Source organism: Poecilia reticulata, chromosome 3, assembly GCF_904066995.2.
Source record: "Poecilia reticulata chromosome 3, P_reticulata-male-v2, whole genome shotgun sequence".
Lineage (NCBI taxonomy): Eukaryota > Metazoa > Chordata > Actinopteri > Cyprinodontiformes > Poeciliidae > Poecilia > Poecilia reticulata.
In genome coordinates, this window is record NC_088832.1 from 25,731,109 (window position 1) to 25,974,901 (window position 243,793).

General features: G+C 37.8%; 12 protein-coding genes, 3 long non-coding RNA genes and 1 other non-coding gene across 22 annotated transcripts; 8 read left to right on the plus strand and 8 right to left on the minus strand.

Annotated features, from left to right (window-relative positions):
- Positions 1 to 10,570: 10,570 nt before the first annotated feature.
- LOC103462592 (proline-serine-threonine phosphatase-interacting protein 1-like) lies at positions 10,571 to 21,681 on the plus strand. Its single transcript, XM_008405483.3, has 15 exons — positions 10,571 to 10,895; positions 11,360 to 11,460; positions 12,335 to 12,409; positions 12,940 to 12,974; positions 13,074 to 13,180; positions 13,425 to 13,487; positions 13,723 to 13,812; positions 15,069 to 15,114; positions 16,197 to 16,276; positions 16,610 to 16,708; positions 19,601 to 19,697; positions 19,835 to 19,925; positions 20,073 to 20,161; positions 20,342 to 20,439; positions 20,531 to 21,681. Exons 1-15 carry the CDS (start codon positions 10,863 to 10,865, stop codon positions 20,660 to 20,662), a joined length of 1,236 nt encoding a protein of 411 aa, XP_008403705.1. The 5' UTR covers positions 10,571 to 10,862; the 3' UTR covers positions 20,663 to 21,681.
- On the minus strand, positions 21,669 to 27,567 carry LOC103462593 (tetraspanin-3-like). The gene is made up of 7 exons (XM_081605351.1): positions 27,406 to 27,567; positions 26,644 to 26,835; positions 24,591 to 24,665; positions 24,363 to 24,464; positions 24,086 to 24,238; positions 23,901 to 23,984; positions 21,669 to 22,747 (listed from the first exon to the last, which is right to left on the minus strand). The coding sequence occupies exons 1-7, from the start codon at positions 27,466 to 27,468 to the stop codon at positions 22,655 to 22,657; spliced, it is 762 nt and encodes a 253-aa protein (XP_081461477.1). The 5' UTR covers positions 27,469 to 27,567; the 3' UTR covers positions 21,669 to 22,654.
- Positions 27,568 to 28,849: 1,282 nt separating this feature from the next.
- LOC145551145 (uncharacterized) lies at positions 28,850 to 35,340 on the plus strand. The gene is made up of 2 exons (XR_014086966.1): positions 28,850 to 29,197; positions 29,408 to 35,340. It is a non-coding gene; the product is annotated as an uncharacterized LOC145551145 (long non-coding RNA).
- Positions 35,341 to 39,678: 4,338 nt separating this feature from the next.
- LOC145551150 (neuromedin-B-like) lies at positions 39,679 to 40,637 on the minus strand. Its single transcript, XM_081605356.1, has 3 exons — positions 40,388 to 40,637; positions 40,030 to 40,208; positions 39,679 to 39,932 (listed from the first exon to the last, which is right to left on the minus strand). Exons 1-3 carry the CDS (start codon positions 40,539 to 40,541, stop codon positions 39,906 to 39,908), a joined length of 360 nt encoding a protein of 119 aa, XP_081461482.1. The 5' UTR covers positions 40,542 to 40,637; the 3' UTR covers positions 39,679 to 39,905.
- Positions 40,638 to 45,873: 5,236 nt separating this feature from the next.
- Positions 45,874 to 46,813, plus strand: LOC145551146 (uncharacterized). The gene is made up of 3 exons (XM_081605352.1): positions 45,874 to 46,104; positions 46,284 to 46,462; positions 46,560 to 46,813. Exons 1-3 carry the CDS (start codon positions 45,951 to 45,953, stop codon positions 46,584 to 46,586), a joined length of 360 nt encoding a protein of 119 aa, XP_081461478.1. The 5' UTR covers positions 45,874 to 45,950; the 3' UTR covers positions 46,587 to 46,813.
- Positions 46,814 to 51,405: 4,592 nt separating this feature from the next.
- LOC145551147 (neuromedin-B-like) lies at positions 51,406 to 52,174 on the plus strand. Its single transcript, XM_081605353.1, has 3 exons — positions 51,406 to 51,636; positions 51,816 to 51,994; positions 52,092 to 52,174. Exons 1-3 carry the CDS (start codon positions 51,483 to 51,485, stop codon positions 52,116 to 52,118), a joined length of 360 nt encoding a protein of 119 aa, XP_081461479.1. The 5' UTR covers positions 51,406 to 51,482; the 3' UTR covers positions 52,119 to 52,174.
- Positions 52,175 to 52,328: 154 nt separating this feature from the next.
- Positions 52,329 to 59,115, minus strand: LOC145551148 (uncharacterized). 3 transcript variants are annotated; one of them, XR_014086968.1, is made up of 4 exons: positions 58,558 to 59,115; positions 58,411 to 58,475; positions 52,568 to 58,317; positions 52,329 to 52,474 (listed from the first exon to the last, which is right to left on the minus strand). It is a non-coding gene; the product is annotated as an uncharacterized LOC145551148 (long non-coding RNA). The 3 variants fall into 3 exon arrangements; XR_014086969.1 differs by having other exon boundaries at positions 52,568 to 52,632; positions 52,715 to 58,317; positions 58,411 to 59,115; XR_014086967.1 differs by having other exon boundaries at positions 58,411 to 59,115.
- Positions 59,116 to 66,999: 7,884 nt separating this feature from the next.
- Positions 67,000 to 67,985, minus strand: LOC145551149 (neuromedin-B-like). Its single transcript, XM_081605355.1, has 3 exons — positions 67,724 to 67,985; positions 67,363 to 67,541; positions 67,000 to 67,265 (listed from the first exon to the last, which is right to left on the minus strand). Exons 1-3 carry the CDS (start codon positions 67,878 to 67,880, stop codon positions 67,230 to 67,232), a joined length of 372 nt encoding a protein of 123 aa, XP_081461481.1. The 5' UTR covers positions 67,881 to 67,985; the 3' UTR covers positions 67,000 to 67,229.
- A 3,697-nt stretch (positions 67,986 to 71,682) lies between these two features.
- sec11a (SEC11 homolog A, signal peptidase complex subunit) lies at positions 71,683 to 78,570 on the minus strand. Its single transcript, XM_008405490.3, has 6 exons — positions 78,375 to 78,570; positions 77,821 to 77,930; positions 75,358 to 75,507; positions 75,075 to 75,194; positions 72,448 to 72,505; positions 71,683 to 72,338 (listed from the first exon to the last, which is right to left on the minus strand). The coding sequence occupies exons 1-6, from the start codon at positions 78,423 to 78,425 to the stop codon at positions 72,288 to 72,290; spliced, it is 540 nt and encodes a 179-aa protein (XP_008403712.1). The 5' UTR covers positions 78,426 to 78,570; the 3' UTR covers positions 71,683 to 72,287.
- Positions 78,571 to 87,448: 8,878 nt separating this feature from the next.
- Positions 87,449 to 106,557, minus strand: LOC103462735 (alpha-protein kinase 3-like). Its single transcript, XM_081605357.1, has 15 exons — positions 106,494 to 106,557; positions 105,918 to 106,030; positions 105,432 to 105,666; positions 102,952 to 103,073; positions 102,706 to 102,823; positions 95,449 to 96,688; positions 92,212 to 94,114; positions 90,716 to 90,863; positions 90,500 to 90,627; positions 90,382 to 90,417; positions 90,012 to 90,286; positions 89,705 to 89,793; positions 89,380 to 89,597; positions 88,259 to 88,307; positions 87,449 to 88,140 (listed from the first exon to the last, which is right to left on the minus strand). Exons 3-15 carry the CDS (start codon positions 105,557 to 105,559, stop codon positions 87,819 to 87,821), a joined length of 4,776 nt encoding a protein of 1,591 aa, XP_081461483.1. The 5' UTR covers positions 105,560 to 105,666; positions 105,918 to 106,030; positions 106,494 to 106,557; the 3' UTR covers positions 87,449 to 87,818.
- Positions 106,558 to 110,106: 3,549 nt separating this feature from the next.
- On the minus strand, positions 110,107 to 114,855 carry cry5 (cryptochrome circadian regulator 5). 2 transcript variants are annotated; one of them, XM_081605360.1, is made up of 11 exons: positions 114,793 to 114,855; positions 113,022 to 113,244; positions 112,720 to 112,914; positions 112,498 to 112,616; positions 112,241 to 112,395; positions 111,814 to 111,954; positions 111,573 to 111,740; positions 111,337 to 111,477; positions 111,030 to 111,181; positions 110,726 to 110,946; positions 110,107 to 110,615 (listed from the first exon to the last, which is right to left on the minus strand). In XM_081605360.1, exons 1-11 carry the CDS (start codon positions 114,833 to 114,835, stop codon positions 110,554 to 110,556), a joined length of 1,620 nt encoding a protein of 539 aa, XP_081461486.1. In that variant the 5' UTR covers positions 114,836 to 114,855; the 3' UTR covers positions 110,107 to 110,553. The 2 variants fall into 2 exon arrangements, with proteins under 2 accessions (XP_081461486.1, XP_081461487.1); XM_081605361.1 differs by lacking the exon at positions 114,793 to 114,855 and adding an exon at positions 113,692 to 113,813.
- On the plus strand, positions 114,093 to 114,164 carry trnah-gug (transfer RNA histidin (anticodon GUG)). Its single transcript has one exon. It is a non-coding gene; the product is annotated as a tRNA-His (tRNA).
- Positions 114,856 to 115,799: 944 nt separating the features above from the next.
- LOC103462736 (FERM domain-containing protein 5) lies at positions 115,800 to 183,902 on the plus strand. 2 transcript variants are annotated; one of them, XM_081605358.1, is made up of 15 exons: positions 115,800 to 116,172; positions 116,364 to 116,455; positions 164,699 to 164,803; positions 166,376 to 166,418; positions 166,575 to 166,653; positions 169,506 to 169,603; positions 170,897 to 171,020; positions 172,192 to 172,279; positions 172,414 to 172,502; positions 172,787 to 172,850; positions 173,001 to 173,092; positions 173,695 to 173,769; positions 173,899 to 173,967; positions 174,074 to 174,180; positions 179,540 to 183,902. In XM_081605358.1, the coding sequence occupies exons 1-15, from the start codon at positions 115,869 to 115,871 to the stop codon at positions 180,127 to 180,129; spliced, it is 2,019 nt and encodes a 672-aa protein (XP_081461484.1). In that variant the 5' UTR covers positions 115,800 to 115,868; the 3' UTR covers positions 180,130 to 183,902. The 2 variants fall into 2 exon arrangements, with proteins under 2 accessions (XP_081461484.1, XP_081461485.1); XM_081605359.1 differs by lacking the exon at positions 116,364 to 116,455 and having other exon boundaries at positions 115,954 to 116,172.
- Positions 183,903 to 184,096: 194 nt separating this feature from the next.
- Positions 184,097 to 241,153, minus strand: wdr76 (WD repeat domain 76). 2 transcript variants are annotated; one of them, XM_081605362.1, is made up of 15 exons: positions 241,046 to 241,153; positions 226,110 to 226,220; positions 225,963 to 226,031; positions 225,759 to 225,848; positions 225,286 to 225,341; positions 224,868 to 224,985; positions 224,663 to 224,764; positions 224,437 to 224,471; positions 224,165 to 224,318; positions 186,718 to 186,876; positions 186,448 to 186,563; positions 186,226 to 186,324; positions 185,976 to 186,128; positions 185,080 to 185,133; positions 184,097 to 184,981 (listed from the first exon to the last, which is right to left on the minus strand). In XM_081605362.1, exons 3-15 carry the CDS (start codon positions 226,008 to 226,010, stop codon positions 184,729 to 184,731), a joined length of 1,437 nt encoding a protein of 478 aa, XP_081461488.1. In that variant the 5' UTR covers positions 226,011 to 226,031; positions 226,110 to 226,220; positions 241,046 to 241,153; the 3' UTR covers positions 184,097 to 184,728. The 2 variants fall into 2 exon arrangements, with proteins under 2 accessions (XP_081461488.1, XP_008403717.3); XM_008405495.3 differs by lacking the exon at positions 241,046 to 241,153 and adding an exon at positions 226,302 to 226,620.
- LOC145551151 (uncharacterized) lies at positions 233,422 to 236,519 on the plus strand. Of its 2 annotated transcripts, XM_081605364.1 has the most exons (10): positions 233,422 to 233,656; positions 233,908 to 234,061; positions 234,646 to 234,696; positions 234,766 to 234,810; positions 234,882 to 234,943; positions 235,028 to 235,091; positions 235,296 to 235,349; positions 235,532 to 235,558; positions 235,644 to 235,797; positions 235,877 to 236,519. In XM_081605364.1, exons 3-10 carry the CDS (start codon positions 234,682 to 234,684, stop codon positions 236,068 to 236,070), a joined length of 615 nt encoding a protein of 204 aa, XP_081461490.1. In that variant the 5' UTR covers positions 233,422 to 233,656; positions 233,908 to 234,061; positions 234,646 to 234,681; the 3' UTR covers positions 236,071 to 236,519. The 2 variants fall into 2 exon arrangements, with proteins under 2 accessions (XP_081461490.1, XP_081461489.1); XM_081605363.1 differs by lacking the exons at positions 233,422 to 233,656; positions 233,908 to 234,061 and having other exon boundaries at positions 234,169 to 234,696.
- LOC145551152 (uncharacterized) lies at positions 237,744 to 239,717 on the plus strand. Its single transcript, XR_014086970.1, has 2 exons — positions 237,744 to 237,848; positions 238,336 to 239,717. It is a non-coding gene; the product is annotated as an uncharacterized LOC145551152 (long non-coding RNA).
- Positions 241,154 to 243,793: the final 2,640 nt, after the last annotated feature.

The following is a 243,793-nucleotide window of genomic DNA, read 5'->3' on the forward strand; positions in this document are numbered from 1 at the left end:
TAAAGTTTTGTTCTGACTACACACTTTGATAGGATTTCAATGGTCCAGTCATTCACTATGTCCAAACGAGACTCTGTGGCAAGACTAGAAACACCAACACTCTCCATCCAATCAGACTGACTAAGCGTGTGCAATTGCAGTGAAATGTGGCTATAAAAAGGTTTTCTCAGGATAAATATGTATGCCATACTCTTCAGATATTTATTTGTAAAACAATTTGAAAAAAAAAGGTGTCATCTCCTTCCCCTCCAGAGTTTTTCACTGTCTTGTGTTGATCTTCCATCAGGTGTAATCCCAATAAAATACATTCCAGTTTGTTTTTGCAATGTGACAAATTCAAGAGGCAGGGACACTTGTAAGACAATGTATCTTCAATACAATGTCTTAGTGTAATAGTGTGAATCGAGACAAAACTGTGCAAATAAGTGAACAAAAGTGAGTTAATTATAAAAGAAAATGCTGTTTCAGACTTATGAAGTAGGTTTTGTTAACATATATTTATTTATTTATTCTAAGGGCTTTAAGGAAGAGGATGCTTTTTGGTAGATCTATTCAGGGGAACCGCCGGACTCCTTGTAAAAATGTCACAGTAGCAACAAAACCACAATGGATAGTCCTGACTGTCATGACAAGAGTTGGGGAAAACCAAGCTTGAATACATCACATCCAACAATTGACTTGATGTTAAATAAGATGTCCCCATTCCACCACAAGTGTACTGAAACCGCTCAAGCTTGCAAAACGCATTGAGAGGGGACAGGGAGAGGGGAGGTCGGGCTTGCTCCGAGCATGCCCCTGGCAAACCTCCATCAGATATTGTTTGTGTTTAGCGCTCAGATCTATGAAGAATTGATGAAGCTCTTTGGAATGGTGCTATCATCGGGGCAGGAAAGAATCAGAGCATGGCAAAGACCACATCTCTGCCCTTACTGAGCACAGCTCTGGCCATTTATGAGAGACATCCATTAGCCTCAGAGACCCGACTTCTGCATGCATCTGCAGTCGCTTCAGTAAGAAGAAGAAGGCGGATTCAAAACAATAGGAAAGATAATAAACAAGACTACAAATGTTTATTATATTTTGTGTGTGAATGTACCCAAGCAGCATAGTGATTGGTCACAAACGGTGCAACACTGCTGGTGGCTTGTTCAAAGCATGAGACAAATTTCAAATATGCAAAAGCAAAACATGTCTCGCTCACAAAACTGGGAAAAAATTAAAAGGTAAAGTCTCATATTAAAAACAAATAAAGCAAAGTCACAGAGGCAAAACTTGAAGACAACATTTAAAGTACTTATGGTGCACGTACACACTCACGCGCACACACACACACACACACACACACACACACACACGCCAAGCCGATCTTCTTACACGGCCTTGGCTGTCTGTAGGCTAACCACAATCCTCCTCCCTGCAGTTCTGACCGCAAAGCAGTCAACAGAGGCACACTGGGCTTTATCCTGCATGACACGCTGGTCGATAATCATGCACACCACCGCATAGCACAACACCACTGTAACTACGATACCTGGGCCTGCCTGCCTGCCTGCATAAACAAACACGCCTGGACGGAGCCAAGCTTACCCTAAGAGTAATTTATAACCTGGAAATAAGGACACATTTGTAAAACCTTTGATTTGCCATTTGAATGAATATCGGCTGTACATGAAATATTATACTTTGCCTTTGAAGTTTACTCTGTTAGAAACCTAAATGTAAGACAGAAAGCAGAATTCTCCCAATGCATTATGTTTATTTAATAGTATTTATTTATCTATTTAAAGCCGGAATAAAAAGCTGTGCAAAATTCATTCATTTCAATTAGAATGCTTTTTCTCTGCGCACTTGGTCTTAAAATGCAATCAAATTTGCTTTTAAAATAATAATTGCTGAATAATTTTTAAATGAATATAATTTGTTTGATTCCCCCCAAACAAATTATGACATTGCCATTAAAAACCTAATATTATTTAATATAAAGCTTAAATTATCAATATGTTTGAAGCTAATATAGGTGTGCGCACACTAATATTCAGCAAAATGTCTTTTTTTTTTTAAAAGATGCAAGATGTTAATTCTGACAAGTGGTCTACAATACCAAGACCACTAAAGGCAGATTGGCGAACACACATCCATTTTTTTCCTCTTTCAGTTTTACTATAAGTGAAATGTGCATTAAAGAACATGAAAATGTGACAACAATCACAACAAATGCTCTTTCTTTGCTTAAGTGGACACTTATCTGTTATACACACTGCATACTTGGAAAAATACTAACAATCTACTTTAATTTTCAGACACGTACCTCCTAACAAACTTGACAAAGGATGAGACAATGAATTGAAGACAGAAGACAACAGCCAAACATCTCTGAATCTTTGGTAATTAGAACCTGCCTTCATCTCTCTCCAGGCTGACATACTGTAAAATGCAACCTGTGTCATCCTTTTGTTTTACCACGGTAATAAAATGTCTGATGGATCACCACCTACAAACCTTGCACTGCAGCACGGCATCAAAGACAAACTGTCACACAAACCTGCTGACACAGAAGTCCTTCATCTACGAGCACGAGTATTATTATGCATTTTTCTCAAACATGACCAAAATATTGTCACATTAAAATAATGCTTTCACAGGGTGAGACAGTCAGGGACATTCATTTCTCATTTAGGATTGTACATGTGTTTCTACTTCTTAAAATGTGATTCTTGACATTTTGGGGGGGGGGGGGGGGAAACTAATGCAAATCATGTATGACATGCACAATAATTTTGATTTTTGTTATAATTCATATCTAATATAAAAGAATATAAAAGCGGAGAGAAATGTATGATTTCAAAGAGATGTCACAGTGAAACCTTTGACTTTTTCTTTATTATTTATCTCAACTGCTTATTTTTTGTAAGTAGCAGGATTACATACTTTATCTAGATTGATAGTTTTTCCTCCGTCTGCTGCAGCAGAAGCAGAGAAGGGCTCATCATCTGGTTTGATAAAACAACTAAACGAATAGATGAAGATGCGAGAGACGCCAAACTCAATCTGTGAATTTGGAAAACAACAGCACCACCTGCTGCTTCATAGACTAATTATGTCCAGTGAAGTGCTAGAAAAGATCACCTATATTTAACATAAAACTGAACACCCCCCAAAAAAGACCACAAATAAAGAAAACTAAAACAAGATGACTTAAAGATGGCTCTAAATACCATAGTGGACGTAGTAGAGACTCCTGCTGTAGCCGCAGGAAAGGGAGAGAACATTTTCTCTGTCATTGTCATTTGTGACCTTGCTCTGAGTATGTCACTGTGTGAACTTGTTGACATTTTGTGATTTTACACAACAAAGCCCTTTTTGAAACCTGGTACTGAAAACAGTGAAAATCTGAATCTTAACTTGATTTGAGTGATTTGAAAACCCTTTTTTATGGTATATTGTTTCATTAATCCTTATAACAGAAGATAGCACAAAAAAATACATAAATAATGCTGTTTAGTTGTGTTAATAAATCACAGAATCGCAAAAGTTACCAGTGTGCAACTTATAAAAAATATATTTTAAAGAAATATTTGTTAAAACGGTCACTATGTCATGTCAATATCGTATGAGACAGATCACATGTGGAAAAAAATCAAGCTCCTCCACCTTCTCCTAGTGCTACTATGGATAGCTTTCGCATGACCGGACCGGAAGTAAGTTACCCCGGCAACGCGCCATCTTGGTAGAGAAAGACTACTTGGAGGTGTACTCTTATTCATGTCTTAAAGCAGGGGTGTCAAACTCCAGTCCTCGAGGGCCGGTGTCCTGCAACTTTTAGAAGTGACTCTGCTGCACCACACCTGAATAGAATAATTAAGTCATTAGCAAGGCTCTGGAGAACTGAGGAGGTAATTAAGCCATTTGATTCAGGTGTTTTGTACCTGTGGCACATCTAAAAACTGCAGGACAGCGGCCCTTCAGGACTGGAGTTTGACACCCCTGTCTTAAAGTGTATTTGTCTTGGTAAGCAATCGCTAAACATGAGCAGAATTACCGATGCTTAAGTTCGGTTTTTTAGTTCAATGTCTAGCAATATTATATCTTATGAAAATAGTAAACAAAGCATGGATGTTTGCTGAGAAATGATAATGTGATTAGCTAGATGCACACTTTAGGACTCGAGTATATTGAAAGTTTAAGCACCAGAAACAGGAAAAGAAAAAATAAAAATAAAAACATGAACCAGATTAAAATGTGGTTACCCAACGGAAGTTGTCATGTTGCCTCCTTCTCGACTTCCTGAAAAGTGTGATGCATAATAAACAATCGGAATGTAAATCTAAGCAAACTAACATTATGTGATTGTAAATATGGCCATAGCAGTGATGGAGCCAAGTGTTGCAGCAAGACATGAATGTTTGCATTGTGTATTTAACGACTCATACTCTGTCAAAATGAATCCGTCATGTAAGTTCAATACAATATCGAATAACAGCATCACAGTTTCGGATATTTTTCGGAACTTTTGAAAATATTCTTACCGTAAATGAAGTGATGATCGGCGCAAACCCCTGATCTGTGTTTCCTCTGAATATTAGCCAGCCACATTTGTTGATGCGCGATGTTTGGTAGCAAAGTTTGCTGACCTTTATGAAATGTAATGAGAACTTCTCTTTACTGTTTTATCGCGTTTGTTTTTACACCGAATCTTACAGTATCCAAACATTGTGGTTCTCCTACTTGCAATCAATGAAATGGAAAGCGGCTACCGTGCCGTCAAGATGACGACACAATACCCGGCTGTAGGAAGTGCGACATTATGAGAGAATTAATTAATTTATTTTTTTACAAACCCCAAGACAGTAAAACTAAGAAGTATTCAAATAAAAATTCAGAAATTAGAGGAATGGCACAATTAATTAAAAAGAAAGGTGAATTGATACAACAGATGAATAAATAGAAAAATTAAATTAAAAAAAACCACTAAAAACAAAGGATGTTTTGGGTTAAAAAGCTGCTCAATAATCTACGATAATGTTGAGAAGTGTCTTAGCATCACGATTCACAATTTCTTTAAGTCCTTTTACAAAGAAACTTGTGTATTTGTATATTTTTCAAAGAATTAGTACAGTGTGCACCAAAATGATGTGTTTTCACAGTCCAGGATAAGACAACAACAAAAAAATTCTTTTTGGCAGAGTTTTCGTAGCTGAGAAATATTTGACCTAACCATTTAAAGACATCTTGCTAAAAATCTTTGAAGAACTTACAATGAAATAATAAATGGTCCATAGTATAGCAATATCATTGTTGCAGAAAGAACAGTTGGTTACAAAAACAATCAGAGCCAGGAAGAGGAAGATGGTATTAGTGCTGTCGATCATGCCCCTGTACCTGCTGCTCAATGTGCTAATGGTGGATGAACAATATACCCCAGGACAACTGCTTATTCTCTGTCATTGGTGCCCATATAACTAGCTTGAGCATTAATGACAGACTCTGCTATCAGCTGTAGTGTAGCAGAGAAGAAGAGGGAACATGTGAGCAGCGCATACACATATAGATTGACAGTATGACTCTTCTCTTGGGTCTGATTGGCTGTTTCTGATCGAGCAGAGTATTTCTGCAATTAGCACTGAGCACACTGTGATTAGGAAAAGGAGTTAAATTTTTAACAGATTATCTGCTTTTTTACATCACGACATAGTGGCAGTGTTAAAAAAATATCCACACAATATATTAATAAAAGTTACACATTGCAGTTTCTAAACAATACAAAAATACTTTGCTGCTTTTGATCGTTTAGCTTATGATTATATTGGGCAATTTGTGGTGGAACCACTAGTTATGAGAAATGTAATATTTGGTAAATATGTAGTATGTGTGTATAGTGCCATACACAACTTATTTACAACTTTTTATCTTTTTGCTCATTTTATGACAGCAAAATCAATATTTAAAATGATAGATTAAAAACTTTTCAGACAATGTTAGTTAAAGTGTGCATTTTCGACACGTTCTTGTGTTTTTTTGTTTGGTTTTCAGAAAATGGTGTCAGCATTCCTGTTAAACTCAGATCAGATTAGTTTGAGAGACGAGTTAACCAAGTGAGATAGTGGTCAACACCGTAAGGTGGCTCGTCCACACTCAGAGCTAAAAACAACAAACCTGATACCTTTTAACACTTCGTCAAAGATGGACTGCTCTTCTCTTTATGGCTCCTTAAACATTACAAACACAAAAGAGAGTGTACAAGCAGATGGATGCACATGCAATCCATTATCTGCAGTCAACCGGACACTATCCTAGATGCACAGTCAAACACACACAGATACACACGCATACACACAGTGAAAAAATCCATTTGCACTCTTTTGAAGTCATAGAAAATCGGACCAAAATTGGAAGCCAGTCTGCATTGTGCCAGTCTCCTTTTGGGTGAACTGAAGAAATATTAAATCTCAAATGCACGAGCGCATACCGTGCACAAACACGGCCAGGTATGCAAAGGTACATACATGTGCAACCACAGACAAGCAGCACAGGGTGGTAAAAGGTCCGGACCTGAGAGACCCATCTGTGAAGAAAAGGGGCGGGGTGGGTGAGAGAGAGGCGAGATAAGAAAAGGAAAATGATCACACTGTGAAGCTGAGGTGTGAAGAAAAGAAAGATGGTCATGCAATTTGGATTGGAGCAATATTAAAGCATCCTTTGGCTATGGGGTGTATTAGTGTAATACCATTCATTTTATCAGAGTCAGGACCTACACTTGGCACCTTAAAATGTTTAAACACTTACATGTCATCATTCACAGTTTTTTTTTCTTGTTTACCAAAAGAAACATGCTTTATATGACTGCACTTTTAACCCATGAACAAAATATATACAATGAACTGAAGAAAAAAAAATGGCATCAGAGCTAATTAAATATTTATAAAAAAGAAAAAAAAAATCCATACAAACATGGATTCTGACTATTTGCGTGCACTTTCATCCCAGTGTTCAGAGAAACCCATTAGGGAGTAGCGAAACCCATGAGGATCAGATTGATTAGGGCCGAAGTTCTTAGCCGTCCTACTGAGGATTAAAGCAGCTGAACGTTTCACTTAAAGCCACGTGGAGATCAAAAGAGAGGATTCTGTTCTTTTTTTTCCTCACCTGCTCCTCCTTCTGCCTCATTTCTTTCTCCTTCTGCCTCATTTCTTTCTCATTCCGCTGTTGGCTTTCAGCTGTATTATGACAAGAACTACAGATCGTCTCGTTCACAATTACAGACCCAGCCCCAGTGCCTCAACGTCATTAGCTCTCCATCTGTCAGCTCCCCAACAGGTTCCCACTGTAGTGGCCAAGGACTCTGTTTGTTACATTCTTAGCTAAACTCTGAACTCTTCAGTTGAAATCCTTGTTTTCTGTCATTTTCACATTCGTCTTTACCTCATCCTTTTTCGCTTACATCATCTTTATCCACAGTAACCCGTCTCTTTCCTTCCAATTCTCATCCAGCTGAAGCTTTTCTCTGCACTCCTCTCACTCCCTCCAGTTTGTCTCCTCAGACATTCTCCCCAAAGTAGACTTGGGTCTTGTGCTGCTGGTCAGCAGGAGATTAGCAAGCACAGAGGATGGGAAGCATGCGAGAACCAGTTTGCACTCACCTAGAAGTCTAGATAATTCACAAGTTTTGCAGACAGAAAAGCAGCTAACCACATTCGGTTTCTTGCATCACATATTCAACTCTCACAGTGCAGAGACTCTCCACATTTGATACAATTTTTTTTATGCGAACTTGAAGACTAAAATAAATGTGTAGTGTAGTTCATACATGTTTGCATCTTGATGCATGGAGGATAAGATGTAGCCACAAATAGTAGCAACGGTGACACTGGTCTCAGCAAATGGGCTGTGTGGGTAACTCTATCTGTGGAGGGGGAATACAGCAGCGGTTGGGTAATGGAAAGGTCATTTACCCAATCCCCCAGGTACGGGGGGGGCTGGTCTGACACGGCTCGTTTGTCACAGTTCAATAACTGCCACTCCAGGGAGTGTGAGGGAGAGACAAAAAAAATGAGTGAGAGAAGGTGGGGAGCTGTGTGCGCGCACTTGTGTGTGTTTGTATGTGAACTGCAACCCCGGTGAGTGAGAGTGGGCTCAACCCCTGGAAGCACAGCTGATTCCCAGGGCTTGTCCTTCCATTTGAGGCCTCAAACAGGGTCATGGCGAAAGCCAAGCACCACAGACTCAGACACTGAGAAGTGAAAACGTGTAAGCCTTGACCTGGAAGGAATTTTTTTTTTTCCCTTTCTAAGTGGTAGATGTTTGGTTCTCCATGAGGGAATAGTTACTCTCTTTCTGAACCCAAAGATCATTGCTCTAGAATAGTGGCAAACTTCAAGCCGAGACTTTTGATCAAGTGGTGAAACCAAAATAAAATCTGCATTTTTGAATGCAGGAGGATGGTTATGTGGGCGTTTAAAGAACAGATTTCAAACATTAAATGTACTTGGTAGTGTTAATATTTATATTTTAAAAAATGTCTTAAGTTCTTCTATTTTTATATTTCATAAATTTTCTTTGTAATATAAAATATTCAACCTTGGGCAGGATACCACAGTTAGGCCCTCAGCCAGATGGAGCCTGCAGCTTAAATAAAAACACTTTCATAGAACATAAAAGTCACAACTCAAATCTGACATATTTGTTCACAATTCGTTGAATTGTTATATTTAGATGTACATCAGATACAGTTAAACCTGTGCATAGTATTTATGTGAGTGTTGAGTTTTTAAAAAATGAATTGAAGAGATTTCTAGCTTAACTTTCATTTAATTTTATTATATGTTCGCCAATATTTAGTTCTATTGCATGTTTTATTTCATTTTAATACCATTATTATTTTTGGTTTACATTTTATGACTGCTATATTACAAATCTTTTGGCTTAAGTGTTTTTTCTTAAACAATTTTTTTCAAATTATTTTTAAATGTAGGTTTTTATATTTCCACTGATTGTTTTAATATTGAATTATTATTGTACTTCACCCCCTTTTCCTGTTGTTGTGTCCTTTTTCATTTCTGCAAAGCACATAGTGTTGCACACATGAAACAGAAAGTGCTCTATAAATAAAAACAGGGTGTGTTATAACACTACTTTAACCGAAACTCTTTATTAATTTATGAAAATTAACTTTGTTGAAAAAGCTTTCAGAGTTAAATGAGGCTGTTATCCCCTAAATATATATGTATATGTAATAAATAAAACAAATAAACAAAAACACTTAAGCCCACCAAGTGCCATTATTCTCAGTTGGCTGTATTGATTTGTACTGTCCCTTTAACATGTTGTTTGGTATGTGACAGAACGATCCCTGGACTTCTTGAGAGGCCCAAAGATTTTCACACATCTCATTGAGCGGCTGGTGAGAGACGCCACTGTCTGTCCTTCTCCTCCTCACTTTGAAAATCAATAAGATGCTTCCGTGTGCTCATTCACGTGGATCGGTGTCTTCCCTGAAAAATGCCCGAGGCACAGATTTGTACTCCTGTGAGCTTGACTGAGGAGCTCTGGGATTCTGATGTCCATCCCTCCTTGGAGATTTAGGAACTATTGTCTCTGTGCAAAAGGTGGGTTTGATCCTAATGTTGTCAGGCCCGGCTTTGATGTTCTGGTTTATGTCTCCCTCTTGTGGCCATTACAGAAAAAAACAGATGAGTTAAGAAATACTTTGAGAAAAGGAAAGGCAATTAAGTTGGGTTATCATACATAAATAATTTTAGTATTATTGTATTTAGATGTTTAAAAAAAGTTATTTGTCCCCCTGGTAGATTTAGGTATAGAATACTGGTGAATTTATGAAATGATCTATGCTTCTGATGATATTAGTTCAAACTTTTCAGCTCACCATTGTGAGCCTGGTTGAAGTGCTCAATGATTGGCTGCTGGACAACTTGCAAGACAGCAGTCTCTCCCCCATGACTGTATAGACTCCAGTTCTGTCCTCAAAATCAACTTTCCTGCAACTTTTAGATGCGTTGTTTGTCCACTAAGCCTAAATAAAACGAATGGGTTGTTGCCAGGCACCTGAAGAGCTGAATGACTGAATGCTGATGAGGAAATCCGGCCAGTTGGTTCAAGTGTGTTGGAGAAGAGATGAATGGAAGTTGCAGGAGGACTGGATTTGGGCTGCAACATGGCCACAACATGGCAACAAAATAACATTACTGCATTAAAAATCACTTTTTAAAATTTAGTTAAATATTTATTTAACGTTTTGAGTTGAGTTATTGAAATGAATGTGCATTTCAATGATATCAGATTTGAGTGAGATGTACCTGTAAAAAGATAGTATTTCCTTTTGTCTGAGCCATAAACTTTGAATTAAAAAAACACATACAGGAGCAAAACAACCCTAAAAAGCCTTGTGTGATAAAACTACAGTTATTTAAGTTGAGTGAAACTACACCTTTAGTATACGCTTTTCTCTTTTTATATTGTTAATGGTCAAACCAAAGCAACACTGAAGGAATTAAACGCATTGATAAAACACAGATATTTGCCTAATAACTTTGAAACTGCACAGTGTCATGCAATCTTTTTTTTTTTTTTTTTTTTTTTTACAGCAAATGATAGTAAAAGAAACTACATTTCAGGAGGGGGGGCTGAACTGCCTGTGGTCAGTGACATCATGGGACGCAGCTCTTCCTCATTCAGAACACCCAAAATGACTCGCTGACATTCGGGCTTCTGTAGGTTTTAAACGCAGATTATCTTGCCGAGGGTCTTCAAAGCCTCAATCTGCTGCTTGTAGGCTGCAAACACACAAATCCTTGTTTAAAATAAGAAGTTAAATAAGCGAAGGGCAAACTGAGGAAGTGGCTGCTGAGATGGCTCCTTTGATGTTTAAAGACGCGTTTTGGGTAAGTCACTTCTTGTGGGCTTGTCATTGCTTAAGACAGAGAAGGACGATTTAAGTTATGCTTCCTTTTCAGCTTCTGATATTTTTATGTGAAATTAATTGCACTGCATTTTTATAGCATGTAAAATATCCTAAACAGTTAAATGCACAAAGAGCAATGATCACATCATTACAACTCTGATGTTGATCACATAGAGAAGTTAAAATTACCAAAGCTATTTGCTCCAATAGTAGCAAATAACTTTGTAATTGAGACTTTTACTGTTAATGTCTAAGCACAACTCAGGAAAGTGGCAACTATGGTGACATATTTCTACTTTTTACCAAGTACAAATGTTAGTTCTGCATTTTTACTTCGCAGAGAGTCCAAGTAAAAAAAAAAAAAAAAGAAGGGAGATTTTGTAATAGCAGCTGAGCTTTGCTTTTTGTTGAAGCATTTCTCTTCAGCTTGTCTTCTGAACGCAGAGCTCAGACTTCACCTGCCACGCTGGGTACGACGCCGTGATCCAGAGGCTCCGTGATGGGAGGCAAATGTGCAAAGATATGGAGGAGCTTTTGAAGATGAGGTGGATTTTATTTTTCTTCAAGTGATTGAAACTAAACTGCACCCATTAAAACTCCTGAGACTGTAAAATGATCTCATTTTAATTAGTCACTGTGAAGAATACCCAATATTTCACAAGACTTTGCTTTCATTGTTAATCTGATCACTTTAGCAGTTTCAGCTTTGTATTTATCACATTAATTAAAAAATAAAATAAAAAACTTCCAAAATATATGGAAGAAAGGATTCAGAACTGTTCCTTTGAGTGAAAGGAGCATATGACTCATAATCACACACCAACTAAACTCAAACCATAACTCACACGTGTACTACAGTAAAAGCAGCGCACTTTATACACATTAATTATACAACCCGTGATGCGTGACTTAAAATGTTAAATTAGAGCTCATTATAACTGTGAGATGCAAAACTGAACACCCAGTTACTTCAGTTCAGATGCTTTGTTAATTTATAATTCAGCAATTGAGAACAAACATCTCAAGATACTTTGCAGGACAAAAGAGGTCAGAATCTTATAAAAAAAGAAAACATGATTTCAGCATAATGACATCAACCCAAAACAGTCCAATCAAATGGACAGGTTGAAATACATGTCGGTTTAAGCTGTAACACAGTAAGGTCACGTTCTGTTTATATGATCATTTCATAACAAATATTCTCTCTAAGGAAACCGTCAGGTTTAAATGAATAGATACAACAACCTATATTTAACTTCACTTTTGACAGATAATATAACTACGCGTTTGAGTAATACGTGCACAAAGGTGAAGCAACAACGTGCATCGGATTTATTTTTGCCAGGTTGTGCAGCTTGATAAAAACCAAGTGTAAGTTCTCTGATTCTTACTGAAGTTACCATGTGTTTTACTACACAGGGCAGTGGCAGAGGAAAAGTACGGGAAGGAACTGGTGACAATTGCTCGGAAAGCCGGAGGACAGACAGAAATCAGGTAAACAAACAAACAAAACAAAAAAAAAATCAATGGTAAACCGAGCACAGCACATATTGACATATTAACCATGGGTAATTATGAAACCAGAGTGTCACAGCAGTTAGTGATAGATATGGATGCTAAAGGAACTGACCAGTAACACTAAATACAAAACCCCGGCTCGTACCTTTGAGTCACATTCTTTTTTTAGAACAGCATGGGTCTGTGAGGCCCAAAAGAAAGAAAAAAAGCGTAGCCGTGTCTGTGTGCATGTGTGTGAAGGTATCGACTTGACAGTTTGTCTCTCTGCGTACTGTAAGGCATTACATATCAGTTTCCTGTTCGCTGTGAGCAACAGCAGTGGAAAAAGTAACCAACTAACTGAATAAACCAAAGCCAAGGATGTTTCAGAGACAGCAGTTTATACCTTCCCCTTATTTTTCTCTGATTCACCTGCACTTTATGCTTCCTGAAATGTCAGCCTTCAAGCTATGTTTACATGGCTTGACCAAATAATCTCATAATCATTACTTTGATTTGTTTCCCAGCACTTTGAGAGCGTCCTTTGAACAACTGAAAACCCGTAAGTCTGTGTTCTCTGCAGAATCACCTTGCCAGGTTGTGCCAGGACACGTCAGTGAAACTATTTGATTTTTGCTCTCTGCATTTCTGTTTATTTCAGAAATAGAGAACATTGGCAACTTTCACATCCAATTATCTGATCTATTGAAAGAGGAGGTGAAAAAGATTGAGACTTTCCGAGAACGTCAAAAAGAGCAGAAGAAAAAGGTACTGGGTGAAAGTTGTTTCCTAGCAACTGACTAACTAAAATCTGACATGTGAGTGGTTGAAATGTTTGCCACCCAATTAATATGTCACTGACACTTCCCTTAATTGTTTCCTCCAACGCCGTTCAAATCCTTCTGCACGAACTTAGCTGGTTGCAGTAACTACCTGTTTCTTCTCTGCATTTTAGTTAGCACAGGTTAATCTTAGGTTCTGAAAATATGTTGTTTTTTTTTTGTTTTTTTAGTTTGAAAGCATCATGGAGAAAGTTCAAAAGAAGAAGGTCAGCTTGTACAAGAAAACCATGGAGGTAAGACACTAGAATGATTTCTCAAAGTGGGAATCAGTAAACTCAGAAAACTTATTTTCTGGGAAGTTACATTTACTCGTCACGCTAACTTGCAAAATTCTAGGAGTAATGAACTCTAAATGCGAGAACAACATATAATTTTACATCAATACAACAAAACCAAATCACAAAATAAGCTTTCTGTCTGTTCTTGTGGTTAGCTGTTGTGTTTCCTTTCTGTTTCTCTTTCCCCCAGTCTAAAAAGACCTATGAAGTAAAGTGCAGAGAAGCTGACGAGGCAGAGTCAGCTGAGCAAACAAATGTTCCAGCCAAAAATACTGAAAAGGTAACCTGTAGACAGGAATCAGCCCACTGATATACAACATTTCTCTAGTAAGGCTAAGACTTATAGCAGCTAGTACAGTAAAACACAGATTGCGGAAAATGTTTAAATCAAAAATTGTTAAGCAAACATAACATTTTCCCTGGTTATGATAATCAATGATGAGTTCAGTTATGTTCATATTCTGATAAAGTCACCAGATAAGAAAAGGTGAAAATATCTTGCTGTCATTTCTGCACTGTAAAGAAAAAAAACAAACAAAAAACCCCAAACATCTCTAATTTATGGCTGTGGTTGCCAGAATTTCATCATATAAATATGGTTAACAAAATGCCACATTACTTTGTGGTGGAAGGTTTAATGATTTTCACATTAATGTTTTGTCCAAAATATCTGATATCCCAATTAAATCAATAAAAACATCAGTGAACAAAAAAAGCATCATATAGACCACAGCAACACATCAGATAGGTCTTGAATAGACAGTTAGTTTTTAATATTTTTAATATAAAAAGCATTTTACAAAGCCTGCAAAAGACTTGAGACTGGGATTAAAGTCTCAACCACAAATCTATAGCCAGAGTTACGATGGAGAGGTTTGGATCGCAGCATATTGCTGTACAAAGACGTACACATTTTTCAGAATATGTAGCTGTACTTAAAAAAAGAGGTAGCTCCACAAAATATTGACTCAGGGTAGGGTTAGGGTATAAAAAGTACATGCCACACTTTTCAGATTTTACTCTTTGAAAATGTTGAAAATTACATATAGTTTTTTTCTTCCACCTCATAATTATGCATTATTTCATACTATATGTCAGTTTAGGATAAAAAAAAAAGTAGTAAAAATGATAAGTTTGTTGTATTTATGTGACAAAATGCGAAAACTGCAAGAGGTGTTAAGATTTCTGCAAGGCGCAGTATGTAGGATGTCGCACGACAAAAAATGCAGTGGCCGAGTAGGTGGGAAGGTGTAAGACCACAGGTAAGGCTGTTATGACAGAAGAGGATACTAGAGATGAGGTTAAATGGAGGCAGAGGATCTGTGTTAGCAATCCTTTCAGAGAACAACTGCAAGAAAAACAGAGACGGAAACAACCAGAGGGCAGAATTGTCATGTGAATTCACATGTCAGCTCCTTATGAATGCATTTACTCACAAGCTAATTATTCTGTTTAGTCTGTCAGCTGTCAGGTCGTCTTTAAAATCCCAAATAGGCTGCATGTTCATAACGTCCCTGTTTAAAATTTGATTCACAGGTGCGTCACAAGGTCAAACAGTGTCGACAAGCTGCCACCGAAGCAGGTATGAGTCACATTTCATAACTTGACGTTTCTACTTTTTAGCAGCAGAGTAACTGTTCTTATAATCTCTCAGAGCCATCGGTGACGTTTGTCTTTGTGCTTTGTTCGCTTCATTCATTGGTTTCAGTCCAACTGGTTGAGATCTGCCACAAAGTGTTGCACATCGTGCTGCGTTTACTTCATAAATTAAGGAAACTGAAAACGCAGATTAGAAAAGAAGAAGTGGCATCTTTGAATAACTACCTAAAGCGACTCAACAGTTTCTGACACGAGTGTCCTTAAGAAACAGGAAGAGAGCAGCGATCTGACACAGGACATGAGAAAACCAAGAGTGCTTCAGCTGCTCCAGCTATTGCAGGTTTAGGTTAAAAACTCTTATGTGCTTATTTTTAATTCTGGTGATTATGGATTACAAAAATTTAGTTTCTAAAAAAAAACAAAACCTTAAATATTAACATTGAAAATGCCTTTGAACACAGAAATGTTGGCCTGTTGTACAGTGTATGTACTAAATATACTTGGCTAGGACTCCATTTGTTGCATTGTCAGAGAATGCAACCAACTTGTGGCACTTCAGTATACTAAACTTTAGTTCATTTGCATTGTTTTGTGCTCATTTGCATGTTGTTGTCTGCTGTTGTTACTTGTGCACCTTTCTCTACCGTGCATTTTCCATACGCTTCACTTTCCATTGATATTATTGCATGCAGCACTCTGGGATCTGCCAGCTTGTTTAATAGTGATCTTTGTAGCTAATCCTCCTTGTCAGTGACCACCTGCTGCACAACTGTCAAGCCAGTCTTTATTATGACTGTGTAGGCCACATAATGTAGTAACATTATTGTTTTGCTGCCTTGTCTACTTTTATTGTTGCTGAAATATAACACACTACTCTTGGACAAAGTCAGTTAATTCCCAAGAAAGTCTCCACTAAACTAAAATATAATTAAAATGAGGGAAGCTCAGGTCTATTCCACATAGTGGAAATTTAGAAAAAGAAAATGTGTTCAGTGTGCTTGCATGTTTCATTCCATAGTTTTGATTTCAACCACCACCCACCATAACATTCTGACTTCCTTGCAGAGAGAATGTACCTCACCAACATCGATCAGCTCGAAACCGTTCGTCGAGACTGGGAAGAAACCCACAAAAGCACATGTGAGGTACAGTAGACGGCATATTCCTGTTAGCAGATCTTTAACCTTCTCCTAATCCACCATTAAGATCTTAACTCCCAGACTGAACCTCAAACCACATCCTATAGCAGAAATAAAACACTCTGTGTGTTGACCAGGCAGGGAGTTTACTTCATGTTGCACACAACGTGACAGAATGAATTGTTATGAATTATTCTGATAGAAAAACTATATTATTTGCACAATTACTTTAAATGGTACCTTGGGTGTTTTAGAAAAAATGTTCTTTAAGTTTCCTGTTCCTCATTTCTTGTTCCTCGTTTTACAAAAGAAAAAAAAAAAATGTCGGCTGCATTTCAGGTCTTCCAGCAGCTGGAGGGAGACCGGATCAACATGCTGAGGTGTGCCCTCTGGGATCACTGCAACCATTTCTCCATGCAGTGTGTCAAGGACGATGAGGTAATCTATTCTACTTTAATCAAAAATTAAATGACCAAAAGGTGTCCTGCTTGGATTTCACAAAACGGATATTTACACATTGCATATTACTGAATCTTCAACCAGCAAATGGTTCATTACCTTTTTAAGTAAAATGCAGAAGGTGGTGTTGACAAAAAAAAAAAAACTTACTCCATGATTCAGCAGCTTGTAGCTCCTCCTTCAGTAGCAGTGACTTGAAGACGTCTATGATACCTGATCTGTCTCTGATTTTTGTGCTGGAATTATGTTCGTTTTCTTGCACCTTTGTTCATAATACTCCTGACATTGTATAACTAATTGCCATTGGGTTGAGGTATGTACTTTGACTGGGCCATTGCAGCACCCTAATTCATTTCTATTTCAGGCATTGTGTGGTAGGGTTGCTGTTGAGTTTGTGATCTTTTTTCTGTGACCTAATTTGGGCAAAGTTTTAGTTGTCACACAGATGGGCTTCCACTCAGCTCTTGATTGCTTTGGCTAACAAAGTTGCCATGAGTAAATCAATGGACCCCAAGTCATGTACCTGCAAAACAGGCCAAAGTCATTAGTTCTCTACCACTGCAATTGGTAGGAAGCACAGGTGTTAAACTCCAGTCCTGGAGGGCCACTGCCTACAACTTTTAGATGTGCCTCTGCTGCACCACACCTGAGTAGAATAATTAGATCAGTAGCAAGGTGCTGGAGAACTTATCTACACAAGAAGGAGGTAAGTAAGCCATTTTATTCCAGTGTTTTGTACCTGTGGCACATCTAAAAACTGCAGGACAGCAGGACTGGAGGACTGGAGTTTGACACGACTGGTATAAAGGATTTTACTAATATATTTGTCACATTTTGTCTCACTACAGTTTCAATCTTAATTCCATTTTATGGAGATCTTTTGTGAAAAGACTAATACTGCATAGCTTTTAACATTCCTCACTGATGAAAATCTCACAATGTTTTGCACGGCTAGGGCCACATCTAGAACTTTGAACTTTGTAGATTATTTGTGGCAAATTAGCTCAAGCTCAGGCAAAATAGATGGAAAATGTCAGTGAAGAGCAAGTTTCAAGTCTAACCGCAGGTTCTGCATTAGATTTAGGTCTGGACTTTGACTGGACTATTCTAACACATGACTATGCTGTAATCAAAACATTCCAGTGCAGCTTTGGCATTATTTAAGCTCATTGTCCTGTTAGCCGGTAAAGCTCCACTGCAAGCATAAGTCTTTTTTGTATTTACTTTGTATTCAGCTACAACCATCCTCTCATTAATAATCAGCTTTCTTGACCGGAGTAGCCCAACTACTATATTTTACTTTTGGCAAAGTGTGCTCAGGGTAGTGTGAAGAGTTAGTTTTCTGTTACACAGCATTCATGTACAGCTAGTGTAATTTTGGTCTCATCAGATCAGAGCAGCTTTTATTAAGTTTTCCTTATGTCCCATTATGCATAATGCATTAAACACTCATTGCTATGGCTTCCTTCTTGCCATTCTTCCAAATTTGTAGGTTTTGTAGACGGTACAATTAATATTCTCCCACCTAACGGCTCCTCCAAAGTTGCGTTGGCCTCTTTGCCCTGCCTGTCAAGTCTTCATAGATGTGCAGTCTTGCAGTTCCCATTTTTGGGTGATGGATTGAAAAGTGCTCTCTGAGATGTTAAAAGCTCTGAACTCTTCACAGAATAGCTGTATTTAAACCGAAATTACTCTAAACAGAGGTTGACTCACTAATTAGGTGACATTTAAAGGAGGTTATGTGCCCTGAATTTTATTTAAGGGTATCAGAATAATATGGGCTGGATGCAAATAGATGCTAAGAATTTCAGATTTAGATCTGTAAAAAAAAAAAAAAAACTTCAGAAAACCATGCATCAGTTTCCTTCCATGTCATGCTTATAACACATTTACTGTTGGTTTAATGGCACAGAATCCTCCTAACAACCTTTCCACATTTAGTGGAACCTTTCCACTAAATGTGGAAAGGTTCAGGGGTATGAACACTTCTGTCTCTCCACTACAGCAGATTTATGAGAGGCCCAATCTTACAATGGTGCACAACCTCAGCCGTTCCCTTACATAAAGACCCACCAAACTCTCTCATAAACACTGCTATGATCACATTTTGTGAACCATAAAACCTGTATTTAATTTGTGAAAGTTTATTAAAAGGTCATATTAGCTCTGTTTTGCACCTAGATCTCACAGCTTCAGTCTGAAGAGCTGTCAAACTTTACCGTTACCCACAATGTGTCTGAATGATGCTGGCTCAAAGTCACACTCTTAATTATTCTTATTTACAAAAACCACTATTCAATCTCACATTCACCAAGATGCTTTTGTGAAAAAAAAAAAATTACAAAGGAAATATTAAAAACTCAAAATTGCATGTATTAGTGTTTAAAAATATCATGTAGGTTACCACTCAGATCCAAAATTTTGATTTCCAGGCCTTGACAAGTTTTTTTTCATGAAATTAAATACAATTTTATTAATATTAATAGTAATTTCTATGAGACAGAACTTTTGTCAGTATTTCAAAGGTACTGAATGCAGTTATTTTAACCGGCTTTATGAGCAGGATAAATCCTGGACACAAAGCACTGCATTTTAAACCTGTCTGTCTCTAGAATAAGTTTATCAGTGGAACAGCAGCAGCCTCTTTAGCCAATGCTGTGGCCTAATGGGGGGGAGGACTCATTAAAAAACACACTGACCTTAAGTCTGGATAATTGCCAAAGATATATTCTCATTACAGTGCACTTGGTGTAACAATACACTGAGCTGTTACAACATTCGCTCTGTTTTAGCAAACAAAAACCCCAACAGAGCGTGTTGGTTCACACTGATGCATGGCTCAGTTCTGACTTCCTGCTTGTTCTAACTCAGCTGTACGAGGCGGTGAGGACGCTTCTGGAGCTGTGTGACATCACCACGGACAACAACTGTTTTATAGAGATGAAAAAGACGGGATCCAAGCCACCAGGTGAGTTAGAGAGAAGCGGCAAAACAAACTGAACAGGAGTTTCTGTGCTGCTCCACTTCTGACCTTTTTTTTCTCTCAGTTCACTAAGAAAACAGTCGACACTTCTCAAATGGGCAACTTCCCTTTTCTTTTAACAGATCCCATAGTGTTTGAAAGCTGCAACTCAGCTGGGATGAAGAGGAACAGCAACGGGCAAGCTTTTTTTCCTCAAGAAGACATGTCAAGAAGGTACGACACCTAATAGGATTACGAAGCAAAGCAGGGCCCCTTTAAACCGCCTTAATCCAGTGCCAGGTTTTTGGTGTCGGTTTGGTGAATCTGAGGAAGCCACTGTGTGTTTCCTAAATGTCTTTTGTGTTTATGTGGATCACACAGGAGCTCAGAGTCTTTACTCAGAAGGTCTGCGAGCATCAATACCGAAAGCCCCACAGCTTCACGGCCAACCCTGCCGTCTGTTGCAGAAAGTAAGTGCAGTTTATTTTTATGCAAACATTTTAAAACAGATTTCTCATCGGTTAGTTTGCATTAGGAAATCTACCGGTAAATTAAATCCTGCGATGAAAACCAAACAAAAAAGAAAAAACAGCAAATTATTTCTGTTAAGTTTTCTGGTTTTCATTTGTAATTTTTTTCTTCTTTTTCAGGCGAAACAAATGATAATGGATATGCGCCCCTTCCTTTATTACCCTCTGCCCCTGAGGACGAACAGTTCTATGTTGTGCTTTATGAGTACACAGCACAGGTGATCCTCGTAGGACGCAAACAAAACTGATCTGCAACCAGTTTTGTATAACAGTTGCTCAATTCTATTTATTTTGTTGTTTGATTTGTAGGAGCAAGACGAACTGTCTGTGAGCAGAGGGGACATAGTTCAGGTCCTGGTGAAAGAAGAAGATGGCTGGTGGACAGTGGAGAGGAACGGGTACAGTGGGCTGGTGCCGGGAAACTATCTGGACAAAATCTAACTCCAACCCAAACTATACAGACAAGTTTCCAGCTCCTAGACACCTTATTGCAGTCCTGACATAAGTTTAATCAAAAATATGATTATGTACGTGACTGAAACCTGTTTACAGGCTGTAAAAACAGGAGCCAAGTCCCAGACACTGCGGGCAAATATTTATCCCTGAACAACAAAGAAAGGTTATTTATGTGACTAATTTAGTCTGGCAGTCAAGACCACTTGGGGCCCTCATGTCAGGACAGCCGCATATTTCACTCACTCCTCTGTTCTTAAGTCTCCTTTTTCAGACACATCTTTAAGCTTTATGGTTAGAGGCTCTACGACTGTGACCACTTTTAAGAGGCAGATTTTATAAAAAATATTTAGTAGAAGGGTGAGGAAATTACAGAGGAAATGTATTTAAACAGTTTCAATTCCCATTTAGGCAACACAACTTATAAGGCCCAACGCATTTCCCGACTGGGCAGGGCATTCTGTGTTCAGATAATGTTTTCATCCAGCTAGCTGCACTAATTAAGGAGGTTTTATGCTGTTTAGCAACAATAGTGTGCTTGAACTAATGCTGGAAAAACAAACTACTTTCTTTTATTAGGTGGTTTTAAAACTATGTGTTCAGGAAGTGTTAAAAGCTCATAAAGGCAGATCTGATATTTTGGTACAAGATAAGAAAGTGAGGTTTGACTTATGGTATTTTAAATTACGTATTGAGTAGACGGTGAATGTTTGAGCATTTCCAATGGCTGTATTGTTTTCTTTTGTGTTCTGCTTAGACATACTCTGTCTGAATCGGTTGCACTTCTATCAGCAATTAGCTTTGCCTGTCTCGACAGTCTAAAACAGAAATACAAATTAACTTGTGGGGAAAGTGAATACATGAACAATGATGTGGATATTTAAACATTTAAATCCTTTAAACCAATGTCTTGCTGCACACATAGTTCATTTCCTATTTAAATGCATTTGCTATGTATATAATATATTGTGAATGAGGTGGCAAATAAAAGCAGTCCAGGTTAAATATTTGAATTTATTCGTTTCTAGTGTGTTCTCAAGTCAAACACAACTCTTTAAGTGCCTCACATTTCTCTTGTAGCACTAGTCATATCTACGGGATCAACTTAGCAGCCCAAAAAAACAAAAAAAAAAAAAACAGTACACGACATCACAAACATGGTATAAAATAACATGTCATAGTTCTTCGCATCAGGTTTCTAACTAGGAAAACAAACTGAAGTCATCCTGTGAATTTAACAAGCTGAATGCACACTGAAGCGTTTATGTAACACTGCTGATGAATGGTACAAATGGCACTGCAGTTTATACTGGCAACGGCTCACTAGTGAAGCCTGATTCAGAGAACATCTACACCCAAACAGAAAATACGTTAGCTACAACCTAAATATCTGAGAACAAATAATACGTAGCTGCAACACAACAGATAAAAACAAACAAAAAAAAATCACTTTGCTTTTAATATTACTTATAGTCAAAGATTTTAAACAGTTACTGTATGGTTATAGAAGTCGAGAAATAGCTTATGCAACTAAACAACTAAGAGTCTCAAGGGTTCCGGTCACTGTGCAAACATCCCTTACAATACTCACAATCATTATCTTCACAGACGAGCTCTAAGAACTCTTCATCATCATGATCACTGAATAAACTGAAATTTCAACACAAGTAAAATATCTGTAACATGAATTTGAGTTGTCAGCCATTTACAGCTTTGGCTTCTATAGACTAAGACAAAACTGCAACTCAGAGAGCATGTTAATAAATAACCACTTTTCTTTTTGAAGCCATCGCCCACTGAAACCTCATCGCCAGTGTTCGCTACCGTTTCATGAGCTGTGCAAGGTGTGCTTGAGCTTGAGTAACTACGGCTGAATCTAGTGTGAACATGTCTGGTGAAGCTCCTGGACATTTTTTTTTTTTGTATTTTTTTTTGTTGTTGTTTTGTTTTGTTTTACTGAGAGCGGTTGGGCCGTGTCCTTCAAGCGTAGCTGTTGGTGGTAACCAGCAGCTCGTAGGCCGGATCATGACTCCTCCTGCACAGCACCACACAGGCACAGAGCATGCCCAGCATCTGCAGACAGGAAACGCAGAAGTTCACACACATTTTACCACCGTGTTGTTTTTTTTTGTTGACTCAGATTATTTAAAAAAAAAGAAAAAAAACAAAGGCAAAAATTTAAAGTTAAATTATGTTTTGTGTTGTTATTATTTCACAAAAAAGGAGGAGGACTAGAAGAGGTCATGTTAAATTGTATTTAGAACTGCAGATGTCGTTCCTGAGATGCTATTTTTAAGATATTACATAAAGTCTGGATCCTTGAAAACGGAATAGGAAATAAAGGACAACTCAAAAGATTTACATAAAATACATCATGGCTAATATACGGCAGCTCGCAAAGGTGTATACACCCCTGATGAAACACCAGGTTTTTTGTGATGTGAAAACCGAGACCAATATAAATCATTTCAAAACTTTTTCCACAAATAATTATTTTGTCCACAATTCACCTAAACAAAACAAAACAAACAACAAAAAAAACCACAAAAATCTGCTGTTCGGTTTTCCCCGCTGGATTTCCAGAAATCTGTTTCTGTGTAACCCAATTTCAAATTATTCATGGAAAATTTTTCCAGACATAGATTTTTTTCATAGAGCATATCTAAAATATTAGATGACGTTAATCCCAGCTTGGGATGCTGAAATACTCGGGAGCAATGTTACTTCACATGCTATTGGCAGGCGTTTGCAAAGCAGCTAACCCAACAGCACCATTCATCTTCCTTTGAGCTGATTGGCTGTACCCCCAAGAGCAGAGACAAATAAGAGTGCTTGATGGTTTACACTGTGCATATTAATGGATACCAATGCATATTTGGTATTTAAACTACTAAAATGGGCAGTTAGAAGAGTTTTTTAGAGGGAGTCTTCAGTATTCAGCGGTTGTGGTGCCTAACCTCTGTACAGCCCCAGTGAAACATGGGGTAACTTTAGAGACAAGGATGAATTGGAACAATATCAGCAGTTGGTGAAAGGTCATGCCAGAGTTCTGAGCTAAATTCTGTATTCCAACACATTTGTGTTTTGTAGATGAACTGTACCTGGAGAACATTTTGAAAAGATTTATCGCGGTTTTGTTTTTTGTACATCACAAAGACTAACATTTAAACAGACATTTTAGAGTCATTCTTAGACGTTTCTGCCCTTTCAGCATTGTGCCTCTTACCTGTATTGATGCAAAAGTTAATGCTGCCCATATGACATACATCATGATCTCCTTCAGTTTCTTTACCACAAGTGCTTCACAGCCCTAGGAGAGAACATAAATGACACGAGGCACGAGGTTTTACATGCAGCAGTGTTTCCCTAGCAGCATCCTGGACGGAAAACGTAATTAGTTCTTGTGTGTACCTCTTGGTAGAGATCCGCTGGTCGGGTCAGAGTGCCGGTGCAGTTGTTGATGTTGGGCTGGCAACAGCTCACTGGGACGCTGTTGTTCTTAGACTCCTTAAACCAGCGTGTGTTTCTCCAGTCAGAGTAGTTGTGGATACCACAGCAGTGAAGCTAGGGACAAATAATCAAGAAGAAAAAGAGAAAAAAAATCATTAATGTTCGATTTTTACTTCTCTATTGTCTATAAAATGCTCATAAACTAATAAAGTCCTCCAAATTTTGCACATTTCCTCACCTGCCTCTGCACATAGTCAATAGCCCGACTGGGAGCATCCGTGTTGGGGCCGCTGTACTCGTTGTAAACCTTCTGGATGGAGTGATTCACCTCATCTTCTACCTGCCGTGGTCAGACAGCCACAGATTATCAGCAAAATATCCTTCAACTGTATCCACAGTGTAGCAGTGAGAAAGGCAATCTTTCACCTACAGAAACCCGTCTGTGGCAGAACGAGCCCGTGCTTACCTTCGCCCTGTAAATGTAGCCGAGAACAACCACCACACACTCCGTCACAAACACTAGCAGGAGGATCGCCGCGAACTGAAATGGCGAGAAGCAAACAATAGTATTGGTCAACTGAATCTGAACAAAAGGAGAAGGAAATCTCCAGATAACTTCAAATTATTTCTCACAACAAAACTGGAGTATGTACAGACACCTAATTTATTTTATTTTTTTTATGTTTACACATCAAATTTGATAGGTTTTTCTAAGATGAAAAGCAAGTGCAGCAAAGTTCATGGGAATCTTCCTGTCTGTATGAGACGTTTGAACAGCAGCTAATGTGAAGCCTCACCGGACACGACGACTTCAATGTAGTTAGGAGACATCAGGGTTAAAGATGCTACTTTAGACATTCTCCAAAAGATATAATACCTGTCAAAAGGTATTACAAAGAATCATATTTGGGGGCTGAAAAGATGGTTTTATATATATATAATGACATAAAAAAAAAAAAAACTATGTGTCATTTGTCTTCCGCTTTAACACAATGGTCTGTCTGTTGGTTTCCAATAAACTAGACTGAACTTTGTGGTGACAAATGTGGCAAAATGTGAAAAAGCTGAAGGGTATTTACAGTTTTGCAAGGCACTAGGCAAATAAGCAAATCAGTCAATAAGCATTTTCATTTGCTCTTTTCATGTGTTTCACTGATTACTAAGATCACATTGTGTTGACTAAACAGCCGCAGTAATCAGAGGTGCTCTCAGCAATCAAAGGCTTTATACATTATGCACCTTACTCATTTCTGCATTTAAGCTTGAGCAAAGTGACCCTGAGCTCCTCCAACCACTGCGCCACCTTCAGGCGGTACTTAATGCTGCCAGGGAACAGAATTACCAGAAGATAACCCAGCAACAGCCCCGCCTCTAAATCCTACCAGCCAGTCATTTTTCTCACTCTTTAAGTGAAAACTAAAAGCTCAAATTCAGCAAAAAAACACTCCCTTCTCAACTGTTCTTAGTCATTAAAGGCTTAAATGATTAAACACATAATCATTCAGTCAATTTATTTAACTCTAGTATGGATAAGTTTAGTTAACTGACAACTTAAATTAAAAATGTGGGTTTTTTTAATATCACTAACATGAATACCTGATTAAATATGTCACTGAAATTACAAATATCTACAGTTTGATATGTAGACTAAGCAACAACTAAACTCCCACTAAAATTTAGTTGAAGTCTAATAGCTCTTATTGAGTGGAATATTATACCACTGCATTATTCTGCATTTAGTATTGCAAAATAAGACAACAAGCTGGTATTATTCAATCTGTTAGAGTGGAGCCTGCAGACTTGTGGTGGAATTTCCGAACCCGTTTATTTTCCGTGAAAAGAAATATTCAAAAAGAGGAAAAGTTATTGTTCCTGTAAGTAAAAAAGAAACTCAGTGTTGTTTCAGCCAGCTGACCAGCAGTACAAATCATATATTCTAAACTAGTTACTCCAGAACCTTCTCATGCTGGAGGATAATTGGATAGGACGTGTTTGCAGTTTCGCTTTTGCACTGCTCTCCAACCGATGCAAAGCTTACTTACCACAATGCAACAATAATTTGGAACTTAGACAAATAAAGGCTGAAATTACCAACAAAAGAAGGAAGTGGTGGCCCAATGTCTGTAATGTGCCTTAGAGTTAGCGTAAACGTGTCTCTGCCCGCAACAGGAAACAACAGGAAATGGGTTGCAAAAAAATACTACATTTTAAGATTTTGAGGATTTGTGAGGAATCGGCAGTCGGGGAAGGAGTGCAGAAAAGAGCGTGAGGAAGTGATTAGAGAATGAGATCTGGGTCAAGTTGAGTTCAGACTTTAGATCCTTGAATGAGGAAACAAATCTTATAAAGCTGTCATCTTCAGGAATATATTTGGGGTTTTTTTGAGGATTAAAACTCAAAAGATGCAGGCTACCGTTCCAGTCCATCAGCATTATTCATCAGCATCGCAAAACACACATGAAAACATTTACATCTCTTCTGCCATTTCTTTTTTTTAAGTCAAAGCTGTCGAAACTCACTGTTGCCAAGCCACAGGAGCTCTCACGTATTGTTGCGCAGCAGCCAATCACACCGATGATGAACAGCAGAGTCCCTACAGCTATGATCACCACGGCTGGAATCAGAGTGTACACATCCTCAAAGAAGTGGTCATAGTCGTCATAGGTGATGAACACATAAGCTCCGATGTAGCACAGGATTCCAGCAGCAGCCTGCAGAAAGAGACAAAGGGACAGGGGTCAGAGGCAGGACAAAAAACTTTATTATAAAAAAATATTGTGCATTTTATAATAAATCAGACAACAGATTTGCTCTAATATAGAGGATGGATAAATAGTTGTTATGCGAAAAGAATAATAACTGAGCAACTCTGCAACATTTTAGTCTAAAAAAAATAGGTAACGCAAAAGAGATTATTTCTCTCTTATTTCACTTAATTTCCCTTTATGCGCTGTGGATCACATAATGCCAGAGGTGAAGTCAGCTGCCGCTACCTGCCGGTGACTACTGCATGCATTACGTCACTGCTGCTAAGACTAGAGCTGCATCAACACAACACAAAGCAGCCCAAGGCATGACCGAGCCTCCAATCAACCCCGACCGACCCCACGGTGACGCTAAAACTCGCAACACGTCAATTGGGCCCCGCCTTATAAAATAGCGCTTCCTCACAGCGCAGCGCCGCGCATCTCTGGCGCAGTCTGCAGCCCTGCTAGCGCTCCCCGTCCCCGGCCTCATCATCGGGATGCTGCACATTGTTCCACCATCTGTCGTTTTCTTACCCAAAATATGAGATTGAGGAAAACCAGGACGGTTTTGGACGACGTAATCCCGCACTGTCCCATTGTAACGCGAGCGCTTCAAACAGGAACTATTTAATTATTGTTAGTTTGGGTGACAATTTTCGGTGCACCTGCACCTTTGCTGTTAAAATAATAAAATGGCTTCGGTCTGCCTCACCGTTCAGATTCCTCCGGGCTCGACCAATGAAATCGCTGCAAACAGAGGCTGGAGGTCACGTGCTCATGCTGACATCAGCATTCAAAACAAACAGCCTGAAGGCTTTCTGCACTGAAATGTGGGCAGGTTTATCCCAATTAACATGTTTTAGTTATTATTTTTAGTGAACTCGGCTCATAAAAACTTAATGTTCACTTTCGCAGAAGATTAGAATATTACATAAATCAATAAAACATGTTTTTTTTATTGTAGAAATGAAATGCTGTGGTCATTTTATGGCTAGAATACTCGCTGTCCAGCATGAACATCCTCAACAAGGAATCTAATTCAGAACAGGCCATTGCTAAAGACGCTGCCTGTTCAGTGGGATGTATTCAAGCAGTCGGGAATACCTGCAAAAGTTCTTTGTAAATTTGTAACACATACTTTCAAACATTTCAGAAACGGTGTTTTAAAAGTTTATTCTCAAAATCCCGATAGAAAAAATAGTCTCACACTCTAGGTACTTCGATGTATTGGAAAATGTGTAAAAAGCCTTAAAATTAATTACTCTTTATTTTTTTAAAGTTTTACACCCAAAGAATGAAACCTTACATTAGACCACATATTTTTTGTTTAGTGGGGCAGATCACTGTATTATTTATATTTTTACAGAAAATCATGTGCAACCTTATTACTGTTAACCATACCAGTTCAGAAACATAACTGTACCTGACACATTTTTTGTGCTGTATTTATTAAGAATATCAGTGTGTCTGAGAACATTTATCAAGACATCTAAAAGTTTATGTGATAATAACACATGCAAGAAATGGTTCTATTTGTTTCAAAATGGCAAACTCTTGCTTCAATTTCAGGCTGTATAAATATCTGGGATGATCAAAATATCAAAGCAATGTCCTGGATAGAGTTCTATTGCACCTTGATAAATAGATTTATTTCTATTTTTACTATATATTTTTCTGTTGGGGAAGAGCTACCACATAGCACCCCAGGGCCGTGCAGAGACCACTAAAGGGGCAGGTGCTCAAAAAAAATAAAGGACACATCTAACCGCCTTCTAGGACAGAATATTAACAAAGCCACTCAGCTTTCAGAGTTTAATAAGCAATGATAAATTACAAAATTGTGAGGTATACAATCAAAGCTAAGGGAAATCTCTATATAGAGCATACAACTATGCATATGTAAGATATTTTATTAGTAATTTCTTTCTGCAGGTCTATTTTGTTATAGGAAAGTATTGCAATATTCAAACCCGCAATTTAGTGTAGCAGTGTGATGTTGTTACACTAGATTGTCAAGTGATAAGCTATTCCGGTGGGAACTCGTATGAGCACTGGTAGCTTTTATTTTGAAAAGACGGCAAATCCATTGCAAAACAGCGGGTAACTTCCTGTTTCAAAATTATTATTTTTATTTAAATGTGGTGTGTTCTCAATGAAAATGTGAATTGTTTTCTCTACTATTGAACATATTGAGTTCATATATTGTTGTTTTGGGTGTTAATTCGGGGTTTAAGGAGAAAAATTAACGGGTCATACCATTATAGTTCATGAAAGGTTTTCCCACGCTCTCCGTCGCGCTCTTTCTGTTCGGATTCCGTGGGAGAAGGTATGAAGTTTTGTTTTCTGTGTTTAATAAGTGCATTTTAAGTATAAGTAATATGTTTTTGTAGATAATGTGCTTTGGGGCACTCAAACCTTGCTAAACAGTGCTAGAACCGTGTTGGCAGACATTTAGCTGCTCTTATACTTCATGAAACATTGCTAATGAAAATGCTACATCCATGTGCTGAAAATAGTACTGTTCATGGTTAAACAGGCGCTGTGGAGCACTGATCAGAAAAGGCCTGTTTTGACCACTATTTTATGCTGTTTGGATGCAGGTATGTGATGTTTCATTGCTTTTGGTGGGAATATTTTGTCTAATTGTTATTTTTTTTGTTATTCATGTACTGTTCAAGAGTATAAGGTTCATGTTTGGACTTAGTTACTAATTATTGTTGCCATTATTTTTATTTTGTAAGGTGAATGTGTTATTTTACATAAGTTGCACACGCGCTGCTCAGGCTCTTTCTGTTCGGATTCCGTGGGAGAAGGCGCTGTGGAGCACTGATCAGAAAAGGCCTGTTTTGACCACTATTTTCTGCTGTTTGGATGCAGGAGCATTAAAAGTGCCTTCAGCTCAGCTGTTGTCTGGCTGTTATTTTCACAAGACACAACGCAGATTCAACTACGCTACAAAACTGGTGCCGTGACCCGTCGTCTGGTCAGCTGAAGCGGACCACCGGTGTTGCAGGACGACGCTTTCTGGTTCCATCTGCACTTTGGGGCAGACTGTGAAGTTCTTCGGACACTGTTGGTTGGGATTTTTTCGTTTCCATTTTTTTTTACTTCTGGACATGTTCATGTTTTTTTTCTATAAAGGACAACAGTGAGGTCTCCCTATGGAGGGTCAGTATGTGAATAACATGTCAACATCTAGACATGGGGACTTATCCATGGGTAGAGGGAGAGGGGTTTTGCAGTTAGCAGTTGCTATGCAGTCTACTCCAGGAAGTCCAGGGGTTTGTGGTACAACATTTTTTGGCTCTGGGAGGACAAAGGGGGTTGGTGAACTGCCTAGTCAACCTTTAAGTTTCACTCCAGGCTTGAGCCCAGTGACTGTCTCACCCTCTCCTGTGTTTTCACCTGGTGGAGAAACTGCCTCCACTCAATTAACTGATCTAATCAGGTCTATTGGGTCAGAAATAGGTGAGTCCATCAAGATGTCGTTGATGCAGAACACTGCTTCGGAGCCTCAACCCGACTCAACTCCGGATCACAACAAGAACTCTTCACAGTCATTTCAAGGTGGTACTACTGTTATTGATGCATCAAAACTTAATCTTTTGTTACGCTCTGATGTTGATGTTCCACCCTACTTCAGGGGTGACAAATCTGATAAGTGTTCTGTTTTTGAGTGGGAAGATCTCATGCAGGCCTACCTTCGACAGAAACCCCCCACTAATGCTGAACAGGTAGAAGTGGTTATGAACAGATTGATGGGGAGGGCAAGAGATGTCACTAAAGTTTGGATGCGTAGTAATGCAAAGACTGCAGATGTTTCTGTTATCTTTAGTATTCTCAGACAACATTTTGGGGACACCATTCATTCAGACCTGCCGCTAGCTGACTTTTACGCTAGCACACCATACACAAATGAGGGACCTCTTGATTACTGGATACGGCTTAACAAAGCTGCAGAGGTTGCTGAACGGTGCTTGGCTAGTAAGGGGGAATCAATGACTGACCTTAGTTCACATCTGGTGCTAATGTTTATTCGCCATTGTCCTGACAGAGAGTTGGCACTGGTTTTTAAAACCAAGCCTTCTCGCGACTGGACAGCTAGTGAAGTGCAAGACCATTTGGATGAGCATTTAAGAGACCATGCGGTTGTTCGGAGCCGCGGAAAACAGAAAGGGGCAGCTACCGAGCTTCCACTCGAGGGGGTGACTGTCAATGATCAAACTGTGTTGCCCATTTCTAGATGTGTTCCAGAGCCAGAGTGCTCCAAAACAGTAATTGAAAACAACACAATGGACAGGGTTTTGAGTCTGCTGGAGACAGCTCTAATCAGTAACACTCAGGCTATAAGCCACAGGTCCAATAAGCAGACTTCTAGACGCTCACGGGACTGTCAGGTTTGTGGCAATCTGCAGCATGACACTAGGTCACACTGTAGGATGCACAGATTATGCTTCCGATGCTTCTCTCCGGAGCACATCAGTGTTCACTGTACTCAAACTCAGAAATCTCAAATGCATCCGATTGGCCAGGGACGGGCTGATTCGCCTCAGGAAAACTAGATGGCCCTCATTTAGCGGGGGATGGTGTGGGCCTCTGTAGTGTTTCCCTCAATTTTGATGATGACATCCAGACTGTGTATACAATGGCTTGCAACACAATATCTACTGATCAAACTGTCATTTTCCAGAATGTGGCAAAACTGCCTATCAGTGATGGCCTGTTTTTCACTACGGTGCTAGTTGGGAACAAGATTGAGCTGCGGGGGATGTTAGATAGTGGGTCTATGGCTACATCTGTACGTGCAGACATGATCCCTCAGCTACGTGAGGCAGGAGTGATGAAAGGAGATGTAATCCCTTCCGCTAGCATTGTTCTTGTTGGGTGTGGTGGGAAACAGACTGTTCCGGTGGGCACCTGTGAACTGCAACTTAAGCTGTTTGGGTTTGACTATGTCGTCCCAGTTTTGGTGGTTGAAGGTCAGGCTGATGAGCTCATTGTTGGCACCAATGTGATGAAACCGCTCATCAAACAGTTTAAGACTGATGAGGCCTATTGGCGGGTACTGAGTAGACCGGACTCTACCTGTCTGGATGCAAACAGTCAGTTTGTCAGATTTTTGGCCAATCTTGAAAGGTGGAGGGGGGAGGAAATCCCAGAGAAAGTTGGGACTGTCAAACTGAAGAAGGCCGTGACTCTTGAGCCCATGAGTGAGCATGTGGTGTGGGGCCGCCTTCCACCTAAGACTAAACTCTCTGTGGGGAGTACTGTTGTTGTTGAACCGAGCACATCACGCTGCGTGCACCGTAGTGTGATGGTTGGCAGAGTAGTTGCTCCACTTTGGGGGGCGGGTGGCTTCCTGTGAAGATCATCAACCCTACTATGTCCCCGATTGTGTTGAGAAGGAACGCTAAGGTGGCTGATGTGTATCCATGCATTGCCTTGGAGGACTTTGATGGTGGTATGGAGGTGAGGGTACATCAGAACGTGGGTAGGGTGAGCAGCTCTCACGGCAGCCTTACTGCTGAGTCATGTTGCAGTGTTAAGACAACAGGTGGACCTGGCAAATTAGCGGATGTGGGGCTGCAAGATCTGTCTGTCGGTGATTGTGAAGTTTCTGAACATTGGAGAGAGAAGCTGATTGACTTGGTTGTAAAGTATGAAGATGTGTTCTCAAGACATCAATTGGACTGCGGCAAGGCTGCCGAATTCTGCCATCGCATCAGACTTACAGATGAACGCCCTTTTCGTCTGCCTTATCGTAGGCTTTCTCCTGCTCACTACCAAAAGTTGAGAGAAACTTTGGATGACATGGAAGAGCGTGAAATTATTAGAAAATCGAGCAGTGAGTATGCTTCTCCACTCGTTCTTTGCTGGAAGAAAAATGGTGATTTGAGGTTGTGTACGGACTTCAGGTGGTTGAACGCCCGTACAGTCAAAGATGCGCACCCTTTACCACATCAAGCTGACATCCTTGCAGCTTTGGGAGGTAACGCATTCTTTAGCTCAATGGACTTGACTTCGGGATATTACAATGTCCCACTTCATGAAGATGATAAGAAATACACTGCTTTCTCCTCTCCTCTCGGATTACACGAGTATAACCGCATGCCACAGGGTCTGTGTAACAGCCCGGCCACTTTCATGCGAATGATGCTCACGATCTTTGGTGACCAGAACTTTTTAAGCCTTCTTTGTTACTTGGACGATCTGTTGGTTTTCGGAAAGTCTGAGGAGGAAAGCTTGCAAAGGCTTGAGATGGTGTTCCGGCGGTTAAAAGAACATAACTTAAAGCTGTCTCCATCCAAGTGTCAGTTTTTGAGAAAGTCGGTCAAGTTCTTGGGTCACATTGTTACGAGAGACGGCATAGCAACAGACCCTGACAAAGTGCAGGCAATTGAAGGTGTGTCAGAAGCAGATCTTATGGAACCTGATGGCGCCACGCCATCTCCTAAGAAGATTCGCTCTTTTCTTGGCATGGTGGTGTATTATCAGCACTACATTGAGAACTGCTCTGTGATTGCCAAGCCATTATTCCAACTGACTACAGGGACGGCCAAGCCACGGAGGGGCAAGGGCCAAAAGAAACCAGCTTTGTCGCGTAAGCCTGTCGCGGCTGACTGGACCCCAGCTTGTAGCGAAGCATTTAGGACCTTGAAAGCTTTGTTGACTGAGCAGGTTCTTCTTGCCCACCCTGACTTTACAAAGCCTTTCCTGCTTTCTGTTGACGCGTCATCTTCCGGATTAGGAGCTGTGCTGTCACAGGTACAAGAAGGCCACAACATTGCGAGGCCCATTGCCTTCGCTAGTAAGTCCTTGAATCATGCACAGTCCAAATACCCAGCTCATAGGCTCGAGTTTCTCGCCATGAAATGGGCTATTCATGATAAGTTTAGTCATTGGCTGCGTGGGCATAAATTTACTGTTTGGACTGACAACAATCCTCTGAAGTACATTCTTACCAAGCCGAAACTGGATGCTTGCGAACAGAGGTGGGTGGCCAAGCTGGCCCCCTTTGATTTTGACATTCAGTATATTCCAGGGCCGCGAAATATTGTGGCGGATGCATTGAGCAGGGAACCATTTGCTCAGCACAGGATGATGCACCGTTTGACGAGAATTCCATATGACACTTTGCTGGAAGAGGCCAGGGGTTTGTTGGTGGAAGATGTTCAGAACATGTTTCGCCTTTCTCGGGAAGAGTCTGTGGATGGGAAGCTTAGACTTACCTCTCCGATCCAGGGCTCTGTCACAGGCAGTGTGGACATTAAGGACAATGGTGGGAGAGTTTCTCGTGATGAGGTGTCAGCCTTATTTAAGTCTCACCGTTGTTGGAGTGAAGGTGCAGAAATGAGAGCAACCTGCTACACACAACAGCTGGAGAAACTGTTGCCAGTGGGGCAGTGCCCACTGCCTGTTCTCACTCATGAGGAGTTGTATGATAAGCAGTGTCAGGATCCTGTGATCAACCGGGTTTCCTTTTATGTGAACAGGGGAAGTCGACCATCCCGACGTGAGCGCGTCCACGAATCGCGGGAGACAAACCGTACATTGCGACAGTGGGGTAAACTCACGACTCGGCTGGGTGTGTTGTACCGTGTTTCTAAACATGTGGTGAGCAAGAAGAAAGTGTTCCAATATGTGGTTCCAGTTGCTTTGAGATGTCAGGTGTTGAAAGGGGTGCATGATGATGCAGGCCATCAAGGTCAGCAGCGCACACTGTGGCTTGCCAGACAGCGCTTTTACTGGGACTCGATGGAACACGATGTCAAAGAATATGTGAGTCATTGTAAGAGATGCGTCTTGAGCAAAGCACCTGAACCTGAGGCCAGGGCTCCACTTGTTTCTGTTGTGACATCAGCACCACTAGAATTAGTTTGTATTGACTTCTGGTCCGCAGAGGATGTCAATAACAAGTCCATCGACGTTCTAGTGGTGACAGACCATTTTACCAGACTCGCATGTGCTTACCCATGTCCAAATCAGTCTGCCAAATCAGTGGCTCGCGTGTTATGGAATCATTTTTTTTCCATATACGGGTTTCCAGCTTGTATTCACTCTGACAGAGGGGCTAATTTCGAGAGTTCCCTCATTGCCGAGCTACTCCAGATGGCCGGTGTTCGTAAAAGCCATACAACCCCATATCATCCTGCGGGAAACGGCCAGGCTGAACGTCTTAACCGCACTCTGGGTAGCATGATCCGTGCATTGCCTCCTCGGGCAAAGGAAAAATGGCCTCAGATGCTTAACACACTGACTTTTGCCTATAATTGCACGGTACACGAAACAACAGGTTGGCCGCCTTTCTTTTTAATGTTCGGGCGAACTCCTAGGTTACCTGTTGATGTGATGTTTGGCAGTGTCCTCTTAGACGGAGAGACTGCTGACATGGACAAGTATGTTCAGTCATTGGGCACGGATCTCAGAGAAGCAATGACTTTGGCTCTGCAACACGCTGAGAAACAACAGTTGAGACAAGCTGAGGTGTATAACCGAAAGGTTAAGGGACACTCTTTGGAGAAAGGAGACAGAGTTTTGATGGCTAACAAAGGGGAACGGGGCAAACGGAAATTGGCTGATCGTTGGAAGGACACGGTTTACATTGTGGTTCATAAGAACAGCGAACTGAACACCTATGTTATTCGTCATCCTGTCACAGGACGGGTTAGGACAGTTCATAGGAATCTGATCATGCCTGTAAACTTTTTGCCTCTGCCATCATGGGATGATTCGGTGTCTCAGACTTCTTTTTCAAACACAGTTTCAGAGGGTGGGCCGTCAGATGATGAGGTTCCAGGTGAGCGGGACAGTGATACTCGAACAGCTCACTGGGTTTCCTCCCTCCCAGAGTCTAGTGTGGTGATGACTGCAGGTGAAGTGATGGTAGCTAGTGATTCTGAAGCTATTGGAGGAAATGATAGTAGTGTTCAGGGTAGAGGGACCATGTCTGCCTGTGGGGACCATAGGAGGGTCTTGGATGGGGCGGATCATGGATCAGAGAGCTCACACTCTGAGGATCACAATAGTGACCGGCTTTCAGACTCTGTCAGCGTAGGTTTACGCCAAAGTGACACCATAGGTTTAACTAAGGCCATTAGTGGCTCACATGTGTCTGGAAGAGACTCAATCGCTACTGTTGTACCTTCAGCGATTCCTTCAGTCGTTTCAGGGGAAGGGATACGGACGAGACTGGGTAGACTTATCAAACCTGTTAACAGGTTGATTCAGACAATGTCCACACAGAGAGTTAAGATTTTGTCATAGGGCCATTTATTTTGTGTTATTTTATTGTTTTTCTTTTTATTGGGACTTCTTATAATGGGGTCTGGTCATGATTTTATTTAGGTTGTCCATTGCACTGGACGCATTGGGGTGATTTTGGGTGTACTCTATGATAGATGTGTAAGTGGCATGTCTTCTATGGTGAGGTGGGGACTTAGCTACCCCTCATCTTCCCTAATTCTTCAATGAATAGCTATTTGCTGGTCGACCATTTTGGTCTTGTATGGCGGGTATATCCGGGTCACATGTATTGTCGTGGTCAGATTTGAAGAAAAAAAAAATTGTATGTTTATTTTTGTTTTATTTTATTTGCTTGGTTTTTGTTTTTCTTTATTATTTTTGTAATATGCCCGAAATCTAGTGTAAAACAGAGGGGGTGAATGTAGCAGTGTGATGTTGTTACACTAGATTGTCAAGTGATAAGCTATTCCGGTGGGAACTCGTATGAGCACTGGTAGCTTTTATTTTGAAAAGACGGCAAATCCATTGCAAAACAGCGGGTAACTTCCTGTTTCAAAATTATTATTTTTATTTAAATGTGGTGTGTTCTCAATGAAAATGTGAATTGTTTTCTCTACTATTGAACATATTGAGTTCATATATTGTTGTTTTGGGTGTTAATTCGGGGTTTAAGGAGAAAAATTAACGGGTCATACCATTATAGTTCATGAAAGGTTTTCCCACGCTCTCCGTCGCGCTCTTTCTGTTCGGATTCCGTGGGAGAAGGTATGAAGTTTTGTTTTCTGTGTTTAATAAGTGCATTTTAAGTATAAGTAATATGTTTTTGTAGATAATGTGCTTTGGGGCACTCAAACCTTGCTAAACAGTGCTAGAACCGTGTTGGCAGACATTTAGCTGCTCTTATACTTCATGAAACATTGCTAATGAAAATGCTACATCCATGTGCTGAAAATAGTACTGTTCATGGTTAAACAGGCGCTGTGGAGCACTGATCAGAAAAGGCCTGTTTTGACCACTATTTTCTGCTGTTTGGATGCAGGTATGTGATGTTTCATTGCTTTTGGTGGGAATATTTTGTCTAATTGTTATTTTTTTTGTTATTCATGTACTGTTCAAGAGTATAAGGTTCATGTTTGGACTTAGTTACTAATTATTGTTGCCATTATTTTTATTTTGTAAGGTGAATGTGTTATTTTACATAAGTTGCACACGCGCTGCTCAGGCTCTTTCTGTTCGGATTCCGTGGGAGAAGGCGCTGTGGAGCACTGATCAGAAAAGGCCTGTTTTGACCACTATTTTATGCTGTTTGGATGCAGGAGCATTAAAAGTGCCTTCAGCTCAGCTGTTGTCTGGCTGTTATTTTCACAAGACACAACGCAGATTCAACTACGCTACATTAGCAAGATGTGTAAATCAGAGCTGGACCATATGTCTTTACAGAATTACACTATTAAAAATATAAACAAGGACACAATGCAACCTTTTAGTGTTCCTATAATAAAAAAAATGCTGCCTGTTTGCTACACTTGCAGTAGAGATGAAGAGAGTCCATTCAGGAAAGCAGAGCTGCATCAAACTTTAATGTGGAACTGCAGAAAAAAAAAATTGTTAATGCATGTCACCATGAGAAAAGCCTACTAAGTAGTGCTTAAATAACTAACTTAAAAAAAAATTTAAATCACACATTTTCGTCTCATGAAGTGAAAAAAATATTTGCAAAACAAATTTATTTGCGCATGTCATAAATCCTTTTTTGCTATTCTAATTTTCTGTTTGTGACTCAAAGTTTTGCTTGTGATTCTCACATGATGTCGTGGGCAGGGCCTAAAATCAACAAAAGATTTCTGATGTGTGCAAATAAATGTTTATGTTTGGCAAATAACACTCTGCGAACCAGACAACAAACTTACTTAAAGTCTGGATTGAGTTTTTCCCCCTTCATTAATGACACACTTTTATTATATACTTTATATCTGTCTTGGTAATTCAAGGTGAGTTATTTTTAATTCTAAATGAATATCCTTGTTGGACTTTTATTTAAGTGCTATTCGCCTTCAAACTACATTTACCTAACGCTAGAATAAATGTACAGTACATTATGTAGCAAAATAAATTAGAAGATATATATCCATTATGGAAATGATCGGTTTTGGACGGGCGATGTGCCTCTATTGCATAAGCAATACTAAAGAATGACAGCTGAGTTAAATTTTTTCCCAAATGAAAAAATAAAACTAACTTTCCTAACTAGTTAAGTAAAATAAAATTGTAATCAAAACTTTTGGAATTGTAATGATTTCTTTTTTAAAAACAAAACGTTTTGTTTAAAAAACTTTTTTTTAAACTAAGTAACTCCTTTTTGTGAACTTAAAAAGTTATGTTTAACCATACAGGGAAGAAGCTTTTTAGTTATCTTGCTTTGTTAGCAAAGTCGTTAGCTATCAGCTAGCTAATAGCACAACAACACCCTAATGTCTGTATGATAAAAATACTGAATTGATTGATAAGAACAGTTTTTCTTCACCTGGCTGTCTCCTCCCGCTCAGTAGTTCTTCAGAGAAAGGCAGACGCAGAGGCCCGTCAGTGTCTGTTGTATTTCATTACCTCTCTGCTTAAACCGAGACTCCGAGCTGAAGCAGAAACGATACTTCAAAGTTTTCCGTCATCAGACAAGTAGCAAGTCTACTCCACTTTATTCACCAAAAACGTTTTTTTTATTCACCAAAAACTGTTCTGTGTTTGCTACGTTGAGCTCCAGTTAGCCGCCTCATCTCACTGTGCGAGAGGCAACTGCATCATGCGTCACGTCAATTTATTAAATAATTAATCAACAGTATAGTTATCTCCAGTCAGATTTTTTTGTTTAATTAGTTGTATTTTTCTCTTATGAACTGTTGACACCTAAGATGACGGGACCAAGGAATCCAGATGGAAAAAGCATGTTCTTATGTTTTTCTGTATCAGCCTAGAAATATCAGCGTGAATTAGCCAGCTGAGTTCTATTATTAGTTTACTATCATGCAATTAAAAAGTTGTTTGAAGTCTGTGCATTTTTCTCTATATGTATTTTTATAAGAATCTAACGTTGAAACAATCTAACACTGCTTCTCTCATTTTTGAATAATGCCATGTTTCAGATGAACCCATATATGTTGAATCTTTCCAGAATTTATATTTTCACATAGACTTTTAATTCATAGTACAAAAGTCATACTGACTATAACAAAACCAAAAAACAAACTACTAAGTGTAAAGACATGAAAAGTGTGCCATTGGACCCCATGTGGAGGAAAATCTAACAGCAGATTCTGAAATGTTCTGAAACATCCTATAATTACTTAGTTAATTCTATTAATTTCATACCCTTTTGTTAAACTGTTTACCTCTCAACTAAAAGTACATTATGAGTCAAACTGTTTTAACCAAAGGGGAATTTAGGACATTCGTTTTTACATTGCCCAGAGGAAGAATAAAAGAGTGATGTGGAAAAAAACCAAACATTTTTTGTCTGGTGGGTCAAGATGGAAACACCTCAGTCTTTCATAAAATACCTGCTACACATCATTTTCATTTGATGGTTTATTATTTAATACAAATAGCCGAAATAAATTCAACAGTAATTAACAGGGGAAAAAAACTGATGCAAATGGGACATTGTTGAAATGTTGCAGATGATTTTAATCATAATCAGCAGAAAAATTATAGGTTGTTTCTGGTTATTTATATTTTGTTTAATCCCTTGAGGTCTTCGGTCCATGCGCGCCACTCTTCCGACCTCCGCATCAGTTTACTTAGATTTTCGCCAGCTGCTCCGCTTCCTGAAAAACATCACATTAGATTTAAGATGAAGAAAACTGAAAAATATGTGCATTTAAAAATTAAAAAGGTAGCGAAGACAGAATCCTCTGTCCTCACCTGATCTTTCAAACGACTTTCTTCTGTGTCCATCTGCGCCTTGAACGGCCCCCGCAGAAACTCTTGGAAAAGCGAGGTCTGCTCAGCCGGCAGGCTGACGTCCATCGCGTTCCCATCCTGGTCCTCGGGTGAGCGTAGCCAAGGGCCGTCCATCACACTTTTCTTTCCCATGAAATGCCCTGCAAAACCAAAACAACAAAAAAACTAAATTAATCTGCTTAATTTCATTTTGAGTGAAAAATGGAAAGGAAAAACCTATTGAGAACATGATTTTATTTGTGCGTAAAAGTTTAAAACCCTGATATTATTTAATAGGATTTTACCGGAAGGTTAACATTCAAAAGAAATAGTTTCTTACCTGTTGCCCAAAGATTGCCTTGTGGATATTTTGATTTCTGAACTTTATCCTTCTGATCAGCCAGAGAGACACTGTCTCCTGCGCTCAATGACATAAACACGAGATATGTGAAGAAGCCACAGTGGCAAACATTAGTCAGCGTGAGTCCTCTCATTTTAACCAGAAATCCGGATCTGTCCTTCTGAGTGCAATTTTTTTTCCAAGTGGCTCTTTGTTAGTGTTGGATCGCTGCAGACTCGTCCTGCTTTTATAGGGTCTCCTGGACGGGGTGGGCTCTCCTTATGGGCTGCGTTTACTTTTCATTCACTGGCTGCGTAAATGAAGATGACATCAGCCAATTCATTGTGATGCTTGTGCGTAATTTAAGCATCAAACGAAGTGGCAACGTGAAGCATTTTATAAAACAAAAAGCAAAGCAACAAAAATGTTTTAGACTGATGAAATCTTAACTTTATGACTTCCAGGTGTATTTGAATAAATGTATTCATATCAGTTGTTGAGTTCAAAAGTAAAACGTATATTCAGTACCCAGGGTCAGATATTACAGGTCCTTCTCAAAAAATTAGCATATTGTGATAAAGTTTACTATTTTCCATAATGTAATGATGGGATAGCATCCCATCATTACATTATGTAATTCCATAATGTAATGATGGCAGGGTCAATGCAGCAGCTATCAGGTGGTTTTGGAGCACTTCATGCTTCCATTTGCTGAAAAGCTTTATGGAGATGAAGATTTAATTTTTCAACACAACCTGGCACCTGCTCACAGTGCCAAAACCACTGGTATTACTGACCATGGTATTACTGTGCTCAATTGGCCTGCAAACACTCCTGACCTGAACCCCATAGAGAATCTGCGGGATATTGTGAAGAGAAAGTTGAGAGACGCAAGACCCAAAACTCTGGATGAGCTTAAGGCTATCGAAGCATCCTGGGCCTCCATAACACCTCAGCAGGGCCACAGACTGATTGCCTCCATGCCACGCCGCATTGAAGGCTGCAAAATGATTCCTGACCAAGTATTGAGTGCATAACTGAACATAACTATTTGAAGGTTGACTTTTTTGTTATTGAAACACATTTCTTTTATTGGTTGGATGAAATATGCTAATATTTTGAGACAGGGATTTTGGGTTTTCATGAGCTGTATGCCAAAATCATCAGTATTAAACAATAAAAGACCTGAAATATTTCTGTTGGTTTGCAATGAATCTAAAATATATGACAGTTTAATTTTTATCATTACATTATGGAAAATAATTAACTTTATCACAATATGCAATTTTTTTGAGAAGGACCTGTACATTATTAAAATTAGTGAGCAGAAAGGAGATAACAGACTTGCTACTTGTTATCTAACAAGTACCAAGTCTACTCCGCTTTATTCACCAAAAAGTTTCTTTTATTCACCAAAAACGGTTCTGTAATCTGGAACGTTTGCTACATTGAGCTAAAGTTAGCTGCCTTATCTCACTGTGCGAGAGGCAACTCCGTCATGCGTCACGGGAAAAAGGTCAAATGTGGCAAGGTGACCGGAGGTCTAATTATCTTTTTACAAAAAAGAAACAATAAAAAAATCAAATAATTTTAATAAATGTTATTATGTGTCAGAGGAGGGCTTAGAAAATAATTTAAAAAAAAAAATTGACCAAAAGAACACTTTGAGGCAAGGAGGAAAAGGGGCAAGTGCTCAAACACATCCCCCCCCCAACCACCCCTGCTGCACACCTCTGGTAATGATAAAAATTAAACTGTCATATATTTTAGATTCATTGCACACCAACTGAAATATTTCAGGTCTTTTATTATTTTAATACTGATGATTCTGTCATACAGCTCATGAAAACCCAAAATCCCTGTCTCAAAAATTTTGCATATCATGAAAAGGTTCTCTAAACGCACAGTTAACCTAATCATCTGATTCAACAAAGTAACACTTAACACTTGAAAAAGATTCCTGAGGCTTTTAAAAACTCCCAGTCTGGTTCATTACTCAAGACCGCAGTCATGGGTAAGACTGCTGACCTGACTGCTGTCCAGAAGGCCATCATTGACTCCCTCAAGCAAGACGGTAAGACACAGAAAGACATTTCTGAACAAATAGGCTGTTTGCAGAGTGTTGTATCAAGGCACCTCAGTGGGAAGGAAAAAGTGCGGCAGAAAATGCTGCACAATGAGAAGACGTAACCGGACCTGAGGAAGATTGTATAGAAGGGCCGATTCCAGACCTTGGAGGACCTGCGGAAGCAGTGGACTGAGTCTGGAGTAGAAACATACAGAGCCACTGTGCACAGGCGTGTGCAGAAAATGGGCTACAGGGGCTGCATTCTCCAGGTCAAGCCACTTTTGAACCAGAAACAGCAGCAGAAGCCCCTGACCTGAGCTACAGAGAAGCAGCATCGGACTGTTGCTCAGTGGTCCAAAGTACTTTTTCGGATGAAAGCAAATTTTGCATGTCAATCGCAAATTACGGTGCCAGAGTCTGGAGGAAGACTGGGGAGAAGGAAATGCCAAAATGCCAGAAGTCCAGTTTCAAGTACCCACAGTCAGTGATGGTCTCGGGAGTCATGTCAGCTGCTGGTGTTGGTCCACTGTGTTTCATCAAGGGTAGGGTCAATGCAGCAGCTATCAGGATATTTTGGAGCACTTCATGCTTCCATCTGGTGAAAAGCTTTATGGAGATGAAGATTTAATTTTTCAACACAATCTGGCACCTGCTCACAGTGCCAAAACCACTGGTATTACTGACCATGGTATTACTGTGCTCAATTGACCTGCCAACTCTCCTGACCTGAACCCCATAGAGAATCTGTGGGATATTGTGAAGAGAAAGTTGAAAGACGCAAGACCCAAAACTCTGGATGAGCTTAAGGCTATCGAAGCATCCTGGGCCTCCATAACACCTCAGCAGGGCCACAGACTGATTGCCTCCATGCCACGCCGCATTGAAGGCTGCAAAATGATTCCTGACCAAGTATTGAGTGCATAGCTGAACATAACTATTTGAAGGTTGACTTTTTTGGTATTGAAACACATTTCTTTTATTGGTTGGATGAAATATGCTAATATTTTGAGACAGGGATTTTGGGTTTTCATGAGCTGTATGCCAAAATCATCAGTATTAAAACAATAAAAGACCTGAAATATTTCTGTTGGTGTGCAATGAATCTAAAATATATGACAGTTTAATTTTTATCATTACATTATGGAAAATAATGAACTTTATCACAATATGCTAATTTTTTTAGAAGGACCTGTACATTATTAAAATTAGTGAGCAGAAAGGAGATAACAGACTTGCTACTTGTTATCTAACAAGTACCAAGTCTACTCCGCTTTATTCACCAAAAAGTTTCTTTTATTCACCAAAAACTGTTCTGTAATCTGGAACGTTTGCTACATTGAGCTAAAGTTAGCTGCCTTATCTCACTGTGCGAGAGGCAACTCCGTCATGCGTCACGGGAAAAAGGTCAAATGTGGCAAGGTGACCAGAGGTCTAATTATCTTTTTACAAAAAAGAAACAATAAAAAACAGAATAATTTTAATAAATGTTATTATGTGTCAGAGGAGGGCTTAGAAAATAATTAAAAAAAAAAAAATTGACCAAAAGAGCACTTTGAGGCAAGGAGCAAAAGGGGCAAGTGCTCAAACACATCCCCCCCCCCAACCACCCCTGCTGCACACCTCTGGTAATGATAAAAATTAAACTGTCATATATTTTAGATTCATTGCACACCAACTGAAATATTTCAGGTCTTTTATTATTTTAATACTGATGATTCTGTCATACAGCTCATGAAAACCCAAAATCCCTGTCTCAAAAAATTTGCATATCATGAAAAGGTTCTCTAAACGCACAGTTAACCTAATCATCTGAATCAACAAAGTAACACTTAACACCTGAAAAAGATTCCTGAGGCTTTTAAAAACTCCCAGTCTGGTTCATTACTCAAGACCGCAGTCATGGGTAAGACTGCTGACCTGACTGCTGTCCAGAAGGCCATCATTGACACCCTCAAGCAAGACGGTAAGACACAGAAAGACATTTCTGAACAAATAGGCTGTTTGCAGAGTGTTGTATCAAGGCACCTCAGTGGGAAGGAAAAAGTGTGGCAGAAAATGCTGCACAATGAGAAGAGGTAACCGGACCTGAGGAAGATTGTATAGAAGGGCCGATTCCAGACCTTGGGGGACCTGCGGAAGCAGTGGACTGAGTCTGGAGTAGAAACATACAGAGCCACTGTGCACAGGCGTGTGCAGAAAATGGGCTACAGGGGCTGCATTCTCCAGGTCAAGCCACTTTTGAACCAGAAACAGCAGCAGAAACCCCTGACCTGAGCTACAGAGAAGCAGCATTGGACTGTTGCTCAGTGGTCCAAAGTACTTTTTCGGATGAAAGCAAATTTCGCATGTCAATCGCAAATTAAGGTGCCAGAGTCTGGAGGACGACTGGGGAGAAGGAAATGCCAAAATGCCAGAAGTCCAGTTTCAAGTACCCACAGTCAGTGATGGTCTGGGGAGCCATGTCAGCTGCTGGTGTTGGTCCACTGTGTTTCATCAAGGGTAGGGTCAATGCAGCAGCTATCAGGATATTTTGGAGCACTTCATGCTTCCATCTGGTGAAAAGCTTTATGGAGATGAATATTTCATGTTTCAGCCCAACCTGCCACCTGCTCACAGTGCTTGGCGCACTGTGAGCGCCAAGCACATTTTTGGCGCTGTTGGCAGGATTATGCTTTTTATGAACATCTGAGACAAGCATTTGTTTTTCAATATTTGTTTTGTGTATTTTTTTTTCCCTCCTATTTGTGCAGATTGGCCGATCCAGAGACAGAGCAGCAGTGGTTCCATGTAGAGCTTCAAAGTGGTGGGTGAGGTGTTTAACCGTAGATTTTTTTTAAATTTATTTTTGCACTGCAGTAATCAGAAGCAGCATAAGCTTGTGACAATGGAAGAAGAAATTCAGGAACTTAAAAAGTTGGTAGCAAGCTTAAGAGCTGACAATGAGCAGTTGCGACAAGGGCAACTGAAAAAAACCAGCTGCTGCATTGACCCTGCCATCATTACATTATGGAATTACATAATGTAATGATGGGATGCTATCCCATCATTACATTATGGAAAATAGTAAACTTTATCACAATATGTTAATTTTTTGAGAAGGACCTGTAATATCTGACCCTGGGTACTGAATATACGTTTTACTTTTGAACTCAACAACTGATATGAATACATTTATTCAAATACACCTGGAAGTCATAAAGTTAAGATTTCATCAGTCTAAAACATTTTTGTTGCTTTGCTTTTTGTTTTATAAAATGCTTCACGTTACCACTTGGTTTGATGCTTAAATTACGCACAAGCATCACAATGAATTGGCTGATGTCATCTTCATTTACGCAGCCAGTGAATGAAAAGTAAACGCAGCCCATAAGGAGAGCCCACCCCGTCCAGGAGACCCTATAAAAGCAGGACGAGTCTGCAGCGATCCAACACTAACAAAGAGCCACTTGGAAAAAAAATTGCACTCAGAAGGACAGATCCGGATTTCTGGTTAAAATGAGAGGACTCACGCTGACTAATGTTTGCCACTGTGGCTTCTTCACATATCTCGTGTTTATGTCTTTGAGCGCAGGAGACAGTGTCTCTCTGGCTGATCAGAAGGATAAAGTTCAGAAATCAAAATATCCACAAGGCAATCTTTGGGCAACAGGTAAGAAACTATTTCTTTTGAATGTTGACCTTCCGGTAAAATCCTATTAAATAATATCAGGGTTTTAAACTTTTACGCACAAATAAAATCATGTTCTCAATAGGTTTTTCCTTTCCATTTTTCACTCAAAATGAAATTAAGCAGATTAATTTAGTTTTTTTGTTGTTTTGGTTTTGCAGGGCATTTCATGGGAAAGAAAAGTGTGATGGACGGCCCTTGGCAACGCTCACCCGAGGACCAGGATGGGAACGCGATGGACGTCAGCCTGCCGGCTGAGCAGACCTCGCTTTTCCAAGAGTTTCTGCAGGGGCCGTTCAAGGCGCAGATGGACACAGAAGAAAGTCGTTTGAAAGATCAGGTGAGGACAGAGGATTCTGTCTTCGCTACCTTTTTTATTTTTAAATGCACATATTTTTCAGTTTTTTTCATCTTAAATCTAATGTGATGTTTTTCAGGAAGCGGAGCTGCTGGCGAAAATCTAAGTAAACTGATGCGGAGGTCGGAAGAGTGGCGCGCATGGACCGAAGACCTCAAGGGATTAAACAAAATATAAATAACCAGAAACAACCTATAATTTTTCTGCTGATTATGATTAAAATCATCTGCAACATTTCAACAATGTCCCATTTGCATCAGTTTTTTTCCCCTGTTAATTACTGTTGAATTTATTTCGGCTATTTGTATTAAATAATAAACCATCAAATGAAAATGATGTGTAGCAGGTATTTTATGAAAGACTGAGGTGTTTCCATCTTGACCCACCAGACAAAAAATGTTTGGTTTTTTTCCACATCACTCTTTTATTCTTCCTCTGGGCACTGTAAAAACGAATGTCCTAAATTCCCCTTTGGTTAAAACAGTTTGACTCATAATGTACTTTTAGTTGAGAGGTAAACAGTTTAACAAAAGGGTATGAAATTAATAGAATTAACTAAGTAATTATAGGATGTTTCAGAACATTTCAGAATCTGCTGTTAGATTTTCCTCCACATGGGGTCCAATGGCACACTTTTTATGTCTTCACACTTAGTAGTTTGTATTTTGGTTTTGTTATAGTCAGTATGACTTTTGTACTATGAATTAAAAGTCTATGTGAAAATATAAATTCTGGAAAGATTCAACATATATGGGTTCATCCGTCAGATCTAAATAGAGATCTGACGGATCTCAATCCTATGCCTGTCCTTCCTCTAAAGATGGGACATTTCCTATCTCTAGGCACAAAAATCAGTCTCTCTGCTACAGGGAGACTAGGCGTAGGAAGGGCATTAGGCAATGCTGAAGAAGTGGATGGCTGAGCACTTAAGCTAGCCAGCCCTTGTCGCAACTGCTCATTGTCAGCTCTTAAGCTTGCTACCAACTTTTTAAGTTCCTGAATTTCTTCTTCCATTGACACAAGCTTATGCTGCTTCTGATTACTGCAGTGCAAAAAAAAAAATAAAAAATCTACGGTTAACACCTCACCCACCACTTTGAAGCTCTACATGGAACCACTGCTACTCTGTCTCTGGATCGGCCAATCTGCACAAATAGGAGGGGAAAAAAAAAATACACAAAACAAATATTGAAAAACAAATGCTTGTCTCAGATGTTCATAAAAAGCATAATCCTGCCAACAGCGCCAAAAATGTGCTTGGCGCTCACTAGTTAACCTAGGCTGATTAGGTTAACTGTGTGTTTAGAGAACCTTTTCATGATATGCAAATTTTTTGAGACAGGGATTTTGGGTTTTCATGAGCTGTATGACAGAATCATCAGTATTAAAATAATAAAAGACCTGAAATATTTCAGTTGGTGTGCAATGAATCTAAAATATATGACAGTTTAATTTTTATCATTACCAGAGGCGTGCAGCAGGGGTGGTTGGGGGGGGATGTGTTTGAGCACTTGCCCCTTTTGCTCCTTGCCTCAAAGTGCTCTTTTGGTCAATTTTTTTTTTTTAATTTTTTTCTAAGCCCTCCTCTGACACATAATAACATTTATTAAAATTATTCTGTTTTTTTATTGTTTCTTTTTTGTAAAAAGATAATAAGACCTCCGGTCACCTTGCCACATTTGACCTTTTTCCCGTGACGCATGACGGAGTTGCCTCTCGCACAGTGAGATAAGGCAGCTAACTTTAGCTCAATGTAGCAAACGTTCCAGATTACAGAACAGTTTTTGGTGAATAAAAGAAACTTTTTGGTGAATAAAGCGGAGTAGACTTGGTACTTGTTAGATAACAAGTAGCAAGTCTGTTATCTCCTTTCTGCTCACTAATTTTAATAATGTACAGGTCCTTCTAAAAAAATTAGCATATTGTGATAAAGTTCATTATTTTCCATAATGTAATGATAAAAATGAAACTGTCATATATTTTAGATTCATTGCACACCAACAGAAATATTTCAGGTCTTTTATTGTTTTAATACTGATGATTTTGGCATACAGCTCATGAAAACCCAAAATCCCTTTCTCAAAATATTAGCATATTTCATCCAACCAATAAAAGAAATGTGTTTCAATACCAAAAAAGTCAACCTTCAAATAGTTATGTTCAGTTATGCACTCAATACTTGGTCAGGAATCATTTTGCAGCCTTCAATGCGGCGTGGCATGGAGGCAATCAGTCTGTGGCCCTGCTGAGGTGTTATGGAGGCCCAGGATGCTTCGATAGCCTTAAGCTCATCCAGAGTTTTGGGTCTTGCGTCTTTCAACTTTCTCTTCACAATATCCCACAGATTCTCTATGGGGTTCAGGTCAGGAGAGTTGGCAGGTCAATTGAGCACAGTAATACCATGGTCAGTAATACCAGTGGTTTTGGCACTGTGAGCAGGTGCCAGGTTGGGCTGAAACATGAAATCTTCATCTCCATAAAGCTTTTCACCAGATGGAAGCATGAAGTGCTCCAAAATATCCTGATAGCTGCTGCATTGACCCTACCCTTGATGAAACACAGTGGACCAACACCAGCAGCTGACATGGCTCCCCAGACCATCACTGACTGTGGGTACTTGAAACTGGACTTCTGGCATTTTGGCATTTCCTTCTCCCCAGTCTTCCTCCAGACTCTGGCACCGTAATTTGCGATTGACATGCAAAATTTGCTTTCATCCGAAAAAGTACTTTGGACCACTGAGCAACAGTCCAATGCTGCTTCTCTGTAGCTCAGGTCAGGGGCTTCTGCTGCTGTTTCTGGTTCAAAAGTGGCTTGACCTGGAGAATGCAGCCCCTGTAGCCCATTTTCTGCACACGCCTGTGCACAGTGGCTCTGTATGTTTCTACTCCAGACTCAGTCCACTGCTTCCGCAGGTCCCCCAAGGTCTGGAATCGGCCCTTCTATACAATCTTCCTGAGGTCCGGTTACCTCTTCTCGTTGTGCAGCATTTTCTGCCGCACTTTTTCCTTCCCACTGAGGTGCCTTGATACAACACTCTGCAAACAGCCTATTTGTTCAGAAATGTCTTTCTGTGTCTTACCGTCTTGCTTGAGGGAGTCAATGATGGCCTTCTGGACAGCAGTCAGGTCAGCAGTCTTACCCATGACTGCGGTCTTGAGTAATGAACCAGACTGGGAGTTTTTAAAAGCCTCAGGAATCTTTTTCAGGTGTTAAGTTTTACTTTGTTGATTCAGATGATTAGGTTAACTGTGCGTTTAGAGAACCTTTTCATGATATGCAAATTTTTTGAGACAGGGATTTTGGGTTTTCATGAGCTGTATGACAGAATCATCAGTATTAAAATAATAAAAGACCTGAAATATTTCAGTTGGTGTGCAATGAATCTAAAATATATGACAGTTTAATTTTTATCATTACCAGAGGCGTGCAGCAGGGGTGGTTGGGGGGGGGATGTGTTTGAGCACTTGCCCCTTTTCCTCCTTGCCTCAAAGTGCTCTTTTGGTCAATTTTTTTTTAAAATTATTTTCTAAGCCCTCCTCTGACACATAATAACATTTATTAAAATTATTTGTTTTTTTTATTGTTTCTTTTTTGTAAAAAGATAATTAGACCTCCGGTCACCTTGCCACATTTGACCTTTTTCCCGTGACGCATGACGGAGTTGCCTCTCGCACAGTGAGATAAGGCAGCTAACTTTAGCTCAATGTAGCAAACGTTCCAGATTACAGAACCGTTTTTGGTGAATAAAAGAAACTTTTTGGTGAATAAAGCGGAGTAGACTTGGTACTTGTTAGATAACAAGTAGCAAGTCTGTTATCTCCTTTCTGCTCACTAATTTTAATAATGTACAGGTCCTTCTCAAAAAGTTAGCATATTGTGATAAAGTTAATTATTTTCCATAATGTAATGATAAAAATTAAACTGTCATATATTTTAGATTCATTGCAAACCAACAGAAATATTTCAGGTCTTTTATTGTTTTAATACTGATGATTTTGGCATACAGCTCATGAAAACCCAAAATCCCTGTCTCAAAATATTAGCATATTTCATCCAACCAATAAAAGAAATGTGTTTCAATAACAAAAAAGTCAACCTTCAAATAGTTATGTTCAGTTATGCACTCAATACTTGGTCAGGAATCATTTTGCAGCCTTCAATGCAGCGTGGCATGGAGGCAATCAGTCTGTGGCCCTGCTGAGGTGTTATGGAGGCCCAGGATGCTTCGATAGCCTTAAGCTCATCCAGAGTTTTGGGTCTTGCGTCTCTCAACTTTCTCTTCACAATATCCCACAGATTCTCTATGAGGTTCAGGTCAGGAGTGTTTGCAGGCCAATTGAGCACAGTAATACCATGGTCAGTAATACCAGTGGTTTTGGCACTGTGAGCAGGTGCCAGGTTGTGTTGAAAAATTAAATCTTCATCTCCATAAAGCTTTTCAGCAAATGGAAGCATGAAGTGCTCCAAAACCACCTGATAGCTGCTGCATTGACCCTGCCATCATTACATTATGGAATTACATAATGTAATGATGGGATGCTATCCCATCATTACATTATGGAAAATAGTAAACTTTATCACAATATGCTAATTTTTTGAGAAGGACCTGTAATATCTGACCCTGGGTACTGAATATACGTTTTACTTTTGAACTCAACAACTGATATGAATACATTTATTCAAATACACCTGGAAGTCATAAAGTTAAGATTTCATCAGTCTAAAACATTTTTGTTGCTTTGCTTTTTGTTTTATAAAATGCTTCACGTTGCCACTTCGTTTGATGCTTAAATTACGCACAAGCATCACAATGAATTGGCTGATGTCATCTTCATTTACGCAGCCAGTGAATGAAAAGTAAACGCAGCTCGTAAGGAGAGCCCACCCCGTCCAGGAGACCCTATAAAAGCAGGACGAGTCTGCAGCGATCCAACACTAACAAAGAGCCACTTGGAAAAAAAATTGCACTCAGAAGGACAGATCCGGATTTCTGGTTAAAATGAGAGGACTCACGCTGACTAATGTTTGCCACTGTGGCTTCTTCACATATCTCGTGTTTATGTCTTTGAGCGCAGGAGACAGTGTCTCTCTGGCTGATCAGAAGGATAAAGTTCAGAAATCAAAATATCCACAAGGCAATCTTTGGGCAACAGGTAAGAAACTATTTCTTTTGAATGTTGACCTTCCGGTAAAATCCTATTAAATAATATCAGGGTTTTAAACTTTTACGCACAAATAAAATCATGTTCTCAATAGGTTTTTCCTTTCCATTTTTCACTCAAAATGAAATTAAGCAGATTAATTTAGTTTTTTTGTTGTTTTGGTTTTGCAGGGCATTTCATGGGAAAGAAAAGTGTGATGGACGGCCCTTGGCTACGCTCACCCGAGGACCAGGATGGGAACGCGATGGACGTCAGCCTGCCGGCTGAGCAGACCTCGCTTTTCCAGGAGTTTCTGCAGGGGCCGTTCAAGGCGCAGATGGACACAGAAGAAAGTCGTTTGAAAGATCAGGTGAGGACAGAGGATTCTGTCTTCGCTACCTTTTTTATTTTTAAATGCACATATTTTTCAGTTTTTTTCATCTTAAATCTAATGTGATGTTTTTCAGGAAGCGGAGCTGCTGGCGAAAATCTAAGTAAACTGATGCGGAGGTCGGAAGAGAGGCGCGCATGGACCGAAGACCTCAAGGGATTAAACAAAATATAAATAACCAGAAACCTATAATTTTTCTGCTGATTATGATTAAAATCATCTGCAACATTTCAACAATGTCCCATTTGCATCAGTTTTTTTCCCCTGTTAATTACTTGTTACGACCACTTGTGGTGCAATAAAACAACCAATATAAAAAGGACAATATTTATTAGTACAAAATAAGAGGATGTATATTTGCAAAACAATAAGTAAACAAAATAAATGAAAAACTATGGAAAAAGGAAATCAAAAGGAAATCAAAAGGAAATCAAAAGGAACAGCAGGGTGCAGCAACAACTGCAAAAAACAAAGAAACAAAAATTACCAAAACGCCTATTAAATCTTTGAAATATAACCATGCAATTCAATTAAAAATTAAACAAAGCTTACCTGCAGCGTCGATCAACCACACGCCCAGGTAAAGCACTTGTCAAATTACAACATGTAGTGTGGCCCTATATAAAGAACACCAAACACTGAGTTGATATAAATCAAATTAAAAGAGTTTTGTCTTTACAATAAAAAGCACACACAAACCTGATGACAAACAGTGGAAGGCATGGACCAACACACCTGGTCCAACACAGAGGAGATTGACAATCTGCCACCAGTCCCGACAGCTTCCCTTTTATGGGCGCTCGAGATGTGGAGGCAGCGACCCCTGGTGGTTCCACCTGTTACATTCCCCCCCATCATTATGCATCGGCGACCCGACGATGTACATAAAAAAACTATTGCCCAATAACTGAATCATTTCTTTAGCACAGGACAGGGCAGCCTGTAAGGGTTGGAATGCTGTCCGGCAGTTTTCCGAGCTGACCTCCTCGGCTCAGGGATGATGGCGGTGTCAATCTCCTGTGCGGGCTTTTTGCCAGAAAGAGGCTGATCATCAGAATTTACATCTACAGGAATAACATCATTCTCAGCCTCTGATTGAATCTCAGATTCAGGCAAATCCACCACTCGTTCATCACCCACTTCATCACCCACCTCAATATCTGTCCGCACATCTTCCAAACCATTTCCCTGATACCCTTCCCCCCCACTATTTTCAGGGACACTTCTAAGCTCGACCCTATGGACCTGACGGAGGGGCCCCTCCTGACCCACAGGTGCTATAGAGTACACTACCCCTCGCTCAGAAGGTGGACGAACCACTTGATAGGGAGTTGAATCATAAAAATCCTGAATTTTGCTGCGACCCCTCACTGAATGGTTTCTCGCATACACCAAGTCTCCTTCCAGAAAATCTGGCGCCACATCTTCATCCTGATGTCTCTGAGCCCTTCTACTCTCTACCTTTTGGCACACCATTTCATAGGCAGCATGGAGTGATTTTTGGTGCTCTTCAACCCACTCTTCCAAGGGCAGGTCAGGTCCTCCATCACTCTCACCCACACCCACAAATAAATCCACAGGCAACTGTGGTTTTCTACCAAACATCAAAAAGTAAGGCGTCATACCAGTGGATTGATGGACAGTTGTATTATATGCAAAAGTGACTTGGGGAATATGCCGGGGCCACCTGCGTTTCTGTTCAGGTGAAAGAGTTCTCAGCAAATCATGTAAAGTGCGATTAAAACGCTCACACTGCCCATTCCCCTCAGGATGATAAGGAGTGGTGCGGCTTTTCTCAATTTTATAAACTTTGCAGAGCTGATGAACCAACTTACTCTCAAAATTTCTCCCCTGATCAGAATGAATCCGGACAGGGGGCCCAAAAAGTTGAAACCAGTGCTTCACCAGTGCCTCTGCAACAGTACTGGCACGCTGATCTTTTGTGGGGACAGTCTGTGTAAACTTTGAAAAAACATCAGTCATTACAAGGACATTTTCTCTGCCGTCTGTAGCAGGTTCTAAAACTGTAAAATCTATTGCCAGAATCTCATTAGGTCTAGATGCTTTAATTGTTCCCATATAGGTTTTAACTTTGGGCAACACAGCCTTTGACACCACACATCTCTCACAGTTTTTACACCACTGCTCTACATCCGAGTACATATTGGGCCAATAAAACCGGGACCGAATTAGCTGCAAAGTCCGCTCCACCCCCTGATGGCCATGATCATCATGAAGCGAACGGAGGACACCTTCCTGCAAACACTGAGGTAACACCACCTGTTCAACCTCAGTCTGCCCATCAGAGACCTGAACACAGCGATAAAGGATCGATTCTCGCTCCCTAAACCGATTCCACTGCCGAACCAATTTCCGGGTAACTTTATCAAGGTCATTCCTCTCTTTAGCATCAGGCATCCTACCCCTCGTCCAAAATTGCATAAAAGAACCGATGTTGGGATCCTTACGCTGCAATGTACACAGGTCAGCACCTGACAAACCAGGTAAGACACTGATCTCTTCCTGTACTCCAGCAAACCCCTCACATATACCAGAGCCAGCCCCTGCTTCTCTATGTGTGGTATGCTGACGGGACAATGTATCTGCATTGGCGTTTGAGAACCAGGACGATATTTCAAAGTCAAATCGAACGCTGCCAGTTCCGAAACCCACCTCTGCTCTGTTGCTCCGAGCTTTGCTGTAGCCAGATGACTTAATGGATTATTATCTGTAAAAACTGTGCATTTATTACCCAGCAAATACTCTCTGAACTTTTCTGTAACAGCCCACTTAAGCGCAACAAGCTCCAACTTCATGGAGCTGTAGTTATTCATATTCCGCTCGGTGGGCTTCAGACTGCGACTAGCGAACGCTATAGGGCGCAATCTACCCCCATGATCTTGAGAAAGTACTGCTCCTAACCCCGCATGGCTGGCATCTACTTCCAAAACAAATGGCTTCTGGAAGTCTGCATAGGCAAGAACAGGAGTTGTTATTAATGCAGCTTTGAGCTTGTGAAAACTCTGCTCACACTCCTCATCCCAGAAGCCACCCAAGGGCTTCTTGGGGGTTTTGCCTTTTTTTCCAGGAGGGAGCATTCTAGCAACAAGACGGTTTAAAGGGGAAGCCATGTTCGAAAAACCACCAATAAACCTCCGATAGTAACTAGCAAATCCCAAAAATGAACGAAGTTCAGCTAAAGTAGCAGGTTGCCTCCAGTCACGTACTGCCGCTACCTTGTCTGGGTCAGTAGAGACCCCCTCTTCTGACACCACATGACCCAAATATCTAACCCTCTTCTGAAAAAAATGACATTTTGACAACTTAACCTTTAGCCCCTGGGTTTCTAGTCTGGAAAATACCTGATTTAATCTTTCCAAATGTTGTTCCACTGATGATGAAAAGACAATTACATCATCTAAGTACAGTAGTAATGACTGGTACCGGCAATCTCCAAACAAGCGCTCCATAAGACGTTGAAAAGTACTGGGTGCGTTACACAATCCAAAAGGCATGCGATTAAACTCAAATAATCCAAATGGAGTGCAAAAAGCTGTTTTTTCCTTGTCTTTCTCAGCCATCTCTACCTGACTATACCCACTTGCCAAATCTAGTGTTGTGAACCACTGTGCCCCAGCCAGAGCATCCAAGGATTCATCAATTCTGGGTAAAGGAAATGCATCCTTTCTGGTTTTAGAGTTCAGTTGTCTATAGTCCACACACATACGCAACGTTCCATCCTTCTTCTGAACTAAAACTATTGGTGAAGCATATGGACTGCTGCTTTCCCTAATAACATGACTTTGTAGTAGCTGTTGAATATGATTGCGAACTAAATCATACTGAGAAGGGACAATGCGTCGATAAGGTTGTCGCACTGGTGTTTCATCCAGCAGGGGGATCTCATGGGTTATTAAGTTTGTACTACCCACATCCAGATCGCTTCTGGCAAATACTTTGTTATATTTTAACAACAATTCCTTCGCCTGTTGTTTCTCTTTACCCTGCAGGTTTTCAAACTCGGGCAAATTCAAGTCTGTGTTAGACACAGTAGTTTCATGACTAGCAATTAATGCCATACAACTGTGAGAGTCAACAGAAACCTGAATCTTAGAATCATCTGTCACCAGAGTAGCAGTTTGAACAGTGGCCACAACTCTACGAGGTGTTAACCACACATCAGATTTTCCTACATTAGTAATGGGAATGAAGGCACCACCCTTTGCCGCCTTCACTAAAGAAGGTGAAACCAACAATCCCTCCGGGAGGCTACCCCCTTCAGGACCCAGAGGTTCAACAAACAAATCGATTGGTTGGTGTAACGGCATCTGTGGGCATGTCACTGGCACATGACAGAGGCTACCAGCTGGAACACAGAAAGGTTTCTTACCCTGCACTCTGACCTGATGAGGGTCAGGGGAGCTGACCATCACTTCCATCATTTGGCAGTATCTCAGCATTCTTCTCCATCCCCGAGGTGCTGACTTGAGTACAGGTGCTTCCCAAAGGTCAGAGCCATACAGCCTATACAGCTCGTGGTAAAGAGGTTCAAACACATTCATCCCCAAAACACCAGGTACATTCAGTTTCTTTTGTCTCATGTAGCTGTCTGTTGGATCCTCAACTATTAATACACCTCGACAAGGAAGCAACACCCCCAACACAACATCATCAAGCTCCACATAGCCATGGTAAGGAATCTTTAACCCATTTGCTGCCTTTAAACCCAACCAACCACAGTCCTTTAGTTCTTTATCAGACAAATGAGAAAAATTGTTTTTAAAAAAACTTTCTGTTACAGTGGTCACCATAGAGCCACTGTCCAACAAACAATTTATCCTCACCCCAGCAAAATCCACCTCCCCCTGTGGACATTCACCAACTAAATTACATGGACTTGATTCATTGTCAATAGAGCCATGAAAACTGCCCACCAATGTTTGGCTCTGCACACTGGCGGGTTCTAGTTTTCCGTTTGCTTAGGAGGAATAGCTTGTTTAGGCTCAGTGCTAACAAAAGCCGTACAATTTCTGGCAATATGCCCACTTTGTTCGCATCTGAAACAAATTGGTTTTCCATCAGCAGTGCGTCTAGGACGAAAATTGCGAGTTCTAGGGGGAGGTAAAGTTTGAGGGGCCAAAGCCTTCATGACCAGTTCTAACTGGGCCTGCTGAGCTTTTAACAAAGTCAACAATTCCCCATATTCAGAAGTGCGAGAGACTGAGCTTTCACAGGAGACAAACCTTTCGTCAAGAATTGGATTATTAGATTTGTGTTTAGATGACTGATTTTCATGTTGTGCCATCCACCTAATGGCCTCTCCTCTAACATCACGAATCGTCCATTCCGGATTAACATGAACCAGATCTCTTAGCCTCATTCTAAGAGCCTGTTCTCTCACACCATCACAGAACTGGTCACGTAGATCTTTAGAGGAGTTTAAGGCTGCTTGTGCATCATTTTTTATTATCTGATCCATAAGGTCCATAAGAGCATGAGAATAATCAATCAATGATTCTCCTTCAAATTGTTTACGGTTAAAGAATCTACGCTGTAGTGAAATTCTTGAATGCATACAACCATAAACATCTCTAAGAACATCAAAAATACATTTCACATTCTCCCTTTGAGCTGCTGGTAAGAATTTAATTTCAGTCCGAGCAGCGCCCTCTAGATGTTCATAGATAATCTGCGCACGTTCTTTTTCTGTGTTTCCTCTTGTTTGCACATAGTCTCTCATCAATTCAATCCATTCGTCCAAAGTCAGCGACTCTGCACTATCCAGTTTCCCAGAAAATAGTGACAGTTTCTTATCCTGCTGCACATAAATAACAGGATTGTGCCTTACAGGTTCTGTAGCTCCTGAAGACGTTGACGGTCTTTCCGAGTCCATTGCTGCCAACGTCGCCAGCTGGCGTTCCAGATCCTTTATTCGCTGCGACATGGCCTGCTTATCGCGCTCATCCCCGGCTTCAGCGCCACTCGATACGTCCATGTTGATGCCTTATGTCACCAGCGAGAACTTCACCCCGCTGCCCCCTGCTGTTCCTTAATAACTTAAATCATACAATTAAAAATAAAAAATAACTTCCCGCAATCGTTTGCCAAACAACGCCAAATGTTACGACCACTTGTGGTGCAATAAAACAACCAATATAAAAAGGACAATATTTATTAGTACAAAATAAGAGGATGTATATTTGCAAAACAATAAGTAAACAAAATAAATGAAAAACTATGGAAAAAGGAAATCAAAAGGAAATCAAAAGGAAATCAAAAGGAACAGCAGGGTGCAGCAACAACTGCAAAAAACAAAGAAACAAAAATTACCAAAACGCCTATTAAATCTTTGAAATATAACCATGCAATTCAATTAAAAATTAAACAAAGCTTACCTGCAGCGTCGATCAACCACACGCCCAGGTAAAGCACTTGTCAAATTACAACATGTAGTGTGGCCCTATATAAAGAACACCAAACACTGAGTTGATATAAATCAAATTAAAAGAGTTTTGTCTTTACAATAAAAAGCACACACAAACCTGATGACAAACAGTGGAAGGCATGGACCAACACACCTGGTCCAACACAGAGGAGATTGACAATCTGCCACCAGTCCCGACAGCTTCCCTTTTATGGGCGCTCGAGATGTGGAGGCAGCGACCCCTGGTGGTTCCACCTGTTACATACTGTTGAATTTATTTCGGCTATTTGTATTAAATAATAAACCATCAAATGGAAATGATGTGTAGCAGGTATTTTATGAAAGACTGAGGTGTTTCCATCTTGACCCACCAGACAAAAAATGTTTGGTTTTTTTCCACATCACTCTTTTATTCTTCCTCTGGGCAATGTAAAAACGAATGTCCTAAATTCCCCTTTGGTTAAAACAGTTTGACTCATAATGTACTTTTAGTTGAGAGGTAAACAGTTTAACAAAAGGGTATGAAATTAATAGAATTAACCAAGTAATTATAGGATGTTTCAGAACATTTCAGAATCTGCTGTTAGATTTTCCTCCACATGGGGTCCAATGGCACACTTTTCATGTCTTCACACTTAGTTTGTTTTTTGGTTTTGTTATAGTCAGTATGACTTTTGTACTATGAATTAAAAGTATGTGAAAATATAAATATATGGGTTCATCTGAAACATGGCATTATTCAAAAATGAGAGAAGCAGTTTTCGATTGTTTCAACGTTAGATTCTTATAAAAATACATATATAGAGAAAAATGCACAAACTTCAAACAACTTTTTAATTGCATGATAGTAAACTAATAATAGAACTCAGCTGGCTAATTCACGCTGATATTTCTAGGCTGATAAGAACATGCTTTTTCCATCTGGATTCCTTGGTCCCGTCATCTTAGGTGTCAACAGTTCATAAGAGAAAAATACAACTAATTAAACAAAAAAATCTGACTGGAGATAACTATACTGTTGATTAATTATTTAATAAATTGACGTGACGCATGATGCAGTTGCCTCTCGCACAGTGAGATGAGGCGGCTAACTGGAGCTCAACGTAGCAAACAGAACAGTTTTTGGTGAATAAAAAAAACGTTTTTGGTGAATAAAGTGGAGTAACTTGCTACTTGTCTGATGACGGAAAACTTTGAAGTATCGTTTCTGCTTCAGCTCGGAGTCGCGGTTTAAGCAGAGAGGTAATGAAATACAGACACTGACGGGCCTCTGCGTCTGCCTTTCTCTGAAGAACTACTGAGCGGGAGGAGACAGCCAGGTGAAGAAAAACTGTTCTCATCAATCTGTGGCGATACTAGACGGAAACTCAGATTTGGTGAACTTTTAGTTTTAATAGGTTGCACAACAACGCCACCCTGGGAATTTCACCCAGAGAATATTTCTTTTGGTTTAAGGCACACAGGTTCAGTTATGCATGAATTTAGCACACCTGAGACAGTTTCAAATTTATAAAACAACCATTTATTAAGCTCTTTTTAAAACCAGTTTCTTTTTACGAATGGGACACAAAGGAAAACAAAGAAAATCAAAGTAAGTGCAGTAGCTGAAGTTACCGGCCAGAGGGGGCGCTATAGGGACGGCATCCACCAAACACAGCAAACCAAAAAAAAGAAACCCTTTGACACACCAGACGCAGTGAGACAACCCAAACTCAAGAATCACAGCACGCAGAAGGGGAAGACACCGTCACCACACCAACACCGCCACCGGACCTCAGCAACTGCAAAAACAACAAAAGAAAAACAGTTAACCAAGATAACAATCTTAAACCTAATCAGAAAAAAACAATATCAGCCCAACTAAATAAAAGACGAAAAGGGCCGTAAGCAAAATAAGTAAAGGAATAGAAATTAACAATAGCCAATGCAAGTTAAAACATCAGGACCATGCGTGGCCCGCTTGTCATGCCACAGCGGGGGTGAAATGGGTGCGCCGATGCCACACCCCAAACACCGCTTCGATGGAGGCGCCGCAGTCCAACTTCAAAAACGACTGAGATAGAAGTCCGGGAAACGAACGCAGACAGAGCAAAGCAGAGCAGATCGGAGCAGCAATGGTCCGACTGTGGGGGGACCTAGGAAAAATTAATTAGCCACCATTTTAAATAAAACTAACAAACTATAGCTTAGATGAGCGTTAATTTCCTACCTGCCGATCCAAACACGCACACACACACACACTCTCAGAAGGAGGAAGAGAAGGAGCGCAGCGCAGTGGCGCTTTACCTATAAACACAATTCAATTTAGATTTTCTGGCCAAGATCAGCTGAAGTGCAGGGAGAGAGAACACCTACCACCAGGATCTCAGTGTAGCACGCACCAGCCAGTGATTTATTACTTTCCGCTGCCAGAGTCCACAGGACGCAAGCCACACAGTGGAAGAGCAAAGATGACACATCCTGAACGAATGCCGCAGCTCCTTATATACCACACCCACCTTAACAACCGGAACTTCTCACCTGACAACCACCTGTGTGGAATTAGGTGCATTTCTATACCACTACAAATCGATTCAGTATTTTTATCATACAGACATTAGGGTGTTGTTGTGCTATTAGCTAGCTGATAGCTAACGACTTTGCTAACAAAGCAAGATAACTAAAAAGCTTCTTCCCTGTATCGTTAAACATAGCTGTCATTCTTTAGTATTGCTTATGCAATAGAGGCACATCGCCCGTCCAAAACCGATCATTTCCATAATGGATATATATCTTCTAATTTACTTTGCTACATAATGTACTGTACATTTATTCTAGCGTTAGGTAAATGTAGTTTGAAGGCGAATAGCACTTAAATAAAAGTCCAACAAGGATATTCATTTAGAATTAAAAATAACTCACCTTGAATTACCAAGATAGATATAATGTATATAATAAAAGTGTGTCATTAATTAAGGGGGAAAAACTCAATCCAGACTTTAAGTAAGTTTAAGGTCTGGTTCGCAGAGTATTAAGTTAATTTTTTCCCCAATTATTCAATAATAAAAAAAAACTAACTTTCCTAGCTAGTTAAGAAAAAAAATTGTAATCAAAACTTTTGGAATTGTAATGATTTCTTTTTTAAAAACAAAACGTTTTGTTTAAAAAACTTTTTTTTAAACTAAGTAACTCCTTTTTGTGAACTTAAAAAGTTATTTGCCAAACATAAACATTTATTTGCACACATCAGAAATCTTTTGTTGATTTTAGGCCCTGCTCAAGACGTCATGTGAGAATCACAAGCAAAACTTTGAGTCACAAACAGAAAATTAGAATAGCAAAAAAGGATTTATGACATGCGCAAATAAATTTGTTTTGCAAATATTTTTTTCACTTCATGAGACGAAAATGTGTGATTTAAAAAATTTTTTAAGTTAGTTATTTAAGCACTACTTAGTAGGCTTTTCTCATGGTGACATGCATTAACAATTTTTTTTCTTTTTTCTGCAGTTCCACATTAAAGTTTGATGCAGCTCTGCTTTCCTGAATGGACTCTCTTCATCTCTACTGCAAGTGTAGCAAACAGGCAGCATTTTTTTTATTATAGGAACACTAAAAGGTTGCATTGTGTCCTTGTTTATATTTTTAATAGTGTAATTCTGTAAAGACATATGGTCCAGCTCTGATTTACACATCTTGCTAAATTGCGGGTTTGAATATTGCAATACTTTCCTATAACAAAATAGACCTGCAGAAAGAAATTACTAATAAAATATCTTGCTCTATATAGAGATTTCCCTTAGCTTTAATTGTATATCTCACAGTTTTGTAATTTATTATTGCTTATTAAACTCTGAAAGCTGAATGGCTTTGTTAATATTCTGTCCTAAAAGGCGGTTAGATGTGTCTTTTTTTTTTATGCCAGAGGGGGGCAGTATATCATCACTAGTTTTATTGTAATGTTGAAACTGAATGATGAAGATTTGGAATATTGGGAAAACAAGCTTGTCAGGGATTCTTATTTTAATAGCATAAATCTTTTAGATGTGAATAAATTCATGGAACATCCATGTCGTGCACCGCTGAGTCTGAGACTATATATATATATATATATATATATATATATATATATATATATATATATATATATATATATATATATATATATATATATATACTGCTCAAAAAAATAAAGGGAACACTTAAACAACACAATATAACTCCAAGTAAATCAAACTTCTGTGAAATCAAACTGTCCACTTAGGAAGCAACACTGATTGACAACGGGGACCCTCGTCGGGTATACTGTTATAAATATCACCACATTTTGCAAACACATGAGATTAGCTCAGTTTTGTCGCTTGTTTTTAGGAATTGCAGTGGCTGCAGTGCGCCACAATAAAGGTACAATAAACCTGATAAACAGGTGAAGAACCAAACTACACAGAACCACTTCTGACTGTTTGCCAAGCCAAACATCCAATAAAAGTTCCACCAAGCCACCACTGAGGCACTGGGGTCATGTTTCTCGACACGGGCAAAACAAGGTTCAATGTCCAAACTTATTGATTGTTCTTGGTGATTTATTTTCCTCTTTCACCAAACAATTACAGAAATCAAACTCTCATTTGTTCTCATGCTACCACTCTGGTAAAAACCATCGGCCCCAAACCCAAATGCCTGCTGGTCCTTCTCCAGGGCCCTGCACTTATAGAAAGAGAACTGACTCAGATTACTTCCTGTCTAAATTTAGAAAATAAATAAGAAAAATAAAACACAAAATAAATAAAATCAACAATTATTAACCTACAAATAAACTCTGTAAATAATTTAAAAAAAATAGAAATTTAGGAATTTAGAAACAAATGGATAAAGAAATATAGAGAAAAATAGCTCCAACAACTTCTATTCCGCATTTTCCATGGCAACTGACAAACAACAGCTCAACGGGCAGAGATAGCAGAAATTACCGATCAGGGAATCAACACCAAAAAGCAAATATTTCCCACACAATAAGTAGCAAAACACCAAAACATAACATCCAGTCTGTTACATTATATTGTCAGGCTTAATTTCTATATTGTGATTGTAATACGTTTTCGCCTGAGCACAGCGGCGGTTGATTAGCTGATTTAAATAGCTGCTCTACTGATGACTTGGTGGGCGGGTTGACCTGTTTTAGTTCTAAGGGAACCAAAACACGCCGAACTGCGCAGCACATGCTGAAGTTATTTAAGGCGCATGTGTGACTTACGATAAATCACATAATGTCCAGTCCAGTCATATATACACTGCTCAAAAAAATAAAGGGAACACTTATTTTTTTGAGCAGTGTATATCAATGCTGCTGCCTCGCGCTCTGTCCTTCTCTCGCACTTCCCGCTACTTAGCATTGGGTGTCAGGTTACATTGTGTTGCATTCAATGTTGTCGGAAAAAAGAGTTTCATGCGCTTAATGTCCGGTTTGCCATAACTATTTATTGAATTCTTAGTCGCCAGCTGGGGTGGCAACAGGAGTGGCAAGGCTCTCGTTAGGGTGGCAACTGCCACCCCATGCCACCCCAGTAGATCCGCCCCTGAGCCTCGGTTTTATTGAGCCAACGCTTGCCGCATTTGTCTCTGTCAGGTGTTGGTGTTCAAACTGAACAAGAGTGAAACTAACAAACACCAGGAGCCGAGCCTATCTGCTGACAGAGCCGACAGTCTCATTGTATGACATTTACCTGTAGGCTGCTATGAGATTAATTATTAAAACCACAATGGCAAAAGCAGACAAGCTTAGATAAAGGGAAATAAAACGGGATCCCACAAGCAAAGACAAACGAATACAACATCTTTGAAATTAAATTTAAAAGTCAGTATCGCCGAAGCACCCACAGAAGGTAGAATTCATAGTTTTCTGTATGAACATTGATGTTTAGTTCACTCAATCACAACAACATAAAGGCAGACCTATAAGAAAGCAGCTCACTATGTTAAAGCAAGGCTATCACACATGTTCTCACAAGCAGGTGAAATAAAAAATCTATTTGATTAGACAAAAACAAAACTGTTGAGGAAACTCGCACTAATACACTTTTACTTATTAAAACGTGAAGGAAAGGAGGTCATTTATCACACTAACAAGCAGCAACATGCCTGTCAGTGTACATGGGATTGGAGATTCTGCATGACATGAAATTATCCTTTTAAGATCCATCTGAATGTGTTTGAAATGGCGTACTGAGTGACGACAACACATGTGAACTTTCCTCTCTTTACATTAAAGCAGCAACCAAAAACATCAATATAATTTATTGATTTTTTTTCTTCTTAGACAGCCAAGCTTGTGTCTTAAAGTTTGCTGTTTACCGATACTCTCCATCCAATCTGACTGAGCTAGAGTTATTCTGCAAAGAAAATGGGGAACAAAACAACAACAAAAAAAACAGCCTCTAAATGTGCTCAGCAGATGGTAAAAAAAAAAAAAAACAAGGTTTACAGTTGCTACTGCACCACACGAGAAAATGTCTCCTTTGATCAGGTCAGTTTTTGTTGGGTATCTGTTTTATAAATAGGATTTTTAAAATATTGACTTTCTGTTTCAGTCATGAGCAAACTGGTCAAATGGAAATTGCATTCATGGAGTGCTTTTCTAATCACTATTCATGCAAATCTGGGTTTAAGGGTCATAACAAAGCACCGTCTGACATGTGGAGGAAAAAAAGGTGAAATCAAACTGACAACCTTCCTGAACGGCAGGTGGCTACTGGTTCTCCTTATTTGTCTACTCTCTCTGATCAACAGCCGCCAAAAGTTATTCCTGATAAAAACCTGTGCCCTGACCTCGTCTTAACCGTGTCAAAGAAAAAAAAAACTCTGTTTTATCTGATTTATATTTACTTCATATGTTTCACATAAGTTCCTCCCCACTTAGGTAGCAGAATGACTGGATGGACAGATCATCAGTTCAAAGACGATTGTCTCTTGGCAAGAATGATTTTTTTGGTATTTATTTATGAAGAAAAGATGACAGAAGTAAGGAGTAACATATATTTCACAATGCTATAGATGTGAAATGATCATAGTCAATCGCCATGAATCAGACAGTTTCTCTCTCAGTCCCAAAGGAGCGAGGAAGCACGTGTTCAGATTGTGTGAAAACAGCAGCTCAACAAATAACAATTTGCAACATGTTTGGATCTGCAACTTTCAGTCATGAGACACATAATTACACATTTATAACACCCCTCCCCTCCCTACACACATATCTACCACACCGATAGCCAAAGCATAATTATTCTATCAACACATTTAATTGCAAGCCTAACTGCCTGCCATTTTAGATTAATGAGAAAATATTACCTTGAATTTTATATCGAGGGTGAAATTTTGCTACTGACAGGGAGAAAAATTCTGGTTTGCTAACAGAAAATCTTGGACACCAAAAATACAAAAAAAGGCACCTTTTGCTAAATCGTTTTTCTCACCTATTGTGTGTCCTCTCATTAAATAAATCGAATGCCATTTCCTACAGCCTACTAACCTACTTCCTCCTAGTTTTGCACCTGTAGATGGATTCTCAAAGCTGATGGGAAGCAATATTTGTGTAACTCAGAGGTACTCACCAAGACTTTGTTTGTAAGAAACTGAATGAATCGGCTATTTGCGTTGCAAATTTGAAGGTTTATACTTTAGCCATAAAGTACGGCATTAGAAAACTGAATTTAGATGAGCACTGTCCTATTTTTGAAATGTAATGTCATAAATCTCATCAGCACCATGAATACAGCCTTTAGAAGTGGCTCTGACAGTTTAACAGACATTTGTCAGAAACTATGGTTTTGCAGATGCTCAACAAAGCGGTTTGAGACTGTTTAGAACACAACAGAGTTTCCTGATTGGCTTTGCAGTGTCACCCAAAGACAGCTGAGTGTTTCCTGAACTCAGACCTCTGAAGGTTTCTGATGAAGCACAAATTCTGCACTTTGAATATGCAAAAAGAAAGACAGACAGGGAGGGCATTGTGGGAAGGACACTGAAATAGCCCAGCTGTTTTTAATCCAACAGACTGTCGCTCAAGGCAAAGAAGTTGCGTGAACCATCTCCCTTTGCTTGTATTGATTGAGAGAAAAGATCATCCTCGTATGCAGAGGAAAGAAAAAAGCTATCGATTTCTTGTTGAAATGCTTAGGGAGCCATAAGCAAGGTGATTTATGTAAGCTGCCTACATAAGTATTTATATAAGAATGAAGAATCATAAAATAATGAAACAAATAGATGTTAGTAATGGGTCTATAAATAAGAGAGAAGGTCACATTAAACCCCATGTGGAGGAAAATCTAACAGCAGATTCTGAAATGTTCTGAAATATCCTACTTAGTTAATTCTATTAATTTCAGACCCTTTTGTTAAACTGTTTACCTCTCAACTAAAAGTACATTATGAGTCAAACTCTTTTAACCAAGGGGGATTTTAGGACATTCTTTTTTACATTGCCCAGAGGAAGAATAAAAGAGTGATGTGGAAAAAAACAAAAAAAATTTTGTCTGGTGGGTCAAGATGGAAACACCTCAGTCTTTCATAAAATACCTGCTACACATCATTTTCATTTTATGTTTTATTATTTAATACAAATAGCCGAAATAAATTCAACATTAATTAACAGGGGAAAAAACCTGTTGCAAATGGGACATTGTTGAAATGTTGCAGATGATTTTAATCGTAATCAGCAGAAAAATTATAGGTTGTTTCTGGTTGTTATATATATATATATTTTGTTTAATCCCTTGAGGTCTTCGGTCCATGCGCGCCTCTCTTCCGACCTCCTCGTCAGTTTACTAAGATTTTCGCCAGCAGCTCCGCTTCCTGAAAAACATCACATTAGATTTAAGATGAAGAAAACTGAAAAATATGTGCATTTAAAAATTAAAAAGGTAGCGAAGACAGAATCCTCTGTCCTCACCTGATCTTTCAAACGACTTTCTTCTGTGTCCATCTGCGCCTTGAACGGCCCCCGCAGAAACTCTTGGAAAAGCGAGGTCTGCTCAGCCGGCAGGCTGACGTCCATCGCGTTCCCATCCTGGTCCTCGGGTGAGCGTAGCCAAGGGCCGTCCATCACACTTTTCTTTCCCATGAAATGCCCTGCAAAACCACAACAACAACTAAAAAACTAAATTAATCTGCTTAATTTCATTTTGAGTGAAAAATGGAAAGGAAAAACCTATTGAGAACATGATTTTATTTGTGCGTAAAAGTTTAAAACCCTGATATTATTTAATAGGATTTTACCGGAAGGTTAACATTCAAAAGAAATAGTTTCTTACCTGTTGCCCAAAGATTGCCTTTTGGAGTCACTTTGAATTTCGGAACTTTACCCCTCCCATCAGCCAGAGAGACACTGTCTCCTGCGCTCAAAGACATAAAAACGAGATATGTGAAGAAGCCACAGTGGCAAACATTAGTCAGCGTGAGTCCTCTCATTTTAACCAGAAATCCGGATCTGTCCTCCTGAGCGCAAATTTTTTTCCAAGTGGCTCTTTGTTAGTGTTGGATCGCTGCAGACTCGTCCTGCTTTTATAGGGTCTCCTGGACGGGGTGGGCTCTCCTTCCGAGCTGCGTTTACTTTTCATTCACTGGCTGCGTAAATGAAGATGACATCAGCCAATTCATTGTGATGCTTGTGCGTAATTTAAGCATCAAACGAAGTGGCAACGTGAAGCATTTTATAAAACAAAAAGCAAAGCAACAAAAATGTTTTAGATGGTGATGAAATCTTAACTTTATGAGTTCCAGGTGTATTTGAATAAATGTATTCATATCAGTTGTTGAGTTCAAAAGGAAAACGTATATTCAGTACCCAGGATCAGATATTATATTCAAATCTTCATTTTCACCATTATGGCACAGCAAATGAAACCCCATTCGGTTTCTCAGAAAACTTAAAATTTAACTAAATTTTCAGGACCAGTCCCATAAATGTTCCGTTTTGCGGCTCAGGGTGCGTCACGGAGGAACAAAAACGACCGCCCTGATCCCATCATCGCGTACCCATCATCCAGGGCCCCAGTTTGGCCCTTTTTGCAATAAGCCGCGTGACATTTGGCCAGTCGAGGCTTGCTACTGCGCTCATCATCAGTCCTCCGAGGACAGGAGAACCCGCTGATTCTCACCGCTAATTTAGAGCTGATAAGACAGATGGCCTCTTCGTCACTTCAGGGTGCTAAAGTCGGAGGTATTGTGGAGGAGCAGCAGCTTCTGTCTTGCTCTTTTAATAACCTTTGACATTAACACGCATATTGAGATTTGGTAAATTCTGCAGAGCTGAATGTCAGTCTAATTAGAAGACTGTCTGAACATCACAGCATCACACTGCCCAAGCTCAGAAGTTAAATGAACCAAGGCGCAACACTTGCCTTAAGGTAGAGGCTGGCCAGGTTCAAAGCTATTGGGCTCCATTGGTGCCAAAAATAACCCTTCATCTCCTCCCCTCAACCCCATACAAAACCATTGTTTTATAGCTACTAAAAACAGCTTTGGTTTACAAATAAGACATCAACAGAGTCTGAATTAACACTGAATTTGGAAAATCTACTTTTTGTTTCTAAGTATGTATTACTTATAAGGCTGATTTCTAAACATGATCAGAAACAGAGCACTGCAAAACTCCCCCTAAATGTTTTATTTTTTTATTGTTGCAACCAACAATTTCAATTACAAATAATGTTAAAGTGGACTTGTAAAGACTGTCCTAATTTTAAAGTTTAAAGTGTTTTGCAACCTTTAACAGGTATTATTCCAGGATTGCCCTTTATTTAAAACCATCAATTTTACCATCATCCCTGGTGAGCTTCCCTCTCCCTACTGAAGAAATGCACCCCCACAGCCAGGTCATGGCACCACTGTGTCTCATGGTAGGGATGGTGCTTGATAAAATTGATTTTGAAATTCTCATATTGGTCTATAAAGCACGTCATGATCTTGGGCCCAAAGACGTGTCTGGTAAGTGCAAACCATTCAGATCTCTCAGGTTTTCCAGGACCGAAACTATACAAGTTCAGACAACATGTATTTTTTTTTTACTCCTCAGTTCTGGAACAAAAACTCTCCAAAAACCTCTGGTGTGCAGAAACTCTTTCTTCATTTACATTAAGACTGAAAAAATTGTTTTACAGCAACTTTTGATCAAAGAAACTCACGAATGAACAGTTCAAAATATGTATATCTTTATATCTTCGCTATCTGTATTTTAACATCTATTTCTTTTGTGTAATGCTTTGATGCTTGCTTTTTTTAAAATGTTCCATACACAGGACACTTCTGTGTACTTCAGCTTGTCTCTAAGGATTGTGGGTAGGATGGTGTTGATGGCAATGTAAAAAAAAAAAATACATAAATAAAAATATATAATTCTCGCTGTGCTCCCAACAGTCTCTAGTTCAGAGAGGGAATAATGTAGGAGGTGGATGACAGCTTCTATCCCAATGTTAGGCTGGAAGACAAACTGAAAATATTTAAATAAGCTCACAATACTTTACTGATTTAGTTTTCCTTTTCTTCATAGTTTAGCTAAAGCTTTAAATTTGGTCTCATCTGAATAGGATTTCTTTCATATTTGCAAATATTTCTACAGGTTTCTAAATTCATGGCGGTATGAAACTGCAAACATGACTTTTGAAAGTCTACTTCTTAAATGCAATAGCAATTTATTTTCATGTTAAATATGAGTCTATCCCTGAACATTTGTCATCCATAAACCTTGACAAAATTACCAAGTAAGCCATTGTATTATTTTGCTGCAAGAATCTGACAGTTATTTTTTATACGATTTAGTCATATTTAACAGCCGTTTTACAAACCGGATTCCAAAAAAGTTGGGACACTAAACAAATGGTGAATAAAAACTGAATGCAATGATGTGGAGGTGCCAGCATCTAATATTTTATTCACAATAGAACACAGATCACAGATCAAAAGTTTAAACTGAGAGAATGTATCATTTTAAGGGAAAAATATGTCGTTTCAAAATTTCATGACGTCAACAAATCCCAAAAAAGTAGGGACAAGGCCATGTTTACCACTGTGTGGCATCTCCCCTTCTTCTTACAGCACTCAACAGACGTCTGGGGACAGAGGAGGCCAGTTTCTCAAGTTTAGAAATAGGAATGCTCTGTCATTCATGTCTAGTACAGGCCTCCAACTGTTCAATCGTCTTGGGTCTTCTTTGTCGCACCTTCCTCTTTATGATGTGCCAAATGTTCTCTATAGGTGAAAGACCTGGACTGCAGATTGGCCATTTCAGGACCTGGATCCTTCTACGTAGCCATGATGTTGTGATTGCTGCAGAATGTGGTCTGGCATCATCTTGTTGAAAAATGCAGGGTCTTTCCTGAAAGAGACAACGTCTAGATGGGAGCATATGTTGTTCTAGAACCTGAACATAGTTCTCTGCATTAATGGAGCCTTTCCAGACATGCAAGCTGCCCAGGCCACCAGCACTCATGCAACCACATACCATCAGTGATGCAGGGTTCTGAACGGAGCGGTGATAACTTGGGTTATCCTTGTCCTTTCTGGTCCGGATGACATGGCGTCCCAGTGTTCCATAAAGATCTTCAAATCGTGACTCATCTGACCACAGAACAGTCGTCCATTTTGCCTCACTCCATTTTAAATGACTCCGGGCCCAGTGCAAACGGCTGAGCTTGTGGAGCTTAGAAATGGCTTCCTCTTTGCACTGTAGAATTTCAGCTGGCAGCGGCGGATGGCACGGTGGAATGTGTTCACTGACGATGCTTTCTGGAAGTATTCCTGAACCCATGCTGTCATTTCCTTGACAGTGGCCTTCCTGTTTGAGGTGCAGTGACGTTTAAGGGCCTGGAGATTACCAGCATCCAGTAGTTTTACGGCCTTGACCCTTACACACAGCGATTGTTCCAAATTCTCTGAATCCACTTACTGCTACTTGTCCCAACTTTTCTGGGATTTGTAGACACTGTGAAATTTTGAATCAACATATTTTTCCTTTAAAATGTTACATTTACTCAAATTAAACTTTTGATCTGCCATCTATGTTTTATTACGAATAAAATATTGACATTTGCCATCTCCACATCATTGCATTCAGTTTTTATTCACAATTTGTTTAGTGTCCCAACTTTTTTGGAATCCGATTTGTACAATATTTAATTATTTATGAAAGATGTTTTTAATGTAAAATCCTACAGATTGTAATATTTAAGAGTGGGAACTATAACCATATATAATCAATTATAAATTTGCCAAAAAGCTTTAAAATGTTTATTTTTATTCAAGTCTCTCAACAACGACAGACACAAATTTCATTTCCAATATAGGGTTGTAAAAAGGTTGGCTAAACATATTTTCTTACAATTCTACAAACCGAAGTGAATAATTTTTTTTCTCCACAAGAACGAACTCTTTACATTAATAGAAAATGATTCATTTGTGAAGGGCCAAACGAAATAAGACGGGTTGTGTAATCCAAAGTGAAGGCTAAACAGATTTTATATTCAATTTAATATATTTTAACACTTTCATATTTCCAGAAGCAACAACTAAGGAGGAAATTAACAAAAGCTAATTTAAATTTAACTTAAAGAATACAATTTAACATTCTGAAGACCACATACTAAATTGACTTGAAAGTTAATCCTAGTAAATTCCCTCACAAAAATACTTTTAAAGCTTGGACTTTTGAAAATGTAAACACTCTATTCACATTTCTACAAAATGCTTGAACAAAAGGTACAAAATAAGAACAAAAATATCAAGTTGGGTTTGACAAAGAAAACCAAATGTATTTTGAAAGGCATGACTGAGGTTTTCTGGACGTAGTTTATCCATCATCAGTGCTGAAGCTTCAGCGCCTCACTCCCGGTGGACCAAGACAAAAAGACCCAACATGAAGAGAACAGCATACTGCAGGAAACAAACACAGCAAATTCTCAGACACAATGCATTGTATAATTATGATTAAAACTAAAGAAAGCAATTAGCTGTAACTTATTTAAAGGAACAATGAGCTTACTTTGAACTTGGGGTAATCGTTCATGAGGATGGTGATAATTCCAATATATGGCACAAACCTGGAAATGATAAAAACGCTGTTAGGCAATCGTACTAATGTCTTAAACATGGACTGAATTTGTATCACACTCTTCTAGTCATGCCAATCACTCAACAGGCTTTTCCTCTAGATCAACATATTCATAAACCAATCAGAAGGAAACCTTGGGTTAAGTGGCTTGCCCAGGGTCTTCCACATGTAGAAGAAGCTGAAATTAAAACTACAAGCTCCCCACTCAACCGACTGATCCACAGTCACCCCAGCAAGTAAACATCTTAGTTTATTTACTGCACTAAGCATTATGTCAAATGGGATGACATAAAACTTCAAATTCTACATTTATCCTATTAGATTTCCATTCTAGCATAAAACAACTTTTCCTCATGTTATAATCTTAACAAGATGGCTTGGATATAACTTGTTAAAACTAAAGAAAGCAATAATGATCATGATATGAGGGCCAATTGGGATAATGCTCTGCCATCTGGGTTTCCATGTGAAAATATATACTTGGAACAAAATGTAAGAACATTTTTATTTGGTGAAATATTGTCTTGTTGCAGCGATGCTTCTTGGTTATAAACTTCACACCATTGGAAAGCTTGTTTACTTCCCCGTGACTTGTGCAACATATGTAAGGAAAATGTATCTGTGGGTTGAACAGCACATGGGTCAGTGTGTGTATTGTGCCCACAAAAACATTTACCAAATCCTATCTGTCAATTGCAAACAGTTATTCTCGGAGGCAGTGTGACGAAGTAGGGCAGTATGTCCCTCACTGGAAGAAGAAGAAGAAAAAAAAGGTTGTCATAATTTCAGACAGTCTCAAAGGAAAGAAATATCGAGATAAGATTCTAGAAGGAGCGGCAATCCCAAACCCCATCCTCCAAAATGTCAGTGCTCGCCCCACAAAGCATGTTTATCAGAAACTAGTTCCACCATTCAGGGGTGAGGAGGATAGAACGGCTTACCTGCAGTTCTGGCCTCAGCCCCATTGATCACTTATAGGATATTTTATGCAATCTGTTTGCACTAGTAAGACCAACACAATCAAATTGGCTGACTTTAGACAAATGCTGGTTAAGAAATGGGATACCATCTGATTTGTATTATGCCTAGTGCTATTTTGCATTTATATCCATGATGTTGTACAGTAACATATAACATCCAGATCCACCTCAAGAAGTTCAAACTAATCGGGGATAAAATTCAAGTAAAAAAAACAAAAAAAAAACAAAACAAAAAAAAAAAAGTAATGTAGTGTAACCCCAGCTTAACCCATCTATTTTATAGTGTAGAACATTATGACCATAAGTTTAACTGTCATGTTTATATACCTTACATATAATCATAATTACAAAGGTGAGACAGCCCTTCTTTTGCCAATATGTAGAAAATAAGCAAGGTAATGGAGATTTTTTAATATATTAAAATTTATCCAACATCTCCTTCATATTTGCACAAATTTTACTGACCAAATGTAGAAAATGTCAACCAAAAATAAATGGCATATTGTGAGGATAAAACCTACTACTGTTCTGGTTTTTTTTTTTTTTTTTTACTGCCACCAATAAAACTTGTTTTTTAAGAGGTTGCTTTTTTGCATTGTTGGCAATATGACAAAACACAACAAAAGTCACAATACAAGAAGCACAGATGAAAGGAATGAAAACAAGAATGTATCGCAACAAATATTATCAAAAATATTTTTGCAATATTATCAGTGAAGCAAGACTCTCATTTCGTGCATCTCCACTTTGAACACACATTAAGCAGGAATGAACAAAGGGGCGAGTTGACATGGAGCTGCATTAGTAGCAAAATACTGTGTTGCACTGTTAACCTTACTTGTTAATGCCCACGGTATCCTGTATATTTGTTTACAATTGCTTGATTCAATCTTATGATAAAGAATGAAGGACAATCATTTTCAGCACACTGCTATTTCCAACCTCTGCTGCAGAGGACAGTTTAGGAGCACACCACCAATTAATAATATATCAACATATTTAAAAGAAAAAGTCTGAAAACAGTCACATTTTTTCTTTTGCTCAGGAACCACTATACATGACACAATATTACCAATCTGGGTGTCCAGGTGGCTGGCTGCTCAGTCAGCTTAATCTTAACTCCCCAGCCAATAATAGGGGCTGGAATTCTCCGTCTTAACTTTGTCCTGGAATCCATTATGCAGCTCTGCTTACACACCCACCCAAATGTACACACTTCTAATGAAATGATCAATGGCTCGAGTCTAACAATCTGTTCTGTCTCTGTTCATTTGGGCATGAAGCATCTATTGTTCCTTAACACACCCTTTAACAACGCACCATTGTGGGTATTCTCTTTTAAAGGGTACTGTGATGATTATGACTAGATACATTTATTAATTAAACTATTTTGTTGTAATGGTTCCTTTTTGGAACAAGCAATCAAAGTAAAACAAGAAAGCAGGTAAGTCTTAAATATTTAGTCATTATCAGATCTATGAACTGTTCTATCATGAATCAATAGCTGACAGAATTTGTGATTTTTAAAGAACAAACCTACTGTAAATCACAAGTTATTTTTCTAAAACGACCACTCACCCCCTGGCTCGTCCCACCACATCTTTTTTCTCCAGCCAATGTTGGCCCTGCTTGTACAGCCCTCTATCATCCACTGCATTGTTGTCTCCTTTGGTCAAGAACTTTATGTCTCCATTTTGTCTGTGAACAAAACACCAGCTAAATGTTCAGAAAGAGAATCCAAAATGTGTTTTTCTCCACCTCAATACATGGTTGGTGTGAAATTAGTCATTCTGATGGCAATAAATTGAAAATTCTGGTAAAAGAATCTCAAAAGTTATTATACCAAAACATGAATTCATACTTTTCATGGATCTTTAGCACTCTGTGTACTATTGGGATCTCTCTGCCTTCTATTCTGAAGACAACAATCTCTCCAACTCTGATGGGGTCCTCCACTCGATTTGTCAAAAATAACAGGTCGCCTCTGTGAAAAGCCGGCTCCATACTCCCACTGAAATTAAACGATAAAAAAAACAAAAAAAACAAACAAGTTAATTTAAACTTTTCATTTTTAATTACGTTTACCACAAAGTAAATGTCTATACTAGTCAGAATAAAATATTTTCATGAAAGTGTACAGTATTGATTCATTAGTAAAGAAATTGTAGCTTTTTTTTATTCAATGAATTGATCTTTTAGTGTGGGTCGCATGCTGATCCATGTCATTTTATTTTCACTGACATTTTATGCATAAAACTACACATGTAAACGATACTTTCATTAAGCAATGTCTCTCCAATGTTCGCTATGTACACATACAACAGCGATACAACGCATCCATCCACATAATATTCTACAGTCATCTTAGAGGAATAAATAAAGCAGCAACTGCACCGCCTGCCTAAGAAAACCGTTTAAGATATTGGTGGAATTTTCAAGGTAGACATTATAAGTACTGCAGGTTATAACTGAGCGGATGTTAGTTCCGTTTTCACACGAGACTGAAACTAATTTCTAAATTTTATTCCCCTATGCTGTGATTAGAATGTTCCACAAAGAAGTGATATCTCTCCAGCTATGCTAACATGCATGACTTAGTATGCCTGTATGTAAAATGTAACCATTTATTAGCCCAGGTCATTTTTATGTATCTTCAAGAAAAATTTAAATGTCAAATGTAGTCAAAACTAAATGTGTTTCAATGTATCTTAAAATATGTGGGTCTTCACTTATGCATTTCCAATTCGCTAGCAAAAGCACAAATTGGTATAACACTTCCAAAATAGAAAATTTTAGGTGTCGTTTTTCTATACTTATATCGATGATCAGTCTGTATTCCCACCACATTTATTAAATGCCAGATTAGTCTATCACAATGCATCACACCAGACCTTACAGTGGTTTTTAATGTTATGCGACAGTTTATTCTGATTAGACATATCATGCTGACTGATTCCTGACAAAGATGGAAAACAATAAAATGCATTGCCATGCATCAAACTACACATTATCATTTTTGTTCTGATAGTAAAATATGTGAAACTAAGAAATGTTATATTTGTTATGTTCATGTTTGCAAAAATAATCAACAGTAACACCAAATATCACAACAGAGTAGGACAGTTCAAATCACAATTCTAATGTGTTTAATATCAGAATAAGTATGAACTATCTGGATGTTTATAGTATTTCAAGTAGCATATACTTAAACTCTGCTTGCCAATGATATACTTGGACAGTTGGATGAATTATCATTGTGTTTTCTGCAAACCCGGTATAGATCTCGGTGACCGAGGTCAGGAAAATGTCAGCTAATTGCAATCAATGTTTTCAGCTCAATACTGAACAATAATGCAATTTCATGTCTTCCTGATATTGTGAAGTCCTACATATTTTATAAGAAAACTTCAAACTAGACATGATTTTGGTGATTGGGTCAATTCTTGCTGGAAACCACTTCGTTGTGGGCTAATTAAAAACACGTTCAATGGATTTGTTTAGTAAGTTTTTGACATATTCCTTTTTTTTTCCATTTCATTTTCTTTACACCCTTGTCCCTTAGTAGGATCGGGAGGTGCTGGTGTCCATCTCCAGCTAACTTTCTGGGCGAGAGGCGGGGTCACCCTGGACAGGTTGCCAGTCTGTCGCAGGGCAACACAGAGACACACAGGACAAACAACCAGGCGCACACACACACAAACACACACACACACACACACACACACACACACACACACACACGCACACACACACACACACACACACACACACCTAGGGACAATTTGGAGAGGCCAATTAACCTGACAGCTTTTGGACTGTGGGAGGAAACCGGAGTACCCGCAGAAAACCCACGCATGCACAGGGAGAACATGCAACTCCATGCAGAAAGACCGGGGCCGGGAATCGAAGCCAGAACCTTATTGCTGCTCTACCAACTGCGCCACTGTGCAGCCCTGTTTTTGACATATATGAAGTTGAAAACATTTTCTTACCATTTTTATTTTATTAAAAAAAACTTCTGGTAAATAAAGCATAATTTTGTAAGATTCAAACTTCAGCAATAATCCTCAACAACAATGACAAAATAGAAAACAAATTATATTTTAAGGGTTTCTGCTTTTGAGGGGATGGTGCAGGCAGGAACACCATCACATGTCTTATAATTGGTATATAATAGCTGATGATAACACACCTGATCTAAGTTTTGCAATAAGGATGCCCCACCCTAAGAAACAGATGGTTAGGAGTTCAATTTGAAAAGCAGGGAGTGAAATTGTGATGCAGCCTAACTCTGAACAACGTTAAATAATGATGCTAAATTTACCTGAGAACAACAACAATAGGGCTTTCGCTGCCGGTGACAACCATCAGTCCTTTCCAGATCATCAGAGCAGAAGACACAATCATACCAAAGTTCAGCACCTGGTAATACAGCTGGAAGCAAAAATATCTCATTCAATGGGGAGAACAGTCACAAGTGTGAAACAGATATTGTTTTATGTACAATATCTACAATCAAATGACTAAAGCAGTAACCGCAGTAAAGCAGTAAAAGCAGTTTAATTTATACGAAATTTGTTAGGAACCTCATCTGGCTACCATATCGACAGCATTGTGTCACAACTAGGGGAAATCGCCCGTTGTAGTGTAGTTAAGAGTGTTATTTACTCTCGATGAGTACATTTGCTTAATGCAACGTTAAAAATAAATAATTTAAAACACACGTATACAGAAAACAGTTAACTTTGCAGGTGGTTAATAACGGAAACTCAGTCTAGAGCGAAATTATGAAGCGGCTAGTTGTGGTTAGCTCTGAGGTATGTCATCGTACAAAGAGGCAGACGTTACATGAGCGGAAACTAAGGCTGAGATACCTACCTGCCGCTTATTCATGCGACGAACGTCGTCTAGGAAGTCTAAAGATAACATTGTTGCTAATACTACAGAGTAAAAAACGTCTAAATTACATTAATACGTTCAAAGTAGCGAGCATATGGATGCAGGGAGCAACAGCGAAACTTGTATCCGAATCTTCCGGGTCCGCTCACCGGAAGTCCCGCCCACTTGTGATCGCTGTGTCGAGGTGTCGCTTCTGGATACGAGAGTTCAAAGCGGAGGGGCTTTTCTAAAAAAGGGGGAGAAAAAAAGAAAAAATACAGAAGTAGCCCTAACAGTTAGGGTATTTATGATTCCTAAAAGCAACTTTCACTATTTATTGTTATGTATGCAAACTTGATATCATGTTATGCCTCAAGGTATAATGGCAGTTTACATCTCTGGTCCTCGTGTGCGAACAGAAAAGGGAGTGAAAGCGTTTAGTATTTCTGCAGTCTGAACTGAAACTGAGAAAACTTGTTTTACAGAACGCTCTGTATTCCATTTTTTTTTAAAACAACGCAAATCCTTTCAACAGTATCGTTTAAAAAAAATCAAGTTGTTACTGTTTTTAAACCTTAAATTGTTGCTGTAATATCTACTACTTATTTTTGTTACTGGTGTCTATTTTGTCTTGTATATGACGTGTCCTGTTGCCTTTCTTGACAGGTTATCCTTGTGAAAGGTATCTTGATTTCAATAGGTTTTTATCTGGCTAAATAAATATTTAATAATACATCTAATAAAATAAATAGATAAATAAAATGTATCTTAAATATTGTGTTAGTAAGCTGCTTCTGTGCATTATGCTTGAAGTATGACCTAACTTTTGAGAGCTGTAGAAGTTGAGGGTACATCATTTCCTTCGTCTCTCCATTTACTGTACTTTGCAAAAATGGTCATACCTGTTGATTTTCTTGCATTACAATCCCAAACCTCCATGGCATTTGCAGGATTTTCTATGCAAGACTAACACCACACAATGTATATGATTGTAAAGTAAATAATAAATAGTTTAAAACAAAATGACAAATAAAACAGGCTCAAATGTAACCAGAAACTTTTACTGTGATAGCTTAAAAAATCCAATGAAACCAAATGATAAAAATAGACACCGAATTAGAAATAAAGATTTCACCTGTGTGTTTAAGTTAATATCTGCATCAGCTGACCTATGATGGTCTCAGAGGTCCGTGAACTAAAGAAGCCGAATCATGTAGACTAAAAAGCAAAGCACAAAGATCAGTAATAAAATCAAAGGTCAGGTTAGTTAATTTGAAAACTCTAAACATATCACTTGTTTACTCCAACATCTCAAATTTATAGTGTGGCACAACTGCAGCAAACCTTGTAGCATGTTAATTTATTGTTGTTTTTTTCTTACTTGGACTTTTGCAAAAAAAACTTAAAAACATATATATATATATATACATTTTTTTTGCTATTTTTACATTTAGTAAAAAGAAATATTTTTGGTAATCTTAACAAACCTAAAATATGCAAAGCTTGCTTTTATTTCAGACAACAAGAAAAAAAGTTAGCTGTCCTTTTTGCCCATAGCGATTTGTGTTTGATGGTGAGCCAGCAAGGCAGACATGCCGCTCTGGAAACCAAATGTGTTGTTAGCTTTTCCTCTGATTCCACCAAATTACTGTTTTATTGAAAGCAAACACTGACATGGTCCTCATCCCTCTGTGTGTTTTGTACAAAGAAGCAAAGACAAAGGGCTGCAGCATGAGCAGGGAATTTTATTTGATGTTTTATGGTGCAATATTTTCCACTTAAGGAGAGTGCTGCTTTTTCATTCTGGTAACCTCTAATGACTTAATGCAGCACATTATAGTGTTCAGTTTTCTGCATCCGCAAGCGCGTGACCGTCCTGTGGCACGGTGAGCAAGACCTGACTGTTTAATGAGCTAAATGTCCTTAATATGACACAAAGTGAAAGGTGAATCCTCTACAATACACTGTACCACAGTCTGGCAAAGCAAAGACTGAATATTTCTGTCTGTTTTATTTTCTATTTACCTTGTCTTACCACCTTTATTTATAAAGCTCTTAAAAAAAAAATGTAAGATTATTTTCCTCTTCTGCTATAGTATGATACAAATAGCCATTTTTGTTAAGCCACCTTTTATTTAGTAATTTGTATAAGATTTCAGTTAGGGAAGCTTGGCTCATACAAGTGGTTTTCTGACTCGAGTCATTCTAATCAGACCCTTTTTCATTTCGTGATGAGTTTAACTTAGCTAGAAAGTAAAGTGAAACAAACAAACAAACAAACAAACAAAAAACAGCTAACAATTCAAACTCACCAAAAAATGCTTTGGCTTTAGAGTTGACTTTCTGAAACAAATTATGTAACTATCATATTGCCCCAGATTTGCTCATTGTTGACCACTTATTCCTTCCTGTATGCAATTAAAACCCAGTTCAAGTGATTCTTAGAATAATTTAAAATGAATGTCGTAAATCCAACAAGCACTGTGTAAATTAATAATTTTTGACATATTAATAGTCACTTTCAAATGGATGTAAAGTTTACTCTCCAAATAAGTAGAGTAACACATGTGACATTAATTTCCACTATAAGCCTTATTGACACCTTTCTTATCCAACACTGTAAAACCACACAAGAAACATTGGGTGTCATTTATTACCTCCTCACTTTATGGCAGATTAGATCCAATATTCTAGAGAGGAAGCCTGTGGGACAGAGTAAGTGAAACCATGATTGATTACCACAACTCAGTAAAATATCAACTGCTGTTTACTTTATTGCTGATGATTAGTAACACAAACGTCATGTTTGTCTGAAGCATTTATTAGAGTTTTAGAAAAGCTTTTCCATGACCTGTTCCTTTCAAAGGGCTTTGTTGTTGCAAGATATACTGATTTTGCTTCTTTGGCTTCATTCATTTTTAATTAAACATGTTTTCTTTTATATCTGTACAGACATGAATGACATAATAAAAATTACCTTGTAATTATTTTAAAACGTAATCCAAAAGTTATGTACTCTTCGTTACCTAATGTTTGCAACTTTAAACATAATACAATTAATCATCCCTTGTATAAATTTGAATTGTTTTACAATTCAAATTTACAGCAGCATTTTAGATGACAGAAATCTGATTTAGGTTTTTGTTCTGTTATTTTTTCTTTCTAGTTTCTATTGGAAACTATGAACATGCAGTCTTGCAACTAAACTTCTAAGTTTGATGCAATGAGTGCTAACTGTGTGGAAACCAGAGAGTCGGAAAAAGCAGCAGCTGCTAAGTTTACTTACACCGCGAGGCTGAGTTAGTCATTAACCTGTCTTTGGTTGAGTGTGAGTGTGCTTATCTTTTTACTCATCATTTTTTGAAGCTTAGGAAGTCTCCCACACCGATCTCTATGAAACAACCTCACTCACTGTTTTATGTAAGATGTTCTTAACAGGTTCAATATCAAGTCTTAGACTTGTAGAGTGAAAGAAGTGACTCTTTTTGACTGCAAATGTCAAAAAGAGTCACGAATTTATCCACGTGAAAATATATAATATACCACCAGAATGATGTTTAATTTATGGTGAAAGATATGAGAATAGCTTACTTATTGAATTATATAGCAGTAGGATTTAAAACAGTGCTAGTTCACACAGTGTCTTAAAAGGGTGAGCATCTAAAGCTGTCAAAATGCGTGACGGTGGTTCTTCCTTTGTTGAAATCTGTAAAGATTGTATTCTGGATGTTGGAAAAATATACAAAAACCCAATCAGATTTTGATTAGTAACAGCTTTCTTTTATTGTATGACAATAATCCCAAACACGTGAAAACACAGCAGCACAATCATTGGTCCCGGGTGTGCAATCATTTTGACAGGGATAAGAACAAGATGGAGCCTTACTGCAAGGAAGAGCTTTCAAATGTCATTTGAGACATGCAGAACTATTTCACAAGCTCGCTTAAAGAAATCAGCAGCATGAGTTCTGCTGAGGAGTATATAATTTAATATGAAACGTTGATTTTTCAAGCAATGTAAAACTGAGTCTCTCTTTGGATTAACTGCTGTGTTTTTATCAGGTTTTGCATCAAATAGTCACATTGAAGAATGTAGAATGTGTTCTGTCAGACCAAAAAATAGCCATTGAAAAACAAACAGAACACAGATACTAAGCGTATTTCAATCTGTCCTATATTTCTATAATCAAACTGTTTTTTGGATTCAGTCTGATGTAATATTCCAATCTTGTAAGAAATTAAATGTTGTGCTTTTATTAGTTGTACGGGGAAAATATCTTAGAAATAAAGGCTTGACATAGTCTCTGTATGTGTTTCACTTAGTGAATTGAGTTAGTGAAATGGACTTTCAATAACATTCTAATTATTGAATATGTCTACCTATTTCAAAAGTAAAACAGCAAAACATAAAACAAATAGAAGCCTTTTATCACTTATTCAGGATAATGTTTAAAAAAAAAAAAAAACTCCTAATAAAAAGGTTGTGACGTTGTATCTCATGCATTCACAATAAGACATGCCCTCCATGGAGTGGCTGCTGTCAAACCAAGGAACTAGCTTCTTTAATTGTTGCAGTATATTGCTTACCACCGTTGATTCAGCGTGGCATCATCACCTTTTTCCTCATGAAAACACAGCGTACAGATCGTATTCAGATCGAGCCTTTATATTCTGCTGTGGCAGGAAAAAAATGATGAAGATCTGTATCAGAAAGTCATTATTTCCTAGTCAGCAAAAGCTTTCCATGATACGGCACACTAATATGGCACTGACGGTCAACTAGCGATGGCCCGAGACCAGTGGCAGCCTGCGACTTTTGGAACAGTGGAGATAATTTTTCTTTTCAAATGCCAGCTAGTCTGTGGCATTTAGGAACCCGTAATCCTTTTCATATAATCTCCCTAAATGGTCACAACCGCACTGGCCTGCTGATTGTAATTAAGGTCACTTAGTCACAACAACAAGAGGTCAGAATCACCGCTAGCCTTTCATATGTTTCTGTTTTTATGCTTTTCCTACTTGATATATTTGGATTTTACAGATTTTTTGGTTTTTGATAGTGAAAATGACAATTTACTGTTAAAACAGACCAATCATCCTCTCCTTTAAGTGCTTTTACCATCCATGGCGACATCTACAAGAAACCTTCTGAGCATAGTTATACATGCTGCGTCACATTGGGACAGAATCTGAGTTGGAATCCAGTAGAATGTGTTTAATGTGATAATAACTTGCATGCTGAGTACAAGATAATCCCGCAAACTCAACATTATTATTAGTCTTGTTGAATGTAATAAGAATTAATTTGGTCTGGATGTGCTTGTCAGATTCCTGCCATTGAGGACTAACAATTCTTTCATTTTCCTCGTCTCATCGTGAGCATTAATGCTGAGATCGCCCTGTTGGATCTCTTTAATCTATTTAGCCGTCGTTACTCATGAGGAGCTGTGACGGTGCATCTTTTCCCAGTAATTTCTCTGCTTTCCTCATAATCTTGGCTTTTTATGTCTTGCAGGAAACATCTAGAATAAGGTATTTCATTTGTGATGTTGCTCCTCACGCTGTGAAAATTTAAAAACGTTCCTCTCAGTTTATTTCCGAGACGAACTCTGAGCCTCGGCGTGAGGAATTAATCACATCTCATGGAACTTCGCTTTTAAGGGTCCACTTTACTTGTCTTGTCTCATCAACAGCAGAGTCACTGACCCAACAGTAGGTGGCAGGATTGTTGTGTCAGGACAGTTCAAATCAGGATGTGATCGTGCTGTTGCCACACCTCAAAACATTTTCTTTAGTGCCCTAAACAGGTATTTCAATTTAATCATCTCAAGTTTGAAATAAAAAATCTCAAAATAAAAATATCTCAAAATAAGAAAAGGCTAGCCTTGAAGCTGCTGTGCTATCGTTTGTTTGGGAATTACCATCGAGACACCCATTATATGATCTACTATCAGCTCATTTGTGGTGACAAACTGTTTATTTAAAGAGTTCAACAACTGGTTACACCAACCGTTAATAAACCTAATTAAATGCTGTGAAAGTGAGTTAAAGTTCTGCACAGTTTTTTCTTATGTTTTGTATATGACTTTACTGTAAAATCCTTATTTCATTTTCAGTATTTTGTGTTTTCACTTAGCTGCTGATATGGTTAAATTTACCAAATGAAGGTAAAGGACGAGTCTGTTGTATTTTACTTATAAAAGCCTGAGCTTTAGCATGTAAACAAACAAACAAACAAACTAAACTTAAGTTAGAACCTTAACTACTTTAGTAATTAAGTAAATTAAATATAGGTCATGCTAGTAAAATTGTTGTAGGTCTGAAATCTGAACAAGAATGGTATTAAACAGTTTTGAATTTAAATGAAGTAAAGTAACAAAGCTTCAGCTTCATACAAGTAGAGTGAGTCGCTTAAAAGTGAAAGCATGTCTCAATGGGATTCACATGAATAAATAAGTATCAGGGAAAAACTAGACTTTTCATCTTATTTCTAAGGCTTTATTAGTTTTAACGTTGGCCTTGTAAATCTTCGGTGCATTTTACTAATACAGACAAGTTAAAGCTGCGAAGAAAAATTTCATGTCGCTTCATTTGGTGAAACGCATATTCTGGAGCTCACTCAGTTTCTCGCCAGGCTGAATATAAAACAAGCTGACGACTATTTTTGTATTAGGATGTTTTCCATATTACCAAAAACATGGTAATATGAGAAGAGGTGTTGCTATAACATTAAATATAGAGCACTGGTAACTTCACACCTAAATGATATGATTTCCCTCATGTGTAGAAATCCACCGATCTGCTGGCATGACACTACAAGCCCATCTTTGCATAAATTTTACTTTCCAGCACCAGTGTCAGTGTGTGTGTGTTCGTGTGTGTGTGGCCACCACTTACATAAGCGATGACTCACTAATGACTGAAAATCACATATAATTAACATGATAAAGTTCATGTCACCCTGCAAATACATTGTACATGCAAGACAATTCATTCTCTAATATTTGTGAAGGAATTTGATTTGGCCCTTTGTGTTACTAAAACCTATAAAGCTGCTTTATTCCACTAATCCTTTATTTGCTCAAATCACAGAAATGAACGTTGTTTTCACATTGAAATTGGTAAATGTAAATTTCTGTCTTGTATTGTTTAGTGACAGTAGATGTGCATCTGCGTCCTTTATTTGTGAGCTGTTTGGAAGAGAAATGTCAAAGATGACTGAGGTAAATAGCTGTAAATTATTCCACAGTTTTAGTGGACTTTAGAAACACTTAGATGAAATAGTTGGGGAAAGTATTAACCAAATTAAATGACCATGTTTACCATATAACAAAAAAAAGACTTTCCTCCAGTAAGGTGTTACATTGGACATGTTTTTACTGCTGGGCTATTTCTGATCAAGAGTGAGAACCAATGTCAGATATGTATGTGTGAGATAGTTTTTGTTTCTTGGAATGCAAAAAATCTTGGCCACCTCTGCGAAATAACTTCTCACAAAGCCAAAATGCTGCCGCAACAGTTTTAATGAGAATTAGCAAGAGAGACAAACTTCTCCAAATTAACTGTACCTGTTAAAATCAGAAAAAAAATCACATAAAACAATTTTTCAATTGTGAAAAATATATTCTCTTTTTTCTAATGTGTCCTTACCTGCCAGGTTTACTTGGTGATTGTACGGAGTACATTTGAGTGGTGACTATCTTATCAACAGTGACTTTCCTATGACAATCTGTTCCTGTTTTAGTAGATGTCCTTCCACACCAAGAACTATGGCGCAATTAAGGAAAATTATTACGGTGACAAAGATTATCCATCCATCCATCCATCCATCCATCCATCCATCCATCCATCCATCCATCCATCCATCCATCCATCCATCCATCCATCCATCCATCCATCCATCCATCCATCCATCCATCCATCCATCCATCCATCCATCCATCCATCCATCCATCCATCCATCCATCCATCCATCCATCCATTTTCTTTACACCCTTGTCCCTTAGTGGGGTCAGGAGGTGCTGGTGCCTATCTCCAGCTAATGTTCCGGGTGAGAGGCAGGGTCACCCTGGACAGGTCGCCAGTCTGTTGCAGGGCAACACAGAGACAAACAACCATGCACACACACACACTCACACCTAGGGACAATTTAGACAGACCAATTAACCTGACAGTCATGTTTTTGGACTGTGGGAGGAAACCGGAGTACCCGGAGAAAACCCACACATGCACAGGGAGAACATGCAAACTCCATGCAGAAAGACCGGGCCTGGGAATCAAACCCAGAACCTTCTTGCTGCAAGGCAACAGCTCTCCCAACTGCGCCACTGTGCAGCCCGTCACAAAGATTACCTATCTAAAATATGAAAAATGAATTCAAACGAATACAACTGAGCTTATTTATGTTGAACCAAATCAAAATAAATCTTGTCTCAAGGCCTTATTTAAAGAGTCAAATCAATCGCATCATTAAGACCGATTCAAAGTCACTCACATGGATTTCAATTTTATCCTACTTATCAAACAATGCAGTCAAGATTAGCTGAGCAGTTTTGCATTTATTTCCAACCTGTGCATTCACTAAATGAGCTTCTTAAACTTAATGATAAACTGATGCTGACAATGACTGAACTGAGTTCACCAGAACTCAGCATGACTTGAATACTCTGATAAATTTCTGTTGCAAACTATTCACAACTAACTCTGTGTACTGCTAATTTATAAAGAAATTCATAAAATTATAACAGAAGACATCAAAATGTAGAAATGTATATGTAGTGTTTTTTTTTTTTACAATCTCTAAGCAAATGGATTTCATCAGATATTTTATTGCATAGTGTGTTACATTCAAGAGTCAGTTCTTAAAAATACAAAGTGCAAAGTAGAGTAGCAAGAAAATATCTCAGGTTGCAAAATAAAATCCAATAATCACGTCGGCTGCTTTTGTAAAACATCTAAAGCTGAATAAGCTTAAATTTTTATAAGAAAAAAATGGTTGACTCCAGGTCTGCTTCATGTGTTTTCTAATGCTTTATAGGCTGTACATACATACATACATACATACATACATACATACATATATATATATTTACTTCTTAAGCTGTCAGTAACAGTCATGAACGTATAACATGTAACACAGCTTCAGTTTGATTACTTTTACACTTTTGTAGTAAAGATACTGACCTGAGTTAGGCTTCTACAATCTGATGTTTAACTAACAAAACAACAAATTCATAAAGGACTACACTTCTTATTAAATAGCTGAATTAAAAATATAAAAGGCAGCATATAACAAATATTCTCCACAGCAAGTATCATAGGGCAAGGAATGGTATATGGTAAAATTAAATATTATTACATATAATTATTACAACTATTCTAACTTACTTGTGGGGACTTCTGAAGTGGTACTAGTTGTAAGATCTCTGGGAAGATACTGCTCTGTCAGGACTGCACTGCTTTCACCACCTTGGGAGCTTCAGAATCTTTTTGAGTCGTAGAACTCTTGTTGCCTTCAGGTTCAGCCTTCCTGGGCATCCTGGGGCTAACAGCAGCTTTTCTGCTGGTTTGAGGGCTGGAAGAGGGCACAGCCTTTTTGCGCTGCAGTAAGGGGCTCTTGGAGCCTTTTGGCTTTGTTGGGGTGCTTAAAGAGTCCATGACCTTCAAAGACCTCAGCCCAAGCAGGCCGCAGAAGTAGTTGCACTTGTGCTGCAGGACAAACTGATCAAAAACCTTGGGATTTCCTTCAACGCATAAACCCTGGTGCCTGCAGCATAACACAGAACACAGAAAGGCTGCAGTGACGATTTGTGCAATTGCAAATTACCTGTAAAAACAAGGTTCAAGGAGCACAATTTGCGAAAACATTACACACGTATATTTACCCTGTTGATTTGACTGAAACGCCGACATTGGTGATCTTGGTGTCAACACCTGCAAAATGAAACCAAACAGAAGCTTGATTTTTTTTCTGCTGTTTGGTTAGCATGTTTAGATGTGACAGATGTGCTCAGGAAATTATTGCTACACAACATGATACTGGAAAATGTGAAACATAATACACTTGATTAAAACACTGGGCACATGTCTCTGCAGTGAGTGGATAAAAGCATTACTAAAATCAAATTTGAAAATTTTCTCTTAAAGTTTTTGCTTTACGATTGTATTTAACACTTTAGCAAGAATTCTGATATGGTTTGTGATGCATAATAGAAGTAGAAATTTGTGCATGCATGACTTTTGTTTGAAATGGCAAAATTTTACTGAGAGTGGTCTGAAACAGAAGAAAAATATCCAGTGAGCAGTAACTGTGTGGCTCAATATGACTGATTCAAACTGATAGAAAGAAAAACATTGCAAAAAAAACACAAAAAACACAATTGTTGTAACGAAGGGATGCAAAATATAATCACACACAACAACCCTGAGACAGATGGACTGCTGCTGCAGCAGAGCACACCACATGCGTTTACTATCTGCTATGAATAGAAATCCAAGACCACACACAAGCTCACAAAATTGGATCATACCAGATTGGGAAAACATTCAAATCTGATCACTCAATTTCAGCTGCAACATTTAGATGGTGGGGTCAAAATTTAGCATGAATAAACATGGATCTGCTGTTGTATCAATCCAGAGGATTCGGGCCCTCACTCTATGATCACAGTGTATCCATTTCCTGCTGGTTATTTCATGTAGGATATGCACAAAGTCACAGAATTTTTGAATAAAAGAATGAGCTACCGTACAACAATAACCTTCATCGTCATCAGACCTCAATCCAATTAATGTGCTGTCAATAAATCTGCAGTAAATGCATGATGCTATGATGTCAATAATATCTAGAATCCATTTTTAATAAAGGTGCCTTGCTGAATATATTTACAAATAATGAAGGTAAAACGGGGTCCAAACCCAGTACCAGGAAGATATACCTAACAAAGTGGCCAGTGACTTTATGTAAAACTCCACAAGGCACCACTGACGTTGGGTGTCAGCTCACCTTCCAGGCGAGTGAGAAGCAAATTGCCAGAAGTCCACTGAAAAATCCAGTGTTGCAATGCACAGCACTTCTGCTCTACTGCAGAACCGGTCTTGACGTTTATTCTCCCCGTATCATCCAGGACAGAGTATTTCTTATAGACTCCAAGCAGATCAGTTTCCACTGTGGCATAGGGGACTGGGTTTGCTGGTCTGTACATCAAGTACACTGGACTTATCCTGTGTAGGAAGTGAGGATAAATAAGGTCAGAGTGGGAATAACTTTTGGGAACGTTTTTAAAGTATCTGACGGTTTATTATCAAGACTAAAAATTGATGTTGCTCACTCCAGAGGGGGTCCAAAGTTTTCTATGACCCTCGCCTCCGCACTGAAGATTTTGCAGTATTCCCGTGCCAAGTTCTGATTTCTGCACTCCTGCATAGAAAACATATTATCACAGCCAGTAAAAGATTAGCAAAACCTTCTGTATAATTTTTTCTTTAAGATTAAGTAGATTAGTACCACAGTAATCCTGTGTGGGTGGCAGACATGACACCCGGCTTCCTTTAATGTTAAAACTCCCGCTATACTGTGTGACGTTTTTGAATCTAGGGTGGTAAGAATAATAAGCAAAATTCCACTTTTTCAGGTACCTGTTTCATGATGTGCTGGTTCCTTTCTATGAGCGAGCTTTCCTCCTTGCCTGCATAGGTGATAGGGCTGCGTGTTTTAATTATGCATGTGTTACCAGACTCAAAAACAGGCTCAAGACCGTAAATGACTTTAGCTCTCCAGATTTTACTGGAACAGCTAGCTCCAATTTGTGACTCCGTCATTATTATACGTCCAAAGAATTTGTTGCCCCAGATGCCTGAATCCGCCAGTCCCTTGTTGAATATGAGGGGGGTCATTTCAATTTCCTCCCCAACTGTATAAACAGTCATAAACAGAGGTTTGTTGAAAAAAATAAATGAATAACAGAGAAATAAATATTTTAAACAAGCTACCTAAATCTGATCTTACCACCAAGGTCCTCACGCAGAGACATTCCGGCCAATACTGAAAAACAAGGCAGATTAAACATGTCTTGTAGCAAATAATACAACTATCATAGAAATATTACTTTTGATAGTATACATACTATCAGCGCTAAGTAGAAAGTCTGTGGTATCAGAACCATATTCATTGGTTATTGAGCATCCGTAAACTCCTGAGTCTTTACACGACGCCTGAACAATGGCCAGGTTGACCTGGGTCTCATCCCCTGCACTGGAAAACACACAACAAACATTTTACAATGTTTCTAAACTATTGGAAACAAAATAATAATTAAAAAAACATACTGTGATGAACTTACATTTTTTTAACCTGTGCAATCTCCTCCTCATCTTTGTACCACTTGACGATTGAGTCGCTAAGAACATTGAAGAACTGGCACCACAGTTTCAAGTGTCCTGAGCCATCTGCAAAGACTTCAGCCCTGATCTTACGGATAACCTGAGGAGCTGGAGAGAACCATGACACAGAGCACACAGTGAAACCCCCCCCCCTCAGTTGGGCATGTTTGCAACATGCAAACTTTGTTTTTGCAAAGATGAAGTCATATTAAATTTTGCTCATAGCAGTCTATAGGCGAGAGATGGGATCAATTGTCAGCAAACACAGAAACACCCAAAATCCTTTAGATACCAGTTACAGTTTCATCCTTGTTTCTGAACAGTGATGAAACTTGAGCACACTGAAAAACTCCCTAGATCCATGTTAATAGTATACAAACTCCATGCAGGAGACAGCAGTGAGTTCATGGATTATTGTTAAGCTCTGCACTACCATGAATACTGTGTTGCAACTTCTTTAAAGCATGTAAAGCTCCAAGTTAATGTTTGCATGATTAATGTAACAAGCATCTGTGAGATATTAAAACATTGTAGGCATGCACATATCCTAACGATGACAGCCCATGATGGTTTATCTGTTTATAAACAATGGAAAAGAGCTAAAAAAAAAAGAGAGAGAGAATATCCACAGCCATTTTACAGCCTTTCTGCCAATGATGTGTGAAAAAACATTTTGGACTATAGCAATACAATCTCGTGACAAAATGTGTGAAAACTGTGATCCGTAAAAAATAGACAAGAATTAATTTAGTTAGAGAAAAAAACACTGAGATATTGATTTTTCTTTTAACGTAAAACATGCTGATTAAGATGACAACTGAACGCAAAATGGACCTGAGTCTCTATTGCCTGCATAGGATCCAATGACTCTAGATTTCAAATGATTTTGTGCAAAAGTAGTAAGCTGACAATGATGTACCATCATTAAAAGCCAATAGAATACAAAACATTATAACAATCCTCACTCAATTACACAAACGTCATGTAGTTAAAAGATGATTTGTTATGAGGCGGTTTTGTGTGTTGTATAGGGCTGGCAGTGATTTCAATAGATTAAAATGTGTTTTTAGTTTTGCTTTTTTGCTAACAAAAGACTGTAATCTGGATATTGTTTTGTGTGGACAAATTTAGCGAAATCATTTCAGTTTTTAAATTGAACAAACTGATTTGCAGAGGGAGATTAAATCTCTAATTGGCCAGTTCACTGGGATGTAACAACATCTGTAATGACTGTGGTTGCTGCTGCTAGCTTAGGATCAAAAGTGGCACTCTCTTCATGCACCATTATCTGCATCCTGTTAGTGCAATATTTTTTCCCCCAACAGCAAAAAATGTGAGTTTACTTCTCTAGCAGATCTATCTATATTACAAAACTACCTTTGATGGCATCCCCTTTTCTGTAAGAGCAACTATAGAAGCATTTAAAGAGATTAGGTCATTTCATTTTCCACTTTACCTTTGAATGGGTTATGCTTGTCCTTCTCTGCAGGTTTGCCCTCGGTGAGGATCTTCTCGGTACGCAGTTGGGTTAGTATTTGAGTTTCAGAAGCCATTTTCCTTCCGGTCAAAAGTGGAGATTGCCTTTCTTCCACAGATGTTTGCTCTTCTGCGGGGTGCAGTAACGGCGACCGTCGTGACAGGCTTGGAGACACAGAGCTTGCTGAGAGCTTGCTGCTCTGACCAGGCGTCTCTCTTTTCTGAGTTTGGCTATTAGTGGGTGATGTTGACTCTTGAGCCTCCTCTGTTTTTGCATTCGATGTTGGGATTTTGCGACGTGCCCCAGAGGCTAGCTCTTGTGGAGTAGCAGAGGGAATTGGTGAAATAAAATCAATCTTCTCCAACAGTGGTGTGAACTCTGGAGTTAAAATGTTAAACGGGTCAGGTCTCATACCTTCTTTAACCACTACGCTCTCCTGCTCTGTAGGAAGAATATCCTTTACTTGCCTCGTTAAAATAAATTCATGTTCAGACTGATGATATGCTTGCAAGGTCTGAAAAGAATTAGTTCCTCCTCTAGTGTGCTCCACAACTGTACCCTGTTCTTTTTGAATGTTATTCTCCGTATGTGCTGCTGTAATTAGAGAACCAGATTTCTGAAGACTCGTTTCTGGCGGATTTGAAATTGACTGAATTTCCTTAATAAATCCATTCTCTGAAGGTAAAGAAAGGGGACTGCTGTTTACATTTTTACTCTCAGACCAAGAAATAATAGAATAATCTTTTAACGGAACCACAGTTTCCTGACTGGTGTCCATAACATCTTCATTAGTTTTAACTACTCTTCCATGGATCGTGTTTATATCTGTTGCTGTGTTAGTTTCCTTGAAAAAGGTAGAAGGGACCACAACAGGGGTGTATAAAGTTTGAACAGTTGTTGAAGTTTCATTTGAAGTCAGAACTTGTTCCTGTTCCTTTTCATTTAGCTGCTGATAGACCGTCATGAGTGTTTCCTTTAGGTTCGTTTCAGGTACTCTGTCAGTGCTTGTCTCAGTTTCATTTTTAGTCTTGATAGTATTCACCTCCGGTTTACTTTTTTTGGATTCATCTCTCACTTGCTGACATACTTCTTTATCCTTTATCAAAGGATCTTTTGTTAACTTGCAGGGGACAGACATGTTGGAGGCTGGATTGTCTTGTGTCAACTCGAGAGCCTTCATTTGAGATCTTAAAAGTTCAGCAATAGAAATAACTTTGGATTCAGTTTTGGGTATTTTTGTGAATGTCATTGTGTCTTTAGGTGCATTTGTGTTTTCAGGAAGTTGTTTTCGGGTAGCAGTCTCAAGTCGACCTTCCTTCAAATCCTCACAGTGTGTGGACTGACTCTTCTTAGCATCAACGATAGGAGATTGTGCAGATTTTTCTCCAGAGTCTTTTTTCCCTACATCTTTGGTCTTTTGTGAGTTAGCTTTTTCGTGTAGACGACTCGTCTCCACTTCCAGTATTTTCTCACTTCGGGTCCTCTTGACAGTCTGAACTTTGAACTTACCCACGTCACCAACCTTTAACTTCTCTTCTTGTATTTCTGTCCTGTCAAAGGTTTTTATAGCTGTATCCACTTGGCTTTGCTGGGTGACAGCAACATTACACTGCGGGATGCTCTCACTACAACTAGGGATTTCATGTGCAGACTTCTGTAAGCGAGTAAAAATGGCTGAACAGCTTCCATTTGGTTTCCTGGAATCATCCGACGTAGCCTGTGGTGTTTCATCAGTGATTGTTTGAGGACTACTGGACAGAGGAGAGGTCAGGATGTCATCTGTCTTTTGTGGCAGCTCTGAGTATATGTTGTGCTGGTTGAGTGGTAGCTTAAGGCTGACAGGTGCATCATTCCAGTTCATGTCTGCGGCGGCCTTTGTAACCTTGGGATATAGTACAAGCTGTAAATACTTATTCCTTTATCCCTGGCTTTGCTTGACATAAATAAACACATGCAAACTTAAAAACAGCCACACAGCAATCCACAACGTAGAAGGAAAAGAATTTGAAGGAAAATATTATGATGTACAAAGTGCTACATTGGTCTAAATTGTAAACCAATTCAGGTCGGTACATTTACCTTTAACATACGGATTCAGCCAGTGTAAGTATAAATAGAGCATTGCAATAAAATAATTCAGTGTTTAAAAGTAACAACATATTTTGTTTTCTATCTAGTATTTTCCCCTTTTTAAAGACTTCTCCTTGTCTCAGTGTATCATGAAAGGATTAAATCCACTTAAGTCCAAGATGCAAACTCTGAACTGACGTCAAAATTTTTACCCTTTGCATTTATCTTTCCACTCCTAACTAAACTGACATCTAGAGGCATATTCAAAAGGAAGGTTGCTATTTTAAATGTAAGGTGGCCATAAAAGAATGTGAATTATTTTAAGTAGCTTTCTTGCCGTGTGGTGCTTTGTCTCAGCTCACACTATGCAGATGAGGTTGAGGCGATTGCATAAGCGGTGTACTGTAGACATTCATTCTTCTCAGTTAACGACAACCTTTGTGCTTTGTTCATTTTATTTACATTTATCATTTTCCTTTGGAAAAGAAAAACCAAACATGTATATTTGGCTACATTTAAGGGAAAACATCTAGCTTGAATCTTACTGAAGACAATAAAAACCTAATTTTAATATACAAAGTCTTATAAGACTCATTGTGTTATGTTCCATGTCTGTAGCTTAAAAATATTATAATTAAATCTAAAACAAAATTATACTTTAATAATATTTTTGACAAATTTAGTACAGACATATACTATAGATTTAATATTTAGAACATTTTTTGGTATTCTTCACTGGTCCTTTAGTATGAATGTTGGGATTATGCAATTTTTTGCCAGCATGTGTATATTAATAATAATAATAATAATAATAATATTTAGAAAGGGATACAACTCAAACATAAATGTCACCATTTCATGAGCTCTACCAGATTATAGCATAAGCTAATTTGCATCTGCAGTCTATTTACAGGTTACAGAAACTAAAACTTCTATCAGAATAAGAGCACAAAGCCAAACATCTGACCATGTCTTGCATCAACACAACTGCTCCGGCTGTCAGCATGTGCGTCATTTCAAGCTCGTTACCCAGAACAGGGCATGCTTGTAAAAGCTATTAATATCACCAGGATGCTTGTGTTGCTTATGGGGTCTGTGCTGCCGGCATAAAGCCGCTATGACCTCATGCGAAAAATGTTAACTCACCTCACTTGGCACTGCTGGTTGAGACGCAGACTCCTGTTTTTGGCAGGGGCTCGTCTCTTTCTCGGGCAGCAGACTCTCAGCCCGTTCTCGCGGGCACTGAAGCGAAACAGCCCCTGTGTCACATGGTGTGTCCACCGGCTCTCTAAAACCAGAACCATCCAGTGATGTGTTTGACTTTACGTCGGTGTCCAGTGTTCCAACATGTCCGGTTTTATCAGTGTCCTCCTTAGCAATGCTTAGCAGTCTTGATTTATTGCTTGACTTGTTTTGTGAAGGCACAATGTGAGGAACCTGTTTCTGTTTCTCCAAACATTTTTCTGTTTCTTTGTAACTTCCTTCATTTGTGTGCTTGGCTATTTTCTTGACTTCTTCTTCTGACACCGTAGGGTTTGGAGATGCAGGAACAGAGAACTCTGATGCAGGAGCAATTTCTCGTTGTGAAGGCACTTTCCTTTTATTAAACATGTTTTCCTCCTTTGACGGGTTATTAATGAACAATCCCTCCTCTTTCGCTAATATTCCACGTGCTCCTTTTATGTTTTTTGAGTTAGTATTTATAAGAGATGAACTGACACTGCTTTCTACTTCCATGACTTCTTCTGAATTTCTGCTAGCTCGTACAGTCTTTGTGCAGACTGGCGCTGTAGAAGAAGTATCGTCTTCCATCATCTTCCCTCCACCAAAACTTTCTGGTTTTACAGGTGTTGCACTGTCGGAAATTTTTATCTTCTTCATGACAAAAGGAGACTTTGGTTGTTGAGAGGTAAAAACCTTATGATCAGGATCATACATGTATGTTCTACTCTTATTGCCAGGGTCATTGTTTATGTGTCCAGTTGTCTTGGCACACACGGCTTCCTTTACGTCAGCGTTTGAATTTTTATAGACCTCCTCAACAGTGCCCTTCTGCAACATACATTCAGTCTCCAGACCTTCTGCCTGATGGATCTCTTCACTGCCTCCGTCCTCGATGGGGCTCGGCGTGCTGACAAAGGGCTCCATTGTTGAGCGGCGTTTCCTCTGGGTTCGGTCTGGGCTGATGGTTCGCAGGGGCTCCAGGTTTTCTTTTCCCTGTGTTTCCCTGCATTTGTTTTCAACCTTTTGTTTGAGCTTGGCAAAGTACCGCTGGTGGATCTTGAACTCGTTCATTTCGCCAACCTCGAGGACCCCCGAGCAGGAAACAATTCCTTTACTATTGATGGCAGAGGCCTGGTAAATAGCTGCGTCATCCATAGTGCAACTGTGGATTTATTAAGATCACATGAACAAGAAGATTATTATCAACGTCAAAAGCAGACACATAAGTCTTATTTAAGAGGCAGAATTAACTTTGGACTGCAATATACTAAGAGAACTAGAAGTCCTGAGGATATGTGTAAATTATCTTCAAAATAAAAGACCACTGAATGCATCAAATGGCGTGAAACTGTTGACGGGCGCTAACAGTTTGCTTCAACATGTCTAAAAAATTAATTTACATGTTAAACTAGCTCATAGTGATATTTCTTCTGCTATTATTACCAATAATAACGCAAAAATTCACATAAAAGGACTTCCGGTTTGAGCAGAGCCATGTGAGGACACGTTGAACTGAGCTCCGACTGGACCCTCAATTTTGGCACAAAAAAACACAATTTCAGCGCTGGTCTTGCCTTAGACTAAGATCATTACTACTTAAGGGAGCAAAAAGGCAGGCATACACCAGCAAAATGCCCAAACAGCGTAACCCCCAAGTCGAAACTCAGGAAGCTAATGCTAGCGGCCATGATGAAGTGCTGACTGCTATTGGTGGACTGCGCGGTGAGCTGATGGCCACGCTAACAACTACGGCAAAGGTACACACGGATAAACTTCAAGAATTACAAAGTGCACTGGGAAAGATAGAATCCAAAATAGATGACACCATGGGCCGCGTTGCGGAACTTGAGACTGCTGCTGCGGCCCACTCGGATTCGATCCATGCTATGGAGGTAGATATATCGGCCATGAAACAAGAGCTAGCAACCCTGAAAACTCGCTGCGAGGACCTGGAGGCCAGATCCCGTCGTTGCAACCTGCGTATCGTGGGTGTAAGAGAGGGGCGCGAAGATGGGAAGCTTATGTCAGGCTTTGTGGCTGAACTTCTGAAGGAGACGTTACAGCTTGCTTCGACTCCACTCCTGGACCGGGCACACCGTACTCTGCGCAGTAAACCAGTCGGCGGAAATGCGCCTCCACGAGCCATCGTGATCAAATGCCACTACTTCAACGAGAAGGAGGCTATTTGGAGGAAAGCAGCAGGGGGTAAACAATTTACCACCAAGGACGGCGACAAGATTTTGGTTCTCCCCGATTATACCATGGCTGTCAGTAAACAACGTGCAGCTTTTAACGAGGTCAGGTCTCTCCTGCGGGGTCTTGAGCGTGTCCGGTATGGCCTTCTTTTTCCGGCTACGCTCAGGATCACCACCCCGGAGGGTGAAGAGCATCGCTTCAAAGACCCTTTAAAAGCAAAAGAGTTCATATCCACAAAGCTCTCTCAGGGGAAATGAGTATTGTCCTGGCCGGACGAGCATGACCGCTACACAGTTGAAGGGTTTTGTTCTTTTTTTTTCAATCAATGGGGATCCAGTCGGGCCCAGGCTGTCATGGTAAGCGGATACACTTTTGGGTGTAGAAACTGTAAATACCGGGATTCTGTGGGAAGCTCACATGGAGCTCCCTTCCCCCCTACCCGTTCCTGAGATTTAATGTTTTAATTTGGATCTGTTTGAGGGGGGTCATGAGTACGTCAGTTTATGTGTTCCAAGAGTTATGGAGTTTATGGATTTTGATTATGTTTTTTGGTTTGTTTAATTCCACACATCCATTATTATATTCAGTGTATTTTCTCTGTTTTACATGGTTGGCTGCTTTTGTTGCGTGTGATGCTGAACCGGGATTTGACAAATATACAAGATGGCTTTACAACTTTATTAATTCAAAGAGATATGAGTGTTTGCAATAGGTTTGAACCAGGAGTAGCATGGGTCAGTTGGAATGTGAGGGGTCTCAATAATATAATTAAAAGAAACAAAGTATTTATACATCTAAATAAGTTGAAGACCAAGATAGCATATTTGCAAGAGACGCATCTGTTAAACAAAGAACATAACAGGCTCAAAAAAGGAGGTTTCACCCAGGTATATCACTCTAACTTTAATGCTAGAGGCCGTGGGGTAGCCATCCTTATGCACAGGGATATTTCTTTTGAAGAAACTTCCGTCATCAGAGATAGGGATGGTCGCTTCATTATTGTACAAGGTAATCTATTCAATACTCCTGTTGTTCTTGCTAATATTTATGCTCCAAATTGGGACGATATGCAATTCTTTAAAAACATGTTTTCGCTTCTCCCATGTTTGGACTCGCACAATGTAATCATAGGCGGGGACTTTAATTGTGTTTTGGACTCTTCTATTGATAGATCAAATCCCATACAGAGGACTGGCCAATTGAGCAACAAAGCAGCTCATTGCATCAACTCATTCATGCAGACGTACGGCGTAGCTGATCCTTGGAGAGTTAAAAATCCAACCTTGAAAAAGTTTTCATTTTTCTCCCCCCACACAAGTCCTATTCAAGAATCGACTACTTCTTATTGGACCTTAAACTCATGCATATGGTGGCTTCAGTTGATTATGGAGCCATAGTCATTTCAGACCACAGCCCTGTTATAATGAAAATGCATTTCACTGGCTACACAACACCTCGAAAAAACTGGAGGTTTAATGCCAGATTATTGACAGAACAAAAATTTGTGGATTACATTAACACTCACATAGATGTATTTTTTGAGACCAACAGCTCTCCGGACATTAGTTATGGAACACTGTGGGAAACATTTAAGGCATACATTAGAGGGCAAATTATATCCTACAGCGCAAACGACAAAAAAAATAAGTTCCAACGCATGTCGGAAATTAGTGACAGGCTTAAAACTATTGACCAGTGTCAATCATCCGCAGCTTCAGACATCCACTGGGAAGAGAGAGCGCTCCTTCAAGCAGAATTTGATCTCATTATGAATGAAAAAGCGATAGAAATGCAGCTAAATCTGAATCAACAACACTTTGAGCATGGTGAAAGAGCAGGTAGGATGTTAAGTCATCAGCTAAAACAAAAGACTGCAGCAAGATTCATTTCAGCTCTCAAAGATGAGGGAGGGGAAATAATCATGGACCAAAAGAAGATCAATATGCAGTTTGTGTCATTTTATAAAAATTATACTCTTCGGACAGTTCAGATTCAAACATGATACATAACTTTTTCAAGCATTTGAGGTCGCCTACGTTGCAAGAGTCAGACAGGGCCACTATTGAAGGGGACATACAACTGGTAGAAATTGACCAGGCAATTCGGAAAATGAGAACGGGAAAGTCTCCAGGCCCTGATGGCTTCCCGATTGAGTTTTACAGATGCTTCTCTGCTAAGCTTTTGCCCCACCTATGTAACGTCTACACAGAAGCATTTAGAAAGAAGGCTCTTCCACCTACAATGACACAGGCCAATATATTCGTATTGCTCAAAAAAGATAAAGATCCACTCATATGCGAATCTTACCGTCCTATAAGCCTACTCTGTGGTGACTATAAAATACTCACTAGGATTCTGGCAGACAGATTGGAGAAAGTGCTCGACAAGATTATTCACCAGGACCAAACTGGGTTCATGAAGGGCAGACAACTTTATAGTAATCCTCGTCGTTTGTTCAATATAATGTATTTGCCAGGCAGAGATATTGTGCCAGAGGTCATCATGTCATTGGATGCTCAAAAAGCATTTGATAGAATTGAACATAGTTATTTGGTGAAGGCTCTTGAACATTTTGGGTTTGGGCCGTGTTTCCGTTCATGGATAGAACTTATTTATAGATCTCCACTGGCTGCAGTTCAGACAAATAGTATCGTGTCAGGTTATTTTCCTCTTTCTCGTGGGACAAGACAGGGATGCCCCTTATCCCCCCTGCTATTTAATATAGCTATAGAACCTCTAGCTGTTACACTCAGGAACGATCCAGGGGTGATGGGAATAAGTAGAGCAGGACAAATCCATACTGTGTCATTATATGCTGATGACCTCCTTCTCTTTCTGGCTGACCCATGCAAATCCATGCCTAAAGCCATAAAATGCATTGAGGAATTTGGGAGGATATCGGGATACTTGATTAATAGATCAAAATGCCTTATTTTTCCTGTCAATGATAAAGCCAACAAGATGCCCCTAAACTCTCTTCCGCTTACAGTGAGTCCTGACAAATTTACGTATTTAGGAGTGAACATAACCAGAAATTATAAAGATCTATTCAAGCATAACTTTGTTACTGCCTTCAATCAGTTTAAGCAGGATATGGAACGCTGGTCATCTCTCCCTCTGTCTTTGGCAGGAAGGATAAATTCAGTTAAAATGGTTATAATGCCTAAATTGTTATTCCTTTTTCAGGCAATTCCAATATTCATTCCTAAATCATTTTTTAAAAAGCTAGACAAGATAACCTCAATGTACATTTGGAATAAAAGGATTCCTCGTATCAGAAAAGAGTTTTTAGAGAGGCGGCGAGAGGAGGGGGGACTGGCCTTGCCTAATTATATGCACTTTTATTGGGCTGCTAATGTCTCTAAACTTTGTTTCTGGTTTAAGCCTGCAGAAAATGAAGCGGTGCCCATTTGGTTGCTGATGGAACAAAACTCTTGTAAATCTGGTTCGTTGGCCTCAGTTGTTTGCTCACCACTGCCACTAGATAAACGACTAATTACAATTAACCCAGTTACTCTGGGGGTAATTAGGATCTGGGAACAGCTTAGGATCCATTTCAAACAAAAACAAGGTCTCCTAGCAGCTCCCATATCAATGAATGCTTTGTTTCCTCCTTCTCTAATTGACTCCGCTTTCCATGCCTGGGCAAATAAAGGGATAAGGACTGTAGGAGACCTGTTCAAAGACGGGCATCTTGTGTCCTTTCAACAGCTGCAGAAATCATTTGGCCTACCTTCTTCGAACTTTTTTAGGTATCTACAGTTGCGGAGTTTTGTTAAAAAACACTTCTCACAGACGCTCCAGACTCCAGCCTCCAGTTGGATTGACGAGTGCCTGGAGGTGGACCCCAAGCAGAGAGGGGCCACATCGAAGGTATACGCATTAATTCATACAGCGGCTGCACCCTCATTAGACAAAATTAAAGAACAGTGGCAGCTGGAGATGAGATTGAGAATAACTGAGTTGGAGTGGCAGCAGGCAACAAGGCTTATTCATGATTCATCAATATGTATCAGACATGGTTTAATACAATTTAAGGTGGTTCACAGACTTCATTTGTCAAACAGTAAACTCGCAAAGTTGTTTCCAGGATTGGATGAGGCGTGCCCAAGATGTAAAAGCGAGAAAGGCACTCTTGGTCATATGTTCTGGGAATGCCAAAAACTGCAGACCTTCTGGAGAGCTATCTTTAAGACCCTGTCAGAAGCGTGGATTATTAATATTCCGCCAAACCCTCTTTCTGCAATATTTGGGGTTGTTCCTCAGACATGTTGTGTGTCCACCCAACAAGCTTCAGCTGTAGCCTTTTCCACATTGGTTGCTCGTCGACTCATACTTCTATCATGGAAAAAAGAGTCACCTCCTTCCCATAAACAATGGATTAAGGACTTGCTTTCAATTCTCAAAGTTGAACAACAGAGATATGTTGTGCGGGGTTCTGCGGACAAATTTTACAAAGTGTGGCGGCCATTCTTGTGTCACATTGAGGGACTTCCAGTCAATCAGTCAGTCCAGAATGGAGTTAAGTAAGTCAACCTCTTTTTTTTTTTTTTTTTTTTTTTTTTTTTTTTTTTCTTTCTGTTCTGTAACGGATGTGTGGATATGAATGTTTGGGTTAGTAATCTACTTTGTTGAAATCCAATAAAAATATTCAAATATAAAAATTCACATAAAAAATATGTGAATGAACTATTTAAGCCCCTGCATAAGGAATTACATGGAGTTTGAGTAAAGTTTCATTCAGCTTAATTTTTCTTTCCACTTTCTTTGGATTTCACTTTTATGTAGCTCCTATTCTTGACATTCAGTTTCACCTTTTTAGCCTCAGCATCTTTTGTTAAATGAAAGAAAAACTGTGGTCCTTATTAACCTGGGGAGCAGTGGCTTTGTAATTATAATTTATTTGTGTGAAAGCTTTATATAATTCTGACCTTTATAATATCTTAATTAAATAACTTTAACAGTGTTTTTGGATATAAATACTTGTATATGTGCAGGGAATGATTTTGTCCATTGTGGAATATTTCATATTTAGGCAGCCCGCAGTATCTATCCATCTGCTTGTCATCCTTATACCAGGTAATTTGAGGGACAGGGTGTCCTGAGAAAAGAGACAAAAAGCACGTTAAATTTCATAATTTAAAATGTACAAATTTTCAGTCACCTTAAGCTCAATGTGTTCTAAACGTGCTGTTGCTATGTTGTATCTTTGTGTGAAGCCATGTATACCTGTAACCACACAGGTGAACTTTACATTGCAGCTTTCAGACACGGCTCTTGATTTCAAAGTAGTCACGAAGGAGGGCGGCATTTCTTCAGCTAACTGTGCCATTACGCTGCAGAGTGTGCTCCTGTGCAAGAAATGGGAAATTGCTCGCTAATTATGTTTCTATGTTTGTTTTCAGGCAGAGGAACTAAAAGTAATGCCCAGACAATTAGACCAAATCACAGCTGTCCAAACTCACTAGTGTCAAATCAGATGAATGCGAACCTAGAATTAAAACACAAAGTGTGTCATCTCAGGACCTCATTAATTCATATTGTTTCATCAAATTCATCAATAAAACCAGTTCAGCTCTGAGACAACGCTTGATTAAAACATTTTTGCAACATCCCTAAAGGGGAGTGCAAATGTCATTGTTGTGACATGTCTGTAATTGCAGAAAAAGATGAAGGAAGAAAAATATTCTCTTTGCAGGGAACAAAAAAAAAAAAGAACCATCAATATTTAGCTATGTTCCATATTTCCTTCTCTACCTGTTTGACTCTACAGTATGGCGGATCCAGCCAAACACACCTGCAAAAGCCAAGAGGTCGCCCTGATCTGTTTACCAGTCGGACACAAAAATACGCAAATATTCAGGGAGAAACTCACCCCCACAGTCAAATTACCATTAATCTTAAAAATAAATACATCTTAATCAATTAGAATATGATTGGAAAGTTTATGTCAGTAATGCAAGTTTTTGTTGATTTTTAATTAGCATGACTTACAGCTAATGGAAACCCCCAAAAATGTATCTTACATGAAGGCAATGAAGGATTCTTAGTTTGTACATGAATATATGTGTATAGTCTATATAAGACAGCTGACTTAATAGTTTTCCAACAGTCACTAACACCCTCCACAGAGAGGGGAAGCTACAAAAAGTAAATTGTAAGGAAAGTAGCTGTCCACAAAGTGACGTATTTAAGCATAGAAATGGGAAATTGAAGGAGCAGAACAATTAGAAAAGGTGCATAAACATCAGGAATAACTGCTTCTTTGAGGGAAGCGCGTTCAAAAATTTGTGGGAGACTGAAAAGTCGTGGAGCTGGAGTCAGTGATTCAAGAGCCACAGAACAAAGACCTGTCTAGGACACAACTATTACATTCTCTGTGTCAACCATGAATAAAAAGAGTCTAAGGAATTAAAGTTGTTTGTTTTTGTGTTTGTTGCACAGTTGTCCCACTGACTTTTATCAAGTCCAAGGTCAGTGCTGTCATCTAGGAGAAAATTGACCTGAGCTGAACCCTGCAGAAATGTTTAGAGTGTTTTAAAGATGAAGATGACACACCAGACTGAAAACGCAGATAATCGGTCTGAACCTTTCTATCTGCATTGGTGCAGTAATTCATGCAAATGGACAAAGAGTTAGGTTCATAAACTCTACATTACATAGTGGCCTTATCTTTCACCATGCCTTGTTTGTCATAAAAAATTATTTTAGTCCCGTATAACACTTTCTAAGAAACTGAACTTTGGCTTAATCATAAAAGTTACCAGAAATGAACACTTGAAATATTTCAATCTGTGTTTACTTAATTTCTATAACATATATATTGAATTATTGAAATAACGATACAGGTTGTGATGTCCTGATTCACTGAGATGCAGATGTAGCAGATGTTTTAGACCATGTGGGAAAATCTGAGTAACAATCTACGCTAATAGGCACAACAGGCAAACTCCTCATAGGGAAAAAAAACCTAAAAACTATTTTCTTGTTCACTTGGTAAAAAATACAATCCCTCACACCTTCCTGAAATCCTTAAAGAAAATGATTATTACCAAGACAAACTGCTACATGCCACATCAAACCTTAATATTGCAATTGAAGTATGCAGCTGTGTTTTCTGTGCAAGAACTAAACAGTCAATTTGATGTAAACTACTGAAAATAAATTAAGTGCTCTATATTGGCCACTATTGATATGTGGATGTACAGCTCATATTGACAATATCCAAGGTATGCATCTTGGTAAACTTTTGCATTAACATAAATACGACTAGAAGTAGCTAAAAATAACATGTTAATGGTTGTTAGTCAAGGAAAAGAGATAAATATTTATTTGAGTCTTTAAGCACAGCAAACATAATGCTCCTAATGGTGACAAAAGTGTTTGTGTTTTATCCAAAGAGAGGACTTTTTTCTGAAACACACTATTTATCTATTGACAAAAATAAAGTAGAACTCCACTAGGGCTACCAGCAAATCTGTCAATGCTTACGCCACTGCGAATGCTTGAAATTGGGCCCATGGTACATAACTGAGATCCCATTCTCAATTTGCAGCTTATTTAAACTGTGAGGTACCATGGCAACAAAGAGTGAAATAAAAAGTGCTGACTTCATCTCAGAAAAATCCTGAATTATGGATGCATTAGCTCATCTGACCAGAAATAGTTCACCAGTGATGCATCGCTGAGAGCTTGTCAAGAATCTGTACCTGTTTTCTGGCCTCACGTTGGAGAGGTAGCTGCAGCCACTGGGCCGGCTTCTCCCGCTGACATTATTCCCATTGCTGGACCGTCCATTCCCAAAAGTGGAAAGTGCTGATGTCCTCCGTGAACCCATAACTTATATATATATATATAAATGCTGTTCAGAAAGAAAATGCCCTTCAGAATAGGTTTTGGAGTTTATTTCTTCACCTTGCAGCTTCCAAAAGACATCGACTCAACCTTTTGAGTGAGAAAAGAAAAGAAAAACATAAAAAACGTTGACTATACTATCCTATCCAAACCAAAAAACTAGATTGCTCCAAGTTGTAACATGAAACAACATTAAAACATCAGATTTTGTTTGCTACTAAAAGAACTGATCATTTTTACAGGATGCTCTGTGGAGTAAAACATACATATTTTCTCTACACTTTGCTCCTTTTGCTATTGTCACTGAAGACTTTATAATTATATATTATTTTGTAACTCACCATTCTGAGTGTCATTCCTTCCTATGACAGATACTCCACCACACTGACTTAAGGCACTGCAATTTCCAATCAAACTCGAGCATGCGTAGCCTTCTGGACTATATATAGTCGGCCTGCAAATAGGCACAAATGCAGAACACACTTGGTCAAACCTTCGTCAACAAAAAAAAAAAAAAAACGCTATTTGACATCAATTAAATAGCAAGTCTTGTACTGAAAGTGCAAAATAAAAAGAATCAGGTCTTCCACAAATATGTGTTTTATATACCAAATGTTTTAACGCCCTAATTTTTCATTACCTGAAAAAGGATAAAGGATTGAAAATGCATGAAAAAAAATGTGTTTTTTTCTTCTCGGTTCTGATGGTAGTGGATGATTTATTAAGAGAAAAGGGGAGATGTGTGATTAGTCCTTATGTGCTAATACTTTTTAAAGTTAGCAAAAAAAAATCACTGAAGCTTTTCAATTAAAATGAAAACTTGACCCACGTTAAATTGAAGTCAGAGATTCTACAGTTTTAGGTGATCTTTCCAAGTTCACCTCTTTTAAAAATAGAACAGAATAGAGAGAGCCTACCATGTTTTGTAGCTTGCATTGTCCAGTGGTTGACAATTGCACTGGGTTCCCAGAGGAAAAGCAGCAGGAATAGAACAGCCTTATATAGACAGATGCCGCCGCCAAAAAAGCTAAGGGCTCTTATCTTTTTGCAACCAAGCACACACGCACGCACGCACGCACACGATACATATCACTTATGAGTGTTATGTGAGTTTTGTAGATCTGTGTGCTATCTTATAACAAAACACAACAAAAAATCATATTACATTATATTATATTATGTCTGTCTTACTCTGTAAACAGACTCCACAACAGCATCAGCTGCTGACCGACTGGCACTGGTTCTCCCATGACTTACGCCTTCCTGAGCTCTGCCTATCAAGTTTAAAGATGTCTGTCCGATTCCACTCATCAGGTTACACATACGTATGCGCCCTCCTTTCATCTATTTAAATTGATTTGCTCCATTGACCCTTCATCCGCTTTTGTAACTCCAAAATGTTTCCACCTTTCTTTTCAGGGAGCTGATATTCAGACTTAACTTGATTAGTAAAATTTGCTAAAATGCAGGATTTCAACTTACAAATTAAGGAAACCCCCCTTTTTTTGGATGTGGCATCTACATATTGTAACTGTTCAACTGTTTAGATGGATAAATCAACTGATATCTAAAAATGGACTCTGTTATTTAATGCAGGACACTCGCCTCACCCCATCCAAACACACGCATATACCATGATGATAGATATGTATGAGATGCAGAGCCTCATCCTGTGAAAGGGGTTGGAGAAAACAGTTGCCTCAGATGCTTGTGCAGGCATCCAAACTGGGGGGCTTTTCAGTGCTGGACTTTTTGTGACCTACAGATGCAAGTTATCAATGCATGATTGATCTTATCGATCTACAAATGATTAATTGATGAGCAGCCATCGTCATGAAAACCTAGGTTTTCTCCAACATTAAGGGGGTTCAATTTTCCAATAACACAAAGAGCTAATTTTTCACAATATGCTAAATTTAACAAAAGTGGATCATTATATTTTAACAATATATTTGTCATCAGCTGATTTAATATTTACTGAATTAACAGAAAATTGTGGGCTTCTCATTTTATTAAACTTAGACATATTTATAAAATATAGCAAAAGGGGAACTTCTCAGGTTGCTGAATACTCTTATTATGTTCTGCTAACATATAAAGAAATATAAAAATGAAACAAACAAACCTCAAAACAAACATAATTATAAAGCATTTTGGAAGTCTAGAAAATGTATTTATAACTAAAGTGATCTCTGGCAGACAAATCCTGATCCAAGTAAATGATCAATATGCAAACATGAAATCACCTAAGTTTGCTGCACAGGCAGGTTTTCAGCCCTGCATGTCTATTGCTTCATCTTTTGCTATAAATAAAACATTTCCCAAAATCTCTTTGTCCAGAACATCTAGGAAGAATGATTTCTGAGATGACTACCTCTGACTCTATGCCATTATCTGTCTCTTGCAAACATAATTGTCCACGATTAGAAATAGAATGCAGGTCCAGAGGGGGAAATATAAATGGTTGGAATTGGTCATTAGAACCTGAGTGATAATGGACAGGGATCGGTTCAGAGAGTGGGACGGCCTGGTGGAGACGAGGACTGACTAAAATGCACGAAGCAGACTGACCAAATGTAGATCTCCATTTTCACTGACATTTTATTTTTCATGTGAAATGAAAGGTGACCCTTCGATGAGTCGCCACAACTTCCAGACATCTAGTCCTTTGAGTCTCCTATCATTAGTGCAACTAAGAGAAAGTTTTTTTTTTTTTTTACTCCGACATTCAAGTTTATAAAAATCAACCTTATGCTTGGACAGATTAAAAAAAGAAAAAAAAACATACTAGTTCTTAACTGTAGGAAGGCTAGAATATGTTCATAATTATTGCAAACTAATAAAACTACAGTTGGAGATTGAATTAATAAAATATTATGCTGTTTATAAAGGAGACAGGTTCTGTGTAACAGAAAAAAAATGTGCTTTGTGTGAAATGTGTGTCTCAACCCTAGAATAAAAGCAGAAAGTCTTGTGAAGATGCTGACCAAAACTGATGAGTGTTATTATCCGCAGTGAAACAAGTGCAGACATGAGCTATGTGGCTCATGAACATCACAATTCCCCGATATCTGTCCCAGACGAGGCGGAGCTGAAGTGTGTGTAAGGAAGTAGCTCACAATCTGACTTGGTTACATCAATTGTGTCTGGAAGAATGGGTCCAAATTCTAGCAAACTATATTATGAGAGGTTCAAAGAAAGATATCCAACACATTTCAACCAAGTTATATAATTTAAAGATAATTTCACCAAATCTCATGGAATTGTATAAAATGTCTGACTTTGAAGAAAATTTAGTAAAACTGATTCTGGGATATAGAAAAAAAAAATCGAAATAATTTTGGTAGCTCTAACTGGCCTAAAACAAGAAAACATTTTTATCTGATTAAACATCAGAAAGTGAGACATAAAAGGTTGTGTGTCTTTTCATAGTGTTTGCAAACCTCTGGTCTCAGCTTTGAGAAGTCCACACTAGGTTTACCGAATCGCCCCACTCTTCAACAGCCAGTGTCAGGAGTTCAGATCAGTTCTTTGATGTCTGGACTTGCTGGCAACATACACTAGAGATAAATTTCTACAATTAAAGCTACATGATCCCCAGTTGCGTGGGGACAAGCTGTTCTAATTCAGGTGGGGATCTTACGGTTCCAAGATGGTTTGAGTGGTGAAGTGATGACAGGGATGCAAAGGAACAGGACCACGCCGGCAGGGGAACGAGAAAGAGGCAGATACAGAAGGGCTGTTACTCACAGATTCATGGATCTATTTGAGACGATTAGAAAGCGATCAAATTTATCTGAAGAGTTGTAAAGATATTGTTTTCACTCATTGCACAAATTATTTTCCTAAAAAAAAAAATGGCTGACTGAACCTAAGTACGTGAGAATATTAACTCCTATGAGGATACAGTGTTGACCAGAAGACTGTTTTGATGTTTTACTGGTCTCTGTGGAAACTGAGCACAGCTTTGTATGACCGTCTGCGCTGCTGCTGAGGCTGTGACATCATCCTCTTGATATTCTCACCAGTGTCATGTCCAAGGAAGGAGAAACATGAGAAGACTTGACCACCATGAACAGCTGTGTGAAACACACACACACACTGCTTTTATGTAGTCCTGCTCATCTCACACTGCCCTGTGTCAATCAAAAACAAAAACTGTAAACTTGCACAATCTGCTTCCATATTTTATTAGACCTTTAATAATCGTGCATGTAGCGCATAGTTGTAATTATATTGAACGTCAGAACCGCTGAACTGGATAAATAAAGAAGCAGGTGCATAGTAAGTACACTTAAGCACTGTAGATTAGATTGAGCTCATCCACTGGTTCTGAAATTTTTTCAAAACTTCTTTTTTTATGAAGAGTTTATCATTTGTGTTCTTGTGAGCTGAAGCCCACCTTGTCTACATGCAGATCTAGAGTGACCTCTGGTGGGAAAAGCAGGAAAACCTCATTGTGGCTCTACACAAAAAACGAACATCGTAACACCAATCCTGGAATCTTAGACAAGAGATAATTAGCACCAATTATATTTCGCATCGTCTTTATTTAGGCAGAAATAGGTTTGCAGCAATATGTAAAATAAAAGGCACTTACTTTAGCTAGAAGGCAAGAAACAATAAAAATACTTTTAGGGTTAATAATAAGATATCCAGTAATCTTAGTCTAAATATTAATTTGAGGAAAAAGTAACATTTTTAGGTGCAAGACGTCTTTGCTCAGATTCTTCTGTTTGCAACTCATCAACTCCTGCGCTGCTTATCAGCTTAACTTTAAATGCAACTTTTTTTCTCCCAGTACCTTTTAAACATTTAACACAAAGGGAAAATGATTTATGATATGCATAATAAAAAGGTCAGACAGAACATTTTTTATACAAGGTCCCAAAATCCTTAATATATTCAGTAACTTATGATAAAGATTGCTTTGTGGTAATTATTAAGTGATTTGTACATTTTCTTCATTGTGTCCCATTACTCTTTCCTGCTCTTCTTCTGCAGCATTTCAATGACAGATGGAGCATTTCGCTTCACACCTATGAAAAACGCAAAAAGAAGTAGTTGTCAGGAAGACGGGTTTTTACCGCAACTGTGAGTTAAGGCGGAGGAGGTAAAAGGCCTGGAGAGATGTATATTCCTGTAATACCTTGCTTTTTGATAGGTGACTCATTGTTGTCTGAAGACCTCTTAGCATAAGCCTCCTTCATTCTCTGAATGTTTTTCTTGCTGATCTGTTCGTGCTGTACTATTGGATGTGGGTAGTCTTTTCCCACAATGCATCCTGCTGCTTGCTGGACACTGCGGGGAGCCTTCCAAGGCTCATAAATGTACTCTGGTGGAAACTTCTTCAGCAGAGGAAGGTACTTTCTGCATACAGATTAAATTCAACGTTGCTCCGTTGCAATAAAATTACACAATTCATTTGAGTTTAACAGGGGAAATGATCTCACTTAATGTAGTCTCCGTTTTTGTCCGTCTTTTTACCGAACGCGATGGGGGAGTAAACCCTGAAAAACTGGTGGAAGAAAGCACTTGCCGACAGCCACTGCCAGTTTCCTGCATTCAGAGCCCAGTCACCATCCAGTAAGAGATCCTCAAAGACCTCAGGAAGAGACAACAAGCTATTTCAGTCACAACTGTGCTGCAAACTCTGCTGCAAAGAAGCAACATTGTGCAAAGCTTTCGTTTTGCAGATCACGAGATGCTTATTACCCATAGGCCGGGATTGGATTTGTACATAAAAGCAAACTAACACACCTTCTGTCCTTCTTCCCAGCTGATCCACAGGTCTCCTCTGGTGAGAAAACAAGCGACAGCATGTCGGGCCAGGTGGTGGATCCAGCCCTCCTGCCTCAGCTGAGTCATGATTGCATCAATGAAGGGGAAACCAGTCCGAGCCTTCAGGGAAACACAACATCATGACATAAAAGTAATGAGAAAAGAAATCGAAATGATCCCTAATTAGAGTATGAACACTTTTCAACCCGCAGTACCTCTCTCCATGCAGCAAGATTTTGCTGGTTTGTGTCCCAATCCACCTTTGTGCACACTGGGTTGTCATTCATTTTGTTAAAATTAGGGATCCCCACACTGCAGGTGTAGAAAAACTCTCTCCAGAGCAACTGACCATGAAGGGACACTGGAGGAGCCGAATGCTTTCTCTACGCACAAATCAGAATTAGCCATTTTAACGCCACTGCTTTTATTTAACCAGAAGTACAATGTGACACTCACCCCCCGGTACACCTCAGTGAGCCTCCACCAGAACGTTCTTGCTGAGAGGCACCCAAAGGTGACGTAAGGACTCAGGACCGTGGTGCTGGGACTCAGGGAGTTTGGAGAAGTCTGAGGCTTCTCAAAGCTACACACCCATCCCTGAATTAAGCAGATTAAAATTTACAGACACAGAATCCCGCTCCCTTTTCACATTGTGTCACATTACAACTGTCATTTCAGTGAAAGGTTGTTCAGATTTACTTTGCAAGGCTCAGATAGTCAAGCATTCCCGATGTATTAAAAGAGGATCACTTGATTTGACTCACTACACTACGGCCAAAGATGGTAAACCTCTCCATCTTTTTCCCTAAAGATGAATTAGCTTTAGTCTACAGAATGAACCCAAAGTCTTGCAGGTAGTGGTAGGTGAGTAAAAGGTCTGTACCGTTCTTTTCATGTGTTCATCTAGTCTTCTCAGAGCTTCCTGTTCTCCTCCAGGAAACAGCTCCTCTCCCAGAAACTGTGAGTCCAGTTGAAGCTCCTCTAAAGTCGGAATCCTGTATTCGTCCTCATACTTCTGTGAGCGAGGAGTCTTAACATCTTCAGCAAATAAACAATGAAAAAATGTCACACTTTGACAACCAAAACATATTCCCTTGTTAATGCAAAGTATTCCAAACTGTGGTTCTGTTTGCTACACACCTCTCATGTTTTCCAAAGTTGGAGCAGGGATTGGTTTCTTGGGTGGACCAAGATTTTGCACTATTGCTTGCAAACGTTTGTAAGTTAGAGGAGGTTTTCCATTGTTTTCTTCAATTATTCTTCAGAGGGACAGCAATCCAGAAAGAATACAAAATTACTGTGCAGGAAATTGAGAATAACAGCAGTTAAAATCTATCTGGACATACTCAAATTGACATTTACCTTTCTATATTGTAAAGCGTGTGGGAGATTTTGTAGATGACATCGACTCCGTGTTCCTTTGCCAGACTGGCCACTCTCTCATCCCGACGTAGACTGTACGGCTCTGTGTCATACTCATAAGTAAGCTTTGTTACGTTCCACCTGTTGAACAATTTTGGGAACACATCTTCTGGTTTCCCCCTCAGGACAAACAGTCTGGCCAAATCACAACACGGTGTAGTCGTTATAAAAGAACAGTCGTAAATATCAATGAGAAATGTTTAAAAAGGATGTTTCTTTGAAAGCTCTGTCCATGTTTTTACCTGGAGTTGAGTTTCCTCAGGCTGCAGTCCAGGTCTTTGAGTGCCCCGATGAGGAACCTCTGGCGGTTGATGCCAACTTTGGTGTGGTGAAGGTAAGGGTCCAGGATGAACACAGGGTAAAGCTCTTTACAGTCTGTCAGTGCAGCCATCAGTGCTGGGTTGTCATGTAACCGGAGTCCCTTACGGAACCAGTGTATGCACACGTGAGCCATTTCCTGGTGATCTGTGAATGCAGACAAGGGAGAAATCATTTTAAAAATTGAGAGATGGAAATTTCACTGTCAAATAGCACATGTAAAAAATCTCAACAAAAGCATAAAATCTGCACTGTTGAAACTTCTGCTGCAACAACGAACCTGCAGCGACAACCTGTGAAATGAGCATAAGTTGCATTTAGTTCTGCAAATGATTATTTTGCCTAATGCACTGAATAATAAATCTAATTTTTGATGACAAATGTTATATTCAATACTGGTGGCTGAATTGAAATGGTTCTTTTGGTAAAGTGGCTCAAGACGACATTTGTTGTGAATTGACGCTGCATAGTAAACTGAATTGAACTACTGTACTGCAAAAACTCAACGGAGCCAAGTCAGTGTATGCTATGGTGGCCACATATCAATATGTTATACAAAGATAGAAGATTAATCTGACAAATAGCTTTACCTACCTTACCCCTACCGGGATCTCTTCGCACCGTTCTATAATTTTCTCTTTTGTAATATGCACATTGGTTGTGTTACAAAACAGGAAACAGATGGTTACGTATCCAAGCGCAACCAATCAGAACAGAGATCAGAAATAGAAGGAAAAAAAATTCTGCAGCACCTCGTCGCATCTACCACCAGATGGTAGTATTGTGCAATGAACACAGTTATATCTTTACAATTAATTATTCTCACTAACAGCAGTAATATAGCGGTAATCCGCATGCTTTCCAGTTATCCGATACAAAGAAAGAGTAACTCATCAAATCACTCAAGCTTTAACACATTATCAGTAAAACTTTTTTGATGTGCAGGAAAGACTTGGAAAGTTTCAACTAACAGAACCAGCAGCTCATCGTAGCTCGCCGTGATCGTATAGTGGTTAGTACTCTGCGTTGTGGCCGCAGCAACCCCGGTTCGAATCCGGGTCACGGCATTGCGATACAATGTCACGGCAGATGAGTTCATTTTTTATTTTTCGCTTCTGATAAATTTAAAATGATTGGAAAGTATTTGTAACGCTGATTTATACACAATTGTACTGTACAGAAACGTCATGCGATGTGTATTTTCAGTTGTAAGTACTACCCGAACACTTTAGAATCATTTACCTTGTGTTGTTTACCGCATTCAGAAGGCAGCATTTTAAAAGTATGCACCTGTTTTAGTGTAGCATAGTATAGCCTTAGTTCAATTGTTCTACAAAATTCACATTTCTGTTGTAGGCGGAGGTTTTTGCACACGTTCATTTGTCTCTGTCAATCCCAAATCATCACTAGGGGGAGACATTGCTCATGAAACTGAAAATCTGCATATTCCCATTAGAAGACTGTGCTCTGTAAAATCCAGAACTCAACCATTCTCATTTAGTGTATAAACTCAAAAACAGATTTTACCCAAAGATTAGGAAAATCATTGCAATTAGATAGTGATGTAAGAAGTTTTGCCTCAATACATTTTTGATGTGATTCCACATTCATCATATTAACAGAAAGGTCTTAATAAACAAGTCAAAAATAACTGACTTCTGTATCATGTATAATTGCTTTGGTGCATGACCCAACCTCTTTCCAGTTTCGGTATCTTGATGACTTTTCCAGAAGACATGTTAGGATAGACAAAACTGGTCTTCGTCTTTGTAAGCTGGGAACTGCTCCGGCCTATCAAGAAGAAAAAGCTGAGTCAAAAAGTAAAGCTCTTAATTTGCAAGTCAACCGCCATTTATTGTTGTAAGATATGTATCATGGCTGAAAAAGCACGATTCTGGACACCAGCAGCTGAAATGAGTTTCATCCACAAAGTGCCTACAACGGCTCTGCGCAGTTTGTTATAAGGTCAGGAATTTGTGGTAAAATATTTCAGATAAAATATACAGAAAAAAAAACAACTTTGTTAAAAGAAAAGAAAATATTCTTAACCAATTTTACAAGTGTTTGCTTTCTTTAAATAAAACTTTATTTTCATTTCATTTCATCATTCAAGGTGCTACATCTTGACTTGACAGTCACTTTAGAAATTCTCCAAATCTGACATTTCTTGTCAGCCCATCTTTCCAACCAGGCTCATGCAGCCTTTCAGTTTGTCCTCAAATAAATGAGCTTTCACTTTAATTGCCCAGTCCTTTTATGCTTTTTATGGCAACGGCATAAAAGTTTTGGAATTACTTATCAAAGGAATGGACATTTTAACAGGCATGTGTACATTTTCACAGCCACTGCAATTCCTGTTTGTAAAACCCAAAACCAAAATTAGAAATATCAAATGATAAAAGAGATGATCAACTTGTCCAATGCCTTTTTCCTTTTGACATGTCAGTCGTTGAAAAATGCACTCAGACTCTCACCTGTCTAAAGTTTGACCTGTTTAGCGGGGGGGGGGCCCTGCTGTGTTATTATGCTCGACCATGTGGCTGCCGTCACGACGTACAGCAGCCTATCGGAATTTCGCCTCCTGTCGTTGTGTCCGCGCAGGCAGCATCTCAGCCAAAGCTCAGCTGGCTGCTGGCAGACTCCTCATTCAGCAACCAGCAAGCGCTGAGAGCGAGCGAGCGGCATGGCATGGCAGGGGCTTGGGCAGGTGTGGTGAGGGGGTGACGGACCAACCAGACCGTCGTTGTCATCGCCGGCAGCAGCAGACGCGGATGCGGTATCCTCCAGTCCTCGTCCGAGTGAAGACAACGCTGCTGCTGATAAGAGTCACTCACACGCTGATGATAAAACGATGCACCAGTCGCCGCCACCGACCAGGTGTTGGAGCACGGAGCAGGGACGCCGTTAACCTGACAGAAAGTCGACCCGTGTCTGTGCGCTTCTCTCTGGTCCCGTTTGCAGACGATCGAGAAGATGCTGAGCCGACTGATGAGCAGCAGCGTCAGGAGTCTGGACAGGGAATGCAACTGCACGGTGAGGCTGCTGGACGACTCGGAGTACACCTGCACGATCCAGGTCAGTGGGGACCGACGTTTGCTCCTTCTCCATTCACCTCACTGTTTTTTGTTTTGTTTTGTTTTGTTTCGTTTTTTTTTTTTTTTTGGCGTTAAGGGAGGAGGGAGTGATCAGGTGAAATGACGTTTGTCCGTTCATGTCTTTCACTGCTTGTTGTAAACACATGAAAGAAGGCATCATCCTCTTTGCAGGCTGGTTCATGACGGATGTGGCTGCGTTTTTGTGCTCTGACGCCTCTCAGGACAGAAGGGCTGCAGAAGCTGCTTTCGTCAGAGAATTACCTGTGAGGACATGCCATCATCATGACCGCATGCTGTGCGTGCACTGCGTAGAAAATTTAAAGGATTAATCAGACAGCACTACACGCCAACTGGGAGCATAATACGCACACACACACACACACACCCACAAAAATCCATCTATGCATAAGCGCTTATATTTTACAGATTTATGCTTGCATTGCGCTGGATTTAAAATCAAGATAATCTGGTCTTGAGCAAAGTCAGTAGTTGGCTTAGTGGAGGTTTTTGGATCCACTGGCAGGATGAGTGGTTTCAGTGTGCAACCACAGAACCACAGCTTGAGGATAAATCAGGAGGACCAATTAATCAGATTATTGCTCATGTATTATTGAAAATGCTTCGCTGTCATGTTAAAAGGAAAGTTTAGAAATGTATATTAAAAAAATGTAACAGTATAGAGACTATAACTAAAAAGGCCTTGTGTATTTTTGAACTTAATTAGGCTTTTTTTCTTTCTATTGCAGACAATGCAAACGTCAATTTTAGATAACAGTTGTCCCAAACAGTACATTTTTGAGAAAACAAAGACCCGGAGTCGGCAACCTTAACAATTCAAAGAGTTTTTTGGATCGAAATGTATCTAAGCCTTCAAAAATCTGCAAGACCCTTCAAATAAAAACAAAATCAAACTTATGTTTCGCAAAATGTCTTCAGTGAAACTGTACACATTCATGGAAAATGAGAAAAGAAACATATATTTTGCAACATAATGGCATTGTCATAGATATTATTGTCTGTTGTGAAAATAGACAAACTACTAGACCAGGCCATTTTATTACTTTTCAAGTTCTGTTTTGGACCTATGTTGTAGTGTATGATAAATAATGTTAGAGTTTGTTGAAGGTCTGCTTTATAGTTTTCTGAGGTTGTGTATTTGCTGCTTATCAGTCCTGTTACTCATCAGTCTTATTCTCTGAGTTTTCATTCTGCTTTAGTAAAGCCTTGAATATTTTGTGAAAACAAAACCCTTCTACGAGGTTACGGTTTGTCCTAAAAGTCAACATTGACACGAATAAAGACGAGACATGACTTCAGACCATTTGTTTGAGTGCTGAAGTTCAAGAGACATTATGATTAATGCATATTCAGTGCTTCATACAACAAGTGGCTCTCTGCGTTTGATGTGTGACTGTATCACTGCTGCAGTTGCGTTTGATGCTCATTTTCTAAAGGGATTTCAGTGCTGCTGAATCAGAGATGACGACACATAAAGGCCATCAACACCTGCATATTTCTAGGAAATGACAGGAAAAGCAAAGCAAGTTTCTCATGTACAACAACTGAGTGTGTGTGACTAAAAAGAGGTGACTCCATGACAGTTTCAGATCTTTATCTGCTTGCCCTCTCTTCTTTATTGTTAAGAAGATAAGTGGAAAACAAGTGGAGATAAAGATGGATGTTTTTTCAATGAACTTTCCATGAAATTTCTTTTAAACAAATAGTTTTCTGCGTAGCTGGAAAAATTACGCTGTACTTGAGGAGCATCAGTACATTCGGCAAATGAGACGTGATTTATATCCCATAATTCACATTAGAATCATGAGAATGAGATTAAGTTTTAGCCATTTTTGTAAAAACTAAAATTCACAATTTTTAGCATGTGGAATGGATGGGATAAATAGGAAGTCTCTCACCTTCCCTTTTGGCAAACCTTCACACGAGGTTTCTTCAACAGTTGTTTTCTCATTGCACCTCTCCCATAAAGCTTTGACTTAAACTTTTCAGTAACCTTTTCTCTGATTTGCTTGGAGTGTTATTTTGTCCTCTTGTCGTTGTGGTAGTCAGGAATACTGATTAACCAGCGAACTGACCTTCCAGCCACAGCTGTCTTTACACTACTATCACTTTAGACACGCTCAGCATACTTAGGTGATCTCCATTCCACTCATTTTGAGACTCCCAGCACCAACTGGCTGGACCTCTGTTGAATTAGCTCAATCTCTTTGAAGTGACTGAATATTTATGCTATTACTTATTTTATGTTGAATTTTTGTGTCCAATTATAATAATTTTTTTATAGAACTCTGTTTACGTTTTGACTTTGAAGTTTTTTGGTGAAGTTCTTTAGTCAAAAAACACAACATTTTGTCGATTGTGATTGATTTGTAAAAGCAAAAGAAGCATAAAATATTTCAGAGAATGAACACTTTTTGCAGGCACTGTATTTATGTTACAGTTCACTAGCAAGGGCTACGCCACAAAGATATAGGGTTAGAGATTATTGATGAAGGGATGGAGGGATGAAGGGATAAAGGGGTGAAGGGGATGAATGATCTGAATGATTTGGGTATCTGGGGAGAATGATGGAGGGCTTGAGAGGTGAAGACTCTGTGTCAGGGTTTGGTCTTCAGGAAATGGTTCCTCTTATTTTTCCCAAACCCTCATAGGGCCCCCTAGACCAGGGGTGCCCAAAGTAGGTCCTCGAGGGCCGGCATCCTGCATGTTTTAGTTCTCTCCCTGATTTAGCACACCTGGATCAAATGATGGCTCGTTAGAAGGACTAAGAGGAACATTGACAAGCTGAAAAGGTTGTTACTACCACCAGGGAGAGAACTAAAATGTGCAGGATGCCGGCCCTCGAGGACCGACTTTGGACACCCCTCCCCTAGACGAAACCTGCAGCAAAAAGAAAGCAAAGAATAAAGAGGGATGAAATGACAGAGGTAGAGGGTATGGGAGGGTGGGGTTGACGAAACCTAACAGACTGAGATGATTGGGTGAGCAGAGTATAAACAGGCTGCCTGGAAAATTAGAGGTGTGGTTAGAGATCTGCTCCCGAACTTAAGCTAACACATTAACTTCATTAAAAGCAACGTACCCAGTAATGACCCACAGAACATTGAATTCCATACCACTGATCCCAGTATGAAGGCACTGTGACAGGATACATGACAGAACTTAATGTTCTACAAAATCATCTTCTTTTTATCAAGTTTAGACCTGTGTAAAAACAATTTAAAAAAAATATACACATACATGGTTAACTCGAAAACAGTGTGACAGCAGCTTGAACTCAATTTCTTCACAAACAAAACTCTGGATATTTTTGCACAGTATTATCTGGCCAAAGAAGGATAAAACGCATGATGTATTTTTTCATGAGTTGTGTGAACTGAAGTAGACCCTGCTTGTTCTCCCTGACCATTTAAGCAATTCCATCACCCCAACATGAGTCAAAGTGTTCGGCTGTCAAGGCATGAAGGTCCCACTCTTTTCCAAATAAAAGCACGCATCAGGGACAGAATGTTTAATGGTGTTGTTCAGCTTCCAGTGAGGGGGATTAGCTTTTGTTGTTTGCTTTTCATATCAGGAGAAATTATGAAAGACGCTTTTATTTTACACTATGGACCTCTAATCGAGAATCAAAGGAAACATAAATGGGATAATCAGCTTAATCAATTGTTGTTTTATTTACCACCATAATGTTTCTTGTGAACGTGACATTGAGGGAACTAAGATAATTATGTTTTACATGTTCTACTTACTGAAGTCAGTAGAAACAAGCCAACACCGCTGATCTCATTTCTCACCTTCAGTCCTGACATTCGAGTTATTATTGTGAAGGCTAACATTGTGTGTGTGTGTGTGTGTGTGTGTGTGTGTGTGTGCGCGTGTGTGTGTGTGTGCATTGAAAATGAGAGCGTGTGGTTCCTGTCTTGTCCTGGAGACCTCAGAGATGTGGCCCAGAAAAAAGAAAAGGGTCCTCACGAGGCCCCGGAGCGGGCAAACTCTACGTTTAGCTCAATTAGCCTTTTTCACTTTTACACTGAAATCACATCATGTGGGAATGATGCTAGCTATGACCTTCCTTAAAGGGAAAGCTACAGGCAGCACAGAAGCTGACGGAAAGGTGAAACGTGTTTCTTTTCATACAAACTGTGGCACCACACTGTTCAGTTTGCAAATGAGCATGCCAGGTTTCAAGCCTAATCAAATTCTCTCACCAACATCCATTTATTACATGCAACCAGCACACTTGGTCCCCTCAGCCATTAATGACACTGCTGCTGATTACTCTATAATCCCTCAAACACGGGGGAAACTCATGCTCATTGATCTTTCAAGTTCTTTCATCCTGGCTTTACCCTTCAGGACATCCACAGGCGCTTGCATTTATGCAACAAACTGGTATGATCCAGCCTAGTGCTGATGCACACAAATGATTTTGCAGGAAGGAAATTAGGCAGATGATTAATTGATGGAGAAGCGAGCAGAAGGATGCATCTGTGCTGTAGAGGTGAAGAAATACAAAAAAATAGTAGCAACAAAGTTTGTTGCGTTTCAGGATTGATTTTAAGATTTCACTGTAGATCCTCGATGGTTTTTCTTTCAGCGACATCTTGTCTCTATATTCTAGAGGTCTGCACAGTCTTTGAGGTCCTCTGGCAAATAACTCTTATTTGTTTCTGAAATTAGTGTTAGAAATCAAGGGTGACGTAGTGGAAGCTGTGAAATGAAGGACCTAAAGGATTAACATCCACTTCTCTCAGGTTTGGGTTAGTCATATTAAATGATTAACTTCTTAAACAGATCTTAAATCCTAGAACTCATCCTGACGCCCCGGCTGTTTGCAGGAACGTTTAAAAGGTCTCTCATAACTTTATTGATTCTTTTTTTATTTCGTTTTATTAACGCACAGTCTTAATTCTAGCCCTGAAATTATAATTGTGTTTAGGTGGCAGAAGGAAAATCACAGTGGAAAACAGTACAAATTGGAGAACTATTGGAGCTTTGTAATAAATCTGAAAACCTTATATCAATGTCCTTTCACCTCACTACTATGTATTGCTGTGCTATTTATCTGCACAACTGTTGGTCTATCTCACATAAGTCCTAAAAAATATATTAAAGCTTGTGGAGTAGACTTTTGCAATGCAATGTGTTGATCAATAGTGCATTTTTAGGCACTCAGTATGTATATTTTCTGAAATTAATTTGTAAGGTAACTAAATTATACCACTATGTCCTAATGATTTAGGAATTGAGATATTTTTAGCCTGATATTTACAATCAAAATGTCATATAATATTAACAACTTAATCCAGTTTCATATCTTCCTATTTATCTGAGTGACAGAAAAACAAACACCCCGATGATTTCATTCATATGTTTTTGCCTGGGAGTTTCTTTTTATTTTGCTCTGGTTGAATTTTGTTGTCATGGAAGCAGCTTAATTAGATGAAGTCTGGTGCTGTTAATCAACCTTATCCCAATGAAACTGCAGAACACCCACACCCCCAACACACACCTAATTATTTGAGCTGTTTTTTTTTTTTTCATTAGTTTCTAATTAAATATATTAGATATATCATTTGAATGATGTTTTTTGGAGGAAAGGAAAGTCAGTCGGAGACTTTTGTGTTGTTTTTACAATTGAAGCACATTAGAGCACGCCATCACATCCACCTACCGAGTAAAACTGAGATCATTTAGAGTTTTTTTGTTTAATTGATATTCTTATCATGGACCAAAATATGAATTTCAGAGACTGAAAGCAAAATGAATGATAGAATACCACTGACGCAAAGAGTGGCACTTCATCAGTGTGAGTAAGTGGTTTAGTCACCTGGCACTAGCTCAGCTTCTTTATAGCTCACTAATGAAATTAAGGCTGTTCTTTTGAAGCCAAATACAGAACTTGGAAGCGGAGTGTCTCATTTGTGATGTGAATGCATTATTGAAATAGGTTGCTCCTTTCTCCAAAGTGGTCTCTGTGCTCTCATGATGTTTTCCTCCTGGTGTGCTCTGCTAAAATTGGAACAGAGGTTGGAACATATTTTGTTTTCATCCATTCAAGGGCCTGTTTCTTTTACTCTTTACCTCAAAGCCCTGCTGAAACTCATACACGGTTGGCTTAATTTCATTTGTTTAGCTCAAACTCAACTTTACTTCTTTCAGTAAATAAGTTCACTAACTCTCCATCTCCACATTTTAGGCATCTTAACAAAGAAAATGTTAACAGGCTTGATTTTGCAGCTCACAGTTCTTGGTGATACACGTAACACCTTTAATAGTGTGAGGAAGTGTGTGTTTTTTCTTTCAGCCTTACTTCATAAAGCTTCAGTGTACATCACTTACCATATACTAACGAACCCAACGTTTTCCAGATCCAACCTGAGGTCTTATTAGCTCGTAAGGACAACAATGGCAACCATCACAAACCGGGAATGACGGCGCTTTCACACTTTTTTCTTTCTCTCAGAGATAACGCATTAACATACAGTAAAAGTGCTCTGTGTGCTGCATCACCACCAGCTTTAAGCAGTCCTGCTATAATATGAAAGTGACTTGTCTTTTTTATGGTAGAGCCAGCAAGATGATATGTAAATCTTTAATGTGTAGAAATGCTGAGGTAAGCCCTCAAGGCTCTCAGCATAATACATCTAACTTTGGAGTCTGATTTCGCTTGAATTTATTTCAGTTAAACATGACAATACAGGCAAATTCTTATTGAACTAAAACACATTTATTTGCAGTTTTTTCTCATTTGTTTGATGCATTTTTTTCTGATCAGAATTAAAGATCTTCTAACTGACTGTTCAGCCTCCACAACATTTAGTCATGGTGCGCATTACAGTATCGCGTTTTCATTCCTTCAGATGAATTGCAAATTCTTTTGGACATTCAGCAATTGCTTACATACCACTCACTGCGGTTTAATAACTTTATTTTTTTTGCTTATTTTACGTCTGTCAAAATTAACTACACTGCTGACTATATACAGCTTTTCTTAACTATCTGTGTGCGAAGTGTTTTCCAGATGTAGAGTTTGAGTTGACGGCTGCATGAAAGCAACCAAGAAAACTGTAAATACTCAAGTGTAATATAACTGTAGATTTCAAATAGGTGTAAAAATAGTGTATGGTCCTGTATTGTGCATTTTCAATACACAATAATGACATAATAATGACACAAGTAGTTTAATGAAAATATGACATTTTTCACAAGAGAACTGTCATAATGAAAATATGACAAAACCATTTGACCGTCTTATACATAAACATGGTTTTCATATTGATGATACTGGCATTCATTGACATAAACTATCAATTTTAAACACTTTTGCTGGTTAGAACAGAAAATACTATAAGTTTTGAGTTTATCTTACAGACACAACAGGGAGGGTTAATCAGCTTAAGTAAAAGGCAAAGGACAGACAGACAGATAGGTCTAGTTTATCTTATTAGCTTAATTCAATGATGAAGGTCTTGAATTTCACATTTTCCTTGACAGGTATGAAAAATATGCGAAAATATCTTTGTTCAAGATCGGGATTATGTCACCTTTTGTTTTCCAAATGTCATTAATGTCAGGCGGGTCAGCGCTTCAAGCTATGATCAGCAATGCAACAGAGTCAACCTACTTTCCAGCACACTCAAAGAATGTGCTTCAGCAGCATCTCAGTGAGGTTCATAAGTAAACCAAATTCTGTTTATTCACCCTTTTTATTCGTTTGCCTTTTAACTGTCTCTCTTCTACCCGTCTGTTTGAAGTCTCAGGCAGCCGTCTTCTTTCTTTATGCTCTTGGTCCCCAAATTCCTCCCAAAAAAATCTCTCTCTGTTCCCATTTTTACTTTCATTACTCTTATTTTCCTCTCACTGTCTGACTACCTTCTATAAGCTGGCAACTCTGCGGCTGAGCGAGTTAATGAGCTTTGCCTGAGTAAGCTTGACACTTGCAGACAACACAATGAAGATATGCAATATGTCACACTGGTAATGATGCTAAAGACATTTCAACAAAAGACAGCCAGTATAGAGGCTTTTCTTTGTTTTAAACTCTGTTAGGATGCAGACTAGTGATTATGTCTAAGTTATAGACAGTCGGACGTCAAGTTGCCTGCTTCACTCTGAGTTTCCCTCTGGTTGGCAAAAGATTCTCATTGCCGTATTAAAGTATCTGAAATGCAAAGAACTAAACAGAAACTGTAGAAATGGTGAAATGTTGTTGTCTGCATGGGTGCAGAGTAAAGTCTATTAGGAAGTCAGATATCAATTTTCGAATTATTTCCAAAAAAAAAAAACCTACTCTGATATATAATAAACTGAGACTCTTTTGTGTGGGAGCCTTCAGATCTGCATTCCAAGTCTAATATTTACCATATTTGCAATCATATTTCCATTTATTTTCACAGTCTGTTTAGTTTATCAATACAGCTGCAGTTGGTTCTGATAATACAACGAATCCACTTTTCCTTTTAAGGCACATCCTCACTTCATAGTGCTTGTCAGAAAGTCTGAGTTTGTTGATTCTTTGATGCCTCAAAATATAGTTACGCCTGTGAAGTAAAAAATTTAATATTTGATAATATGTATGTTTTCAGAATCTGTTGCATATACTTAGTCTTGTGGAGTCAATAAATGAATCAAATGTAAAGATGAATGATATTTATATAATTTCAAATATTATCACAATTTTCATTTCAGTGATGAGCCAGATGACATTTTGCCTTTAATCCACCCACTGCAAGTAAAACTTGCTTAGAACAACTTAAGGAATGTGACCAATTGAAAAAGCTTGCTTGGTTTTATTGTAACCATATGTTTATATTTTTAAATTACAGAACAAAAATGTTATTTTGTTTCCAGGTTTAACACATTTCCTTTAGTTGATCGACAAATCGACATTTGAAAACATTCCTCAATTCTTTAGCATTTTTGCTAAAAGGAAAATGAGGGAGAAGCAAAAATAATTTTCTGCAAAGTGCACGAATTCAATTTTCCCATTGATATAAAGAGATCATATATAAAACTGTAATGACAATATGAACCTCTGCATAGCATCTCACCTGCACAGGAAGATGTTACCATGTGAACATTAGCATTAGAGGCTACGTAATAAAACACAACCTCACTTAGCCGTTACTTTATTTTTCATGTGAACAATTTGCGCCTTTGAGAAATGGAAAGCTCAAGCCATCCATGCATTAGAGCAACACAGTGTTGCAATAAATTGTTATAATCAGTACTGAGGACGTTGTGTGCAGTGTGAACATGTCCCCAGCAGGCTCGTTTTAAATTTGCAGATGAAACATAATTATGTAATTTCTCTGTCATATACAGGAGACACGGAGAAGATTCTAGCACAATTTTAGGAGCCGAGCAACAGTCAGACTTTAACAGCTCAAACCAAATTGCCCTTCTGGATGTATGTTAACAGCTTTAGATTGGGGATTATGCAGTGAATAGGACAGCTAAAACGAACAGGCTTTACTAATGAATAGTTCATAGTTTGTAATTCGCTATTTCTGTGTCTCCTATCCACTTTTTTACATCTAATAGTGCATACTGTTCCTACTCCATTTATTTTCAGAAGGCTGTTACATTTTTTTTGTATACTTCTTCACTCAGCAGCAGCAGCAGCAACACTCTGGAGATTAGCAGAACGGATGTGTATTAATGCTGCAACACTGGTTTATATCAGACAGGCAGAGAAATCCATCTTACCCCTGCGCAGGATTCACTGCTGGGAAATCTGTACGGCTTTACAGAAATGAGAGAGCTGTCTCTCATTCTCACTCGAGTCTTCTCATGCACTCTTTCATGTCAGACATTAAAGGGGAGACAAAGCTTGTTGGGTAACGGCATGGATTCACCGAGGATGTCGCCAGAAAGGACAAGCCGAGGCACGGCAGTGATTCTGTGTTTACTGATTTCAGTCTCAGTGGTGTGATTTTTACTCAGCTGTGGCTCACATGTTCAATTCAGGACAATTCCTCTCTTTGTTCCCATTTTATCGCCATACAAATTAAGTTCAGCGAGGCAGTTTTAATTATCCTTATTTGTGCTTTTTGTTTGTTGTTTTTAATGTTATTCTTGTGTAGCAGTGCTAAGAAAACTGCTAGACTGGCTCTTAAAACTAAGAACTAATAAATAGTTATTTTTTTAGGTGTAAAACAAAACACATTTTGATTCAAAAACTGCATTCAGCTCTTCTTGTCAACAACATTTGTCACCTCTATGTTGCAGAAGTTCTCCAAATGACTCTAACTATGGGAACAGCGTTCTGGAATGATCCAGAAAAGCAAATGAAAAATAAATCTTAAATCTCCAGAAGTGCATAATGTAAAGCCTCAGTTTAAAGGATGTGCATTTTTACCAATTTTGTCTATTGTGCATCATCAGTGTGTGTAAAACTTTTTGAAATGTTTATCATGGTCTCTTTTTTTTTTACATCACTATAAACTAGCATTTCGACAAGTACTGCTGTAGGTGCATGTGTGATTGTGACAGTTTGTGTGAATTCCTACAGGATCAAGGAAATCTGCAGTATCCTATGTCCACTGAGGTACGAGGATTCTTTGAAAAGGCAAAAAGCTTTAATTACACTAAGATGCTGATGTCCTGTTGGGAGTGCTGGCTCTGCACTTTGCAGACAGCAGTGTCCTTTGTCTAAGCCCACTTCTGTGAGTTGTGCATTTGTGCAAGACCTTCAAGATTAAATATCTGGGCTCAGAAAAATGACAGCTTTACCCCAGAAAGATGACTGTAATAACTTCAGAACCTTTCTAAAGGGAAACACACCATCCGCTAATTACTTTGCATCACAGAGACTAAATGAATTTGCATAAATGCATAAGAAAAAAGTTGCTTTGAGATATAATATTTTACACTTCCAGAATAATGAGTACAATTGAATCTCAAACACTGTGTATGAACTTGTGATGTTCATGAGTCCGGTTTACCATGGACTAATTAAGAGTGCTTCCACTGTCTGAGGTTATGTGCTGTGGTCTGTGGTGTGTGTGTGTGTGTGTGTGTGTGTGTGTGTGTGTGTGTGTGTGTGTGTGTGTGTGTGTGTGTGTGTGTGTGTGTGTGTGCGTGTGTGTGGGTGTTTGCGTTGTATTTGTCCCACTTGCTGTCCCCAGGGAAAGTGCCTCCCTGCGTGTTGTTACATGTAATAAAGGCCTGGTATTCTTGATGAATCCGCTGAGCCATTTTAACAGTACGGGATGATGAAGCACATTTTTCAGCTCCAATCTCCCATGGAGTGAACTCTGCGGCAGCTCTGAAGATTTCCTTTGTTGTGGTGCATTAAGACAGTACCAACAACTTTTTTTTTGGATGTTTTTCAAGGTATTGATTTCAACCAATCAATCATTCAATGAAATTTTATTTGTATAGCACATTTCAGCAGCAAGGCATTTCAAAGTGCTTTACATAATTAAAATAAAAACAGAAATAATCAGTGAGAAAGAGAGAGATTTAAAAATAAAAAAAAATAAAAAATAAAAACAAAAAACATTACATCATTAAAACGTCGAAAAGAAAGAAGAAGAAATTAAAAACATTAGACATAAAAACATGGAAGACATCAAAACCCGCACTCTAACCCTAATTTAGCCATAAGCAACTCTAAACAGGTGAGTTTTAAGTTGAGATTTAAAGGCACCCAGTGTTTCAGCTGTTTTACAGTTTTCTGGAAGTTTGTTCCAAATCTGTGGTGCATAGAAACTGAATGCTGCTTCTCCTCGTCTGGTTCTGGTTCTGGGGATGCAGAGCAGACCAGAACCAGAAGATCTGAGGGGTCTAGATGGTTGGTACAGTAATAACAGATCTTTCAGGTATTGTGGTGCTAAACCGTTCAGAGATTTATAAACTAACATCAGTATTTTAAAGTCTATTCTCTGAGCTACAGGGAGCCAGTGTAGGGACTTTAAAACTGGTGTTATGTGCTCTATCTTCCTGGTTTTAGTGAGAACCCGAGCAGCAGCATTCTGGATCAGCTGCAGCTGTTTGATTGATTTATTAGTCAGACCTGTGAAGACGCTGTTGCAGTAATCAACTAAAACATACACCTGTTTCTAAATATTAAATGAGAAACCTCAATTGTTTTTTTATGCTTTTTCATGTCTTGTCATTTATACCTTGAGCTGGTCTTTGCAAAACTTATATTTTTCTTTTCTTTTCCACCACAGTAACCTTTTTTACCTTGCTATATTCCATCATTACAGACATCTTTAGTCAAATTATGTGACAGTCTTTATCCTGTTCTAGGTCGTCAATATACAGAGGAGGAAAAATAAGTGCAACGGTTCACGGAACGTGCTTGGAAGCAATACATTTATAAATACATGTTAAAAATAATGCCTTTTAAAGACTGCTTGGAATGACTGTAACACAGCAGAAAGAGTCTCGGAGAAGGAAATGCCTCCTTGGAGACCATTGTGAGGGAGAGATGTAAGAAGAAATCCCTCTCTAAGAATTGTGGCTCTCACCACGACAGTTTATTTTTTATCTCCTGCCATCTGACAGATGGGATTGCTCCACTGAATCGAGAACAGGCAGAATGGCGTGGCTTTCACTGGCAATAGGATGGCTGACCTCCCACTAACATGCAGTTTTTTTGGTTTTTTTTTAAGATTTGTGGCGTTATTGAACTTTATTTAATATTAATTAGAAAGAAAATAGAGTAGATAATGATTCAACTGCTCACCAGTAGACCCCAGGTCTTCTCATTGCAGGATTGATGGTCTCTGTAGATGGCGATCCTGCTCCACGAAACCACACCGTGTCCTGTGCATGGTGAAATATTGTTTTTTGCATATGATATAGCCAAGAAATTAACAGCATTTTGGCCTGTAAACATAAACTGGCAAGTAAAATACCAAAACTTTCAGGAACAGTACAGAGTTTCTGAAGTGAGGTTCAGTGGAGAAGTTATGATCAATAAAGACAATGACTGTCAAAAAGTCACTAGAAGTTGCTAAATGATCTCATTAATTAACATAACTGGCCGTATGCAAGTTTTCACTGAAGAGACAAATGACATTTTGGGCTCCATCCATTATGACTTCCATGAAGTGTTCTCCTGTCTGATGCCATACAGCAAAAATCTCTGCTTGTTCAGCAGATTAAGAATCATATGTATTTTCATATATGAGCTTCTAAAGGTCTCCATTAATACCGGAAACTGCTGCTTTATTAAATGTTTTAATGTGGGATACTTGTTTGAAGAAAGGCAATAAGTATAATAACAGAATAAAGAGCCATTAAAAATCTCACTGTCATGTTCTCCAGACCTGTCTGGATCCCCCTCCTCATTTGTGACTGCACCTCTTTTTTAGTTACGCTACTCAGACCAAGTCTGCTGTGGTCTATTTTTAAACTCTTGCTATAGTGGAGCAACTATGTGTGCGTGGAATACTAATCGCTCGCTCTTGCTCATCCCCTTTATAACTGTGGGTAACCGTAGTTATCAGTGGCTCTCTCACATTGAGAAATAGTGCGCACTGTAGTCAAGTGCCAGTCAAAGAGCTTCCTACTGGCTCCCTCCTTTGTGTCTTGCACTATTTCACTGCAGACATACACACAGGGTCAGTCTTTTGTCCACTTTTCATCCATCTCTTCTCTTTGTGTCTTTGCAAATGCTGGGTGTCTTTCTCATCCTCTGGAAGGGCGAGCATAGGAGTCAGACTAAAAGAGGGCTAACGGACAGCTTTGTGATCTCATGATTCTTTGCTGTTATGCAGCACTGCCTTTTGCTTGTTTGCTTGGTGTGTTTATGTTCCTTTTTAAAACCAGAAGAGGCAGAGCAGGTCTTTCTTCTTCTTCTCTTTTTACGTCCCCATGGCTCCCAGAGAGGAGGACAGCATGAGAATGTCTCAAAAATGGTCTGATCTCCCTCATATAGCTTCTCATGCTGGTTTGTGCTAAAATTATAGTGATATGTGGGATGCATATGGATTAAGCAACATCTACTCCACTGCAATGGGGTACATGTGTGTATCGTTTATTTAAATAATGTCCATTTATAAAAAATTTCCTTGGTGAAGTTAATGCTTAATATGTGAAATTAAGTTGTATTTTAATTCAGTGCAAAATTAAATTCAAATGTAACCGAGATGACTTCACTCATTTAGCAGTGCTTCACTGACAACTTAACTCTTGTTATTCAAAGTTCTGATCAATGTGGGTTTTACCAAATCTGGCTGAGTTAATGAAAGACTCACAGTCTGATTCACTAAAGTGATGCACAACTTTTGCATCTTCAGTGCAGAAGCCAAACCTCTGTCTTGTTGCAGTTTGTTCAAATTCAAATAAGGAAACAGTTTTGCATCAATTCATATTTGCGCATTTTGTTATGAATCACAGGTGTCCTTACAGAACATGGCACCAAAATAAAAGTGGATTCGTGAGCAGGTGCATTATAAACAGCTTACCTCTTTCTTTATTGTTATGATCATGTGCAATAGTGAGGAAGAAAACAGTTCATGAAAACATCTTAAAGTCTGCTCAGGTTACTACACTTAAATATGTCTTTAATCGAATAACCAGCATCTACCTTTTAACCCAAAAGTTTCAGGAATCTGAATATTTGTTCAAGTTTGTTCCAATGTATTATGCATTGTGTTATATACTGAAAACAACTTAATTGGGGACAAATTAATGTACATCTACGCTTTATAAATAAGAAAAGAATAATCAAAAACTGCTTGCAATATCACTGCCTTCTAATCAACATCTAAACATCTAGATAAAATGCTGAATTTAGTTGCAGAAACAAAGCATCATGACTTTGACATTACCTTATCTACTTTCTATAAAACAACCACCAGGCTGATAAATCCAGACCACGGAGCTCCTTTAGTAAACTGCTTCCTTTGTTCCTTTTGTTGTCATTTTTTTATCTTCTTTCCTTTCACAGTCTTAGACAGTTCTTCAATCCTGCTTTTATCTCTCTGTGTTGAATCTTTTATGAAATAAAACATTGTGGAGAGTCAATTGAAATGCGTTTTTTTCCATTCTTTCACACCACGACCCCGTCTGATTTGCAAGCCATCGGACTGGAAGCTTACCGACATCTCTGAGGATTTGACTAATCCCAGCGCAGCTGCTTTGACACTGAATCAATAACATTTCAAAGGTCTTTGTGATTTCAAATTAAGTATATATATTTTTTTATTTTCACCTTTTTGAAATAGAGGATATTTCACACAAACAATGTGCATTTTAGTACCGACTCTGGTGCTGCACGTGAAGCCCGTCATTAACTTTAGATGGCACATATTCCTTTTACTATATATGAGCGAAGGTTTTGTTTGGTCATGCTCGCATCTCGTCAGAGCATTGCTGTGTCCCAGCCAGCCGGTGACTTTCCACCGCCCTTGAAATTTTTGGAGATGCAGGGGAATCACTGGGTCTCCATGGCAACAGGATTATTACATCACTTTTCTCCAGCTGCTGCCGTCAAACTGGTGCTTGGCCAAGCTCTGCAGTAGCCCGACGGTGACTCCACAGACTCATTACACACACGGAGCTGTGCATGCCAAAATCCTCCTTGTGAAGTCTTCCAGCTACAGCAGCATGGCCATATGCTCTAGCATGTCAAGGTGGCGCTGCTTGATTCCCCTGAGAGTGGCTGTTTATGTTTGCTAACACGCCACAAGTAGTGCAAGTTGGCAGAAAGACACCTGACCTTATGGAACCACATTCTTCTAACTTTTGTCAGTGATGGGATAAACATATATTCGCTATAATTTGTTAGAAAAGAACTTTTAATGAAAATGTTTTTTTAATTCACTGCAAGCTGCAGAGAATCGCACTGCAGGGAGATTTTTTATCGTTTTAACTCAAACTACAGTACTTTATATTTGTGAATCAATGTCAGATCTTATTTTTTTTCTGTCTCTTTGTTGCCCTGCGATTAACTGGTGACTTGTTCGGGGTGTAGCCCACATATCGCGCTAAAACTGCTGCAAGGATGCACATTAGATAATGGATGAATGGAGAGAGCTGAAATTAAACATGTTCCGTCAGGTAGGATATATAAGCCTGTAGAGGTAACAGTGCAGGGTAGGGCAACCATAAAAATTTAAAAGTTCTTTTTTTCTGTTTTTTTTTTTCAGTTAATTTGCCAACTATTTTTTGAACCAACATTAATTTTATTGTAATTTCAATAGCTAAGTTTGACATTTATGACATTCTACAAATTTAGGAAGTAAATACTTAAGTACAAAAATAAGTTTAAAAAAAGCCCATTTTATTCATGTTTTTGTATTGAACATACAAAACTATGAACATTTGGGTTGTTATTTTTCTTTTCTGACTGAACTGGAAATATATAAATAAAGGCATATTTTAGTTATGAGTGCAGCTTCACAGGAAAGTCTATTTCTGTTACAACATTTATTTAATATTTAACAGTGGAGACTGTAATTTTTGTAACATTCATATTTGATTCATTGAGTAGAATATACTTTGGCCCAGTTCTCAGTACTGTTGCCTTGAAGCAATGAGTTGGTGCCAGGATATGTCCATTTTTTTTTATTTTGGTGGTGGAAAGAGAAAAGAGGTACATACAGTACAAAGAGAGTAATGGACCAGTTTAGCAGTGGAAGTGATATGGCGGAGAAACATTTAATATACATGTTTATGATCTGCTTTTCTGAGCCTTATAAAGATAAGAATTACACTTGTCTTACTTAACAAGCTGTAAATCAAAAAAAATACACCCAGTAAAACTCAAGACATTAAGATCAAGATATAAAGTGAAGCATGATAACAGTTTTAATGAATGACTGAACGTTTCTGGGAAGCATATCTGTGCACAGGTTGAAGGAATTTGAAGGAAATGTTCACAGTGACAGACGACTAAAACGGGAGCTGATATTGTTCAGTGCTTCTGAGGCTTTTGGTTGTCTTTACCCCAATTTGCCTTTTGCCTTTGGGGAAGGTTAGTCCTTAAAAAGCCTTCACGCTACTTAAATGGGGTTAACTGTGTGTTAGCCTAGTTTTCACTCAGTCTGCTCCCTGTGGGTGTCTGTAATAGATGGCCACATTACAGCCAACACACCTACAGATGGCTGTGTGATGAACATTCAGAGCAGGAAGTTGTGATTGATATAAAAAACGTTCTCCGCATCAGACTTGTCACATCAGCTGCATGTCTTCAGCTGGCACAGTTTTTTTCGTTATGCTTTCTTGATGCAGGGATTTTAATAAATTCACGTTATCCCTCTGCATCATTCATCAAGCCGACACTGTCTCAAACAGGACAGCGTTTCCCAGAAGGCAGTGTGCTCTTCCTGCTTTAGCTGAGGTCAGAGTGACCTTCTTGCCTGACTGATTCTCATCATTCTGACTTCGGTCTCTCGGCCGCTGAACATCAGCACTGGGCCACAGGCCCTAGAGTCTTGCTAAGAGGGAAGTTAGGAAGGGGGGAGATGGAATGAGGTGATCTGTGGACACAATGAAAATAAAGAGAAAAAATAGAGAAGGAAAAGGCACCTGCCTGTCTGTGCATCAAGGCACAAAAATTTCAAACCATTCCCACCTTGTGAATCTCTCCCCAACATTTGAATGGGATGCAGTTTTATGTTTCTTGTAAATCTTTTTTTTTAAATCACACCTTTTCCTTCTACTCAATTTTCTATTAATATGCGTGAACACAGCCTGTATCAACGCCCTTATATTCTGGTTTTATATCCTAACCCTTTTAGAAACGAAATCTTGGATTATTTTATTAGCTCAAAGCAAATTGAAAGGAACTATTTAAGTACATCATTCTTTGCGTATTTAATCTACATCTGATCATCCTTTTTGAATTGAACTATTTCTATTAATTGGCTTTCGGTGGTATATTAGTTCATTGAGATGCAACTGCTATGTCTTAGCGCAGAATCCTCACATATTAATATTAATTTGGACTATGTTTGAAGACCATCATGGAGACAGAAGTGACCAAACAGCCAGACAAGATGTCAAATCTTAAAAAGACATCGCCACTCATTTGTAAAATTCTGGGTTCTGAAAACTTGACATATAACGGACAAACAACTTATGTTTCCTACTTTTATCCCTTCAAAGTCACAGTAAATAATGTGTGTCACAAATACAATTACGCCATCTTTTCTCTTCACACTATGCCACGCTGAAGTAATCTTGAATTAATCTAGAAGTCAGTTATGAACTCAGAGGCCCCATAATTGCTCTGTTCTTTCAGAGAAAGGAGTCTAATAATTATTTCCATGACCTCAAAATTCAATTTTCCTTTCATTAATCTATGCTAAACAGACTTACTTCCTGTCAGGTGGCCTGTTTCACTCCTCACATCAAAATCTTGGTTTCTTTGACACATTTCCTTTAAATGAAAGTTGTTGAAATCACTGTTACTAAAAGCACTGCGGCTTCCTTCAAACAACACAAACCGGATTCTGTAAGTTTTCCGGATGCCTCCGCTGGCCACAGGGTTCTTTGTTGCTTAAAATAGGAAAGCGCTGCTCACTTGATGCCACAAAGATCTGTCTAAACGTATTGCTCATATTCTGTAAATGCATACAGAGAGGAAATGTCATGCTAGAAGTTTGGCGATGTGAAATTTTTCAAAGCTCAGCAGTTAGCCGTCGTTTCAGCCTCCCTTCCTCTGCTCCTCAGTGGGCAGCCAAAGTGGCAGAATTATCTGAGGTACTGGAAGCTTTTAATTGAAAGGTTTGCACTGCAAGTGTCTGTCCTAAATAAATAGTTGTCTCAATGGGATTTCCACTCCTAATCCAGTGGCTCAGAACACAACACAAAGAACTCAGGAAAAAGATTAAAGACTAAATACTCTGAAGCACAGTGAAGTTTTGTTCATTTTTATTCGTGGCATAAAGATAAACATGCAATGTAGGGTTCATTATCATTTATTTAAAATGCTGGCACTCCAGGGAAGAAAATGTAATCAGGCCACTGAGAACTCAAAAGCCCCTGATCAATGCTGAATAATGAACAGGCTCTTAATAAGAACTGTGGGTGGTCAATATTCATCATATGCTACATGCACTGCAAATATCATTGCTCTTTTTCTCCAGCGGTAAAGCTGAAGTTTTTACCTGGACAACCTTAATTACTGAATTAATACTACTGGACTGCAAAAGTGTAAAATGAAATGTCAGTTGCAAAGCTGATTGCAAGTTTGATGGCTTTCTGTTCAACAAAAGTATAAAAGTAAAGGGAAAATGTCAGTTGGACAAACAACTAGCAAGAAGTATTAATAAATGCAAAAGTAAAGCCAAACAATATAGAGAAAACAATATAGATGATACTGATTTCAAATAGTGTGAAAAGTTGTTATTTTGAACTTGTTTGTGCACCAGTCTCCAACAGAGGCATTTTTCTCATTCAATATTCAATCACTATGCTAGGATACAGCACTCTGAGGAAGCCAGCTGTTTTTTTTTTTTTCCTTTTCTTTTAGCAATTACCTTTTCCAGACCATATCACTAGCTGGTTCAAGGGCAACTGAGAGGTAAACATTTCTTCTGTGTGTCTCTGTAATTAACAGAGAACATGTTGGAATTTAAGCAATTGTTATAAGAAAATAAGTAGTACAATGAGTGTAAAGTGTTCTACTGCATTTCATTAGTCTTGTCTCTACAATATTTTTCACTTTCATTCCTCTGTATCTTTTACCCGAATGGCAAAAATATATGTCCAAGCAGGGGCGGATCGAGAAAAATATTTATGGGGTGGCAAGAGGGTGGCAGGGATATTTTCAGGTGTGGCAGCATATGCCAGTATGCTGCCACACATACTGGTATATGCCAAAATAAAGGGAACACTTAAACAACACAATATAACTCCAAATAAATCAAACTTCTATGAAATCAAACTGTCCACTTAGGAAGCAACACTGATTGACAACAGGGACCCTTGTCGGGTCAATCAGTGTTGCTTCCTAAGTGGACAGTTTGATTTCACAGAAGTTTGATTTACTTGGGAGTTATATTGTGTTGTTTAAGTGTTCCCTTTATTTTTTTGAGGAGTATATATATATATAACTGAAGTGGCTGATGTCAGGAAAACCTACCAATGGCTGGAGAAAGCTGGACTCAAGGACAGCACAGAGGCTCTCATCCTGGCCGCCCAGGAACAGGCCCTAAACACCAGAGCAATAGAGGCTCAGATCTACCACACCAGACAAGACCCAAGGTGTAGGTTGTGCAAGGAGGCCCCTGAGACAGTCCAGCACATAATAGCAGGGTGCAAGATGCTGGCAGGGAAAGCATACATGGAACGACATAACCAAGTGGCGGGCATAGTGTACAGGAACATCTGTGCAGAATATGGACTGGAAGCCCCGAGATCAAAGTGGGGAACACCCCCAAAAGTGGTGGAGAATGACCGAGCTAAGATCCTGTGGGACTTCCAGATCCAGACAGACAAGATGGTAATGGCGAACCAACCGGACATTGTGGTGGTGGATAAAGAACAGAGGAAAGCCGTTGTGGTGGATGTAGCAATACCAAGTGATTACAACATCAGGAAAAAGGAGCATGAGAAATTGGAGAAATACCAGGGCCTCAGGGAGGAACTGGAAAAGACCTGGAAGGTGAAGACCACAGTGGTGCCTGTGGTCATTGGGGCCCTTGGGGCAGTCACCCCCAAACTGGAGCAGTGGCTCAAACAGATCCCAGGAACAACATCAGACATCTCAGTCCAGAAATGTGCAGTTCTAGGCACAGCCAAGATACTGCGCAGAACCCTCAAGCTCCCAGGCCTCTGGTATATATAGGGGTGAAAGTAGTTTTAAATTCTTAGGGGTACTATGACAAAGAAATATACATACATACATATTACTTCTATGTGCTTTGGAGTTTCTGTGCTGATTATTTTTTTGTGAAGCAATAAAAGCTTGTAGCTCTTGAACTGCTACAAGATAAAGCTGCATTATTCTCAGCCCACTGGCTGCAATGTTGACACCTTGAGATGCCATGAGACCTAAATCCTGAAAATCCTGGCATGGAGTGATCCTAGTTTTCCATGTCTGGCATATAACCATTCATTTAGCTTTTAAACTGGTTATATTGATCCTGTGTCCAGACAGAGGGATAATCAGTAGGCCTATAGCATCATGACCTGTTTGTTCTGAAGATCATGCAGCTTCCACTTCTCTTCCTAACATGGTGCCTCCTCACCCTGACTCTCATACTGACAGGAGGAACCACAGAGCTCTGTTAGGTTAAAGCTCATCTTCTGAATTTGGGATATTTTTCCTCTAACAGGTTCCAGAGGAATCACCTCAAACCAGATGTTGGACTGGATTTTATTTCACTGTCATTTGTGAATGTTAGAGCCTCATTTTCAACAGTGGATCTATAAAGGTTGAAAAAGGTTATTATTTTGGAGAAAATCTCAGCAACATCAATATTTCCACAAAATAAGAAGCAAAAAACTAAATTGTTTGATAAAGGAAAAGCCTCTCAGACTCTGAGCTCGACCGCACCAAACTGTTTTTTATATTAGACAATTAATTTAATTTCATATAATTATTGCGGAAGAAGCCATTTGTTTGTTAAATACTTCATGAAATATATATACCATGTTTGATGTTTGTTAGTCACAAAGAACAAGGTAATTAGTCCAAGTTTGTCGTTTATTGAATGTTCAGAAACTACAGGCTGTAATGAGCCACAGCAAAGATAAAACAACCTGAACAGGTGATCAACTCTTTTTACTCTCCGTCTCTCTCTGTCATTTAAGCACACTCATTGCCAAGGCAACCTCCTGCGCTCCACAAGCCGACCAGAGATTACGTTAAAAATACAACATTCAGTCCGTTACGATAGGTTTGCAGGCTTGATATTTATTTTTACGATCATTAATAAACCTCTCATGAACAAAGAGGTGGTTGATTAGTTAATTTTAAACTCCTGCTCTGCTATTTATTTTGATAATGGAACCGAAACGCACAGAATTGCGCAACATCTTGTTGAAACAATAATTACTGAGATTGTTCATTGGGTCATTAATTTGAACATGTTTAGTTGATTTTGTTTGTTGTTCTTTCATAAAGTTTCATAAAGGACGTGCTGGTCTCAGCCTCCTGGCTGCGTTCAGTCTGTCGTGCCGAGATCGACTCAAAACCTTCCGCGATCAACGTATTGCACCGCTGCTCTGGCAAAGCACGAACAGTTCAGAAACAATATGAAATGAGAAAGAAGGTAGTCATTAACTGATTAAGTCGCGTTTTAAATTGTTCTTGAAAAACTAATCAGTCACGGCTGATTAGTGGGTAAACTCACGGCTGCACAGTGAACCCATTGATGTTTTACAGCAGACAGCCGCTCACCTCTCTTGCAGGTGCTGCTTCCCCCGCTAAATCCCGTACCCCCTTACTTTCACCCCTGATTATAAGTGGACCCAAGTGCACCAGGTGAGAGACGTAGTTAATTTAAGAATATTTAATGGAAAAACGAATAATCAAACTTACAAACATGAAAAAAAAAATTCAGGGAACAAAATAAGTGCAAAACAAAGACAAATTGGAGACACAGGTAGATCACAAGGAAACCAGGAAGAAATGAGAAAAGTGACTAGACAAACCGGCAACGAGGTGCTTAAATACTGGAGGTTGTGAGCTTCAGAAAAGACCTTGGGTGGATGATCCATCGATCCATTTTCTTACACCATTGTCCCAGTGGGGTCAGGAGAGGTGCTGGTGCCTATCTCTAGCAGAAGGAAGGGTACACCCTGGACAGGTCGCCAGCAACAAAGAGGCAGGACAAAACAACCATGCACGCACACATCCATACCTAAGGATGGGTACAGAAACCAATTAACCCAACAGTCATGCTTTTGGACTTTGGGAGGGAGCCGGAGTACCCGGAGAGAACCTACGCATGCATTGGGAGAACATGTGAACTCCATGCTGGGAATTGAAGCCAGGACCTTCTTGCTGCAAGGCAACAGTGCTATCAAGTGCACCACTGTGCAGGACCTGGGCTGATGAGCAGGTGTGAGTGGAGGGAGTGGAAGACACTAGCAGTTGAGCAAGTACCTGCTGGCGGCAGAACAGGAACCGGGAGGCCAATGGAACCCACGACGAGATTACACTTCTCTATTGATAAGTACCCTGCTTGAACCCAGTACCTCAGGTTGTTCTGCATATTTTCAGAAGTCTATTGGTGAAGCCTCTGACCACACGTCTGAGTACTCCTCCTCCTGCTGACTGGCCTGAAACAGACTGGCTGTCTTCGTCAGTTTCCTCTTCAGGTAGTTGCTCCTCCAAGACCCCCAGTCTTTCGTTCAGCTGTTCCACTTCACGCTGCAATATTCTGTTTTCTTGAACGTAGGCGGTGCTTGTCAACTGCAGGACGATGCGATTTAGCTTCAGGTCTTTGTTTTGCTTTTCCAAGATGGTGTTTATCTGGCTGCGGATGTCGTTTTCCTCCTGCAGGGATGTGTAACCCTCCTCCAGTTCAGTTTTTGTCTGCTCCAAGACAGTGTTGTTCTGCTCCAAGACGGTGTTGTTCTGCTCCAGGACGGTGCTTTTCTGCACCAGGGTGGTGCTTTTCTGCTCCAAGGCTGTGTTTATCTGTTCCAAGGCAGTGTTTATTTGCTCCAACACAGTTATTTTCTGCTCTAGAGTGGTGCTTTTTAGCTTCAAGGCAGTGTTCTCCTGCTCCAGGCCGGTGTTCTCCTGCTCCAAGGCAGTGTTCTCCTGCTCCAGGGCGGCGTTGATCAGGTTCAAGGTAGAGTTATCCTGCTCCAGAGTGGTGCTTTCCAGCTTCTGCTTCAGGCTGGCGTTCTCCTGTTCCAGGGTGGTCTTTTCCTTCTCTAGGAATTCAATTTTTTGCTCCAGGGTGGTTTTATCCAGCTCCAGAGCAGTGCTTTTCTTCTTCAGGGTTGTGTTCTGATACTGCAGGGAGCTGTTTTTCTCCTCCCAGATGGTTTTTTTCTCCTCCAGGATTTTCCATTTGTGATCAAGGCTGGTGTTCTTCATTTCCAGGTTAGCATTTATCCACTCATATGAAGCATTCTCCTGCTTCAAGATGGTACAGTACTGCTCCACGGTGGTATTTCTATGTGCCAGAGCGGTGTTTTCCAGTTTAAGGGCGGTGTTCTCCTTCTCCAGGGTGTTGTTTTTCTTCTCCAAGATTGTGTTTGTCTTCTGCAAATCGGCATTTTTCTTCTCCAGGGCAATGTTCTCCTGCTCCAGGGCGGTGCTTTTCTGCTCCAGGGTGGTCTTTTCCTTCTCTAGGAATGTCTTTTTTTGCTCCAGGGAGGTGTTTTTCTGATCTAGGGCAGTGCATTTCTCCCCCAGGGTGGTGATCTCCTGCTCCTGGACACTGCTCATCAACGTGAAGGAGATTGTTTCCTTCTCCAGAACAGTGCTTTTCTGCTGTAGAGTGGTTTTTTCCTTCTCTAGCACTGTGTTTTTCTTCTCCAACGCAACGTTTTTCTCCTCAAGGGTGCTGTTATTATCCTTTAAATTTTGGTTTTCTTTGATCAGATTTTCTAAATCCTTGTCTTTTTGCCTAATCAGCGTGTCTTTTTCAAGTACAGCTTTTTCCAAAGTCTGAACTTGAATCTTCAGCTCCTGGTTTGCGTTGAGCAGTGTCTGTGTCTCTGTAGACATCATTTTTACTTCTTTCAAGATGTCTTGAAGCTTCCGGGTTTCTACAGCTAAAGTCTGCTGTGTTATCTCATTAAAAGAAGACGCCGGGCTACTCTGACTCATTGTTAGTCTTTCTCTAGATAAATCCAAAAACTGCTCAATATGTGTCTCTTACCTTGTAGAACTTTCGCACTAACTCTCTTGTTAGGTGACAATCCTTCTACTTGCTTTCCCACTTCTATGACCCTTTGTGATGTCATCAATTCTCTTTGTGACATCAATTTGCATGATGTCACAAATTGATGTCACTACCTCAGCAGAACAACTAGAAAACTACTGAAGTTTGTATTAAAACAAACTTTACAGCTGAATGTAGCTCAGCTTAGCTGATGGCCATTGGAGACAGTTCGACTGCTAATATCACCAAGGCTGAAATCATTAATTGGGAGATAGCGGCTCTTGAGGACAATGTACTGGACAGCAGGGTGACCAACTGTCAAAAGGAAACGGGTGGGCGTGTTGACCCAGCTGGTGCCTAGGAAGCCATCAATTCCGACTCTCTTTCTGGACAATGTCCGCTCACTGGCTAAGAAAGTGGATTTGTTAGATCTGAGGCCAAGAGTTTCTGCAGAGATGAAGAACTGTGCCGTTCTTTGCCTAACGGAAACCTGGCTTAACAGCAACATGCCATACTTAGCCTTCCAGATCAACAGTCTTCAGTTATTCCAAGCAGACCAACGGTCAGGAAAAACACAGGGAGGAGGACAATGTATGTAATTGAGTGAAGGTTGGTGTACCAACTGTGGACTGGTTAAAAGCTGTCAACCATACTATCTGCCTCCGGAGTTTACTGCGGTGTTTGTCACCATTGTTTACACTCCGCCGGGTGCTAACGGCAACGAAGCATCAAAGGGGCTTTATGACACCATTAGCTCACTGCAGATGAAGCACTTGGAGGCATTTTACGTGGTTGCAGGGGACTTTAACCATGTGAAACTGATGGACACTCTACTCAGTTTTACCGGCATGTCATCCTTCTTGCACTCTGTATTGTGTTTGCACCAACATTCACGGTGCGTACAGAGCTCTTCCTCGCGCCCATCTTGGCCTCTTCGACCACTTGTCCATCCGGCTGGCGCCAGCATATCATCCGCTGATGACATGGATTAGGTCAAGGAAGAAGAGAGTCACTGTGTGGCCCAGGGATGCAGACTGTGCGCTCCAGGACTGTTTTCAGTCCACAGATTGGCAGGTCTTCAGAGAGGTGGCTCCTTATGAGCAGGGGTGAAAGTAGTTTTAAATTATTGGGGGTACTATGACAATCAATCCATCAATCAATCAATCAATAAATAAATAAATAAGTGTGTGTGCTTCTTTTCTTTATGTGCTTTGGAGTTTCTGTGCTGATGAATTTTGAGATGCCATGAGACCTAAATTCTGAACATCATGGCAATGAGTGATCCTAGTTTTCCATGTCTGGCATGTAACCATTTATTTTAGCTAAACTAAAATAACTAAAATCTCCAGCATGGGGAAGTGGAATGAGCTCGACTTTTCTCGACACTTTTAAATCGGTTCTATTGATCCTCTGTCCGACAGAGGGTTAAGCAGTAGCCCAGCATTATGACCTGTTTGTTCTGAAGATCCTGCAGCTTCCACTTCTCTTCCTAACATGGTGCCTCCTCACCCTGACTCTCATGCTGATAGGAGGAACCACAGAACTCTGTTAGGTTAAAGCTCATCCTCTGAAGTTGGAATATTTTTCCTCCAACAGGTTCCAGAGGAATCACCTCAAACCAGATGTTGGACTGGATTTTATTTCACTGTCATTTGTGAATGTTAGAGCCTCATTTTCAACAGTGGAGCTATAAAAGTTGAAAAAGGTTATTATTTTGGAGAAAATCTCATCAACATCAATATTTCCACTAAATAAGAGGCAAAAAATCAAACAATATTTTTATAAAGGAAAAGCCTCTCAGACTCTGAGCCTGACAGCACTTTTATATTAGATAATTAATTTAATTCCACATAATTATCGCAGTAGAAGCCATTTGTTTGTTAAATACTTAATGAAACATATTTACCGCGTTTGATGTTTGTTGTAAATGACTTGTCCTCACAAAGAACGAGGTAATTAGTCCAAGTTTGTCATTTATTGAACGTTCAGAAACTACAGCGGCTGTAAAGGTCAAAGGTAAGTAAAGGTAAAACAACCCGAACAGGTGATCAACTCTAAACCACTCGCACCCTTTTACTCTCTCTCTCTGTCATGCCAACCCTCCTGCGCTCCACAAGCCGACCAGAAATTACGTTAAAAATATAACATTTAGTCCGTTACAGTATTAGGTTTGCAGGCTTGATATTTATTTTGCGATCATTAATAAACCTCTCATAAACATAGAGGTGGTTGAATAGTTAATTTTAAACTCCTGCTCTGCTATTTATTTTGGTAATGGAACCGAACGCACAGAATTGCGCAACATCTTGTAGAAACAATAATTACAGAGTGTGCTGTCCTCGCCCTGAGTTTTCGATCTTTTCAGCCGCTAGACAGCCAGACAACGACGCTCCAATAACCAAACTTCTTTCTTTCTTTTTAGTTGTTTATTGAAGAGTGGCCTCTGACCACTACCATCACTTTGGCCATCGTAAACTGAAACATACAAGGCTTACTATTAGCTAACATAGCAAAATAGCCATTCTTACCCAGCTAAAACGAAAAACATTTTCCTAAATGACTAAAGCATACAAATTACTGACACCAGCATTACATAAAACAAAGAAAGTTATTATTTTCACAATTAACAATACTTACGAACAAATCTTGTCTGAGACACAACGAATAAAGACAATCAGCTACTTCATGAGCTGTTAGGTGTTGCGTTCCACCATCTTGGGGTTTTTTTTAGCATCACAAAAGCAACATAACAAAAATATCCACCAGGGGTGCTCTAGTGCGGTTTTCAAAACCTTGCTGATCCAGCTTAACTAAACAAAAGGCAGCACACTGAGATTATTATTTTTGTTGGGTCATTAGTTTAAACACGTTTTGTTGACTTTGTTGTTGTTCTTTCATAAAGTTACAAACTTTTTAAGCGAGTCAGAGGAGGACATGCTGGTCTCAGCGTCCTGGCGGTGTTCAATCTGTCACCTAAAGCCGAGATCAACTCAAAACCTTCCGCGATCGACATATCGCCCCACTGCTCTAGCAAAGCACGAACAGTTCAGAAACAATATGAAATGGGGAAAAAAGTTATTTATTAACTGATTAAGTTGTGTTTTAGATTGTTCTTGAAAAACTAATCAGTCACAGCTGATTAGTGGGTGAACTCATGGCTGCACAGTGAACCCATTGATGTTTTACAGCTGCTCTCCTCTCTTGCAGGTACTGCGTACCCCCGCTAAATCTTTTAGGGGTACGTAGTACCCTGCCGTACCCCCCTACTTTCACCCCTGTATATATATATATGACGTCTCACTCTCACGTTTAGCTTACACAGACTTAACATTGGACTTAATTTACTTGTTGCAAAATGTTTTAACTTGCATTCATGTAGCACTGAGGATTAAATATAATTTCTTAATATAGTATAGTTACTTATTTTTATGTATTTCATAAATTGATATGGATTACTGGATTGGACAGTGCCTATTAGTCACTATGTGATTCATTGAGTTATGTCCAGAAAACCATTTTATCCCAATGCAGGACGAGCAGAAATCTGTCACAAAAATATTTGTAGCGCCATCATTTGTATTTTGTTTCTGTTAGTTCTGTCAAGATGCAAGAAGGATCAAATTTATCTTATATTGGTCAGTCGTTTTATTTTAAATATGCTTTAGGAGCCATAGTTTGATAATTAGTTCAGTTTTTTTGTCGCTTGTTTAACTTTTAGGAATTGCAGCGGCTGCAGACAGTGCGCCACAATAAAGGTACAATAAGGCTGATAAACAGGTGAAGAACCAAACACCACTTCTATTCTGGCTTTTCTTGCTGTGTGTGTTGGCCTTACGCGGACCCGTTGCCATGGCAACCGGCAGACAACCAAGCAGAGCAGAAATTACCGATCAGGGGAATCAACACCGAAACACAAAAAAATTCCCACACAAAAAAGAAGCAAAAACACCAAAACATAACATTCAGTCTGTTACATTATTCCGTCAGGTTTGATGTCTATATTGTCATTATTAATAAGTTTTCGCCCGATACCGCGGTGGTTGATTAGCTGATTTAAACAGCCGCTCTACTTTTGTGACCTGATTTAGTGCTAACGGAACCAAAACACACCGAACTGCTTCCCACATGTTAAGGTTATCAAAGTCAATAGAAGGTTAGCAACAGTTAGCCTAGCATAACTGACCCACTGATCACTTGTTCAATGTTTTCTTTAAGTTAAAACTTTTTGCTCACCTGTTAAATCTGAAGCCCTTGTTATCCAATTCATAGGGTTGAATTAACCGCTAAACATTGCATCCATTTTTCAGATTCTTTGTGTGACTGTGGTATTTTCTGACCACCCATAATGTTGACACGATGGACAGCAATGGTGCATGTGTGGCGCACGATAAGTCACGTAATGTCCAGTCCAGTAATATATCCATTAATGCTGCTGCCTCGCGCTCTGTCCTTCTCTCGCACTTCCCGCTACTCAGCAGTAGGCGTAAGTTACGTTGAGTTGCATTCAATGTTGTCGGAAAAAAGAGATTTGTGCGCTTAATGTCCGATTTCCCATAACTATTTGGGGTGGCAACAGCAAATAGTTGTTGCTCCCCAGTGGATCCCCTGTGTCCAAGGTTGTCCATTTCAGATCGTCACCAAATGTATATTGATTCTCTTGTAGTTTCAAATTATTTTATTAAGATTACAATAGAACAAACCTTTACAATCAGTTATATTAAATTGCCTCATGTCTGATTTTCTTCAGAATGAAGACAGACAATGAGACCAACTGCCTGCAGTCAGCAACTTCTTCATATTTTTCTGTTAAAAATATTGTTGAAAAATCAGTTCTGGAATAATGAAACACTTCATTTATCAATGCAAATGAGAAGCACTTTATATTCATTTGCCTTTTTATGCAGACAGAAACTAAAAGCTGAAATACCAGAAATAACTAATTATATTGCAGGCTGTGTTTTTGCATTTTCCTTGCCCTGAATTAGCTGGCTTCTCTTCTGAATATTTCTGAATGTGTTTGTCTCTCGCTGGCACACTTGCTGTACTGCAGTTGAGCTGCATTCTGATGACTCCGCAACATTCACTGTCCGGACTTCTTTGCAAACCTCTTGGTATTTACAAGCCACTGTGACTGTGTGCTGTGCATGCAAACAGCATCTTTTTGAACCTGCTTTACGCACAGACTCTCTGCTCACAGTCCAGTTTAATCAACTCTTTTCTTTAACTTTGTGGTTCATGTCTTTTGCATCAGACACAGAATGTGCTCCTCAAAAACTCTTCCACTAATGCAACGTAGCAGTTGTAAACTATTGACATGATCCAACCGGACTTAAGTTGGTTTGCCATGAGTCTTGTCATCAGAGATTTCTGATTCTAACTCCAGAGATGTAATGTGACAAAGCTGGAGGTCAACTGCAGCAAAGACAGAAAAAACAAAATGCTGGGCCGGAAAATAGTTCGTCTTTAACTCATTACCTCTCAGTTTTTTGTTAATTAGCTTATATCCTAGATATCGTTTTTGTAGTAAATAACTCTTCTGGGATAAAAGGACATTTGATCAAGGAGCAATTTTACGCTTTGTTCTATTATTACATAATAGGTTAAAATTGTGGAACAGAGACATTTACTGTTCGGATGCATTGAACTGAGAGAGTTATGGCAGGATTGGTTTGCACTTCCAGCAGCAGGCAGAAAGGCCAATGAGTTTAGCCATTAGCAAATCCCAGTTTAATCCACAACCATAGTATCGCTTTCGGTCTTAACTCCGAGATGAGCAACAGATCACTGACATGTCGGAGTAGGTTTTCCAAGAAAAGGACGACTTCCTTCATGTGCACTGTAGGCTTTTAGCTGCCGGCTGAAAATTTGTGACGCAGCCGTTTCAATCAAGTCAGCTCTAAGCCCCGTCTAGTGAACTGCTCTGCTGCTTCGGTCTTGAAGCACACCACACTGTGTCCTCAAGCAGTCAGCTCCCTGCTTCCACAACAGCTGACAATACAGTTTTTCCTCTGTAAAAAAGCAATCCATTGTCATATGACATCATGGATATTTATTTTACTATCAATGGAATACCAAGGCCACTAGCTGGTATTGCATACGGGCAGTAGAAAAGTGATTATTGTTTTTTTGGAGGTAAAGTTAGCAGCTGTGAACTGCTCCTGACAAACAACAGTTACTGAATTTTGAAACAGCTTGGTGTAGCTCTGCTGAGGTGACTTCATTTTGTCAGTGAAGTACAGATACTCACTGACGCAAAACAAAACAAAGTTATAATACCTCTAAGAGGAATGGGCAGATTTTTTTTTTCTTTTTTTTACCTGCTGGCATGCTGTTACCGTAACAACACTGACTTGTTTTTTTGTTTTAAACTTTTTTTTTCACTATTAAATGTTTCAGACATCAAAGTGTAGAAATGGATTTAACTCACGGCTTTTGATTTGTTATAATTAAAGCATAAAGATAATTTGTAGGCCTGTTAGAACAGATCACATAGAGAAACTTGGTTTTCAAAACACATCTCCTCAATAAGGGGAATAAACACTCCAGAAGAGAGAAGAGTGACTGTGCTTTTTTGTTTTTTGTTGAAAAGTTGACGCTTTGTTTTTCAAAACCTCTTATAACTTTGTGTAATCTCTGTTCTTTCCTCATTTATTTTTTAAGCAAAATTAAAGTAGAAAAAAATTCAACCCTGTAAGATGCTAATTAGTTCAGGGCTGCACCAATAAACGTATGAAAATATCAGTTGATCAGTTATTAACCAAGAAATTGAAATAAGTTTTCATGATTATTAATTTATTTACATCTTGCTCTTATTTTAGAGTTCTTGTTGTTTCTTTTGCCCTCTCCCTGTGCAGATGATGAAGTTTATTTAAACCTGCCTTTGCTCAACTCCTATAAACTTTTCAGCTCCACAGTTGTGAAGTATTATAACCACCAGCACCTGCGTTGTGTTGCCTCATTCATGCAAAAAATGATCTATGCTCTTTTAATCTTTTACGTAGTTTTTTTTTATGTTACCAGCAGTAAAACAATTACTATAAAATGGGTTTTATAAACTTGTGTGCACTTTTACTTGTGACTGGTGGATATTTGCGAACACAATGCTATTTCTGTCTGTAAACAAATTCATATATCATGATGGCTGCCATTTTCTAATATTATGCTTTGTATCAAACCTGATAGCTTCTAGTGGAGTGCTAGATGAAAACTGTAATTGATTTCCAAAGAGTTAGATAGTCAATGTCACATTATCTTAAATTTGATTGAATGGATGCAGGTTTTCACACTTGAAAATTGCAACAAATGGATTTAATCTTGTTGCATATCATCTAATTGCCAGAGCTATTCAGTTTTCTCACACAATGTGCAAACATGCACATAGATTGTGAATTACTGTACCTCATAGCGCACATGGTCACTCAAGAAGGTTTTGCTGAATTATTTTCTCTTTGCCTGTCTTTTTTTTAATTTTCTCTGGTTGCTTGGTGAGTCATGGGTTGATAACCTTTAAACAATAAGCAAAGTTACGTAAACTGAATGCAAGTCTTTGCTTCAACAAACTTAACCTTGATGAAATTGATTAAATGCTCACATTACCTTAATATTCTATGCAGATTTTTAAATTCATCTTGACGAAACAAATGTTTATGCACACAAGCATGTACAAGAAGAAAAAAATGTAAAGTAAGACTAAATAATTCACATTTCTGTTGCTAATTTGCAAACATAAGTAAAACTTACGTTTGTGGAATTTCTGTGGTTGCCAAACATTGAGCAGCAAACAGCTGCATGGCTGACACTAAGCAAACCTCTCCCTACCTGATGGCCAGGTAACCACACCCAATTGCCTCTGGCACCACACTGCCCTCTTGTGTGCAAATAGTTTAACTGCTAAATAAAATCAAACTGAAAAAAAAAAATGGTTTTTTTTGCAGCACATCAGGTTTTTCCTAACTGAATCACAGAGAGGACCAGTCAACCTTTGACTTGGTTATGGTAGCTATTTATTTCATTTAGTCCTTACTTTGTGTTTTACTGCGTCTTGATTGCCATAGCAACCAAAGGTAGAAACATGCATCGGGATTTTAAGACGTCATCGTATAGCTCCTCCCACATTGTTACTAGTTGGTCAAACAGCTGTGTGCTTGTGGAATTAAGATTTATAGTTTTGTCAGAATTAATAATTAATTTTTCCTGTTTTCTGCTGTGTTGTTCAGAATATCGCAGCGGCACTTCTGTCAAAATGTCTAAGAAGTTCTAATGAGTACGGAGACATAAAAAGTTTCAAAGCATCTGCAGAACTTTACAACCATTCAGACATAAGATCAGCCAAGCAAAACACTGAGCAAGATCCAAAAGCTCATTAAAATAACTTTTGCTGTAGGTGAAGAAATAGCCAAGCACTGGGAATAGTTATTCAAGTAGTGAGATCATAGTAGTCAGAAAAGTGTCTTAATATTACTCATTATCAGTCTTAAGTTGTTCTCCTTTGGATTGTGTGGGAAAAGCACCGTATTAACATTTGGCTACAAATTGCGTTAAACAGATTAACAAAACTTTAGATTCTGGCTTTAAGGAATTGTGTGGGTTTTTTTTAAAGCTCTTAAAAAAGATTGTTCGTTTTTTATGTAAAAATGAACAACGTTTTTTATGTAAAAACGTTTTTTATGCTTGTTCAAAAAAAAAAGTTGTCTTCATGATGTAGTTATTTACCAAGTGCTTGAATGGAGCTGTGAGTGTGTGGGCAGTCAAAATGTGTCAAACCAATTATTGTATCCTGTGAAGGGAGACGGAGGTAAAGATCAGCTTCTGAGCTGCTGAAAGAATCTATACACCTCTGTCAAGATTATTGCTCAAAAAGATTTCTACTATGAAAATATACTTTTCTATTTTGCATTGGGAGTGTAGTCTTTATTTTTTTAGTTTCAAATTACATCACAGTTGAAAATACATTTTAAAACCCATCTTTATCTAGTTCCAATGGAGTAATTTGTGTTGGAGATGACACACCATTTAATCAATTCATCAAAAATGAAAAAGAGGTAGCAGCCAACCAATTATTATATTAGCTGGTGTATCACAATTAAAGATAGATGATTACATGTGTGATCATTTCACTTATAAAACAAACAAAAAAAAAACAGTCTTTGGTTTCTTTGCATGGTAATATGTCCATCAGGTTCTTATTTCAGGTGCCACATACTGAATGTTATGCTGAGTTCTCCTATCAGATATGATGTTCATCAGAGTTAATTCGGTTTTGCAGGAACTTGTGCTTGTTGTAAAAAGATGTTCAGCTGCCAGTATCAACAAATCAGTACAGAAGTCAGCTGTTTTCCTGCTGCTCTTGCTCACTTTTACACACACACACACACACACACACACACCCACACACACGCACACACACACACACACACACACACACACACACACACACACACACACACACACACACACACACACACACACACACGCACGCACGCACACACACACACACACACACATACACACACACACAATCGCTCTGCCTGCATGTGTTAGAGCTGCACACTGGTGGTCGTATTGTCCCCAAAGGAAATAAACCAATTCATTCAAAACACAAGTGTGCTGTTGGTGTTTTCAGATGCTGTGAGAAAAGCTAATGAAAAAGCCTTTTGTGGAGATGATGCACTGATGCTTCACTGCGCCTTTTTACCACCTTGATAAGAAAAGTGCAACCACAGTACATTTACATGGATTTCCTTACTTTTAGGATAACTGATGTGCCCAGGGTTTGTGCCGCATGTGAGCTCTGAAACACTCATTGTCATCTTGAATTCTTGTGCGGATGCAGGCGCAGCAGATTCAGGGCGCCTCCTTCTATCTTGGCAATGATCAGTAACACGTTTGACCTGCTGACTGCTCGGTCAGGGCAACAGTATCAGCTCTGTTCTCTCTCTAAAGAACAAACATGGTGTCAATGCACAGGCGTTCTCTTTCAGCCCTGCCAGCGTGTGTGCTGTTCAGAGCAGTCAAGGTCTTCTCAGGGAGATATACGAGTAAAATTGCTAAATATAAAGCTATGTGCTGATGTCTCACCTCGTTTATACCCAGCATGCTTGATGTTTAGTAGTTATAGTTATGCATCCGTTAGGTGCAGAACTGCACGACCTTCTCATGCTGTGAAGCTCATAATTTAGATTTTCCCACTGATGCTCAATCATCCAGGTAATAACGTCTGTATATTTGCATGCTCCCTGTCCTCTTAAATAAACTGCCACGATGGGGTTGAAAACGCATCGTAATTGTTGGGAAAAGTGACCCCTGGGTATTTACTCAAGTTAGTCAAACGTTTAACTCCTGCCAGTTTGCAAAAATTAAAACTCTTAAATTATCTGCTCTGGAGAGCAGATCAAAAACTGTATGTGCATTCCTTGTTAGTTTACTGAGATATTCGTTTGCAAATACATTTTTAGCAATCCAATTATTCTGAAATAAATAAATCTCCACATAGAGCTTTTCTGTCTCTGTAAATTACTCTCAGAGGTTCGTGGTTTCACAGAGCTGTTACATAACAAGTGTCACACGGGATATTCTCTGTTTGATAGAAATAAACCAGACATCCGAACAGTCGACACATCCGACCAGATGAAACAAGTTCTGACTTCTGGTGGTTCCTCGGTCACTTCTAATATCTGAGAAAGTGGTATCACTTTTGAAAGGAAACACTCCTGATCAAAATCATAAGACTGGGGGAGAACGGTGCAAACTGAATTTGGGCTGCTGGATCATAAACAGTTTCTATATAGAGCTTCAAATTGTCAAAACTTTTGTTTTGGTGAAAGTCAAGTTCATTTGCAGAGGACATTTCAACTACAAGGCAGTTCAAAGTGCTTCGCGTGACTGAAAACATAAAACAGTAACAAACGTTGCATTTTGTCAAACGCCTGCATCAAAAACACCAAAAACAGTCATCATCAAATATATTGGTTAATGTTCGAGTTATTACTAATCAAAGACAACTCTAAACAGGTGGATTTTTAAAGGAACTCTGTGTTTTGAAGAGACAATTTACTGAAAACTCATTTAACTCAAACTGGCTATTAGATCAAAACTTTCAGCCTCAAAAAGTCAAAATCAGTGGAGAAATCTGGCTTTCATGTCATTTTCCATCACTGCAGAGATTAGATGCAGCAAGACAGTCATTTAGAAATTCTTAAAAGGTTCTGGAACGATTTGAGCAAGTAAAATTGTGGACCCCTAAAATTTTACCTGAACTGAGCTGGAGGCTCTGACGGACTTCGAAGGCACAAGCAAATCCTCAACACAAATAAATGTCCTTATCATTTTTTGTGCTCAACAATAATATGTTTCGCTTTTTTGTGGGAAATACTTTTGTGTCTAATATTTCACCTTATTTTGTTACTAGGTTTCATTTTAAGGTTCTATACGTTTCTGTATCAGCCACTGGAAGTGAAGCACATAGATAGAAGGGTTCTTCTTCTGCAGTCATCCACTGCTCCACCCAGCTGCGGTGAAAAAAAGAGCTGAGCCCAAATGTAAAACTCTCAGTTCACCGCTCCATCTACGTTCTGACCCTGTCTTGTAGATTACAGATAAACATGGATCATTTCTGAAAGAACAAGTTTCAGGATGCAAAAATAGCTTGTTTTTTGCTGATATTCCAACAGATCCAAAATTACCCAACTCAGACAATCTTTACTGTTTTGCACAAGAGTTGACAGAATTTAGCAATCTGCATCATAATTCAAAATGAGTTTAGATGAGAATAAGTCTTTGTTCTTGTTGTGCTTCAGCATAGGCTGGTTACGCAACACAGAACTATGAACTGAAGTTTAATCAGAAATCTCTTCTACACAGCGACTTTGCTTGACCCCAGTCGTTCCTGTCTGAACTAGAAATGAATGAAAGTGTGGAGGACATTGCTTTTCTATTTGCAGAAACTCCCCTGCGATGAGGAGCAATGTTACACATTTCTGTCACAGTTTTAGAGATCTAATTTAGAGTGCTCCTTTAGTTTTGAAAAAAGTCTCAGCTTTAGATGTGAAGTAAGACAAATGATGTTTAAGTTTGTTTTTTTTTCTCTCATAAGGCTGCATTGTTTTCTGTAGTTGGATAAGTGGAGCTCAGGCCACACTTTTAAAAATTATTCATGGACTGCTTTACATTCATGTGCAAAACTCCTAAATCATCCATAACTTTTCAAACACTTGTTCTGTTGTATAATTTTAGTTATTTTAATCAATTTTAGGGAACTATAAATGTATCTTTTTTAAATAAAAAAAAAATCCAAAATTTATTGCAATGATAATTGCATGATGTTCAAACTGCCTTATTACTGAAATGTGCTATGGAAATAAAATTTGATTTGATCAATTAAAAATGTCCAATAATATTATTTAACAGATCTAATATAGTGTTTTAGTGCCTGCAAAGTGAGTTCCAAAAATATTTTGACTGAAAACTTGGTATAAAGTAGACGATCACCTGAGGGGTCAAACATCTGTCTCCATCATGTCAGCTGGCTGGTTTTACCTGGATGATTTCTTGCCACCTTTCAGACAGAGGTTTAATGCTCTCTTTCTGACAGGTAATCTGAGAAACCCTTCAGTTCGGAGAACTTTCTGTTTCTTTTAACTGCTTTGTCCTATACCTCAAAATCATTTTATTGTCTGTCTTTGTTTTAAGCAATGGGAAACTCTCACAGTTGCTACTAAAACCTCTGCAGGTGCCTGATCTCGGGACAGCTCCACTGCAGCATCAGTTGTGGAAACCCCTAAAGCTTGAAACGCTGCATGAACGAGAGAGGATTTACAAAACTAAACACAGATTGTAAGAATAATCCCAACATTGCTGAATCCCCCTGGGCCACCTTAAGGGTAGCAAAATGACGGCTTACTGCAAAAATGCACTTAAAAGGATCACTTTCTGTCTTGTAGCAAATGCATGTTTTATGAGGAGTTCTAAAACGACAGTAAAGGGAGTGTGTTGCATTTAGTCAAAACAATGTCATCACCAATAAAACTATGCTTTTGTCTGAAGAGCTGGTTGTGCTTTAAAGTTAAACAACATAGTATTTATTAGCCATGCATAAACACTCCTGGACAATATTAGAAGCTGAGTTATTTATTTTCATGAATGAGACAACAGTCTTAAAACACCATTCACATGTTGTGATGACAGTTTAAAAACAGTCATAGTCAGTGAAAAATATTAAATCAATCCTAAAATGTACCTCTTTGTTGCAACATAAGAGTGATTTATCAGCTTAGAGACACACACAAATAAGGATCTAGCTTAGCGGTTCTCAACGTGGGCGGTACCGCCCCCCAGGGGGTGTTCAGAGGACGGCAGGGGGCGCTGGCGGACATTTTTACAAAAGGGGGGCGCTGGGATGCCTTTGGGGGGCGTTTGGTCGAAGGGAAGCTTTACACCTTAAATCCACAATACCAGTTTAGACTTTGAGCAACTTGGTAAAACTGTATTGTGTAACATTAAATCATGCTTGGCTGCAACTGTATCGATGGCAGCTCTTCTTCTATTCAGTGTTTGTTAGCTTCTGTTAGCTTCTTGGCGCAGCTCCGTTCTCCTGCTACTGGTAGCTAAAATCACGACACCCTCACTGTGTATCCCTCTGAAAAATGAACCCATTTAAATAAAGAAATCCCTCCATGGGTGATACCACGATAGAGAGCGTTCATTTTATAGCGTTAACACGGTGCTGTAAGTGGTCCGGTATGAAACGGGGGTGATAGAACAACACAGCACTTTTAAATTTCAATAATCAGAATGCAGAAATTGTTTCCGTTGTTTTAAAAGGTTTATGTCAGTCTGCCTTTTCCCCAACGATACGTTTCCCGACCGCCCTGCACCTTAGGGCTTTAAAAAAAAGACGCGCACATTGCGCAAAACTCTGAAACAGGAGAAGCGGGACATAAAACGGAGCGACGAACTAGATGTGAATTATGGCATAAAAACAGAGAATCCGACGCTGAAGAGTGAAAAATCAACACATGATGTGAAACACATGACGATTAGGCGGCGCAGCAGGTGATGAGATTACTGATGATGAGCGTCAATAAACTATAAAATAAATGTAGCAACAGAAAAGAAACTAAAGTGGACATAGCAATAAACCAAGAGAGGATAATACTAATCAAATAAAACTAAATGGAAATAAATGAAGAACAAAATGCAAGAATAAACTAAGAAACTAAAGTAAGTACAGAGGAATAAACTGGCATGACAAAACCTTTCGAGCAATAATTAGTACAGAGACTGTATGGCAAGAATAAACACACTATTATCAGATAAAAGGCAAAATAATATTGTTGAAGTGCCATGGGTTTGTTGAGACCACATCTAGTATTGAGAATAAATATATCTTACAGACCATAACAGTAAAGAACTGATCACTTATTTATGTTTTTAATTTAATTATGTTTTAAATTAGATTTGATATATTTATTTCTTCAATATTATTTTTCATGTCAGTGTTAATGTCATGAGGCTGATGACTCCATGACACTTTCAATTTGACTCATTAGGATTTGATTAAGAATCAGATTTGTTCTTTGTAATTTCTGTCCAGTAAAACTATCAATCTATAAATCAATAGACAGGTCTATATAAAGATATAATCCATGTTTCTGTCTCATATTTGTATGGCATTAAAAGGACCTGGAACTTTTGTTTTTCCACTGAAAGCTCTGGTTTGCACAATAAATGCCATGTGGGTGAAGTTTTATGGATGATACTCTGATAACCCATTCTCCTGAAGGCAGCACAGAGCTGCACCACCAGAAACCCACAGAAACACTGAAGAGAAGAAGAGCTATGATTAATGTAGTTACAGTTCTATCCATGTTTTAATGTTGCAGAGCTCAGTCGGTTTGCAAATAGTTCAAAGTTTAAACTGGCATGTTGAACATCTTTTATCTGGTCATTTTGTGGAATATTTAACAACTAGAAAATGGCACAAAATAATATTTTTTCCACTCTGATTGGCTGCTATTACCAATTTTAACTTGAATGTTCATTGCATTTTTCATAGACACCTGTGAAAATAATTTCTATTCCCATGGCTTTTTTGTTCTCTGGGAAATAATTTTTGATGATAAATACAGAGGCAAGTATAAAAATCAAAACATCTACAATAGTGATAGTAATATTAATGATAAAATAATAGTCAGTGCAAAGTAGCCTACAAATTCTTTGGTGGTGGGGCGGTGAGGAACCTGGATAAGGGCTAGGGGAGCGCTGGGCCAAGAAAAGTTGAGAAACACTGATCTAGCTCAATGCTGTTGGAAGAATGACTTTATTTACACTCTGGGTTTGTAAATCACACAATTGGGATTATAAATCTAGAGCAGTAGACATTAACCAAAACCAAGTCCCACTCCAATTCTTAATAAAAGTTAGTAAAATTAGAGCTCTTTAAAATTAGTTTTTGTTGGAGGCAGTGTGATGGTGTGGGGAGAGACGTCTCCTTTAGCAGAAAAAAAACAAGACTTATGACTTATGAAGAAAATCAGAATCAGAGACTCTGCAACCAGCAGCAAACCCATATCTCTGCTCTGAAAGAGCTTTCAGTCTATTATGGTTCTGCCAAACAGTACTGAAACGTCATTTTGCAAAGTGAATAGATTGTTAGATTTCCACTATGTCTTCAATCATTCAACCCAATAAATTAAAAATTTAAAAAAAATTTAAAAAATCAAGGTTCCACCGCACAATAAGCTTTTTGGCAGTGACAGTGAGGAACTAAAAGGTTTTTCATGGGTGCAGCCCACACACTGAACTCTGTTACTCAACCCACAAAGGATTTTCCCTTATATTCCTTGTAACATTTATTGAAGGTAAAAATAAATAGCCTTTACAACAGTTTGACTGCTTGCCAAGAAGCATCATTATATTCAAGAAATACTCCGAATTTTTTATTTTTTTTGCATATTCATGGAAACTCAGAGGTTACGACTGCACTTTATCAGCACGACAAATCACTCATCACAAGAAGACGATTCAATCACTGAGCACATTCAGTGGACAAATAGTTCAGATCCTGCTCCTTCTGTTTTCATGCAGCACTATTTGCTGAAGAGCTGGAGACGTTAACATGTACTAAATGTTTTGCTGTGACTCATTCATAATTCTGCTTTTAACGTCTCTCACTGCAGTAACACTTGAGCATACAGATGTTAGAAATGTAACTTCTGACTATACCGGATGCAGAGTTTTTCAGGGATTTTCAGTCTCATTAATTTAATGGGTTTTTTTTTCAATCTGGAACCAATGTAATCATACAGTATTAGAACATGTCTCTTTTTTTCTCCATACTGTTTCTGGGAATTTGATACATTTTTGTGCACAGCTTAAGAAATAATTTTATGCATTCGCTGAGAAAAAGACTTTCACCTTGAGTTCACTCGTGGGTTATGAGATAAATTCATCGTAATCTGTCTGGATAATGGATGTTATTCTAAAAATAGTTAATTACCACATCATGACAGTTTATTTGTTCGGTGATGCTGAAAAGAAGAGCATATTTTTTGTGCACAGACAGTTTTATTACCTTGTTCTCCACATAAATTACCATATATTTGTTTTATTACTTCCCTTACTTTCATGGTAAGTCTGTTTAGCAAATACACTTAATAATCCAAAAATGCAACACGGTGAGAGAAACATCAATGTTTCACCCTTTGAATTTGTGTATCCAGAATGTGAAAAAGACACATTACCATATCATAAGATTATAGTAAACCATTTAGAGGATTTTCTGCAAGCAGCCTTTAGGCAACAACGTTAAGAATGGTGAAAATCAGCATAGAGATCATCCAGTGGAGCACCGAGATATCCCACCAACTCAATGTTTAGCCCACCAACATAATTTTTCCACTAAATTACATGGGAGACAGATGCTTAGAGCTGTGTGATGTGCAACCACAACACTAAAAAATATATATATATAACATTAAAAAAAATATCGTAATTAAACAAAACTATTATGAGTTGATACCTGTAGCCGTTGTTACAGTTGTTGCAATTTCCATTCTCTAGCTTAAAATGACACCATCATTTATTGATGTGGTGTTTCCCAAGCTGATATGGAAACCCTCTCAATAATTTATCCAACGCAAAGCCTGGTAAGGCAGAGAGAGCGTGGCGTGCTGCCGCTTCGCTAAGGACCACAGTGATCATTTGGCCGAGGTCTGGGTTATTTCCATCTTCCCGTTTATCACTTTTATTACAGCCATGATGAAACACTGCGCCTGCTTCCATGAAGCGCTTATGGGGCTCCGCTTGTTTAATACATTCCTCTCCCTCTGACAGGCCTACAATAATCCCATTAACCCCTGAGTCAGTGTGGCTAATATCGCTGCTGCCCCTCGCACGCTCACTAATGTCAGTACGACTACTTTTACTTTACAAAGAACATTTGTACAGAACAGATGCGCACAGAACAATTTCAGGCTGAAAATCAATGTTGGTTCTTCCGTGAGAAATTTTACAGACTCGGCTTCCTTTTCTCCATTTGTCCGTTTTGCCACAGTTCAACTATAGGGGGCATCTTCTACGTTTTAATCACGTTTTGCAGCTCAGATTCTGTGCAGTTTGTTGATTTCCAACTTGCAACAGTGAAAAACCTTTGCAATGGATATCTGAAGCAATTAGCTCTTTTAACTGTACAAATCTGGACATTATGTTGTTTTAATTACAAATTGATTGCAGTTTGTAGGTTTCATTATCTGGCCCAGACAATAATGCATGTCAGCTGTAAGCCAGGATTCAGGAATCAGAGCCTACTACTGCTGAGAGCCTTCGAGGTTCACACTCATATCCAGTATTAGCCGGTTACTTCACAATCATCCTGCACCAGTCTAACACTTGGGAAATATATCTTTGTCACTTTAATTCTAACCACAATATATTTTCCAACAGATGGGCTGATGGTATGTTTTGACATGTCAATGACACATATCTGCCATCTATGTTTAGTGAATTAAATCCAGATAAATGTTGAAGGTTGCCCAAACTTCTTGCATTTGATCCATAATTGAAAACAACTGTTTTCAATTGAGATCCCTTCAAATGCTGGCATAATAAATGTTGCACTAAAATTAGATCAAAATAAAATAAAATAACCTCATTCAGTTGATGTCTCCAGATTTTATTTGAGGTATTCAGCATTTCAATAGTCATGCTTAAAAAAAAACTTTGAATATATGTCGATAGGTTGTTCAGATACTAGTTTATGAATTATATTTTCCTAATCTAGACACTTTAACAGCTTTGAAACAATTCTAAATCAGATGTAGAGTTGAATTGTCATTAAAATCTAAAATTCGATACTTATTCGCACATAAAAAGTGTTAATCCTTTAATGAAAACCAGGCTTTTTATTTGGTGGAAGGATAATGTTTTGTTTTTTTGTTTTTTTTTAAGTACTGTTTAAACAACTCGACGTTCATTTATTTGTGTTTGGATGTCTCACATGATCTCTCTTATTACTCCTACTTATAAAAGTAAGCCTGTCAGTCTTTAGACTCCTGAGAGATTGAGAAATACTTACTTAATATCTTCTGTCAGTTTAAATAGAACAATGTTGAACATTCAGTCGCCTTTAATATGTATCAGTAGAGAAGAGTAGGTTGTAAAACTGAATTTTGTTTCTTTTTGTTTTTCATTTTAATTGCAAACATTGAGTATATCTTAATTTATTAACAATAAATGTATTACTTTATTGCACTACTTGATTTTATCTTTCTTAATATTTGTTGGAGTGTAATAAATTTTGGTCCTGAGTCCTGAAAAAATCCTTATCAGAATAAAAAAAAAATAGTGAATGAAGTGAGTAAGAACATTATTATAATTACTGAAGCTTTGGCTTTCAACATATAAATATTTTACTAACTTAAAACAAATACCCAAGTTTATACAATCTATTGTACTTTTGCTGATTAAAACTTACCTCATCATTTATGCTTTAAAGATCAATTCCAGCAGACCTTAAGGGCTTTTTAGAACTTTGCGGTTTTAATAATTTGTTGCCAGTGTTAGGCCTTATGGTGCACGTAGTCCAGCTTCACAATGTGCTTCACGTAAATGCTTGAAAGGAGACATTTGTTTATTTATTGTCAAAGGATTTTTATGATCCTTTGGCAATAAATTGGATTTTTATCCAAAAACAGCACAGAACTAATAATTTCCAAAAAGCAATAAAACCCCAAGAGAGAGAAAACAGTTTCAAGAAGCAATCCACACCGAGATGTTGCGTTAACCCAGGACTTTTTGTGGTTTTCACATGACAGCAAATCACATTGAAGATCTATAGTTTATCTACTCTAAAATAACAAAGCTGTGCTTTAAGCGGCAGCGTTTAGTTTTCCTCCCTGTAACCACCGGTATCTTGCAGCTCGGATCTAAGATTAAAGTTCATAAGGATGTTGAAGAACACTTATCCACAGATCAATAGTGTTTCTGCCTCTGATCCTGCCTTTGTGTCCCAGTGGTGCCTGGTCAGCTCTGATGTTCACTGTGCCTCATTAGTACGCAAGACACCAAGCGGCAGGGTGCCTTGCTGCTTTGTGCTACTGCTATTAAGTCAAGATAGAAAATGTGATTCATTCCTTTTGTTACAAACTGCACCAAAGTATCCTTCACTTTTCGGTTAAATTACTGAGATCAAGAAGGTTAGAACAAACGTTGAACTGTAGAGCCGAAATCAGAAGCTTGTTCTTAAGTCTTCTTTCAAATCTGACAGAAGTGCTGCTCAATCAATCACAAAAAGTAACTGTGACTTTGAAAATTATTTATGTGAGAGGAAATCTGTGCTCACAAGACTGTTATTCTTCATGAATGGATTTTCCAAATACATTTCATACCCCTGGGCTTTTTTTTGTTTTTTTTTGTTTTGCTAAAGTGCTTAACAAAGAAGAATCACTGTGGATCTTTGTTGTTGTTTCAGAACTACCAACACGGAGGTGGGTCATTAATAATTCTCCTCCTCACTTGCCCCAGAAAGTCCAGACACACACATTAATTTGTGTAACACTGAGTAATATGGGATGCTTGTGATGCAAAACAGAAAGAGAAAACAGGAGACTTAAAGCGTGACAAGGTTTTTCATGTGACAGTTTCACAGGTGTACCACTGACCTTTATGACAAAAAACAAAAAGAGGAATCTAAGCTACTTTATGTGTGTATCACAGAGAGTCAGTGAGAGAATGCAGCGTGCGCGTGTCTATTTCTGCTGCCGGGCTGGTCAGCATGCCCGTCCTGGTGAGTCAGGGTGGATGTCGTGACAGTGACATATAGACACACTGACGGAGGAGATAGAGGGTCAGCCCACTGCATCCTGGGAACAGTCTGCTCAGTGCACAGCTTGGCAAAACGAAGCATGATCAGTTCAGAAGGGGTTGTGGTGGTCGAACTCCAGCCCATTCATCAGTGTTATGCAGAGATATATAGAGGATGTACAGCAAAGTCGTGGGGCCAGATGTCACGTGATGAATTGCACCATATAGAATGTCAAGCTTTTGTTTTACCCAGCTGTGTAATAAATAATGCTCTGGGATGCTGGAGGTGTCCTGGTGAGAATGATACTTTGGTCCATTTGCTCCATAGCTGCTCCAATATATTAACCTCACATGTGATCAGTTGCAAATTGACCATTGATATTCCTTGCAAATTAACCTAGAAGACTTAAAGACATCGTGACTCCATCTGTGTCCAGTTTATGTTAGTATTTACTTTAGTAATATTTTTATGAGTGTATAATAACTAGACTTTTTTGTGCTGTAATGTTTGTAATATATGTATTCATTTGTTAGCACATTTTGAAATATTTCTTTTTCAAGGTCTGTTTTACTTTGGATAACACCGTGTGTGCCCCCACACTGCCACGGCTATAACAAGCTTTTATCTACTCTGTGTGCTTGATGTTGGTTTTAATTGTGTGCTGTGTGTGTTTGTTCTGTTTAATTTGGAGAAATGAAAATGATCTAATCATAAAACAGCAATATAACGGTGTCACCGTAGAATGCTACACATGTTTATAACGTAAAGATGACAGATTGTTCAAATCAAACTTATGTCTGCTTTGAAAAGCAGGCTTTTACAAATATGAAGAATCTGTAAAAAAAATGCTTCTCTAGTAAAGAGCTATCAAAGTTTTTTCTTTTATTTTTGGACAGTACAAGGAGCACTTTAGGAATCCCCTTTATCTGGACACCATTGGTAGTCAAATTTATAAGAAGGACAAAATTTGCTAAGGTCGTTAAAAATGCTCCCTAGCTGCAGGGCGCCAGAACCGTCATCTGTTTTCATAGCTTTTTACAAGAATGTCATGTAAACTGCAAATTCAGTGCCAGAGAGGATATTATGATGTTCTGAGAAAGACAGGCTGGAAGGAAGAAAATGTTAGAGGCAAAGTGACTGCAGAGTAAACCAAAACAGTTTGAGCGGGTGGCATAATTCAACAAGAACGGATTACGCATATTTCAACCAGTGTGACAGATTCCAGCATGTCCTGGAGTTACACTTTATGAATGTAATTTATAATCATCCAGGAAAAATAATACAAAACAGAAAAGAGAACAGAGCTGAATAACTGAAAAAGTGGAGTTTGAAGCAGAGCTCCAACATGTGGTTCATTTGTTCAGGAGGCCTCAAGCCACCAAGGGGCTCAGATATAATAATAAGTATTTCACTTATTAAATTAACTTTTAATTAATATTCAAATTTATGGAACACGACTGCGTTTGCCTTTTAAGAGTGTTAGCTCTTCATGGTGAGACTCCTGTGAATATCAGTAACTGCCATTTGATGTCAGCCTGACGGGGCAGGACCTCACGTCTCAACTGCCCTGACGATGTTAAAGCTCGTCATCAGAAGAATTTCTGTTCAGATCTGACTTGAAGTAAAACCAGATTTTGTCACCGTTTTAAATTATTCATTATTAGATGCTTCACCAGTAAAAAAAAAAAGTATTTCTAAATGTAGTTCTGTGCCATTCTGCAATGAAGCGTAATGATCAGTGTCTCACAATAGTTCTACGCTGTTGTTTTTCCTCACCGATCTTTTTAATTTTCTCATTCTCGCATATCAGTTTCCAGTGTTTCTGACTGTGCAGTTTTACTTATGAGAACACACTGTCTCTTTCAAAGGGCAAAACGGGACATTACCGAATGTCCTTTACCTTTGCTGAAACTGAAGACGTATCAACTTCGTAAAAAAAATAAATAAATAAAAATAACATCAGCCTGCAATTCGTTAGCTCATCAGCCCAGGCTTTTTGCTAACAGTTTTTAAACCCTTCTTCTGCTCACACTCCTTGCTGGTTACTCCTTTTATGCCCTGTTATTTTCTCTGTTTCTTCCCCATGTTCCCTTCTGGCTTTTTCATTGGATTCATGTTTTTTTGTTCTGCTCTGGCTCCTTGTGATTTTTGTAAGTTTGCATTTGGGACCACCATCAAAGCACACATCATGACAGCACCATTTTATTTTTATTTTTTTTGAGTCATTCAGAATCTGATGTATTTTAGATATTTGTTTCATGTAGAACCAAAATACAATGGGGCTAAACGTCAAAAACCTCAAGGTCTGGATTTCCTATTTGAAAGCAGAATTCAAATAGCCTTCAGTTAAGGCAAGTTTACTTTCTGAGCTCATGTCTAAAAAGGAACTTTTGTCCAAGCTTGCAAAATAAATATCAGTGAAAAAAAAGCCTATTTTTTCTTTCAAATTTTATTTTAAATGCATGACACCATTATTATCCGCTTCTGCTTCCACAGAGTTTTTAAGGTCAAAGAATAACCAGATAGCACAAAGGTCAGATGACTGCGCTGCATCCATTGCATGACAAGCACTTCCTCTTCTCATCCGCCTGCCTCCACCTTGTCTCAGTGTTTTCCAGGTCCTTTACTGGAGCAGAAATTTCTTCGAGCCTTCGCAGATGGCTGCAGCCTTGATATGAATATTTGATAGCCCTTATATATCTCCCTTGAGGGCTGTGAAATATTAAAGCGCTTTCTGGTGGCCATTTAGATTTCTGAGGCATTCAAGATAAATAACAAAATAATTAGACATCACACTGAGGTATGAAAAAATGTCTAAATGGATTTACTTGTGTTTTTGAAGCGTTCTCAATTTTCTCTGAATGTGTAAAATTGCGTGAATGTAGACGGGGCTCAGATGAGGCAGTCAGATGATGTTTGTTACCATTTAGAGGAACACGAGTATAACAATGTGGTATTAGCTGTTTAATTAGTTAGAATAACATGAATAAATAAAATCTAAATAAATATGTCACCATTTTTGTTGGGTAGCTATAGTTAGCATGCCAACTGTAGCTTTTAAACAGTGTTACCGAAACAAGAGCCAAAAATGGCACTCCTTTCCTTTCCACACAAGGACTCTGCAATTTTGGCAACAATGTCTACAATAAGCCACATCTATTCCAGGTTGACTGGCACCACACAGCAATAGGTGGGGGAAGGGCTGCACTTTGTCACACTATGCTTAGGGAAAACTCTGGTAACCATGTTTTGGTGTTTGAGTAAAAAGACTTTGTACAGCTGAAATAGTGACACAGAGAGTTTTAGTGTTTCTGAAAATGTAACTTTTTAAAATTTTGACATAGCTCGATAATATTGATCAGCCTTTGCTTCTTTCACAGCACCCTTGTAAGCACGGTGCCTGAATTTCTTTAAATGTTTCTTTTCAGCGAGACGCCAAAGGACAGTACCTGTTTGACCTCATCTGCCACCACCTCAACCTCCTGGAGAAAGATTACTTTGGCATCAGATATGTCGATCCAGACAAACAAAGAGTAAGTACTTTTCTATTTTTGTGCTTTTTCTTTCAATTGAAAGGCTAAAAATGATTTTTAAAAAGCCTCCTGCTAACATGTAAACAGAAAACATATTTTTTCTCTCTCTGTTTTTGGAAACATCTTCATCTACAAAGTCTGTTTGTTGTCAATTAAAAAGTTATCTCTGTGTGTGAATTGGAAGCGAGCTGTTTGTATTTTGAAAAATTAGTTTTTTGCGTAAAAAAAAAAATAAATTGTTTCATTTCGTATGTCAGCACTCAGGTGCAGACCTCTAGCTGTGTGCCGTCCTGTGCATGGTCTGAACTTGCATCTGTCTCAGTGCAGAGATGCAACTTACTCTGAGAAACATCTGATGATGCTAAATGTTAAAAAGCTTGGTATAGAATCTTTAGCTTAAATAAAACCTGGATCCAAACGACAAAAACATGCCATTTAATTTGTGGATGTCAGATTCAAACTAGTTGTCAGTTCAATCACGTTCCTACACATGCAGTGAAAAGACATATCTTGCTCATTTCTGACAGTTATTTTATGAAAAGTATTAAGGGTCTTTGTTTTTATTATTATTTTATTCTTGCATCATTTTGCCCTGTGTTGATGCAAATGACATAACATTTGGCTGAGTTGTGTACTTATGGTCAATTCTATTTTTATTATTTCTTTTTAACTCTTTCATATCGACTCTCTTGTATGCTGAGTTGAAATAAATTGAACAATTTGTGTCTCTTCTGCCTTTTTCCCTTTCGACTCAAATTTAAGAGGTGTGTTGTCATTACACTACTATGGCAATTTGATTTCTATTTTTTCTTTATATTATTTTTATTCCCTGCATTTGAAATTCCTTTAAAATGTGATGTTCTGAACTAGCCGCACAGTGTCTGTTTTGGCTATAGAAACGGTCCCGTCTAGAAATAAATAAATTAATTAATTACTGTAACAGCTTGCTTTCAGTGGCTTAATGACAATTTTTCCACCACATAAACATGCAGGGCAGGTTGGCAGATCTGCAGGTTAATTTTCGATGCCAGAGAAAGGTCATCTCATTGACTGACAGACAAATGAGTCAGAAAAATAAACAGACTCATATGAAATTGCAGGGTTGTTGATTATCAGTTAATTCTTTACTGTTGAATGTGAATAGATTGTAAGAGCTTGAACTATTTGCCCTCTGAGGCTTCACTTTTGCATGTTTAAAGAAAAAAAGTCAATCAGTAGAATGCTAGTAAAGGTATAGCATGTTTGTTTTTGAAAATAACCTCACGATGCAATACCCTACTGATTACTGACTCATTAGGCTCAGCAGTGTGAAAAGACTTGCTCATCTAATTACTTTTTAGATAGCTTTCTCTGTATGACCTGCTGTCTGCATGCAGGATGGTGTTTTAGGAGGTCTTCATAAACAGAAGGCAGGGAACTAAAAGTAATTTTGATGTAGCTTCCAGCTGGCTTAAAAATCACAATCGACTGCTGAGCAATGTAAAGAAAGAAAGTTAGGCAGTTAAAGACTCTATGTTTACTCTATGTTTAAATAGTTCAGCTGTTCTTCTTTTGTTTTCTCGATCTTTGCAGCACTGGTTGGAGTTTACAAAGTCTATTGCCAAACAAATGAAGTGTGAGTATTTTATTCATGTTTATGTTCTCACGTTTTATTTATATCACCATGAAAAAAAAACTGAATAAGGACTGATGAGAGTAATAATTTATCATTCATCCATGCAGAAAACAGATGTTGAGGTAACGGTAGATTATTTTTGGCCTGTTCTTTCAGCCCAGCCACCTTTCACCATGTGTTTGCGTGTGAAGTTTTATCCACCAGACCCCGCTGCTCTGAAAGAGGAAATCACCAGGTAGGATCCAGCAAGGCTTGCTGTGCAACAATTAGGGGGCAGTGAGGTTAGTTCATCTGTGATGTTTATTGATTCACAAAATCAATTGTAAAGGTTTTTGTCTATCTGGAGGAAGCGTTTGATCATGAAACAAGAAAAAATACACTTGTTTTGAATTCAAGATGTAGTAACAAATTTCAAAAATTAAGGAAATTATAAGACAAATTATTGTCTTGACAAGAAATGTATTTCTTTTTAAAAGGCTGCTCATCACATTTTTAAGACCTCTGGTCTTAAAAAGCCAAAATGTGCTCACACATCTGGCTTTGATGTCATTTTCCATCCAACATTCACTCTCAGGACTCCCTGATGGCGAAATTAAAAAAAAGCTTTCTGTCTTTGAACTTTGCAAGGAATTTTGAGAGTTCTTCATCGCTGCTAAGTTTGGGCACATCAAGACAGTCATTTAAAATTAGTTAAAAGATCCTGAAGGCGCTAGAACAAGAAAGTCAAGTGGAACACCAGAAATAATGTGGCCTGCGTAGAGCTGAAGGGTCTAGTGGGTACCAGAAGACACAGGCAGATCTTCAACCCAAATTAAGACCCTGACTGATGCCGATTGCAGCTTAATACATTTAAAAGTAGAGAGAGAAAGGCTTAAAGATCAAAACAAATCTTCAAAGACCACATATCCTCCCACGCCACAAACGTGTCCATTTGGACTTCAAAGGAGCACCAAACATGGGGGAATAAAAGGTGAAAAAAGGTTTTGAAAATAAAAGATTGTCCACATAGCTTTTCACATTACTGGTGTGGCATTGTGACCTATTGAAACCTATTGAAACTGATCCATTGCAGGTGTTCTTAATATATAAGCAGATAGAAGTATACAGTATATTTCAAAAGTGTTCATTTTGATTAAAATCTTTCAGTTTGTGTTATTACAACCACAAACTTCAATGTATTTTATTTACTGCAGTACAAAAGTGAACTAAAATGAAACCAAGCATTAAATTATTTAAAAAGTGTGGCTTGCTTAGTTGAATCAGTTGATGTTGAGTTAAAAGAAGGTTTAGGTTATAAAAATATTCATTCAAAAGTATTCATTCATCAGATGATGTTTAATCCATCATCTGATGAAGGAAAGAGCATAGTGAAGCACAAACAAGCGAACCTCGGTCATCCGTCTACACGCATGGATTGGGTAAGGAGAGCCTTAATCAATACTCTAGCAAAGACGCTCACAGCTCAGGTGGGAAACTTGGCTGACAGGACAGATATTAGTTGAGCAGTTTACAAATTTGGTGGTCATAAAGAAATGATGAGAAGGAAGTGATTGTTGGGAGAAAACCACAAAAAACCCTGTTTGTCACAAGTCATGAAGAGAAAACTGCAGAAACTCTGATCAGAAATTGTAACTGATTTAGATTAAAGTATTTGAACGTTCAAAGAGCTGATGTCACTCTTTTCAGAATTTATTTGGAAATAAATACTGAAGGTCATGCATTTCCCTTAGATAATTATTCACTACTTTGTGTTGATCTGTCACAAAGAAAAACCTGCAAAGGGTATAAATATGTAAGCATTGCCACACATAGCCCTGCTTTTATTGCCCATGTTAGAGGTCACCTTAAGGTTTCATTGTTGACCATATCTGAAGCTACTGCTTTACCTGCTGTCAGGATCTCTGTTCAAGAACATTGTGATAAGCAGCATGGTAATTTGTTGCTTTGCTTTGCCCACTTTAGAGATCGAAAAGCCCTGCATGTCAGCAGAGTAATAGTAAATAATGCATGATTTTTTTTGCATACAGATTGTTTCTAGACACCAGGGCAGAACTGTAGGCTGTGACTACGTTATGATGTAATTTTATGCATTATTATTTAATAATTGGTGCGTTAAAAGTGCAAAAACTCCCACATTTATTACAGATGTATAAAATCAGATCCTAAGAATATCCTACGAACAGCAACGTGAGCCTGTGTGCAGTGGATTTAAAGTCTTTACGTTGCGTAGTGATGGAGCTCCTCTTCGCTGCTTGCACCGTGTGGCATCTCTGACAGCTAAGCAAACTGCTGTGAGGAGCGAGCCAGAGCAATACAGAGAGCACAGATCCCCGCAAAAGCACATCCCTCGACTCGTTGCCACGCAATAAAATCTCTCCCTCACAGTTGAGCTCTTCTTGATGGAGCAGAAGGCTGGCAAGGGCGACAGCCCCACTTTTTCTCCACCCATCTGTTCTGACTGGAGGCTCTCAACGACGTCGGATCACGAAGCAGATAAATGCCACTTTAAATTTTACAGCTGTTTTTGTTTGCTTTTAAAGACATCTACAATACCAGGCACAGCCAGTATTATACTGACATCTATAACTTACTCGGCATGTCAGGTATGCGTTGAGGTAAGCTCCTTGGGAGATACACACACATTACCTTGTAGCAGGTAATTACCTCAAGTTGCATCATAGATATTCAGGAATTAAAGATTCTTAAAACCCACAGGGCACACCGGCTCCTTTCCAGTTACATTTTCACGGCTCCACGTTTTATTGCTTTGGCCTTAAGAGACGATGAATCTCAGGTGTATAAATTAATCTTTTCCAGGAAAAAGATAAATATTAAAATATATTGCAGATGGAATCGAAAAACAGATAAATACCCCCATACCTAATTTTAAATCACAATTGACACATATGCTTTGCTTGAATGTTACAGAAACAATATAGAGACTTTTGTTTTTTTCCTCAGAATTTCCCGTCTTGAAACTCTCTAACAATATTTTCATTTGAAGTTATAAACATTTAGAGTCTGCAGCAGATTTTGCATCTGTGACAACATAAATCTAGTCATGTGTGTTTTCATTTTGCCCCGCAGATATCTAGTCTTCCTGCAGGTTAAGCGGGACCTCTACCACGGCCGCCTACTTTGCAAGACATCAGATGCGGCTCTGCTAGCTGCCTACATATTACAAGGTGTGATAATTTGGTAGAACTGTCATAAAGCCAGTTTATTTTTACTTGAAAATCTTACATAGCTAAATTCTCCATGCATATATAGAATAAATGTATGTAAATGTGTTGAATTTCCTCTGCTTAGTTTTATGGTGAACTTGCTTAAAAAACAGCATTTTTGAATTTATAGTTAAATAAAAATATCCTCCTGGAAAAAATTTTAATAAAGACCCAAGATTCACTCACCAAAAAAAACGAAGAACTGACTACGGTAGTTTGCTAAAGTTTCACATAGTTATTAAAATGCAGACAGTCAGAATACATTTAGAAATAGTCACTCACTAACTAACTGTCCTGTCAGGATTTTATTTCTCAGCCTCTCTCCAACTCAAACTCTACCAACTCATTGTGTCCATATTTATCAGCTAGCTGATGATGTGTCACCGCAGCTGAAGTTATCAGCCAGTAGTCCCATGTATTTTAGGTAGCAAAGGCAAATTATTATTTACCAGGCCTTTCAGCTGAGCAAAAATTGGAAAGACAAAACAAAATATGTATTGATAGACATATGTTTTATTGTTTTTGATTCTTAGTACTGCTTTTAACGCATGAGACCATTTGACAGTTGACATCCGATGTCAGGTGTATAAGTAATTAAGATTTTAAATATTATAACACTTTTCTGAATCTTTTACCATTACAGTGGCATCCCACGTGTATTTGTATTGGGTCTTTTGTTGTTTTTCCTTAACTTGCCATATTCCAGGTCTGACTTTTTAATTGTGTGAGTTAAAGCTCCACAGTATATCAAGTCAGTATGTGCAGTTTCACATTTGCAAAGGACAGCTACAAGGTGATATTTTATAAGGCGCAACATCTTATGAAAACTTTAAACTGTGTTTTCCAATCTTAGTTTTGGTATCTGGATCAACTTTTGCTGTCTTTTATGCCCATAACTGATATAGATATAGATTATCAGTAGAGCTTCAGCACTCTTTTAATAACTGAAGCTGGCTAAAAGTAAAAAAAAAAAAAAAAGTCAAATTATCACCATCATTTTCCAAAGCTGTGAACATAACAATTGCACTGGAAAAAGGGAAATATTTAGAAGATAGAGATTTTTTTTTCACAGTTTAAATGACTTCTGATAACTGACTGATTTTAAACAAGTTAGATTTTACAAAATATAATTGCATAGTTACCACATAGCTAATATTGATAATGTTAGATATAACATATTACATAAGTGGCTCAAATAAAAGAAATGAGCTGCATGTTCACAGTTATTATCATTACCTTTCTTATTTTCTTCAGCTGAAATCGGTGATTACGATCCTGGGAAACACCCTGAAGGCTATAGCTCCAAGTTCCAGTTCTTCCCCAAGCACTCGGAGAAATTGGAGCGGCGAATTGCTGAGATTCACAAGACTGAGCTGATGTAAGGTGACACCAGTCGAGAACCCTGTGCACCTGGGTTCCCCCTTTCTCTTCTCTGTATCACAAAAGAGAAATCACATGGGGACCCATAGCTCACAGCTTCCGCCTGACCAATTCCTTATCTACTATTTCTTCACTTTAAGGTTTGCTGCTGCAATTACATTTTGGTAGACAATAATGTACTAAAATTGCATGACCTCCCATTGCTCTAAAAGCCCAGAGAAACATATTCTGAGAAATGTTACAGTTTCATTTTAATATATTGTATATTGTAAATTTCCTAATCTTACAAGTTGAAACTGGCAGATTTTTCTACAAAGTCAGAGACTCGATTATGATATAACTATTTTAGGACTCATTGCCTCATTCCAAAATAGCATTCTGAATTTGTTCATATTTCTGGATTAAGTTTCATTCTTCACCTGCTGACGGCATTAAACTGTCCAAAGCTTTGCACAGTCCTGTATTCATACTACTGTATGCAGTATGCTTATCCCAGGGGACGGATACAAATACTGGGTATGGATTTAGTCCTACACTGCCCTCTATTGATCATTCCTGGTTGCAGTTTTCCTTCATTAATAAAATGCATATTCCCTTGGTTGTCTTTGTAAACACAATTGTGGAAAAAACATATACGGATGACTATTCAAGCAAAAGCGATACATAAAATGGAAAAAAAAATGCCTACAGTCTCATCAATCTCCTTAGTGTTATTTTGTCAAGATGCAAAATAAGCAGACCCAAATCAAAGGTGAAACCTCCAAGGCAGCAAGTTGAGCCTTATTTTGTTTTCCTCAAGTATATACAGTAGTTTTGACATCTGAGTGTTTTTTTTTTATTTTTATAATATAACCCAAGTTGATTTTACTTGTGCCTCGTATCAGTAAAAGATATCAGCATCCATCAGCAGCAATGAAGTAGAGACGGTCAATATACACAAAATGTGAACACAAACTGTACTGTAAACATTTAAACAGACTTGTTCAGTAAAAATATAGCTTATTTATAACTTAAATGTATAGCCTTGGTATATTTAGGGTTGTTTATTTGGTTTACTGCTAGCTGTGCTGGTTATAGTCTAGTATCTACTTTGAGGATCAGTCCTGGTAAACGTATCATGATTGCATCCATATATGCTTTTCCCCTTTTTTGTGGTTTGTTTTTCTCAGAGGTCAGACTCCTGAAACATCAGAGCTCAACTTCTTGCAAAAAGCCCAGACTCTTGAGACGTATGGAGTAGACCCTCATCCATGCAAAGTAATTTTTACAGACAAAAAAAACGAAATATGAAACTATTCAGGCTTCCTTGCCAAAATGTTATTCTTCTTTACTCTCATACTGGTTCGGTCACTCTGTTTTGTTGCTTAAACTTAACCACGGATTGTTTTCAGGATGTGTCTGGGAATCCTGCTTTTCTGGCTTTCACTCCGTTTGGATTCACTGTGCTACAAGGAAACAGGAGGATCCATTTTCTGAAATGGTGAGTCCAGCTGAGCCACCATTTAAAATTCTGTGAACAGAAACTATTGCATTTAGACTCTGTCTTCGAATCAGTTTATATTTCTCAGCTGCATCACACTGTTGCCTTTTTCAAGGAGAAAAATGCAACAAATAAAGGAGTCAAATAAAAGTGGCATGCTTCAAAGTTGCTTTTAACAGTTACTGTTATTCCCTGACATTTCAGCTTTTGTCTGCTCTTCCTAATGTGCTCTTCTTTATTTTTCTGCCCTCTTTCCCCCCTTATTTATTCTGTCTCTACCTCAGGGAGGAGGTAACCAAACTTAAATTTGAAGCAAAGACATTCCATATATATGCAACTCAGAATGAGGTATGAAAATTCTCCATGAAAATGTATCCACACAATCTGTGCAACACCGAAAGTCAAATGAGTTTGATTTTTAAAAACACCCCTTCTCACTTGTGCTTTCTTTAAAAATACAGATATGAAGGAAAATATTGTCATTTTGTTTTGCTACAGGACAGAAAGATTATACTTACGTACTTTGCACCCACACCAGAAGCCTGCAAGCATCTGTGGAAGTGTGGAGTGGAGAACCAGGCCTTCTATAAGTAAGTGACAAGATATAGACATGTAAGATTATGCAGAAAGATTCAATAATACAGCCCAATACAAAGTAGCATACGGTTGTGAAATGTAAAGTAAAATAGTCCCTTGTTTTCAAAAAACCTTACGGAAACAAGTTCTTGACAGACATTAAAGAGGTTAATTAGGTTACAAAATAATATTTCAAACTTTCAACATCTCACTGAGCTCTGTTCAACCCACCATACAAGGATGGAAAGAAGTACAGCTGCAAACATACTTATTCTCTTAAACTAGCAAAACAGGAGAGGAGAAGAGCAACTAAAAATAGTAACTCTGGAGGAGCTGCAGACATTAACACCTCAGTTTAGAGAATTTAACGACAGACCAATTGGTGGTTGTGCACCCCAACATCTTATTGAATCATTACAATACGATTTGTAATGAAATACCAGATATCCTGTTTCTTCCCTAGCATAATTATGTTGCACTTTGTATTGGTTTGGTTACAACCAGACAAGATATGAAAAAAAATTATTTTTTGTTTGGATATGAAAAAATTGTGGAAGGGTTGTGAATACCTTTGTAGAGCTCTATATATTGGATTCATTTTTCCATTGGCTCACAGGTTGGAGAAGTCAAGTCAAGTTCGTACTGTGTCCAGTAGCAATCTCTTCTTCAAGGGTAGTCGCTTTAGATACAGGTAAATACACAGCATCTATTAATAAAATACTCATAAAAAGCATAGTTACATTAGCATATTATCCTCTGCAGACATTTGACTGTCTGCAGAGGATAATATGGAACCGATATTTTAATCTCTGTTTTGTAGTGGAAAGGTTGCAAAAGAAGTGATGGAACAAAGTGCCAGAATCAAGAGGGACCCCCCGGAGATCCACAGGTCACGTTTTTATTTGTATTTTTGCTTTAATTGTGTTTGTGTAAACGGGATTTCGTATATTTATGTGTATGTGTTTATTGTTTTGTTTGCTTATTTTTGACCTCAGGGCTGGTATGGTTCCCAGCAGGAGCTGTCCATCTATCACTCACGGTCCTCGTCTGACCAGCGTGCCCCGAACCCGAAGGAGAGCTGTACACATCTCCATCATGGAAGGTAATTACACACACACACACACACACACACACACACACACACACACACACGCACACACACACACACACGCACACACACACACACACACACACACACGCACACACACACACACACACACACACGCACGCATGCATGCATGAGGCTAGAGGGAAAACATAGCAGTGGTAAGCAATAAAAGGAGTCACCACTTAATTAGAGTATTACAAAGGTCATAGACTAGTTAGTGATACTTCAAACAGCATCACAATAACAGGATTGAACATGTGAGTGAAATGGGTCAGGGATAGTTTAGTTCTATTGGTTACTGTGTTAAAATCTTCAACGTCATGTTTGCCTGATTAATACTTGTAACCACCTTTCACAGTGTTCTTCACAAAACAGTTTGAGCTCGCATTGGATGAAGATCACCTGCGCACAGCAATTTTCAGGTCTTGCCACAGATTTTGGACTAGATCACATAGGTAATCTTTGATTGAACCCATTGTGTTGTAGCTGAGGCTGTATGATGATGAGGGCTGTTGACATGTTGAATGAATTTATAGCTTAATTTACCTTCAGAACAGTCTCCAGCTTCCCTGCTGTTGCTGAAGAAAAGCATGGGTCTGGTGTGTTCAGGACGAGTGTTGGTTTTCTCAAGCAGCGTAATGTATGATGGCCAATTCAACCTGGAGAGACTCACGAGCAGAGAGAGAGAGTGGTATTAGAAAGTTTAATTGACAAATGAAAGTCTTTGGCGCTCGGACCCAGGAGGAAGACGTTGCGCTGAAAACTGCTGTCAGAGAGAATGAGCCGCTGTGTATGAAAATTAGAGACGTCTTCCCCCCTGGGCCCGGACACTGGTGGTGGAGAGGATGGTGGAGACTGAATGGACATTGAAGAAGTCTTGGGCTAATGGTGGAGGAGGGGTGGAGGAAGGTTGAAGCTCAGCCAACGAGCGGACGCCGGTGAACAACTGGACCTTATCAAGGGAGTGACGCTTGATGATTGGAGGAGACCATCGCCGATTGGTTGGTATTGAGGTGCAGGACCACATCTTGGTTGGGCAGGTGGGATGAATATAATAGTCTTCCAGGCTGAATTTTCGCCTAGGCTTCATATTTCATCCTCCTCATGTCGCCTTCTTCTGCATGTTTAGCGTTTCCCTCACAAGGCTTGTAATAAGCCTTTAAATAGGACTAATATTGGGTTTCTTTAAGCAATGGCATTCCTCCCACTGCTCTTCCATTTATGGTCTGACCCAACTAATAGTTGCAATGTTGACAGAACCTCTCACCTGAGCCATTAATGTATGCATCTCCTCCATAGTTACTGTGGGCATCTTGGCGTCTTTTGTGATGAACGCTCTCTAGATTGACATGTTTTGGTACTACACGTCTACATCAAGCATAGGGTATTTTTAACACAACCTTTTAAACCACACACATATTGTGTATTCTTTCTCTGTGAATACAGTCTGAAACATAAAAAACCCTGAATGGCACTGATCAACCTGCTCCCTCAAGCATTGTTTTTGCCATGAGAAACTCTTGCAGTCACTTTATAAAGGCCACTTACTGCCCCCTCCCCCATCCAACTGGCTATTAACCTTTGGTTAATGCTTCCACTGAGAGATTTCCGTTTGTTGATCAGCTTGTTCAGGTTAATAAACTTTTAGCTAAGTCTATTTGCAGTGCTGAATCTTTTATCAAACAAGCCTTCCTCTTGTCATGGGCAGAGACTACAGGGTTTGACCAGTCAACTAAATATTCCTTACAATGAACCGCCTGTGTTTTGTTGCTCTGGTATTTCAGCTGGTAATAATATCACAACTTGAAAATAGCTCCTGCTGTCAGGGGTCATGCTGTCTATGTCCCAACTGACGGCAGGGAGGAGGGAACGTGAACTGTGGAACAAGCGGGGAGCATTCCCTGGCCTTGTCTGTCACTATCTGACCGCTCTACGATTCGTCTGTCTCTGTCAGCTTGCTGGGCAATTTGTGTGACCAACTGAGCAGAGACAGGAAGGCTTCTCACTTTCCCATCTACACTCGGAGGTACAATCTGACTGCAGGAGGATAAAATCAGCAGAGGCAACAAGAAGAAAGACAAGGTTAAAAGAAGGCCAGAAGAGTTGCACTGAGGTCCTTTCTTTGAATAAAATCATGGTGAAGTGTCTTATCCAGATCAAGACCAAGGTGAACGTTCACCTGCGTATGATCAACCATTGTTATCGGGAAGTTAAGGTGCGTGTGCTCTCTATGGGACCCAGACTCCTGGGCAAAGCTCTGGGGGTGCTGCCACTCTTCCCAGCCCTCCCTGGAGGATCTTCCACCTCAGGGTCTGGTTCTGGGTCAGGACATAACTCCAAATCTCCATCCAGGCTAGCTGTCCCACCCTCCTTTCATGGTTACAGTCAGCCACAAGCCAACACTGCAGGTAAAAACCCAGCTGGTTGCGTTTTCTATGGGCTGTTATTTCTGATGAAAGACTATTTCGGTGATTGATGTGATCATGTGAAAACTTAAAATGAAGGCAAAAGAAGTTTCGCATAATGCAGTGGTGTCCAAACTTTTTCCACTGGGGACAAAAAAAATGGCAAATTTAAACAACTGACTGGCCACAGAATTCAATCACTTAAAGACACAAAAATTGGTTTATTGTGATTTTTGTTAATCTACTCAAGACATTTTTTTATGAAATCTGTATGTCATTCAAGTTCTAAGACATAAAAAGGGAATATTTTTCCCAGGCTATATAAATTATTAAAAAGAAGTTATGTTCTAAAATTCTACAAAATAGCAATCCAAGTCTATGTCCATAGCAGTTTTAAATCTCAGTGTTTCGCAGACTTTATGGAAGCCAAATGACTTTTAACTTGTAGTAATTAGAGATCATTATTCAACTAACATTGTTATTTATGTTATGAATGCATGATAGCGAGGTTGTTTTCTGTCTGGACCTACACAGTTTGGAATGATCTTGTTGTTATAATAATAACAACAACAGAAACTTCTAGAATATGCACAAAAGGAGTGGGACATACAGCATGGAGTTCTGGAGGGATCCAGAGGAAAAACATTTAAAACAAATGAGCTTATAAACAGAGGGAGAACTGAAGAATGACACTGGATGCAGCTGAGCCAATCAGAGGACTGAGAACAGCAGCAGCAGAGAGCAAACAGGCGGCCTGAAGCAAGACCAATAATAAACACAAAAAGAAACTAAAAACTGAGGGAAAACACTGATCTTAGAACTTAATTCAAATGCACAAAGAACAGGCAAAACTGTTGTTGGTGCTGGTGACACTATTTAAAGTAAATACAACCACTTTAAAATTGCATTTTTTTCTAATTTGTTGTGAAATGTTTTCAGTAAAATTATAATAAATCTGTTTCATGTATCAGTTAACAGATTACAAAAAATAAAAATAAAAAAAAATCACGGAATTAACTGCACTGTGAAAATAGTTATTAATTGTTGGAGAATGTATAGAAGAACAGTAACATTTAAAAAAATAAATGGGAGTTTCCAAAAATACAACTGGTCCAGGAGAATGACAAAAAATGAACTTTAGAAGCTACAGAAATGTATGTTTACTACTGGCTCTAGATGTGACAAAAACGTCCTGTTATTCAAACATCTTAACTAAGTAGTTGGCTTAAAAATATGTATTTTCTTCAAACAAAATAAAATCCAGCTAAAATATTCAAAACCTTGTAAGACATTGTGTTACGTTGTGATGAAACCATAAATGTTTTTGTATCGCAATTTCAAATGCTCTAACTTACAAGACAGACAGTATTTATTTGATTTTCTCAGACAGAAAATCAAATAAATCTGCAGAGCATTTACAAGAATAAATAGACAAATAAATTAAGAAGTGGTATCCTGATGGATTCCTTTCTAAAAAAAAAATGAAGGCTCCATCATTCCACAGTTGAGATAATCTCTATCTCAACTGTCTGAATTTAAATACCAACACTGTCAAAAAAAACAAAAGGAGGAATATGAAAGACATGACATAAAGAGCAAGAGGCTCTACAAACAGTTAATTTGACAAAAAATATGTTACAATAAAGCATAATGAAACACTAAATATGCCTAGAGTTTCATCAAAGTCCTTAGAAAGTGAAAAATGAAACCACAACAAACCTGTCACAAAAGGGCATTGGGCCAAAACTGCAACCGCAAAAAAGATTAATTATAGAGGAGGGAAAGGAGTCAAGGGTAACCATAAAGGAGTGTTAAAGCCACACAGCAGAGTCAGTTGTTACCATGGGGCTACTTTAAACTTTAAATTGCTTGGATAAACGAGTTTCTACAAAAAGAAATAACTCCCCACAGACAAGGAAAAGGCCGAAAGGAAGAGTTTAGATTGGTATCTTTTAAATGACCAATTATTCCAACAATAAGAGCATTCAAGTTTTCAAATGGCAAATATATACATGTCTGAAAACCACCTAATTATAGCTCTAAAGCAAATCTTGATTCAGACTTGGTGTCTGGACAAAGGACTGCTGCACATCTGAAATCATCCATGAGTCATCATCGCTGAGTTTAAGGGCAGTGAAAAAAAATGTAACCACGTAATACAAATGTGATCTAGTCATATTTTACAATCAATGCAGCAAGTCACTTGATTCAATATCGCAAATTAAACAAACGATGAAAATCAGTGTTTAAGAAGAATGTCACTTATAGACCAATGGAATATGTTTGCAGAAATATACAAAGAAGATTAATCATATTCATAAGGGAAATATTGTCAGCGGTTTATAATGAGCAATTAGTTTCTCTGCAGGCTGGCTAAAATGCTCTAACTGACAAGAAATCAGAGCATTGAAGTCAACCTCGTCTTGCCTTGTTTATTTTTATTACACTGTAATCATCAGGCTGATGATAACTTTTTAATTACAGCAAAGTGTTAAGAAAACACCTTCTTTGCATTTCTAAGCCATCAAAATTTGTCACATCAGCAGAACAATAGAACCAGTCCATTATTACCACATAAATGATCATCTAAAATAACAATCACCCAATTTTTTGTGTTTTCTTTTCATTTTAGTTACCTCTAAAAGATGACTACATGTGTACACTTATCAGGAAGTTTATGTGATACATTTGTTTAATGTCTCAAAACATACCAGCACTATTGGAAAAGTTTTGCTTGTCTGATGTGTATCAATTTGAGCTTTCATGTAAATGGCATGGCTAGAACTTGGTGAATCAATGGTGGTGCAATGGCAGATCCTATGCCATTCTTACTGGACATAGTGAAAGAATTAAAAACAAGTAGGAAGATTAGAAATTTTGGCTTTGCATCCTTGATTGAAATCTCACCACCTAGTTTAATTAGATAATCTCTGAATCCGTGTTTTCAGGATTAGAGTCTCTTCGAGACAGTGCCCACTCCACGCCGGTGCGCTCCGTCTCCCACGGTGACTCGTTCATGTCCAGCCGGGGCCACCTGGAGGACGGGAGCGAGGCCAGCACGTCAGGAGTGATCTCCGATGAGACCTACAGCCCCTCGGACAGCGTGCTGCCCACTCCTGTAGCAGAGCACGGCGTGGAGCTTCCTTCAGCTCGCCATCTCAACGGCGCACCCTGCAGCATCGACGAGGAGAAGGAGTCGGAGGCGAGAGCTCTGAAGGAAGGGCAGGCGGGGGAGTTCAGGCCCGGCAGGAAAGCACCACGCACGGTCCGTAGCAGGCCTTCACAAGGCGCCGATGTAGAGGATCTTAACAAGTTCGTGTTAAGCGTGCTGCGCCTGTTCCTGGTCACCATTGGACTGCTGTTCGCCCTGTTGCTGCTGCTCATCATGCTGACCGAGTCCGACCTGGACATAGCCTTCCTGAGGGACATCCGCAAGACACCAGAGTTCCAGCAGTTTCACTTTGAGTATTTCTGTCCTCTCCGGCGCTGGTTCGCCTGTAAGCTACGATGGATGGGCGGTTTTCTTGTTAGCAAATGAGGTGAAGTGAGGGAGGAGAGGCCATGACTTAACACAGACCTCCGGGGGACGAGACGGGGCAGTAAGAGGAATGCGACAGCTTTGTTTATATCGGCTCTGCTTCTCCCAGGAAGGAGCTCCAGTCACAAGCCACAGACTGCCGTGATTATAATGTACGACTATCACTACATATGTAGGGGAAAAAAAAAAATCACACTTTATTTTAGAAATACAGGTCATTTTAAGGTATTTTATTTTTACACAAAGTCACAAAAGCAGGGTGAATCAAAGCTTTGATCAAAGTCGTTCAGGCTTCGCTTGTTCAGCCAGAGATAGTTGCCTTTATTTTTCTATTCATTTATACTTTATATCATTACTGTGAGAGAGGATGTCCTGAGACTTAAGGAAAGGTTATGAAGAGAGATTTAAAAAAAAGAGAACAGAATAGGTGATTAGTTTTATCAAACCAATAATGACCTGAATGATAAACAACAACCTATAATTATTGGTAATCCTTCATAAAAATGTGCAAAAAGCCTTGAATCTTTCACTGCATTAGCATAATTTCATACATGATCCGACGTTTAATCGACTGTTAATTCATTTTTTTATTAGCAGTGTAAAACAAATTCATATATAATATGTACTTGGTTTTATTTTTTATTTTTGCAAAATCAGCCGTGCCAAACTTATTGTCAATTCTCATAATCCCTACAAAATATAAATGTAATAGAAGCATTTTTAGATTTTTTATTTTGGTTAAGTGTTTTGGAAACTACAATTTGTAACCAATAGTTTCCGGGTCCTCAAATTAAAACTATTTTTCTAACGTATTCAGTGTGAAATTATGCTACTTAAAAGATACATTTGTTTAAGGGCTTTTTGTGCATTTTTACCAACAGTCCCCACTAGAAGACATATGCAGGGGTGATTAAGCATAGAACCAAGAAACATCATAAAGTGATTAATTAAACAAGTTTTGAACCAGATAATCTGTTTATACTCAGTTAAAACAACTACAAACAGTTATTCATCATCACTTTATGATTCAGAGTGATGCGGGTGCTACCCTGTCAGCTGGTTTAAACTATGTTTGTCAGTTTAACTGTGTCCATGTTCAGGTGTTCGTCAGATGTTCTCACATGATCATTTTAGTCCAAACACTACTGGACCATCAAAAGTCTACAAAATAAAATAAGCCTTTCATAAGAATACATATAAGATATCAAAGTTAGAAGTTTACTGCTTATTAAGTAGGAGCCAAATAACAGTTTCCGTGTGAAGAGTTGGTGCCACTTTGCTGTAGTTTGAAGGAAAAACGTGAGCTAACAATGTTGTGGTAGTCAAGTCTTTTCGTTAGTTCTCCTCCCAAAATCTGTAGAAAGTTCATCTTGATGTGCAATAATGTTACAAATCCAAAATACTTTCTACCTAAGGAAATTTGACTTTGTAAAATGTGAAAACTTTGTGCTATTTTCCCAGTGTTAAGAGATAGTTATATGTCAGAACCATACAGAAGTGAGTCATTCAGGATTGTGTTACCCTGCTGTTCCTAAACTCATGCATTTATTTTAAGGTTTAGTATATTTAAATTGTGTTTTATTTTTGTACAAAATGCCGTCAGTTTAACCTATGGACGCCTCCTCACAGTGGCTGTGACATGTTTTTACAACAAAAAATGTTTTTAAGGCACTCATTAGAAAGCAGTCATTGTTCATATCCAACACAGCGTTGTTCATCGCCACGCCTACCAAAGAAACCTCTGTTGTTTCACAGCCTGTTTGCATCAACAGATGAACGCTCTTCTAGTCTGCTGACTGTCTTCAGCCTTATTACTCTGATTTTTTGCAAGCAAACCTACAATGTGTCTTTATTTTCCCAAAAAAAAAACAAACGAAAAAAAAACTAAACATAAACTCCAAAAGTCAGTGTTCACAGTCAAGTGTTTGTCCTCAGAATGACAAAAAAAAACATAAATGCTGCGTGCCAGTGAAGTGTATTAGCAGATGTGGAACATTATGCTTTAAAAAGAGACACAATATTTTATTGTTTGGTTGAGAAATTCTAGATATATACAGGTAAATAGGATTGATGGTTACTGTGTAATTTACATTTTTTCCAAACGAAAAATCAACCTCTCTAGAGACAGCGGTATGAATTTTATTGCTTTTACATGGTTAAAAAAATATATATTAACAAATTGCTGCTTTTTACTTTGTAGCTCTAGAGAGTTTCAGTAGCATACTTACAGTAATATTTGTGCAGTTGAAACCATGTTTACATACACTAAATAAAAACAAAAGTAACTTTTCATTTTGTCTCCATGTAACATGCAGTCAGATGAAAACCTAAAGCTCCAGTGAGGATCTTCTCTGAAACTGATGAGTGTTAATATCCACAGTGAAACGAGTCATGCACCACGATGGACTGAAAGGCCACTCCGCAAGGGGAAAGATTTTACTCAAAAAGCAGCATTAGAGAGCTAGTTTTCATCTTGCAAATATCCATATTTGTATAAAAAAAACAAACAGTCTTGTGACGAAACTGAAATTGAACCGTTTGGAAATAATGAAAATTCTTCCCACCGGAGGAAAAAACAAAGCCAAGGTTTTAGAATCAGAGATCGACTCAGTAGCTCCAATTACATCAGGAGGAATGGCCCAAACTCCCAGCAAGCTGCTTACAGCTTGTGGAAAGCATGTCAATTAGTTTAAAAGCAATGCAACTACATTTTAAGGTTCTTCTGACTTTGAAGAAAGTTAAAAGTGAGAAAATGATCTCATTCTGGCCTTTAGGTCAGCAAAACTAACCTAAATAGGAAAGATTTATTCTGATTTATTAAGAGTCGTCTTTTTTTTACACAGTCCATGTATATACATCTGGTTTCAACTGCATATTTCAGTAGGCTACTCATAATTAAGCTTTAATTCAGTTTGTACCAAACAGGATTATAAAAACAAAAATGGCCAATCAAGCAGGGACATTTGCTTTTTGCTTACATTTGTGTTTATGTGTAATAAAATGTGCTAAATCAGGGGTGCCCAAGTCTAGTGCTCTAGTCAAGCAAATCGTGTTGGAGAAAGAATGCATTTTTTTCACATGGTTAAAAAAGCGACTAAATTTGGACACCCCTGTCCTATATAAACGAGACTCTAAATGTTTCAGATTCTGTAGTAAAAACGTCCAACTCGTTAATTGCAAATATTTGCCTTGAAGCCTTGCTAAACATTTACGGTGCATCAAAGAATACTGTAGAGGCATGTTTGGAACAGATTTCTTGGAAAAATCTTTTAATGTAAAATCCAGTTTTGTTGTTCGTCTTCTCTATAAATCTGATTCATTTATGCAATTCGATTAAATGCAAAATGTTTTTTGTGAAAGTCTGTTTAAGAGTTCAAAAGGAGAACCCATTGAATTCTCACTTGCCTTTAGTATAAATTTTATATATTTTATTTCAGAAAAAAAAAATTACTCTGTGTCCACTTGTACAATGCAGTTTGATCTATCCGGGATGTTAAACTGGATAACTGAATGTTTCAAACTTGAGCTGGCACATTACCTGGAGTATCAGTTCAGCTATCAAGCTACTGGCTCTCTTCTCACTGAAACATGTCGACAGGATTTAGGTGTCAAACACGTTCCTACTGTAATCTTTCTTCTTGTATTGAAGTCCAGCACATGCCAACGTCTCTGTAAGCATCATGTTCTGCATTCAGTTCCTCTAACCAAGATTGCTTTTTCCTATTATTGACAGACTAGTGTAATCTGTGAATAAACAATATTCATACTTTAAATCTCACAGTTGATTTAAATGCAGTTTAAATTTTACAAATAAAACATTCAAGAACATGGAGAACTGAATAAAAACATTGATTACTGACTTATAATGATTCAGGTCAACCACATAAGAATATTTTTGTTTAAAATTTGTCAAGCTGCTGTACCCTTGAGGTGACACAGAATTTGGGAATAAAAATATCTTCAGCAGTCATGTTCACTGCATAACTTTATTGGTTTTATATAAACGTCAAAGATATAAACACCACAAAAAAAATCTGTTCCACAAACAAAGCAGCTGACTTGCTGCATTTTCAAACTTTTGTAACTTAAAAAAAAAAAAGTGCGCAACATTTTTAGTTTAAATATCCTGAAGTACATGGTGGTCTTGTTCAAAGTAACAAATAAATAACAATAGTTACATTTCTGTAAAATTAAGGCGGCATGTGGTCAAATCTCCCTCCAAAATAAGCCTTAAATCAACAAGACGGGTTTCAAAAAATGGGGGAGTCATCTTCTTTATAGAGGATACAACATAAAAAAAAAAATTATGACGAGAACAATAAAGGAATTAATATATTAATAAGAAAGCATGTATGAGATGCATAGAAGCAGGACACGGGCAGTTACATGGGCAACTCAGTGAACAAAAGGGTAAAAAGACCCTGAGAAGTCAGACTATGAAAGTCTCAACAATCAAAAAAATAAAGACAAAAAAGCTAATTTTTTAAAAAAGGTGCAACACATCTGGAATGGATTTTATAGACAAGTACAGAATATCATAGAAAACAAAACCTCTCTGCACACATCTTTCCTCCAATACTCATCTCACTGGCCTTCGTTCTAACTGTGGAAGACGTGCATGCGTCCTGATGAATTTCCCCCCAGCAGAGCACTTCTTGTGGGATGAAAGGCGGTGACAGACAGCACCGTGCTAAGGTTCTCATCCATGAAGGAGTGTAGGAGCCGCCCGCTTTCGTGGAACACCTCCACCCGCCGGGGTCTTTTCATACTTCCTACCACAAAGCAGTCCTCCTGCTTGGGGTCCCACACTGCCGAGAGCTTCGACAACCAGCGGCCCGTCTGCATGTCATGACTGCAAATTCAAGAGGGAGAAACATGCTGCGTAGTTAGATCAGGAACCAACGTGGAGCACAGGAAAATATTTAAAACGCAAGTAAATCCTGAACACACCTGATGGATTTAATCAAGGGAGTTTCAGTAGTCAACGAGGATGTGTCGTATATCCTATAAATTTAATAAAAACAAAATAATATAAAAGACAGTTCCTGGAATATTTTAAGTATTTATACCCCTTAAATGTCTTCATTTTCCTGGCATGTTACAACCCACAACTTCAATGTATTTTATTGTTTGAAAGATTTTTCTGTCAGACCAAATAAAATGTCTAATTGTTAAGTAGAAAGAAAATGATACGCTGCCTTCAGTTTCAGTTTTTGAAGAAATAAACCACAGAAAAATCAGAGTATCTAATAGCCTTGACAAGTCCTGAATTATTAAAGTTTAACAGTGTGGTAAATGATTTCCGTATATTGTACATTTGTTCTGAGAAGACCTCAGAAATTTGACACCATTTAGCATAAAGACCAAGTGACAAACCAAACATCTCAGTGGCAAAGACTAAACTTGGGTAGGCTCCACAAAAAAATAAGTTTTCACCACCTCAGAGAAAACATACACTACACATTACCTTGAAAACACCAGCTCTATGTTGAAGCACGGTGGTGGCAGAAAAGCAGTCAAAACTTAACTGCTTTTCGCAAACATTCTCCATTCAATCAGACCGAGTTTGAGCAATCAGGTTAAAAAATAAATAAAATAAGTAAAGGCTTCCCTCTCTAAATGTGGAATGCTCAACCCAAAAGACAAAGCTGTGATTGCACTGCAAACGATTAGCTTTCCAGATTGTCTACCACATTTGAAAAGCAGATATTCTTTTTCTTCCACATTACAAATGTGCTCCAAATAGTGTCGGTCCATCACATAAAACCCAATAAAATTCATTGAGGTTTGTGGTTGTAACAGAAGATGTGAAAACCCTCAGTGCTTTAACAGCTTGTTTGCTTCACCTTATGTGGTTGTCCAGACATGAGGTGAGAACTCTGTTTCCAGTGCAAGGTGAGAAATAAGCACTGGTGATGGTTAGAGTGTGCCCATTCAGGCGAGCCACTGCCTTGCTTTGGGTCTTCTTCAAGTATCTGCTGTCATAGATGCCTACTGTCCTGTAGGAAAAAAAAAAGTTTTAAAAAGAAAACAATCTGATCGTGTGAAAAAGTGGAAACTCAAAACGATGGAAGAAATCAGTGATGCAATAATTACCTGCCTTCTGCTGCGACAAAGTACTGCATCTGGAGAGGATGGACGTCTACGCAGCGAACAGCCTTGGTGTTTAGGGAGTGAAGAGACTCATGGGAGTTTCTTCAAGGACAATGAAGTTGTTATAAAGACGATTTACTGAGAAAAATTACAATTTTCAGGAGTAAAACGGTAAATAAAAAAAGAAACGAACATGAACACTTATTGTGAACAGTGAAGCCTTACCCTGGAGTCCGCCTGTCGACAATGGCAACCTCTCCAAACCAGTTCCCTACCAGAAGTGTTGAGCAGTCATGTGACATAAAGGCAAACGTTTTCAGGCCATCATCAATCTCGTACACCTGGAACAAAAAGAATTAAAAAAAAAAAAACTTTCACATAAGGTCTAAATATCTTGGCAACAGAAGGAGGATAGAGTTACCAGAGGTGTGGATAACTTCTGAATCAACATTATATTTTGAACAAATGTGCTTGATGGCTTATAACTGTACGTACATCATCAAATACGGCCTTCTCTACATCCATGCAGCGCAAGGATCCGTCGTAGCTGGCGCTCAGCAGCTGGTTAGGCTGACACCTGGAGAACGCCATGCTGCCCACCGGACGAGAGTGGGGCTCAAAGAGCAGAACACCGTCATCGCCCCATTCAGCACCCTGATGCGCAGAACAATGAATAATTACATCAAACATGATTGAAGAAAATTGTCTAAATATTGGCCTGGAAATAAAGAGAGTAGAGAGTGTGGTTGGGATTATGCTGAAGACACAGTATGAGCTGGGATTGTATGTGAAGCATGAATGTGTCAAAAAGGACACATGTTTATTTTGCTTGTAGAAAGAAACCCAGAAGGTTTGACCCAAGTCAGAGTTCAAAGGCAATGCTACAATGAAGAATAAACTTCTGGATTTGAAGATAAGAAATCCTTGACATTTTCCTTCTCTTGTTATTGTGGCATTTAGCAAATGGATAAAAATGTTGCAATTCTGACTGAGCCAAAAAACAAGAGAAGTTTGATCTGATTAAACTTCAAGCACTGAGAAAAAAAATTAAATCTCTTAATTCAGTGTATGTGAACTACATGAAGAAGTTAAAATATCTTTAAAAAAAACATTGTCACGAGAATACCAAATCAAGATTTAATGACAACTAGAAAAATAGCTGTTCCTAGCGAAACAGCCGTGAGAATGCATATTTGCAGAATGACTGCTGCAGAAATGCAAGAAAAAGTAGAGAAAAGTTTAAGGAGTAGAAGAAAGGAGAAGAAAGTAGAAGAAAGCAGAAGAAAGCAGAAGAAAGCGGAAGAAATAGAAATAGTTGAATCAGTTGAATAGTGAATATACTATATTAATATATTTAATAGTGAATTAATAGTGAATTATACTGCATAAATTATACAATTATATAATATATAAATTATAGCAGAATTCAGCAGAAGCAGGAGTTTGTGTGCAACCTGAATTATTTGAAAAAGTCAAAAAGTGAAACAGAGTTTAAGAAAGAGCATAATTGAAACAACAGGAAAAAATTTGCGCAATCCCAGGAATAGTTGAAACAATTGAATAGTGAAACAGTAATAAGTATAACAAGCAAAGCCAGTGATGCAGCACCTGGGATTGCACAACTTCTCGCTAACTGCACTGGTTGTTATTCTATGAGAGCATGCTCCGTCTGTCTGTACGTCGCAAATAACATGGTTAAAAACATTTAATGTCTTAACTGATTTCCCATAATTAATTCCAAGTATTTAATGTACTGTTTTTATAGTCACCAACTGTGTGTGTAACGTGTTTCGTGTGCTGAGGAGCGATCGAAAACGGCATGTTACTCGAGACGGCAAACGCCATACAGATTCGAGGTGAGGTATTCAGTTCTCTGCCTCATCGCTGGGGGCGCTCATGAACCCAGATATTGTAACTCCACAAACGAAGAAGGGAGAACGTAACGGCAGAGAACGCCAAGCAGAACGTCAGAGACATTCAGGAGCACTTGGATATTTTCACTTCGAAAGATTTGGCACCAGTTTGGCACACACACACTATATATCAGTGACGTACGGTGAGGTTCATTGCTGGTGAGGCACTGACTTATGACTTAGACACCATGCATGCTATTGGACCTACGGAAATTTCGCGCATGCATACAACGCTGTGGGGCAAAAAGACTAATATTTTACATGTCATCTATAGCCGCGTTAACTCAGTGAAACTTAAATGTAGGTATTAATTTCGTGCTATGATCCACAGCAAAGTGATCTGTTTTCCCCAAGCTACGCAGACTCGCTGCCATAGCAACTGACAATAATGCCACTTTATGTTTTAGGATTTAACACCAAAAAAATCAAGAATTTTGCACACACAACAAATCATTCAGTCTGTTGTTGTAGTACGTTTTAAGCTTAATGTTTTATTAATAAATTATTGCTGTGGTAGATTAGCTACCGCTTCTACTTTACTGAATTATTTAAACATTAACTGTAGCCCACCAAATGCACATTTCATTAAAAAACTAAACAAAAACATCTTATTGCTGTCTTACCTTTACCTATCAATGAAATCCATGCACCCCTAATTCTGCACAAAAATATCTGTTCATCCAAAGCCAAGTTGATCCTCGGCATGTCTTTTCTACTCGGTTTGAGAATCATCAAACTGTCTTGAAGTAAAACCTTCAGCTCCGGTGTTGGTCTTCCTTTAGTTATCATCTCCTGCTTCAATTGAAAATCCACTTTAGAAAACTGTTTAAGGGTAGAAATGTAATCTTTCATGTTGACGTCGGAGGAGAGAAGAAAACAAATATATCGCTGTACTTTACTTATTTACTGTGTGGCTAGCTCCATGGCTAGCTCACTGTGTATTACTCTGCAGTTGTGCAGTCACAATATCTGGGATCATGAGCGCCCCCAGCGGTGAGGCAAGAGAACTGCCTGCCTCACCTCGAGTGTTCTCTGCCGATTGTTATCGCTCCTTCGCACACAAAACACGATACACACACAGTTAGAGACAAAAAACAATGTGCATTATATACATAAGCAAAATAAGACCATATATTAAATGTTTTTAGCCATTTTATTGCTGGCGTACAGACAGGACGAACAGGCTCCCATAGAATGGCAGCCAGTGCAGTTAGCGAGAGGTTGCGCAATAGCACGTGAGGCTAAGCTCGCTGCTTCCTCACCGGCTTCGCTCCTGAGGTTTTACAGTCATGTTTTTGGACTGTGGGAGGAAACCGGAGTACCCGGAGAGAACCCACGCATGCACAGGGAGAACATGCAAGCTCCATGCAGAAGGACCCCAGGCCGGGAATCGAACCCAGCACCTTCTTGCTGCAAGGCAACAGCTCTACCAACTGCGCCACTGTGCCGCCTACCAATTAAACCCAGAAATTAAATAATAATTTCTGGGTTTTTGCCAACGCTAAAGAGAACACTCACCTTTAATGCTTTTCTTTATTATCATTATTATTTATTTTTTTAGCTTTTAAAAAGAGGCTTGAAGTCATATATGAAGTATATATGACTTCAATATATATATATATATATATATATATATATATAGTGAAACTTAGTGAAGGTATACCAGAATTCAGCAGAAGCAGGAGTTTGTGTGCAACCTGAATTATTTGAAAAAGTCAAAAAGTGAAACAGAGTTTAAGAAAGAGCATAATTGAAACAACAGGAAATTAGTGCAATCCCAGGAATAGTTGAAACAATTGAATAGTGAAAGTAATAAGTATAAAAAATTAGTGGAAACAGTGAACCAGAAATATTTGAAGGAGTAAAACAGAGGAAAACCAAAAGCAAAAAGGTTCAGAAGAAGTAGAAATGTTTGATATATGAATTTATAAAATTGATTAAAGATAGTAGAATATCTTAAAAGATAGTAAAACCAGTAAAACCAGAAGGCAAACAGAAAATTAGGCAAGCAGAAAGCATAGACACAGATAAAAACAGAGCACAAGAAGAAAATACATTGAAAGAATAGGAGAAAGTGTGACAAGGTTGTACTCCAGAGGAGTTTAACAGAAAACAGTAAATCCTGTTGAAATAATGGTAATAATTCAATAAAGTAGACACTAGTGGCTATATTTTAATGCATAAAATATTTCTCTACAGTGAAATATGTATGAACAGCATAATTTTGTTTGTCAAACAGCAGAAAAAGTTCAAAAACGGCAGTTCGCCGAATTTCCCCATTCATTTCAATGGGCAAAATATTTGCACAAAAGTGCAATTATTTCAAAAAGTGCAATAGTGAAGGTTACCAAAAGTCATAGCACCATTCTCCTGAAGGAGCTGAACGTTTTGATATATAATTTAGTACAATTAGTGAAAGATAGTGAAAGTAGTTAAGCGACAAAAAACGTACGGAAGACAGAATAATAATAATAATAACTAGAAAAATAGCTGTTCCTAGCGAAACAGCCGTGAGAATGCATATTTGCAGAATGACTGCTGCAGAAATGCAAGAAAAAGTAGAGAAAAGTTTAAGGAGTAGAAGAAAGTAGAAGAAAGTAGAAGAAAGCAGAAGAAAGCAGAAGAAAGCCGAAGAAAGCCGAAGATAGTGGAAGAAATAGAAATAGTTGAAACTATTGAATAGTGAATATACTATATTAATATATTTAATAGTGAATTAATAGTGAATTATACTGCATAAATTATATAAACTATATAATATATAAATTATAGCAGAATTCAGCAGAAGAAGCAGGAGTTTGTGTGCAAGCTGAATTGTTTGAAAAAGTGAAAAAGTGAAACAGAGTTTAAGAAAGAGCATAATTGAAACAACAGGAAATTAGTGCAATCCCAGGAATAGTTGAAACAATTGAATAGTGAAAGTAATAAGTATAAAAAATTAGTGGGAACAGTGAACCAGAAATATTTGAAGGAGTAAAACAGAGGAAAACCAAAAGCAAAAAGGTTCAGAAGAAGTAGAAATGTTTGATATATGAATTTATAAAATTGATTAAAGATAGTAGAATATCTTAAAAGATAGTAAAACCAGTAAAACCAGAAGGCAAACAGAAAAGTAGACAAGCTGAATGCATAGACACAGATAAAAACAGAGCACAAGAAGAAAATACATTGAAAGAATAGGAGAAAGTGTGGCAAGGTTGTACTCCAGAGGAGTTTAACAGAAAACAGTAAATCCTGTTGAAATAATGGTAATAATTCAATAAAGTAGACACTAGTGGCTATATTTTAATGCATAAAATATTTCTCTACAGTGAAATATGTATGAACAGCATAATTTTGTTTGTCAAACAGCAGAAAAAGTTCAAAAACGGCAGTTCGCCGAATTTCCCCATTCATTTCAATGGGCAAAATATTTGCACAAAAGTGCAATTATTTCAAAAAGTGCAATAGTGAAGGTTACCAAAAGTCATAGCACCATTCTCCTGAAGGAGCTGAACGTTTTGATATATAATTTAGTACAATTAGTGAAAGATAGTGAAAGTAGTTAAGCGACAAAAAACGTACGGAAGACAGAATAATAATAATAATAATAATAATAAAGATAAAGAAAAACAGAAACACTATAAGTGAGAATGCAGAATGCATTCTCACTGACTAGAAAAATAGCTGTTCCTAGCGAAACAGCCGTGAGAATGCATATTTGCAGAATGACTGCTGCAGAAATGCAAGAAAAAGTAGAGAAAAGTTTAAGGAGTAGAAGAAAGTAGAAGAAAGCAGAAGAAAGCCGAAGATAGTGGAACAAATAGAAATAGTTGAAACTATTGAATAGTGAATATACTATATTAATATATTTAATAGTGAATTAATAGTGAATTATACTGCATAAATTATATAAATTATATAATATATAAATTATAGCAGAATTCAGCAGAAGCAGGAGTTTGTGTGCAACCTGAATTATTTGAAAAAGTCAAAAAGTGAAACAGAGTTTAAGAAAGAGCATAATTGAAACAACAGGAAATTAGTGCAATCCCAGGAATAGTTGAAACAATTGAATAGTGAAAGTAATAAGTATAAAAAATTAGTGGAAACAGTGAACCAGAAATATTTGAAGGAGTAAAACAGAGGAAAACCAAAAGCAAAAAGGTTCAGAAGAAGTAGAAATGTTTGATATATGAATTTATAAAATTGATTAAAGATAGTAGAATATCTTAAAAGATAGTAAAACCAGTAAAACCAGAAGGCAAACAGAAAAGTAGGCAAGCAGAAAGCATAGACACAGATAAAAACAGAGCACAAGAAGAAAATACATTGAAAGAATAGGAGAAAGTGTGACAAGGTTGTACTCCAGAGGAGTTTAACAGAAAACAGTAAATCCTGTTGAAATAATGGTAATAATTCCATAAAGTAGACACTAGTGGCTATATTTTAATGCATAAAATATTTCTCTACAGTGAAATATGTATGAACAGCATAATTTTGTTTGTCAAAGAGCAGAAAAAGTTAAAAAACGGCAGTTCGCCGAATTCCACCATTCATTTCAATGGGCAAAATATTTGCACAAAAGTGCAATTATTTCAAAAGTGCAATAGTGAAGGTTACCAAAAGTCATAGCATCATTCTCCTGAAGAAGCTGAACGTTTTGATATATAAATTAGTACAATTAGTGAAAGATAGTGAAAGTAGTTAAGCGACAAAAAACGTACGGAAGACAGAATAATAATAATAACTAGAAAAATAGCTGTTCCTAGCGAAACAGCCGTGAGAATGCATATTTGCAGAATGACTGCTGCAGAAATGCAAGAAATGTGAAGAAAAGCTTAAGAAGTGGAAGAAAGTAGAAGAAATTGAAATAGTTGAAACAGTTGAACAGTGAAACGTAGCAAACTGCAGAAATTAGCTGAAGCTGAAATTGGTACACAACCAGAAATATTTGAAGAAGTGAAACTTAACATAAAGTGCCAAATAAGCATATTTGCAGAATGATTGATGGAGAAATATAAGAAACTTGTGAACAAAGAGTAAGAAATTGGAAAAAAGCATAAGAGAGCTAGTCATACATTGTAGAAATCCATTGCCAAGTAGTGAAACTTAGCAAAGGTATTGCAGAATTCAGCTCAAGAAGCAGAGGTTTGTGTGCAACATGAATTATTTGAAAAAGTCAAAAAGTGAAACAGAGCGTAAGAAAGAGCACAATTAGCACACGAGGAAATTAGTGCAAACCCAGAAATACTTGAAACAATTGAACAGTGAAACAGCAAAAAGCTTAAATTAGCGGAAGCAGAAAAAACAAAAATATTTAAAAGAGTAAAACTGAGGAAACCAAAAGCAAAAAGGGTCAGAAGAAGCAGAAAAGTTTGATATATGAATTGATAAAATTGATAAAAGTTTGCAGAAGACCTTATCCGACAGTAAAACCAGTAAAACCAAAGGAATATCCAGAAAAGTAGACAAGCAAAATGCATAGAAACATAGAAATAGTTGAAACAATTGAATAGTGAATATACTATATTAATAATATAATAGTGAATTAATAGTGAATTATACTGTATAAATTATATAAATTATATAATATATGAATAATAGCAGAATTCAGCAGAAGAAGCAGGAGTTTGTGTGCAACCTGAATTATTAGAAAAAGTCAAAAAGTCAAACAGAGTTTAAGAAAGAGCATAATTGAAACAACAGGAAATTAGTGCAATCCCAGGAATAGTTGAAACAATTGAATAGTGAAACAGTAATAAGTATAAAAAATTAGTGGAAACAGTAAACCAGAAATATTTGCAGGAGTAACACAGAGCAAAAGCAAAAAGGATCAGAAGAAGCAGAAATGTTTGATATATGAATGTATAAAATTGATTAAAGATTGTAGAAGATCTTAAAAGATAGTAAAACCCATAGAACCAGAAGGCAAACAGAAAAGTAGACAAGCAGAATGCATAGAAACAGATAAAAACAGAGCACAAGAAGAAAATACACTGAAAGAATAGGAGAAAGTGTGACAAGGTTGTACTCCAGAGGAGTTTAACAGAAAACAGTAAAACCTGTAGCAAAGATAGTAATAAATCCATAAAGTAGACACGTGTGGCTACATTTTAATGCATAAACTATTTCTCTACAGTGAAATATGTATGAACAGCATAATTGTGTTTATAAAAGAGCAGAAAAAGTTCAAAAATGGCAGTTACTAGAGTGTACACTCTAGTAACTGAAATCAGTTACAGAGTTCCACCATAGGAAATAATGGGGCAATAAATTTGCACAAAAGGGCAATTATTTCAAAAAGTGCAATAGTGAAGTTTACCAAAAGTCATAGCTCCATTCTCCTGAAGAAGCTGAACGTTTTGATATATAAATTAGTACAATTAGTGAAAGATAGTGAGAGTAGTTAAACCACAAAAAACGTACGGAAGACAGAATAATAATAATAACTAGAAAAATAGCTGTTCCTAGCGAAACAGCCGTGAGAATGCATATTTGCAGAATGACTGCTGCAGAAATGCAAGAAAAAGTAGAGAAAAGTTTAAGGAGTAGAAGAAAGCAGAAGAAAGTAGAAGAAAGCAGAAGAAAGCCGAAGATAGTGGAAGAAATAGAAATAGTTGAAACTATTGAATAGTGAATATACTATATTAATATATTTAATAGTGAATTAATAGTGAATTATACTGCATAAATTATACAATTATATAATATATAAATTATAGCAGAATTCAGCAGAAGCAGGAGTTTGTGTGCAACCTGAATTATTTGAAAAAGTCAAAAAGTGAAACAGAGTTTAAGAAAGAGCATAATTGAAACAACAGGAAAAAATTTGTGCAATCCCAGGAATAGTTGAAACAATTGAATAGTGAAACAGTAATAAGTATAACAAGCAAAGCCAGTGATGCAGCACCTGGGATTGCACAACTTCTCGCTAACTGCACTGGTTGTTATTCTATGAGAGCAATGCTCCGTCTGTCTGTACGTCGCAAATAACATGGTTAAAAACATTCAATGTCTTAACTGATTTCCCATAATTAATTCCAAGTATTTAATGTACTGTTTTTATAGTCACCAACTGTGTGTGTAACGTGTTTCGTGTGCTGAGGAGCGATCGAAAACGGCATGTTACTCGAGACGGCAAACGCCATACAGATTCGAGGTGAGGTATTCAGTTCTCTGCCTCATCGCTGGGGGCGCTCATGAACCCAGATATTGTAACTCCACAAACGAAGAAGGGAGAACGTAACGGCAGAGAACGCCAAGCAGAACGTCAGAGACATTCAGGAGCACTTGGATATTTTCACTTCGAAAGATTTGGCACCAGTTTGGCACACACACACTATATATCAGTGACGTACGGTGAGGTTCATTGCTGGTGAGGCACTGACTTATGACTTAGACACCATGCATGCTATTGGACCTACGGAAATTTCGCGCATGCATACAACGCTGTGGGGCAAAAAGACTAATATTTTACATGTCATCTATAGCCGCGTTAACTCAGTGAAACTTCAATGTAGGTATTAATTTCGTGCTATGATCCACAGCAAAGTGATCTGTTTTCCCCAAGCTACGCAGACTCGCTGCCATAGCAACTGACAATAATGCCACTTTATGTTTTAGGATTTAACACAAAAAAAAATCAAGAATTTTGCACACACAACAAATCATTCAGTCTGTTGTTGTAGTACGTTTTAAGCTTAATGTTTTATTAATAAATTATTGCTGTGGTAGATTAGCTACCGCTTCTACTTTACTGAATTATTTAAACATTAACTGTAGCCCACCAAATGCACATTTCATTAAAAAACTAAACAAAAACATCTTATTGCTGTCTTACCTTTACCTATCAATGAAATCCATGCACCCCTAATTCTGCACAAAAATATCTGTTCATCCAAAGCCAAGTTGATCCTCGGCATGTCTTTTCTACTCGGTTTGAGAATCATCAAACTGTCTTGAAGTAAAACCTTCAGCTCCGGTGTTGGTCTTCCTTTAGTTATCATCTCCTGCTTCAATTGAAAATCCACTTTAGAAAACTGTTTAAGGGTAGAAATGTAATCTTTCATGTTCGGAGGAGAGAAGAAAACAAATATATCGCTGTACTTTACTTATTTACTGTGTGGCTAGCTCCATGGCTAGCTCACTGTGTATTACTCTGCAGTTGTGCAGTCACAATATCTGGGATCATGAGCGCCCCCAGCGGTGAGGCAAGAGAACTGCCTGCCTCACCTCGAGTCTGTTCTCTGCCGATTGTTATCGCTCCTTCGCACACAAAACACGATACACACACAGTTAGAGACAAAAAACAATGTGCATTATATACATAAGCAAAATTATGGAAAATAAGACCATATATTAAATGTTTTTAGCCATTTAATTGCTGGCGTACAGACAGGCTCCCATAGAATGGCAGCCAGTGCAGTTAGCGAGAGGTTGCGCAATAGCACGTGAGGCTAAGCTCGCTGCTTCCTCACCGGCTTCGCTCCTGAGGTTTTACAGTCATGTTTTTGGACTGTGGGAGGAAACCGGAGTACCCGGAGAGAACCCACGCATGCACAGGGAGAACATGCAAACTCCATGCAGAAGGACCCCAGGCCGGGAATCGAACCCAGAACCTTCTTGCTGCAAGGCAACAGCTCTACCAACTGCGCCACTGTGCCGCCTACCAATTAAACCCAGAAATTAAATAATAATTTCTGGGTTTTTGCCAACGCTAAAGAGAACACTCACCTTTAATGCTTTTCTTTATTATCATTATTATTTATTTTTTAGCTTTTAAAAAGAGGCTTGAAGTCATATATGAAGTATATATGACTTCAATATATATATATATATATATATATATATATATATATATATATATATATATATATATATATATATAGTGAAACTTAGTGAAGGTATACCAGAATTCAGCAGAAGCAGGAGTTTGTGTGCAACCTGAATTATTTGAAAAAGTCAAAAAGTGAAACAGAGTTGAAGAAAGAGCATAATTGAAACAACAGGAAATTAGTGCAATCCCAGGAATAGTTGAAACAATTGAATAGTGAAAGTAATAAGTATAAAAAATTAGTGGAAACAGTGAACCAGAAATATTTGAAGGAGTAAAACAGAGGAAAACCAAAAGCAAAAAGGTTTAGAAGAAGTAGAAATGTTTGATATATGAATTTATAAAATTGATTAAAGATAGTAGAATATCTTAAAAGATAGTAAAACCCGTAGAACCAGAAGGCAAAGAGAAAAGTAGACAAGCAGAAAGCATAGACACAGATAAAAACAGAGCACAAGAAGAAAATACATTGAAAGAATAGGAGAAAGTGTGACAAGGTTGTACTCCAGAGGAGTTTAACAGAAAACAGTAAATCCTGTTGCAATAATGGTAATAATTCAATAAAGTAGACACTAGTGGCTATATTTTAATGCATAAAATATTTCTCTACAGTGAAATATGTATGAACAGCATAATTTTGTTTGTCAAAGAGCAGAAAAAGTTCAAAAACGGCAGTTCGCCGAATTTCCCCATTCATTTCAATGGGCAAAATATTTGCACAAAAGTGCAATTATTTCAAAAAGTGCAATAGTGAAGGTTACCAAAAGTCATAGCACCATTCTCCTGAAGGAGCTGAACGTTTTGATATATAATTTAGTACAATTAGTGAAAGATAGTGAAAGTAGTTAAGCGACAAAAAACGTACGGAAGTCAGAATAATAATAATAACTAGAAAAATAGCTGTTCCTAGCGAAACAGCCGTGAGAATGCATATTTGCAGAATGACTGCTGCAGAAATGCAAGAAAAAGTAGAGAAAAGTTTAAGGAGTAGAAGAAAGTAGAAGAAAGTAGAAGAAAGCAGAAGAAAGCCGAAGATAGTGGAAGAAATAGAAATAGTTGAAACTATTGAATAGTGAATATACTATATTAATATATTTAATAGTGAATTAATAGTGAATTATACTGCATAAATTATATAAATTATATAATATATAAATTATAGCAGAATTCAGCAGAAGCAGGAGTTTGTGTGCAACCTGAATTATTTGAAAAAGTCAAAAAGTGAAACAGAGTTTAAGAAAGAGCATAATTGAAACAACAGGAAAAAATTAGTGCAATCCCAGGAATAGTTGAAACAATTGAATAGTGAAACAGTAATAAGTATAACAAGCAAAGCCAGTGATGCAGCACCTGGGATTGCACAACTTCTCGCTAACTGCACTGGTTGTTATTCTATGAGAGCATGCTCCGTCTGTCTGTGCGTCGCAAATAACATGGTTAAAAACATTTAATGTCTTAACTGATTTCCCATAATTAATTCCAAGTATTTAATGTACTGTTTTTATAGTCACCAACTGTGTGTGTAACGTGTTTCGTGTGCTGAGGAGCGATCGAAAACGGCATGTTACTCGAGACGGCAAACGCCATACAGATTCGAGGTGAGGTATTCAGTTCTCTGCCTCATCGCTGGGGGCGCTCATGAACCCAGATATTGTAACTCCACAAACGAAGAAGGGAGAACGTAACGGCAGAGAACGCCAAGCAGAACGTCAGAGACATTCAGGAGCACTTGGATATTTTCACTTCGAAAGATTTGGCACCAGTTTGGCACACACACACTATATATCAGTGACGTACGGTGAGGTTCATTGCTGGTGAGGCACTGACTTATGACTTAGACACCATGCATGCTATTGGACCTACGGAAATTTCGCGCATGCATACAACGCTGTGGGGCAAAAAGACTAATATTTTACATGTCATCTATAGCCGCGTTAACTCAGTGAAACTTAAATGTAGGTATTAATTTCGTGCTATGATCCACAGCAAAGTGATCTGTTTTCCCCAAGCTACGCAGACTCGCTGCCATAGCAACTGACAATAATGCCACTTTATGTTTTAGGATATAACCCAGAAATACTTGAAACAATTGAATAGTGAATATACTATATTATTAGTATAATAGTGAATTAATAGTGAATTATATTGTATAAATTATATAAATTATATAATATATTATATAAATTATAGCAGAATTCAGCAGACGAAGCAGGAGTTTGTGTGCAACCTGAATTGTTTGAAAAAGTCAAAAAGTGAAACAAAGTTTAAAAAAGAGCATAATTGAAACAAAAGGAAATTAGGGAAATCCCAGGAATAGTTGAAACAACAAAAGGGTCAGAAGAAGCAGAAAAGTTTGATATGTGAATTGATAAAATTGATAAAAGTTTGCAGAAGACCTTTGCCGACAGTAAAACCAGTAGAATCAAAGGAATATACAGAAAAGTAGACAAGCAAAATGCATAGAAACATAGAAATAGTTGAATCAGTTGAATAGTGAATATACTATATTAATAATATAATAGTGAATTAATAGTGAATTATACTGTATAAATTATATAAATTATATAATATATAAATTATAGCAGAATTCAGCAGAATCAGGAGTTTGTGTGCAAGCTGAATTATTTGAAAAAGTGAAAAAGTGAAACAGAGTTTAAGAAAGAGCATAATTGAAACAACAGGAAATTAGTGCAATCCCAGGAATAGTTGAAACAATTGAATAGTGAAACCGTAATAAGTATAAAACATTAGTGGAAACAGTAAACCAGAAATATTTGAAGGAGTAAAACAGAGGAAAACCAAAAGCAAAAAGGGTCAGAAGAAGAAGAAATGTTTGATATATGAATTTATAAAATTGATTAAAGATTGTAGAAGATCTTAAAAGATAGTAAAACCAGAAGGCAAACAGAAAAGTAGACAAGCAGAATGCATAGAAACAGATAAAAACAGAGCACAAGAAGAAAATACATTGAAAGAATAGGAGAAAGTGTGACAAGGTTGTACTCCAGAGGAGTTTAACAAAAAACAGTAAATCCTGTTTCAATAATGGTAATAATTCCATAAAGTAGACACTAGTGGCTACATTTTAATGCATAAAATATTTCTCTACAGTGAAATATGTGTGAACAGCATAATTTTGTTTGTCAAACAGCAGAAAAAGTTCAAAAACGGCAGTTACTAGAGTGCACACTCTAGTAACTGCCGAATTCCACCATTCATTTCAATGGGCAAAATATTTGCACAAAAGTGCAATTATTTCAAAAAGTGCAATAGTGAAGGTTACCAAAAGTCATAGCACCATTCTCCTGAAGGAGCTGAACGTTTTGATATATAAATTAGTACAATTAGTGAAAGATAGTGAAAGTAGTTAAGCGACAAAAAACGTACGGAAGTCAGAATAATAAAGATAAAGAAAAACAGAAACACTATAAGTGAGAATGCATTGAATGCATTCTCACTGATAATAACTAGAAAAATAGCTGTTCCTAGCGAAACAGCCGTGAGAATGCATATTTGCAGAATGACTGCTGCAGAAATGCAAGAAAAAGTAGAGAAAAGTTTAAGGAGTAGAAGAAAGTAGAAGAAAGTAGAAGAAAGCAGAAGAAAGCCGAAGATAGTGGAAGAAATAGAAATAGTTGAAACTATTGAATAGTGAATATACTATATTCAAAAGTAGCAAACCCTTCAAAAGTATTTAATAGTGAATTAATAGTGAATTATACTGCATAAATTATATAAATTATATAATATATAAATTATAGCAGAATTCAGCAGAAGCAGGAGTTTGTGTGCAACCTGAATTATTTGAAAAAGTCAAAAAGTGAAACAGAGTTTAAGAAAGAGCATAATTGAAACAACAGGAAAAAATTAGTGCAATCCCAGGAATAGTTGAAACAATTGAATAGTGAAACAGTAATAAGTATAACAAGCAAAGCCAGTGATGCAGCACCTGGGATTGCACAACTTCTCGCTAACTGCACTGGTTGTTATTCTATGAGAGCATGCTCCGTCTGTCTGTGCGTCGCAAATAACATGGTTAAAAACATTTAATGTCTTAACTGATTTCCCTTAATTAATTCCAAGTATTTAATGTACTGTTTTTATAGTCACCAACTGTGTGTGTAACGTGTTTCGTGTGCTGAGGAGCGATCGAAAACGGCATGTTACTCGAGACGGCAAACGCCATACAGATTCGAGGTGAGGTATTCAGTTCTCTGCCTCATCGCTGGGGGCGCTCATGAACCCAGATATTGTAACTCCACAAACGAAGAAGGGAGAACGTAACGGCAGAGAACGCCAAGCAGAACGTCAGAGACATTCAGGAGCACTTGGATATTTTCACTTCGAAAGATTTGGCACCAGTTTGGCACACACACACTATATATCAGTGACGTACGGTGAGGTTCATTGCTGGTGAGGCACTGACTTATGACTTAGACACCATGCATGCTATTGGACCTACGGAAATTTCGCGCATGCATACAACGCTGTGGGGCAAAAAGACTAATATTTTACATGTCATCTATAGCCGCGTTAACTCAGTGAAACTTAAATGTAGGTATTAATTTCGTGCTATGATCCACAGCAAAGTGATCTGTTTTCCCCAAGCTACGCAGACTCGCTGCCATAGCAACTGACAATAATGCCACTTTATGTTTTAGGATATAACCCAGAAATACTTGAAACAATTGAATAGTGAATATACTATATTATTAGTATAATAGTGAATTAATAGTGAATTATATTGTATAAATTATATAAATTATATAATATATTATATAAATTATAGCAGAATTCAGCAGACGAAGCAGGAGTTTGTGTGCAACCTGAATTGTTTGAAAAAGTCAAAAAGTGAAACAAAGTTTAAAAAAGAGCATAATTGAAACAAAAGGAAATTAGGGAAATCCCAGGAATAGTTGAAACAACAAAAGGGTCAGAAGAAGCAGAAAAGTTTGATATGTGAATTGATAAAATTGATAAAAGTTTGCAGAAGACCTTTGCCGACAGTAAAACCAGTAGAATCAAAGGAATATACAGAAAAGTAGACAAGCAAAATGCATAGAAACATAGAAATAGTTGAATCAGTTGAATAGTGAATATACTATATTAATAATATAATAGTGAATTAATAGTGAATTATACTGTATAAATTATATAAATTATATAATATATAAATTATAGCAGAATTCAGCAGAATCAGGAGTTTGTGTGCAAGCTGAATTATTTGAAAAAGTGAAAAAGTGAAACAGAGTTTAAGAAAGAGCATAATTGAAACAACAGGAAATTAGTGCAATCCCAGGAATAGTTGAAACAATTGAATAGTGAAACCGTAATAAGTATAAAACATTAGTGGAAACAGTAAACCAGAAATATTTGAAGGAGTAAAACAGAGGAAAACCAAAAGCAAAAAGGGTCAGAAGAAGAAGAAATGTTTGATATATGAATTTATAAAATTGATTAAAGATTGTAGAAGATCTTAAAAGATAGTAAAACCAGAAGGCAAACAGAAAAGTAGACAAGCAGAATGCATAGAAACAGATAAAAACAGAGCACAAGAAGAAAATACATTGAAAGAATAGGAGAAAGTGTGACAAGGTTGTACTCCAGAGGAGTTTAACAAAAAACAGTAAATCCTGTTTCAATAATGGTAATAATTCCATAAAGTAGACACTAGTGGCTACATTTTAATGCATAAAATATTTCTCTACAGTGAAATATGTGTGAACAGCATAATTTTGTTTGTCAAACAGCAGAAAAAGTTCAAAAACGGCAGTTACTAGAGTGCACACTCTAGTAACTGCCGAATTCCACCATTCATTTCAATGGGCAAAATATTTGCACAAAAGTGCAATTATTTCAAAAAGTGCAATAGTGAAGGTTACCAAAAGTCATAGCACCATTCTCCTGAAGGAGCTGAACGTTTTGATATATAAATTAGTACAATTAGTGAAAGATAGTGAAAGTAGTTAAGCGACAAAAAACGTACGGAAGTCAGAATAATAAAGATAAAGAAAAACAGAAACACTATAAGTGAGAATGCATTGAATGCATTCTCACTGACTAGAAAAATAGCTGTTCCTAGCGAAACAGCCGTGAGAATGCATATTTGCAGAATGACTGCTGCAGAAATGCAAGAAAAAGTAGAGAAAAGTTTAAGGAGTAGAAGAAAGTAGAAGAAAGTAGAAGAAAGCAGAAGAAAGCCGAAGATAGTGGAAGAAATAGAAATAGTTGAAACTATTGAATAGTGAATATACTATATTAATATATTTAATAGTGAATTAATAGTGAATTATACTGCATAAATTATATAAATTATATAATATATAAATTATAGCAGAATTCAGCAGAAGCAGGAGTTTGTGTGCAACCTGAATTATTTGAAAAAGTCAAAAAGTGAAACAGAGTTTAAGAAAGAGCATAATTGAAACAACAGGAAAAAATTAGTGCAATCCCAGGAATAGTTGAAACAATTGAATAGTGAAACAGTAATAAGTATAACAAGCAAAGCCAGTGATGCAGCACCTGGGATTGCACAACTTCTCGCTAACTGCACTGGTTGTTATTCTATGAGAGCATGCTCCGTCTGTCTGTGCGTCGCAAATAACATGGTTAAAAACATTTAATGTCTTAACTGATTTCCCATAATTAATTCCAAGTATTTAATGTACTGTTTTTATAGTCACCAACTGTGTGTGTAACGTGTTTCGTGTGCTGAGGAGCGATCGAAAACGGCATGTTACTCGAGACGGCAAACGCCATACAGATTCGAGGTGAGGTATTCAGTTCTCTGCCTCATCGCTGGGGGCGCTCATGAACCCAGATATTGTAACTCCACAAACGAAGAAGGGAGAACGTAACGGCAGAGAACGCCAAGCAGAACGTCAGAGACATTCAGGAGCACTTGGATATTTTCACTTCGAAAGATTTGGCACCAGTTTGGCACACACACACTATATATCAGTGACGTACGGTGAGGTTCATTGCTGGTGAGGCACTGACTTATGACTTAGACACCATGCATGCTATTGGACCTACGGAAATTTCGCGCATGCATACAACGCTGTGGGGCAAAAAGACTAATATTTTACATGTCATCTATAGCCGCGTTAACTCAGTGAAACTTAAATGTAGGTATTAATTTCGTGCTATGATCCACAGCAAAGTGATCTGTTTTCCCCAAGCTACGCAGACTCGCTGCCATAGCAACTGACAATAATGCCACTTTATGTTTTAGGATATAACCCAGAAATACTTGAAACAATTGAATAGTGAATATACTATATTATTAGTATAATAGTGAATTAATAGTGAATTATATTGTATAAATTATATAAATTATATAATATATTATATAAATTATAGCAGAATTCAGCAGACGAAGCAGGAGTTTGTGTGCAACCTGAATTGTTTGAAAAAGTCAAAAAGTGAAACAAAGTTTAAAAAGAGCATAATTGAAACAAAAGGAAATTAGGGAAATCCCAGGAATAGTTGAAACAACAAAAGGGTCAGAAGAAGCAGAAAAGTTTGATATGTGAATTGATAAAATTGATAAAAGTTTGCAGAAGACCTTTGCCGACAGTAAAACCAGTAGAATCAAAGGAATATACAGAAAAGTAGACAAGCAAAATGCATAGAAACATAGAAATAGTTGAATCAGTTGAATAGTGAATATACTATATTAATAATATAATAGTGAATTAATAGTGAATTATACTGTATAAATTATATAAATTATATAATATATAAATTATAGCAGAATTCAGCAGAATCAGGAGTTTGTGTGCAAGCTGAATTATTTGAAAAAGTGAAAAAGTGAAACAGAGTTTAAGAAAGAGCATAATTGAAACAACAGGAAATTAGTGCAATCCCAGGAATAGTTGAAACAATTGAATAGTGAAACCGTAATAAGTATAAAACATTAGTGGAAACAGTAAACCAGAAATATTTGAAGGAGTAAAACAGAGGAAAACCAAAAGCAAAAAGGGTCAGAAGAAGAAGAAATGTTTGATATATGAATTTATAAAATTGATTAAAGATTGTAGAAGATCTTAAAAGATAGTAAAACCAGAAGGCAAACAGAAAAGTAGACAAGCAGAATGCATAGAAACAGATAAAAACAGAGCACAAGAAGAAAATACATTGAAAGAATAGGAGAAAGTGTGACAAGGTTGTACTCCAGAGGAGTTTAACAAAAAACAGTAAATCCTGTTTCAATAATGGTAATAATTCCATAAAGTAGACACTAGTGGCTACATTTTAATGCATAAAATATTTCTCTACAGTGAAATATGTGTGAACAGCATAATTTTGTTTGTCAAACAGCAGAAAAAGTTCAAAAACGGCAGTTACTAGAGTGCACACTCTAGTAACTGCCGAATTCCACCATTCATTTCAATGGGCAAAATATTTGCACAAAAGTGCAATTATTTCAAAAAGTGCAATAGTGAAGGTTACCAAAAGTCATAGCACCATTCTCCTGAAGGAGCTGAACGTTTTGATATATAAATTAGTACAATTAGTGAAAGATAGTGAAAGTAGTTAAGCGACAAAAAACGTACGGAAGTCAGAATAATAAAGATAAAGAAAAACAGAAACACTATAAGTGAGAATGCATTGAATGCATTCTCACTGATAATAAAGGGAAACAGAAACACTATAAGTGAGAATGCATTGAATGCATTCTCACTGATAATAATAAAGATAAAGAAAAACAGAAACACTATAAGTGAGAATGCAGAATGCATTCTCACTGACTAGAAAAATAGCTGTTCCTAGCGAAACAGCCGTGAGAATGCATATTTGCAGAATGACTGCTGCAGAAATGCAAGAAAAAGTAGAGAAAAGTTTAAGGAGTAGAAGAAAGTAGAAGAAAGTAGAAGAAAGCAGAAGAAAGCCGAAGATAGTGGAAGAAATAGAAATAGTTGAAACTATTGAATAGTGAATATACTATATTCAAAAGTAGCAAACCCTTCAAAAGTATTTAATAGTGAATTAATAGTGAATTATACTGCATAAATTATATAAATTATATAATATATAAATTATAGCAGAATTCAGCAGAAGCAGGAGTTTGTGTGCAACCTGAATTATTTGAAAAAGTCAAAAAGTGAAACAGAGTTTAAGAAAGAGCATAATTGAAACAACAGGAAAAAATTAGTGCAATCCCAGGAATAGTTGAAACAATTGAATAGTGAAACAGTAATAAGTATAACAAGCAAAGCCAGTGATGCAGCACCTGGGATTGCACAACTTCTCGCTAACTGCACTGGTTGTTATTCTATGAGAGCATGCTCCGTCTGTCTGTGCGTCGCAAATAACATGGTTAAAAACATTTAATGTCTTAACTGATTTCCCTTAATTAATTCCAAGTATTTAATGTACTGTTTTTATAGTCACCAACTGTGTGTGTAACGTGTTTCGTGTGCTGAGGAGCGATCGAAAACGGCATGTTACTCGAGACGGCAAACGCCATACAGATTCGAGGTGAGGTATTCAGTTCTCTGCCTCATCGCTGGGGGCGCTCATGAACCCAGATATTGTAACTCCACAAACGAAGAAGGGAGAACGTAACGGCAGAGAACGCCAAGCAGAACGTCAGAGACATTCAGGAGCACTTGGATATTTTCACTTCGAAAGATTTGGCACCAGTTTGGCACACACACACTATATATCAGTGACGTACGGTGAGGTTCATTGCTGGTGAGGCACTGACTTATGACTTAGACACCATGCATGCTATTGGACCTACGGAAATTTCGCGCATGCATACAACGCTGTGGGGCAAAAAGACTAATATTTTACATGTCATCTATAGCCGCGTTAACTCAGTGAAACTTAAATGTAGGTATTAATTTCGTGCTATGATCCACAGCAAAGTGATCTGTTTTCCCCAAGCTACGCAGACTCGCTGCCATAGCAACTGACAATAATGCCACTTTATGTTTTAGGATATAACCCAGAAATACTTGAAACAATTGAATAGTGAATATACTATATTATTAGTATAATAGTGAATTAATAGTGAATTATATTGTATAAATTATATAAATTATATAATATATTATATAAATTATAGCAGAATTCAGCAGACGAAGCAGGAGTTTGTGTGCAACCTGAATTGTTTGAAAAAGTCAAAAAGTGAAACAAAGTTTAAAAAAGAGCATAATTGAAACAAAAGGAAATTAGGGAAATCCCAGGAATAGTTGAAACAACAAAAGGGTCAGAAGAAGCAGAAAAGTTTGATATGTGAATTGATAAAATTGATAAAAGTTTGCAGAAGACCTTTGCCGACAGTAAAACCAGTAGAATCAAAGGAATATACAGAAAAGTAGACAAGCAAAATGCATAGAAACATAGAAATAGTTGAATCAGTTGAATAGTGAATATACTATATTAATAATATAATAGTGAATTAATAGTGAATTATACTGTATAAATTATATAAATTATATAATATATAAATTATAGCAGAATTCAGCAGAATCAGGAGTTTGTGTGCAAGCTGAATTATTTGAAAAAGTGAAAAAGTGAAACAGAGTTTAAGAAAGAGCATAATTGAAACAACAGGAAATTAGTGCAATCCCAGGAATAGTTGAAACAATTGAATAGTGAAACCGTAATAAGTATAAAACATTAGTGGAAACAGTAAACCAGAAATATTTGAAGGAGTAAAACAGAGGAAAACCAAAAGCAAAAAGGGTCAGAAGAAGAAGAAATGTTTGATATATGAATTTATAAAATTGATTAAAGATTGTAGAAGATCTTAAAAGATAGTAAAACCAGAAGGCAAACAGAAAAGTAGACAAGCAGAATGCATAGAAACAGATAAAAACAGAGCACAAGAAGAAAATACATTGAAAGAATAGGAGAAAGTGTGACAAGGTTGTACTCCAGAGGAGTTTAACAAAAAACAGTAAATCCTGTTTCAATAATGGTAATAATTCCATAAAGTAGACACTAGTGGCTACATTTTAATGCATAAAATATTTCTCTACAGTGAAATATGTGTGAACAGCATAATTTTGTTTGTCAAACAGCAGAAAAAGTTCAAAAACGGCAGTTACTAGAGTGCACACTCTAGTAACTGCCGAATTCCACCATTCATTTCAATGGGCAAAATATTTGCACAAAAGTGCAATTATTTCAAAAAGTGCAATAGTGAAGGTTACCAAAAGTCATAGCACCATTCTCCTGAAGGAGCTGAACGTTTTGATATATAAATTAGTACAATTAGTGAAAGATAGTGAAAGTAGTTAAGCGACAAAAAACGTACGGAAGTCAGAATAATAATAATAAAGATAAAGAAAAACAGAAACACTACTAGAAAAATAGCTGTTCCTAGCGAAACAGCCGTGAGAATGCATATTTGCAGAATGACTGCTGCAGAAATGCAAGAAAAAGTAGAGAAAAGTTTAAGGAGTAGAAGAAAGTAGAAGAAAGTAGAAGAAAGCAGAAGAAAGCCGAAGATAGTGGAAGAAATAGAAATAGTTGAAACTATTGAATAGTGAATATACTATATTAATATATTTAATAGTGAATTAATAGTGAATTATACTGCATAAATTATATAAATTATATAATATATAAATTATAGCAGAATTCAGCAGAAGCAGGAGTTTGTGTGCAACCTGAATTATTTGAAAAAGTCAAAAAGTGAAACAGAGTTTAAGAAAGAGCATAATTAAAACAACAGGAAAAATTAGTGCAATCCCAGGAATAGTTGAAACAATTGAATAGTGAAACAGTAATAAGTATAACAAGCAAAGCCAGTGATGCAGCACCTGGGATTGCACAACTTCTCGCTAACTGCACTGGTTGTTATTCTATGAGAGCATGCTCCGTCTGTCTGTGCGTCGCAAATAACATGGTTAAAAACATTTAATGTCTTAACTGATTTCCCATAATTAATTCCAAGTATTTAATGTACTGTTTTATAGTCACCAACTGTGTGTGTAACGTGTTTCGTGTGCTGAGGAGCGATCGAAAACGGCATGTTACTCGAGACGGCAAACGCCATACAGATTCGAGGTGAGGTATTCAGTTCTCTGCCTCATCGCTGGGGCGCTCATGAACCCAGATATTGTAACTCCACAAACGAAGAAGGGAGAACGTAACGGCAGAGAACGCCAAGCAGAACGTCAGAGACATTCAGGAGCACTTGGATATTTTCACTTCGAAAGATTTGGCACCAGTTTGGCACACACACACTATATATCAGTGACGTACGGTGAGGTTCATTGCTGGTGAGGCACTGACTTATGACTTAGACACCATGCATGCTATTGGACCTACGGAAATTTCGCGCATGCATACAACGCTGTGGGGCAAAAAGACTAATATTTTACATGTCATCTATAGCCGCGTTAACTCAGTGAAACTTAAATGTAGGTATTAATTTCGTGCTATGATCCACAGCAAAGTGATCTGTTTTCCCCAAGCTACGCAGACTCGCTGCCATAGCAACTGACAATAATGCCACTTTATGTTTTAGGATATAACCCAGAAATACTTGACACAATTGAATAGTGAATATACTATATTAATAGTATAATAGTGAAATAATAATGAATTATATTGTATAAATTATATAAATTATATATTATATAAATTATAGCAGAATTCAGCAGACGAAGCAGGAGTTTGTGTGCAACCTGAATTGTTTGAAAAAGTCAAAAAGTGAAACAAAGTTTAAAAAAGAGCATAATTGAAACAAAAGGAAATTAGGGAAATCCCAGGAATAGTTGAAACAACAAAAGGGTCAGAAGAAGCAGAAAAGTTTGATATGTGAATTGATAAAATTGATAAAAGTTTGCAGAAGACCTTTGCCGACAGTAAAACCAGTAGAATCAAAGGAATATACAGAAAAGTAGACAAGCAAAATGCATAGAAACATAGAAATAGTTGAATCAGTTGAATAGTGAATATACTATATTAATAATATAATAGTGAATTAATAGTGAATTATACTGTATAAATTATATAAATTATATAATATATAAATTATAGCAGAATTCAGCAGAATCAGGAGTTTGTGTGCAAGCTGAATTATTTGAAAAAGTGAAAAAGTGAAACAGAGTTTAAGAAAGAGCATAATTGAAACAACAGGAAATTAGTGCAATCCCAGGAATAGTTGAAACAATTGAATAGTGAAACCGTAATAAGTATAAAACATTAGTGGAAACAGTAAACCAGAAATATTTGAAGGAGTAAAACAGAGGAAAACCAAAAGCAAAAAGGGTCAGAAGAAGAAGAAATGTTTGATATATGAATTTATAAAATTGATTAAAGATTGTAGAAGATCTTAAAAGATAGTAAAACCAGAAGGCAAACAGAAAAGTAGACAAGCAGAATGCATAGAAACAGATAAAAACAGAGCACAAGAAGAAAATACATTGAAAGAATAGGAGAAAGTGTGACAAGGTTGTACTCCAGAGGAGTTTAACAAAAAACAGTAAATCCTGTTTCAATAATGGTAATAATTCCATAAAGTAGACACTAGTGGCTACATTTTAATGCATAAAATATTTCTCTACAGTGAAATATGTGTGAACAGCATAATTTTGTTTGTCAAACAGCAGAAAAAGTTCAAAAACGGCAGTTACTAGAGTGCACACTCTAGTAACTGCCGAATTCCACCATTCATTTCAATGGGCAAAATATTTGCACAAAAGTGCAATTATTTCAAAAAGTGCAATAGTGAAGGTTACCAAAAGTCATAGCACCATTCTCCTGAAGGAGCTGAACGTTTTGATATATAAATTAGTACAATTAGTGAAAGATAGTGAAAGTAGTTAAGCGACAAAAAACGTACGGAAGTCAGAATAATAAAGATAAAGAAAAACAGAAACACTATAAGTGAGAATGCATTGAATGCATTCTCACTGATAAGTGAGAATGCATTGAATGCATTCTCACTGATAATAATAACTAGAAAAATAGCTGTTCCTAGCGAAACAGCCGTGAGAATGCATATTTGCAGAATGACTGCTGCAGAAATGCAAGAAAAAGTAGAGAAAAGTTTAAGAAGTAGAAGAAAGCAGAAGAAATTGAAATAATTGAAACAGTTGAACAGTGAAACGTAGCAAACTGCAGATATTAGCTGAAGCTGAAATTAGTACACCACCAGAAATATTTGAAGAAGTGTAACTTAACATAAAGAGCCAAATAAGAATATTTGCAGAATGATTGAAAGAGAAATATAAGAAACTTGAGAACAAAGAGTAAGAAATTGGAAAAAAGCATAAGAAAGCTAGTCATACATTATACAAATCCTTTGCCAAGTAGTGAAACTTAGCAAAAGTGTTACAGAATTCAACTGAAGAAGCAGAAGTTTGTGTGTAACATGAATTATTTGAAAAAGTCAAAAAGTGAAACAGAGCGTAAGAAACATCACAATTAGCACACGAGGAAATTAGTGCAAACCCAGAAATAGTTGAAACAATTGAACAGTGAAACATCAAAAAGCTTAAATTAGCGGAAGCAGAAAAACCAGAAATATTTGAAGGAGTAAAACAGAGGAAAACCAAAAGCAAAAAGGGAAAGAAAAAGCAGAAAAGTTTGATATATGAATTGATAAAATTGATTAAAGTTTGCAGAAGACCTTATCCGACAGTAAAACCAGTAGAACCAAAGGAATATACAGAAAAGTAGACAAGGAACATGCATAGAAACATAGAAATAGTTGAAACAATTGAATAGTGAATATACTATTTTAATAATGTAATAGTCAATTAATAGTTAATTATGCTGTATAAATTATATAATATATAAATAATAGCAGGATTCAGCAAAAGAAGCAGGAGTTTGAGTGCAACTTGAATTATTTGAAAAAGTAAAAAAGTGAAACAGAGTAAGAGAATGAGCATAATTGAAACAACAGGAAATAAGTGCAATCCCAGGAATAGTTGAAACAATTGAATAGTGAAACAGTAATAAGTATAAAAAATTAGTGGAAACAGTAAACCAGAAATATTTGAAGGAGTAAAACAGATTAAAAGCAAAACGAATAAGAAGAAGCAGAAATGTTTGATATATAAATTGATAAAATTGATAAAAGTTTGAGAAGACCTTTGCAGACAGGAAAACCATTAGAAACAAAGGAATATCCAGAAAAGTAGACAAGCAAAATGCATAGAAACATAGAAATAGTTGAAACAATTGAATAGTGAATATACTATATTAATAAGATAATAGTGAATTAATAGTGAATTATACTGTATAAATTATATAAATTATATAATATATAAATTATAGAGGAATTCAGCAGAAGAAGCAGGAGTTTTTGTGCAACCTGAATTATTTGAAAAAGTCAAAAAGTGAAACAGAGTTTAAGAAAGAGCATAATTGAAACAACAGGAAATAAGTGCAATCCCAGAAATAGTTGAAACAATTGAATAGTGAAACAGTAATAAGTATAAAAAATTAGTGGAAACAGTAAACCAGAAATATCTGAAAGAGTAAAAAAGAGCAAAAACTAAAGCAAAAAAGTCAGAAAAAGTAGAAATGTTTGATATATGAATTTATAAAATTGATTAAAAATTGTAGAAAATCTTCAAATATAGTAAAACCAGTAGAACCAGAAGGAAAACAGAAAAGTAGACAAGCAGAATGCATAGACACTGATAAAAACAGAGCACAAGAAGAAAATACATTGAAAGAATAGGAGAAAGTTTGACAAGGTTGTACTCCAGAGGAGTTTAACAGAAAACAGTAAAACCTGTAGCAAAGATAGTAATAAATCCATAAAGTAGACACGTGTGGCTACATTTTAATGCATAAAATATTTCTCTACAGTGAAATATGTATGAACAGCATAATTTTGTTTATAAAAGAGCAGAAAAAGTTCAAAAACGGCAGTTACTAGAGTGTACACTCAAGTAACTGAAATCAGTTACAGAGTTCCACCATAGGAAATAATGGGGCAAAAAATTTGCACAAAAGGGCAATTATTTCAAAAAGTGCAATAGTGAAATTTACCAAAAGTCATAGCACCATTCTCCTGAAGGAGCTGAACGTTTTGATATATAAATTAGTACAATTAGTGAAAGATAGTGAGAGTAGTTAAACCAGGAAAAACGTACGGAAGCCAGAATAATAATAATAATAATAATAAAGAAAAACAGAATCACTATAAGTGAGAATGCATTGAATGCATTCTCACTGATAATAATAATAAAGATAAAGAAAAACAGAATCACTATAAGTGAGAATGCATTGAATGCATTCTCACTGATAACTAGAAAAATAGCTGTTCCTAGCGAAACAGCCGTGAGAATGCATATTTGCAGAATGACTGCTGCAGAAATGCCAGAAAAAGTACAGAAAAGCTTAAGAAGTAGAAGAAAGCAGAAGAAATTGAAATAGTTGAAACAGTTGATCAGTGAAATGAAACAAACTGAAGAAATTAGCTGAAGCTGAAATTAGTACACCACCAGAAATATTTGAAGAAGTGAAACTTAACATCAAGAGCCAAATAAGCATATTTGCAGAATGATTGATGGAGAAATATAAGAAACTTGAGAACAAAGAGTAAGAAAAGCATAAGAAAGCTAGTCATACTTTGTAGAAATCCTTTGCCAAGTAGTGAAACTTTGCAAAAGTGTTGAAGAATTCAGCTGAAGAAGCAGAAGTTTGTGTGCAACATGAATTATTTGAAAAAGTCAAAAAGTGAAACAGAGCGTAAGAAAGAGCACAATTAGCACACGAGGAAATTAGTGCAAACCCAGAAATAGTTGAAACAATTGAACAGTGAAACATCAAAAAGCTTAAATTAGCGGAATCAGAAAAACCAGAAATATTTGAAGAAGTAAAACAGAGCAAAACCAAAAGCAATAAGGGTCAGAAGAAGCAGAAAAGTTTGATATATGAATTGATAAAATTGATCAAAGTTTGCAGAAGACCTTATCCGACAGTAAAACCAGTAGAACCAAAGGAATATCCAGAAAAGTAGACAAGCAAAATGCATAGAAACATAGAAATAGTTGAAACAATTGAATAGTGAATATACTATATTAATAAGATAATAGTGAATTAATAGTAAATTACACTGTATGAATTATATAAATTATATAATATATAAATTTTAGAGGAATTCAGCAGAAGAAGCAGGAGTTTGTGTGCAACCTGAATTATTTGAAAAAGTCAAAAAGTGAAACAGAGTTTAAGAAAGAGCATAATTGAAACAACAGAAAATTAGTGCAATCCCAGGAATAGTTGAAACAATTGAATAGTGAAACAGTAATAAGTATAAAAAATTAGTGGAAACAGTAAATCAGAAATATTTGAAGGAGTAAAACAGATTAAAAGCAAAAAGGATAAGAAGAAGCAGAAATGTTTGATATATGAATTTATAAAATTGATTAAAGATAGTAGATCTTGAAAGATAGTAAAACGAGTAGAACCAGAAGGCAAACAGAAAAGTAGACAAGCAGAATGCATAGACACAGATAAAAACAGAGCACAAGAAGAAAATACATTGAAAGAATAGGAGAAAGTGTGACAAGGTTGTACTCCAGAGGAGTTTAACAGAAAACAGTAAATCCTGTAACAATGATAGTAATAATTCCATAAAGTAGACACTAGTGGCTACATTTTAAAGCATAAAATATTTCTCTACAGTGAAATATGTATGAACAGCATAATTTTGTTTATAAAAGAGCAGAAAAAGTTCAAAAACGGCAGTTACTAGAGTGTACACTCAAGTAACTGAAATCAGTTACAGAGTTCCACCATAGGAAATAATGGGGCAAAAGATTTGCACAAAAGGGCAATTATTTCAAAAAGTGCAATAGTGAAGTTTACCAAAAGTCATAGCACCATTCTCCTGAAGGAGCTGAACGTTTTGATATATAAATTAGTACAATTAGTGAAAGATAGTGAGAGTAGTTAAACCAGGAAAAACGTACGGAAGCCAGAATAATAATAATAATAACTAGAAAAATAGCTGTTCCTAGCGAAACAGCCGTGAGAATGCATATTTGCAGAATGACTGCTGCAGAAATGCAAGAAAAAGTAGAGAAAAGTTTAAGGAGTAGAAGAAAGTAGAAGAAAGTAGAAGAAAGCAGAAGAAAGCCGAAGATAGTGGAAGAAATAGAAATAGTTGAAACTATTGAATAGTGAATATACTATATTCAAAAGTAGCAAACCCTTCAAAAGTATTTAATAGTGAATTAATAGTGAATTATACTGCATAAATTATATAAATTATATAATATATAAATTATAGCAGAATTCAGCAGAAGCAGGAGTTTGTGTGCAACCTGAATTATTTGAAAAAGTCAAAAAGTGAAACAGAGTTTAAGAAAGAGCATAATTGAAACAACAGGAAAAAATTAGTGCAATCCCAGGAATAGTTGAAACAATTGAATAGTGAAACAGTAATAAGTATAACAAGCAAAGCCAGTGATGCAGCACCTGGGATTGCACAACTTCTCGCTAACTGCACTGGTTGTTATTCTATGAGAGCATGCTCCGTCTGTCTGTGCGTCGCAAATAACATGGTTAAAAACATTTAATGTCTTAACTGATTTCCCTTAATTAATTCCAAGTATTTAATGTACTGTTTTTATAGTCACCAACTGTGTGTGTAACGTGTTTCGTGTGCTGAGGAGCGATCGAAAACGGCATGTTACTCGAGACGGCAAACGCCATACAGATTCGAGGTGAGGTATTCAGTTCTCTGCCTCATCGCTGGGGGCGCTCATGAACCCAGATATTGTAACTCCACAAACGAAGAAGGGAGAACGTAACGGCAGAGAACGCCAAGCAGAACGTCAGAGACATTCAGGAGCACTTGGATATTTTCACTTCGAAAGATTTGGCACCAGTTTGGCACACACACACTATATATCAGTGACGTACGGTGAGGTTCATTGCTGGTGAGGCACTGACTTATGACTTAGACACCATGCATGCTATTGGACCTACGGAAATTTCGCGCATGCATACAACGCTGTGGGGCAAAAAGACTAATATTTTACATGTCATCTATAGCCGCGTTAACTCAGTGAAACTTAAATGTAGGTATTAATTTCGTGCTATGATCCACAGCAAAGTGATCTGTTTTCCCCAAGCTACGCAGACTCGCTGCCATAGCAACTGACAATAATGCCACTTTATGTTTTAGGATATAACCCAGAAATACTTGAAACAATTGAATAGTGAATATACTATATTATTAGTATAATAGTGAATTAATAGTGAATTATATTGTATAAATTATATAAATTATATAATATATTATATAAATTATAGCAGAATTCAGCAGACGAAGCAGGAGTTTGTGTGCAACCTGAATTGTTTGAAAAAGTCAAAAAGTGAAACAAAGTTTAAAAAAGAGCATAATTGAAACAAAAGGAAATTAGGGAAATCCCAGGAATAGTTGAAACAACAAAAGGGTCAGAAGAAGCAGAAAAGTTTGATATGTGAATTGATAAAATTGATAAAAGTTTGCAGAAGACCTTTGCCGACAGTAAAACCAGTAGAATCAAAGGAATATACAGAAAAGTAGACAAGCAAAATGCATAGAAACATAGAAATAGTTGAATCAGTTGAATAGTGAATATACTATATTAATAATATAATAGTGAATTAATAGTGAATTATACTGTATAAATTATATAAATTATATAATATATAAATTATAGCAGAATTCAGCAGAATCAGGAGTTTGTGTGCAAGCTGAATTATTTGAAAAAGTGAAAAAGTGAAACAGAGTTTAAGAAAGAGCATAATTGAAACAACAGGAAATTAGTGCAATCCCAGGAATAGTTGAAACAATTGAATAGTGAAACCGTAATAAGTATAAAACATTAGTGGAAACAGTAAACCAGAAATATTTGAAGGAGTAAAACAGAGGAAAACCAAAAGCAAAAAGGGTCAGAAGAAGAAGAAATGTTTGATATATGAATTTATAAAATTGATTAAAGATTGTAGAAGATCTTAAAAGATAGTAAAACCAGAAGGCAAACAGAAAAGTAGACAAGCAGAATGCATAGAAACAGATAAAAACAGAGCACAAGAAGAAAATACATTGAAAGAATAGGAGAAAGTGTGACAAGGTTGTACTCCAGAGGAGTTTAACAAAAAACAGTAAATCCTGTTTCAATAATGGTAATAATTCCATAAAGTAGACACTAGTGGCTACATTTTAATGCATAAAATATTTCTCTACAGTGAAATATGTGTGAACAGCATAATTTTGTTTGTCAAACAGCAGAAAAAGTTCAAAAACGGCAGTTACTAGAGTGCACACTCTAGTAACTGCCGAATTCCACCATTCATTTCAATGGGCAAAATATTTGCACAAAAGTGCAATTATTTCAAAAAGTGCAATAGTGAAGGTTACCAAAAGTCATAGCACCATTCTCCTGAAGGAGCTGAACGTTTTGATATATAAATTAGTACAATTAGTGAAAGATAGTGAAAGTAGTTAAGCGACAAAAAACGTACGGAAGTCAGAATAATAAAGATAAAGAAAAACAGAAACACTATAAGTGAGAATGCATTGAATGCATTCTCACTGATAACTAGAAAAATAGCTGTTCCTAGCGAAACAGCCGTGAGAATGCATATTTGCAGAATGTCTGCTGCAGAAATGCAAGAAAAAGTAGAGAAAAGTTTAAGGAGTAGAAGAAAATAGAAGAAAGCAGAAGAAAGCAGAAGAAAGCCGAAGATAGTGGAAGAAATAGAAATAGTTGAAACTATTGAATAGTGAATATACTATATTAATATATTTAATAGTGAATTAATAGTGAATTATACTGCATAAATTATATAAATTATATAATATATAAATTATAGCAGAATTCAGCAGAAGCAGGAGTTTGTGTGCAACCTGAATTATTTGAAAAAGTCAAAAAGTGAAACAGAGTTTAAGAAAGAGCATAATTGAAACAACAGGAAATTAGTGCAATCCCAGGAATAGTTGAAACAATTGAATAGTGAAAGTAATAAGTATAAAAAATTAGTGGAAACAGTGAACCAGAAATATTTGAAGGAGTAAAACAGAGGAAAACCAAAAGCAAAAAGGTTCAGAAGAAGTAGAAATGTTTGATATATGAATTTATAAAATTGATTAAAGATAGTAGAATATCTTAAAAGATAGTAAAACCAGTAAAACCAGAAGGCAAACAGAAAATTAGGCAAGCAGAAAGCATAGACACAGATAAAAACAGAGCACAAGAAGAAAATACATTGAAAGAATAGGAGAAAGTGTGGCAAGGTTGTACTCCAGAGGAGTTTAACAGAAAACAGTAAATCCTGTTGAAATAATGGTAATGATTCAATAAAGTAGACACTAGTGGCTATATTTTAATGCATAAAATATTTCTCTACAGTGAAATATGTATGAACAGCATAATTTTGTTTGTCAAACAGCAGAAAAAGTTCAAAAACGGCAGTTCGCCGAATTTCCCCATTCATTTCAATGGGCAAAATATTTGCACAAAAGTGCAATTATTTCAAAAAGTGCAATAGTGAAGGTTACCAAAAGTCATAGCACCATTCTCCTGAAGGAGCTGAACGTTTTGATATATAATTTAGTACAATTAGTGAAAGATAGTGAAAGTAGTTAAGCGACAAAAAACGTACGGAAGACAGAATAATAATAATAACTAGAAAAATAGCTGTTCCTAGCGAAACAGCCGTGAGAATGCATATTTGCAGAATGACTGCTGCAGAAATGCAAGAAAAAGTAGAGAAAAGTTTAAGGAGTAGAAGAAAGTAGAAGAAAGTAGAAGAAAGCAGAAGAAAGCCGAAGATAGTGGAAGAAATAGAAATAGTTGAAACTATTGAATAGTGAATATACTATATTAATATATTTAATAGTGAATTAATAGTGAATTATACTGCATAAATTATATAAATTATATAATATATAAATTATAGCAGAATTCAGCAGAAGCAGGAGTTTGTGTGCAACCTGAATTATTTGAAAAAGTCAAAAAGTGAAACAGAGTTTAAGAAAGAGCATAATTGAAACAACAGGAAATTAGTGCAATCCCAGGAATAGTTGAAACAATTGAATAGTGAAAGTAATAAGTATAAAAAATTAGTGGAAACAGTGAACCAGAAATATTTGAAGGAGTAAAACAGAGGAAAACCAAAAGCAAAAAGGTTCAGAAGAAGTAGAAATGTTTGATATATGAATTTATAAAATTGATTAAAGATAGTAGAATATCTTAAAAGATAGTAAAACCAGTAAAACCAGAAGGCAAACAGAAAAGTAGACAAGCAGAATGCATAGACACAGATAAAAACAGAGCACAAGAAGAAAATACATTGAAAGAATAGGAGAAAGTGTGGCAAGGTTGTACTCCAGAGGAGTTTAACAGAAAACAGTAAATCCTGTAGTAATTATAGTAATAATTCCATAAAGTAGACACTAGTGGCTATATTTTAATGCATAAAATATTTCTCTACAGTGAAATATGTATGAACAGCATAATTTTGTTTGTCAAACAGCAGAAAAAGTTCAAAAACGGCAGTTCGCCGAATTTCCCCATTCATTTCAATGGGCAAAATATTTGCACAAAAGTGCAATTATTTCAAAAAGTGCAATAGTGAAGGTTACCAAAAGTCATAGCACCATTCTCCTGAAGGAGCTGAACGTTTTGATATATAATTTAGTACAATTAGTGAAAGATAGTGAAAGTAGTTAAGCGACAAAAAACGTACGGAAGACAGAATAATAATAATAACTAGAAAAATAGCTGTTCCTAGCGAAACAGCCGTGAGAATGCATATTTGCAGAATGACTGCTGCAGAAATGCAAGAAAAAGTAGAGAAAAGTTTAAGGAGTAGAAGAAAGTAGAAGAAAGTAGAAGAAAGCAGAAGAAAGCCGAAGAAAGCAGAAGAAAGCAGAAGATAGTGGAAGAAATAGAAATAGTTGAAACTATTGAATAGTGAATATACTATATTAATATATTTAATAGTGAATTAATAGTGAATTATACTGCATAAATTATATAAATTATATAATATATAAATTATAGCAGAATTCAGCAGAAGCAGGAGTTTGTGTGCAACCTGAATTATTTGAAAAAGTCAAAAAGTGAAACAGAGTTGAAGAAAGAGCATAATTGAAACAACAGGAAATTAGTGCAATCCCAGGAATAGTTGAAACAATTGAATAGTGAAAGTAATAAGTATAAAAAATTAGTGGAAACAGTGAACCAGAAATATTTGAAGGAGTAAAACAGAGGAAAACCAAAAGCAAAAAGGTTCAGAAGAAGTAGAAATGTTTGATATATGAATTTATAAAATTGATTAAAGAGAGTAGAATATCTTAAAAGATAGTAAAACCAGTAAAACCAGAAGGCAAACAGAAAAGTAGGCAAGCAGAAAGCATAGACACAGATAAAAACAGAGCACAAGAAGAAAATACATTGAAAGAATAGGAGAAAGTGTGACAAGGTTGTACTCCAGAGGAGTTTAACAGAAAACAGTAAATCCTGTTGAAATAATGGTAATAATTCAATAAAGTAGACACTAGTGGCTATATTTTAATGCATAAAATATTTCTCTACAGTGAAATATGTATGAACAGCATAATTTTGTTTGTCAAACAGCAGAAAAAGTTCAAAAACGGCAGTTCGCCGAATTTCCCCATTCATTTCAATGGGCAAAATATTTGCACAAAAGTGCAATTATTTCAAAAAGTGCAATAGTGAAGGTTACCAAAAGTCATAGCACCATTCTCCTGAAGGAGCTGAACGTTTTGATATATAATTTAGTACAATTAGTGAAAGATAGTGAAAGTAGTTAAGCGACAAAAAACGTACGGAAGACAGAATAATAATAATAATAACTAGAAAAATAGCTGTTCCTAGCGAAACAGCCGTGAGAATGCATATTTGCAGAATGACTGCTGCAGAAATGCAAGAAAAAGTAGAGAAAAGTTTAAGGAGTAGAAGAAAGTAGAAGAAAGTAGAAGAAAGCAGAAGAAAGCCGAAGATAGTGGAAGAAATAGAAATAGTTGAAACTATTGAATAGTGAATATACTATATTAATATATTTAATAGTGAATTAATAGTGAATTATACTGCATAAATTATATAAATTATATAATATATAAATTATAGCAGAATTCAGCAGAAGCAGGAGTTTGTGTGCAACCTGAATTATTTGAAAAAGTCAAAAAGTGAAACAGAGTTTAAGAAAGAGCATAATTGAAACAACAGGAAAAAATTAGTGCAATCCCAGGAATAGTTGAAACAATTGAATAGTGAAACAGTAATAAGTATAACAAGCAAAGCCAGTGATGCAGCACCTGGGATTGCACAACTTCTCGCTAACTGCACTGGTTGTTATTCTATGAGAGCATGCTCCGTCTGTCTGTGCGTCGCAAATAACATGGTTAAAAACATTTAATGTCTTAACTGATTTCCCATAATTAATTCCAAGTATTTAATGTACTGTTTTTATAGTCACCAACTGTGTGTGTAACGTGTTTCGTGTGCTGAGGAGCGATCGAAACGGCATGTTACTCGAGACGGCAAACGCCATACAGATTCGAGGTGAGGTATTCAGTTCTCTGCCTCATCGCTGGGGGCGCTCATGAACCCAGATATTGTAACTCCACAAACGAAGAAGGGAGAACGTAACGGCAGAGAACGCCAAGCAGAACGTCAGAGACATTCAGGAGCACTTGGATATTTCACTTCGAAAGATTTGGCACCAGTTTGGCACACACACACTATATATCAGTGACGTACGGTGAGGTTCATTGCTGGTGAGGCACTGACTTATGACTTAGACACCATGCATGCTATTGGACCTACGGAAATTTCGCGCATGCATACAACGCTGTGGGCAAAAAGACTAATATTTTACATGTCATCTATAGCCGCGTTAACTCAGTGAAACTTAAATGTAGGTATTAATTTCGTGCTATGATCCACAGCAAAGTGATCTGTTTTCCCCAAGCTACGCAGACTCGCTGCCATAGCAACTGACAATAATGCCACTTTATGTTTTAGGATATAACCCAGAAATACTTGAAACAATTGAATAGTGAATATACTATATTATTAGTATAATAGTGAATTAATAGTGAATTATATTGTATAAATTATATAAATTATATAATATATTATATAAATTATAGTAGAATTCAGCAGACGAAGCAGGAGTTTGTGTGCAACCTGAATTGTTTGAAAAAGTCAAAAGTGAAACAAAGTTTAAAAAAGAGCATAATTGAAACAAAAGGAAATTAGGGAAATCCCAGGAATAGTTGAAACAACAAAAGGGTCAGAAGAAGCAGAAAAGTTTGATATGTGAATTGATAAAATTGATAAAAGTTTGCAGAAGACCTTTGCCGACAGTAAAACCAGTAGAATCAAAGGAATATACAGAAAAGTAGACAAGCAAAATGCATAGAAACATAGAAATAGTTGAATCAGTTGAATAGTGAATATACTATATTAATAATATAATAGTGAATTAATAGTGAATTATACTGTATAAATTATATAAATTATATAATATATAAATTATAGCAGAATTCAGCAGAATCAGGAGTTTGTGTGCAAGCTGAATTATTTGAAAAAGTGAAAAAGTGAAACAGAGTTTAAGAAAGAGCATAATTGAAACAACAGGAAATTAGTGCAATCCCAGGAATAGTTGAAACAATTGAATAGTGAAACCGTAATAAGTATAAAACATTAGTGGAAACAGTAAACCAGAAATATTTGAAGGAGTAAAACAGAGGAAAACCAAAAGCAAAAAGGGTCAGAAGAAGAAGAAATGTTTGATATATGAATTTATAAAATTGATTAAAGATTGTAGAAGATCTTAAAAGATAGTAAAACCAGAAGGCAAACAGAAAAGTAGACAAGCAGAATGCATAGAAACAGACAAAACAGAGCACAAGAAGAAAATACATTGAAAGAATAGGAGAAAGTGTGACAAGGTTGTACTCCAGAGGAGTTTAACAAAAAACAGTAAATCCTGTTTCAATAATGGTAATAATTCCATAAAGTAGACACTAGTGGCTACATTTTAATGCATAAAATATTTCTCTACAGTGAAATATGTGTGAACAGCATAATTTTGTTTGTCAAACAGCAGAAAAAGTTCAAAAACGGCAGTTACTAGAGTGCACACTCTAGTAACTGCCGAATTCCACCATTCATTTCAATGGGCAAAATATTTGCACAAAAGTGCAATTATTTCAAAAAGTGCAATAGTGAAGGTTACCAAAAGTCATAGCACCATTCTCCTGAAGGAGCTGAACGTTTTGATATATAAATTAGTACAATTAGTGAAAGATAGTGAAAGTAGTTAAGCGACAAAAAACGTACGGAAGTCAGAATAATAAAGATAAAGAAAAACAGAAACACTATAAGTGAGAATGCAGGATGCATTCTCACTGATAAAGAAAAACAGAAACACTATAAGTGAGAATGCAGAATGCATTCTCACTGATAATAATAATAAAGAAAAACAGAAACACTATAAGTGAGAATGCAGAATGCATTCTCACTGATAATAATAAAGATAAAGAAAAACAGAAACACTATAAGTGAGAATGCAGAATGCATTCTCACTGATAAAGATAAAGAAAAACAGAAACACTATAAGTGAGAATGCAGAATGCATTCTCACTGATAATAATAATAAAGAAAAACAGAAACACTATAAGTGAGAATGCAGGATGCATTCTCACTGATAAAGAAAAACAGAAACACTATAAGTGAGAATGCAGAATGCATTCTCACTGATTACATCCCCTCTGCTATGCTTCCTGTGAAACTGAATTATAGATCATTTCTAGGTCAGGAAGTTTGAAATATGCACACATATTTAATAAATTAAGCCTGAAAAATGTCTCCCAAAGCAGCAGAACAGTTTAAAAACAAAAAAAAAAAAAACTTTATCCACGGTAGGGAATGGCTTATGATCGTTTTAAATTGTATAAAATAAATAAATGAATGCATCCCTCTTAAAGTCTTAAAAAACAAGTAGCCAAAGGACCTCAGGTAAATCATAGGGAGCTGCAATGATCAACCACTAAGATGGGAGAATCTATAGGCAGTAAAATTTGTAAGTCTGGATTTTGTGGGAAATTGGCAAGAAAAAATTGTTGTTGAAAAAAAGCTGCAAGTCCAGCTTTTATTGCAAATTATGTCGCATAAAAATGTAAGTTCACAAAATGTTAAAGGGGTGAGAAAACCTTTGCAAATCTTTGTCTTACCAAGGAAAAAGGGCAACTTACCATATTCCACAGTCCTATTTTCCCCCACTTGTCTCCAGCAGCGAGCAACAGGCTGCTGCTGCAAGGATGGAAGGCTGCAGAGAAGATGCGATCCTTCACCACTTTCACCACGTCGTCTTCTCTCATCTTAAGGCTTTTCAGAGCAGAAATGTACCTGTGTTCAGACATTACAGCCATTTATCATTCCCTGCCAGGAGCAGAACATCTTTGTCACCTGAGAAATTGTCAAAAATGCACTAAATTAAAATAACAAAAACTAAACATAATCTCACTCTTTTAGATCAAGCTTAATCTTCTCCGTTGAGTCCTGTTTAAAAAAAAAAAAAACATTGTTTCAAACCAAAAACCAAGACAAAACTTTTCTACATACATTTCAAGCTGAAATTATTTGCTTCTTAAGTTTTAAAAGAAAATCAAGAGAAAAGTTTTGATATTCAGAGTAAAGCATATAAAAAGGTTAATTCACTACAATAAGAAGGAAACATATGTAATTCTTGCCTCCGAGCAGAGCTGTTGAAGCTCTGATGGCAGCTTGAAACCCACTTCCTGATTTATGGGATTCATGTGAAGAGCGCCACTGGGCTTCCTTAATACCCTGGCCTTTAGTGGAATGAAAAAAAAAAAAAAACTAAATAAGTAAGTTGTGTATTGTGAATGCAATACACAACTACTGAAGGGATAGTACACATTTATCACATGATACCAGATCAGGGTGAAGCGAATCAATAGGCTCTTTGGGAAGAGTCAACTTCTCTGCTGGTTTATTCTGAAGGCGCAGAGATTTACGAGGGGGAAGTGCTTCCTTAACAGCTGGCTGAGGCCTGCAAATAAAGACTATAAATGTTAAAATTAAACATGCAAAAAGAAATTTAAAAGAGCTAGGACTGGTAAAACATAATGCAAAAGCTAGCCAGAGAATATTTTTACAGCATTAAAAATAAATAAATAAATAGTACTTTGAAAAGCCATAAAACTTAGACAAATTGTGCCATTTAACAAAGTTTGCATTTCACCAACCATTGCTGACTAAAATAACAAAAATTTACCCAAATTTCTTTCAACCAGAAAATAATTTAAAGTTGAATTCTGAAATGAGCAGTCAGAGTTTTAGCTGACCATACCTCAAACCTCGCTGCGATGGCTTTGGTCGTATGGTCCGATGCAAATCCTCTCTGGCCTTATGAAAAAAGAAAACACCAGTTGTATTTCACGTCAAAAAACAACATCTGGAACAATCTCTACAATTGTCACAGTGAAACAAATCTGAAATAAAGCTGCAGGCAAGTTGTTGACATCTTCAATAAAAGTATATGAAAAGCACCTTGATTCAGGGATCCAATATTAAAGACATGTCATACCAGAGCTACATATTTACCAGCAATAAATGCCTTTATTTCGCTATAAGAATGCCTTTGATTTTATGCATGTTAAGTACCAATACGAATTCAAAGGTAAATGACAATGCATCATGTTTAATCTGGCTTGGTTGCACTTGAGGTTTAAAATTCAAAGTTTCCCTTTTTATTACTCAGTACCCTGCTTGTGAAAGTTATGATTTTTAACAGAGGAGATAACATTTCCTCTGTCGATCTACCTGGAGTAAGTTGATGGAGGACAGAAAAGCCTGGTTCTTCCTGATGTTCTCAAGGCGCTCCAGTTCATATGCAGACAGCCCTCCATCATTCTGTTATGCAAAGACACCATATTGACATCATCCATACAGCCTCCAGACATTCACACACAGAATATACGTCAGCCATTACATCTGATACAAAGGTATAAAGTTCGGGGTACTTACTGTCTGGACCAATTCATCTTCATCCTTTATCCTCTTCTTCTCTGGCATTTCTTTTTTGGTTTTTGCCTTCTATCGAGACAAAATGAAGACCTATTACCGAACAGATTTCCAACATAACTGACTAAACCATTCCCTGCCTGAACTTACTTTTTTCGCCACCCTTTCATCTGCTATGTCTGGAGAAAAGTCGAGCCGTTTAGGGGCGACAGCCCTCCGAGATGACCGTCGGACTGCTGCATTGGTATCTGGAGTCAAGTACTGTTCACCCGTAAGCAGAGAAATGTGTTACACAAAAGTTCATCACATAAAAGGAGTCAAAGAAACAGACAGTTGCTGTACCTTCATAGCAGCTTCACGTTTTGTTTGTCTGGTAGACATGTCCGTAAGGACTCAGTAAATTGGGTGAATAAATCCCAGCTGTTAAAGCTGATTGCACAGCTGTGGACTTTAACATTCACAGTAGACGGAGGAGCAAATTGTTTGCCGCCACACGGTGTATAAGTTTTGTAACAAATCCCTCCCATTTCTCTTGCGTAACAAAAGGAGGAAGAGGAGGAGGAGCCTGCTTCTTCTTGCTTTGCAATGGCGGTTAGCAAACAACAATTTGACGCAATACTACCACCTACCGGTTAAATTAAGAATAGGAATCAGCTCAAGCAAGCTAAAAAGAAACACTATATTCTGAAATCTAGTTAACATCGGATAACTTGAAAAGTAACCTTTTTTTTTCTTCAAAAATCTAATAACACACATCTACAGAAACTTTCTTAAAAGGCTTTTTATTAGTTCTGTTTTTTTTTTCTTCTGGAACTTTTAGACTTTTGCATGGAATGGAAATATCCTTTATTGTCCCACGGTGGGGAAATTCCAGTGTCACAACACCAAGTTAATAAAACGTCAGTGGGAGCGTCCATATTCACAAAACAGTGAAACAAAAAGAAGAATAAGAGAATGCAGTTAGGACAAATATACAAGAAAAATAATATTGTGCAGTCATTTAGAAAACTGTATACAAAGTCATTAGTACTATTTACATTAAGTGAAAAAAAAATAATGTTGAAAACTATCTGGTGGATCTCTTCAGTTCTGTAACAAATTTATGGATGAAGTGGAAGACATTCAATACTTTATCAAGAGCTCTTCTGTCTCCCACCACCTGCAGTAGATCAAGGCGGCATCATATGACAGAGATGGTCTTCCTGATTAGCTCATCTAACCGTTTCCTCTCACCTGTAGATAGGCTGCTACTTCAATTTACTAAATCATAAAATATGACAAATGCCACCACCGAATCAAAAAAAAGGTATTCAGAAGCGACTCCTGCACTCCAAAACCTCTCAGAAGGTCTGCACTGATCATTACTGAGGAATCTGCTATATCTGACCTGTTATATTTTTTCCACATCTTCCTGTTTGTTTCCCCAATATATTTAATCTTCAGACTTAATACTAGGATAGACTGCAATGTTCTCCCTGGTACAATTTTGATAAAAGAAACTATAGATAATGTAGCATCTAGCTTTAGGTTTCTGACATATTCTTGTCACAAGATGGTGCTATTGTAAAGTTGAAATGTCACTGCTACAGCAAAGTACATGAGTTGGAGTTTCAGATGATAGAAGCCAGCCTACCTGCTATATTGGGAGGAAATTCATGTATACTTATGGACTGATAGAGAGAATATTCAAAGTGAACTTTAAAGGAGAAACGTCCTGCAAGAGTAGCTAGATGTGTTTTTGGGATTAGGCTGTGTACTGGGAAGACATCACATTCAGATTGATCACACAGTTACTCCAGTAGTGCATCCATCCATGAAATCATTTGGCATTAAGAAAAACATCAAAGCTGATCAGGATGAATGGCAAATAATGGAGGCACTTACTGTTAAAAAACAAACAGAGCCTGACTGAATTAACAGTATGGTAACATTACAAAAGACAAAAACAAAGGGATTTCTATTGATTCCCCTTGAAAGACATAGAGGTAAGACCTCTCACTTTGAGCAGTGAAAGACATCATTGCAAAGATGCAAAATGCAAAGAGCTTTTCAGAGTTGGACCTAAACCATGGATTTTGGCAAATTCAACTGTGAAGAGATTTCTGAATTGTGCACATTTAACACTGGTCAATGCAGACTCAAAACACTGCCTTTTGGAATCTCATTAGTAAATACATTTTTCAGAAGTGCGTGGCTCAAAGACCTGAGGAACTCAAAGTAGTTGTGAACATAGGCGTAGGAAGCGGGGGGACGGGGGGGACATGCCCCCCCCCCCCAAGATTGAAGAGAGTCACATTCATCCCCCTCAATAATTTCACCTCAGTTGCGAAGAATTTTAAAATCTTCCACTCGCATGCTTTTATTTTGAAGGCCCACAATAGCGCATTAGCAGAGCGTAAACTTGAGCTTGACACATAGCGTCATCCTTGTAAGCGGTCTTCAACATTTGAACGGTTTCCGATGCTTTTTTCCTGAGCAGGAAGCAAAGCTTCAGCCACGCAAACTTCTCCATGAAGAAAAACGACGGCTGGACAAAACAGCTCTTACAAGAAAATTCACTGCGGGTAGATGAAACCTTCCACATCAACGCCGCTTGGCACACTGATTGAGAAGGCGTGGTTGAACAAATACCTAGAGGCAGAATCGTGTACTACGAAAACAGCAGCGTCATTCTGGAAACTTTTGGGTACCCCCTCATATTTGGCTGTGGCTCCTTTCCTTGTGACCTCATTCAGGTTGCCATTTGCTTGTGGTATTCCCAGGTACACTGTCCTCAATGTCTGCTATTGTTCCTTCTGGGAGTGAGACCCCTTCTGTGTGAATGACCTTCCCTCTCTTTGTAATCATCCGCCACACTTCCCTTGTCCGAATGACATCCCAATGTCAGTGCTGTAGGTCCTGGTGGTGCGGATCAGTGAGTCGATGTCTCGCTCGCTCTTGGCGTACAGCTTGACGCCATCCATGTAGAGGAGGAGACTTTTGGTGGCTGCATTCTTGAGTCGGTATCCGTGGCCAGTCTGGTTGAAGTTTGGAGCCATCCCGTTCTTCCAAACAGTGATGGTGCTCAGAGGGGCTTTCCTCCCCCATTGCTCCTTCCCACCTGCCTCACCCGGAGAGCCAGGCCGCCGCTGCTGGGACCTCTGTCCATGGAGCGCCGGCTCCTTCATCCAAAGAGGCGCAGGCGATTCTTCTTTGTGCCTGTGTCCTTGAGCTACAGGCGCGCCACCTGTAGCTCTGTATGTTTTTCTCTCTTTTTTTGCCACCATTCGGATCACAGAAACGTGGGTGGGCATCTGCCTGCGCCTGCTTACCAGCAGGTTTCTGGAGGTCCATATGGTGGCTAGGGTGAGCCACATCTCCATGAGGCCTTTTTTTATGTTTTCCGGTGGCTCACCCAGTGCAGCACTAGCTTCGTGTCGAGGACTTCCCTTACTGGCAAGTATGGGAATTGCAAGGAGCCGGTGTTATGCCCAGAAAACCCCCCCTGCCCAAATTTGCATCCCCTGTCGCGGGAGCGCGCATCGCTCTAAGCTCTCGCATATTGACGAGGAAACGGATAAAAATATGACCGAAGAGGAAATTTTTAAGATATTTGTAACATTATCACGTTTCCTAACCATGTAATCCCTAATACGGTGGGTTTTATTTCGCAAATTATTTGAAATAAATACGGTTTTTACACTTTTATTGACACATATGAGTCGAACTTTTTTTCAGTCCGTGTCTGTTGTAAACGTTCTCCGCAAATGGTTTGAAATTCTCTGCTTTGTCTTTTGATATCATAATAGCTCAAAAGCATTACAACAGAGACCCATTATGTAGAACATTTTATATCATGCTTCACTTCTAGTCTGTTAATGTAGGAGGAAATGCAACTTAATTTATGAGCCTGAAAATATTGGCATCCGTCTTGTTGATATGAAACTTATAGCATTAGCTCAGAGAACAAGTGTAATTACGTAGAAGAGATTAAATCATTTCAACTCTTTATTTCCCCCAATTAGCACAGGGATGCATGTTTTGGCAATATAGATTTTGAGCCTGCCACAATATGCATCCCTTCTTTATTCCCCACAAATATTATCCTATCGATATAAAACATGTACCAGCAGTTCTTGGAACTACTCAGATTATGTAGAAAAAATTATTTCACTATTAACTCTTGAATTCTTTAAATTAGCACAGGGATGCATTTTTGGACAATATGGATTTTCAGCCTGCCAAAATATGCATCCCATATCTATTCCCCTCAAATATTATCCAATTGATTTAAAACTTATAACAGCAGTTCTTGGAGCTACTCTCATTATGTAGAAATAGTTATTTTACTTTTATCTCTTTATTTCTCAAAGTTGGCACAGGGATGCATTTTTGGGCAAATTTCCAGCCTGCCAAAATATGCACCCCTCTCTATTCCCTTCAAATATTATCCTATTGATTTAAAACTTATACCAGCATTTCTTGGAGCTACTCTCATTATGTTGAAAAAGTTATTTCTTTAACTACTTCGTAGTTCTTCGCTTTTCGACGAACTTCATGTTTTTGAGCCTTTGACAGACTACTGTCGTGATGACCATGAACTTTATATTGAAAAATAATTTCAAAAAGCTTAGGATCCATTTCTTCAAATGAAAATAACAACCACACAGAACACAAAGACCAACCAGAATGAACAGAGTCAAACTAAATAGTTTGGTTAGTTCTACTTCGGCTAACTATGCTATTATCTTGCTACAGCGGCGGGAAGCTAATGCAGAAAGATCGAGAATACGAGTCTATCTCCCTCTGCAGCACAGACGAAGAGCGCAGAGAGAAAAAAAAGCGACAGAGCGGCGAATCAGAGGGAAAAAAAAGAAATTACAAAAAAACGTCATATTTTGGCAGGCTGGAAATCCATATTGCCCAAAAATGCATCCCTGTGCCAACTTTGAGAAATAAAGAGTTAAGAATGAAATAACTATTTCTACATAATGAGAGTAGCTCCAAGAACTGCTGTTATAAGTTTTAAATCAATAGGATAATATTTGAAGGGAATAGAGAGGGGTGCATATTTTGGCAGGCTGGAAATTTGCCCAAAAACGCACCCCTGTGCTAATTTGAAGAATTAAAGAGTTAAGAATGAAATAACTATTTCTACATAATGAGAGTAGCTCCAAGAAATGCTGGTATAAGTTTTAAATCAATAGGATAATATTTGAAGGGAATAGAGAGGGGTGCATATTTTGGCAGGCTGGAGATATTGCCCAAAAATGCATCCCTGTGCTAACTTTGAGAAATAAAGAGTTAAGAATGAAATAACTATTTCTACATAATGAGAGTAGCTCCAAGAAATGCTGGTATAAGTTTTAAATCAATAGGATAATATTTGAAGGGAATAGAGAGGGGTGCATATTTTGGCAGGCTGGAAATCCATATTGCCCAAAAATGCATCCCTGTGCCAACTTTGAGAAATAAAGAGATAAAAGTAAAATAACTATTTCTACATAATGAGAGTAGCTCCAAGAACTGCTGTTATAAGTTTTAAATCAATTGGATAATATTTGAGGGGAATAGATATGGGATGCATATTTTGGCAGGCTGAAAATCCATATTGTCCAAAAATGCATCCCTGTGCTAATTTAAAGAATTCAAGAGTTAATAGTGAAATAATTTTTTCTACATAATCTGAGTAGTTCCAAGAACTGCTGGTACATGTTTTATATCGATAGGATAATATTTGTGGGGAATAAAGAAGGGATGCATATTGTGGCAGGCTCAAAATCTATATTGCCAAAACATGCATCCCTGTGCTAATTGGGGGAAATAAAGAGTTGAAATGATTTAATCTCTTCTACGTAATGACACTTGTTCTCTGAGCTAATGCTATAAGTTTCATATCAACAAGACGGATGCCAATATTTTCAGGCTCATAAATTAAGTTGCATTTCCTCCTACATTAACAGACTAGAAGTGAAGCATGATATAAAATGTTCTACATAATGGGTCTCTGTTGTAATGCTTTTGAGCTATTATGATATCAAAAGACAAAGCAGAGAATTTCAAACCATTTGCGGAGAACGTTTACAACAGACACGGACTGAAAAAAAGTTCGACTCATATGTGTCAATAAAAGTGTAAAAACCGTATTTATTTCAAATAATTTGCGAAATAAAACCCACCGTATTAGGGATTACATGGTTAGGAAACGTGATAATGTTACAAATATCTTAAAAATTTCCTCTTCGGTCATATTTTTATCCGTTTCCTCGTCAATATGCGAGAGCTTAGAGCGATGCGCGCTCCCGCGACAGGGGATGCAAATTTGGGCAGGGGGGCTTTTCTGGGCATAACACCGGTCTTTGCCCACAGGTCCACAGCAGCGCTGCACTCCCACAGAAGGTGCCTAACCGACTCTGGGTCGGGGGCAGATGTCGCGGGAGTGCATGACGGCTCTGACCGGGAGGATCCTATGAGCCACCATCCTGGAGTCTGTTTGGAAGGACGGGATGGCTCGCGTTGATGATTTGGCTGAGGGGATTCAGACCAATGCAGAACAGCAGTGGGGGCAGAGAGTTTCCTGGAAAGAATTATGATTCTTTCCAGAGTTTTTGATTTCTGCCCCATTTGATTAATACTTGTGCAAGTGGTTTGCAGTTGCAGGTTTTTTTATTTTTTATTTTTTTAATATATATATACTGCAAACTGCACAATTGGTTTGCAGTTGCAGTTTTTTATCCATCCATCCATTTTCTTACACCCTTGTCCCTTAGTGGGATTGGGAAGGGGTGCTGGTGCCTATCTCCAGCTAACGTTCTGGGCGAGAGGCGGGATACACCCTGGGCAGGTCGCCAGTCTGTCGCAGGGCAGTTTTTTATTTATTCCATCCATCCATCCATTTTCTTTACATCCTTGTCCCTTAGTGGGATTGGGAAGGGGTGCTGGTGCCTATCTCCAGCTAACGTTCCGGGCGAGAGGCGGGGTACACCCTGGACAGGTCGCCAGTCTGTCGCAGGGCAGTTTTTTATTTATTTATTTATTTTATTTTTGAAATATATACTGCAAACCACTTGCACAAGTGTCTACTGCTGTTCTGCATCTGAACCCCCTCAGCCAAATCACCAACAAGACTGGCTACGGATACCGACTCAAGAATGGGGCCACCATTAATGTTACCCTAACCCCTAACTTAATGGATGACATTAAGCTGTACGCCAAGAGCGAGCGAGACATCGACTCACTAATACACACCACCAGGATCTTCAGCACTGACATTGGGATGTTATGCGGACTAGAGAAGTGTGGTCGGATGGAGGGAAGGTCGTCCACACAGAAGGGGTCTCACTCCCAGAAGGAACAATAGCAGACATTGTGAAGTCAAATCAGAAAAGAAAAAAAAATGATGGAAAAAAAAAAAAGCCATGCGCTTCCACACGGACCTAAAAGAGGGACGGACAAGAAAAAAAAAAAGAAAATGCAAGTGAGAAGAGAAGGTCCTCGCTGCAGCATGCAGAAAGGGGCGGGGACGGACCACTGTCAGCCTCATACCTTATATGGAAATGGGACCATTGCACTCCGGAAGTGAAGGGGGCGCTATTTTCCTAATTTCTAGTATAAATACCTTAAAGAAGCGGGTTTGAGATGCCGATTGAAAGAATTTTGAGAGGGTTCATGTGTTCGGCACACGATCCAAAATGGAAAAGGCGCAAAGTCAGCAAAAGGTATTTTTACCTTCTTTAAAATTTTTATCACATAGTAAATCAATACGCTTTTCTAGATGACGTTGAGCATATAATAAACAGCTGTAGACTATTGAAATGCGTAATTCATAGAAGGTAAGGTTAAATTTAGCATGTAGCATAGCTAATTATTTCCCTGCAGGGCACCATTAGATAAAAATAGAAAAGTAAATAAAATGTATAATTGATAAGTGTATTTATGCTCAAACTTTGTTTTTTATTTTATTTAACAGATCCACGTTTCTATTTGTAACATTCGTAACGGAGAGAAGATTATTCCGTATTGCACGAATGACGGATATTTCTGTCCTCTTTGCTCATACAAAGCCGATGAGTCGTTCAAGGTACAGAATCACATAACAAGAACTGCTACGGTTCAACATAACGGTATGTAAAGCTACACTTACACTATCATTTATTTATTTACCTTCTTAACAGTTTTGTAGTTGGTTTTTTTTTCATAAAAAAGACTAGAAAAAGGTTAATCCTTTTGAAATATGTTTTTGCACGCCAACATTTCTGGAAAGTCTAACACTTTTTATAAACTAAAAGCTGCCATCATAGGTGGGTGTAGTTCCCTCTACTTCATATATTTATAGTAGTAAATAACTGCAAAAAACACTAGTAAGAGTAACAGTATTAGGTGATATATCTACTATTAAGTACGGTTTTACTGATCATAATGTGCAGTGTAATATTACCCATTTATTTCTGCAGACATGAATTAAAATGAAGGTATGTGCACTGATAGTTATTTTAAAAATGGAAATTAAAAATATTAATATAAGTGAGATGTTATTGTTGGACAATTATAGTTCTTTAGAGCTACCAGACTGCTTATTTCCAATCATTCCTCCGTTCAATGTTTACAGTCAATAGTGTGGGTAAGGCTGTTGTCTTATACATTAATTTGATTGTTAAAGTAATTTAAATTTTCCCTCTTTTCTTGAATGTTCTCTCAAACACCACAGGGATTGCCTAAACAAGGACTGTCCAACAACTGTGGAATGTTTGTAGTGATGGTAACATCCACTTCCTCCCACCATTTTGTTGTATTGTTTGTATAGACATAATCACATTTTTCTCCACAGTATGCTCTCTACTTTGTGATGGAAGCACCATTTGATTTCACGGAGGTAAGGAAACAGATAAGACTGCATGCTTTCTGTTGGAGATGTCATTAAATGCGAACCTGTCATGTCCACAGAATGACATGATGACAATACGAAGATGGTGGACTCTCACTCTCCTGAGAAACTTCCCTGTGAAGTAAGAATAATGGTGCAATATACCACATCATCATACACATAAGTCAGTTTTTTAAAGAAAATCTTCAATTTGTCCTTTTAAAAGGTCCAAAGAAGAACTACAAAAGGAGAGAAAGCGGAAAAAAGTTCATGAGGGGGCAAAATATGAGGTATGGTTTAGTTCAAATTCATCAGTGTGTAGTTTTGAATCATGTAATTTCTATTATGTCCGTTCACAATGCAGTTTTATGCAATGCTTGATTGTTAAATATGAAACAAAATCAGGATAGGACAGTTAAAAAGGTTGAAACTGTTTTGATGTTGTTTGGACTTGGGCTCATCTTTCACTTTCAAAATATCTATATTTTTTACAGACTCTGTGTGCTGATGACCACACCTATGCAAAAGCAACTGAGGCACAAATTGAGGTTAATTTTTAAAATGTACACATAACTATTATTTTTGATTTGTATTTAAACCAGAAATGATTTTTTTTAAACAGGAAAATATATTTTTTGCACATCATTTTTTTACGACAGTAGAGATGGAAAGGGTAAGACACTGAGAGATACAAAGTGTTAATTACTGTTTTATGCTTCTCACCATGCAGGTACAAATGATGCCACCAATTTTGCAGGTAAAGATACATTCATAATCATATGCGTCATAGCCATTATTCTGGTGATAGTCTTGCAATGCACCTGTTTTTCTGTAATTTTCAGATGCCTTTGGATGTACTGGAAGCTGTTCTCCAAGAGGTGATACTAGCACAGGGAGATGCAGCTTACCTCACCTTGGCATTAACCTGCAAGCGCTTTAAAGCCATTGTGTCTGACCCAGTGTTCAGGAAGAGGACTCGCTTTGCTTGGCTGGATGGTAAGAACCTTTGACTTTTTTCCACATAAAACATGTTAAATTAGATTTAAACTACATGAAATTTATCATTCATTTACAGGTGAGATCAACTGGGGTAAATTTTCAAAGTCATTCAAGGCAGAAAACCGGATTCCTTTTGCAGTTGTTACGTGTTCTTCCTGTAACCGGCAATATAAAGACTGTGTGGGCTTCACTGGAAATGGAAGACGAGGAGATTACCCTCGTTACTACTGTGATGGCAGACCTGGACACTGCCCTGGATGTCAGTACTGAATGCAAGGAGAATAATAGTTGTTTTCCACAGTCTTTCACACATTTCAGTTGTCACACATTGTTCTTTTTTGGTGACATCTTTGTAAATCTGTTCTGCTGACATTTGGATTTGTTCTGTCATCCTTTAGTTTTTCACAATGTGTTCTTTAAACATTATGTACATTTTTAGTGTTCCTTTTGTTGTAGTTCAGTTGATTTATATTGTTTAGTTTTTTGGTAGAACTGTTGTTTCCAGGAAAAGTAACATTGTGGCTCTAATATATTAAAGAGAAAGTAGAACCAATAAAGTAGTTGTAAATATATTGTAACAGCATTGTTTAACAATTGGATAACCTTGTTTTAAAATTTTGAAATACAAGCAAAGATAATACCTTTCAGTATTTCATGTGTAACGTTTCATATACTTTAACAATGACTGGAAGAAATAAAAATTGTCTTTGCAAACCTCAGTCGTTTATGTTTTAGCAATCAGAATCAACAGTTTTTATTTAAATAAAGCAACCAAATACAGAAACATGTTCAGTTAGAAACATACCATAATACAAAGATTAAAGGTATGCTGAGCGACGGTGGAGACCGGGTGGAGGTGATGGAAACTCGGGTGAGGAGCAGTTCTTCACATCAAGCCGGACTTTATGAAGGGTAATTCAAGAAGATGAGGAGACCGGCGCCGATAGGCTGAGACGGAGGCGCATGATGAGCTGATTGGCTGAATTGAAGAGCGTTAGAATGTACACATAAGCCTGATTTATTTATCTGGTGACTTCAAAGAAGCTTTTCATACAGAAACAATGATTAATCCACAGTGGATCATTCTCTTGTCAAATAAACTTTCTAAAACCTACTTTCTCTGAGTGTTTCCAGTTTGAAGCTACATTTAAAGTTTTACAAAAATCTCTCTGGGTTTTGCAACAATTGAATATTTGAGCGCAGTTTGTGAATCAAATACAACTGGTAGAGTTGATATAGAATTTCTAAATTGAATAGTGGGACACCAGTCCAGTGTCTTTTATCAGATTACTGGTTAAGCTGGAGTCCTTACAGGAAAGGTTTCCAATGAGACTTTATGGTAAACAATGACAATAGTTGAGCTCACCTGCAACCAAGCATAATAGTTTTTGGCACTAGTTATATTTTAGATTTAAATTTATTTATTATAAGAGTACGTTTCACTACATCACAATCTATTAATTGAACTACAGCGTTCTTGAAGTATTTGGTATCTGTTTTCTTAATCTAGGATGGACTGGTGATCTGCCCAGGGTTATGCGTGCGTGTATGATAATTAATGGATGGATAAATGTGTTCCTAAATATTTTTTAAGCCTTTTGTTTCAGCTAGATTGGGTGACAATAGATAAATACATATACATAATAATTCATTATTGTTGCTTGTTTTAAGTTGTTTATTACTAATGTGATTTTAACATTAAAAAACAATAGTTTTAATTATTTTTTTAAAGGGACATACCACGTTACATTATTATTATTATTATTATTATTATTATTATTATTATTATTATTATTATTATTATTAACGCGGCTGGTACAGGAAATAGCGCCACTAGCGCCCCCTTCACTTCCGGATTGCAATGGTCCCATTTCCATATAAGGTAAGAGGCTGACAGTGGTCCGTCCCCGCCCCTTTCTGCATGCTGCAGCGAGGTGTACTTGAGTGAGAACCGCCAAAGAGGACAGGAGTTTGCGGACTTTTGAATCACAGATCCTATCCAACCTGTGTACAACTGGATGATCTTTTGATGAGCAGAGAGGCAGCCGGTAAGAAATAAACTGTGTTGATATGAAATCGGACCGCAAAAGTGTCCAGTTTGGCCGATCGGATCATTAGTGACAGCGAACTGAAGTGGTGGGTTGCGGCGGTGACACTTGCCGTTCATTGATTGATGGACTTTTATGATTAAGTTGTTTGTTGTGTTGATGAAATGGATTTGGTACCAAGTTCAACTGTTTATTAATTTATCATCAACTTCAAAAAATAATTTAAAGCTAAATTTATAATAAATATTTATTATTAATGCTGAGAAGTTATGTTTGTATGTTAAATGTATGAAATGTAAATATAAATATTAACTTGAAATGCACTTTAAAGTTAAGTTTAAAGTTAACATAAGTTTAGTTACTTGTGTATTTAATTTTGATTACTTTGTTGCTTGGTATTTACCTATATAATTTGCCATTTCTTTTGTAATTGAGTGGAATTAATTTACACAGATTAGTAATTATTATTTTTTGGGTTTGTTTAAAGGTTTTTACCTGAATCCTCTGGATCAACGGTGAACATGTCTATACACTGAAATAAATGGAAGTAAAAGCAAGACAAACTGTTTGATCCTTCGAGTAAATCCCTGTCATTAAGAGTCTGCGTGGGGTCATCCATTCCTTTTCAAGTGGGGAAGTTACACAGTTTAAAAAAGAACTTGACAGACATTGAGGACAGTTACAAGTACCTGGGAATACCACAAGCAAATGGCAACCTCGATGAGGTCACAAGGAAAGGAGTCACAGCCAAATACCTCCAACGAATAAGGCAAGTCCTGAGAAGTCAGCTCAATGGCAAGAACAAGATCAGTGCAATAAACAGCTATGCCTTACCAGTAATATTAAAACTGTACAATTCATGTTTAAGGTCAGAAATCAGCAACTTCCGCCCAATATACAGAAAATGTTTTGTGACAGAGAGGGAAGTTATAATTTAAGAGGTGATGGACATTTGAAAAACCAATGTATTAGAACAACCATGCAGAGTTTTTGTTTATCGGTGCGTGGAGTAGATGTATAGAATGATGATGAGTTCAAAAAAGTAGAAATATAAACCAGCTTAAAAAACTGATTAAAAAGGAGCTTATTGCAAAATGTATAAGATGACTGTTTTAAAGTTTGTAAATACTATTGATGATATAAATACTTTTTAAATAATGCCACATCTTTAAATGTCATGTAAAATGGAAACAAGTTGTCTCGTTTTGATGTTTTGACAGTTAATTGATTATAAATTGATAAGTATGAAAGGGTCAGGACATTATAAGATATTACATCTTCTACCTGCTCCTTTTCAAACAGAAAATATAAAATTTGCATGTCACTTGGGCATAATGATTTGTTTTACCTCTTATTTCTCTAGTCTGTTTCATTATATTTTATTTTATTTTTTTCTTTCTTGATTGTCTTTTCTGTCTGTTAGAAATAAAAATAAATACATAAATAAATAATTAGCTGGCCAAAGGAGGAGATGAACGCCACGGATGTTAAGACTCAGAAGCTACTAACCATGCATGGAGGGTCCCACCCCAAATCCAGCACCCTGAGACTAGCCACAAGGAAAGAGGCAGAGGACTAGTGAGTATGAGAGCCACTGTCCAGGATGAAACATCCAAGATCCATAAATACACCAAGGACAAGGTCTCAACAGGCAATGTGCTCAATAAATGTCTCAGACAATGGGGAACAGAGGATGAGGTGCTGGAGGTACCATCATGGGAGGACAAGCCCCTACATGGGATGTACCACCGACAAATAACTGAAGTGGCTGATATCAGGAAATCCTACCAATGGCTGGAAAAAGCTGCATTATTTTTTTTTCTTATGTGCACAACTATTAAACGTTTCCCAAATACAATGTGACCCCAACACTGAAACTGTGAGTTTCTGTAACAGTATATGTTGAGTAACTGAAGGAAATAACATTATATTTAGGGCTCTCTAACAAGCACCATAATGTGCAGAAGTGCTTACATCCCATAACTATTTCTAGCATTTGCAATGCTGCAGCCACAAATTCCAAGATATTTTACAACAAAGATGATTACTTCAGATCAACACAAAGTGCTGCATAACTGTAAAGTGTAAGGAAAATAATTTGAAAACTTTCTACTTTTCTGATAACATTTTAAAACTTAGAAATCTGACTCATTACCAAATTTCTGGGCCTCTACAGAGAACTTAGGAACAGGAAATTTAACAAGGCAAGTGATATCAGATCTGAACCTGTCCGAACAATATCAGATGATACATAGGGTGCTCACAGAAAGGAACATTTTAAGTCTGCTTGTAAAGCAGGTGTTTCTGTTTTTTAATAGAATTCCTTTAACTGAAGAATTAAAGCCAGTTCTACAGTAGGAGTTTAAGATGAATGGTGTTTTTTTTTTCTCATTTCTGCCTTTGCGATGATTCTGCTTAAACATCTCTTTCTGTAAATATTTCTGTCTTTGTTCTGTAGCCTATACTTAGTATCACGAAACATTAGGCTATATCAATATCGAATAATGGTAATATTAGCCTAAATGCAGCCAGTGGCATGTGGGCTATAACTAGCATGTTGTCTTACATTGACTTCCTCCATTCAGTGTGCTAAACATGGTTAATAAATAAACAAAATGGCTAAAAAGCTTATTTTAGGAAAAAGCCTACTTTTAATGTGGGCAGTAGTTACATTAGAAATGTTTGTGCTCTGCTTTTTGATTTTTACTTTTGCAAAAGTAAAAATCTGAAGTTCACTTCGTGGCACTTGGTTACCAGTAAACACACTCATCTCTTAGCAACAGATTAGCAACAAAAATTGTTATTGTTCAAAAAACATATGATTTCTTCTCCTCGCTCTCAGACGTTTACTTTATGGAACTTTGTGGACCTTGGTTACCAGAAAACGCGATCATCTCTAAGCAACAGATTAGCAGCGTAGCAACAAAAATTATTACTGATAAAAAAAATATAATGTTTCTCCCGCTCTTTTGAAATACCACTTATTTTACACTAACAAGAATTGTGCAGTAGGTGAATTTTGCAGAAAAGTTATTTTTTGCAGTGGCTAGTATACTAAACACACATTCATCTCAAAAGTAAAAATCTCGATTTATACTTCGTGGCAGTTCGTTACCAGAAAAACCCCGTTTATCTCTTAAAACCAAATTAATAACAAGTAGTTTATAAAACAAAAGCTCATTCGAAATAACGCTTACCTGATTAGATACAAGACATTTACCGTTGGCAAATTACGCTAAAGTAAATATCTGAAGTTCACTTCGTGGCTCCTAGTTACCAGTAAACACACTCATCTCTTAGCAACAGATTAGCAACAAAAATTGTTATTGTTCAAAAAAACAGGATTTCTTCTCCTCGCTCTCAGACGTTTACTTTATGGAACTTTGTGGACCTTGGTTACCAGAAAACGCGATCATCTCTAAGCAACAGATTAACAGCGTAGCAACAAAAATTATTACTGATAAAAAAAATATAATGTTTCTCCCGCTCTTTTGAAATACCACTTATTTTACACTAACAAGAATTGTGCAGTTGGTCAATATTGCAGAAAAGTATTTTTTTTTTTTGTCATTAAGGGCAAATAGGCTATATTAAACACACATTCAACACAAAAGTAAAAATCTCGATTTATACTTCGTGGCAGTTCGTTACCAGAAAAACCCCCGCTTATCTCTTAAAACCAAATAAATTAATAACAAGTAGTTTATAGAACAAAAGCTCTTTCGAAATAACGCTTACCTGATTAGATACAAGACATTTACCGTTGGCAAATTACGCTAAAGTAAATATCTGAAGTTCACTTCGTGGCTCCTAGTTACCAGTAAACACACTCATCTCTTAGCAACAGATTAGCAACAAAAATTGTTATTGTTCAAAAAACAGGATTTCTTCTGCTCGCTCTCAGACGTTTACTTTATGGAACTTTGTGAAACTTGGTTACCAGAAAACGCGATCATCTCTAAGCAACAGATTAACAGCGTAAAAAAATATGTTTCTCACGCTCTTTTGAAATACCACTTATTTTACACTAACAAAGAATTGTGCAGTTGGTGAATTTTGCAGAATAGTTTTTTTGTTGTAATTGTTCATAAATGTAACACATTCAACACAAAAGTAAAAATCTCGATTTAGACTTTGTGGCAGTTCGTTATCAGAAAAATACCCTGCTTATCTCTTAAAACCAAATTAACAAGTTATATAGTTTATAAAACATAAACTCTTTCGAAATAATGCCGCTGCGTGTCCGCTTCAACGCGCACAACAAACCGAGCTTCGTGCTCATGATAAATTAAAAGAAATTCAATAATTTCCATTGGCATGATTTATCACTTCTCTTTTTATTTCTCTTTCTTTCTACAAAAAACTGTATGATAAAAGCTTTCAGGTTGGTGCTTTGGTCTCAGCTAAACCTTTTTTTGAAGAAAAATTTTATTTACAAAGATTTCAAAATTAATTTTATTCGTCGTTTTGTTTATTTATTTAGGATATTTGAAATGCCTTCCAGTTGCAGTGTTAAACGTTCATTATAATTTAAAGTTTACTGATCTTTCAGATTGTGTTCTTGCATTATAATTTTCCCATTAACATTTAGTACTTAAAAATGGTCTAAAAACAACAATAATATTGTTTATCAAAAATCAAAATTTGTTATTGTGACAGGTCTACACACATATGATTTATAGTGTAGTTAGTTTATTGCCATGGATGGCATAGTTACTTTGAAAGAGTCATTTGATCACTCAATGAAAAATTCATCCATCAGCTAGAAAATGTGCATCTCTTTTCCCTCCATCGTTTACGTTTGTGTCGCTGGTGTTACATATGAAACCTATCTCCGCAAGGAAAAAGAAGAAAGCAACAATATGTGTTTTCTAAAAATAATCACAAATACTTAACTTGGATACGTAATTTTAATCTGATTATTGGATTGTAAATAGTAACACGTTAGATTACGCGTTACAAGGGGTCAGGTTAGAGTAACACGTTGATGACACCATTGTTTGACCTTTTTGCTTAAGCTATTTACAGATCTTTCAAGTTTCCGATATGTTCCCCCCCAATAATAAACTTGTTCCTACGCCCTTGGTTGTGAACATCATGGACAATATTCTGTAGTGGGAAAAAGGCAGAAAACAACATGGCAAAAGAGTGAGACAGCTATTAGAATAAGAAGCATCAACCTCAAGCTTAACAAAGACAAATTCAAGATTGGAATAGCTGAAATTCAGTATATTGGTCATACTCTCAGCACAGAAGGCCCAAAGCTAGACAAAGAAAAGGTCATAGCTATTGCAGAAATGCCAAAACTCACAGGATAAAGCATCACTGATAAGGTTTTTCAGTATGGTGCAGAACCTTCCAAAGTTCATCCCAAACTTCGAGGTGAGTGCACTGTTCAGCTGGCTTTCAGAAGGTGGTGTTGAATGGCACTGAGAAAGACAACAGCAACTAAAGGGACTGTGTTTCTTGTCTGAATCCCAGACAACGTCAAGACTGAAGTCGTGGCATTCCTTTTCCTGTGCTCAAGATGGCTGCCACATTTAGTGGCAACAGTGCGGCCTTCCAAGAGCATATCTCTGGAACTCTGAGACGTTCAGTGCTATGTTCAGGCACAAAGCTTTCATCCGATGATACGCAGTCTAGGGTGTGGATGAGATGGAGTTCACTGAAGTGGAGAATGAATGATCAGGTGTCTGACCAGCAGCAACAGGATTTTACTGCTGAGGAGGGTGAATATGATGAGGAAGGTGAGGAAGACTCGGCCTAAATCTCGCTGTAGTAGTTTTGTTTGTTCTGTTCAGCTTTTAATGAAGTCTTAATTAGCTAGCAATGGTACAGTTAGTAAGCATTTATCAATGGGCTTTCTCTGCCAAAATTAACTTACACGCCACAACTTCAACTAAACATGATTTTAAAAATCCTCTATGTAAGAGACACTGCAAATT

Excerpts from the sequence above, each read along its gene's own strand:
- LOC103462593 (XM_081605351.1), bottom strand. The coding sequence starts at position 27,468 with ATGGGACAGTGCGGGATTACGTCGTCCAAAACCGTCCTGGTTTTCCTC. Across the intron at positions 24,465-24,590 it reads GCTACATTTACAGGGCGAAG|GTAGAAGATGAGGTGAATCA; the intron begins GTAAGCACGGGC and ends TGACCACGGCAG. Across the intron at positions 22,748-23,900 it reads TAACTTTTGCATCAATACAG|ATGCTGGGCATGCTCTGTGC; the intron begins GTAAGAGGCACA and ends TCCTGTCTGCAG.
- LOC145551150 (XM_081605356.1), bottom strand. The coding sequence starts at position 40,541 with ATGAGAGGACTCACGCTGACTAATGTTTGCCACTGTGGCTTCTTCACA. Across the intron at positions 40,209-40,387 it reads AGGCAATCTTTGGGCAACAG|GGCATTTCATGGGAAAGAAA; the intron begins GTAAGAAACTAT and ends TTGGTTTTGCAG. Across the intron at positions 39,933-40,029 it reads AAAGTCGTTTGAAAGATCAG|GAAGCGGAGCAGCTGGCGAA; the intron begins GTGAGGACAGAG and ends GATGTTTTTCAG.
- wdr76 (XM_008405495.3), bottom strand. The coding sequence starts at position 226,340 with ATGTCTACCAGACAAACAAAACGTGAAGCTGCTATGAAG. Across the intron at positions 225,849-225,962 it reads AAGATGAATTGGTCCAGACA|AATGATGGAGGGCTGTCTGC; the intron begins GTAAGTACCCCG and ends TTTGCATAACAG. Across the intron at positions 184,982-185,079 it reads CCCTTGATTAAATCCATCAG|TCATGACATGCAGACGGGCC; the intron begins GTGTGTTCAGGA and ends TTGAATTTGCAG.
- LOC145551147 (XM_081605353.1), top strand. The coding sequence starts at position 51,483 with ATGAGAGGACTCACGCTGACTAATGTTTGCCACTGTGGCTTCTTCACA. Across the intron at positions 51,637-51,815 it reads AGGCAATCTTTGGGCAACAG|GGCATTTCATGGGAAAGAAA; the intron begins GTAAGAAACTAT and ends TTGGTTTTGCAG. Across the intron at positions 51,995-52,091 it reads AAAGTCGTTTGAAAGATCAG|GAAGCGGAGCTGCTGGCGAA; the intron begins GTGAGGACAGAG and ends GATGTTTTTCAG.
- LOC145551146 (XM_081605352.1), top strand. The coding sequence starts at position 45,951 with ATGAGAGGACTCACGCTGACTAATGTTTGCCACTGTGGCTTCTTCACA. Across the intron at positions 46,105-46,283 it reads AGGCAATCTTTGGGCAACAG|GGCATTTCATGGGAAAGAAA; the intron begins GTAAGAAACTAT and ends TTGGTTTTGCAG. Across the intron at positions 46,463-46,559 it reads AAAGTCGTTTGAAAGATCAG|GAAGCGGAGCTGCTGGCGAA; the intron begins GTGAGGACAGAG and ends GATGTTTTTCAG.
- LOC103462592 (XM_008405483.3), top strand. The coding sequence starts at position 10,863 with ATGGCTCCTTTGATGTTTAAAGACGCGTTTTGG. Across the intron at positions 11,461-12,334 it reads GAGGAGCTTTTGAAGATGAG|GGCAGTGGCAGAGGAAAAGT; the intron begins GTGGATTTTATT and ends TTTACTACACAG. Across the intron at positions 15,115-16,196 it reads ACAAGCTGCCACCGAAGCAG|AGAGAATGTACCTCACCAAC; the intron begins GTATGAGTCACA and ends ACTTCCTTGCAG.
- LOC103462736 (XM_081605358.1), top strand. The coding sequence starts at position 115,869 with ATGCGGTATCCTCCAGTCCTCGTCCGAGTGAAGACAACGCTGCTGCTG. Across the intron at positions 116,173-116,363 it reads AGTACACCTGCACGATCCAG|GCTGGTTCATGACGGATGTG; the intron begins GTCAGTGGGGAC and ends TCCTCTTTGCAG. Across the intron at positions 166,654-169,505 it reads CTGAAAGAGGAAATCACCAG|ATATCTAGTCTTCCTGCAGG; the intron begins GTAGGATCCAGC and ends TTTGCCCCGCAG.
- LOC145551149 (XM_081605355.1), bottom strand. The coding sequence starts at position 67,880 with ATGAGAGGACTCACGCTGACTAATGTTTGCCACTGTGGCTTCTTCACA. Across the intron at positions 67,542-67,723 it reads AGGCAATCTTTGGGCAACAG|GGCATTTCATGGGAAAGAAA; the intron begins GTAAGAAACTAT and ends GTGGTTTTGCAG. Across the intron at positions 67,266-67,362 it reads AAAGTCGTTTGAAAGATCAG|GAAGCGGAGCTGCTGGCGAA; the intron begins GTGAGGACAGAG and ends GATGTTTTTCAG.
- sec11a (XM_008405490.3), bottom strand. The coding sequence starts at position 78,425 with ATGTTATCTTTAGACTTCCTAGACGACGTTCGTCGCATGAATAAGCGG. Across the intron at positions 77,931-78,374 it reads GTCGCATGAATAAGCGGCAG|CTGTATTACCAGGTGCTGAA; the intron begins GTAGGTATCTCA and ends TTTTGCTTCCAG. Across the intron at positions 72,339-72,447 it reads ACGATTACCCCAAGTTCAAA|TATGCTGTTCTCTTCATGTT; the intron begins GTAAGCTCATTG and ends TGTTTCCTGCAG.
- LOC145551151 (XM_081605363.1), top strand. The coding sequence starts at position 234,625 with ATGTTCTCTCAAACACCACAGGGATTGCCTAAACAAGGACTGTCCAAC. Across the intron at positions 234,944-235,027 it reads CTGAGAAACTTCCCTGTGAA|GTCCAAAGAAGAACTACAAA; the intron begins GTAAGAATAATG and ends TCCTTTTAAAAG. Across the intron at positions 235,559-235,643 it reads TGATGCCACCAATTTTGCAG|ATGCCTTTGGATGTACTGGA; the intron begins GTAAAGATACAT and ends TGTAATTTTCAG.
- LOC103462735 (XM_081605357.1), bottom strand. The coding sequence starts at position 105,559 with ATGGGTTCACGGAGGACATCAGCACTTTCCACTTTTGGGAATGGACGG. Across the intron at positions 90,287-90,381 it reads TCTGCGTGAGGACCTTGGTG|TTGGGGAGGAAATTGAAATG; the intron begins GTAAGATCAGAT and ends CTGTTTATACAG. Across the intron at positions 88,308-89,379 it reads GCTTCTCACTCGCCTGGAAG|GTGTTGACACCAAGATCACC; the intron begins GTGAGCTGACAC and ends TTCATTTTGCAG.
- cry5 (XM_081605360.1), bottom strand. The coding sequence starts at position 114,835 with ATGTCTTCTGGAAAAGTCATCAAGATACCGAAACTGGAAAGAG. Across the intron at positions 111,478-111,572 it reads ATCTTGCTGCATGGAGAGAG|GCTCGGACTGGTTTCCCCTT; the intron begins GTACTGCGGGTT and ends GTTTCCCTGAAG. Across the intron at positions 111,182-111,336 it reads GCTGGGAAGAAGGACAGAAG|GTCTTTGAGGATCTCTTACT; the intron begins GTGTGTTAGTTT and ends TCTCTTCCTGAG.